Below are 202,367 nucleotides of genomic sequence, written 5' to 3'. Positions count from 1 at the left end.
CAGCAGGAGTGTCAGGGGACAGAACGGCCTCCGGGACAGGCTGGCAGGACCCACAGCCTCCGGAGCAGCACCCATTTTCCCACGCACAATCTCAGGCAGCGGACGCCAGGACCCCGCGGAGCCACTTCCGGAGTAGCCCAGGACTCTCTTTCCCAGAATGCTCCGGTTTATTTGCACCTATCTTTCTCGGGTGACGTCAGCTGAGTGAGGCCGTCCCTCGGCCAATGGCCCGCCGTGGGGTGTTAGGACCTGGCCATATAAGGTAAACAAAGCTGGCTGTCCAATGAGGCGGCGGCGGGGGCGGGCGGGGGCACGTCACGTGGCGGGGGCGGGGCCCGGAGCGGGGGTGGGGCGACTCGGGCCGTGTTTACAGCCTCCGCATGCCGCTTCCGGTCGACGTCGCGAGTGGAAGAACGTGGGGGCTGGATGGAGGGTCACGGGGTGGGGGGGGGGTGGGGGGGATACGGGAGGCTGCGGGATGGCGCCAATGCCCCCGCTGGGTGACTTTGGTCTGGTAGTAGGGGCCCTGACACTGTGCCTGGTCCTGCCTTGGCTATGGGGAAGGGCCATGGTTTGGGACATCGGAAATCCCAGGGAGGAAAGCAGCTCTGGTAATGCGGAAAGCTCCCCAAGGAAGTAAACGCAGGTCCTGGGGCTGGAGTGGGGACCGGGGCGGGAGTTTAATAGGGGAGGGGACCATGTAGTGGCTGTGAAAGTTTGGGAGAGATTCATCTGAGCTCCTCATCCCTGCCAGAATCTCCTCTGGTAGGAGGATAGTGGGGGACTGGGCGACAGTGCCTGAAAGGTCCCAGAGTAGAGGGTAATGCGGGGGTGGGGGGTGGGGAGTGATGTATGCTGGGGTACCTATATAGCCCAGAAGATTGAGGTGAGAATGGAGGCTAGCTTGTTAGAGGGCTTTAGGTGGGCGCTTGGCCCAAGAGCTGGGATGAAACCTTAGCCCAGAAGCCATCTCATCTAGAGGAAATGGATTTCAGTCACTTTCCTGCCATGTAGGGTATAGTTCTCCTCCCCCTTCACCTCCTTCTCCCTTCTTCATCCTCCTCCCTTGCCCTTTCTCCTTTTCCTCCTAGAATGGGCCTCTCCTTCTGCAGGGAACCAAGCACTCAACACCGGCTAAGCACACAAGGTGATAGGCACGTCAAGTATGATTTCCATACCCCTGTTGCCATGGGAACTGCAATAAAACTTGGTGGAAGGTGGGCAGGCTTGAGAGTCAGACCTGGGTGTCCGTCTGGAATGCTATAGTCTGTTTTCTCTCCTGTGGAACTCTGCCAGACTCGCCCTGCTGATGGTGAACCAGTTCTAGCTCTTATCCCTTTTGCCTTCTAGACCGCCCCCCCCCCAGCCCAAACCCCATTTTACACACAAGGAAAGACGAACTTAGCCTTAAACTGGCATTAGAGCTAGGTGGCTTGTTCAGCGCAGAAGGAGCTCTTCCAGGCTAATCTTTCAGGGGTGAAGGTCAACCTACTTCCTTACCCCAGCCAGCTTGTTTTCCCAACTTGGCTGGCAAGGAAGAAAACGAAGAAACACCTTGTTTTTCAGCTGGAATGAGCCTGGACTTTGGATTTCTTAGCAGGATGGAATGGGACTTGACACCTGGGGCCAAGAGATGGGGGTGGTGGGTAGGGAGGCATTTCTAGATTCTTTTATTATCAGGTCAGGGAGGTTGAGGACCTTGCCACAGTTGGCCTGGATAGGCAATAGAGGGTGTCTCGTTTCTTCCCAAGTCTTCCCCTCCATGCCTACCATGTACCATCATCCCATTTTGCCTCATTACCCGTCACATAGTAGTTAGATGATAAATATTTGTTTAGTAAATGGGAGAATCGCACAAGATGTTGATAGTGGAACCTAGGCCAAATCTGCAAGAGCTTATCTCTCAGCTGAGTATTGATATGCACAGGAAAATATTACTGGAGGAGCATTGAGCCCACCTTGAGTTCAAAGCTCCCCAGGGGTGAGGAAGGTCCAGCATGGACACCTTAGGAAACCCTCAGAATCATTTGGTTTGGCCCTGCCAAGATAACCACAAGTGTGACTTGAAATTCAGTCATTCTAGGAGTGTTTTTTTTTTCAAAATGAAACTTAATAAATCTAGGCCCTTGAGTAATGTTATAAATATCCAAATAGCTCTTGGCAGAAAAATATTTCCTTGTTTCTGTGAGAAGAAGTTTTAATGAAAGGTCTTGCCAGTGAAATGCCTGCCTTGGTCCAGCACTTATAGGGAGGATATGCAGTTGCCTGTTTTTCATTTGACTAGCTGGCTCCTCAGTACTCCTCTGCAGGATCAGAGAGGGCCATAAATTAAATGATATATGTATGCATACATATGGAAATGTTTACAGGATTCAATGGAAAGGAATTTTAAAAGGGAACACCACACTGAGTGGGAGTTGTGGATATTGGACTGGTAAGAGAATGTATCAAGACCAAAGGATAGGAGAAACAAAGGTTTACGAGGCAAACACTCTTAACACTAGGCCATACTCCCAGCCCAGAAACAGGTTTATTAGGAGGCAGGTAGGTAGAAAAGACAGCAGGCACAAGCAGGGTTAGGAGTGGGGTTTTATGTCTTTGATTAGTTTACTTTTGATTGCCTATTTCTTGTTTTCTGGAGTTTATTGATTGGCCATCCAATCACAGTTTAAATTTTGCTCTTGAGAGGGAATACTTTGAGTCCTTGGTTTTCCCATCTGTGTGCCATCTGGCTCATTTCCAGACTTGAGACTCACTTCCTCATTCTGCCTGGACATTGGTATCTCTGTCATCCATGTCACCTTAAATGGGGCCTCTTGTACAGGACTTGAAATCTGTTGCATTCGTCCCTTCCTGTTTGGGAGGCAGGGAAGTGCCAGGTAACACAAATTCCAGCTTTATAATACCACTTATCCACTGTGAACTGGAGTGGGTACTTCTATGAGCCTCTTCTGTAGATTGGGAATGAAGATACAGAAGAATTTGCAAGGCTGAGAGCATAAATAAAGTGGCAGAGTGCTTCCCTAGCATGGTTAAGGCCCTAGGTTCAATTCCCTGTGTGGTGGAGGAAAACAGAACTTACATATGAGAACTAAGTGAGGTTCTGTACAAGGTGCTCAGCACGCTAATAGCCACACAAGTACTCAGGTGGTTCACACTTCTTTTTTGCCAGTCCTGGGGTTTGAACTCACAGCCTGAGCATTGTCCCTGGCTTCTTTTTTTTTTTTTTTTGGCCAGTCCTGGGCCTTGGACTCAGGGCCTGAGCACTGTCCCTAGCTTCTTCCCGCTCAAGGCTAGCACTCTGCCACTTGAGCCACAGCGCCACTTCTGGCCGTTTTCTGTATATGTGGTGCTGGGGAATCGAACCTAGGGCCTCGTGTATCCGAGGCAGGCACTCTTGCCACTAGGTTATATCCCCAGCCCCCTGGCTTCTTTTTGCCCTAAGCTAGCACTGTACCACTTACGTGGCTCAGACTTCTAATTCTAGCACTTGAGAAGTGTAAGGTCCATTCCTGGAGGACTCCATGCAGAGGCCCCCACCTCATTAAGTCTCCACCCGGTTACCTGGGTAACGAGCAGACCTGGAGGCAGTTACCGCCCCCTTTCCCTGAGGTCACATCCTAATCCACCTAGCCACACCCCCCACCCTTGCCCTTGATAAGGCTGGTCTGGGTGAGGGTCGCCCCTTCTCTCCCTTCTCTCCAGCCATGCATCATCTCGGTCACAGGCCAGCAGTTTGGTAATAAACTTTCTCTCCTGCCTGAATACTGTGTGGCGTTCTCCTTTACCGGCTAGGTACTTTAAAAAACCTAACAAGAAGCTGAAGTAAAAAGACAAGAGGGGGCTGGGAATATGGCCTAGTGGCAAGAGTGCTTGCCTCATTCATATACATGAAGCCTTGGGTTCAATTCCCCAGCACCACATATACAGATAACGGCCAGAAGTGGCGCTGTGGCTCAGGTGGTAGAGTGCTAGCCTTGAGTAAAACGACAGGGACAGTGCTCAGGCCCTGAGTCCAAGCCCCAGGATTGGCAAAAAAAAAAAAAAAGTTTAATGGACTCTCCTGCCTGGGCTGACTCTGAACCCTGATCCTTAGATCTCAGCCTCCTGAGTAGGATTACAGGTGAGCCACCAGCGCCCTGCTTTGCAAATTTTTATTTTGGATATAAAGCAGTGAGATTTAGTTAGACCATTCCCAAGATGTGGATTCTCACAGTCATCCAAGTCACTCATGTTATTCCTTGTTCCAAGATCTTCTGACAAAGTACATTGTATTTTAAACGTGGACCATGGTAAGTTTGCCATCTAAGACTTTAGCCTGCTGCTGACCTTCCTAGCTGCTCAGGAAGGCATGACTCGGGGAACACTTTTCTTGTAAACCTAGTTCTTCAACTGGAAAAGGGGGTGAACACGGGCCTGCCTTTCATCTCCTGGACAGAGGTGTGAGTCAAAAGCCAGGAAATTCATTGCAAACTGGTTTCAACCCTAACCCTGATTCTTGGGGGAAACTTGCTTTCAGCACTTTACGTGTGGTGTTTGTACCTCAGTTTCCATGGCCTACTGCCTTTCGTGGGGGGGCTGGAAAGTTTGTGTCTTCATATGGTTAAGGATGTGGGAACCTAAGGTGCTGGTATATGTGTATGAATATATAAATGTTTATTTTTCTTTTAAAAATTGTTCTTATAAAGGTGACATACAGAAGGGTTAGTTACACAAGTCAGGTGAATAGTGCATTTCTTAGGGGGGAGTTCAGAAAGTGGGAGAAAGATGAGGGAGGGAGTAACAAGTATAATGTTTGTAAGTGTAACCCCTCTGTACATTATCTTGAGAATAAAACTAAATTAAAAAGTACATTTCTTTTTCTTTGCTTTTTATGCCACTCCTGGGGCTTGAACTCAGGGCCTGAGTACTGTCCCTGGCTTCCTTTTGCTTAAGGCTAGCACTCTGCCACTTGAACCACAGCACAACTTCTGGCTTTTTCTACATATGTGGTGCTGAGGAATCAAACCCAGGGCTTCATGTATGCGAGACAAGCCATCACCAATAGGCCATATTTCCAGCCCCTGTATTTCTTTTTGTGCAAGTGCCACGCCTTTGCTGGCTCTTCCCAGTTTTTCCCTCCAGTCCCCACCCACAAGTTGTATGCATATGTAAATGTTTACATGATTCAGGCGGAAGCTCAAGCAGGTGCTCACCGCAGGTGCTCGAGATTCTTCCACTGTGAGCCCCGCCCCAAGGCAGACGTGAGGGGTCACCCAGTTCTCTCTGCACGGCAGGTAAAGGTGCACCCTCTGCCGGCCTGCCCGGAGATTGTCCCTGGGAAGTGGGGGAGCTACGGTACCTCAGGATGATGTTTAGGTGTGGAGGTGCAAATAAGAGGCGCTGGGTGCACACCTGGGTCTGCATACAAACAGATGAAGAAGGGATTGACGAGTTTCGAGCTCAGTCCCTCGCTGGGGCCGAGGAGGGAAGGTTTATCTGAGCGAGGCCGGAGGTCGGATTCCCCGGCGACCCCTCGGCTTGGGCCCCTTGGTTTTTCCCGGGCGACCCGTCGCGCGTGGAGCACCCTGGGAGACGTAGTGCGTACCGGCATTCCTGGCTCCGCAGCTCTGCTGGAGCGGACTCTGTTTCCCAGGGGGCGTCGGTCCGGGGGCGGGGCGCCGCGTCGGGCTCGTGAGGCCCAGGGGCGGGGGCGGGGCGCCGCCGGGGCAGTGGACGCGCGTCCGAGCGGCCTGGTCAGGGCGATGTCGCTCTGAGGAGGTCGCGGCCGCCGTCTCCTTGCTCCCGCTCCCGGCTCCCGGCTCCCCCACTCCGCTCCGGTTCGGCGGGCAGTGCCGTGCGCCATGGGTTCCATCCTGAGCCGCCGCATTGCGGGGGTGGAAGACATCGACATCCAGGCGAACTCGGCCTATCGCTACCCCCCGAAGTCCGGTGAGTGCCGCGTCGCAGACCGCAGGGCGCGGGCCGGAACGCGGGGCCGGGGGCGCGCGGCGCGGCCGGAACCCTCCCTGTTCCCCCGGGCTCCGGGGAGCCCCGCGCCGCCCCGGCTGCCGTTCCAGCCTGAGGTGGGGCTGCGGCCCTGCGTAGCCTGGCCGGAGCCGGGCGGGGCGCGGCCCCTTGGCGACAAGTCACCTTGGGCCAGTCACTTCTCGCCGCCCCTGGAGCGCCAGGTGCACCGCTCGAGCTTGCGGGGTTGGCGGCCGTGAGTGGCTGGAGGGTACCTGCAGGTGTCTCCCCTCTCTGGTCATCTCCGGGGGGCCTGATCCACCGGGGAGGAAGTGACTTTGAGCCGATGGACACACAGCTGGGACCAGCACCAGGTGTGGGGCTTCCAGACGGCCGCGTTCTGACCCTGCTGCCTCTGTTGTGAGCGCGGCCAGACTGAACTTGTAGCTCCGTTGTCTGCCTTCTATCTCCTGTGGGGCCTTGTGCGGCTTAGAGAAGCGAAGACAGGAGGGAATATCGAGCCGTGGGACGCCCAGGTGGATCCCTGGTCCTAGTTTTTGGGCATTTGACCTGTTGTTACCATCTTCGCGTGTTCTCTGACCCCTACCAGGCCAGGTTTCCTTTGAACGAGGTCCAGGCCCACACCTTCCGCAAGTGGGCCCTGCTTCAGACCTTGGTGTCTTGGAACTTGTATTTTAAACCCATTCCCCAGGTGATTGTGCTGTCCACTCAAGTGTGACAAACTGAAAGGAGATAAGCTACTTGGGTTGCTGGTGGCAGGGGCAGAAAACTGGCACGCTTGGCGGGTCAGTTGGAAGGGGATGGAGATGGCTGGTCAGAAAGTATTGTTCCCACAGTGCTGAGTGATCTCATCCCTGTTTGTATCCCAGGCCCAGTGTCAAGGCAGCCTCGCCAGGTGGAGGGCTGTAGGCCCAGGGTTCTCCTAGAAACCCTCAAGGCAGATACTCAGATCTGAAGGAACAGTTGTTTGCAGCTGTCCTCTCCACTGGTGTTCTTCTCTTTGGCTGAGTTGTCTTGGTCAGGTTATTTAACCCCCCTGGATCTCAGTTTCCTCCTGGACAAAATTGTATGGTAACTTGCACTGTGCTCAGAACTGTGCCTGACACTTCAGAAATCTTTGGCAGAGGTAGCTGTAACTTCTCACAAAGGAAACAATGTGACCCACCCCAACCTTAGAAGCAGCTAGCTATGGAATGACATAGATACCAGCAGGCTTACTGTGGCATCTCCTGACACCTGGGACTCTAGCACTCTTTACAAAGCCACATTCATGGCACACACAGGCACCACTTTTAGATCATGCTGTGGTAGACTTTGCCAATCACTCTTTTAGGCTTCTCCGCTGAGCCTGTACTTGGTTTCAGAATAGCAGACTATCTCCACCAGCTGTCATCAATTGATTGTTTCTGGCCCTACAAGTGAACCCACTGGTTACTTGGCTGGGCTGATGGTAACAGACAGCAGTGCTGTGGACCTGCCCAGTCCAAAGGCTGCCTTGCTAGGCCAATATTTTTGTGTAGTTGGGGATGGAACCCAGCAATTCTGTGTGACAGACAAGTGCTTTATTACTGAGCACTGTCTCCAGATAACCATTTTTTCCTTTTATTAAGTAGTTATACAAAGGTGTTACAATCCCATAAGTCAGGTTATGAATACAGTGCTTTTTCTGACATGGACATGCTTCATATCACACAAAAGGAGATTTTTGACACTAGTTTTAATAAATAGTAATAGTAATAGCTTGTCTCTGGGAAGCCTCAAGCTTCCCCATGGCTTTCTCTATTTATTTTTTTATGCTAATCCTAGAGCTTGAACTCAGGGCCTGGGTGCTGTGCCTGGGGTTTTATCCTCAAGACTAGCCCTCTACTGCTTAAGCCATAGCCTCACTTCTGGCTTTTGGGTGGTTAACTGATGATAAGAGTCTCACAGACTTTTCCTGCCTGGGCTGACTTTGAACCATCATCTTCAGATCTCAGCCTCCTGAGTAGCTGGGATGACAGGCTAAGCCACTGGCACCTGGCCCCAAGGCTTTTCTTGATGAGGAACTCACCGGCTGTTGTGGCTTTTGCTGGTATTGGTATTCAGCAAGCACCTTGTGGGAGTCTGTTGATTTGGTCCCCCTGGAAGTAGTCTTGGAGGATGATACACCATATCGCAGCTTGCAGGCCACACATACTGCACAAGGCCACAACAACCAAATATTCCATCTTGATGTTTTGGATGCTAGTAGTGTGGGCAGCCTGCTTGTTTTTTTCTGTATAGAGCAAAGGGCACTGTCTAGGCGCCCTGGCCCCTTGAAGTTGAAGGTACACATAACAGTGTCCAACTCAGGTCCACAGAACACTTCCAGGTCCATACTTGGAACCACCTGTTGCTCCAGGACAAGCTGCTCAAATTCTGGCTTGAAGCAGGCATCCACTGTCCACTGTGCGAGGACCACTGAGCCAGGCTCTGGACTGCTCACACCTGGCCGCCACCACCCTGTCATTGGGATGCCCAAGTGGAGACCTGGCCCTGTGAGCCCAAGGAAGAGGAGGCCAGAGGGATGATGCTGAGGGACAGGAGGGGTGGCTCGGGGAGCCTGACAGACCTGCCCAAAACAGTGCTCAGTGTGCGCCATCACCCCAAGACTGGAATCCAGTACAGTGCTTCTTGAGCGTTTCCCTTTTTTTTTTTTTTTTTTTGGCCAGTCCTGGGCCTTGGACTCAGGGCCTGAGCACTGTCCCTGGCTTCTTCCCGCTCAAGGCTAGCACTTTGCCACTTGAGCCACAGCGCCGCTTCTGGCCATTTTCTGTATATGTGGTGCTGGGGAATCGAACCTAGGGCCTCGTGTATCCGAGGCAGGCACTCTTGCCACTAGGCTATATCCCCAGCCCGAGCGTTTCCCTTTTTGATCCTTATTCTCTTAGGTAAACTTACAGACACTGGTATCTTGTGTCTTTCATTGTTCATCTCTCCTGGTTCTTCACCCAGCACAGGGACCTCGGGATCCTGGCACTCCAGTGGCTTCTTAGGTGCCCCTGAACTCCACGACATCAGAGAAGAGTTGCCCATGAACAGAAGGGGCCTTAGGAGAAGGACTTTAGGAGGGCAGCCTGGGGAATGCAGAGACATGGGAGGTGACTTGAGGGCTCCCATGGGTTGTTCAACTTTATGAGAAAGCTTGTCATTTCAAGTCTGTCAGTGCTGTATGTCAAGAAGGAATCATTGGGGCCTGGGTTTTCTTACACTTCTCTCTACACTGCTTTGATTTCTTTTGTGGAAACTTTGGTCATGTATTCCAGTAGTACTTAGCTAATTTAATAATATTTACTTTGTTGGTTTTTTGTGGTATTTACCAGTTTTATTGGGCTACAGTTTATAAACATGTGACTCGATTTTTAGCAAATTTTAAAAATTCAACCACCACAGTTAATTTAATCGTTGCTGTTCTGTCCCCAAAACTTCTTTGTGCCTCTTTTGTAATCAGTCTCCATCTTCACCTCCCATCACCAACTCATCACTGATCTGCTTTTGTCTCTTTTTGCCTTTCCTGGGACATTTCCTGTCAGTGAAACCCTACAGTCGTGTGGGCTCCTTAGTTCTTTTACTCAGATTGCTTCTTGTCCTTGTTTTGTTTGTTTGCTTTGCTGGTCCTGGGGCTTGAACACAAGGCCTGGGCACTGTCCCTGAGCTTTTGTGGCTCAAGGTTAGCACTCTACCACTTGAGCAACAGCTCTACTTCCAGTTTTTTTGTAGCTTAATGATAAAAGTCTCTTTTCCAGGCTGACTTCGGAAGGAGTACAGGTGTGAGCCACTGGTACCTGGCTTTTAGAATGCTTCTGTCACCCATTCCTGTTGTAGCCTATGTCTGCACTTCAGCCACAGGACTGACATTTATGTATTATTTTCTTTTTTTCGTAGACGTAGGTTTATAGGTTTCCTTTTTTTTTTTTTTGCCAGTCCTGGGGCTTGAACTCAGGGCCTGAGCACTGTCCCTGGCTTCTTTTTGCTCAAGGCTAGCATTCTACCACTTGAGCCACAGCACCATTTCTGGCCTTTTCTTTATATGTGGTGCTGAGGAATCGAACCCAGGGCTTCATGGATACAAGGTGAGCACTCTACCACTAGACCATATTCTCAGCCCTCAAATCTTGTACTTTTTAAAAGGTAACTTTAATGGCAAATGGTATTAGTTTCCCTAATCTAGTAGTAACATAAGGTTTCTTTATATGTTTAGGAGTTGATGTTAATGAACATATTTAAGAACTTAAGTAATGACACAGTCCTTGCAGCCTGGGGACATTATTCTTGTCACACCATCCCAATTATAGATGAGGACACTGAGGTCCAGAGGTGGGTGTGGCTCAGCCACAGTTTATATTCGGAGTTCTTGGTGGGGCCTGGCTTAAGGTCAGGCCAGAACCTTGACTTCAGCCTGGTTCTTTGACTGTCTCCATGGCCTGTGAGTGTCCTGGTGGCCATGAGAGGCCAGCCTCAGTCACTGCCGCCCTCTGGAAGATGCTCTCTGTCTAGATATTTTGTGCGGCAACCAGGCCTTGAGACCTGTGAGCCTGAGAAGGGTCCTCCTGCCTGTGCTTCCTGCTTTGTGTGGGAGGCAGGAGAGCAGAGCAGTGCTTCCCTCAGGGAGGTCCTGTGGTGTGTTTCTGGGGTGTCCACGCTGGTTTCCTTCCTGGGAGAGTGCCCTTCACAGGGCAGTCAAGCCTGGGGACTGGGGGCTTGTTGGAGTACATACTGGGGGCTTTGGGACCTGGGTTCCACTCTGGCTGTGAACCCTTGTCACTGGGTTCAGTGGGCTTTAAATTTTACCGTGATGGCCCTTTTGTTTTGTGTTTGTTTTTTTTTGGCCAGTCCTGGGCCTTGGACTCAGGGCCTGAGCACTGTCCCTGGCTTCTTTTTGCTCAAGGCTAGCACTCTGCCACTTGAGCCACAGCGCCACTTCTGGCCATTTTCTGTATATGTGGTGCTGGGGAATCGAACCCAGGGCCTCATGTATACGAGGCAAGCTCTCTTGCCACTAGGCCATATCCCCAGCCCCGTGATGGCCCTTTTGTATACATGGAATCACAGCAGCTGTGAGGACTTAGCACAGGCCCCCACTATCTGCTAGGCTGGCCATTTCTTCCTATAAATGCATGCTCTTGACGCCTTCATAGGCACATTCTTGTTTCCTCACACTGCTGACTGGCCCAAAGCAGATGTGAGGTGACTATAGCCAGTCTCTAAAAGAAATAACAGTGAAGCCAGGTGTTGGTGGTTCACACCTGTAATCCTAGCTACTCAGAGGCTGAAATCTGAGAATCACAGTTTGAAGCCAGCCTGGCCAAGGAAGTCCATGAGACTGTTATCTCCAATTAACTGCCAAAAACTGGAAATAGTGCTGTGGCTCAAAGTGATAGAGCTTTGAACGAAAAAGTTTAGTGACAGCACCAAGGCTCTGAGTTCAAGCCCCATGTCAAAACAAAAACAAAACCACAACAAAACAGCTAGGTGCTGGTGGTTGATACCTATAATCTTAGCTACTAAGGAGACTGAGATCCAGAGGATAGAAGTTTGAGGCCATCCCTAGCAGAAAAGTCCACTTGACCCATCTCCAAAATTAATTAGAAAAAAAAAGCAAGGCTCGAAGTATGGCTCAAGTGGAGGAGTGCCAGCTAATCAAGTGAGTGGCAGGCCTTGGGTTCAAATACCAGTATTACCAAAAAGGAAAGGAAAAGAGAAGAAAGAAGGAACCTATAATGCCCAAAACACAGAGCAATGTTAGTTGTGCTGCCCTGGGGACATTTAAGGAGGTTCCACTGTGAACTGGAGGGGCAGTCAGACTTGAGACTCATCATTAGGGGTGTGTGGGGTGCTCCATTCATTTCTAATGGCAGAGTAATACTCCACTAGATTGATGGCCCACATTCTTCCTGGTTGCCAAGGATACTGGGGTAGTTTTACTCAAACAATTATCTTTTTCCAAATTTGTGGAAGAGGCTATGAATTCCATTGTCCCTTGGAGTGTCCATTCTGAGTGTCCCTCTGCCTGGGATGTGGCTGCTTTGCAGCCGGGTGCTCTAAAAGTCTCCCCTATTGAGAGGCAGAAGGCAAGAAACCTGCTTCAAGGGTTTGGGTTGTAGCTTGGTGGCAGAATGCTTGCCTAGCAAGGACGAAGCTCCAGGTTCCAACTTGAGCACAGGAAAAAAGAAAAAAAAATGTGAACATAAAGTCAGGGTGATATGGACAGCCAGTTGTCCTAGCTCCTCAGAATGCTGAGGCAGGAGGATGGCTCGAGCCTACCAGCCTGGGGAGACCCGATCTCAAGAAACAGGTTAGCTGTGGTGGTACGTGACACGCATTCCAGCTACAAGGGAAGCATGGATAGGATTGAGTGCCCCAAAGCCTTGAGTCAAACCCCAGTACTGATAAAACCCCAAATGAACAAAGAGAATCAACAATTTGAGGCCAACATCAGCTATATAGTAAGACTCTTAAAAAGCAAAAAGACCCTACTCCAAAAGTGAATTTCTGTCCTTGCTAAAGAAAAATTCTCTTGCCTGGGTTAGCCAAGACAGGATCTGAGGGGAAGCTCTGCACATCCTTTCTGAGGAGTCAGCAGGGAACCATTCCTTGTTTGGCCTTGCTGACCCTGGGTCCCTGGGGTGGCTATGGAAGCAGCCAGCTAGAAAAACTGGTTGTGCTGCTGTGATCCACCTGGACTGTCTCTAAGCAAATTTCTGCCTTTCCCTGAGTGTCCCAAGTCTTGTCTAGGATGGTACTAACACCCTCACCCATCTTGGGCCATTGAAGCTGGTCCAGGAGTCAGCCCTGTACTGCTGCGGAGCCTTGAGGTAGTCATCATCCTCCATGGCATACCCCCCACCAAACCAGGATCCTCAGATCCCAGCCTCCTGAATAGCTAGGAGTATGGACAAGAGCCACCAGTGCCTGGCCTGAATGTGTCTTTTATTAGGTGCTATGCTGGGAGGTGGCAGTGTGGCCCATCTTCAAGAGTAAAGAGAGCCAGGTGTACCTCACGCCTGTAATCCTAGCTACAGGAGACTGAGATCTAAGAACCACAGTTCAAAGTCGGCCTAGGCAGTGAAGTCAATGAGACTGTGTCCAATTAACTACCTAAAAACCAGAAGTAGATCTGTGGCTTAAAGTGATAGAATGCTAGCCTTGAGCAAAAAAGCTCAGGGACAGTGCCCAGGCCCTGAGTTCAAGCCCCACAGCCAACCAACGCCTCCCCCCCCCAAAAAAAAAAACAACACAACACAACAAAAAACAGAGTAAAGGAGACTCTGTGTGTGTGTGTGTGTGTGTGTGTGTGTGTGTGTGTGTGTGTGTGTGTTTCTTCCTCAGCCTTTTGAGGGCTACTTTGTTTTTAGGTGGTTGAGGCAGTAGACTCCTCAAATTCAAGACCAGCCTGGGCAAACTGGAAGAAACAAAACAGGACCTGTCCCAGGAAGTGAATTGTTTTTACTTTTTAAATTTATTTTTATTTTGTTTTTGTTGCCAGTTCTGGGGCGTGGACTCAGGGCCTGAGCACTGTCCCTGGCTTCTTTTTGCTCCAGGCTAGCACTCTACCTCTTGAGCCACAGCGCCACTTTCGGCTTTTTTCTATATATGTGGTGCTGAGGAATAGAACCCAGGGCTTCATGTATACGAGGCGAGCACTTTACCACTAGGCCATATTCCCAGCCCCGGTGAATTGTTTTTATTCTGGAGGACTAGAGTTTCTCATGTCAGGAGAATAGTTGGTTTGGCTGTGGTTAGCTGGTTGTGGAGTTCTAAGGCCCAGGATTGGTCAAAATTGGGCCAGTGATGTGCTGTACGGCTTTGACTGGTCACTTGGCATGTCCCCTAGCTCCCTAATTGAAGCATTGGGTAGCCTCTGCTTCCCTTAGTCCCTTTAAGATCTGTTTTTAAGTCTGATTCTGCCTGTCTACCGGAGGCCAGCAGTGTGGAGCCTGTCCCTGGCCCAGCCCAGTTTAGCTTTTGTTTTTCAAGGGGCCCGGAAGCTTTTGGGAAAACGTCCTGTACTTCCTGGATGACTGTGGGTGATGATAGCTCCTGCCTGTACAATCTCCAAACCAAGTATAACCCTGCCCAGCTGTGCTTGCCTGGGTCTGGTGTCCCTGTGTTCTATGTGGTGTCCAACTTCAGGTTGATGGTGGTTTTTGTCAAGAAGAGGGAGGATGGCATTCAATCACCTACATCCTTCTTGCCCTGCTCAGTAGATAACTGTAGTCTTGTCCCATTTACTTGCCACGTGTCCTGGCATCTGCCCTGTCCTCAGTTCCCAGCCCCTCCTGTGCCCCAGAAGAGACCCAAACCGATGATGAGGAAGTATATAAGCTGAGGTAGACAGCTTCCCTCTAAAACAAGTGGCTTGCAGCTTGTGGAGACACTGGACCATAGACTTGCTTAGTTATTGTCCCTCCCTCTAACAGGTGCTTCACTCAAGGAGGCTGGGAACGTCTTGTCACAGGCGCCTCTCTACCTGCCACAGGCTCCTACACAGAAGCAGCTCCGGGCATCCCTAGTCTGGCAAGGGCAGCTCCTCTTATCTCCAGCTTGCAGATAAGCAATCTAGAGTTGACTTCCTTGAGCTATGCCAGCTCCTCTTCCTGTCCCTTGTTACTGATTGGGTGAGGCCTGGAGAGGTTAGGTAGTAGGACCAGAGTAGCAGCTGGAGCCAGAGTGTGGCAGTCTGGAGATCTGGTAGCCCACAGACAACTGCGTGTGTGTGTGTGTGTGTGTGTGTGTGTGTGTGTGTGTGTGTGTGTGTGTATCTGTGTATCTGGCATAGCAATCAGTGAGCCAGTGATGAGCCAGTTGGACCCCTTTTGCTGCCTGCAGGCAGTGGAGACACTGACCTCACACTGGCAGCTGTACTGGGCATGGAGAGGCCTTCTGGAGAGCCAAACATCCAGGCTCTGTGTGTTTCGATCCCACAGCTCAGGTGGCTAAGCTAGGTTTAGCAGCAGTTTGTCAGCACTGTGTGAAGCTGGTAATGGGGTGAGAATTCTCAGCCTGTGGAATCAGGGCCTCTTTCAGCATTGGCCACTGTGCTGGCCTTCCCCAATCTCTTTTTCTCTACAGCAAACTCATGACTGAGGTCACCCAGCAAGAGTGCACCCTTAACCAGGGGCCACTCTGTTCTGAGGGAGTTCATATCTCAGTTTGCTCTGTGGCTGTTCATGCAAAGACACGAGGGTTTCAGCAAGGGCTATCATTCCTCACTGGCTGGGTGGGCCTCACTGTTTGTTTTCTTTGCTGTCCAGCAGAGTCTGTCTCAGTATCAGTCACCTTTCTGGCCTGGTGGATGTGTGTTGAACCCTTCCTGCTGCTGCTGGGTCAGTGTGGTAGTCATAGGTAGTCATAGGGTAGTGATCTTTTGGACGTGATATCTGGCCTTGGGCAGAGGGAAGGACAGTGAAAACCAATAAAGAGGTGAGGAAGAGCAGAGCCATGCCATGACTCAGTGTTGGTGTGCAAGGATTTAGCCGTGAGTGGGCAGGTGGCCTCCCCTGCGGAGTCCCAAGACAGGAGCAGCCTGTTGGGCCTGAGAGAAGAGGAAAGTGCTCAGGTATCCAATAAATGGATGGGGAGGTAGGTGCAAGGCAGGGTGGGCAGTGCTGAGTGGCATCTCTGGCTTGCAGGGTGGGGAGCCCAGTTCTTAAGGCGAAGCACAGCTAGAGTGTGAGATGAGGGGAGCCTGAGTTTCCTGGGACCTCTCTGAAATGCGTGGTAGCCCAATCAGGCACTTGGAGCCTATGTTGTTTGGATGGGTTGCTTGGGGCCCGGGGACTAGAACATCTATCACACTGATGTGTATTCTAATCCTTACTCTTGGCAGAATAAGCAGTGTCTGCAGAGGGCCCATTTGTGGCCTCCAGAGTGGACATGTTGTCTTGGGTTGAGATCCAATAGCCACAGCTATTGTGCTGTGCTGGTTCTTGATACATGTGAGCACAAGTGGTTCTCATGGATCCAGACTAAAAACTGTTGACCTAGTGGGTCCCAAACTGTTCTCTAGTAAACCAGAAGTTTAAACAGTTAAGTGTGTTGCCAAATCAGATAATATAATTGGGGGAATGTTGATGACCCATTTCATACTTCCCACCTTTCCTGCCCTCATCCAAGATTTCGTGACAGATTTGCTGTGGGGCCTTCCAGACCTTCTTATTCAGCTCGCTCCAGACTGATTGTGTTTTGCCTCTTTTTATTATTTATTTGTTTGTTTGTTTTGAGTCTACATTTGTCTATGTAGTCCAGATTGGTTGGAAGCTCATGGGTTCAAGTGGTTCTCCTGCCTCAGCTGAGTGGCTGGCATGCCAGGTGTGCACCCACCTTGTGATCTGTGGGCTCTGTGAGCTACCTACTACCTCACTGCTTTGGCATAGTTACTACAACTTCTGCAAACTGTAGAGCATTTCTACTTTCCTGTTATAAAGACAGTGATCATTGAGCACAGGTACACACCAGCTATAGACACGTGGTTCAGTCTGGCCTGTGCAGAAGGATAGCACCTTCCTTTCCACTGGCCATTCCTGTGAGCAGTGACCTAGGGCCTTGCAACTTTGGTTTTTCTGATCTGTACATGTGTTCTATGCCCTGATGCTCCATAGCTGTTCATCTCATTTGTGTTATCCAGTCCACCTGTAAGCAGCAAGGATGGGAACCACCTGAGCTTTTAAGTTACCTTTGATAGATAGTAAAGTAGGGGCAATGAAGGAATTTGTTCTAGCCATCACATCTAAGGACCGAACCGAGGACTAGGTCCTGGTATGTTGGTGTCATGTGGCTGGGATTTCTAGGCCAACCCCAGCCTCTGAGTGTGGCCACAGAGGGATTTTCAGCAGTTCTGATGGGGAAGGCTTTTCCATGTGACTGTTTGTGAACAACTGCCCCTTGTTTTCTGGTAGTGACATCACCAGCATTGTCCCCCACTGTCCTCTGAGCTGTGGGAGGGGCCCAGTGTGGGGATGAATCCTGGTGAGTCCCAGTTCCACTGACCTCAGAGCTCAGTTCCTCTCTGGGGGTCGGGCTGTGACCTCTAGTGTGAAGGAAGAGCCGGTGGTTGTGGCTGCTTGCTGTCATCTGTCTTTACACCATCCCTTTTCCCTCTTCCTCAGTGTTTTCTTTTTCCTCCCTCTCTCCTGGCAATGTCACTGCCTCCTCTTAGTAGCAAGGTGTGTGCACACATGTGCAGACACCACACACACATCACACAGACATGGGATTGTGTTCATATTTACAACACATGTACATGTGCATTCACACCTGTATGCACACACAATTCACTTGCTATCAGTTCCCCTGATTTCTTCCTTTTCCTGTTTGTATTTCAGTGCTGCTATTAGTGCTTGCCTTTGCATGTAGTAGGCCAGCACTCTACTCCTGAGCTACATGTGAGTCCCTGTTTCTTCCTTAAATATTCTTCTTTAAGGCTGGGGATGTGGCTTAAATGGTACGGCACTTGACTAACAAGTGGACGGCCTTGAATTCAAACCCCAGTAACACCCCCCCCCCAAAAAAAAGGGGAAAGTTTGTCTTTAAACCAAGTGTGGCAATAAATGCCTATAATCCTGGTTGTTGGAATATTGAGATAGGAAGAGCAGGAGTTTGAAGCCAGCCTGGGCTACATAGTGAGACGCAGCCTCAAAACTAATAGCTCTTGTGCTGGGAATATGGCCTAGTGGCAAGAGTGCTTGCCTCTTATACATGAAGCCCTGGGTTCGATTCCTCAGCACCACATATATACAAAAAGGCCAGAAGTGGCGCTGTGGCTCAAGTTGGCAGAGTGCTAGCCTTGAGCGGGGGAAAAAAACAGCTCTTAAAAATAACATAGAAAACTATAGTAATATGACACTCACACTTCACAGTGAAGACTTTGTATTTGCCTAATCTTCTTTTCTTGATTTTTTTTGTTTGCAGTCCTAGGGCTTGAACTCACGGCCTAGGCACTGTCCCTGAGCTTCTTTTTACTCAAGGCCAGCACTCTACCACTTGAGCCATAGCACCACTCTCAGCTTTTTCTGTCTATGTGGTACTGAAAAATTGAACCCAGGGCTTCATGCATGCTAGGCAAGCACCTTACCACTAAGCCACATTCCAAGCCCTTATCTTCTTTTCTTGAGGAAAAGCAACAGCAGCTTCCCTGACCCTCACTGGTCTCCCAGGCTGGGTCCTTCCTGTCCCATGGGGTCTATCACCATTCTAGAACAGGCTTCCTTCAGGTTTGGGGCTTTTATAACTGCTACTGTAACAAACATCTCTTGTAAACTTAACTTGTTTAACACCTATATGATGATTGTAGAAAATCTACAAAATAGCAAAGAAGCAACAACCCCCATTCAGTCACTTAAATGATACTTGAGTGTCAGGGCTTTGGAGCCTTTGATGTCTGCCCTAGCATGGTAGAGAAAGATCCAGTCCAAGGGGGAGGGGAGAAGGGAGGAGAGGAATAAGAAGGAAGAGAGGAAGGAGGAGTGCTCCCAAAAGACCCTGCCTGAAAGGGACAAGAGGTAGAGGAGTCGGGCAGAGCTTGTGGGACAGGCCATGTAAGCAAAGGGAAGCAAATACAAAGGTCCCGAGGCAAGGGTGGGGATGGCAGGGTGTGTCACAGCATCATGCAAGTTGCAGGTTGTATATGAGACTGACTACTATGGTTAGGAGGAGGTGGGCATGTGGGGCCTGGTGAGACAAGAGGCAGGGTGGCTTTCACTAGGGTAGTGAATCAGGAGCCGAAGAAGACTGTCACCCTGCTGGTGTGTTAATGTGCGGCAGTTATCTTTCAGAGCAATGGATTATTCAGTTAAGCAACATTCCAGTGTTTTCTGTCTGCCCTCAGCTGGGCTAGGGTAGTGGGAGCAGCTTGGAAGGTTGTTCCATTCAGGGTCTTGGGAGGCTGCCTTCAGACTGAAGCTGGCCCTGAGCAACTCAAGGCTGCCCACGTGCCTGTAGGTCAGGTGTGTTGTTGGCAGGACCCTCTGGTCCTTACCACCTTGCCTCCATGGGCTGTTCCTGTGTCTTCAGGAACAGCTGCTTTCCCCAGAGCTCTGCAAGTCACTCCCCATCTCCATAATGTGTCCTGGCTCCTTGTTGGCCCTGTCTATTCTGTGTGGGATTTGGGCTGAGTCAAGGCTCATTGGAGCCATCTTGGAAGCTTGCTGCTCCTCCTTTCTTTCCCCCACAGTGGTCAGGCCTGCAAGGTCTCCCAGGAGAAGGTTGGGACCGGAGGATGTGGGCCTGAGGACCCTACCTGGGATCTTGGGATGCCCCAGTTCATTGGTACAGGGGAGGCCTTGATCCTGTGCCCATCTGCCTCTCCCTGAGGCTTCTCCCCACCCTTGCTGAATCCTTGCCAAGCACACTTCTGCCTGTGGGGTCACTGCCTTCCCCCTAATCCAGATCCATGCTGAGCCCTGAGCCTAGCGCAGGTGGGCTTCTCAGTAGTCATGCTACTAGGTGCTCTACATACCTTGCTTGGTGGCAGATGAGGCTGGCTTTAGGCTGGGAGTGCCCTGAAGCCTCTGGTCTAAAACTCCATTCCCTTGCTCCATGGTTCTGGCTAACTAAGATGGAAACTGGGGTCCAGAGAGAGGGTCAATCACTGCTGGGGTCCCACAGGCCACTGTGGGAGATGTCATCATTGAAGTCTGAGTGCTAAGTTACACTGACGTGTCACTGCGGTGGGGCTGTGTGTGAACACCAGGAGAGTTGGGAAGTGTCCTTTGCTTACCTGTGTTACCTTTTAAACTTAGTTTTTTTGTTCTGCTGCATTTGTCTGTCTGGTTCCTTGCCCACATGGCAGGTAGCATTAGAATTGAGGTTAGGACCCTGCCTTCCATCAAGGATATGGTGGTAAGACTTGAACACATCTTTGTTGGGAACACAGTTTAGCTCTCTTCTGGAAATGACCATTTTGAGAACAAGGTGGAATCTGTGAGCAGGGTGCAGGCAGGGTATGGAGGCCAGCAGTGGGCAGAAGGAGGGGGCAGGGTGTCTGGAATGGCCAAGGCTGGCATGATGGGAGCCCAAAGCCCAGAGGGACAGGAGTCTTAGGGTCTGGTCCCTACAGCTGCTCTCAGAATAGAGCCTTTCTCGAGGCTGGGCTTCTTGGCCATCAGATGTCCCTGCTGGTTTGTGTCAAGCCTCATAGTCAACAAGAGTGTCTCCTAGTCTACAACTGTACTTCCTTTTTTTAAAACAGGAAACTACTTTGCTTCACACTTTTTTATGGGAGGTGAGAAATTTGACACCCCCCACCCTGAAGGTTACCTCTTTGGAGAGAACATGGATTTGAACTTCCTGGGCAGCCGCCCTGTCCAGGTAGGTCTGGGCAGGGCTGGCTTGTGTGGCTGGGGTTGGGGAGGGAGGGTCTCTGCCTTGCTGCCCATGAGGTTAACCTTGCCTGCTTCCTCTGGCATCTCTGGGGATCATGGAGTTGCTGAGGGTCCTTCCTGGAATAGGGAGCTATGGCCAGATCACTCAGGGTGGTGTCCATCCTAGCCATGCACTGGCTGCGTGGCTGTGGTTCCCTTAGTGTAATTGAGAGTAACACGAGTCATCCACCCAGTGTCCAGCACAGCTCCTCACTCGGGGAACCCAGGAGCCCTGCTGAGATTAGGACCACTGCTCCCCAGATGTCTGCTTCTCCCCAGGACGCCATTTGGAAGGCTATGCATTTTTTCCTCCTAGTTTCCCTACGTTACCCCTGCCCCCCACGAGCCAGTGAAGACACTGAGGAGCCTGGTGAACATCCGCAAAGACTCTCTTCGGCTTGTGAGGTAACCCTCGTCCTGCCCTGCTGGGGTGCCAGAGGCCCTGTGTGGCACAGAGGCACCTGTGGAAGTTTGGGAAGGAGGGCAGTGTGGAGGGGGACCAGCCTCTCCTCCTGTGTAGGGTCAGAAGGTGATCCTTTTTTTTTTTTTTTTTGGCCAGTCCTGGGCCTTGGACTCAGGGCCTGAGCACTGTCCCTGGCTTCTTCCCGCTCAAGGCTAGCACTCTGCCACTTGAGCCACAGCGCCGCTTCTGGCCGTTTTCTGTATATGTGGTGCTGGGGAATCGAACCTAGGGCCTCGTGTATCCGAGGCAGGCACTCTTGCCACTAGGCTATATCCCCAGCCCAGAAGGTGATCCTTTAAACCAGCTTCTCATCTGGGTGTTAATCCTCTTGGACACTGGGCAGTGTCTGGAGACCACTAGGAGCTGGGTGCCACTGGACCTAATAATGTGCAGAGGCCCAGGAGCTGGTCAGCTCTCACAGAATGCAGGATGGCCCTCAGCCAGGAATGGTCCAGTCCAGGGGTTAGCAGCTGCTGCTGCTTTAGACAGGAGACTGAGGCAATGGGCTGTCCTAAACCAAGAAGATTTCCCTCTTTCCATGGGCTGACAAGGGGAACAGACCCCAACATACGTGGGGGAGCAGCTCCTCATGGGTGGGCCTTATTGTGCAAGTAGGGAACAGGACTCTGAGCGGAGCAGATGACTAGCCTGAGGTGTGTTGGCGGGCCAGCCCTAGCAGGCTGTGGTCTCTGATCTGTTTCTTCTTTCCTTGACTAGGTATAAAGACGATGCTGACAGTCCCACCGAGGATGGTGAGAAGCCCCGGGTGCTGTACAGCCTGGAGTTCACTTTCGACGCTGATGCGCGCGTGGCCATCACCATCTACTGCCAGGCAGTGGAGGAGTTCCTGAATGGCACAGCAGTGTGAGCCCCTGTCTGCATTGCTGTTTGCTCCTCCTGTGCTCTTAGCACCTCATGCTTCTTTTCTTTCTTCGTGGTGTGGGTGATAAAACACAGGGTTTGCTCCTACTAGACTCCACCTCTGAGCCACACCCCTAGCCCTGCCCTTTGCAGGTTTCATAGATTATTAACACATAGGTTATTAATTCCTCCTTCTGGAGGAGACCTGGGGCTGAAAGCCCCTTGCTTCCAGTTGTGGCTTAGTTTTTCTGCTGACCAGTCTCCCTCCAGCCCACTGGACAGAGATGCTCTTGTTGCCCTAGAAGTTACATTCAAGCTAAGATCCAAGACATGGGGAGCTCTATGCAGGGAACCTAGGACAGCGACCAAATGTATGGTTTGTTTTTTGTTTTGTTTTGTTTTGTTTTTTGGTCACAGTTCCAAATTTGAGCTTTTAGAGATTTTATTTAACATAAGAGCTCTGCTACCCCCAGATGTTTGCAGCTGCAGCTTCTATGTGAGATGACAAGGCTGCTCCAGCAGCAAGGCCAGCCCTAGCCTGAGTGGCCTTGGGGATGGCCTGAGGTGGCCCACATCTTTCCTATCTTGGATAAGACCTGTGGGAAGAAGGTAGGTTTGGGTCTAGACATGGTAGAGACCAAGGGCTGCCTGGCACAAGGCTGGGCACATTACTGTTGTGCCATGAGGATGGTTCAGGCTTTGCCCTCATATAGCTCCTCACACCATGGCACATACTGTGACTCAAGAAGTGGAGCTTCCTAGGAATCATACCACCAGACAAGGCCACTAAATTCCCTGACCTCCCCCCTTGGACTCAGAACCTGGCTTCGAGACTGCTGGCAGGCTCCCTCCTTGGGCAGCACAAGAGAGGAAGCTGGAGCCTTCTTATGCTTTGTCCCTCGAGGCTCCGCCTTGCCTCAGATACTGGGAAGCTTAGTGACAGAATGTAAAGCAGGACTCCATGCCAACCATAAGCAGGGAGGAGGAGGGTCTCGGTCACTGGAGTGGCCACCACAGGCCCTTTCCTCACACCCCATGAACTTCCCAGTGAACGGGGAAGCCAGTTAACACCTGTGTCCCCCCCGCACAGTGCCACATGGCAGCAGCTGGGGTGGGACTCCCGGCCTCCTTCAACTCCCCTGCTGCAATGGATGAGTCCTGAGTTCCGCAGAAGCCTGTGGGGCTGCCCATGCCCATGGTATGAGAGCTCAAGAACAGCCCTGTTGCCACCACATGGGCTAGAAGAGCAGAGGAAGACCATCCCATAGCTCCTGGGCTATGTCCCAGAACCTGCCACCCTGCTCCTTTCCTGAGACTTGGCATGAGGCCTCTTCCCTTCCTGATTTGCTGGCTCCCCTGGTGTCAGAAACAAGTCCTCAGGGACTGGGGATATAGCCTAGTGGCAAGAGTGCCTGCCTCGGATACACGAGGCCCTAGGTTCGATTCCCCAGCACCACATATACAGAAAACGGCCAGAAGCGGCGCTGTGGCTCAAGTGGCAGAGTGCTAGCCTTGAGCGGGAAGAAGCCAGGGACAGTGCTCAGGCCCTGAGTCCAAGGCCCAGGACTGGCCAAAAAAAAAAAAAAAAAGAAACAAGTCCTCAGGCAGAGAAGCAGGGAAATTCTGTGTACTGGAGGCTGAGCCTGGGACAAGGACTGGCCGGCCAGGATGCTTTGTCCTTCTAAATTTCCAGGCAGGCAGCCTTCTGCTCCTTCCCTGGACCCTCCCTACTTCCCAGATAGGAAACAGGCTCCGGAGGTGAATCCAGTGTATCACAGCTTATTGCAAGCATTCTCTGGGCAGCCCTCTGCCTGCCTCTTGTGGAGCTTCCCCCACCTGGCCACAGCACTGACCTTCCCCTCCCCCAGCTTCCCAGGCTCTTGTGAGTGTCTTTTGTCACAGGGAGGCAGTGTGGGGCTGGGCGCAGGAAGGGGGAGGCATGCATGGAGTTGTCATTGGAGTCCTGAGAGGGAAACAACTGTTCATCAAGACTACAAATGGTGTGTTTCAGACCAGTCTTTCTCTTAAGAAATCTGTCTGAGGTGTGCTCCTGCAAGGACAGAGGGTGGGCCTGGAAGGTAGTGGAGGCCCCCTGGGGTCCCCAAGGACTTGAGTGACTCAGTAAAGCCACAGTGGATCCTTAGTTGTTTAGGGAACTTGGCATCTCCTGAGAGAGGGTGGTGGGACAGGTTCAGAGAAGGAAAGATAGTGGAAGTTGGCAGCTTATGGAGGTGGATGAGGAGACTCCATCCCAAGTAGACACGAGAGTGTGGTGACTCCCAGGAGCCATTCCTGTGCACTGGGAGTCAGATGGGGTGTAGTGTAGAAAGAAGTCTTATATACTATGTAAGCAGAGCAAATACCTATTGGGCAGGTGTCCCTTGGCTGGGATGGTAGCAGAGGTCTCATGCCAGTGTGGGCTCTAGAAAACGGTCACCAAGGGGGCTGGGAATATGGCCTAGTGGTAAAGTGCTTACCTCGCATACATGAAGCCCTGGGTTCGATTCCTCAGCATCACATATATAGAAAAAGCTGGAAGTGGCGCAGTGGCTCAAATGGCAGAGTGCTAGCCTTGAGCAAAAAGAAGCCAGGGACAGTGCTCAGGCCATGAATTCAAGCCCCAGGACTTTGCAGAAAAAGCAAAACAAGCAAACTAAAATTGTCACCAGGTATCACTGGGCAGAGCTGTGTGGCAAGCAGCAAGGCAAAAAAAAGGCTTGGCCAGGAGAGTCCTGTCTTCCCCCAACTGGAGGGCTGGGATCCTGCTGCTCCACCCTTTAAAAATGCATGGCTGCAGCTCTGCTGGCTGGGAAAGAGGCAGGCAGATGCCCAGACTGGCAAGCCAGGACTATACAACCATCTTACCGCCCTGCTGCCCTCAGGTACAGCCCCAAGAGTCCTGCTCTGCAGTCGGAGACAGTGCACTACAAGAGAGGTGTTAGCCAGCAGTTCTCCCTGCCATCCTTCAAGATTGACTTCTCTGAGTGGAAAGATGATGAGGTAAGTCCCACACATTTCTTCTTGTCCTCTTCCTCCTAAGTTCTTGCCCTTAGACTGATGCAATTGGGGGGGGGGGGGCGGAAGTCTCACTGTTTGCAGGAGGACAATGGCCACAGTGGTGTTTAGAGTGCTCTGTAATCCCATGCTGCTAGTGCGAAAGTGGGGAGTGGCGCTGAGGGCTTAGTGCACAGTGCTCAGAGGCACTCTAGCACCTGGGACTGACACACCAGGTGCCATGTGCTTAATGATATTCCCAAAGCTCTGCCCCTCCTGTCTGGCTCCATTACCTAAGTTAGCCTGTCACCTAGGCAGTTCACCCCAACACTTGTGTCACTGGGGTACCTCTGGTACAGTGGCTGCTATGCACTAAGGCAGGTTCACAGCAGGGTGCTTACTTGATGGGTCATCCCAGAGCAAGGCAGGAAGCCTGAGCCTGAGTCTCCAGCTGGCCATCTCTGTTTCATGGGCACCATGTGGTTAGAGCTGGGATCTGACCATGACTGTCTCTTGGGAGCAGTGGTTGGCAAGTTACTGGTTCATCCTGCTGATGGCTGCTTCCCAAAGCTTCTCATGTAGATAGGGTGGTTAAGCATGGAGCTCGTGCCACTGAGCAGGAAGCCCTGCTCCAGTCCTGTGCCAGGCAGAGCCAGTATAGCAGTTGGAGGCTTCACCGTTGGCTGCAGTTGGACACTTTCCATGGCTGCTTCTCATGGTCCCCCTCCTTATCTGTCTCTTGACTCCTTTCTCCATCTGTTTCCAGAAGGAAATTCTCTGTCTTGACAAGTCTTAGAAACATTTTACCAGGTGCTGGTAGCTTACACCTGGAATCATAGCAACTCAGGAGGCTGAGATCTGAAAGGATCGTGGGTCAAAGCCAGCCTGGGCAAGAAACGTCATGAGACTCCTGTCACCAATGAACTATTAAAAAAGAAAAAAATAAAAAGGCCAAAAGTGCAGTTGGTAATGTGGCTTAGCAGTAGAGTGCTTGCCTAGTGTGCATGAAGCCCTGGTTTCAATTCCACAATACCACATGAACAGAAAAAGCTGGAAGTGGTGCTTTGGCTCAAATGGTAGAGTGCTAGCCTTGAGCAAAAGAAGCTCAAGGACAGTGCCCAAGGCCCTGAGTTCAAGCCCCAGGACTGGCCAAAAAAAAGCCAGAAGTGGAATTGTGATTCAAGTGGTAGAGTGCTAACTTTGAGCACAAAAGCTCAAGGATAGCACCCAGACACTGAGTTCACGCCCCAGGACTAGCACCAACCCCCGTCTCCTCCATTTCCCTCTTCTGCATGAGTTACATTCCTGACTGTAAAAAGCCCGTGGACCTCACTGTAGAAATAAGTGTGGTTGATGTAGTGATGACTTTTTTTGCAGAATGGGAAACAGGTTTCTGGAGAAGGGCTGAAAATGGGAGTCACTCCAGGCCACTGAGTGGGGACATAGTTAGTGGAGGAGACAGGGCTGTGTGCTCCAGGCATGTTGAGCCTTACCATGGGGAGGATTTGAGCCTGGGATCTGCTGGGATGCACTTCTGGCTGGTGCTTTGTGGTTTCCACGTATGGGTTTACAGGGCATGTCGAGCTAAGGCTTGAGGCAGAAGGCTGCTGTCTGGCCCACTACCTGAGGCTGAGGAGAACCAGGGACCTAACCTTTGCCTGGAGAATTTCTCTTTGAGGTGACGAAAAAGTTCTGGAAATGGTTATTGGTGATGATCATATGACACTGACTGTCCTAGATACCATTTTAACCCCAAGTCCTTTGAGGTCCACTGCCATCCTGTTTAGCCTTCTCCAGCTGTGGCATCCACATGTCCTAACTGTTCTCTCCTCTTCTCCTCAGCTGAACTTTGACCTGGACCGGGGCGTGTTTCCGGTGGTCATCCAGGCTGTGGTGGACGAGGGAGATGGTGAGCACCGGCGTTTCCGCTGTCCTCCTCCTGAGTGTGTGGGCCTATGTGGTTGCCATGCAGGGCAGCTTGGAGAGGACAGGGAGGTTGTACGCTGCTGCAGCTGGAGGGGTTGGGACAGGAGGCTGGCATGGTGAGCTTCCTCACAACCCTCCTTTCTCATCTCCCCCTTCAGTTGTGGAAGTGACGGGCCACGCTCATGTACTCTTGGCTGCCTTTGAAAAGGTAAGTGCCATCGTGGCCTGGGAGCCGGGGCAGGAGTGGCCATTGGAGACCAGAAGCCTGAGCATATAAGGACCAGCAATTGACGCAGGGTTGAATATCCAGCCAGGGCTGTGGAAGTCCCCACCATTTCTCAGTTCCTAGGAGAACTAGCCCTGTGGAACCCACTGGCACAGGCCAGTATGCCTGTCCAGAGTGCCATAGATTGGTTTTCCCTTGATGTTTGGAGCAGTTGTCCAGGTCATTGCTCCTTCTGGCCCTGTCTGGCCCTATCCTGCCCTATCCCGGGTGCGCTGTGGTGTGCTCCCATGATGCCTGCCACAGCGCCACACACTGCACTTCCCTCCTTGCTGTGCCACGCCCCTTTCTCCACCTGGCTGCAGCACCCAGACCCTGCAGGGCTGGGAAGACCTCAGTTCCTGCAGGGGTTTCTTGACCTGCTAGGGACACACGCTTCGTTGTCCCATTTGCTTGATGTCTTTAGACCAAACTCACCTCTCACTTGTAGTTGGGACTTTGGACCTGGGTGCAGTTCAGGAAGGGGTGGGTGCCAGCATCCCCAAAACATAGGTGATCCCTGCTCACTTGAGAAGTTTGCTGAAGGATAATGTTGCTCTTGACCCGTAATGCCCTGCTGCCCCTCCAGGCCCTTGAGAGCGATGGGTATTCTGCAGCTGAGAAGTATTTCAGCACCAGATTGGGACCCAGGTAGACCAGGAAACAAGGACCCCACAGGGAGTGGGCTCAGGCTGCTTGGTGTGGGTTCCCAACCCACGTGTGCCTGCCTGTTCCAGGTCCCTTATCCTGTGACTCCTACACATCCCAGCTTCTTTGACCTGGAGGTCTGCACAGCTGGGTCAGATGGAGCGTGCTCTGACTTGTGAATCCTGTGCTGAGGCTGGGGCGGGGTGCAGGTGGTGCTGGTGAGCGTGCCTTCTCTCTTCAGCACTGGGCTGCTGGCCACATTTACCACATGGCCTTCTTGGAGAGATGGCGACTGCACATCTGCAGGTTCTGGCCAGGCCCAATGGGCTGGCTCTGGCACACATTCTAATTTGTGCTTACAATTTAGAATCCAGTAAGAAACTGCTTAGTTTTGTTCTCCCACATCCTAGAAATTTCTATTAAGACCTCACCGGTCTTACCAGATAATCCAGAGTGCTGGTCTTGGTTGACTCAGAAAGTATGACTAATATTGTTCTAAAATATCAGACTTAATGCCTTTACTAATCTCACAGTTGACATACTGCATGCATTGCTCTGTCTTGCTCTGAACATTTCCAGCCCTCCACTGTCCCGTGTGCGTGGCCATGTGCCAAGCTCCCTTCTTAATGAGACTGGGCCGTTGGGGAGAGAGTGTGCCTGTGCTGATTTCTGCTGCCACTGGCTGCTGCTGCTGGCTACTGAGGGCTTTTGACCATCACAGAGTTTGGCCAGATGGTTCCACCTTGAGCCTGCTTGAGAACCCTTGGGAGAGTTGAGCTCTGTGGGACAGGAAGGGCCTGGCAGGCCAGTTTTGATTCAGGCTTCTTATCTCTACATCCTTCCTTTAGCTGTGGATGGGGGTGACTAGGACAGACCTCTAGCTGCAAAAGCAGGTGTGCTTAGAGCGGCCATCTGACCACATTAACCTGTGTCTTTCCCCTACAGCACATGGATGGAAGCTTCTCTGTGAAGCCTTTAAAGCAGAAGCAGATTGTAAGTGGCACACAGCATTCATTATGACTTCTTGCTTGAAAAGATGCACGCATGGCTGTGCACATGTCCCCAGGCTCCATGGGCTGCTCTCCCTGGGCCTGTTGTCTTGAATCTTTCCCTTTGGACTCCTTGCTCTGCTATGTCGTGAGTCTGTTTCTTGAAATGTATGGGTGACACATACTTTGAGTACTGCAGCCATTCTTGTAGGCTCTGAGTCTTGAGTTTGAACCATGGTGCCTGGAACACAGTTAAGTACTTGGTGAATATTTGTTGAACAAGTGATGGAGCAGGGAAGGACACAAGTGATAGCCTCAGCCTCTTCCCCCCCCCCCCCCCGCCCCAGATTAGAGCTGGGACAGCATTGGGCAGAGACTCAATCGAAGGAAAGCAGGGGAAATACCAGAACAAGTGAGATCTGTAACTGATGCAATTTCTCTCTGGGGTCCTTAGTTCTGGGGTCCTACACTGGGAAGCTATTCCTGGTGGCCTTCTGCTTCATTGCTACAAGAATTGAGTGAGTGGTGATGGGTGGCGGGGGGGGGGGTGCTCTAACTGGGGCTGCTTGAGACCTCCTGATGGTGAGACCAACTTTAACAACATTTAGGTTCATGTTCCAGGGTAGCAGTTGTCCTGTGGATAGCTGCCCAGTGCTGTAGCACAGGACTGGAGTTTGCTAGCTTTTTGAAAGAGAGCAGACCCTGGAGGACCCAGCCTCTGAAGGTGCTGGTGTACAGGAGACTCCAGTGTTGGTTGGGACATTTGTCTTGAGAGAGCAAGGGCCTGGCTCCCTGGATAGGTGCTGTGGTCCCTGGAACTAAAGCATCTAGAAGCTGAGGCCTCTTGGGCACAGGGTCAGCGTGAGGCCTTAAGGTCAGGAGTGAGTGGGAAGGCAGGACACCACTTACATTAAAAGGGATTTGGTGTTTTTGAGACCAGAGATGTTTTTAACTCTTCTGGAAGTTGATTCTGAAAAGTGGTAGCTTTTCAGGCTACTGTCTGCTGCAGCAGACATGGACTCTGGCCACTTGCTGGTGGTGGGAATGATAGATAAGCAGCTTGGTGCTAGGGCCCCTGGCAAGTGGGACGGCCGGGCCCCCAGCCCTGCTCCCTAAGCTGGGAAATAGCAGGTTTCCCTGTTCCTCTCCTGGCATTGGTCCATTCCCCCCCTACACACACCTGTCCCAGGACTGAGCCCTACGCTTTGGAGATGGTGCCAGGAGCTCTCCATGGGGGACATCAAGCCCAGCACCTCTCTCTACCTCCCAGGTGGACCGGGTCAGCTACCTGCTGCAGGAGATCTACGGCATCGAGAACAAGAACAATCAGGAAACCAAGGTGTGTGTTTGGGCACCTGGGCTCTGGTATTACACACTTGGGCTTCTGTCTTATGGGAGCCCACTTACCATGGGGCACCTGCCAGGCTCTCCCAGGCTTGACCCAGAGCCCCTGCAGGTTGATGGAAGGAAGCCTTTCCCAGGAAGAACTGGGCTCCCATGATTTTTCCTAATTCCTTTTTTTTTGGTGCCAGTCCTGAGGCCTGAACTCGGCCTGAGCACTGTCTCTGGCTTCTTTGTGCTCAAGGCTAGCACTCTACTTCTTGAGCCACAGCGCCACTTATGGCTTTTTCTGTTTATGTAGTGCTGTGGAATGGAACCCAGGGCTTCATGCATGCTAGGCAAGCATTCTACCACTAAGCCACATTTCTAGCCCCTTGATTCCTTTTTTAGAAGTAACAGTTTTAGTACATTTTGTCCTTTTTCCATCAGGTTCTCTGGCTGGTTATGTAAATCACTGTCTCTGTTCTTCTGGACAGTCAGGGATTCTGGGACTTTCTTTCCCTCCTTCCTGCTGTGCTGTGCTGTGCTGTGCTGCCCCCTGCTGGCTTTCACTTCTCTGCGGACTGGTAGTAGGACCTACTTGCTGACACCTGGAAGTTGTTTGTGGTGGCTGACACAGAAATGGTGCAGCACAACAGCAAGGGAAGAGCAGTCAAGCATGAAATTGGGACCTGATTGTCCTCTGCATTGTTTCTGATGGCACACTGTCACAAATAAATGTGCTACCTGTTTTCAGAACCTCTCAGAGGCTGGGCATGGTGGCTAACACAATTCCAGCTACTTGGGAAACAAATTGGGAAGATCTCAGCTGGAGGGCTCTGGGCCAAAAATGTGTGAGACCCTGTGTCAAGCATTAGCTTGATGTGGTGGTCTGTACCTATCATCCCAGCTACATGGGAAGTGTAAGTAGACGACCCTAACTCCAAGTTACCAAAGCTAAAAGGACTGGGAGTATGGCTTAAGTGGTAGATTGCCTGCTCAGCAAGCATGATGGCTGAGTTCAAACCCTAGTACTTGGGTGGAGGGGATGTGAATGTCATATACCAGCTGCAGCATTACCTGGTCCAGGATGGCTGGAGCCACCCAGGAGTTGGGGAGGCCCAGGCCTGGCCTCAGCCCAGTACACTTTGCTCATCTAAGTGTTTCACAGTGAGGTCACTGTCTTTGCAGGAAAGGGCAGATAAGATAATACTTTTTCTTTTCCCTGGTGTTATGGGCCATCTGTTTTCCATGGCTAGTGCTCAGATGCATCTGACAGCTCAGAAACACCAGGCATGACTTTGTGTCCCAGGAAAATTTTTCTCACTGAATTCACGTGCTAGTGGCTCACACCTGTAATCCTAGCTATTCAGGAGGCTTAGATCTAGGGATCACAGTTTAAAGTCAGCCCACACAGGAAAGTCCTTGAGATTCTGATCTTCAGTTAACAGCCAGAAAACTGAAAGTGGAGCTGTGGCTCAAAGTAGTAGAGTGCTAGCCTTGAGCAAGAGCTCAGAAACAGCCTCCAGGCCCTGAGGTCAAGCCTCACAACTGACGAAAACAAAAAACAAACTTAATCTAATAGGGTGGGTTCAGTTTTTTTATTTCCTGTTTAGGACCAAAACCAATCCACATGCTAGTTGGGTTTCTGAAAGCTGCCATTCTTTAGCAACTGTATTTCCAAGTCACAGTCTTTGTTTTTACCAAATTGATGCACATTGAGAAGACCTCAGTAGTGCAACTCTCCAGCATTTTCTGTGTCTGAGTGGGTGCCAGAGAGTGAGTTGAAATGGTTTGTGTGGTGAGCTGCACAGATGCTCCCTTCTGATGATGCCCCCTGTGATGACAACCCTCTGTGGTAACACCCCTGTGATGACCGCCTCCTCTGATGACACCCCTCTGTGATGAAGACCCTCTGATTATGCCCCCTTCTGTGATGATACCTCCTCTGATAATGCCTTCTCTGTGACACACACACCCCCTCTGTGATGATGATCTCCCTCTGATGACATTCTCTGTGATGACACATGTCTTCTCTTTGATGACGCATGTCCCCTCTGTGATGATGCCCCTTGTGATGACACATGTCCCCCCTCTGATGATGCTCCCTCTGTGACGACACCTCTCTGATAATGATGCCCTTCAGTAGTGATACCCCCTTTATGTTGGTGCTCCTCTGTAACAATGTTCCTCTGTTGTGATGCTCCCTCTGGTGATAACTCCTTTACAGTGATGCTCCCTTTATGATGATGTCCCCCACTCTAGCCACAGTAGTGCCTAAGGCATCCCTCTTCCACTCCTGCCCTCTAGGCCTACCCTTGCCCCTTGGGGAGCTGATGACACAGCTGGGCACAGGAGGGAGGATGTGCTCTGAGCACCCTGAGGTCCACCATCAGGCCTTGGAAAGCCCTTGATCTGCAGGCCCTTGTCCCCACAGCCCTCGGACGATGAGAACAGTGACAACAGCAACGAGTGTGTGGTGTGCCTGTCAGACCTGAGGGACACGCTGATCCTGCCCTGCCGCCACCTGTGCCTGTGCACCTCTTGTGCTGACACGCTGCGGTACCAGGCCAACAACTGCCCTATCTGCCGTCTGCGTGAGTGCCGCCAGGTCCCCAACCATAGCAGCCCTGGGCCGTGGATATTGTAGAGGCCGTCCCTGTTGGCTAGGAGATGAGTGTGCTGCCTGTCCTTCACTCAAGGCATGATGGTGGCCAGTAGCTAATCTTTGAGCGCTACGGAGCCATACTGCATGCAGTCCACCTCCAGGACAGGTGTGCAGGAATGCCACAGAGCTTGACCCAGGTGGATGTGTGCAGTAGCCTTTGAATTGGGCCAGAGTTGACCAGTGAATGAAATGTTTTAAAGGTTATAAAGGGAACATTTTGGGAAAATTAGAATTGAAAATGAGAGAACCAGGCACTTGTGACTTACATTTATATTAGCTACTCAGGAAGCTGTGATTTCAGGATCACGGTTCCAAGCCAGCATGGGTAGGAAAGTCTCTATGAGACTCATCTCCAGTTAACCACCAGAAAGCCAGAAGTTGGCTCAAAGTGATGAGTGCTAGCCTTGAGTGGAAGAGCTCAGGAACAGCACCCGAACCCTGAGTTCAAGCCCCACAATTGATTTAAAAAAAAAAAAAAAAAAGCGTCTGTGGTCAGGCCGCCTTTCACCATTGTGGGCTCTGAGAAAACTTATCTTCCCTCAACTTGCCCTGTGGGGTTGGTCCCACTGCTCAAGAGTAGCAGTTCATCTCTGTGTCATTTCTGGGAGAACCAGAGGGGTGGAAAGGCCGCCTATATGCAAGTGGGCATGGTAGGAGCTCATGACTGCAGGGCAGATGGGGTTGTGTAGACACGAGGACAATGCTGGAGGACCCAGAGCCCAGGAGAAAGCCCCAGCTGAGGCAGGGGAAAGCTGTAGGTGGGCTACATATTTGGCCCTGCCTGGCCTGTTTGAGATCAGGCAGCATGAAGGGCCAATGGTGATGGGTTCTTGGCCCGTGAGCCCCACCCACTGGGAAGAACAGTGTTAATGATTGACTATCCCATGCCCACTGTATGTTGAAGGGAGGCTGTGTTCCTTTAATGATGGTGGGCTGTCTGTCTTAGAATCCTGGTCTGTACCTTCATCTGTTCTATCTCAAACATTGCCCATGGCTTGTTGGACTACTACTGTGGGCATAACGAGTGCCACAGGACAGACACATCCTGGTCTGTCCTCCCTGCAGCCAGGCTCTGGCCTAGACTTCCCAGTGGGAGGCCTCACCCATGTCCTGCTCTGACATGGAGGTGGCCCATTCTCTGCCCTGCTGTTGAGCTGTAGCTACAGCACCATCTTATACAGTATGCAGTGCTGGAGCACCTTGGCTGCAGACTTTAGGATGCCCCAAGGAGCTCTGCTCCCTGGGGTCTCATCCCAGCAGCCATACAGTTGTTTCTTTTTGGTTTCCTGCCTTGGACCATTTGTTAAGGAGCCATTCACGTGATGGTGGTGGGATGGAAGGGGTTCCTTTTTCTTGGGTTCTAGGCATCCTGATGTGGTGCCAGGAGTGAGGGCTGCTGGAGACCCAGCCCTGGCTTATGTGTGTCCCTCCCTCTCCCCAGCATTCCGGGCCCTCCTGCAGATCCGGGCTGTGCGGAAGAAGCCAGGGGCCCTGTCCCCCATCTCCTTCAGCCCCGTTCTGGCCCAGAGTGTGGACCATGATGAGCACTCTGTAAGTGCCTTCCTCTGCTCTCCTTATCGGGCCACTGGGTGGGGGTGGCCTCTGGGGGAAGCTGTTGGGGGCCAAGATTGTTGTCCTACTGACAAGAGCCTCAGAGGCAGGCTTGGACCTTGCTGAGCTCCCACCAAAGGGTGGTACCCTTGTGTCACCTGTAGCCTACCATAAGGGTGGCAGTCACATTCTTCTGAAATGTGCCCTGCCTGCTGGCTGGCCACAACCTGAGCCCAAAAGCCCCCTCTGTGGGGGACTGCACAGAACTACTGAGAGAGACTAAGTTTAGAGAGAGCTGGCCACAGAGAGATACTCGGGCTGGGATTTGGGGGGACTGGGAGGAAGGAGAGCAGGACTGGATTCTTCCACTGTGGAGGCTGGTGAGGCAGGGCCTGATTGGACTCTGCTGGCCATGTGGATCCTCAGAGGCGCTTGCTGGGCTCTCTCTGCATTCAAGCTGCTGGGGCTAGTGGCTCATGAAGGCCCTGCCTGCCCTCGAGGAGAGAAGTAGTGAGCCTTCAGGCTCTCCCTTTGTATCTGGAGGTTCCTCCCACCTCCTGTGTTCACTCAGCCGCCCAGCAGGTGTGATGTGCCTGCCCATGGATTGTGTCTCTTGAATGCCCAATATTTAGATTTTCTTTCAAAGTCTGAGGTGGTTCTGCAGTTGGTACAGAGGTGGAGCTGTCCTCAGGAGGGTTTTCCATCTGAAGCCCGCACCAGGTCCCAGTGGGCTGACCTCACTGACTGGACCCGTCAGCACTCAGCTCAGGACCCCACCCCAGCACCCGTGTGTTGGTTTTGATTTAGGAGCACCAATGTTTCCCAGGGGCACTCTTTGCAGTTCCAAGAGGAATAAGACTTAGGTGGCATCTGCCCCTCGAAAAAGGAGTCTAAGTTCAGAGGGACTGGCTGGCAGCAAAGGCAGTGGCTGTGTTGCTGCTTGGTTTTGCCCCTCCCAGGTTCTGGCCTGGTGGCTGAGGATTGGACCAGTCCTCGGGCCAGCATGGTCCCAGGAACTGCCTTCCCCCTAGGGAGGGAACCACGTTGATGAGCTTGGCTTAGGCTCCCAGCCAGGGTCACCCCACCTGGCCGAGGCCTGCTATTTGGGGGTGGCCAGAGCTAAAGGTTGGTTGGGTGTTGTGGGTAAGGACTGTTCCCACCCCTTGCTGCTCTGAAGGGACCCCTGCTGGGCTCTGCGAGCCAGCCCACAGCCTGGCAAGATCTTGCATTTTCTGTGGGCCTGAGACTGGCTGCACCAAGTGTGCAACATGGAGGGCAGCAAACCAGAGACCCCGCCCTGCCAGCTGAGCCCCACGTAGGGTGGTGGTTATAAAACACATGATTTTTATCTTGACAGTGTCCTTTTAAAAAATCAAAGTCGCACCCCGCCTCACTGGCCAGCAAGAAACCTAAAAGGGAAACAGTAAGTGTGCTTAGTCCACGGCTCTGGTTCTGCCCGCACCCCTATTAAGCCACTGGCAAGTGGGAAGCCGTTTTCACCCCAGGCTGAAATCTTCGATTAACTCACTCTGTCACATCCGCTCTCCCCAGCCCTGGCGGCATTCCCTGCCAAGAAGGGAATTTTGTGGAACAAGCAAAGCTCAAGGTCTGTTGGCAAAAAGCCAGTTTCCTGGTTCTGCTGTAGGCAGCCAGCCGGCCTCAGGCAGCACCCCTCCTCGCCAGCTTTGCTCTGTCCTGGCTCCCAAGTGCCCCCTTCCCCCCGTTTCCCTTTTTTATTTTTTATTTTTCTTGCTGGCAGTGGAATGGATATTGAAGGTGGAACTAATTTTGTTATTTTTTGCAGACTGCATTCCCCATGCATGCTTGCTGGGCTTGCATCCCTTGCTCCCTGCCCCTTGGAGTTTGGCTCTTTGGGCTGAGGACTGGTTTTCTGGCATGGGAGAGAGAATGCAGGTGCCAGCCAGGCCAGGCCTCTCTTCAGCCTCTGCTGACCTGGGCAGGCCCAGTTGAAGCCCTCTGGACCTTGATGTGGTCTGGAGAGGTGGGAGTTGCTTGAGAAGCAACCCAGAGTTTTTTCCTTTCTGGAGGGGGTGAAGGGCTCAGAGCAGTTCTTTAAGTTCAGTGCAGGGGAAAACGGGGTACAGGAAGCAGCAGGGACCTGGTGCCTACCTGTGGCCCCTAAAATGCTTTTCCATCCTCTTTCCTCAGTTAGGCTGGAGCCTCAAGTCAGAGGCTCTCTGAGCACCTAGCCTTTACCTTGTGTCATGAGGGGTGAGCTGGGGTAGCCTTGTGGCTGTTCCCTGGAGCCTGGAACTTTCTGAAATCTCCTTTGGCCTGTCCATTCTGTGCACTCCCAGCCAGGGGCAGCAATGGCTCTCACTCTCATGTCTCACCTCCCAGGTCAGGGCTCCTGATGGTAGCGCGGGCGATGGCTCTCGCCCCCGGCATGGCTTGCTTCCCTGCTCTCCCTGCTGTAACTAACCCACGCACCTTCTCTACCCTTGCAAGGCACAAACAGAAAGCCAGGGGAGCTGGCTGAGGACAGACATGGTTCTTACATATGCCTTCTTACCTGGCATCCCGGGCACTTGGGTGGCAAGGTGTCTCCAGCTGGGTGTCAAGGGAGCCCTGGGTAGGAGGGCCTCAGGGCTCGAGGGAGCTCGTGGCAAGGCAGGGGGATGTTCAAGTCCAAGTATAGGAGATTTGCAAAGGGGGGTGGCTGAGTGGAATGTCCCTGAGACATAGGCCCAGTTTCTGGGCTTTGTGGCTGCCGGCCAGCTCCCCTGATGGCCCCTCTTCACCTGCCCTTGTACCTGCAGAGTGCCGACAGTGTCCCGCCCGGCTACGAGCCCATCTCCCTGCTTGAAGCACTTAATGGCCTGAGGGCGGTCTCTCCAGCCATCCCTTCGGCTCCCCTTTATGAGGAAATCACATACTCTGGTGTCTCAGACGGTCTGTCCCAGGCCAGCTGCCCCCTGGCTGGGCTTGACCGAATCCTGGAAAGCAGCCACCAGAAGGGCAAGCCGAGGAGCAAGTCTCCAGACAGGTGAGGTGGTGCCTGGCCTCCCTCTAGGAGTAGAGGGGTAGAGGGGGAGTGCGCCTGTGTGTGAACCTGTGAGGGCGATCTGGCTTGACAGCTTCCTAGCATGTCTTGTTTGGTGTTCATCAGGACTCACCAGGCCCACTAGTGGGGCAGTCTTGGGCACAGTTACCCACAGCAGGTATACAGTAGAGTAGCTGGGTGGAGGCGGAAGACTTGCTGCCCTCCGCCCCTGGGTAGGACGTGAAGCATGTTCACATCACTTGCTGTGCCCATGGCAATGTCTTTTCTAGGCTTTAGCTGGGCCTGCAGGTGCAGACCCAGAGGCTTCCCCAACTACAGTCCTCAGGCTGCTCGGGCAGCTGGGGCTCCGCTGGAGGCTAGGAGGAGTGGCAGGCAGCTCTGTCACACTGCCTCCCTCCCGTGCATTAATCTTTCTAATAGGAAAGTGTAGGGAAGTTTTAGTCCTGGATACTCTGCTAAGATCCAGAGAATTTTAGTTTGAAGGTAGTCAGGGACAGAAAGTCCAAGATATAGCACCTCCAAAATATGCCAGCCAAGCAGACAAAGCATTGAGCTCAAGCCCCAGTATGGGAAAAAAATTTAAAAATGGCTGGGTGCCAGTTGTTCATGCCTGTAACACTAGCCCCTCAGGAGGCTGAGATCTCAGGATTGCAGTCTGAAGCCAACCTGGGGAAGAAAGTGAGACTCTTATCGCCAATTAACCACTAGAAAACCAGAAGTGGTGCTGTGGTTCAAGCAGTAGAGTGCCACCCTTGAGCCTTGAGCAAAAAAGCTCGGGCACAGCGCCCAGGACCTAAGTTCAAGCCCCATGACCAAAAAAAAGTCTAGTGAAGCCTGGATGTGTTCAAACCTTAATCCCAGCTTCTTAGGAGGCCATGATCAATATTTCAATTTTACCAGCTCAGGTAAAAAGTAGTGAGAACCCCATCCCTTCAGCAAGGCTTGGGAGCAGATTCCTGGGGGCTCTACTACAAAGGAGGCCAGAGGTAGGAGGAGCAGAGTCTGAGGTCTGCCCTGGTCAAAGAATGCCGGAGCCAGCACCAGAGCTCACGCTTGTAATCCTTATCTACTCGGAAGGCTGAGGGCTAAGGATCATGGTTCAAAGCCAGCCTAGGCAGAAAAGTCTGTTGAGATCTTTTGATCTCCAAGAAACCACCCAAAATCCAAGAGTGGAGCTGTGGCTCAAGTGGTAGAGTATTAGCCTTGGGCAAAAAAAACTTCACTGACACGGGGTGGGGGGACCCATAACAAAAACCAGACCGTACCTGAAAAATAGCCAAAGCAAAACAAAGCCTGGGAAGGTAGCTTGAGTAGTAGGGCACCTTCTTAGCAAGTGGAAGACCTTTAGTTCAAATCCCTGTACTACCAAAAAGCCACACAGCAATCCCACCTGCTGCTTTCTACCCAGGGCTCCACTATCAGCAATTTTTCTTTCTTTTGGAGCCTGTGTTCCCTAGGCTGGCTTTGAACTGGAGTTCCTCCTACCTCGGCCTCCCCAGTGCTGGCATTATAGGTGTGTACTACCAAGCCTGGCTGTCTTCTCCTAGAAATAAGAGGATGCTGGATCTGCCCCGGTATCCCTCTCTGGACCTTTGTCAGGCATATGTGGGTCTGCAGGGGCCACAGGGCCAGAGAGGTGTCTTGTTCTTTGAGCATAAGGTGTTCTAGTCTTTGCTGACACAAACCTCTCCCCAGGGAATGTCTTTCCCATGATGGGTTAGCAGAGATCACCCTGATTAGAATCAGGTTCAGGATCTTCCCAGTGTGTCTTGGGTGGATCACTGCACCTTATCCAGCCATCCTCCAACCACCTGTGGACTCTCATCTGTCCCCAGCACCCTGAGGTCCCCATCATCTCCCACCCGTGAGGAGGAGGAGAAGCTCTCGGAGACCTCAGATGCTCCTGTCCCTTCGGGTGTCTTGGAGCCAGCGCTGCGGGAGAGCAGCTCCCCTGAGGTGAGGCCTTGGCGGTGTTATCACGGCATCAATCCTCAGTCTGAGTCCCTACCCCTAACCTACCTGGGCCCTGCCCTGGGAGGTCGTGGCCATCCTGTGACCCACCTCTGTCTTCAGCATCACCCTACAGACTACAGAGGCCCACCTGGCCCTCAGTGACTTGATTTTAGTCTGTGATGCCAGCAGCTGCCCTCAGCTATGCCTGCTCCCAGACCAGCAGTCTGGTGCCAACCACAGCTGCTGGTGCCAGCCCCACCACCCGGTTCAGGCCTTTCCTCTTTCCCCCCCTAGAGCTTCAGAACAGAAGAAGTTGAGGAGGCATCGTTAAAGCAAGGTGAGCCCTTCCTTGGCCTGGGCCAACTTCCTAGCTCTCCGGGGGACAGTCCGCACCCTGTGAGGCTTCCCACTTTCTTGCCTCATCGGCCCAGGCTTCTTTGGAGCCCCATGCACAGGGCCTCTTTGGCTAAGCCCCCCGCCCTGTGTGTCCAGGGAGGGATGCATGGGTGCATGGGGCGAGCACCCTCTTGTTCAGGGGTTTGCTGACTTTCCTGGCCATTGCATTCCTAGTTGGAGGAGAGGACACTGGCACTGGCCCTCAGCTCCATGTATTCTGAGTGCCAGATGTCTGGCTGCTGTCCACCTGTGGCGCTGAGCCTCCCCCTGCTGTGTTGTTCTTGGACATGATGAAATCAAGGCAGAGGGAGGCCTTAGGCCACTTGACTTGGAAGTGACAGGGCTGAGAGGTGGCCCTGGGTGGTAGCTAGGCCACTTGGTTCCATCTTCCCAGTGATTTCTAGCCATCCACATATGAGGCCTTTGGGCTGCTGGGCCGTGCCCTCCGTTCTCAAACTCCTAGGCCAGTGCTCTTGTGGGGGTGAGTGGGGGTGTTCCCCAGCAGCAGAGCTGTCACTCCAGCCCCTCTGGGTGCTACTGCCCTGCATGTGTGGTCTGGGAAGAGGTTGGACCAGAAGTTGGACCTTGCTGGGGTGTTCAGGAAGTTGCTCAGCCTTGGGACCTTGGTTTTCCCTTTCAGACTCCCAAGATCCAAGGAAGTGGGGGCCCATCCCTCTCCTGAGGGTGCTGTCAGCCATGCTGGGGAGACAGGTCCAGCCTGTGTGCCACTCGCATGCCTTGGCCCCTTCTGAGGCCCTGCCTGCCCTTGTGTGCAGATCCCTGTGTTGGAAAGAGAGAAAGAGGGGCCAGAAAGAAAGGGAAATGTCCAGCTTTGAGGTCCCTGGAGAGCTGGTGGGCTCAGGAGGAAGTTGACCAGGGCCAGGCCAGGGCCTTTGAACCAGAGGCCTGTGCTGGGACCTTCCCTTGACTGTTGGTTCTGATGTTGCTTCTCCTCCTGCCTCAGGGAGCCGCGTGCCCTCCATCGAGGACGTCCTGCAGGATGGCAGTCCCCAGAACCATGGCTGTGGCCCAGCTGGCCCTCCTGCTGACATCTACCTACCAGGTAACAGTGCTCTGTCTTCAGAGCACGGGGGTTGCTTTGAGCCCTTGGGTGGGGGGGGGGGAGGGAGAGTTCAGGAGCCCAGTTCTTCTGCCTGGCTCTAGGTCCTGCTCCTTCCATTCCGCAAAGCAGAACTCAGCCAAGCCCAGGTCTGTGTCCTGTCCTGCAGGCCTGGTTGCTGGAGCAGCACCTGTGTCCCAGGCCCCTTCCTACCTGGAGCTGAGCTGACTTGGCTTGGGAAGGCAGGATGAACTGCTTGTAGACAAACACAGCCATCTCCCCTCTGCCTCCTGCTGGCGGCTACGTGCTCAGTCCAATCCGTCCTGGCTGGGGTCACTGTCTTCACCCATCCCTGGTCTGTGGCAAGGGGGCCGACAGCAGGGACCCTCTGTCCCTGGAGCTGTAATTGGTGGGGAAGGAGAGGCCAAGGGCCATGCTGCAGGAGGCAGGGAGGGTCCTGCTGGGCAATCGGAGCAGCCACCTCAGCCTCAACTGCCCCAGGCTGGCCTAGGCCCTCTGCCCAGATGAAGCAGCATTTCCCCTGCCAGGGAGGACAGAGGTGCTGGCACCTGCTAGGTGGGGCAGGGACGCAGCGTCTTGCTTCTCTTCTCTTTTTCTGAAGGCTCAAGCTAGGATCTCAACTCGACTCCTCTTCTGGGATAAGATTTTCAGCTTCAAATCCCAGGCCCCCAAGTCAGGGATGAAGTGAAGGCTCTGAGATCCTGGTGCCAGCCCCAGTATCTGGGCTTCTGGGGTCAGGACAAACAGCATGTCCCCTTCAGGACATTCAGTAGAGAGAGCCCTTTGCTCTCTCTGGCCTCATGGGCTACCCTGCTTCGGCCCCCCGCAGAGGCCTGGGCCTGGCCATCAGGCAGGTGCAGTGCGGTTTGCGGGGATTTCCCAATGACCACAGTGACTGACAGCCGGCACACCCTGGAGGGGCAGTGTTCTAGTCAGTTCTTTGAAGGACTTTAAGTATATAAGCGAGGTGAGGGTGGGGATGGGTTGGAGCTCCAGCTTCAGGTGCGAGTTCCGATCCTGCAGGCAGCCCGGGTCTCCCTGGTCAGCTGACATCTAGGAAGCCACCCCTCCCCTCTGGTGGCTGCACACAGAGTACCTGTGCCTTCCAGTCTTCAGGTCCATCGGGAGGGCAGCAGGCAGTGGGCTGCGCAGGGCGGGGTCGGGTAGGGGCAGCCGAGGGCCTGTGCCTTGGCAGCAGCGGGTGCCAGAACAGCTGGAAGGACACCGCATGGTGCGGGGCCAACCCAGCCCCACCAGCCTTGTTCTTTAAATTGCTCTTGTGCACAAAGGAGGCCGGCAGCCCAGACCTGTCCTTCCCCTTGGCTCAGACATGTCATGTACACCTGCATGGTTGCGCCATCCAGTCTACTAGTGTTTGTCACTTGACAAGCCCTGAGCACCTTTCCATGAGTGTAAGAACGCACACTTGGCATCCTGTCCTCTGACACCCATGGTCCTCTAGATGGACGCAGCCTTTCTCCACCTCCTGGGTTCCCTAGAGCTGGAGAAAGGGAGGCCAGGGACCAGCAAAGTACTGAATGCTTAAGTACTGCCACCTTGGCTCTGTGGCCTGGCTTCTGAGGGCAGAGGGGACTGTGCCCACTGTGCCTCCCACATGTCCTGTGGCCGGGGAGCAGGCGGATCTGCAGCCCTGTGCTGTCCCTCTCTGCTAAAGCTTGGCTGGTCTGGCTCCGCTCTTCTGGGGTGTAGCTGGTAGACGTGTGGGGTTGTTTGTAACCCACCCGCCCTTGGTCCCAGCGTCGGTGCCTTAGCTGTGGAACCCTGGTCCATGGTGCGCACCTGCTAACCGACCTCGTCTGTCTCTCCCTCCTCTGCGCAGCTCTGGGGTCCGAGTCCTGCTCTGTTGGTATAGAGGAGTGAGCGGGTATGTGACCTTTCCTACATGCTTGGGGTGGCTCTGCCGGGTGTCCCTGGAGAGAGGAGACCCTCGCTTCCCCTGAGGGCTTCCATCTGCTTTTAAGTTTATGTGCCTCTGTGTCTTCCTGGGGTCCCGGATCCAGAGCCACCACCAGCCACTGCCCTTTTGGCCCCAATAGGTGCCCTCATGGGGCCCTGGCTCCTGCATCTGAAGTTTCCCCATGAGGATGGGTGCCTCGGGAGGCTCTTGCAGAGCATGGGGTCCCCACAGTGGTGACCCAGCCCAGGGGTGCCAGACTGCCATCCACAGTGGGAGCCATGGGGCACAGAGTGGTGTTGGGGCTGCTCCAGCCTCGCCAAGCCTGTGTGTATCCCCTCAGCTGATCCCCAACAATCCTGCCTTGGACAGGCCCCACCCTGCCCGGGTGGCTCAGTGATGGTCAGGTCCGCCTGAGCTGTGCCAGCTCCTCTGTGTGGAGGACGTCCATCCTCACGGCCTCAGACTGGCGAGCAGCCTTGCTTCCTGTCCAGAGGGCAGACCCTGCCCTCCTCACTTTGTCAGTCCAGCCTCTGGCCATGGCATATCCTTGGGGGCTGCTGGGCTTAGCCTGCCATTGCTGTGGCCTGTCTTTCCTGTCCCTGGAACCTTCTGGGACAGTAGCATGTGAACAGTCTGCTGTGAACTGTGAGAGGTTAGAGGTACCCTCCTCAGGTGGCCCAGATGGGTCTTACAGAGGCCATTCCCAGGGCCCCCCAAGACCTAGGCAGATGCTGAGATCTCTTCCTGAGGGTTCCCAGCAGGCCTTGAGTGCTGGCAGTCTGGCCTGCAGAGCCTGTCTGGGCACTGGGCTAGTGTCTAGGCCTCTAAGCTATGGCCTCTGACAGCCAACCTGAGTCAGGTCGGTTGCTGCGTCTCTTGTTGTGGAGGCTGCTTGTGTGTTCCCACACTTGCTCCGGTGCTCCTTGAGCTCTGCTTCTAAACTGTCCTTCCTGAAGCAGTCCCCAGACACTGGCATGAGGGGGCCGCGGTCCCTGTAGGCAGCAGGTGGCAGGGTGCTGTGGTTAGCTGTGAGCAGCAGAAAGCCCACCTCAGGCCTGACAGTGTGGAGCTGTCTCAAGTAGAGAACTGGGGTGTGGTATGTGCCCCACAGGAGCACATGGGGAGATGAGGGGTGGAGAGGGAGCAGCAGTCGTACCTCCTTCCCTCCTTTTGCTGGCTCACTTTGGGGCTCACAAGGACAGCTCAGCTCCTGCCCAGTCAGCTCGGTCCAGCTCTGCGCCTCCACCAGGGATAGGGTGGCATCCTGGGCTTCTGGGCTTCCTAGGCTCTGGAGGGAGCCAGTGGGGTGTGGTCCGTGGCTGGGTCTGACTTCACCTCCCATGTTCCTACCCACAGGATGGTCCACCTCCATGGAGACACCCCACGGCCTCGGCACCACCGGCCCTCCCTGGCCTCCACGCGGTGGCTCCAGTCCAGAGCCTGGGCCCACTGAGCTCACCCCACTGTGAGCCCAGCCCAGCTGACAGCATGGAGCCCTCAGCCCCCCGGACCTTGCTGAGGGGCTTCCCTGAACCCCAGCACGATCCTGGCCTCTCCTGTCTGTGCACCTCATGTGACTACCAGACTGCGAGGGGCCACCGTGACCCTGGATCAAAGAGCACAGTGGACTGCCCCCTCTGCACCCCCTTTTTCTATGGTCGATCTATTTGTAATGGTACAAATGAAGGACAGCAGCTTTCTACCCGGGCTCTCGGGGCCTCCCACAGAGGCCAGGTTGATGCTCCAAGAGCTCAGCAAACCAGCAGAAGAGACGGTACTGAAGGGTTAAGTGCTGTCTGTAGACATTCGGGAAGCCTTTGGGAAGCCTGGCTTGTAGTCAATGAAGGAACCGTGTCTGTCCGAGCTGTGTGTGCGTCCTCACAGCTGCCTGGCTGTCGCCAGTTTCATCCTTTGGTGGCCTTGCTGGCATTGGGAGGCCCCACCTGCCCTGCCCTGCCCTGCCGCCCCCTCCCCTGACCCTTGGGCACCTAGCACCTGCCCTGGTTGCCCTGCTTGCCTGGGCAGCACCATGCAGCCTGAAGAGGGGGCAGTGCCACACCACACTGGTAGTGGGTGGTATTGAGAGCCTGGGCCCCATGCGCTGCATAAATAAGGTCCTGACCTTATCTCAGCTGTCCCCCATGGTCAAGGCATTTCTGCTTACTTGGTGGCACTCCTGGGGAGGGACCTCCCCCCCCCTCCCATTGCCAACTAATGCCCCCTTGCCTTTCTCACTGATGGATTCCACCCGAGGAGGAGGGTTCTGGTATGATGCTTGCACCTGTGCGTATTGCCATTGCCAGTACTGGGGCTTGTATTCATGGCCTGGTGCTCTTGCTCATGCTTGTTAACAGCTGGTGCTTTGCCACTTGAGCCATGCTTCCAGCCTGGCTCTTTGCTGGTGAATTGGGAAATGGAGTCTCAAGGATATTTCTGCCTGGGCTGGCTTTGAACTTTGACCTTCCAGGTAGCTAGGATTACAGGCATCAGTCATAGGTGCCCAGCAGTGATGCATGCTTTAAGGTGACTTTTCAGTAGAAAGGCAAAGGTAGCATCTGGCACTAGTGCCCATGCAGAACTTAGAACTTCCCCAGCCCATCCTGGAGCCAGTGCTGGGAGTGGCGTGGCCTGCAGAGGGAGCGGAGCTTGCCTTGATGCTTAGGGCATCTGGAGCCTGGCTTTGTCCCGTGAGATGCTTGAAAGGAGATGCAGCTAGTGGCCTACTTGATCTCTGAACAGAACAGTGTCTACACGCCCAGCTGCCTGCTACACACATGCGCGTTTACACACGTGTATACACGCGTACACACGAGCATGTGCGTGCATGCTCATTCCCTGCTTGGTACTGGTGCCAGTACTTTGAAGGATGGGATGCAGACTAGCCTATCTCGGACTTACACGTGCTATCATTTGTTGTACTCTGGCTAGTTTTTGGTTCGTTTTTACTGTATATTTATAGTAATAAAACCATGCAGCAGTATCCTGTCTGGCCTTCTGTGGTGCAGCGTCAGAACACTGGGTGCCTGGTGGAGGTTCCTGAGCTCTTGGCCTGCTCCAAGCCCAGGTGAGGATGTACGAGGTGTCCCACTGGTGTTTTGTGTCCTCATTGCTTACTGATTCTGGCCAGGAGCTGTTCAGTCTCCTCAATAGGTGGTAAAGGTCCCAAGTCTCCAGGGGTGCATGTTGTTCAACCCTCATCTCCACCTAGTCCGTGCCATGTTTACTAAGCACCTACTAAGTGTCAAAGGAGGGCAGAATCCACATGGTCTGGGTCCCTGGCCACTTGCATTTCAGTTGATGAGATGCTGGACCAACAGATTCTTAGGCTTTTACAGTTTGGTTCCACTTAGGAAAGGCAGTGGGGTGATGGGTGAAGTTACACCCGTGTCTCTGAGATGAAACAGCCGTGCTGCACGGGCAGTTCACCTTGCAGTTCAGCTTCCAGGCAGCTGTGCGAGCACCTGGGTTCAGCAGCAGGAGCGAGCCTTGTGTGCCCTCTGGAAAATGAGGAGGGAAGTTGGGCAGAATAGCCTTGGGCCTCGTTAAGTGCTTGGTGTTTATACAAGGGGTCCTCAAGAGGTTTGAGGTCAGATTTCTAAGCGTGGGAGCAATATACCGGCATCACATGGAGGATACTGGTTATCTCAGAATGGGCTGCAGCCTATCCTGGAACTGCTGCTTGGCACTTGTGCCCCTGCCCAGGAAGCAGCCTGCTAGCAGGGTTGTGAGCACCCACAGCTCCATGGTAAATACAGTTGGAGCTGCCTCAGTAGGTTGCTCTCTGAATCCCTTGAGGCAGAGGTGTTAGGGGCCTATCCATCCCCTACAGCTGCTCTTGTGGGTGGGCGTGGAGGGGCAGGGTTCCAATGTGGCTGGCCAGGCGCATGAGTTCTTGCATAGGCCACACTGGATCTTTCTTCCTCAACAGATCTGGTGCCTTTATCAAAGCCTGGTGGGGAGGGACAGACACAAGGGAGCCTTCTCCTGGGGCCCCGTGTCCACAGATCTGTTGCTGCTTGTCAGGAGTGCCCACTTTAGATGGGGGCACTCTTCCCTTTCAGACATGATCACACCCTGAGTCCAGCTTCCCCTGCCAGCCCCAGATGTTTCTGTAAACCCTAATTCATCCTGGCGGATGGCCACAACATGGGGAGAGCTTACTCAGACCCTCACTGCTCTTCTCTGCTGAGAGGCAGAACAGGGTCTGGCCGCACTGTGGTCCCCACCCCTAGGTACACATCCTAAGGGCAGGAAAATGGCGCTTAGTCCCTGCTGAGAGCCTATCCCAGTGCTTGAGGCCTAAGGGTTTTTCCAGCATGAAGACAGTAAGTGCAGGGCAGGAAAGTAAGGCATGGAGGAGGCGGCCTCCCTACAGAATCCGACCTCTTAGCAAGTGCGGGCCTTCATTCTAGGAAGCCTCAACTCCTGTACTAGCTAGCCCCTTTTGTCAGAGACGTGGGGCCTGGGGAGGACCAGGCAGAGTGACCAGAACAGGAGCTGTGTCCTCGGGTCCGGCTGAGCAGCGAGTGCCTTGGCGCCTTGTGTGGTTGCAAGGTCACGTGGCCATTGTGGCTGGCCGGTCCTGGTCAGGTTCACCGAGAGCAGTCGGCATCCTTGGGGGTCGGAGCTGTCGTCTTAAGCGGAGCTCGCCCCGTTGCGTCTTGGGAGTGGTAGTATTGGAGGATCGGGCTTCCTGCTTGCATTCTGCGCACTGGGACTGAGTCGGTGGGCGGGGCCCGCATGCATGGGTGCTCACGGATTGGCCAGGCAGCGGGGTGGAGCCGCGCATGCTCCTAGAAGCGTTGACTGGCCGTGGGGACCGCTAAGATGTCGGCTGTGGCCGTTCCGGAGCTGAAACAGATCAGCCGGGAGGAAGCCATGCGCCTGGGACCAGGCTGGAGCCACTCGTGCCACGCCATGCTGTATGCCGCCAACCCCGGGCAGCTCTTCGGCCGCATCCCTATGCGTTTCTCTGTGCTGGTGAGGACCCGGGCGGGGGGCGGGGGCCGGGGCGCCCGCCACCCCCGCCGCCCCCGCCCGGATGACCCGTGCTCCCTTGCAGATGCAGATGCGCTTCGATGGGCTGCTGGGCTTCCCTGGGGGCTTCGTGGACCGACGCCTCTGGTCGCTGGAGGATGGGCTGAACTGGGTGCTGGGGCAGGGCCTGGGCGGCCTGCGCCTCACCAAGGCTGACTACCTGAGCTCACACCTGACCGAGGGCCCGCACCGCGTCGTGGCGCACCTGTACGCGCGGCAGCTGACGCTCGAGCAGCTGCACGCCGTGGAGATCAGCGCCGTGCACTCCCGCGACCACGGCCTGGAGGTGGGGCCTCCGCCCGGGCCCCGCCCCCCGCCCCGGGGTTTGGCTCTGGCGCTGCAGAAGGCACCGAAGGGTAACACGTCCCCCTGAGGGTCCTCTGGGGGGACGGGTGGAACTGGGGCGCCCTCAGGGCTGTGTTACGTCTGCCTTGCTGCCTGCCATTGCCAATCCTGGGAGTGGGGAGTGGGACTGGTGGGAGGGCGGGATGGGGATGCAGTGCCTGAGGCGGGGAAAGGACTGGGAAGGGGACTGGCCAGGCTATTGCTCTGGGGATTTGTGAGCCCAGTCCACGGGAAGGCTGGAAAACGGGCGGGCGGGACATGCATGGGCGAGCCTGGGAACTTGGCTGGGGAGATGGGATGCCCAGCTCCAAGGGTTGGGCCACCTCCAGACCCTACCAGCACCTCCCCTTTTCTGGCTGTCCCAAAGCATAGGTTGTGGCCCCAACTCTGGCATTGTGTCCTGCAGGTGCTGGGGCTGGTACGAGTCCCCCTGTACACCCAGAAGGACCGGGTTGGAGGCTTCCCCAACTTTCTGAGCAATGCCTTTGTCAGCACTGCCAAGTACCAGCTCCTGTTCGCCCTCAAGGTGCTCAACATGATGCCGGCGGAGAAGCTGGCTGAGGCCGTGTCCGCAGCCACAGAGAAGCAGAAAAAGGCCCTGGAGAAGCTACTCCCTGCTTCCTCCTGAGGGCCTCGGCCGCCCTCACCTTCCCCCGGGCTGCATTTGTGCCCATGGGCCCTGGAATTCCTGTGAAGTGTGCCTTCTAGCCTGGTTTTGCACCCCAGTCTTGACTGAACTGGATGCGCAGTCTCTGGGGCCCAGCTGCCCGCTCAGGTTGGTCAGTGGGGTAGGGGGTCCAGGATGCTTTCATCCCCCAGGCTGTCCAGGAGGCCGCTCTCAGCTCAGCTCATTCCCAAATCCTTCCAGAGGCAGCCAGGACCTGTGCCGGCCTGGGGGGTAGGATTTTGGTTGTTGGGTTCATGGTGTGTAAACTGTGGGTGAGGTTTCAAAGGGGCTCTGCTCTGTGTACATGGCTTGCTTCCCGAGGGCTGTGAGGGTCTTGTGGCCCCAGCTCTGTGGGGTTGAAGGATGATGACAATAAAGTCCCTCCGTGCTGCTCAGTGTGTACATGTGGTCGCACAGGGCCCGGCCCTGCTTGTACGCATGAAGTTTGCTAGGTGTTCTCCAAGCAACTTTCAAGTCGGATTCCACACAATTGTGGGACTCAAGCAAGGTGACCCACCCCACAGGAACAGGAGCCTGGGTCTCAGGACCACAGCCAAACCCCCAAGTAGGTGTTTCATTTTATTTTCCAACAAATGACACTTTCTGGGTGTCCCAGTCCTTGGACCCATAAAAGGTCAAACCTCAGTGTGGGACCTGTGTTTCTGGGGATGCGCCGTCTCCCCCACACCCGTGCCTGGTCTGGGCCAGAGCAGCCCCCAAGCTTAGGGCCTTACCACTGGGACTCAGGTCCAAGGCCCTCGTCCTGCCTCTGTGCTGGCCTGAGCTGCCTGGTGCAGGCCACAGCCTTGCCCTGTCTGCATCGGGCCCCCTGGACGACCCTGGCCTCTCTAGGACCAGGGCTACTGCAGCCACCTCCTTGCTGCCCTTCTGTCTTGCTGGCTCACTTCAGGGTGGATAGCTCACCCGACGTCATTTCTGAAAACAAAAATGCCTCGTTGAGAAGGGACAGGACGGGGGGCATCCAGAGTAGGCCCTGCTGCTCCAACCTCATGTCCTGGCATAGATGCCGTCCCGGTGGGCAGCTGGACACTCACCGTCCCTTCTCCCAGGCTAGGGTACTCGCCACTTCTCCTTCCCGTTGAGCGCCTGCAGCTTCTCCAGACTCTGGGTCACGGAGCCCAGCACGCGCCCTGAGGGAGTGGTGGGCAATGAGTGCTGGGCCACAGATCTGGTGACGGCAGGGGATGGAGCACTGGGAACCAGGCTGAGGCGACCACGGGAACTGTCTCCTTGCCAGCTGGAAGGAAACCACTTGCTCCTCCCACTCACCCATCTCCTGAACTCCGTCTTCAAAGGCTCCCAACAGCTCGGGGAGACTCAAGGCCCACAGGGACGCATGCCAGCCTTCCGAGCCTGTGGTGCAAAGATGTGCACGGCTGTGTGTCTGCCTTTTTCCCCAAGTCACTGGGCCTAGGAAACCCTCCCTGCTATCCAGAGGCAGTCACGCTCCTCCCCACAGCCAGAAAGACCGGAGATACAAGCCTGGCTCCAGGCAGGTCTCATTCCAGGAAGGAAGGAGGGCTCTCTGGCCACCCAGTCACAGTGCAGGGCTTTTCTCAACCCTGGTGGCTTTGCCTCCCTTCCCCACAGGTGAGGCCATCTCTCCCCTGCAGGCCACTCAGGACGGGGTGCAAGAATGCCTGCAAGACAGGCTGAGCCTGCCAGGAGCTTCACGCCCAGCCCAGCACCAAGGTGCTGCTCTTCATACCTGCTGGCCGAGGTGCGGGGACCGCTGCAGCTATGCGGGCAGGAGGGTCTTGCCTCACTCGGTCTGACAGCTCAGCTTGACAGGCTCTGACAGACAGACCAAGCGCAGGTGAGGCAGGCTGCTGCCAGCTCCCCCCCCCCCCGCCCCCGTATATGTCTCCACCCTGAAGGTCTGGCTCACTCACCGCAGCCGGTCCAGGATGAGGGTGGCATCCTGGGCTAGGGCCTGGGTCACCTCTAGCTGGGTGTGCACGTCCTTGCGGGTGTCATCCTGCTCCAGCAGGCAGCTCTCTACCACGGCCCGCAGCTCCTGCTCCTGAGACACCTGGCCACGCATGGCCTCCACCTCCTCACAGCGCTGCAGGGAAGACACTGGCTAGAGAGGCCAAGCCAGCGGAGGCAGAGGCCTGCCTGGCTGTCCCAGGCCCGAGCTGCCTGCACAGCCTCCACCGTCTTCCTCGTCCACTCTGCTGGGAGCCTGTGCTTGCTCCTTGCCCTGTCCTATGAACTTGGGTGCCGCACAGGTGCTGGCTCTTGGGCAGCCTCTTTCTGCCTCTGCCCTTGCATGCCTGTGTTTCTGGATGCTGCTCTCCCGATACTAGTTGGCCCCTGCCCTCATATGCTGCTCCCCACTTGCCTTGTGCAGCTGGATGGCGAGCTCCTGCATCTCAGCCTCCAGCCGGTCGGCATAAGCTAGTTCCAGGGCATCACTGGGGGGACGGGCACTGCTGTGCCAGCGAGCAATGGCAGAGGTCATCTTTCTTTTGGGTCCAAACAGCCTGCACGGCAGGAGAGTCAGAGGGTCTGTGTCGGCGTCAGCCTTCTGCATGGGGGCCCCTTGGATCACGCTGCACCATAGGCAGCCACTAAGAAACTCCCAGCCCTGCAGGGCCATTGCTGGGGCAGCCCAAGGCCTCCCCCACTGCCCTGGACGACCTGGGCCTCCCCCAGGACACTGTCAAAGGTGAAGCCACACAGGATTCTGGGATGCTCCCTAGGAACCCTTATCCAGGCATGTGTGGACAGTGGATGCGTCTCAGCTAGCCAGGCCTCCAACACCAATGGCTACTGCTGGCCACAGGTACACAGCCCGCCCTCACCTGCGAGAACCAAGGATTTAAAGGACAGCACCTTCTCTATTCCTCCTTGTAGGAGCCACATTAAAGAAACACAAGGGCAGACAGGGTAGAAAATTTCTGCCTGGGGAAAGGCACAGATCTAGAAAAGACCTTTAACCATGGGCTGGCCTTGACTCAAAGGCAGCTCACAGAACCAGTCAAGCCCAAGGAGGGGAAGGAATCTTATTAAATAATAGAAAATGGGAAGAAATAGAACATGGCCCAGTTAAAGGAGAAAAACTAAAACTGTCTAAGACCGATGGCGTGGGCACTAGGTATTATGAACAGCTGACTTGCACACACCTGTAATCCTAGCACTTAGGAGGATTCCAATTTCCATGACAGCCTACATAGCAAGACCTTGTCTCAAGAGCCAAAGCCACCATCTTGACACCCCTTAAGTTGGGTACTGGTAGTGCACACCAGTAATCGTAGCTACTCAGGACGCTGAGATCTGAAGATGGAGGTTCAAAGTCAGCAATTCTCCATCTCCAGTAAACTATGGGACTAGAGGTGCTCAAGTAATAAGAGTGCAAGTGAAACACAAGGCCCTGACACACAAAACAACCAAATAGAGAAAACAGATGAATCCCAATGAAGCTTGATGGAGAGAGCTTGATGGCAGAGGAGAGAACTAGCCATCCTAAAGATAAAACAACAGAAATTGTCTGAGGAACTGCCTAGGGGCTCAGGGGACACGGGAGCCCAGTGAGAGGGCGAGGGGCAGCCTGATGAGCACTAGCGTAAACTCCCCACCTGATGAAAGACGGCACGAACATCCAAGAACACCACATAGGACACAGAAAGGAATGGCTGGACACAATCCCACATTTCCACAAGAGAGACCACAAAGGGCAGGCCACAGAAGAGCATGGCATATATAAGGGATTTGTGATAAAATTACCAGCAGGTTCTCTTTAGGAACTTTAGGGGCTAAGGGCTGATACTCTGTAAACCACGAATTCGCCTGGAACGCTCTCCTTGCAAGTGGCAAGGAGGGAGCCCATGCCCCAGCACTGCCCTGCAGAGCCCAGAAGGTGTGTGGGGTGGCGCCCTGGAGTCAGCAAAGGACCGGAAGTGGAGGCACAAACTTCACTGTGCATGGCATGGCTTCAAGACAAAAGCTTAAGCTATATGCATTTTATATTGACTTTTTTTTTCTGAAACTTAGGGAGAAATGGAAACAAACATTTTCCTGTTCCCATGTAGAAAATAAAGCTCTTAAATAAGAAATCTGTGCTGTAAATTCTTCAGCCTCTGGTGAGACAGTTGCCACGTGACTGACCATAGTGATCATGTGTAGGATTGAGTCTCAGGGCCAGAGCCCGCCCTCCCGCAGCTGCACCAACTCAGGGCCTTCATCCTCTTGTCTAGGTGAGGAGTGAGGGCAGCTCTGCTCTCCTGGGGTGAAGAAGAGGAAGGGGCGCAAGGCCCCTCGGGACAGAACTCACGTGATGCCAATCTCCTTGAGGTCGCTCTCCGTCAGCGTGAGAAAGATGCGCAGGTCCACGTCCTGCTCCTCAAACAGCTGCAGGTACTTCAGACACCCAATCTGCTCCAGCAGCGTGGCCAGGTCCTGGGGGACAAGGTGACAGTGGGAGGTGACACAGCAAGGCCAAGGATTCCTTACTTGGAGCAAGCATGGCTGCCTGCAGGATCCCCCATTTGTAGACAGAGACATGGTGGGTACTGAGAAGGGAAAAATGCCACCAAGAGCCAGTGTTATGCCAGTGCTACTCGCGAATGCTTGGCTCTGCAGAGGGGGTTCTGGAAGCTGCCAAAGTTCCCTGGGTGCCATTTAGGTACTGCCGTGTCTGGCAGGGCTGTCCTTGTCCTGGGTGGAGAGCCCTGTTCTTCCCTCTGCTCCCCAGGATGACCATGTATGGGGGTGGGAGGAGGGGACTCATGCACTCCCCAGCTGTGCTTGGGCGCTGCACTCTGCTGGCACTGTGGCACTGTCTGGTTACTGCCCCCCTCAGATCCCATCGTCTGGTCAACATGGGCGAGGAGCTCCAAAGTGAGCAGAGGATGAGCCACCTGGGAGTAGGGTGTAGAGCCGGCACACACGGGACAAAGGCAGCTGCTCAGGGCTGGCACTGCAGGGCATCACTGGCCCCACTCACACCCTGCCACTGTCTCTGGGGGCCAGCTCTGACTAAGACGTGGGTCACAGGCCATCAGAGGCCTCGGTGCTGGGCTGACTTGGTTTCTATTCCCAACCATGTACAGCCCCCCATGCAGCCAGCAGGTTGTTACCTGGGGTCCTGAGTAGGGGGGCTTCTCTGTCCGGGAGGCAGACTCTGGGGACCGGGCAGCCCCACCAGGGCTGGGCAGCCCCTGGCCGTCACTGCTGCCATGGCGATTCTTGGTCTTCACGTAACTTTTGGTTTGTTTGCGAGCAGAGCTTCTCTGGGTGTGGTCCGAGTCCTGCAGAAGAGCTGTGTGCTGGGGGCAGGTGGGGGCTTGTCGCCCCCAAGGCTGCGGCCATGCCACCCCGCGTGGCTGAGTGGACGGGAGCTGCTTCCACCACCTGCGACGCCCAGGCGTCCTCAGTGACGCCCCTGAGCTCAGCACAGATGCGCATTAGACACCCGTTCATCTGAGTGGGGGCCCAGGCACCCCCATAGTGGGCTGTGACGGGAGGCTCACCTCATTGCTCTCCACAGAGGCTTCGCTGCTGAGCTCCTGGGCTCTCCCCGGGCCCTTGCTGCTGCTGCTCCACACAGCCCCAAGACTGACGCAGACAGCAGGCTCCTCTGCAAATGGGAGACAGGCCTGATGCCGAGTGCTGCCGTGGCCATGTCTTCATGGTGTCCAGACCAATGCACACGGCTTCAGCTCATGCGGGCTTCAGTACGTGCCCACCAAGTCACTGCGGGTTTCTCTGGGAAGACAGCCTTGCTGGCCTTGCCACCGAAACCACCCTGCCTAAGAGACTGTGGGCCAGAAGCTTCCCTCCCATGCCCCATAGCAGAGGAGTTGCTCAGTGAGAATGGGGACAGCAGGGGGAGGGGGGGCGCGTACCCCGGCTGCTGCTGCTGCTGCTCTCCACGTCTCGGTCGTTGATGGGGGAGGTGACGTCCCGGTAGCAGAAGCCATCGCCCTCCAGGGGATCGCTGCCGGTGAAGGTCAGGTAGCCCCGTGGCAGCCCCTGCTCTGTGTGCAGAAGAGGGTGTGTGAACCCCCGCAAGCAGCAGCGAGGACAGAGGTCCTGTGCCAAAGGCCTCGACCTGGTGGGGGCTACTGGGGGGAGGGGACCGGTGCTGAGCAGGGGCCTTGAGACTGCCACTGCACCCCCTCCATGGCAACATGGCTATCTGGGGTTGACAAGTGAGGAAGTAGCTGCAAGGGACCACCTGTCTGTCTCCCTCGGGGCAGCACTTGCCACTGCTTTACACGGGGCATACATGCCTATGCACACATGCACACGCACACATACACACAAAGGCTGGTGCTGTTGGCTCACTCATCAGGAGTGCCTCTGTCCTGGAGGCGTCCATGTCCCCCCATTCCCACCCCCCCCCCCCAGCCACCGGCAGAGCTGGAGCAGAGGGGCTGTGTGTGTCCCTGAGCTGAGCTGCCATCCCACAGTGTGAATGGCACAGGGCTGCATTTGGAGGCCAAGTTTGATTTCCAATTTAAGCTAGCTGGTGAAGGACGTACTGGGAGATCTGAGGGTCTGTCCTGGAGAACGTAGGGACGGCTTTGCCCCAGGACCAGCGACCCATTCAGGGCCTAAGGAAGCTCTGCCCCTCAACACAGGATCTTGGCACGCAAGCCAGAGAGCCCCCAGGAAATGGGGACTGCTCACCATAGCTGGGCTGCGGGGTCTTGCCTCCAAGTCCGATTGCTGTGATCCTGGCCAGGGCTCGTGGTCCCTCGTGGATGCTAAGACCCTTTCGACAGGGCCGGTGTCTCTGTGGAACAGGGCACGATTCGTCTGAAGAGCTCAGATCTTCAAATTTTTCTGCAGGTCAAATATCGGACAAGTTTATCAATTAGTAAACTGGAAGGAAATGATCATAACTAGTATTCGTTTTTGTGTGTGATGGTCCTGGGCTTGAACTCAGTCTGGGTGCTGTCCCTGAGCTTTTTCACGCAATGCTGGCACTTCGCCACTTGAACCAGAGCCTTACTTACCCTTTTTTGGTGGTTACAGATAACGAATCTCACAGACTTTCCTGCAGGGCTGGCTTGGAACCACAACCTTTAGATCTCAGCCTCCCAAGGAACTAGGATTACAGGTGTGAGCCACCACGACTCAACTTACAACTAGTATTGTTTTTTTTGTTTGTTTATTAATTGAACACAAATTTTTTTACAAGATGTTGTGCAAAAAGGGTACAGTTACATAGTAGGGCAGTGTGTACATTTCTTGTGATACCTTACGTCCTGTTTTTCTATCCCTTCTCTAGGTCAGGTAGACATATATACAATATACAATGTATCAAGAACATATACAGTATTCACAGACTTGGTCTCTACTATCTCTCCGTCTCCCTTTGTTAACAGTCATATATCAGGGAGATCATGCCCCTTTGTTTTCTGTGTTCTAGGCTTGTCTCGCTCAACATTATTTGTTCAAGTTCTGACCATTTCCCTGCGAATAACAATATTTCACCATTCCTAATCGCTATGTAGTATTCCATTGTGTATAAGTACCATATTTTTTGGATCCATTCGTCTGTGGAGGGGCATCTGGGTTGTTTCCATATTTTGGCTATTGTGAATTGTGCCACGATAAACATGGAAGTACAAATGTCTTTTTGATATCTTGGTGTTTGCTGTTTAGGATAGATGCCTAGGAGTGGTATGGCCGGGTCATAGGGTAGGTCTATATTGAGCTTTTTGAGAAACCTCCATACTGTTCTCCAAAGTGGTTGTACTAATTTGCACTCCCACCAACAATGGAGAAGGGTTCCTCTTTCCCCACACCCCCTCCAGCATTTGTTGTTGCCTGAGTTCAGAGTATAGGCCATTCTAACTGGGGTGAGGTGGTATCTCAGGGTTGTTTTTATTTGCATTTCCTTTACCACCAGGGATGTTGAGCATTTCCTCATGTGTTTCTTTGCCATTTTTATATCTTCTCTTGTGAAGTCTCTCTTTAGCTCCTTTGCCCATTTCCTAATAGGTTTATTGGGCTTGGAGGGGCTTAGTTTTTTGAGTTCTCTGTAGATGACCGGTATCAGGCCTTTGTCTGTTGCTGTGCTGGTAAATATCTTTTCCCATATCATTGGCTGTCTTTCTATTTTGGTGGCTATGTCCTTAGCTGTGCAGAAACTTTTTAATTTGTAGTAGTCCCATTTGTCAAGTCTTTCCCCTATTTGTTGTGCCCCTGGTACTATATTCAAGAAGTTCCTTCCTGTGCCTATAAGTTCTAGCGTCTTTCCTACTCTGTCCTTCAGTAGTTTCAAGGATTCAGGTCTGATATTGAGGTCCTTGATCCACTTTGAGTTGATCTTGGTGCATGGTGATAGGCTTGGGTCTACTTTGAGTTTTCTGCATATGGCTGCCCAGTTCTCCCAGCACCAGTAGTTGAAGAGGCTATGTTTATTCCATTGTATGTCTTTAGCTCCTTTGTCGAATATCAGTACAACTAGTATTGTTAAGGGTGGATTCACCCAAACTTAACTTGTGAGAGCTGACACCACCACTAGAGCCACTATTCCAGAGCCAAGAGGAGCTGAAACCTAGGCCTCTGATGCTTATGCCTGCCTAGGTTTCCAGACTCTCTCATTATAAAAGACTATATTACAGGGGCTGGGAACATGGCCTAGTGGTAGAGTGCTTGCCTAGCATACATGAAGCCCTGGGTTTGATTACCACATAAACAGAAAAAGCCACAAGTGGCGCTGTGGCTCAAGTGGTAGAGTCCTACCTAGCCTTGAACAAAAGAATCCAGGGACAGTGCTCAGGCTCTGAGTTCAAGCTCCAGGACTGGAAAAAAAAAAAAGACTATATTGCAGCTGGCACCTGTGGTTCACAACTGTAATCCTAGCTACCCAGGTGGCTAAGATCTGAGGATAAGCCAGCCTGGGCAGGAAAGTTTGAGACTCTTATCTCCAATGAACCACTCACAAACCAAAAGTGGAGCTGTGGTTCAAAGTGGTAGAGTGCTAGCTGAGCTCTTTTGCTCAAGGACAGCACCCAGGCCTTGAGTTCAAGCCCTATAACCAACCAACAAAAAAAAAAAAAATACTACTCATCATCAGAAATACATTTCACCATAAGTCAAAGGAATGGGTAAATCCACTGCTTCATAAAATGTGATTGTTGATTAGAGCTTGTAAAGGAACCAAGTCCATCGTCATGTGGACAACTTCTGGGAAGTGGACCTTGTGTGTTTGCTGTTTCACAAGCTCTTCAGACCTACTCTGCTGGTGCTGTGCGTGCACAGTATGGCCTTGGCCTTTGCCAGTTCATAATGTATCATGCCTGTGATGCAGGCTCCTTCCCGTCTGACTTGGCAGGAAACAAGGAGGACTAGAGAATGCCCCATTTTGGAGATAGTAATACCCTGTCACCCTGTGAGTTGGTGTGTCCTGCAAATCACCTCAGCAAGATGGGGACTTATATAGCCCAGCTCCAAGACTACACCACCAGGAGGTGGTGCTTGCACCCAAGCTGAGGTAGAGGAGGGAAGCAAGTGCCGGCAACCTTGGCACTATAAGCATTCTCAGGATGGTTCAGGTGAATGAACGGGTCACAGTAGGGCAGGTGACAGAAATGATGGAGTAGCTAGGGCTGGGATCCTGCAGGCAAGGTGGAGTTCCAGCGTAACACGTCATCACTCACAATGTAAAATGTGCAAATAGACCCATCACCAAACAATAGAGCAGAAAGGACAGCAGAAACACCAGTAACACATGGCACTGTGGGAGAGGAAATACGGACTCCAAAGCCCTAGGGCAATCAGCAAGGCAGACCTCTATATGGACACAGACTGAATGTTAGGCCAGATGACAGAATGGTTTCTTCCCAGCACACACAGAACACTGAAACACATCAATTAGATGACAAGGCATCTATGTGTTCTAGAAAGTGGAGAATTACAAAACCTCTGATTGGACAAGTTAAAAGAAATGAGAAGAATAAATGATAAATGAATCACAAACTCAAGAAGGACCTTCAAATTAGAAATTTAAAACAAAAGCAAAACCACCATAAGGTGTTTATTAAACAACTCTTTTTTTTTTTTAAGGTTTTTTTTTCTTTTTTTGGCTGGTGTTTTTTTTTTTTTTTTTTTTTTTTTGCCAGTCCTGGGGCTTGGACTCAGGGCCTGAGCACTGTCCCTGGCTTCTTTTTGCTCAAGGCTAGCACTCTGCCACTTGAGCCACAGCGCCACTTCTGGCCATTTTCTGTATATGTGGTGCTGGGGAATCGAACCCAGGGCCTCATGTACATGAGGCAGGCACTCTTGCCACTAGGCCATATCCCCAGCCCTTGGCTGGTGTTTTTTAACTGTATTGTTTTGTCTTTTCTTTTTTGGTACTGGGGATCAAAGCCAGGACGTTGCACTTGCTAGGCAAGCACTTTGCCACTGAGCTACATCCCAGCCCTATTAAACAACTTTTTTTTTTTTGCCAGTCCTGGGCCTTGGACTCAGGGCCTGAGCACTGTCCCTGGCTTCTTTTTGCTCAAGGCTAGCACTCCGCCACTTGAGCCACAGCGCCACTTCTGGCCATTTTCTATATATGTGGTGCTAGGGAATTGAACCCAGGGCTTCATGTATGGGAGGCAAGCACTCTTGCCACTAGGCCATATTCCCAGCCCCCTAGACAACTCTTTTTTTTTTTTTAACAGTTCTGAAGCCTTTATTTACAAAAGCTTTAAAAACAAATACCCTGTTTTTTCAAATAATGTTCTGTTTAAAAAGGACCACCCAGTACAGCATTGTAATATCATGAATATAATAAAGAATGTACAAGGGAAACAAACTAATCTTGCTAACATCTGGAGATTTAATAATATTACTAATATTACTGATTGAAGTGTAGATAACACATTATGACTTGTAGTCCATCACTTCGGGGTAGACTGAATGATTAACCAAAGTCTTCCTACACATGCTCTGGCTGGTCACATATTCTGCCTGGCTAAATATTTCACAGTCTCTTTTGTCAATATATATAAAATAGATTGTAAAGATATACACAAAAAAATAAACAAGCATTACACTCCTCAGGTAACTTAGCTATATATGTGTATGTATGCATATGTATACATACACATATATAGCATTTTGTTGTTTTGCACCAAATCTCTCCATTATTTTTGTAGCTATGAAAGCACAAATTTTGACTCTTAATTTGATAAATTTGATATAAAATATACCTAAAAACTTGTATCTTTGGACTTTAATGAAATTGATTTGTATAATCAACAAATCAAGAACATCATAAGTATGGCTATAAAATAAAAAAAAAAGATAATAAAGGTAAGCAGTTATAGTATAAAGAAACCAGATAAAGGGAAATGTTAGTATCGTAAAATAACTGTAGCTTCAACATGTTAAATGCCAGTTTCCTGGTAGATTCTAAATGTCCAATAACAAGGGCCTTTTCCTGAAGGGTGTAAAGCTGGTTTTGAAAGTTCTTCATTCACAGAGCAGCCTACACATGCCAATTAGAATTGACAGACATGAGATGTGCTCAGAAGATTAAACACTACATACAGAAACAGTAGTTACTAAGCTCCTCAGTAGTTCCTTCCCTAGACAACTCTTGATAAATAAAAATTATAGAACTTCTGAAAAATAGCAACAATGAAATGTGCATATTAGAATCCTTGGGATGGCTTAAAGCATCCCTCATCTAGAACCTCAGATGCTCATACTCAAAAGAGGCAGACAATAAAAACAAATGAAAAGAAATCCACAATTGGAAATAAGCCAGGCACCTTTTGGTCCAATGCTGTCCTCACAGTGAATCTCAGTTTTCAAAGCATTTATGAGCCAGGTGCCTGTGGCTCAGGGCTGTAATCCTTAACAACTCAGGAGACTGAGATCTTAGGATCTCAGTTCAAAGCCAGCTTGGGCAGGAAAGTCCATGAGATTCTTATCTCCAATTAATCACCAAAAAGCCAGAGATCGAGCTGTGACTCAACTGATAGAGCACCAGCCTTGAGCAAAAAAGCTAAGGGACAGCACCCAAGCTCAGAGATCAAGCCCCAGGACGGGCATTAAACAAACAAACAAGAAAAGCCCTTCCAGTCACCTCTGAAAGAAGACAAACTCTTGGACTGGGAACATGGCTTAGTGGTAGAGTGCAAGCCTTGCATGCATGAAACCCTAGGTTCAATTCCTCAGCACCACATAAACAGAAAAAGCCGGAAGTGGTGCTGTGGCTCAAGTGGTAGAGTGCTAGCCTTGAGCACAGAGAGGCTCCAGGATAGAGCCCAGGCCCTGAGTTTAAGCCCCAGGACTGGCAGAAATAAAACAAAACAAAGAAGACAAATTCATAATATTGGCCAGGGCCCTCTATTTCAATGGAGTCAGAGACGACTATTCCTACTGTCCCCAAGTGTATTTGTTGTGGTGGTTTAACAATACTTGAGATTAAATCCAAGGTCTCTTACTTGATAGACAAAAGTATTCCCATTTAAGCCTCTCCACTACCCCACCCCCACGAGTCCTTTCACTTTTGTTTTTTCAGGTAGGGTCTTGGGCTTTTGCCTATACGGACCTTGAACTGCCAGCTTCCTACTTGCCTCTGCCTGCTAAGCAGTTATGTTCCACTATGCTCAGCTTTCCCCACCAATACTGGATCCTAAACTCAAGGCCTGGTGTTCACTAGGAAGTGCTCTACCACTTCTATCATATTCTCATTCTTTCGCTTTTCGTGTTTTTTGAGGTAGGTTTTTGCCTGGGCAAGAAATAAGAGTGTGATTTTCCTGTCTTTGTCTTCTGAGCAGCTGTGATTATAGGCATACATCATCATACTCAGCCTTACTAAAATCTCAATATAATAAGACCATGTAAGGACTGAAACAAGTCATTCATATAAGAAAACATTCCAAAGCTGTACTCATATTGCATCATGCTGCAAAAAGTCTCTGATCAAATGTGGCTGTGGTAGCCAGGCGCCAGTGGCTCATGACTGGAATCCTACTCAGGAGGCTGAGATCTGAGGATCATGGTTCAAAGCCAGGCCAGGCAGAAAAGCGTGTGAGACTCTTATCTCCAATTAACCACCAGAAAACCAGAAGTGGCACTGTGGCTCAAGTGGTAGAGTGCTAGCCTTGAGCTGAAGAGCTCAAGGGACAGTGCCCAGGCCCAGAGTTCAAGCCCCACAACCGACAAAAAAAAAAAAAAGGTTGTGGTACATGGATACAAGAACCAACAGAACCAGTCTAGGAAATCTGCCATGGAAGACAGTAATCCCGTATGACAAAGATGCATCTCTAAGTTCTACACTAAAGATGGACTTTCACATAAGGATGGTGGGACAAATGTGTAACCATTTGGAAAAAAAAGATAAAACTGAATTCTTAACATATCACACACAAGAAAAAAGTTAAGAGGATCAGAGATCTACAATTAATAAAACAAAACCAACCAGATGTCAGTGGCTCACGCCTGTAATCCTAGCTACTCAAGAGGCTGAGATCTGAGGATCATGGTTCAAAGCCAGGCCAGGCAGGAAAGTCCCTGAGATTCTCATTTCCAACAAACCACCAGAAAACTGGAAGTGGTGCTGTGGCTCCAAGAGGTAGAGCATTGGACTTGAACAAAAGAGCTCAGGGGCAGTGCCCAGGCCCTGAGTTCAAGCTCCATGACTGACAAGAAAAAAGAATAATAATAAAATAAAACCATTCAAGTACTAGAAGAAAACATGGCAAATTCTTGCCAACAAGGCCTAAGGAAAAGTCCATTTTGAGTCCATGACTCAATATCCAGAGGCAATAAACAAGAATACATCTAATGATACAAAGTCGAGACACAGTAACAATAAAACAAGCAACATCAAACCAGGGGAGAGCCCTCTGTGGGGCTCCATCCTCAGGCTGATAGGGACATTCCAATGCCTAGACCAGGATCCTCACCCACAACTCCACAATAGCATGTGGGGCTGGCAGGGCAGCCCAACTCTATCAGAGCACAGCGGCAGGTACCTGGGCTGCGGTAGAGGCTTTGGGGCCGAGCAGGTGAATGTGTATCGATCAAGGCCACGATCTTCATGTGTCCGTACTGCCTGGCCAGCATCCGGGCTGTGGCCCCACTGTGGTCTCTTGTGTCCACTTCAACTCCCTGTGAAGGTCAGGGAAAGAGGAGTCAGGAAGTTCTCCTTCAAAGCCCCTGGGCTCACTGGGCTGCTGGCCTGGGAGAGATGAGAAGAGGAAGTAGGTTGGCTTCTGTCCTCACAAGACACCACATCACAAGGAGAAGGAGGTACAGGCCTGCTTGGCTCACTACTGCCTGCTTTGCTTTGTCTCTGTGCTGGCAAGGAAGAAGCCTCATGGCCCTGTTACCAGGGGGCATCTCTTAAGCCACTGCATGCTGCAGCAGCCCCTTCCAGATGCTGACTGCCAGGCTTATGACCTAGCCAGGGAGCTGCAGAATGAAGGGGCTGTCCTGTCCTGGGGGGAAAGCGGAAGAGACCCTGGTGGCCACAGACAGAGAGCCCCGCCCCCTCCTGGCTGGGCCTGCCTGCTACATTTCTCCTTGCAGAGCACCAAAGATGTCAGCTGCCTAAAGGGCCATCCTCAGAGTGAGGGCTGCAGAGCCTGGCACCTTCACCCGGGTAGTTCTAGTCTTCAAAGGTAGTTCTAGTCTTTCAGCACAACCATGCTCAACTATGACTCTAACCTAAATAAAGCTTTAAGCACAACAATGTTGATCACCAGAAGTCCTCAGCAATAAAAATTTAAGGGCAACTTAAATGCTTGCTTAGGATGGTAAGTCAGTAAAGCTACTGACCTAATTATTAATAACTTTCTTTTTTTTGAGACAGGGTCACACTATGTAGCCCAGGGTGGGCTGGAACTCATGATCCTCCTGCTCAAAGCAGGTGGGGTGGGGCTGGGTGCCAGTAGCTCAAGCCCATAACCCTAGCCACTCAGGATACTGACATCTGTGGGTCACAATTCAAAGCCAGTCTGGCCAGACATTTCCATGAGGCTTTTATCTCCAAGTAACCAGAAAAAAACCCAAAGTGGAGGAGTGTCTCAAGTGGTAGAACACCAGCTGTAAGCAAAAATGCTGAGCAAGAATGAAAGGCCTGACAGGGCACTGGTGGCTCACGCCTGTGATCCTAGCTACTGAGACGACTGAGATCTGAGAATGACTGCTCGAAGCCAGCCTGGGCTGATGAGTCCCTGTAAGACTCATCAACAATTAACTACCAGAAAGTGGAGATGTGACTCAAAGTGGTAGAGTGCTAGCCTTAAGCAAAATAACTCAAGGACAGTGCCCAGGCCCTGAGTACAAGCCCATGACTGACAAAAAAAGAAAAATGAAAGGCCCTGAGTTTAAGCCTCAGTCACTTACATGACTCAGAAAATACTGCACGATTATCTCGTGGCCAGCAGCAGCGGCTTCCATCAAAGGCGTAAATCCATAGGTGGGCTCCCTGCAAGAGGGGGCCAGTCAGGAAAGAGGAGAGCAAGTCCACCACCCAAAAGTGCCCCTGCCAACGACAGAACCAAGCCTAGCTTCTGGAGCAGGCCCTTGCTCACTGTGTGGGGGTCCATCCGCAGTGCTTCCCTCTGTCACTCCTCTCCCCACCGCCAGGCCAGTGCCTCCTCCACCAGCGCCCCCCAGTCCCACTCTAATCCTTCTCACTGCCCAACATCCAGCAGTTCTGGGCCATTTCTGTCAAGTTCACAAGATAATCTCAATCCCTTAGCCCAGTTTCTGTGCCCTGTCCTGGGGCGCTCCCTCCTCGGGTGCTCTCTGATTGTTACGTCCAGCAGCTCCAGAAGCCAGTATCCTGACTCTCATCCATTCAAGGCACAAACTTTTCACACCCTAACATCTCAGAAGTCACAGCATGTCTTAAAGTCAACAGATGGGCTGAATTGTAATGAGTAGTTTTTCTTTTCTTTCTTTTTTTTGTGGTACTGAGGAATAAACTCAGGGCCTCAAGTATGTAGGTAGGTGCTCTACCACTTGAGCCACATGGCTAATCCACCAGTATTCTTTCTTAAGAGCTATTCAAAACTATGGTCTTACAATGTACATCCTCAGCCTCAGCTGGAATGCTGCGCAGCCTCAGGTGGAGGAAGCTGGCACTCCTGTGTTGAAAGGAACTCTCATTCGTGTGTTACACAGTACCACTTCCCACTTAAAAACTCAGGATGGGCTGGGTCCTCAGGAGGGCACACATTTGTAGTCATAGCTACTCAGGAGGCTGACGTCTGAGGATCGCAATTCAAAACTGGCCCAGGCAGGAAAGCCTGTGAGACTCTTATCTCTAACCACCAGAAAACCAGGAGTGGTCTTTTGTCTCCAAGTGGTAGAATGTTAGCCTTGAGCCAAATAGCTCAGGGACAGTGCCCAGGCCTGGAGTTCAAGCCCCAAGACTGACCAAAAAATAAATAAATAAATAAATCAGGAAGGGACTGCACTGTGCTTTGGTGGTAGGGTGCTTCCCAAGCATCCCCAGCACTGTTTAAAAAATTTAAAAACAAGCAAACAAACCTCTGCAATGGTTTTCAAAGCTTCACCCCCCTGACATATGCTAGAGTAAGAGAGAAATCAGCATTATGTGTCTGTCATTTAAATGCTACCCACTGCTAGTACCTTGACCTGACACCATGTGATCCTCCAACGCTCAGACACAGGTCCTGCTTTCCCATTTTTAGGGGCAGCACAAGATGCACCACTGTTCTTCAAACAGACCTGCAGAGGGGCCTGCATGTGGGCAGGCCTGTCTGTCCCCTTCTGGAGTTGCAAAGAACCCACCACTCCCACAGCAGTCACCTCACGTTGGCATTGGCACCACTGTCCAGGAGGAACTTGACCATCTGCTGGTGCCCAGCACTGGTGCAGTGGAAAAGTGCGGTCCAGCCCTGGATGTCTTTCATCTCGAGCTCTGCGCCTTGCTTTGAGAGAAGAGAGCAGTTACAGCCTGTCTCTCCAGAGAGGCAGGCAGCACCCTGCGGGCTGTCAGCTGGAAGAATCCAAAGTCATTACACACATGCATGCACACACACATACGCCACATGGCCTATAGGGCCTCATATCCTGCCAGGGAAGCCAGGGAGCCCCTTAGGTTGCTGAGACTGTGTGCCCTCGAAGCTCACCTGGAGCAGAAAGTAGGCGATGCTCTCGTTGCCACAGCTGGAGGCCAGCATCAGAGGAGTCTGCCCTTCTGGGGTGGGAACATTCACACTCACACCTGCCTCGAGCAGCAGGTGCACAATGGTGTCATGTCCAATGTAGGAGGCATACATCAGAGGGGTCCAGCCACCACCGTTCTTCTTATTCAAGTCTAACTCTCTCCTAAACAAAGGCAAGATATGCTAGGCACAGCCAAATCTGAAGCCTCATGTAGGCCTCACCAAAGCCCAGGTGAGTCAAGCTGACCTTTTGGGTAGTCCTGGGGTGGGAGAAGGCAGACAGGTGGATGATTCTAGTTGCTGTACACCTGCCATCACATCCTCAGCTCTAGTCTTCCTTCCCTACTTTACATTTGCATCCACCCCACCACCTAGCTCAAGACCCCGCTGCCAGTGAGATGGATGGGGCCGGAGCAGGGCCTAGGCAAGGTCTGGCGTCAGCTCAACCTTTCCCAAATTTGGGAGGAGCTACGGACATGTAGTGGGTGGGGTCAGCAAGCCTATACAACACCCCACAGCAAACACAGTTCTGGCTGGGTTTGGCAGAAAAGCCAAAGCTGATACACACTAACCACTTGCCACCAACTATGGCCAGTGCCTGGTGTGCAGTGTTGCAGAGAGGCCCAGAGTAAAAGAGGAGACCTGGCTTGCCAACAAGCACCATTACCATTGACTACTTGCTAACCTCACCCTGTGGCCAGACATTGCTATTTTTCTCGCTGATTTCCACTAAGTCTAGAAATACATTTCCATACAAGAAACAAATAATAAACAAAACCCCTAAGTTTTCCAGCTCAGACGCTGGAGCCAGGGCCATACTTTATATAATCACACCCAGTCAGTCCCCTGAGCAAAGTATGAAGTTAAAGCCCCACAGGCCTTTCACTTCCACCATTCTTGCCCCCGGAACAAATGATTCCTTTATGATTTGTGTGTATGCAGGATCCTGACACCAAACTAAGCCCGGCAACTACTTTCTATCACTAGCATCTCCAAGCAGGCATTCTGCAGGAGCAGGACAGCAGGAATCCAGGGGCAGTGCTGCTGGGTTGATCTCCTGACACCTCTGTCTGGAGTCAAGTCTTGAGTCACCTGTTCATCCTCTTGAGCAGAGGAAGAAGTGCCAGAGGCCTCCAAAGCCTCAGACCCACTCTGGGCTTGCTGTAAGCAAGCCTCCCAGTTCCTATCACAGATGGTCAGAGACAGGCATACTCTCTCTCTCCAGTTAGCAGTACAGCCACTCTTCCTACAGCCTGAGAGTCCAGAGAATTCTAACAGGGGTGTGACACTGGACAAACAAGCCAGTTAGCTGCCTCTGCCTCTCTCCCTCCCCCCCCCCCACACACACAAACACACACACACACACACACACACTTTCTCTCTCTGAAAGGAATCTGTCATACTGTTTTCCATCTATAGCCACCAGAGTATGTTGTATGGAGACCTGGGGCTTCCTGGGGCTTGACCTGGTCCCCTGGAACTGAGGAGGGATTAGGGTGGAGCTGCAGACACCATCCAAATGAGAAATGTGAGGAACACAAACGCCTTTCCAAAAATTACCTTCCAAATTACATTGTGTTGTGTGCAAGCACAGGCATGAGACTCAACACTGTTGTGCAGATTAGCCCAAACAACAGAGGGCACTGAGGTGGCCAGTTTACCTTCCAGGAGGAGCTCTCCAAGAAGGTTAAAAGCCCAGCCTCTCAGAGGGGTTATACAGTTTGGATGTTTCTGCTGTCAGTCAAAACCTTAAAGAGAGTCAGACTCTAGTAAGCTACAAATAATGTTTATAAGCCTATGATAAAAGTTTAAGTCAGGGGCTGGGGATATGGCCTAGTGGCAAGAGTGCTTGTCTCGTATACATGAGGCCCTGGGTTCAATTCCCCAGCACCACATATACAGAAAATGGCCAGAAGTGGCGCTGTGGCTCCAGTGGCAGAGTGCTAGCCTTGAGCAAGAAGAAGCCAGGGACAGTGCTCAGGCCCTGAGTCCAAGGCCCAGGACTGGCCAAAAAAAAAAAAAAAAAAAAAAAGTTTAAGTCAGTGGGCTGGGGATATGGCCTAGTGGCAAGAGTGCCTGCCTCGGATACACGAGGCCCTAGGTTCGATTCCCCAGCACCACATATACAGAAAACGGCCAGAAGCGGCGCTGTGGCTCAAGTGGCAGAGTGCTAGCCTTGAGCGGGAAGAAGCCAGGGACAGTGTTCAGGCCCTGAGTCCAAGGCCCGGGACTGGCCAAAAAAAAAAAAAAAAAAAAGTTTAAGTCAAAATTGCCTTCTTTGTTGGTGCCCAGTATCAGTCATCATGGACAACTTCATAGAGACAAGCAGGTGCACCTGCCCAGAGTGAAGCTACTGTCTACTCCTTGAGCAAGGCCCCCAGCAAGTGTGATCAGAAGCCATGTAAATGCTGCTTGAAATGGGGGGGGAGGGAGGAGGTAACAAGTTGGATAAGAAATCTACACACTGCTTAGGTAAGAAACTGTAACCCCTCTGTATATCACTTTGACAGTAAATAAGCAAATTTTAAAAAAGAAAGAAATGTGAGGGGAAGGAATGCTCCCAGAGATGCTTACCGCTGCACCCACTCCTTCACTACCTCATACTGGCCGATGGAAGCTGCTGTGTGAAGGTCCAGGGGGACATCCAGTTCCTCCCGGCTGACCTGCGTGCCCAGCCCATGCCACATGGACAAGCTGCGGTTCAGAAGTTCCGGCTCACTGGCTTCATCGCTTAGCTCAGACATGGCTGTGGAGGGAGGCCTGGATTAGATCTTCCTTCCTGGATGACCCAGGAAGAGAAATACCAGGTCCTAGGCCTGCCTGTGGCAGGCCACCACACCACCACTAAGGCAGACAGTCCCAGCAGCTACCCCAGCTGACGGCTTTCTCTAAACGGCAACTCCATAAGGTAATAACCAGGGCCAGCTGCCAAATGAAAGTGAGGGGCTGTCCCCTCATTCCACAGGTTTTCCTGAGGAAGGCTGTCTCCTTCAACCCACAGGCCTCAGGTTCTAGGAGCCTGGCCTCCTCTTGGGTGGGTAATAAAAGACGTCAGCTGAGTCATTTGAGTCAGCCCCTGGGTGTGGTGGACAATATCATTGGATCTGGGGCTACAGCAAAATTGAGCTCTGTGATTTAGCATCTTTAGTCCTGGGTTCCGCACTGTCTCATGGGCACAGGGTATCTCAAATGGCTATTAAAAACACTTGGAAGGACTGGGAATATGGCTTAGTGGTAGAGTGCTTGCCTAGCATGCATGAAGCCCTGGGGTTGATTCCTCAGCACCACATACACAGAAAAAGCCAGAAGTGGTGCTGCAGATCAAGAGGTAGAGTGCTAGCCTTGAGCAAAAAGAAGCCAGGGACAGTGCTCAGGCCCTGTGTCCAAGCCCCAGGACTGGCAAAAAGAACAACAACAACAAAAAAAAAAATACACTTGGGGGCTGGGGATATAGCCTAGTGGCAAGAGTGCCTGCCTTGGATACACGAGGCCCTAGGTTCGATTCCCCAAGCACCACATATACAGAAAACGGCCAGAAGCGGTGCTGTGGCTCAAGTGGCAGAGTGCTAGCCTTGAGCGGGAAGAAGCCAGGGACAGTGCTCAGGCCCTGAGTCCAAGGCCCAGGACTGGCAAAAAAAAAAAAAAAAAAAAAAAAAAAATACACTTGGAAGCCAAGCATAGTGATACACACCTGTAATTCCAAAGCTCAAGAGGCTGAAGTGGAAGATGTGAGTTGAAGAGTAGCCTGGGCTACCTAAAGGCCTTGCCTCACAAAACAAAGACTTGCAAGAATTTGTAAGCAAAAAAATGGCAGATCCAAACAATGAGTGTACACAGCAGTACACAGAGGGAACACAGAACTAGTACACACAGGAAGCATCTCAACTGATTATGCTAAGTGGAAGAAATCACTTACAAGGCCACCTACTGTATAATCTATTACAGAACATTCTAGAAAAGGCAAAACTAGAGGCTCAAGGTATTAGATCTACAGTGTCAAGAGTAAAGGGCAAAAGGAATCACAGGGTGTAACAAGAGGCAATTTGGGAAGTCATAAACCTTGACTGTGGTGATGTATATAGGACTCTTGTCATTTATCAAAACCCAAGCCCCTGAACCCCAAAATGAACTAGACTTTACTCAAATTTAAAATACGGGTTACTGGGGGATGCTCTGGCACAGAAACTAGGATGTGATTGATGGTGCTCAGCAAATGTTAACTGAGTAGGAACATACCTATGCAACCCTTCAAAGTGGGAGAACAAAGGAAGAAACAGGTGGCAGATGTCATCTAGTGGGTGACATCTCCCTGAGATGGGACACCACCAGAATGGGTAAAACAAGATGATGGGTCTGAGATAAAGAATCCTTTATGATGAGAATCCTCCCCTAATGAAGCCCAAGTCATTAACTTCCTAGTAGAATTTTCCAAGAGCAATAGGAAGTATAGAAGAAGGAGAGGAGGAAAATGAAAGGCCTGTTATGTTCAGAAGGCCTAAAAGATACAATGGCAGTTCACAGAGGTCACTAGGACCTCAGTTTCTACTGAAGAGTACTCCCAGGCATCTTAGCATTTTTCTGTGTGGGTGACAGCCAGGATGGACCGATAAGAAACAAGCCAAACACTCTGCAGGCCCTTGATGAGGGCAGGTGTATGGGTGTGATGATAGTAAGCATTGGCTCTGCTTCCTGGAAACAGCACAGCCTAACACTCAAGGCCTAAGATCAGGCAGCCCGCTCCCTCAGCAGACGAGACTCTTGATCTTGATGAGGTTACAAATCCTTCTAGCCTTTTGTGGGAAAGCTTTTATTTTTATTTATGTATTTATTTGTTTGTTTTTGCCAGTCCTGGGGCTTGAACTCAGGGCCTGGGCACTGTCTCTGAGCCCCTTTTTGCTCAAGGCTAGCATTCTACTACTTGTGCCACAGTACCACTTCAGTTTTTTTTGTGTATGTGGTACTGAGGAATCAAATCCAGGGTTTCCTGCATGCTAGGCCAGCACTCTACCACTAAGCCACCTTCCCTGTGGGCAAGCTTTTAAACACCTCCTTCAAGTTGGAGCCTCTCCTCCCTCTCTATTTATTGGACATCTATGTATGTCTGGCATGCATTGATGGGCAACCTCCTGCAACCTCCTGAAGCCTATGGAGGGAAAACTCTCCTGTTAGAGATTACCAAGCCAGGTGCCAGTGACTCATCCCTGTAATCCTAGCTACTCAGGAGGCTGAGATATGAGGATAACGGTTGGAAGGCAGCGCAGGCAGCAAAGTCCCCAGCCCCATGAGACTCTTACCTCCAGCTAACCCTGAAAACCATAAGTGGATCTGTGGCTCAAGGTGGCAGAGCACTAACCTTGGGCAAAAGAGCTCAGGGAGATTGCCCAGGCCTTGAGTTTAAATCCAGCGACTAACATAAATAAATAGACTACCAATCTGCACCAGGCGCCAGGGGCCCACATCTGTAATCCTGGCTACTCAGGAGGCTGAGATATGAGGATCAAGGTTCAAAGTCAGCTTAGGCAGGAAAGTCCGTGAGACTTTTGTCTCCAAATAGCCACCAAAAAGCCAGAAGCCGAGCTGTGACAAGAGCTAGAGGGTCAATATTGAGCAGGTCCTGAGTATAAGCACCAGCAGAGAGACAGGCAGACTTTCCATCTGCTAGGATGTATCACACTACGCCACCGCAAACCAGCCTCAATTACAAGTAAAACAATAACAAAACAACGAAGCGATTCCTGCGAATATCTGTAAGCACCCAGAGCGCCAGGCACAACTTTAGAGACAGGACCTTGAAACTTCCACTCCTTCCCTTCCAGTCCATCTAGTTACATGCTGTGACTTCAAGTAAAAAATTAACTGGAAAAACCACACAACCCCAAGCTGGTGGCCGCTGCCCCGCCCACAGAAGGCCCGTCACCGCGGAGACCCCTGCCAGCGCCAGCGCGGCCCCCGCCCCCGGCGGAAAGCCCCACACCTGCAGTCCCGCGCCCACGGCCCCAGGCCCCGCGTCACCTCGCCCTGCGCTGGCGAGCGGAGTGCCGAAAGCCCAAGCGTCGAGCCCAGGTCCTCCAGGGGCTGGCATCCGGTGGGGCCAGGCCGCCGCCCAGCCTACCTGCGCGGACCTGGACCTCAGGCCTCCTCAGGTAAACCTCGGGCCGCAGACGCCGCGCTCCCTCACGGGTTGCAGTCCCACGCTCAGCCCACTGCCCGGCTTGCCACGCCCCGGAAGTGCTTGAGGGAGCTCCCTCTGAGGCAAACGGATAAAAGCTGAGTGATTGGCTCTCCCGACGCCCAATACTTCCGGTTATCGCGCCTAGCTCCTTAGCAGCCAATAAGCGGGCAGCTATCCAAGCCCCGCCCCCTCGGCGCCTGGGAACCAATCCTGCTCTAATGGCGGGCCCCGCCCATCCCAGAACTGGTGCGCCGGGGGTTGGGCCAGGGTCTGGTGATGGCCTGCAGAGGGCGGACTGCGCGGCTGGCTGGTACGGGTGCTGCGGGGTTGAAAACCCGCCGGAGAACGGGTGGTCAGGGGCCAGCCCGAGGCGAAAGGCGGTGGGCCTGCGAGGCCGCAGAAACGGACCCTTAGAGCTAGGGTGGGAGGAGGGTCCGTGATTTCCGCGACCCTCGTTTTATCATTCAAATGCCCATCTCGCGGGACGGAGGCGTCCGGTCGCCATGACGACGACGACGCGCGGCCGGCTGGGCCAACGGGCTGCCAGCGAGAAACGACTCCCGGGCGCGACGAGTCCGGAGCCCTCGGGTGGGCGCGCTCGGTCCGTTTTCACCGTAGAGTCGAAGGTCTAACGCCTCCGTCCTCTGACCCCCTGAGCCTCCGGCACGGGGAAACACGCCAGCCAGTCGGCCACCTGCGCCTGGGTGACCCTGCCGCCCTGGCAAGTACTGTGCCCTGGACGGCCGAGCAGCCCGCCGGGTGCGTGCAGTGCCCCGGCACCGCCCCACGGCCGCTCAGTTCCGGCCCGCTGAGCAACTAGCTTCGCCGTGAGAAGCCCGGACCGAGTCGCAGACCCCTGCAACTGCCTGACGGGCGCGCATGGCAGACCGCTTCAGAGGCTCAGCGGCCCCATACTGACCTTCACCCCTCGTTCCTGGAGCCCTTGCCCCTTGCCCGGTGGGGGTCTGTTGTCTCCTCTTCACAGTGGGTGGCACCGTGAATGTGGGACTAATCTGAGTGCAACTCACACAAGGTTTTTGGGACTCCAAAACGTCTCTAGTCTATTCTGTAACAGGGCTCAAAATCTCTCCTCCCCCTTTTTGAGGGGGCGGTGATCGCATTGAACTCAAAGTCTTAAACATGTTAGGCAAGGTCTCTACTACAGAGCTACAACACTCATCCATCCCTCTTCCTTACTTTGATTTAAACTCCTTGCCATCTACTATAAATGCAGATAACATCCATGTTACACGAATATATATACATACCTTTGTCACATGTATTACTGATCACATATATCACACCATATGCCATATCTAAACATCATGTACATAGATGGTTCATATTATCTTTTTTTTTTTTTTTGCTGGTTCTGGGCCTTGAACTCAGGGCCTGGGTGCTATCCCTTGAGCTGCTCAAGGCTAGCACTTACCACTTGAGCCTCAGCTCCACTTCTGGCCTCTTTTTTTTTTTTTTTTTTGTAATTTAGTGGAGATAAGAGTCTCATGATCAGGAAAGACTTTCCTGGCTTTGAACTGTCATCCTCAGATCTCAGCCTCCTGAATAGGATTACAAGTGCTTGGCTGTTACCTATGTTTTCATACACATATATTCTTAAATATAAATACATGTCAATCATGCACACACACACACACAGCCTTAGTACCTACAAAAGTGCAGAATCACAAGAATGGAGAGGTCTGACCTGAAAGTCTGTTTCTGCCTGTAGCTAGGTGGAACTCTAGAAAGGCAGCCCCTGATCTCTTGGTGTTGGTCACACCTGGATGCTGCCACCTCACTATGTGTTCTCCACAGGGCTCCTTGGATGATGGCATACAAAGATGGCATCCTGTGAGCCTGGTCTCCATGGAATTCAGAGACAAAGATGTGCCCTCTCTGGGCTCCCCCTGGGATGCCATCCTCAAGGCTGCCAAAGATCAGCTTCCATCTTTGGACTCCGACTCATCCTTGGTGAGCAAGCTTCCTCCTGGGTGCTGACTGTTCTTTCTTACTATGAGAGGCCCAAGGTGGCCAGGACCAGCCTTAGAGCACACCTCCTTCCATACCTCCCTTCCACCTCTGAAGCATGCTTTTGCTTTACTTTCAGCCATGGGACCAATGAAAAAGTCCCTTGGTTCCTTCCTTCCATCCATCCATCCAAAACTCAAGTACTCGAATGGTGCCCAGAATCCTCAATGCCACTCCAGTGGTGCTCCTGGCCCCCACCTGAGCCCCAGGTGGGCTATCTGCTGAAGGCTGCCTCTTGCCACTCTGCTCTGGTGGTGACTCGGACCAGCACCACCACTTAGGGCCACCAATGATGGCCCTCCCAATGCACAGTGATAAGCCCCCAGAGGGCTTCTCCCCCAGGGGTGATTTGGGATCAGCACCAGTAGCCATCTGCACACAAGACTAAACAGGGAAGCTGCCAGTGAGCCACAGGCAAGGGCCTTAGCACCCAGGCTGGCATTGGGCATTTAGGGCAAGTTAGTATAAGAAACAAGGTTTGGGTCCTGCCTGGACCTCTGCAAAGGTAAACTTGACAGGACTACCAGCACAACCTCAGGGACCATCTGGTATACCCAGCAGACCAAGGAGTGGGCAGGTCAGTCCCAGAGCTTCAGGGCTGCAATTACTGTCATGGCTTCTGATCAACCCTGTAAGGCAGTTGGGGGATATCAGTCTCTGTCCCTCAGATATGCCAAACCAGGGCTACATGATGGTGGGAGGCTGCTCTCAGTGACTCCTGCCCTGATGTTACTCAGCATCAGGCAGGACTACAACACCTTTGCAAGAGGTCTTAGATGTGGTCTGCACCTGCAGAACAGGGAACCCTGGATATCAACCCCACAAGGGGGTGCTGCCAAGCCCATTTCTAAACAGGTGGCAGGAAGCAGCACTGGGCAAGGCCATTAGGAAGAGAGTCAGCTCTCCCTAGATGTCCTAAGAGAGTTGGTCACCCATGCTGCCTTACCACCCTAAACCTCTGGTCTGTCCACAGTCAGAGGACAGGGAAGAGGAAGAGGAGCCCTACATCTTCCAGAGAAACCAGCCCATTCTGATTCCAGACCTGGCTGAGGAGCTCGCTGAAGATCCTGCTGATGCCAGCGAGCCTGGGACCTGGGGCCCTGCAGTTAAAAGGTCTCCATCTGAGGTCTGAGAGACACAGGGTTTGGGGACTTACTAAACCGCACCATGGGGGCAGGAGGTGATTTGTGTGTGTGTGTGTGTGTGTGTGTGTGTGTGTGTGTGTGTGTGTGTGTGTCCCCACAGCACTCAGGGATTATTAGAGCAGTGAGATTCAAACCGTTAAAACTGCTGCCAGAAGCACCTCTGCTGTATTCAGTCCTCCCGCCTCTAAATGTTCAGTTGTCCACCACCTGAGCACATGTGCCCCCTTCCCCAGGTCACTCAACACACTTGATGCACCCCCCTACTTGTCCATATACTTGTATTGCTTCCCACCAAGGTGCTTCGCACTCTGCACTGTCTGGCCATTGGCACAGCTCCCAAACTCCTCTGGATTCATAGAGCCCCTAAGCCTTTGATGAAGGGAAAGTCGGAGGGGGAGAGGATGCCCCATAAATGCTGTGCAAATTCACAAACTGCTACCCTGGTGAGAAGCCAGGGAAAGATGAAGGAAGCAGCAGGAATGGCCATAGTGCAGGCCCAAGCCTCCCAGCATACAGTGCCTGGAAATTAATTGCTGCCTTTACAAATAGACTCAGGCTGTAATTCATCCCTGGGCAGCCCCAACTGGTCAGACCTGTTGGGTATTTGATGTGGTTGTGGTTAACTGTCTTCTCTCCAATGAAAATATCAGAAAGGCCTGGCATACCTGCAGGGCTAGCAGAGGGAGGGCTTCAGGAGTCTCCTGGCCCCAGGTTGACCTCCCTTGGCTCAGCTCTAGCATCACTACAGGTGATTTGGGGGTGAGGCTAACCTGATCACCTGGCCCATCACTTGGCCCATCATGGCCACACACATGGCCAATTGGCCCAAGCTAGGCCAAGAAGCACAGGAAGCAATTCCGGAGCAATGACCAATTGTGCCAACAATTCAGGTGGCACAATTTCCATGCAACTCTAAGTTTTCATTTCTACAGGGATTTTAGCAACTCTTCTGAGGAAATTTTCTTATGTACTTATTACCAAAAAAAAGTCCCTAGGAATGCTAACAGAATTCATCTGTTTTCTCAACAGCCAGTGTTGGTGCCTGGGGGACTCTTCACTGAACCCAGGAGTGGACAGAGGATGAGGGACTCAGCCCTTCGGGAAGGAAGCAGTCCTGGCCAGCCTTTCCAGGGCTGCGCTGACACCAACACCCTCCTTCGAATGGCCGAGACCTCCTCGTGGCTGGAAGGTGACCTTGGAAACTTGTCCTTCGACACCAAGGCATCCCAGGGTCCTGCCTGCGGCCCTCAGGGAGAAGCCACCCTCCCTCCTGAAGGAAAGGCGAAGGCAGAACCCTGGGATGAGGATGCATGGAGAGACTCAGCAAAGCGCAGAGCCCTCCGCCTGGAGAGGAGGAAGATGATAGAGAAGGAGGTGCTCCAGAAAGTGACCTGGGGCACTCGGGACCCACCCTGCAGCAGTCAAGGCCAGGCCGAGGAGCCAGAACCCAGGCCACAGGCATCCTCAGCAGAGCCTCAAGAAGGACATCTGGTGCTCTCCCTCCAGGTAGGCACCTCTGCTGTCTGCCAACCCCCAGCCTGGAAGCAGCTGGTCTTCAGGCCAGCTTGAGGGTCCAAGGGCCATCAGCTTGAGGGTCCAAGGGCCATCAGCTGGGCAAAGCAGCCATGCCTGTCCCAGCAGGTGGGGGCCGAGCAGACTCTGGCTTTCCCTAGAGGGAAAGCAGAGTGCTTATTTGAAGCACAGGTCCCAGGTAAAACATAGAATCAGACGGTGCCAAAGTGAAATTTCCCCACTGGGATGCCCTCACCCAGCAGGAGAACCTGTTCAGGTTGGATCAGGAACACTGGTGAGGGAAGCGGTGACGGTGCCTATCTGGCAGGATGAGAAGATTCTACAGAACACTTTGGAAGAGCAGGGGATGTGGAGAGAAGATAGGTGTGTCACAGGAAGCACAAACTTTTAAAAAATAGCCTATGGCCTAGTGGTAGAGTGCTTGCCTCATATACATGAAGCCCTGGGTTCAATTCCTAGCACCACATATATAGAAAGTGGCCAGAAGTGGCGCTGTAGCTCAAGTAGTAGAGTGCTAGCCTGGAGCAAAAAGAAGCCAGGGACAGTGCTCAGGCCCTGAGTTCAAGCCCCAGGACTGGCAAAAAAAAAAAAAAAAAAAAGCAAACACCTTGAGCCAGTATATCTTAGACAGTTTTAAAATGGCACAGGGTTTCCTCTAGGTCAGACATCTTTGTAACCAAGTACTACCCGCCCCCCCCCCCAAAAAAAAGAGGAGTTGAAAAATGGTAGTCCCAATGCAAATGAAAGCCCTAGCCTATACTCAATCCCAAGGGCCAGCATACCATTTGCAGACCTACAACTTAAACCTGATTCCTCCCCTACACCACCTGTGACCATTCTGTCTGCCCCAGCAGTAGTGGAATGGCACCCTAGCCCCTGCCTACAAGACCCCATTTAACCACCAGCCTCATCATTCCAGCACCTGGAAGATTGGGATTTGGATGACATCCTGAAGAGTCTGCCAGTCCGAGAAGACAGCCCCACAGATGGCACATCCAGGAATGCATGGTGGTTAGCCAAGAGCTGCCAAGGCCAAGGTCTGCCTCAAGCACCAGGGCCAAAATGAAGCCAGTGGCTGCTTGTGTGCCTGGCATGACAGAGGCTGCAGGCTGTACACGACTGGCCATGCATCCACCTCATCTGCTGGCTCAGCCCCAGCAAGGCTTAGGTGGCTGCCTGCTATGTGCCAGGCCTGCCCAAGCCCTGAGGATACATGGGGGCCTTCATACCTGGCCCCAGCCCCATACCCACACCTTCTCCCCCTCCTCACCTGCTCAGGATTCTTTCCACTCCCATCCTCTTTCTTTCAAGGGAGAAGGTCAGTCGGTCAGTCTATCTGTCCTGCCGCCTGCTCTTCTTTGTCAGTCAGCTCCTATATGACTACTGCTTCCTTGGCCTCCTGGTATAGGAAGGAAGGCTGTAGATGTCACCTCAGCCATTGTGTTGTGGCCTTGCTTCAGGCAGTCTGTACCTCACAGTCTCGCCATCCACTTGGGTCCCCAACAGTGAGAGCAAGGGAGGCAGGCCGGAAGCTGAGGCGCAAGGGCAGTGCCAGTTCCCAGCTTCTAAGTCCAGACTCCCTGTGCGGTTCATTTGTAAGATAAGGAGAGACAAACTCTCCTGGAATAGCAGGTGACTGTGCAACTGGAGGAGGGCACAGAATGGGCCATTCTGATTTTTTATATGTGCTGGTGAACTAAGGGCCTCATGCTTTTGCTCATCTCTCTTGCTCAGAGCTGGTGCTCTACTAGGAGCCATGGCCCTGTCTGGCTTTTTGCTGGTTAATTGAAGATGAAGTCTCATGTCCTTTGCCTCTCAGGTTGACTTCAAACCTGAAACCCTCCAGTTCTCAATCTCTTGAGTAGCTAGGATTACAGGCATGAGCAATTGGTGCCCAGCACTTTTCTAAAGGCCCAGAACCTTCTGATCAAGATATTCCATTCTGCAAACCTCCCCTAAAGCCTCCCCCATGTGTTGTTCAGGGAAATAATATATACCCCACTCTAGTGAGTAGAGTGTATTCCAATATGCTAACTGCATTACAAAGATTACAAAAACCTGAAAACAGTCTATACTTAATAGGAGACGGTCTAAATCAGCTAGAACAGATTGTCAGCAGCTGTCTGCAGCAGTATTACTAGAGGGAAGCCTCTAGTAATAGGAAGACATAGTGTAAAAATAATAGGACAGTCAATAGGATGACCTATTTGCATTACAGCTGCCTGGGACCCTACATAAAGCTCAAGTAGGAGTCAGTCCCTGTACATAAATACAGTGCTTCTCTTTGCCAAGATGAGGCTGGAGGCTTCAGAAAGGACTTAGGGCAGGGCCAAGCCTGGGGCACATGACCATGAGAAGCCCCAAAGGGACCTAGGACTTGAGCCACTGTGGGTGAGAGACCTGGGCCAAAGGGCCAGATCCCACTAATTTGTCCTCCCCTCTTCCCCCCGCCCAATCTCCAGGAAATTATATGCCACGGTCCCAGGGCAGACTCCAAGAGCAGCTGGCCCTCTTGTGTGCTACACAGTCCAAGACCTACACTTCTGCCCAGAAGATGACAGCTGACATTCCTCAAGACACTGAAGAACAGGAAACTGGAAGCAGGTGGGCCTTCTTGCCAGCCATGACTAGATATTCATATCCTCCCTTGTTTTCAAGTCTAATCAGGGCAGGCACTGCAAACATCCTCACTGCACAGAAGGGGAAAGTGTGTCTGTGAGCACAAATCTCCTGCTCTTTCCCTCGGCCCTATGGGAACCTCTACACAGCCTGCTGAAAGTAGGAGGATTTTCATAGCACCCCACCTCACTGGCAAAGCTGCTTGGTCCAGCCCTAGACATGTGACCGTTAGCCAGGCCAATCAGAGATTTTCCCTGAGATTTTTCATTTTCATCTCGATATAGGAGTGGGTTCACGTATGGTGGACAAGCCCTACTGGTCACAGTACTCACAAAGAAGGGACTCAGCCTCTTCTCCTTTCAGGTGTGCTATGATGAGGCTCCAGTCTGAGCCATGCCAGAGGCTGGATGGGGGCAGAAGGCTGAACACAGAGCCTCCCACCATCTTCATGGATCTGAGGCCAACAAAGCCATGGGATCCAGAAAGCCAGGAGTCCTCAGAAAGGTAGAGAGTAGTGCCAGCCCCGCAGCCATTGTCTGCTTGGCAAAGTCCCCTGCTGGCCTTAAGAGGCTTCTGGGGGTTCCTGGTGGGAACAGGGCCAGGGCCCAGACACTCTCAGCCAGGCCCCACCCACTTGGTCCCCAGGCCCGACTCCCAGACCCATATGCCATGGGAGGTGGTGGGAAGGGGAGAGTAAGGGGAACAGAGCAAAAGGCAACTTGATATGGCTGCAGCAGGGCCTGTGTCCTCTCCTGCCACTTGTCAGTTGGTCCAGTGGCCATTAGGCTTCAGCTGACTGCTGCCCCCCATCTTGGCTCCCCAAGGAGGAACCAAGCACTGCAAGAGAGGCTGAAGCCCAGGCAGTGGAGCCTGGCAGGGTGGCATGGGGGCAAATCCAGAGAAACCATGTCCTCTCCCCCCAGCTCCCAATACAGCTCCTCTGACAGTGAGGAGGAAGAAGAGGAGACTACAGCTGTGGGAGAGCAGCGGGATCAGGCGCGGCAGACACTTCCTTCCTCCCAGGGCCCATGGTAACCCTGAGGTCCCCCCTCCTGGGAGTGGCGGACACCTCCTTCCTCTCAGGGCCCATGGTAACCCTGAGGTCCCCCCTCTTTGGAGCTGGGATTCTGACCCCTGTATGCTGGACATGGCCTAGCTCCTAGCTCTATCACACTTTAAAGGCCTGAGGTAGAAGTGGGGTGTAGGGCTCCTGGCCTAGCCCGTGGAACCTTGGACTTACTTAGGACATGCCAGCACCCTCCCCAGGATGCCGCCTCTATTTCCCTCTGGCTCCTTCCATTATGGCAAGTCAAGGAAGAGACGGCTGGAGGGAAGTGGTGTTAGCAGGAAACACAGTGTGGCTTTCCAAGCCCCTCTGTGGCCACAACAGCAGATGAGATCCTGCAGTGGCAGGACCTATGCTAGGAGCACAGGCCAGGCACTGTGGACAAAAGCAGGAAGAAGCCGAGTCAGGAAGTGTGGGACGGGCTCCCTGCCTGATACCCACTTGCAGCCCCTCACAACCCGTCCTCAGAGCAAGGACACACCCCAGGAACTTGGGCAGACAGCTTTTCTGTCTGCATCTGGCCACAGGTCTCTTCCCTCTTGGCCTGGCTCTACCAAGAAGATCCTCCAAACTGCCAGACTCCAGTCCTTGGGGGAAACCTGAGTCCCTCCCACTTGACTTGAGTTCTGGAGTCAGGTGACCTGGGCCCATACACAGGCCATTCCAGCGGTGAAGTGTTGGGAGGTCAGACCACAGTTGGCACTAAGTAAGGCTGGTTTTATTATGTTGCAGGGACTGTACGGCAAAGAGCTGGCTTCTCCAGCAGCTGAAGGCCTTTCGGAAGGGTGTAGCCCCACCTGAGCTCCCTGTCAATGAGGGTTCAAGCAGCCAGAAGACTCAGGCTCCTGAAGAAGTGATTGGAGTAGAAATGGAGAAGGAGGGACACACAGAGCCTCAGGCTGATGAGCTAAGTGCCCAGTCCCGACTTCCAGACCGATGTCCCATGGCCTCAGGGAGCCGTGAAGTGCTGGAGCCTGCTCTAGGCCAACTGTAGGCACCTTAGGTAATGGGATCCAAGAAGCAAGTCTCATGTTCCGACTTTCCATCCACACAGGCCCTGTCATCCTCCCACTGTCCACTGCAGCTGCCCCTGGAGGGCAGGACCCTCACTGTGAGCTTACCAAGCACTCCCTGAGCTCTCAGTCACATTTTCACACCCACGGAATGGATGCACATGCATGCACGCATGAGCGCGCGCGTGCACACACACACACACACACATAATCTACATAAAGCAGACAACTGTGGGAAACAACGTGCAAGCACCACGTCTCCAGACTGTGAGCTCTTCCATCCCCCCTTCTGAGGAGCATCTGTCTTTCTCTCACATAGGGCTGTGGCACAACTAAGAAAACATGCATACATGTTCACAGTGAGAGAGACTTCAGCTTAATTTTCCAGATTCCTGGATGCTTGCTACTTTGTGTACCTAACATAACACAAGCACGCACACACGCACCTGCTGGTGAACAAGCAGACCTAATGCACTTTTTTTGTATAAAGGGTAAAAACAGGGCTAGAAAGTGGCTTGGTGGTAGGGCGCTTGCCTAGCATGCATGAAGCCCTGGGTTCGATTCCTCAGCACCACATAACTAGAAAAAGCCAGGAAAGAGCACTGTGGCTCAAGTGGTAGAGTGCTAGCCTTGAGCAAAAAGAAGCCAAGAACAGTGCTCAGGCCCTGAGTCCCAAGCCCCAAGACTAGCAAAAAAACAACAACAACAACGATAAAACTGGCATCAGTGGCTCACACTGGTAATCCTAGCTCCTTGGGATGCTGAGACTAGGAGGCTGTTCCCAATACATGGTGGTGCACATCTGTGATCCCAGTGACAGTGGGACTAAAGTAGGGGTGCACCTAGTCTGGAACCCAGACTCCATACTAGAAACAACCAGTGGGAAACAGGAACAGGACTAGAGGCCTAGCTCACTAGTATCGTGCCAGCCTAGCAGTGCAAAAAAGCCCCCAGTTCAAATCCTAACACCACCAAAAGAAAAATGGGTAATAACTGAAATTTTCTTTGTTTTGTTTTTTTCTTTACCCAAGGCTCACAGAGTCCTTCCAAACTAAAGATGGTGCTGACTGTCGTGAATCTAAACAGAATGCTGGGCATTCTAACACTTGAAACTCCACATGAAATGGAGTGTGATGCCCACCCTTCCCAAAAACCAGCAAGGAAAGAACAAATTAAACCAGATAGATTGGGGCCACCTGGTTCCCTACCAAGGCTTGGCCCCCAAAGGGAACACCTGGCTTCCCTGCGCCTTACTACTTTGCAAGCCTTATCCATCCCCATCCCCATCCCCATTTTACAAAGCCTTCTGTAATTGTCTTCTCCTCCCTGATCCACGGCAGCTTTGATCCCCTGCCACCTTGTGCAAGATGATGCAATGGGAGACCAGAGCAGTCATCACAGGGTCCCCCAGGCATGGCAGGGTGCATCTACTAAGTGTTGGGCTGAGCCACTGAGGTGGGCAAGAGTCTCTTTAATAAAGCCCCCATCCCAGGCAAAAGATGGGCCCTGCCTAACCACCACCACCAGCAGCAGCAGCACATGGATGCCAAACACAAATAGCCACAGACTCCTGCTGTCCAAACCCCACTAGAACTGGCCATCAGAGACCTCACAGGCACCTCTTGCAAGCATGAGGGACATTTCCATTAAAACCAGCACACCTCCAGTGGGCCTCTCTTATAGGCAGATAGCCAAGCTTGCCCTCCCACCTGTGGAGGCACCTAACAGGGCTCAAGCAGGACCCAGACACCAGGCAGGTTGGCCTTCACATATTCCCTCCTCCCTCCTGACCCAGAAGCCTCCATAGTAGCTGTTTAGGCTATCAAGAGCAAGGGCAGTTTTTTGTGTTTTTTTCCTCTAACCCCGTGTTTTCCTCCTATTCCTTTTAATGTCAGTGTAGTTCCTTGTTCCTCGTTAAGGTTTCACAGAGGTAGAAAATAAATGTGTTCCAAGCTCCACTCTGTGAGTTACTGTCTGCTAGGGAAAGCTGGAAGAGGCACTGGGATGCAGATGGGTGACGTTTTATTATTCTCTGTGCCTCAGTTCCCCCACTCTTTAACATGGGAGTCCTGGAAGCGTTGCTTCATAGGACTGGGTGAGATGACATCAGAGCACACATGAGGAACATGAAACCTCCACCCACAACAGGGATGGCAGGGAGGATGGCCAGGGAAGGATGCCTGATGAAGCACTGGAATGAGGCAGTTTCATATATGTATGTGTGAAATGTTGCTGGATGACTGCTACTTTTTTAGGAAGTGAATATTGGACAAAAGATCCTTATCTTTACCTGGACTCCACCTCCACATTTATAAGCCATCTTTTTTTTTTTTTTTTTTGGCCAGTCCTGGGGCTTGGACTCAGGGCCTGAGCACAGTGCTCTGGCTTCTTCTTGCTCAAGGCTAGCACTCTGCCACTTGAGCCACAGCGCCACTTCTGGCCATTTTCTGTGTATGTGGTGCTGGGGAATCGAACCCAGGGCCTCATGTATATAAGGCAGGCACTCTAGCCACTAGGCCATATCCCCAGCCCCTTATAAGCCATCTTTATCTTGGTTTTAGTTCCTTCTCCAAAGGCTTTCTTAAGGGGCAAGAGGTCACATAGGAAAAGGAGGTAAGGGCTTAGTGGCAGAGTGCTTGCCTAGCATGCATGAAGCCCTGGGTTCGATTCCTCAGTACCACATAAACAGAACAAGCCAGAAGTGGCACTGGGGCTCAAGTGGTAGAGTTCTAGACCTGAGCTAAAGAAGCTCAAGGACAGTGCCCAGGCCCTGAGATCAAGCCCCAGGACTAGCAAAATAAAGAGGTAAAATGCTGAGCTCCCCCAGGGTCTTGCTATAGATTGAATACTATTATGTCAATAAGTGTGTGCGAGAGAGACAGATGAACATTTCTAACAGCTTCAAAGGAAAACAGGCTTTTCCTGTTCTTGGCAAGAAAGGATAAAGACTTGCTTGGAGAAGTATTGTGTGCCCTTTGAGGGTCTCTTCTCTAGAGCATTAGTTGTTCAAGAGTGCAAAGTAAGGGCTGGGGATATAGCCTAGTGGCAAGAGTGCCTGCCTCGGATACACGAGGCCCTAGGTTCGATTCCCCAGCACCACATATGCAGAAAACGGCCAGAAGCGGCGCTGTGGCTCAAGTGGCAGAGTGCTAGCCTTGAGCAAAAAGAAGCCAGGGACAGTGCTCAGGCCCTGAGTCCAAGGCCCAGGACTGGCAAAAAAAAAAAACAAAAAACAAAAAACAAAAAAAAAAAAAGAGTGCAAAGTAAGATCAGTATGGCCTCAGCTATTCCTAAGGCTGAGACAGGAGAACTTCCATAAAGTAACACCCTCCAAATAACAAAGCCAAACAAAACAAAGGAGCATGGCATGTAAATGCCTTTGCACACCTCTACCCAGGGAGACAAAAGGTCCCCAGGTCAATTCCTACCTTCCCTTCTTCCCCACACCTCTGGCGCTGACAGTTCCAAATATCCTTTGTTGTGCTTGCTTCCTCAGTTTTTACTTGCTGGGGTTCGAACCCACAGCCTTGTGCGTGCTTAGCTAATGCTCCACTAACTACACCCCGGCCTCCTGCCTGCCTTTATTCTGCTATAATACTAATAATGCCCATCCACCTTTGATCACCAGGCAATACACGTTTGTTCCTAATTTAGCAGTGTTGGAAGTACTGTGATCTTTCAGGAAAGGAACCCCTGGAGTTCGGAGAGTTTCAAATACTGAACACAGGAGATTCCAAAACGCTACTGGAACCTTCTATCTAAAAAGTCACCTTCCCGCCCCTCACAGTAAACCAGACACTCTAATGCCTGACTCTGCCTCCTTTTTCTCTTTAGTTTAAAATAATCTGAGTTTATACCACCTGAGGAGCGAACCGGTAAGAAAACCCGCGCCCGACTAAAACAGCGCACACAGTAGGCGCACAGCCAATGACGACTTCCGGGGCGCGTTCTTGAACGGCGGAAATCACGCTCCTGTCCCGCGGCTTCCACCTACCGCCCCGCCCCTTAGCCGCGGATTCATCCTCTCGCGAGGCTCACGCGAGGACCAGGGCGCGCCGGAAGCGGAAGTCAGGGGCACTGTATTTGGAGCGGTGGGACTACATTTCCCAGAGCGTCGCGCACCGCTGGCCCAGTGGACGTCTGCGTCCTGAAGGCGCTTGTGGTGGATCCCGCCGACTTCTGAGCCTCTGTACCCACCAGGGTGACCCCCCGAGGCGTGTGGTTCTGCATTCACCTAAGTGTTTAAAGGCTGCCCCCTAAGCTGGGCTCCGATAGCACAGGCGAGATCTAAAGATTGTGGTTCAAGGCCAGCCTGAGGAGGAAAATTCTTTTTTCTTTTTTTTTTTCCATTCTTGAGACTATCTCCAATTAACCATTAAAAAGCCCGAGGTGGAGCCGTGGCTTAAGTGGTAGAGCGCCATCCTTGAGCGAAAAAGCTCAGGGTCAGCGCCAGGCACTGAGTTCAAGCCCCCCCCCCATGTGTGCACGCGCAGCACGGGCACACACACACACACACACACACACACACACATCGTGTCTTATCAAAGCACAGCTTTATATTCAAAGCCACGCCCACCCTTAATAGATGCTCTGGTACACTGGTGTGCGTTGGGGTCCGGCTGATGACAGGCTTCGCAACCCCAGGGCTCAGCGCTCATCGTCTTTGGAATCCTTCTGGGCCTGCCTGCGGACCTTCAGGCACCCGGGACTGGTTAGCTGTCCTGGGGGAGCCAAGTTCACCCAGCCGGGCCCTCGGGGCAGCTGGTGACTCTCGTTGAGTCTGATGACGCGGTAGTTCTCGTAGTGGACGTTGTGGGTGATGTCCTTCAGGTCCTGGAGGTGAGACCTGGTCCGTGGAAGTCAGGTTAGCCCCAGCCAGGGTGACTACGGCCACCCCCAAGGGACACACACACACACCCCACAGCATCTCACCGGATGAGCAGGTCTCTTAGGAGAAGAAATTCGCAGTGTGCAATGTTCTCCACTGAAAGACATGGGCCCCAGCAAGGCTTTGCAAGGCTGTTGTGTCCTCAGCAAGCACTGAGTAAACCCCTGCTTCAGTACTGCCTCTCTCACTGTCCTATGGTCTCTCATTCCTTGGTTTGTTCATTCATTCATTCATTCATTCATACATACATACATACATACATACCTAATCAGTGAACTTGCTGGAAAAATGCCCTTTCTGTGGGCCTAATGGTCTAGGCAGGGCCTTGTGAGGGGCTGAGGATTCTATAGATGCCCCCTGCCCCCTCCCATGGCCCCTACACTGACCTTCAATGATGCCCCACTTGGTCTTCCGGCCCAGGATGCACCTCCCATTCACCAGGTGCTCTTGGTCAGCCCCCACTACAGCAAAGGGGATCTGCTCCTAGGGAAGAAGAAAGCAAGCTTGGGACCTCATGAGGAGGGAGCAGGGGTAGGAAACTGGCAAAGTTTCAGAGTTCAAAGATACCAGATCCCCTCTACCCTTGTCTCTTCTGTAAAATAGGGGCACTAGCAGTGCCAGCATACAGCTTTGTGAACATCTGTGAAGTGGGTTATCAGAGTCAGCCCTGGGAACTGTATCTCTGTTAATGATCACATTAATGATATACTAATTACATTAATGATATAATCTTTTTTGGTGTGTATGCCAGTACTGGAACTTGAACTCAGGGCCTGGGTATTGTCCCTTAGATTTTAAGGCTGGTACTCTACCACTTTGGGTGGTTTTCCAGTGGTTAATTGGAAAAGTAAGAGTCTCATGGACATTACTACCCAGGCTAACTTCAAACCATGATCCTCAGATCTCAGTCTCCTGAGTAGGTAGGATTGTAGGCATGATCCACCAGGGCCTGGCTTCAATGACATAATCTTGGGTGTGGAAGTATAGAACATTTAATGCTCAAAGCTCAGGGATTAATCCATAGAACAAAGACAATGTACAGGGGCTGGGAATATGGCCTAGTGGCAAGAGTGCTTGCCTCCTATACGTGAAGCCCTGGGTTCAATTCCCCAGCACCACATATACAGAAAACAGCCAGAAGTGGTGCTGTGGCTCAAGTGGCAGAGTGCTAGCTTTGAGCAAAATGAAGCCAGGGACAGTGCTCAGGCCCTGAGTCCAAGCCCCAGGACTGACAAAAAAAAAAAAAAAAGACAATGTACAAATGTGTATATGAAATACATATTTATAGTGGGGCATGGTGGCTCATTCCTGTAATCCTAGCTACTCAGGAGGGACAGATCAAAAGGATTAAAGGGGCTGGGGATATAGCCTAGCGGCAAGAGTGCCTGCCTCGGTATACCCGAGGCCCTAGGTTCGATTCCCCAGCACCACATATACAGAAAACGGCCAGAAGCGGCGCTGTGGCTCAAGTGGCAGAGTGCTAGCCTTGAGCGGGAAGAAGCCAGGGACAGTGCTCAGGCCCTGAGTCCAAGGCCCAGGACTGGCCAAAAAAAAAAAAGGATTAAGGCTCCATGCCAGCCTAGGTAAAAAGTTAATGAGGGGGTGGGTACTGGAGCGGGAGGGAAAGTGGGAGAAAAACAAGGGAGGGGTAGCAACGTTAGACAAGAAATGTACTCATTAGCGTACTTATGTAACTGTAACCCCTCTGTACATCACCTTTACAACAAAATTAATTTTTAAATTAATGAGACCCAATAAAAGCTAGGCATAGTGGTTTACATATGTCATCCCAGCTTCAAGGGAAGTATAAATAGGAGTTCTGAGTTCAAGATCCAGTACTGCCTAAAAAGAAACGAAACTCAAACACTTGTGCATATTATATATGTGTAATGTACATATGTACATAAAATCTTGTGAACACCAAAACCTCTTACATCTGAAACAGACAGTAATTATCACAAAGTTTAAAATAGGTAATAGTTGGGTATGAAGCCCAGGGTTTTCTCTTCTTGGTGGCTAAGACTTGGAACCACAATAGCAGAGCTGAGTAACTGCTCCAGACACTGTCGGGCCCATAGACTCAAAAAATATTTACTGTCTGCCTTTGTAAAAAAAAAAAAAAAAAGTTGGCTCAGCCCTATAATCATTTTCGGACTTAAGAGCCGGAAGCAGAAATCCAAAGCTGTAAGTTCCAAAGTTCTGTTGTAAGAGTTTGTTTTTATTTCCAGGGGTTAATTTTTGGTGGGAATGGAATGATGACCTCAGCAGTAAGTACTGCTGCCAGTCCCTAATGAGCCCTTAATGAGGACTTGTGTCTGGGTGGTGTTTTGAGACAAGACCCAGGACTGGCAAAAAAAAATGTAATATTTTCCTTCCTCTTCCCCTTTTTTTCTTCGTTCCTCCTTGCTCCCTGCCCTGTGGCTTCTTACTCGTATCTTGCCATTAAGGATGCTGTCATTAATGTCTTCATCAAAACACTTCTGCGGGTATACATCAATGCAGTGAGCTTTCAGGTTTTGCTGGATCTGGGGGACCAAACACACAAGGGACCTCAGCCTGCACTGTCCACTCTGCCCTCTGCCAACATTGACTCCAGCCCCATTTCCAGCACCCAGATCACCCTGCTCCTGAAGGCCTCTCGCTCCTCAATGGTCAGGCTGTCTGCTCGGGCGATCACGGGCACCACGTTCACAGTCCGGCACAGCCGCTGCAGGAACTCAATATCCAGCGGCCGCAGGCTGTCCAGGCAGGACAATGACGGTGGTGGCAGTGGTGGTGGTGTCTGAATGAGGAGGGGAGCCAGCCCAAAGCCTACCCCCGAGACTCCTCCTCCTCCTCTCTGCCCCATGCAGGCATCCCCACCCTGGCTGGTCCAGCCACCTCACCAGTGGCCGGTGGGTGGCACGAAGTACACACAGCAGTGCACACGGGTGTCAGGGATGTGACGCTGGCGGGTGATGAGGAGTTCCTCTTGCAAGTACCGCTCATACTGCTGGTTGATATAGCCCAGGACCGGGTCCCAGCTGGAGCAAGAGACCTCCACTCAGGACCAGCCACCACCCTGGACCTTCTCCACCCTCACAGACACATGGACCCCTCTGCCACCCTTGCCTGAGGCCTCACCTTCCCTGCCTGTAAAATGGACAGTGCCCACTTGGCAAAGGTGGGGCCACCCAGCCTGCACCAAGGAGTCACAGGCTCCTGGCTCTGCGCTCTTCCCGCTACTGTCCACAGGGCCCAAAACAGAGCTGTCATCTGTCTATCATGTATATATGTATGTATCTTTGTCCCTTTGCCTCTCTCTCTCTCTCTGGCTGTTTCTTTATTCAGTGCTAGGATGGAATCCAGCCCCCAAGCCATGCTAGGCAAGTGCTATCCCATTGACTTACATCCCAGCGCCAAACATATCCTTCTGAAAATAGAAGTTGAGGGCAATGGAGAGCAAATGTGCTTGAAGTTATCTATCTGACTCTTTATATATACAGACACATAGATACACTCATATGTATATATGTAACATATAACATGCATTTATAGTATATGAGTATACATATTATATAGTGTGTATTCTATTTTTACATATCAAAATAGCCTGATAGCTGCAATGGACACTGATGAGAACAAACTAAGCAACTGAAGGGGCAGCAGGGAAGAGGGAAGAAATGAGAGAAAAAGAAGGAACAGATTACACTAAGCAAAAGGAAAGAAATGTATATGTATATATCACCTGATCTGGAAGGAACTGTTTTATTGTTAATAATCATAGAGGTCATAAGCAGTGTAGATTAGAATGACAATGTCCATCAAGGGGAAGATTTAAGAAAAATGATGAAAGCAAGGGGGAGGATGGGTTAGGAGGAAGAAAGGAGGGAGAAAAATGAGGAAGGGGGTAACAAGTATGACAAGAAATGTATATGCATTCCTACCTTAAATATGTAACTGTAACTCCTCTGTACATCATCTTGACAAAAAAGACCATAATTTAAAAAATAGCCTGATAAAACCCACTATACACTAGGGCACTGTCCCTTAGCTTTTCCCACTCAAGACTAGCGCTCTACCACTTGAGCCACAGCTCCACTTCCAGGTTTTTGCTGCTTAATTGGAGATAAGAATTTAAGGATTTTCCTGACCAGGCTGGCTTTGAATCATGATCTTCAGATCTCAGGCTCCAGAGTAGTTGGCTTGAGCCACATTTGGCCGATGAGTTACCACCTCTGTGTCCCACAGAGCAAGTGGAGACTCCCATCCATTTCAAGAAGAAGCTGAGTGCATCCATTGTATAGTTAGGGAAACTGAGGCCTCTCCAACACTGTCTCCCAGAGGTTAGAGGGGCAAAGGCAGGAGAGGGGCAGCCTGGGTTCAGTCCCCATCCCTCACCCACCACTTGTCATTGTTGATCTGGTCTCCGAAGCCCGGTGTGTCGGTCACAGTCAGCTTCAGTTTCAAGCCCTTCTCCTCAATGACTGTGAAGGGAGGGGAAGGGGAGAATGTGGCTGGGGCAGGGCAGGGCGGAGCAGTGGGGGCCAGGGCAGGCCTCACTCACCGTGGCTCACAGAGTGCAGCTCCAGGGTCTGAGGCGTGGGCACCTCCAGGCTTGGCACAGCTGATTTCCATACCTTGGACTTGAACAATGTGTTCACCATGGTGGATTTGCCCAATCCACTCTGCCCTGGAGTGACCAGCAGGCATGTGTGTGGTTAAGTCAACTCCTCTCAAACGCATCTTTAAGATGATTTGAAAGGTGAACTCTTGACCGAGAATAATGAGGACATAATCCCAGCTGTTTAGGAGGTTGCGTTAGGAAGATCACAGTCCAGGGCTTGCCTCAGAGGAAAGCCAAGACCTTATTTAAAGAACTAACAAAGCCCAAAAGACTGAAGGATTGGCTTGAGTGGTAGAGCACCTGCCTAGAAAATGTGCATTCAATCCCAAGTAAAAAAAAAAAGGTGTCCTACTCAGTGCTTCCCCTTTTCTTTATTGGCTTTAAAATTACATAACAGCTAGGTGTTGGTGGCTCACCCCTATAATCCTAGCTACTTAGGAGGCTGAGATCTTAGGACCCCAGTTTGAAGACAGTCCATGAGACTCTTACCTCCAATAAACTACCAAAAAAGCCAGAAGTAGAGTTGTGGCTAATGTGGTAGAGTGCAAGCCTTGAGTAAAAAGAAGCTTTAGGACAGTGCCCAGGCCCTGAGTTCAGGCCCTAGGACCAACACTTTTAAAAAATTAAGCTAAATAATTAATTTAAAGTATGTAACATAAAATTAACCATTCATCTTAAAGAGCACAACAAAGCAGCATTAAGGACACATATAAAGTTGGGCAAGAATCACTTCTACCCGGTTTCAGAATGTTTTCATCATCCCAAATGGAAACCCTAGTCAGGCATGGTGGTGCATTCCTCTAATACCAGCATTGAAGCTGAGATAGGAGGATCATGAGTTCAAGGGCAGCCTGGGCTACACAGATCTCTACACAAGGTCTCCGAGGCCTACCTCAAATGAATTTGTTACAAGTTCAACACTCCTGCAGCATTGGATCAGGAACATAGGTCATGGAGGCTTGACATGGTCCCTACCCCATCTCACACCCGGCCCCTTCACTGAAGCAGTCACTTAATACATTATTTTCTGTCGAATGATTCAATAGTTCCTCGTTTTCATTTTTTTTTTTGGGGGGGGGAGAAGTGCTGGTGTTGGGCAATCCCTGAGTTTCTTTTTCTCAAGGCTGACATTCTACCACTGGAGCCACAGCTGCACTTCCGGCTTTTTTTGGTAATTGGAGATGAGTCTCATGGAGGGGATTTACTGCCCAGGCAGGCTGCCTTTGAACTTTGATCCTCAGATCTCAACCTCCTGAGTAGCTGGTATTATAGGCATGAGCCACTGGTACCCAGTCACACTTTCCCTTTGAATACACCTATGAGGCTGGGGAGACTGAGTCAGGGAGAAGCCAGGTAACGTAACCAGACCCACTGTGTCTTGTCCATTGGTCACCCCTGTATTCTTCATGCTCTCACTCACCCACCACCATGATGTTGAACTCAAACCCAGTCTTCATGGCTTTGATCTTCAGCTGGTCCAGCACAGCCTCGATACCCACAGGACCAAACCTCTCCAAGGGCGGGGTCCTGGGGCTGGAGGGCCTTGAGGAACAGGGGGAGGGGGACCGCCTCAGAGGGCTCATGGGGCCAGGGACACAATGATGCCTGTCCATGGCGGGAGTGGGAAGGTTGGTGTCACTGGGCTCAGAGGGGCTCCCCAGAGACTCCACACCTCTGTTCCCACTGGTCTATTTCAATTCCCTGGTCCCAGAGCAAAGTCAGGGAGACTGAGTCCCCATCCTGAGAGGCTCAGAAGTCTACCCTTGTCTCAATGGGCACAGCCAGGGGGCTCCCTGTTGAACCTGGGTGGGGGTTAGAGGCTTGCAGCTAGACTTTAGTTCTAGGTGAGGTACTAGGCGGGGAGGGGGGTGGAGGGAGAGGAGGGATCCAGAGGAGAGGCTCAGTAATAAGTGTCTCCCTTTCTCCCCTGCGACACAGAAACAGAGCTGGGCAGAGCTAGTGAGAGAGACGCAGGAAGGCGGAGACCCGGCCTGTAACACGCTCAGAAGATGGGCCTCTTGAGAAAGAAAGGTGGGCAGCCTATTGGGGCCTGGAGGCCACAGAGGCAGCCCCAGGTGGCACCTGGTGGTTGAGTCCCTGTGAGAGCTGCTGGCAGGCCCTGGTGTGCGGCGAGGGGGAGGGGAAGGCTGGCAGTTAGCCATAGAACCTGAGCTCCCCCTTCCTTCCTGTGACCTCCACCCGGACAGGAGCCTGCCAAGGCCAGGGCTGATCCTTAGGCCCTCGACACTCCCCCCTTTCCCCTGTGACCATGATCATACAGCGTTCCTGGTTTAGAGATGGAGGCCAGCTCTCCAGAGCTGTCTCCTCCATCAAAGCTGCCAGCTGGCTCATGTCCGAGGGGGACTTCCAGGCCCCAGCCCATATCCCTTAACCTCCCTGCCAGGGAAAGCCAGACAGGGGTCTGCAGCCTGAAAGCACATGCATGCATTTTCTTCCATCCACCCATCCTTGGCACCATACTGTTTTAAGTTGTGACACTCAGCCAGTGCAAGATGGCTTACTTCTGTAATCCCAGCTATTGGGGAGGGAGAGTTTGGGAGGATCACAGTTCAAGACCAGACTGAGCAGAAAGTTATCAAGATCCCTCCAGATTTTTGGGGGGGCAGGCATTGGTCATGGGTTTGAACTTTGGGCCTGGGGGTTGTCCCTGAGCTCTTCAGCTCCATTTTTCTGGTGGTTAATTGGAGGTAAGAGTCTCATGGACTTTCCTGCCAGGGCTGGCTTTGATTTTTATTTTTTTTTTTTTTTTTTTTTTTTTTTTTTTTTTTTTTTTTTTTTTTTTTTTTTTGGCCAGTCCTGGGCCTTGGACTCAGGGCCTGAGCACTGTCCCTGGCTTCCTTTAGCTCAAGGCTAGCACTCTGCCACTTGAGCCACAGCGCCACTTGTGGCCGTTTTCTGTATATGTGGTGCTGGGGAATCGAACCCAGGGCCTCATGTATACGAGACAAGCTCTCTTGCCACTGGGCCATATCCCCAGCCCATGATTTTTAATTTTATGTATTTAGTTTATGTGGTACTAAGGAATTGAACCCAAAGCCTCATGCATGCTAGGCAAGCACTGTATCACTAAGCCACATTCCCAGACCCCAGGGCTGGCTTTGTACCACAATCCTCAGAGCTCAGCCTCCTAGGTAGCTAGGATTACAGGCATGAGCCACAGGCACCTGGCAAGATCCCCGGCCCTTCATCTTAACAACAGCAGTGTTGGGCATGGTGGTGTGCACCTGACAGCCCAGCTGCTTAGGAGGCATAGGCAGAAGGGGTTTAGTTGGAGGCTAATGCTGGACAAGAATGTGATTCTTCCTGAAAAGTAACTAATGGAAAAAGGGCTGGAGGTATGGCTTAAGTAGTATAGCACCTGCTTAGCAAGCATGATACTCTTAGTTCAAAAGTCCTAGTACTGCCAAGCGGGAGAGGGGTGGGGGACAAGGTTTGATGCTGGTGGCTCATGCCAGTAATCCTAGCTACTCAGGAGGCTGAGATCTGAGGATCTCGGTTCAAAGCCAATCTGGGCAGAAAAAGTGTGACACCCTTGTCTCCAATTAACCACCAGAAAGCTAGAAGTGGTGCTGTGACTCAAAGTGGTAGAATACTAGCCTTGAGCAAAAAAGCTCAGAGACCCCGAGTTTAAGCCCCACAAGCAACAACAAAAGAAAAACCAAGAGATTGATGTAGAAGATACCCCCCCCCCCCAATTTCCCTGCATGTGACCTCATCCTAGGAGCCCTGGGATGCTAAAATGTGGACCAAATGTGGACCAGGCTCTGAGGAGCAGCTGACAGATGACCTTGTTCAAGGTCACTCAGTGGCAGAGCTGGATCTGAAGGCAGGGACTTGGTTAAGTCTTCCTGGGCTGAGTCCTCCACACCCCCTACTGCTTCATTCTTGCTCTCAGGACTGTGCCCATTCCCAATGTACTTATGAGATGATAAACTGGGTATGGTGGTACATGTCTGGAAACTCAGCTACCCTGGAGAATAAACCTGGAGACTTATAAGATGTAGGTCAGCCTGGGCAGTTTAGTAAGACACTGTCCCTATTGTAAAACAAAAGGGGTTGAGGGCATGGCTCAAGTGGCAGAGTGCTCGCCTAGCTATGTGTAAGACCCTGGATTCGATGCCCAGCACTACTCAAAAAGCAGGAGGAGGAAGAGGAAGAGTTAGGAAGAGGAGGAGGAAGCTCAGTCAAATAAACCTCTTGAGGGCTGAAGGATCTGATGAGCACAGGAGCCTAACTGGGGACCAGGAATGGAAAGTTGGAGGGGATGCACACTTGTAAGTTGGGGACAGAAACACAGCCACTCAGTGTACATCAGCCCTCAGCATCTGTTATGGTGGGAACTGGAAATGTCCCTCCAAACTCTTGTGTTGAGGACTTGGTTCCAAGTATGTGATGTTCAGAGAAACATTCTGGGAAAATGACTGGACCAGGAGGCCCTCACTTCACCAGTGACCTGACCATGCCCCAGTGCACTGGGGAAGGTGGGAGGCCTGCCTGGGGAAGCAGGGTTCTGATGCCCACCTTTGAGGGATGTGCTTTGTCCCTGTGCCCTTCCTGGGTCTCTTGTTTTCTGCTCTGCTGTGGTCAGTTGTGCTGATCTGATCTGCCTCACCACAGGCCCCAAAACAGCAGAGCCAGCTGGCCTTGACTGGAACTTCTGAAGCCAGAAAACAAAGCTCACCTGTCCTGCAAGTCTGCCTTCTAAGTACTTCATTCACAGAAGCAAAAAGTTAATAGCATCCTGATGTGCTAAGAAAGCTCGGACTCCCTTGCTGAATCCTCATGCCAATCCCGGGAGGTGGGCATGGTTTATATGCTTATTTCCCAGATAGGGAGACTGAGGAAGACTGGGGTTGGGCAGGAGTCATTCCTTGGGGCAGTCTTAAGGATTAGAAAAGGAATTCTCCCCTCAGGAACAGAGAGACTGTAGCAAAAACAAAAGGGCCGGAGCATAGCTCAGGTGCTTTGTCTATTAAGCACAAGGCCCTGAACTCAATCCCCAGTACCATCAAATTAAAAAAAAAAAAATTAAAAAGCCAAGGTCAAGGGTCCTGGGGAAGGAGCTCCTCTGAGAGGCAATCAGGGCTGTGGTGAACACCTGCTCTTCTGACCTCCTGAGGAAAGGTGCAAACCATCTGGGGCGTGAACAGGCTGGCAAGCCTGCGGCCCTCTGCCCTGGGCCCCTGCAGTGGGCTGGGCTGGGCTGGGCTCTCCAAGGGCTCTGGAAGCCCTGGTTGGCCTTGGGAAGGGCGGAGCTGGTTGCCAAGGCTGCAGGTGGTGTAGATCCGGAAGCAGGAAGCAGGTTGAGCTGGCAAAGACCTGGGACCTACCTGGCTGGAGGAGTGGAGGTTTCCAGAGGCAGGTGGGGTCCCGGGGAGATGGAGGGAGGATGGTGGCTGGGGCATCCCAAGTGAGGATGGGGACAGAAGAGCAGGGCTGAGGCAGGAGGGGCAGAGGCTGGCTCAGGCCCTGCTTCTGAGGTGGCCTCTGGGGGCCGGGACAGGTGGCTCCTGCCGAGATGGGTCTGTCATCCAATGAACTGGAAAGGGAGCTGGAGCACACAGCCCAGGAAGTGCTGGGGAAGCTGAGGAGCCACAAGCTGTTCCAGTCGGAATGGGACACGGCTGCCTTCGTGGTCTTCCTAGTCTTCGTGGGTGAGTGTGGCCCTCAGGTCTCATCAGCCCCGCCCAGTGGCTCGGCCAGGGGTCACATCTGGACACCTGTCTGTCCCCAGGCACTGTGCTGCTGCTGCTGCTCTTGGTCATTGCCCACTGCTGCTGCCGTTGCTGCTGCCCCTCTGCCAGCTCTGGGAAGGTGAGCCCTGGGAGGAGGAGGGGGTGGTGCCTGGAACCCTCCTGCCTCTTGCACAGGACAGGGCTGGGGCTGGGCTGCCTGTTGAGGGGCTTGGCAGACTGCCACCCACAAGGAACCCTCTGTGCCTCTCACAGGAAAAACCCAGAGGAATGGATAACCTGGCCCTGGAACCTTAGCACCAGCCCCCTGGCATGTGTCCAATGGATGGCAGTAACAAAGCCTGTGTTTGCTGGAAATTGAGTCTGGACTGTTCTGAGCCCCCAGGGCAGGTGGCATGGGGACTTGCGGCTGGCTGCATGGGGAGGCATGTCACTCCAGGTCACCCAGCTTATGGCTTGCAGGGGAGTGGGGGGTGGTGCTAAGCTCCCAGACACCTGATGCCTCACCCTGAATGGCAGTTACAGGTGGTTCCTGGCTGGGTGTGCTAGCACCTGTCATGCCAGCAAGTTGGCAGGCTGAGGGGGGAAGGCATTAAGGCCTAACACTAGGGACCCACAGGAACAGGGAGGCCACAGACACTGGGACCCCTAGGGACACAGGGGGGGCCGCTAATACCAGGGACCCCCCCAGGGACAGGGAGGCAATGACACCAGTACTCCTAGGGACATGGGAGGCCAGTGACACCAGGACCCCCAGCCTGACCCCCAGTTAGAAAGAGAGACAAGGGCTCTAGTAGAACTCTGATGCTCTTTATTTCCTAGAGGATCCAGATTGCAGAACAGCCCCGGCATTGCATTTGCTCAGCGGCAGCTGCCACTGCCTGTCCTTCTTCCTCCCATCCCTGAGTCCCATGGCCCCTAGCTCAGTACCACCCTCCCCTCCTGCAATAGATACCCCAGCTTTATCTGTGGCCTCCACAGCAAAGAGAGCTCTGGGCCGGGGCCACCCTGAGTGCAAGGTACGAGGAAGGCAGGAGCCCTGCCTTCCCAACCAACCCCAACACCAAGCCAGCGCCCCACATAGGCTTCCAATGTTCTTCCCAGTCCCCAGCAGTGCAGTTGGGTGGAAGGTGGGTGAAGAGGGAGATAAATAACTCATGGTGCCGGCCACAGCAGGCGCTATGAGGGGTGTGTGTGGGGAATGGGGCTCCATAGGTAGCGTCACCCCCTCTGGGGGACAGGCTCTGAGTGGTGGCCAGCTTAGAAGGGTCTGTAGCTCCAGTAGCTGGAGAAAACAGAGATCTGTGGAGGAAAGGGGCGGTCAGCAGGCACTGGCCATGGCCAGCCGGCGCTGGATGTAACTAGTGAATGATGGGGCATGGCCAGGGCCCAGTGGGGGCAAATCACCAGACACTGGGTGTGTCCAGCAGGCAGTAGGCATGTCTAGTGGGCACTGGGCGTGCCCAGTGGTGCGCTGTCCCCTCCCTGACCCAGGTGAGATGTCAAGGTCTAACCACATGTTGGGTTGGGAGTGGTCTCAGCAGGCATAGCCTAGCTGCCTGGTGCACCAGGGTAGAGCCTGTGGAATTGCCCACAGGGACTCCAAGTGCTTTGCCCCCACCTTCTCCCCGGCAGCGCCCCACCTTATCCTTGAGCTGCTGGCAGAGCTGCAGGGAAACGGTGAAGTAGACCAGGGCGTCGTTCAGCCAGGGGATCACACACTCCACCTTGTGCACATGGCTCACCTCCAGGCGCTGGGACCCCCACTCGCTGGGAAGGAGAGGCGGCTGGCTGAGGGGGTTTCCTGGTCCCAGATGGAGGGGGCGGCATGAGTGAGAAGGCCTCCCCCACTACTTACAACATGGCCCCGGGGCTGTGCAGCACGGCGCCTCCAGCAGGGCGGAAGTTCTAGGGAGAAGTGCCAGAGCCAGTTAGGCAGGGAGGTGGGGTGGGGGGAATGAGCTGCGGGGGGTGGGGGGTGTAGGCGAGGGCTCACCTTGGTGGAGGTGGGCTGCAGGGTGTGCAGCTGGTACACCGTGAGACACAGCTTGTTGAGGTTGATGTAGACGTTCACCAGCAGGTCCGAGGGCAGTGTGGGGGCGAACATCCTCTGCAGGGAAGGGGGTATGAGGCCCTTCCCACCCAGGCCAGCCCTCCCCCGCCCCAGCCGCTCTCCCCAGTTGCACTTGGGATCCTGCCGGCTTTAGAGGCCACTGGCTCCCAGCCGGACCCACATATCTGGGGGAGACAGAATGGAGGCCATGGAGGACTTCCCAGGAAACCACACGGGCACAGAATTCTGACCAGTGGCAGTTTGGGGCCCCAAGGGGAGGGCAGGACCTGTCCTGGGCCAGGGTTGGCTGAGGGGTACTGACCGTGAGGCCGCTGGCTGCGAGCTCAGGCAGGGTGAGGGTGGCTGGGGTGGTGAGCCGGTTGCGGGCTCTGGTCAGCTGGAGCATGACGGCGTCCATGAGCTGGGGGGAGGGTGACATCATGCGGCTGCACCTGTGGTGCCTGGGCCTCCCCACCCCTACCAGGGAGCCACAGTGTGGCAGTGGGGGTCCTCAGGCTGAGTTCCGTGGCTCTGGCCTGGCTGAATGGCAGTCAGGATTGGGGGCATCAAAGGCTGGGGGAAAGTCCGTGGAAGGCACTCTGCATGCAGGACAGGGGTGCGGCAGGGACCAGAGGGCTTCCTGGAGGAGGTGGTGGGATGGCTGAGTTGAGGTCTCAGTTTTGACGGGTGAAGAAATGGCTGCACGAGGATAAGCGGCTCACACCGCTTGTGGATGCTAAGGCCATATGTGGCCTTTCCCACCATCCCTCAGCCACAAGGGCAAGGCCTGGGCCAATTCCCAAGTCTCCACTCCCACTGTTTCCTGATGGCCATACAGTTGGTGCCAGAGGCTCAGAGAGGGCAGGTAAATTGCCCAATGATGCACAGCAAGTCAGGAGTGGAGCTAAAGCTGAGTCCCTGACATAAGCTCACTCCATGCTGCTTTGCTTTGTAATGAAATGCCTTTACTGCTTCAGTGGGGACCACCACAGAGCAGCCAGAACCTTCTGAGTGCTTGCTGGGGCCACTTTGCCTGCTTTGCTTACTGCTAGGTGATTTGGGGTCAGAGTGGACTAGGGGGCTGGAACTGGGCGGATTCTAGACCTATAGGCTCCAAGCCATTATCTCAGGGGAAGGGTCAGCCTGGAGGGAAGCATGTGGTGTGGGTCGGGCCACGGGGAGCACCAGAGGTCTGCGTACCTTTAGGACTTCGGCTCCTGTCTTAAATTGGTAGCTCTCCTCCCGGTTGGCAAGGAGGTAAATGGCTTGGCTCACGTGGTTCCGGGCATCCTGGATCTGAAAACAGTACCCACCACACCTGAGGCACATCAGCCATGGGGCAGTGTTGGCTCTGGGGCCACAACATGGCATTAGCACAGGCCCTGCCCAAGTGGTTGTGTGTGTGTGTGTGTGTATGTGTGTGTGTGTGTGTGCCTGCTCTGGCCTGTGATCACTCCACCCTCCAGAGCGGCTCTTGGTGCCCTGGAGGCCAGGCTGGCTGGGGAAGCAGGAACTGGGAAGGAGCATTAGGAATTTGGACCTGGCCCCCCAGGGTCCTGGCAAGGCCCCAGAAGTTGGGGCAGTGGAGTGACCGACTGGTTTAGGAGACCACCAGCTGTCCCCTGGGCCAGAGGATCCACAGGCAGGGCAGGTTCTCTGCCCCAGGGGCTGCCAGGAAATGGCCTCCTAGGCTTGCCTGGCTATACCGCAAATTCTCACAGCCAGCCCCAGAGGCCAGGGTCTAGTGGGGCACAAACCTGCTGCAGCTTCCACTGCTTGTCCTCCCGGAAGGCGAAGTGCAGCAGCTGGTTGTTCCTGGGCATCTTCAGGTTCACGTCCTGACAGGTGAGAGGGGGCTAAGCCAGCAGGAGCCATGTCCTTGGGTGGGGGTGGGAGGGTAACAGGGGAATGGATGGGCAAGATAGGGTTGGTAGTAGCCTAGGCCCCAGCTACTTCACAGTGTCCAGGGCTTCTCAACACCTTGGCTGTTTTGGAGTGAACAGGGAAGTGAGGAAAGAGGAATGCAGGCCTGGTGGGGGCTGACAAGATGGTAGCGGAAGGTGGCCTCCCTTGATGGGGCAGTGGGAACTTCTGTGAGTCCAACAGACTGAAGCCATGGAGGGGAGAGACTTCCTCTTGCTTTGCTGCCCCGCACGGGGGCAGAAACAAGCCACAGCCTGGATGATGGCAGATTTGACGCTGAGCCAGGGCCAGCCTAATCCTGCCAATGTCCACAAAATCCTGGGTCCTGCTGCCAGGCCGAGCTGAGTGCAAAGGACCTTCCTGCCTCCCTCACTGAATCTCCACACCAGTCCCTAGCACAGGCAGGAGTGCTGTCACCTTAGACACAAGGAAACCAGGCTCAGAGAGTCCAGGGCTCTGCCCAATGGCAACCCAGCTGGCTGGTGGGAGAGCTGATAAAGGGTTGGGTGGGATGGGGAGCAGGTGGAACACTCACCGCCTGGCTGAGGGCATCGCCTTGCAGGGTCAGCACGCCCTTCACCTGGTCCGTGCTACAACAGTTGGGGGTGGGGGGGCAGTGAGGTGTGGCAGTCAAAGGAGCACCTGCTTCTGGACCTCCCACTCCAATCTCCCATGGCTTGCCCACTGTCCCCCGCCCAGGACCCCCAAGAGTCTGTGTCCTATCACCCATTCCCTGCTCCCAGAGTTTCTACTGAGCCCAGCTCACCTGGAGCTGCCTAGGATGAAGTTTTCCTGCTTGGTGGGCCCCTCAGCCCCTGTGCCTGGCAACGTGAAGCGGAGAGAGGCTTCCTGCAGTAAACAGAGAGCAGCTGTAAAGTGTACCCCAATCCAGAGTCCCTCCCTCCAGATCTTGGGTCAAATGAGGAAGGGAGAAGGTAGGGTGGTTTGATTTGGTACCTGGGTTGAGGCTGGGCATTCTACACTGCATATAGATAGGGCAGAAAGGCTCCACCTCCTAGCTGGGTGGAGAGGCTGGTTATAGTCATGGTAACCTGTAGTTCTGGGCCACTCCAGGCATGAGGCATTTTAAAAAGACTGGCTAGTCTTCATGTCTGATCTCCGAGGGAGTACTGTTATCTCCTTCTTGGAATGAGAGGAAGAGAAGCCCAGAGAGGTTGACTAACTTAGCTGAGATCACACTGTAAGGGAGGGGGCAGGATCCTTCAGCTGTCTGATGACCAGTTCTTTTCCTTCCCTTCCTTTTTTTTTCTTTTGGAGACAGAATCTCACTATGTAGTCTAGGCCAGTCTCAAAGCCCTGATCTCTGTTCCTATGGTGCTGAGATTACTAACCCGATCCCTAACGCCCAGCTCAGTTGTCTGGTTAATGTCACTGCCTCAAAGGAAGCCCTGGGGCTGACCTGTATCGCCCAGGCCCCCTTCCCCCGCCCTTGCTGCTTGCAAAATTACTGCTGACTTCCTTGTGTCCACCACTGAACTCCCTTCACTGAGGTGGGCGCCCCACCGGGGGCTTTTAGATACCACCGGACTGACGCAGGAATGAACCCAGTGGAAAAGACAGGTGGCCGCCCTGCGGGGACCCAGGGCGTGCAAAGGCCCGGTGGCAGGGTGCCCATGGCGAGGGCAGGGCAGCCGTGGAGCGGGGCGCCTTACCTTGAGGATGTCCTGCAGCTGCCTCAGCACAGTGTGTACCTCATCGTGCAGCAGCCAGCGGAACTCCTCCTCCTACGGGAGGTGGTGGAGGTCAGGGCCCAGCCCACGCACCGCCTGTCCTTCCGCCCATCCCGCCGCCCGCTCCTCACCAGCACGGCCCGCTCCGCTGCTGTCGCTGCCATTGCGGTCGCCATCGCCGCCGCCTTCTCCCTCTCCGCCGTGCGCGGCCGGTCCGGCGCGCGGAGACCGCCCCTTACCTTCCTTTTGCCAGCGCCGATTGGCGGAGGGCGCTCTGGCCCCGCCCCCAGCTTCTCTGACCCAGCTATGGGAGCCAGCACCTCCCAGCGTGCCTGGTCCTCTAAGCTCCCGCAAGCCCACCTGACCTGCCCATGCCACAAGCACCGCCCCCTCCCGGCCCTGATAGGGCAGCTAGCCCTTCGCGCCCAGTGATTGGCTGGCAAGCTGCCTGCCGGCCTTCCCAGTGGACCTCTGGAGAACCGGCCTCTACTGCCGGCCACTGACTGGTCCAGGCCCGGTGGACTGAGCCCTGGGGCCTTAATCCCCAAGCAGGGACTGAACCGGAGACCAGGCCTCCAGCCCTACCCCAGCGCTGCCCAGACCCCAGGGCAGGGCTCACACGTCACAGCTCTGTTACCAAGAAATGTTTTATTTTTCTTGCAGTAGCTTTGTTAATTGCACAAAATCAGATTTTGTTTTTGCCATTTAAACATTATCACACAATCCTATTCTGAAAGACAAATGTTCATTAAAAACAAAGCAAAAATAAAAATTCACAACCTTAATCACCTAGATTTGTCATTTAAAGATTAAAGGAAGAAGGGAATAGGGGCTTTCTTACAAGCTTTTTCACAAGTGTCACATTTTCTCCTTAAAAGGGAAGGATCTCAAAACAAGGGTAAAGTAGCTTAAACAGAAATATTCATAAAAAGAACTTTACAGAATTGTCAACAATATTAAGACAACATTGACTAACCGGTTTTCGTACAGCATGTCCCCCCACCCCCACCCTCAGTGTCACCCGAGACCAGGACAGGCTGTGTTCAGACAGAAAACAAGTTCAACTTCCCAGTGATCCCAGTGGCCCACCCCAGTCCTCCCGAGATCCCACCCAGGCTCTAGCCCAAGGAAAAGGGCCAAAATGTTGGGGGAGATCCCACATAGGCATGGCCACATGTATTTCACTTTGATGCACACCTGCAAATCATGACTGGAATCTCAACCCAGGAGAGGAAGCAAGGCTGAAATCTCTTGGTGACTTCTCCTTGCTCCTCTCCAACACTCTATGCCCTTTCTGGTCCCCTAGTCAAGGAGAAATACCAGAGCCTGAAGTCTCCCAGCCCCACTCTGCGGTCAGGCTAGCCCAGGCCTGTCCCCTCCCCTCCAAAGACCCTTGGCCTGGCCAGGGACCAATGAAACCCTGATGCTAGCTGGAGTGAAGACACTCCCTTCCCTATCAAGAGCTGAGCCTCAGAAATGCTTGCGGCTTGCAGGCTGGGTCTGGGCCACACAGGGGATAGATACAGACAATCTCCATGGGAGGAAGGGGTGAAGAGGTGGGGCATGCAGGACCTGGGCAGGGCAGGCAGGAGCAGGTGGTCAGAGAGGCTCTTCAAGGCCAGGTGAAGAGACTGTCTTAACGGAAACAGGAAGGCACTGCCCCATTCCCCACTGCTCATGGTGCCCTCAGGACCCCTTCCTAAGGGTTGGAATGCAAATCCAAACACTAAAAACAGCCCAGGAGGAGCAAGTGCTCACATCAGGTACCCAGGGTAGTGCCAAGGTGAGCAGGAGGGAGGGCAGTGTCCACACTCACCTCAGGCCAGCCACTCTCACTCTCCCTACAGAGGTGTCTGGCAGGCTGTGCCAGTCCCCCTTCAGTTCACAAAGGCCTTGAGAGAGGAGCCCAGCTGGGAAACTGTCCTCAGCTGGTGGCCTGAGATTGGAGGGCCCACGGGGCCTGTGTTGGTGTCTGTGCTGGTTCACCTTGGCTGAGCTCTCTCTTGATGCTCGGGAAGGGGTGGGGGTGGGTTTAGACCTGTCTCCAGCCTCCATGATGGGGACTGGGGCAGTGTCCAGTGCTCAGGGCCAATTCTAGTCCCTCTGCTCAAAGGGGTGGCGACGAGACAAGCGTGGAAGAAGAAAAGCCAGGCAGCAATTTCTGGGCAGCTTCTATCCTGGGGCAAGAGCCAGTGTGTGAGTGTGTGTGTGTGAGAGAGAGAGAGAGAGGAGAGAGGAGAGAGAGAGAGAGAGAGAGAGAGAGAGAGAGAGAGAGAGAGAGAGAGAGGCAGAGAGACAGAACACACAGCCTCATACTCCATGGCCAGTGCCCAGTCCAGGAGCTTCCTCATCAGCCACCCTGCTGACAGCCCCACTCCCCGTCCAGGATTTCAGAGAGGGGCTGCCAAGCACTGGGCTGACAGCAAGTCACAAAGTCTGTATAAAAGGAAATGGAGACAGGTGGACTGGTCCAGAGCTAAGTCCCAGGACCTCGACCCCATGTGAGGAACAGAGGCCAGAGGAAAGATGGAGGGGTATGGTGGGGGCATTGAAAGATTAGTGTATATAGGCTCGGTACACGGCAGACATATCATTATCAGACTGGTCCAGTGCCTTGGCTCTTTTGTACACCTGGAAAAAAAAAACACAGGAGTAAAATAACACAGATGGAGAGGTTATAGGTGCACAGCTGAGAAGTTGGGGTGCTTGGGACTTTGAGCTGCTGGGAAGGTGCTGACCATTTTGTTTTGGGATGTGTTCCCTGCAGAGGGGATGACAGGACAATAGCCAGGAGGATACTATAGGACATCCTCTGGGTGTGGAGGGTACTCCTGCACCTGACAACACAGAACTCTGCTCTTGGCTTAGCCCGTGAAGGTAAGGCCACATATTGCAATCCTTATGCAACCACAAAATCAAGAGGAGGCAAATGAAAACAGAATTCTATTATTTTTTTTTTTTTTGGCCAGTCCTGGGGCTTGGACTCAGGACCTGAGAACTGTTCCTGGCTTCTTCTTTTTTTTTTTTGCTCAAGGCTAGCACTCTACCACTTGAGCCATAGCGCCACTTCTGGCCGTTTTCTGTATATGTGGTGCTGAGGAATCAAACCCAGGGCTTCATGTATACGAGGCAAGCACTCTTGCCACTAGGCCATATCCTCAGTCCGAAAACAGAATTCTAAAACAGACTCATAATTAAGTTGGTGAGAAGGAACAGATGAAGGTAGAGGCAACAACGACAAAGGGGTCACTGCAAACTCAATGTTACCTCAATACAGATGCTAAATGCCCATGGACTGGTCAACCTTAAGATGTGACTTCTGAGCTCCTACAGTGTGGAGCCTGAATCACATTATGTGGCCTGAATGGGTACACCTCACAAAACTTACCAAAAGTGCACGTGCAAGTGACCTGTAAATATATTATTTGAAAGCATGCTAACAAAAGAAATACTTCAGCTAAAAGGTAGATACTGTCAGAATGGCTGAAAAGTAAGCCCTAACCAAGGACTATTGATAAAAAACAAAAGTTAAATGTAAAGACATAGGTGAGAAGAACGTAGGAGAGACCCTGTGACAAGGATAATAAGCATAAAGCTGGGTGCCAGTAGCTCATGCTTCTAATCCTAGCTACTCAGGAGGCTGATAATTGAGGACCATGATTTGAAACCAACCCCAGGCAGGAAAGTCTATGAGATTCTTATTTATTTATTTATTTATTTTGCCAGTCCTGGGCCTTGGACTCAGGGACTGAGCACAGCCCCTGGCTTCTTTTTGCTCAGGGCTAGCACTCTGCCACTTGAGCCACAGCGCCACTTCTGGCCATTTTCTATATATGTGGTGCTGGGGAATTGAACACAGGGCTGAATGTATATGAGGCAAGCTCTTGCCACTAGGCCATATTTCCAGCCCCGAGTTCTTATCTTCAATTAACCACAAAAGAGCCAGAAGGGAGCTGTGGCTCAAGTAGTACAGTGCTAGCCTTGAGCAAAAAAAACTCAGGGATAGTGCCCAGGCTCTGAGTTCAAGTTCCAGAGTGTGATCCCTCAACACATGAAAAAAGCAAGCACGGCAGAGCTGCATGCAGTGCCTATGTATGACAAACAGCAGACAGACATTACAGAGTAACTAGCAATTAAACTCATGAGAAGGACACTAGCAACCATCAATGTCTCAAAGCCAAACAATGTAAAAAAGAATTAAAGGAGAAAAGCAGGTAATGCTACTAGTTGGAATTTCTTTTCTAAGTGGTACAGGAGTTTGAACTCAGGGCCTTGTTCTTGCTCAGCTGACAATGTGCCATTTCAGTCATGCTTCCAGCCTGGCTATTTGTTAGTTATTTGGTTTTTCTACCTCTTCTGACTGGCTGGCCTTGAATCAGGATCCTGCAGATCTCTACTTCCTAAGTAACTACAATTATAGGTGTGAGCCATGCACAGGTTTCTAGTTAAGAGATTTCAACAGCCATCCTGCAATTGAAAAGAACTGTACAAAAAGGTACTGTCCTTCCATCACTATTGAAAGACAAAATGGAAGTTGTTTGGTCTGACAGTTGCAAAATACACCCAGCAACCGCAGGACTCATATTCTTTATTTTCTTGCAATGCCAGGGAACAAACCTAGGGTTTTGACCATTCTAAGTGATTCTAGGTGATTGACCACTGAACTACATACAACCTCAGTCCTTTTGTCCTTATTTTGAGACAAGGTCTAAGTTGGCAAGGCTAGCAATGAACTTGGCTCAAAGTTAGTACTATACCACTTGAACAACAACTCTACTTATTTTTGTTGGCTAACTGGAAATACATGTCTCACAGACTCTCCTGGCTAGGCTGCCTTTGGACCATGCCATGATCCTTAGACATCAGTTTTCTATGTAGCTAGGATTGTAGGTGTGAGCTGCCAGTGGCTAGGTCTTGCTTTTTGTCAGGAGTGACTTGGACCACGATCCTCCTATTTTTGCTTCCTCATGTATCTGGCTCAACTTGTTTAGTCCTGGGGCTTGGGACTTAGGGCCTGAGTCAGTCCCTGGCTTCTTTTTCCTCAAGGCTAGCACTCTACCTCTTGAGTCACAGCACCACTTCTGGCTTTTTCTATTTATGTGGTGCTGAGGAATAGAACCCAAGGGTTCATACATGCTAGGTAAGCACTCTACCACTAAGTCATACTCAGCTCCTCACAAACTTTTTGCCCAAGCTCACCTCAAACCATGATTCTTGTGATTTCTGCTTTCTAAATAGGTGTGAGCCACCACACTTGGCAGAACTCACATTCTATTTAACTGCATAAGTAGTAGCACCAACAAGGAAGCCCATCTGCTGGGCCATAAGTCTGGATAAATATAAAGCTTAACACACCACATGGCCATGTCCTCAGGTCACAAGAAAAATAAAATAGAAATCAATAACCATTAGGTATCTAAAAATCTCCAAATGTTGAACAAACTTTTATTTGAGTCTGAACTTCGGTTTTACCTAGGCTAGCCCTAAACTTCTGGGCTCAGTCAATACTATTGCCTCAGCCTCCCAAGAAGTTGGGAGTACAGATGTGACACTATGCCTGACTAAATAAATTTTAATCCATAAATCAAAGCAGAAATCACTAGGGAAAGACAAAAGTCAAGGGCCCTAAGTGTTCACATTAAGGGGTTGGAAAAAAGAGCCAAGTTGAGAGGTCCTGAACTTAACAGTGGAACAGGCTGTAATTCTAGCTACTTAAGGAGACTGAGATCTGAGGATTGCTGTTTGAAGCCAGCCTGGGAAGAAAAGTCCCTGTGTGACTATTATCTCCAATTAATCACTCAACAACAGCAATCAAAATGGAAGTAGAGGGCTGGGAATATGGCCTAGTGGCAAGAGTGCTTGCCTTATATACATAAAGTCCTGGGTTTGGTTCCCCAGCACCACATATATAGAAAACGGCCAGAAGTGGTACTGTGGCTCAAATGGCAGAGTGCTAGCCTTGAACAAAGAGAAGCCAGGGACTGTGCTCAGGCCCTGAGTCCAAGGTCCAGGACTGGAAAAAAAAAAAAAAGGAAGTGGAGCTATGGCTCAAAGTGGTAGAGTGCTAGCCTTAAGAAAAATGGTTTAGGGACAGAGTTCAGGAGTTCTCACAACTGAAAAAAAAAAAAAAAAAAAAAAGAAACCGCACATAAAAACCCAGCAGAATAGGCTAAGCAAAATCCTAGTGACCTGGAAGGAAGAGACAGGCAAGACTGCAGTTCAAGGCCAGCCTGAGGAGTATGTGAACATCATCACAACAAAACAACCCGGCATGGTGCATATGCCTGTCACCCCAACTGTGTAAGACCTAACAGGTAGAAAAATCGCAGTCAGAATTAGCTCCGAATAAAAAGTGAGATTATCTAAACAAAATGTGGAAAAAATAAAAAAGGAAAAGAGCAAAACAAAGCTCAGCAGAGGAGAAACACCAATAGTAAGAAGGTGCAGGGTCCTGGCACTTGGTCATTTACTATCATGTTACCTCATTGGCGGCAGCTGCCATAGGAGTGGGGTGGTTGACGGCATCACCCAGCGCAATGGCCAGGCGGAGATCCTTCTGAATGTACTTCAGGTAGAAATCAGGCTTGAAGTTTCCTTGTAGGATGTCTGAAGAGGGAAAGCTACTGATCAGAAGTCAAGGTCCTTAAATAAGACTTCCTGCAGGCCTCCCCACCAGCCTCTCCACAGGGCACAACCGCTAGAACCCACTAACTTACAAAGGTATGGCCCCAGTCTGGGCCCCAATCCCATGTAGGCCTCTGTCCAGAGCAACTTTCAACTCAATGAGCATGATTCTGGGATGATTCCAGCTCCTCTGCCCTACTATGAAGGAAGGTATAAGACACAAAGGGGACTTACTTTGGCACTTCTGGTCCAGGAAGATGCTGGCCAACTGTCCCTGATTGAGGATATCCAACAGTGTCTGCTGTGACTGGCCTGTCACCTGGGCCAGGGTAAGTCCTTCGGCAATGGTGGCCATGAAACTCCCCTGGACCATGTTCACAATCAGCATCATCTTGGCTGCATTGCCAACTTCGCCTGCCAAGGGCAGAGAGTCAAAATCACGTGCCAAGAATGCCACAGGAGGCGGGCCTCTCTTCCTGCCCTCACCATGCACCTGGGAGCCTCTTTCACCTGTCTGTGACAAAGCAGGTTCTTGCTCCTTCTAGGCACTGTAACCATCAACGGAAACCTTCCCCTAGAATGCCTGGCAGGAAGGCCATGTAAGACGGGCGCAGTCCCCGACCTCTAGGCCTGATATGGCCCCAGAGGTGGCAGGAACATTACCTAGAAAGAAGGAGGTCTTCCCCATGGCCTGGAAGCAGCTGCTGCAGTCCTCATACAAGCCCCTGTCTCCAGCCGCTAAGATCACCAACATTCCATCATTAGACAATTGCTGGTTCCCTGAGACTGGGGCTTCCAAGAAGCGGCCGCCCCTGGACACGATCACCTGTGAAGGAAAGCCACGGCTTCTGGAGGCCTGTGCCTCATAGGCTCCCCAGACATAGCAAGCAGCATCCTCAGGGGCCCTGGCTCCTCACTGCACCAGGAGGAACAAGAGTGGGGGGAATGGGGTCATATCTACATGGAGGGCCCAGTTGGCCACACTGTCACCTGCCAAGGACTGCTCTGTGGAAGGCGAGACAGGACACACACTCAACAGTCAGTCACAGGCAGAGAGCGAGCCAGTCTGCCCCTGTGCTCCACTGAACAAGACCATACCAGTGGCGTGACTGAATAGACCTCTTCACTGGACACTGCCCAGGCCTGATGCCACCGCCCTTAGCATACACATGGGGCTACAGGGCCTGTTGCCTCATGTGTAGTTTAGGAGAATGGGGAGGGCTCCAATCAGTGGCAACCTGGCTACTTTTCACAGTGAGGTCCACAGCCCAGCCCCAGGGCCTGGCGCTCCACCCAGCTGCTGCCACTTTCTGTGGCTCTTCAGACTCCAGAGGCTTCAGCTCTCCTGCAGGGGAACCACCCACACTTGGCTTGGGTGTTCAGCTTGGGTCTTGGGCCCCACAAGAATGACCTGTGAGATACCTGAGCTAGCTCGGTGACTGTGTCAGCATCCACTGTTGACATGTCTACGTAGCACTTGCCTGGGCGGATCCCTTGTAGTACGCCACTGGGGCCTAGGACCAGCTGTGGGGACACAGAGGAGAAGCAACAGCCTGGCCTCCCAGCCAATGCTCAGAAGTTCCTGTATACCAGAGTGCGTTAGCTTTTTGGCTCACTTCCTGATTAGGAATTAACTATTAAGGTTGAAAAGGGAAGAGCCACTAAATATGCAAAGATTAAAATAGTATTTCTACAACGTTCCCATTTGTTCTTGCACCCTCCACAGGATCTCATTACTTATTTTGGGTCCTCTTTGTATTGACTTTGATTTGACCAGTCCCCAGTGTAACAGGATGGCCACTGCATTTCAACTTCTAACTCGTTCAAATTCAGCAATAGCTACACGTTGGAAGTTGGCCCATGGACCAAAAGTACCCTTAGCCCCAAAGCTCAACAGATGCTCAGGAGCCATTTCAGTACAGACTTCAAGTACAATTTTCATGCTTTGTTTCAAAGTAAAGGAAGCCTGTATTCAATGTAGGCCAATGCCCTTCCCAATGGGAGATGACCCCTAGATGGGAAATCCAGCCCCCACATGCAGACTCACTCGGTATGCAGGGGAGAAGGGGAGGAGGCCAGCCAGCTCTCCTGGCTACGACCTGGGTGCTGAGGGGAGGGGGATCCTTACGTCCTTGGCTGCCTTTGGATCCGACACACAGGCAAAAGTGATGTCACAAGTTGAAACGACTTCAGCGGGGGTTCTTCCTAGGCGGGCCCCCTCCTGGATGAACAAATCACACTGCAAAAGTCACAGATCCTAACATGAGCTACAGTAGTGCACAAGTATGCCAGTCAGGCCCAGAACATGGCTGGCCTCCAGGAAGGAGGCTGAAGTAGGGGCTGGGGACAGCAGAGCTAGAGGTCTGGCTTCTGGAGAGAAAGTCAGTGCCCAGGGTTGCCAGCACTGTACTGGGAAGCAGGGCTGATAGGAGCCCCCTCCTTCTGGCTGCCATTCCTTTACAAGCTGGTTTCCCACACTGCTGCCCTTTCCTAACAAAATTTATCATTAGTATTTTGGTTTTAATTATTTGAACAAAAGCAATAAAAGAAGTAGAGTTAGGTGCTTGTAGCTTAGCAATAAAAGAAGTAGAGTTAGGTGCTTGTAGCTTACTCCTGCAATCCTAGGTACTCAGGAGATTGAGAGCTGAGGATCAAGGTTGGAACAAGCCCAGGTAGAGAAGCCTATGAGATTCTTATCTTCAACTAACCAGTAAAAAGCCAGAAGTGAAGCTGAAGCTGTGGCTCAAGTGGTAGAGTACTAGCTTTGAGCAAAAAAGCTAAGGGTCAGCACCAGACCTCGAGTTCAAACACTACTGTCTTGTACACATGGACACACAGTAATGCGAATAATTTAGATTTAGTATTTTGTATGCAGGTTTTTTCTTTTCTTTTTCTTTTTGGTGATCCTAGGGTTTGAATTCAGGGTCTCATGCTTGCTAGCCTGGCATTCTACTACTTAAGCCATGCCTCCACCCTAGCTTTTTAATGGTTAGTTTGGAGGTAGAGGCTCAAGGACTTTCCTGCTTGGGCTGTGTTCGAACTGTGATCCTTCAAGTCTCAGCCTCTTGGAAGTAGCTAAGGATTATGGGTATCAACCACGTGTACCAGCTTGCATGCAGTTTTTAGTATTATGTGCGATTCACATTTATCCATATGGTTGGCATGCTTCCTAAGACCTGCACTAACACAATAAATGGATCTCCTCAAATTTCTCCTTTTACTGTAAAAGACACCAACAAATGTCCTTCTTTCTTCTTTTTTTTTCTGATCATGGGGCTTTAACTCAGGACCTGGGCCCTCTCCCTGAGCTCTTATGCTTGAGGCTAGTGCTCTACTGCTTTGAGCCACAGTGCCACTTCCTTGTTTCTTGTGGTTAAGTGGAGATAAGACTCCCATGGACTTTTCTGCCCAGGCTAGCTTTGAACTGCAATCCTCAGATCTCAGCCTCCTAAGTAGCTAGAATTATAGGTATGAGCTAGTTAGTGGTGTCTGGCTAACAAATGTCTTTATATACTAAGTTTTTCTGTTTTGAATTTAGATCTCTACTTAATAAAGCAGGCTCTAAAAGGTTTTATAGTTTTTAATATAGAATGTAGACAAAGGATTTTCTAGTGGGGCTGTTTGACCTTACAATGATGCCTTGCGAGCTCTCAAATTACCAGCACTGAGCCTACAATTTCAAAATAAGCATGCCAAGAACATTTACTTTTTGTTGTTGTTGGTTGTGGGGCTTGAACTCAGGGCCTGGGCACTGTTCCTGGCTTCTTTTTGCTCAAGGCTACTTCTACTTCTTGAGCCACAGTGTCACTTCTGGCATTTTCTGTTTACATGGTGCTGAGGAATTGAACCCAATGCTTCATGCACGGTAGGCAAGCACTCTACTGCTAAGCCACATTCCCAGGTCCCTCTTCCCAAATTTCTAAGCAGTGGTCCAGAGCAGCTTTACTAGAGTGTTGAATCTACAGAGTGATAACGAGCAGCCTTGCTAGAGGCTGCCCCAGGCTGCCCCAGGCTTCCCCGTGTAACTTAAGGCTGGTCTATGCAGCCTTTTGATAATGAGGCTTCATACTCTGCTTCCAGCTTTGCCTGGGAGGGCCCTCCTCAGTGTGCTCCCCTTATTTACAAGAACTAGAAGAGTGCTTCCTTTTGTTGTTTTTGCATTAGGTGTTCAGATTGGCCTTGAGCCTGGGTCAAACTCAAAGCAATCCTTCTGCCTCAGCCTCCACAGTAGATGAGAGTTTAGGCACGTACAAAGCCAGAGCATCACTATGCAGTGTTTCAGATGACCTGTCCACTGCCACACCATAGGAGCAGGTGCCTCACCTTCTCAGGTGGACAGTGACTCTCAGGAAGGTCTATCGCATTTGGGACAGGCTGAAAACTAAGTTTGTAACTGTTTTGCTCTCCTGCCCCCCTGTCCATTAGTCTGGGACGAGTGGTCCTGTTTTCCAATTATAAAACAGCATGGGGCTGGGAAGGTGGGCCACTGGTAGAGCATCTGACTAGCAAGTTCCAAACTGCCAATTCCCTCTTCCCGGTCCCCAGCACCCACACAAAACCAAGCAAACCTAGGTGTTTTTTTTTTTGTTGTTTGCCAGTCCTGGGCCTTGAACTCAGGGCCTGAACACTGTACCTGGCTTCTGTTTGCTCAAGGCTAGCACTCTGCCACTTGAGCCACAGTGCCACTTCTGGCCGTTTTCTGTATATGTGGTGCTGGGGAATCGAACCCAGGGCTTCATGTATATGAGGCAGGCACTTTTGCCACTAGGCCATATCCACAGCCCCCAAGCAAACCTAGGATGGGCAGAGGCTCTTTAAGGGATCTATAGGTTCCTTGTGTTGCTGGGATAGGCAGCTGAGGCATCTTGTTCACTCTTACTTTGGCAGTAGCAGGAATTCAGCACCAGCCAATGCCTAGAATCTACAGCCACACCAGTGGACCTGGGGTGCCTTATGTGCCAGGACCCAGCATGAGTGTGACTCAGGCCTCAAGCTATTTGTGGTCACTATTTGTTATCTAACTTCTAGACCTAAAGGTGACACCCAGAGAGAAATCTGCAAACCTATTGTGCATCACTCAGGCAATAGCAGGGAACATTTTTATTGTGTGTGTGTGTGTGTGTGTGTGTGTGACAATTGTGCTTAAACTCGGGGTATTGCACTTGCTGGGCTTGCTTCTCAGTTGGCACTCTACCACTGGAGCCACACCTCCATCCCTAGGCACTGAGTTTTTCTAGTAACACCCTTAGTTTTTCTAATAACATTTATCTGTCAAGATTAGGTTTGGCTTCGCCTTTACTCTATGTGGAACACTGAGTAGTGACCCACATTCCAGGGACCAGTATGTCCTACCCTCAGTACTTACTTTCTCTGCAGTCCGGTTCCATACAGTCACTGTGTGACCCATCTTTAGCAAGTTGGAGACGATGCCACTTCCCATGAGACCAAGGCCCAAAAATCCTATCCTGAAAGAGAAAGAGATGGACCAGGTCAGGGGTGGGGTGGGTGGGATTTGGTATGTCTTCCTATAGCCCAAGTTGGGATGGAACTTAGGATGCCAGAAACATAGCCTGAAGGTTTTTCTGCAGTCAGGTGAGCTGTAGCCACAAGGCACGTTTTCCTCTCCCCAGGGACTCTTAACTATTCTTAAATGCCAATGTACAGGTCTAAACCCTCCACAGAATGAAGAATGACCTCTATGGCTCAGGCTAGCTCTGCCCCTCCAGGATTTTGTCTTTTGCTTGCACTCTGGAATTTTCCTCAGGGAACAAATCCTTTCTGTGCCTCCAACTATCATACCTTGCAATCTTCTGTGCTTGCTTTCACTTCCGCTTTGACTTTCCTGCCACTTGTCGCTTCCATTGTGGTTTCTACCCGCTTAAGAGAGTTACCTTGTCTAAATATCTTTTCCTGGCTCCTGCACTTTATTTTCTTACATAGGATGACCACCAGATCATCTTGCTTCTTCATGCCTCAGTCCATCACCTTCATGTTCTTGTGGAAACTTGGCTTTTTTCCTAGTTCTAGATACCCTTTGTGGCTCTTCCACTTCGACTACTTGCCATCTTCTCTAGATTTTTGATCTGGTAGAAGCCTACCTGTATTCACTCTTGCAAATTGGCCCCTCTGCACCCAGATATCTCACCTCCTGATGAAATACCTGCTGCACAGCAGCTATGGTCAGCCCACACCCATGTCATTTTTTAAAAATTTAATTTATTTATTAATTGAGCACAGATTTTTTGACAAGGTGTTGTGTCAAAAGGGTACAGTTACATAGTAGGGCAGTGTGTACATTTCTTGTGATATCTTATGCCCTGTTTTTCTATCCCTTCTCTAGGTCAGGTAGACATATATACAATATACAATGTATCAAGAACATATACAGTAGCCACGTGGCCACGCCCAAGAATGTTCGCCTAGGGCTTTAAATGTAATGTCGATATTAGACAATATGTCGACAGTAGTCTTATATGAACGTACATACATAGCTTTTGAGCTATTATATTCCCCTGAGAGGTCAATTTTTGACCTTTATATGTTGAGTAATTGTTTGGTTTTAGTTACATACTGTTGGATCGCTGCTCCAATCCTGTGGGGAATACTATTTGACAAGCAGTTTTTGTTTCAGACTTGGTCTCTACTGTCTCTCCGTCTCCCTTTCTTAACAGTCATATATCAGGGAGATCATGCCCCTTTGTTTTCTGTGTTCTAGGCTTGTCTCGCTCAACATTATTTGTTCGAGTTCTGACCATTTCCCTGCAAATAACAATATTTCACCTTCCTAATCGCTATGTAGTATTCCATTGTGTATAAGTACCATATTTTTTGGAACCATTCGTCTGTGGAGGGGCATCTGGGTTGTTTCCATATTTTGGCTACTGTGAATTGTGCCGCGATAAACATGGAAGTACAAATGTCTTTTTGATATCTTGGGGTTTGCTGTTTAGGATAGATGCCTAGGAGTGGTATGGCTGGGTCATAGGGTAGGTCTATATTGAGCTTTTTGAGAAACCTCCATACTGTTCTCCAAAGTGGCACACCATATCATTTGATTCAAATGCTGAAAATGAAACTCATCACTTTCTCACTACAAGAGGACCCTGGTCCTAGAGTTTCATGCTGTTTATTACAAGGTGTCGTTTGTCATTCAGACTCTCTTGGTCCTGCAATTTCCCTTATGCAGACAATCAGGACAGACTAATTCTCTTCCTCTTCTTCATGTCCCAGGAAACCCAACAGACTTGGGGATGATATGTTTTGATTTCTAACATTGCAACTGATGTTATTACAGTGTTCCATGAAGATTTTCTGTTGTGGTTTTATATTCTACTGAAAAACTGCTGACAGAATGATAATCAAGGTCTTGTTTTTAGTTCTCAATCTTCGCCTGGCCTTCTTACTTCTTTTGGCAGTAGTAGGGATTGAATTTGGGGCTTTGCACTTGCTAAATAGGCACTATACTGCTTGAGCCACAGATCCAGTCATTGTGTTCGTAATCCTCACCAAATTAATGGTGATGTCTATCTCTTCCCTCCACCCCTTCTTTTTTTCTAGTCAAGGTTTTGCTATGTAGCTCAGCCTGATGCAGATCAAGGCTCTATGGGGCTGGGAATGTGGCTTAGTAGTAGAGTGCTTGCTTAGCATGCATGAAGCCCTGGGTTTGATTCCTCAGCACCACATACATAGCAAAAGCTGGGAGTGGCGCTGTGGCTCAAGTGGTTGAGTCTAGCCTTGGGCAAAAGCAGCTCAGGTACAGTGCCTCGGCCCTGAGTTCAAGCCCCAAGAATGACAAAAAAGAAAAGAAAAACAGTCAAGACCCTCAGACCCTCCTGTGTTAGCCTCTGAAAGGCTGAGATTAAAGATGTACACCAGCACAACCAGCAACATTCCCCTTTGCCTACAATGTAACAGGCTCCTACTTTTCCACCTTCAGGGAAGCTTTGTAAGAACAACTTACACACCCTTAGTAAAGAAACCTTCCTACCAGGTGACTCTGCGTCACAACTGGCCTACCAAGGAGGAGCAAAGTCGAGCAAGTTCAGGTCTGGGGAAAGCAGGGCATACACTTTATTCTAAATATTTTCATCTTCTCAATCTCCTGTAGTGACTGTTGGAGATTTTATCACAGGTGAACAAAGCTAGTGGCTTTGGGTGTGACAGTGCTGGGACTGAACCCAGGGCCTTGGGCTTTCTCTTGGCTTTTTCCACTCATAATTGGTATTCAACTACTTGAGCCACACCTGTACTTCTGGCTTTCTGTTGATTAAAACTGAGACAAGTCTTACAGATTTGTCTGCACAGGCTAGCTTTGATTCTTGATCCTCGGATCTCCAGTCCTCTAAGTAGCTAGGATTACAGGCATGTGGCCCTAACACCCAGTGAGTCCACTTCCAGGTGGCTGAGAAACTAAGCTCTGAAGCAAAGGCACACATGGAGACAACCCTCGAGCCTGTGCCGGAGAGAGACACCATTAAGGGTTTGTATGACAACTAATATCTTCAACTTTAGCTTCGTTCCATTTGATCTCAGCCATCTCTGGGATGGCAGAACCTGACCCCAGGCTAATGCCAGCACTTACTTTTTGTCTGTGGGTGTGACACTGCCGTTCACTGCCGTGCTGTCAGCTGCCTGGATGGAGGTGGAGCCAGTTTCCTAGTGATAGGAAGCATAAATCATCCAGCCTGCCCACAAAGAGGCAGGTAAAGAAAAACATGGGAAGCAGGGAGCCTACCTACCTCTTCACAGATTTTCAACTTCTTTGTGATTGCCTGGTAACAGACAGCTGGCTAATAAAGAGGGCAGAAAAAGACCATGTATTAAATGGTATGGCTAATGGGTCTTCCTTCATCAAAATTCTACAAAAGGTCAGGCCTTCACTACTCTGCTGTATAGTATCACTGAGCTCAAAGCATGTTACTTCCCTCACTATGGACTTAGCAGTTCTTAAGGGCCCAGCACAATGATGCTCCAAGGGACCGAGTCATGTACCAGATTTACAGAGCTGTTTACCATAAGCCAAAGACTACCAGATAACACTACCAAGAGTTGGCCTCACCATGAGGAGGTGTTGGGGATGCTTCCCTCACCATGGCTGGCTGGGTTCTAGTTTTCTTTTGATTTAACCTTGGCAGCAAGTGGCTTCCTGACGGGCTGACAATGACTTCTGCCAGTTGCTCTGGCAGAGGCGGGCACTGCACTCTCTGTGAGCAACCTGAGCAAGGGTGGAAGGCCTCATATCGACTCACCTTCTCTGTCTGGCTCAGTAGGAAATGATGGAAATGAGGATCTGCATCTTTGACTGGCTGAAACCAGAAGACAGTGCATTCAGTTAAGCTGCTTCCTCACCGCCTCTTCCTTCTGCCTGCTAGCTGGACTCTTCTCAGCATTTGCCTCTGCGACCCAGCAGAATGACCCCACTTTTGTGTGTCATTCCAACAATCAGAGTGACAGAGGTGTGGGACACTGATAGCTCACACCTATAATTCTAGCTACTCAGGAAGTAAGATTTGAGCATTACTGTTTGAAGCCAGCCTGGACAGGAAAGTCCATGAGATTCTTATTTCCAATTAACGAGCAAAAGCTGCAAGTGCTGGCTCAAGTGGTAGACCACTAGCTTTGAGCAAAAAGGCTATAGAACAAAGACAGTGTCTAGGTTCCGAGTTTAAGCATCAGTAGTGGTGCGAGCGCGCACATACACATACCCCCCCCCCCCCAATAGAGGTGTGCAATCCCAAATCTAATGGCTGAGTGGCAGACTAAGCTTTTATCTGCAGGGTGGAGGACTGTACTTTTTGTTGTTGTTATGGGGCTTGAACTTGAGGCCTGGGTGCTATCCGTGAGCTCTTTTGCTCAAGACTAGTGCTCTACCACTTTGAGCTACAGCTCCACTTCCAATTTTCTAGTGGTTAACTGGAGATCAGAATCTCATGAACTTTCCTGCCCCAGCTGGCTTTGAACTGTGATAGTCAGATCTCAGCCTCCTGAATAGCTAGGGTTACAGGAATGAGCCACCAGTGCCCAGTTGGTTTTACTTTTTATCTGTTATCTTCTAATGTTTTACCATTAACAAAACAAAAAGCAAAAGAAGGGAAAAAGAAAAGAGGATCACCTGGCAATTTCCAGAAGCCAGAAATCCAATTTGTCAGTTAGTTTGACCTCTCAGGAGAGCTCCTTACCTCACTTGCAGTCGGCTGCCACTTAAATGAGGCCATGGGTCCTGCCATCATCCCCTTCACAGTACTAGACTCAGGGATGGTGAGGTCCTGCAGAGGGAAAGGCAGAGAATCAGGACACGTCACTCCTTTTTGTCCCACTGAGTCCTGACTTACACCCCTGCAAGTTCAAGTTGATCCCCAGCCACAGGTTTGCTGACAGTCCCTGGGGAAAAATAGGGTAGATTTCCCATTTACACAACACCAAGTGAGCCTTCTCTACCCTTGGTGAGCACGTTCTTGTGTCTAAGTGGCATGCTGATGGTGTTAGTGAAGGACCACAGGGAAAATGTCCTAGCGAATGGTGAGAAACACAGCAGCAGTGGGATTAGAAGGAACCTACCACACATTATAGAAGAAGCCCTGCTGCCTGATGCTGCTCCACCTGCCCATGTTGCAGAGACATGAGAAAGGCTCACATACCCAGGCGGGTCTCCCAGCCTTCCTAGGCCCAAGGTCCCTACTCTGCATTTTTTTCCCACTGCTCTTCTACCATGCACCTGCCCTCTCACTCATTCCCTCCCACCCCAGTGAGCCCCCTGACATTTCTATTAGAACATCCCTGTGAATCCCATGTGAGTGAGAACCTTCCACCAATCTGTGTTCCAGCAGGCTGGGGGGATCTCTGGAGTCCTTCCAGATGCCTCAGCCTCTAACCCACTAGTGGTGGCTGCTGCTCTACCATTGCACACCTGCCCTGCTTCTCACCACCCTTACTCCTAACACCCAAGCTTGTTGCCATCACCTGTCTCCTACATGGTATCCAACGAAATCTCCCTGCATCAGTGCTGCACCCTTGCAATGTGGACTCCATATAACAGTCATTTTCTAAAAGTCAAGTCAAAGCTGGGCACCAGGGGGCCAATCTTAGCTCCTTAGGAGGCTGAGATCTGAAGGATCATGGTTTGAAGGTAGCTTGGGCAGAAAAGTGTCTGTGAGACTCTATCTCCTATATAACCAGCAAAAAGTCAGGCTGGAAGTATGGTTCAAGTGGTAGAGTGTCAACAGATTGAGTACAGGCCACCAGTCCAAATTTTAGTATTGCCAAAAATAAAAAAAAGATATATCAGACCAAAAACCAGCCTCCCATCTCACAGTGGAGGTAAAGCTAAAACTTCACTAAGATTTGGGTCAGCAACTTTACATTATGTATCTAAAACCAAACAACTACTAAACAAACATAAAAAGGTCTAGGATAGACCTATCAGTGGATCACAATAGCTCAACAGCTATGTACACATGATTATGTAAGACGAGGATAAGCAAAAACAACTCCAAGGGGACACAGGAGGATTCTACTGTTGATGTTACATTTAAAGTTCTAGGTGAATTTCCTTTGGCGTACGCTACGTGGTTTTACTATATATGATTTTGGTACACTGGATATTGTGTATATGCCAACCTGAACTAGGGAAGGGAAAGAAAAATGAAGGTGTAACAGATATAACAAGAAATGTACCCATTACCTTATTATGTAACCTTATTATATAACTTTGCACAGCACCTTGTCAATAAAATTAAAAAAACAACAACACACTAAGGAAGCTACAAGGTCTGCCACTATCCTCCCACAGCCCCCCACTCCCAACATCCCAAGTGTGTACAATGTGCCTGCTTCAGGAACTCTGCAGTGTTGGACATGTTCTTCCAGCAGAGGTGTCCCTTGGCTTTGTCTTTGAGAGAGGCTCTGGGTCTCTGTTGAGCGGAAACTTATTATGGCAGCCTCTCTATACCTTCCACACAATGTGATACTGACCTACAGGGCTTTTACAATGGTGCCCTCATGAAACTCTCAATACCTCCTGACAAAGAACTCTTTTGGTCTCCATTTTATAGAAGATCAAAATATGGAGAGCTCTGGTTGAGGGGTTACTAGTGAAAGAGATCAGATTTAAACTCAGGTACTCTGGCTCCAGGACTGGCCTATCAGGAGCATGTTCTAGAAAAGCAAGAACTTTGCCGGCTATCTACTCCAGATCCCACATGGAGGCCTATGCGTCTGGTATATAGCTGAGGTTCAATCCTTCTTGACGAGGTGACAGAACTTCCTTCTGGGAGAGCCTTGTCTGAGCTATTATTTTTCTCCAACACCTGGCTGATGGTGGCACTGCAGTAGCCATCTGACAGAGGGAGGTTTTGGGGGAAAGAGAAGGCTGCCTCAAAGAACGCCATGCAGCGACAGATGCTCTGTGTCTGTTCTGTCTGACACAGGAGCAGCAGTCATGTCACCACGGAGCATCTGACACCAGGCTAGGCAACAGTGAAACTGAATTTTAAATTGTATTCAGTGTAATTTACATTTACACTGTCACCTGTGCAGCTCTAGGGATGGCACAATGGAAATAAGAAGAACACAGTCCTCAGCCCAGAACCAAAAAGACAGGCACTCACACTGCTTCTTTTGGTAGAAATTCAAAATTTTAGGAGAGCCACAGGCTTGTCCAGGTAACTTTGACAGAGTTGCAGCTCTGAGCTCAGGGCAGTAGGAGGAGGAACTCCAGGGAGAAGTGTGAGTGCACTGCCTGGTAGGCTCTTACCTGCCTGGTCACTGATTCATGCAGCTGACACCTCAAAGATCAAGGTTAACCTTTTCCATTATCTCTAGGGGTAGAAAATTCTGCAGGGATGGAACTTACCTGAGACCCTTCCCAGCTACCAGCCCATATTGTACTGCTTCTGAAAGGAACTTACCAGTCAAATAGCAGTCACTATGGCAGCTTTTTCCCTCCCCCCTTTCTTTCTCTCTCTCTCCCTCCAGCATAGATCAGGTTAGAAGACACACTACAACTCCAGTGCCAGGCACAGACTTCTTCACACATCTGCAGGTGCTGAGCTGAAGCAGCTGTCTGTCCTGCACCTGCAGCCAAGCTCTATCCTCTCCTTTCAAGGGGGCCCAGGCCAGGCACAAAGGCAGAAGGGTCCCCACAAAGAGGCAAGAGCAGCTAGAACTTCTGAACCAAAGCCTGGCTTCATGTTACTACCCTCTAAATGAATAGCTCAGCCCCAAAAGCCAAGTTCTTTTCATTGAAAGTTTGAAGAGAAGCCTCTAGAAGCAAATTCAGGCAGGGACTTGGAGGCTGCCCTGAAGTGGCCACTCACTCTCACTACACAATTAGCCCTGGTAGGTTTGGACACAGTACTTCGTGTTCTGTGGCCCTCTGCCTGAGGACTCACCTAGTCCTCACAGCAAACCCATGAAGCACCACCATCAGACAAGGAAACCAAGGTTGTCTCCAGCTAGCAGTCTAAATCAGGGCCCTCATCCTAACCTCTCCTCTGGACTTTCCTTCATCCAAGAGGAGAATGCTTTTTTCCAAAGGGAGGGAGTCAGGATTAGGTGAGATGCTTGCCTTAAGACAACATGGACTTAGAAGGCAGAACCTCACAGCCCAAATTTCTTATGGACCCCACGGAAATAAATTCAAAAGTCAGATCAGATGTGGTGAGCAAGGCTGAATCACGCTGCTCTCTACACTCCCTACACATGCAAGTCTCCAAACCCCTCCTGTTCAGAAGAGGGGAGCCCCTTTGCCTTAGGACAGTGGGAAGGACCTTGTCCAGGAAGGGACTACAGACAGCCAAAACTGAGCACAGACATAGAGATATTGCAACAGACATAACAAGTGATTTGAAATTTAAATTTGCTTCCAACATCTAAAATGAGAATGTTTCACATACAAATAGGCATCCCTAGTTTCTCTTGAGGAAAACCAGACAACCTGGCGGCTGATGGCCAGAACAGGACCTAGCCAGACCCAAGATGCGGTCAGCCTCCTGCTCTCTACACACACTCCAGCCCCTTGTGCCTGCAGGGGTGCTCCTGTGGCTTCCACTGCCTGCCTTATCCCCCACCATTCCCAGCAGCCCTCTGCCTTCTGCTCCCTTCGTCCTGCTGCTACTGATTAGCCCTGTGCTCTCCAAATGTCCTCTTGAAATTCTCCTGAAACTGGACCCAGGTATTGCCAGCAAGAAGGCAAAAGATGTGCCAGTTCCACTAGATTTCATCTGGTGTAGCTTCTAGTCTACCAACCCAACCACATATTATCTCTACAGGAGGCCACTGCCCTGTTTGTCCCTCCTCACGTCTCCAAGCAAACCCAGCAGTGTCTGGGTTCAGCCATCCTTTTCCAGTCTCACTTCCTTAGCCTGAACCTCTAGTTCACCCAGAGCTTGCCTGAAATTCATTACATTTAAAACATAACTGGGAACCAAGTACAGGTATAATTCTAGCTACTCAAGGGGTCAAGATCTGGAAGATTAGGGTTCAAAGCCAGCCTTGGCAGCAAAGTTCATTAGACCAGTAAAAAAGCAGGGCTGGAGGCTCAAGTGGTAGAATGCCAGCTGTGAGTGAAAAGGCCAAGCAAGAGTCAAACGAGAGCCCGGCCCTGAATTCAAGCCTTATCACTGACAAACAAAAAAGCAAACAAACACCAAAACCCAGAAAACTAGGTCTGGGGCACATCAGCTCCATGGAACAGCGACTGCATAGTTTTTGCACATAGCCCCAGACTGCATCCCCAGCACTGCCAACAACAGAGCTCCATAGAAACAGCTCTCTCCTCTTCCTTGAGCCATCTTCATTTTCTGACCCAAGGATACATGCACATGAGAGGCAATCATTACCATTTTCCCAGCAGTGGAGCCTGCAATGACCGCTTCCTTTGCTTTCACACAACTGTGGGGAGGCTTCCTCTGACAGGCACCGCACACACTCCTTTTCAGGAGTGCATGGCTGGCGTTGTCTTCAGTACCCAGGACCACTAAAGCACAGCTTGGTGTACTCAGCCACCTCAAACCCTAGGCTCTCTACAATGCAGGGTCAACCTGCCTCGCCCATCTGCTCACCTCCAGTCCTCCACCTGTGCAGAGATATTTCACATCAACACGTGCCTCTCTTGGCTGCACCCTCCTCCCACCCTTCTTGCTAGTCTTCCCATGGCCTACACACCAGCTTGGGTGGCCACGGCTCAGGGAGGTGCTCTGCCTCCTATTCCTGTGGCACCTGTATGTCCATCTCCATCTGGGCTGCAGGATTCCTTAGGGCAGCACTTGGCCTGGGACTCGGTGCCCACTGGGTGAGTGGAAGCACACTCAGAGCCCAGTTCTACCTAGCACAGAAGGAAATCAGGAGTCCCGGAAGCTACGTGGTAAGACAAACCTTCTCGTCCTTTGGGGGCCGACCCCGCTTCCGGGGACTCTGCTCTTGGGCTCTTTTCAGAGAGCATTTGGAGCCTCTCTCTGCAGAGCCTGAAGTCACCCTCTTCTTTCCTTCTCCCATGTTCTTCTTCACCTTCCCTTCAGACAGGCTAAGCTTGCGCTTTTCATCACCTGAGTTTGGCCTACTTCTCTCCTCACTGGAATTACGCCGACTCTTGTCATCAGCAGAAGTGTGGGATGATGTCTGAAATTTCAATAATAATAATGATAACCACTACCACAGCTGCGCTGCCGCCACGCCACTGCCACGGCCGCGCACTGCTACGGGAACTTCAGTGAGTTATGCTCACAGCCACCCTACAGAACAGGGTCCTGATCACCCCACCTCTGTCGGGGGAAAACTAAGTCACAGTCCACAGTCCCAAAGCTACGAGGTGGGATTTAAACCTGGGCAGGGTACACATCCCAGAGGCTGTGCTCCTAAGCTCTGTGCCACACTCGAAAGCTGAGCTACTCTGTTCCTCCTAACAGCAACAAGCTCCTCAGAAAGGTGGGCATGAAGCTGTGAGCTGAGACTGGTACCTTAGAGCCCATTCTTCTCTAGAGCTCTAGGCATCTCCTGAGAAAGGAGTTGTGGTCTGCTGACATTTTGTATTTCGGAGCTATTCATAATTCCCAGTCTGGTGTCAGAGAAAACTGCGGTCTCTCTCACCTGGTCTTTCCCTTTGGCTCTCCTTAGGAACTCTTCAACAGCATCCACAGCTTGCTGGAACCGTTTGCCCTTGTTGATCTTTATCATTTCTTCTTTATGAGCATGGTAGGGCTTTAGCTGTTCCACTTTGATCCACGCACTGACAGAAAACAGACACAGGAAAGGTCTGAGCCAGACTGCACAGGCCAAACCATACTAGAGGTTTTGCCAAAGCAGAACTTTTGAAAACATTCATTGGTTTAGCTGAACTTTGAAAAAGGCTTAACATTTCAAAACAGAGTATTAACCCAAACTTTTTTTGCTGGTCCTGGAGCTTGAACTCGGGCCTGGGAGGTGTCCCTGAGCTTCCTTGGCTCAAGGTGAGCACCCTACCACAAGCTACAGCTCTACTTCCGCTTATAGCTGTTAAGGTAGTTTAGTAAAGATAGGTGTCTCAAGGACTTTCCTGCCAGGGCTGGCTCTGAACCACTATCTTCAGATCTTAGCCTCTGGAGTAGGTAGGATTACAGGTGTGAGTGAGCCAGCCAGCCAGCTACCCACCCACCCTTCCTTCCTTCCTTTCCTTCTCTAATAAAATTTTGTTATTATTAAGATTGTATAGAGCAGTTACCATTTCATAAGTCAGGTAATAAGTACAATTCTTTTATCTCTTTTTTGGCCAGTCCTGGGACTTGGTACTCAGAGCCTGAGCACTGTCCCTGAGCTTCTTTTTACTCAAGGCTAGCACTCTACCTCTTGAGCCACAGCACTACTTCCAGCCTTTTCTGTTTATGTGGTGCTGAGGAATCAAACCCAGGGCTTTATGCATGCTAGGCAAGCACTCTACCACTAACCCACATTCCTAGCCCTGAGAAATCATCGTTATACAAGAGTTACTTTCCCTCCCAACCACCAGTTTTCAACACCCATCCACAGATACCCTTCCACTTGCTCAGGGCAGAGAAAATCTGGAGTGAGTCTGCCATGTTCAGTGTACAGCAGAAAAAGTGTCATGAACCCCTGGGGATCAGTAATCTGGAAGCATCATAAACTATGGCATTGTTTCCACATGAGATGATTGACAACATGCTCATCAAATGAGAGTCAAGAGATATGGCCAGGCCTACTCCACGCAACATGTTCTAAAGTTGGCTGCTCTTATAGATAACTGTAGCCACGAAGCCTACATTTGTTCCTAAGTGATGGTATCCATGGCTACTAAGCCACGGGAAACATATGCTTTGGGACAAGGGCAGCAGTCACCAAAAGGAAGCTTTTAAAAAATGGTATTCTTGGGCTGGGAATATGGCCTAGTGGCAAGAGTGCCCGCCTCGTAAAAAATGGTATTCTTGAGAACAAAGGCAGGACACATTCTTGACATGAAATTTTTAACTTGTCCCATCAGCGGGTAACAGGTGAAGGTGAGAAGAGCAGCCAGCTGCCTGCTCTGGAAGACCTGGCCTGCCCTGCTCACGCTCACCTGAGCAAGTCTGCTGCAGGTAGCTTGCTGAAGTCTCAGGCCTACAGAGTCCAAGCATAAAAGAGGGTAGTACAGGTTTGGCAGGATTTCAGCTAATTTGCACACGTAATCCGTACACTCTAATACAGCCCTCATCGCCTACCCTTTAGGAAAAGTGGGTCAGGCTAAGGATATAGAAACTGGGGAAACTCATCAACTTACAGCTCTTTCCTTACAGAAAGATAATGGCACAGGGGCCAGCCCTTTACTCTGCATGCTGTGCAAGTAGCTATGATGATGGATTAGAAGAGTGCACCAGTTCTGGAACCTTTGGGCTCCAAGTACAAGGCAACAAACTGTGGCCACAAATGTCATGTATGGTCAAAGGAAACTCTATGAAGACACCCATGCTCTGTGCAGAGCTACAACTACAGCAGTGAAGCAGAAACGTCTCCATTTACTGTTTGCAACTCTATATGACAGAGCCATGGACCCAATCCACATGCAGGACATGTGGAATGAGGTTTTGACACCCTGCTTCTGACAAGTGTCACTGACTGCCTCCCCTGCTGTCTCCTGCTGCACTTACAATGACTCAAAGACTGGATATGGTCAACTAGCACAAAGTCAATCAAGCCTTCATTCTAAATGGAGCCGCTGAGACAACAACCCCTGCAGTGATGGAACAGAGGGAGGCACAGCTCTCAGGACCTGCCTCATCCTTCTGGGAGCTGCAGGTTAGAAGTGGAGACCCCATGGCTCCCAGAAGACCAACAAGGTTGTTTTCATGGAGTGGAGACTACAGACTCCAAGAAGTGTTAATCTCACCCACTCCTTCCTGCTGGGGCTATCCCCACCTCCCAAACAGTGTTAACCAACCTCTGATTCCGAAAAAACAAACAACAACAAAAAAACCCCATAAGCCTCGGTGCCTTTGGATGAAGCACCAAGAAATCAACATTAAATGCTTTGACCAAAGGATTTTAGAGACATTCATTATGGAGATTTGCTAGAAGGAACAGTGGAGTAAAAATTCTACCCACCCTCCAGAGAGGAAGTTGAAACAGTAAGTGAAGTTTTCCTTTCTGTAACCATCTGAAACACTAAAATGGTTTCCTAAATTAATTGACCATACAAATGTGACTTTAAAGGGATAAAGGAAGTTGGGTGCTTTATACATAAAAGGTGCTGTAGCTAACACCTGTAAACCCTAGCAACTCAGAAGGCTAAGATTGAGGCTTGTGGGCAGAAAAGCCTAAGACTCTATGTCCAATTAGCAGAGGAAGAAAACAACAACAACAAAAAAAAAAACAACCCCAAACTGGAACTGAAGGCATGGCTCAAGTGGTAGAGCATTAGCAGTGAGCACAAAATCTGAGTGACAGTGAGCTGGTGGCCCTGAATTCAAGCCCCTAATCTGTTTAGGTAAATGGCCTATTGTGGAAGAGGCATCTTACAGCATCGCTAAGCCAGCCAAAAAAACACCAGCTTACCACAGGCAAAGAGGAATACCTCCTGAAGGCAAAGGCTTGAATTACTTTCAGCCTCTCTAAAGATGACCCTGAAAAGTCCTCTAACAGAGGCTGCTCCTTTTAGAAAGAACTTCAGTAATGTACCTCAAGCACCTCTATACTTCACAGAGGTACAACCTAGACCTGGCAAGCAACCAGTGCTCACCAGATAATCACTGGGTAAATGATGTCTTCACACATACTCAAGGGAATGGGCAGCCTATCAGCCGTTAAAAAGTGCTAGAACACCTCAGCTTGGTAAGGCTTATAAACTTCCTTTTATTTTTTAGCAGTACTGTGGTTTGAACTTAGGCCTTTGCACTTGCTAGGCAGGCCCTTTACGATCTAAGCCAGGTTCCTCAGTACTTTATGCCTTTTTAAAAAATATTCTTTTATTTATTAATATTGTAAAGGTAACATACAGAGAAGTTACAGTTACATAAGTCAGGTAATGAGTACATTCCGTTTTGAACAGTTTCATCTCTTCCCTCATTTTCTCACAGTTTTTCCCTCCTGACTTCCTCCCCCACAAGTATATAGTTCATTTTCACCATAGTGTCTAGTGAGGATCACTGCTACATTTGTTCACCCTTTGTCCTGCCATTCCTGTTTTATGCCTTTTTTTTTTTTTGGCTAGTCCTGGGGCTTAAATTCTGGGGCTTAAATTCTGGGCCTTGGCCCTGTCCCTGAGCCTCTTTGTGCTCAAGGCTAGTACTCTACCACTTGAGCCACAGTGCCACTTCTGTTTTTTTTTTTTTCTGAGTAGTTTATTAAGAGTCTCATGGACTTTTCTGCCTGGACTGGCTTTGAACTGCAGTCCTCTGATCTCAGCCTCCTGAGTAGCTAGGATTACAGGTGCCCAGCATAAGCATACTTACTCTTTTTTTTTGGTCAGTTGTGGGGCTTGAACTCAAGGGCCTAGGAATTGTCCCTATGCTCTTTTGTTAAAGGCTAGCACTCTACCACTGCACCATCTCCTTTACTGTTTTTTTTTCTTTTTGCCAGTCCTGGGGCTTGAACTCAGGACCTGAGCACTGTCCCTGGCTTCCCTTTGCTCAAGGCTAGTACTCTACCACTCGAGCCATAGCGCCACTTCTGGCTTTTTCTGTTTATGTGGTGCTGAGGAATCGAACCTAGGGCCTCATGTATGCTAAGCAAGCACTTACCGCTAGGCCACATTCCCAGCCCTCCTTTACTGTTTAAATGATATTTCCCCCCCCCTCTATTTAGCACTAAAGATGAACCTAGGGCTTTGTGCATGCTAATCATGTGCTCTGCCAATAAGCCACATGCCCCAGCCTTAAATGATTGCTTCATTTCATCCCTGTGATAACTTATAACTTGTGATTTTCCTCATATCCTTCTCCCAAGGAACAGATGGAGCCATTCCTCTTCAGCCCAACAAGCTGTGGGTTAGGGAGTCAGAAAAATCAAGCTTACTCAGTTTATGTCTAAAGTACAAGGCTTTGCTTTTATGTATACGAGAGTTAATTACACATTACTTGTGGCAGTAAATGCGAGAAAGCAAGCTAGCTGGCAATCCATGAAGCCATTTTAAAGGGCTAGAAGGTCCTTTGAGATCTGGCTAAGTGTGAAAACCAAGGAGTGCAAAAAGAGCAGTGTGCAGCACACCACCAGCCATGTGCAGAAGAGGAAAAGGAACACGGCCTGTAGATTCTGCCCTGATACCTTGGGAAATTGGTCTACCTGGGTGGTGAGGGATGGGGATGACTGCTAAATACTATTCCTAATGCTCAGAGGATGCTACTACAGCACTTTCTGGTTTGCAGACTTGTTGCGGTGGGAGATTGTCTGGCTGCTGGTGTAACAGCACTTAATATGGCCCAAGGCAGGCAGTGTACTCTGGTGTCTGACATACTGTCTCCAGTCTTGACTACAGACTTGCCACGAAGCTGCTCTTAGATTATGCCATTTAAAATAAATAAAAAAAAAAATCAGTGTTTTCCAACATCCCTATACCTTGCTTACTCTCACACTTGCCCAAGGTGGGGCACAGAGTGATGACTTGGGGACAGAGGAAGGGACACAGGAGCACAAAGTCCAATGATGAGACCAGAACTGGGCCAGAGACATCTAGATGAGGTACTATCACAGTAATTTAAAGATATCAACAAAGACTTGCAGGTAAGAAAGATTTACAAGGCTTTAAAATTTCCTAGAACTTGAAGACATCACAAAAGCTGGAAGGAGCTTTTGAACTGTGCTGCTCACATCAATGAGGCCAGGCTCTACTATGCCACTGGAAGTCCTTATCATGACACGACAATGGCTAGGAAGGGAGTCACCCACTAGGGGACAGGAGCCTGCTGGTGGAGGAGGAGAATCTGATCGATGTAATCTAGGGGAACTAGTACCCAGCCCTGGCGTATAGACACTGCTGAGTCAGTCAAATATCTGCAGCACTGGCCCTCACAATCCACTTGGCTCAACTTAGTAATTATTATGTAGAGTTGGGAAGTGAGTCAGGTGAAAAGAAAAAGGGATGCTAACATGGTTCCAACCAGTATGCTAGATTATTCTAGAAGGCTACTGTTGGCACTACTTGAACACCTCACACCTAGTGGGCCTGTCCCACATCAGATGTGGCTTGGTATAAAAAGCACTTCAGGCTGGAATGATGTGTGCCTTATCACCGAAATCTGCAACCCCTGGCCTCTGTTTCCTCATACAGGAAAAATGAGAACTAGCACTGTGACTCCAACCACTTCCTGAAAGGGCAGTAGTGAGGATCCGATGGGAAGATTGCGAGCCACCCACTGTTTCCCCTAGTGTTCTTAAGCTGCTTGGTTTCTGGTGGCTGCAGAGTACCTGCAAACTAAACAATCCCTCCGTTCAGTGTCCACTGCCACCAGCAAACTGAAACTTGGAACTCCATCTCCTCTGATGGGCAGCCACCGCTGACCAGATCTGCCTAAGCAGTCTCTCATACGTATCAGACACTCCATGTTTGGTTGCAGTCCAGTTTCTAAATAATCAGGATCACTGTGTATCTTATAGTAGGAGTTCTCTTTTCACTCTTTAACAGAAAACAATAACAACTACATATACCTTTTCCATAAGTAGTGTGTCAATTTAAAAACTGAATGTTCCTGATGGAATCCCTTCTTCCTTGGAATACAGGAACAAACCCTATCCACCCACGCCAGGATAATTGCTCAACCTCAAGCCTTAAACATGAAGTAGAGTTCTACTGCACCCACTTATAGCTCTGTCCTTCAGAGTCACCTCCAAAAACACACTGTATCAACTACACCACCTCCAAAGCAACTGTTTCTTCTTGAACAGTCATACAACATTCCACTTTCAGGGCTCCTGATATAGTAAAGGCTGGTTCCTAAATTCTTATGTCCTTTCAACAGCCTTTGCTTCTCCACATTAGAGTCCTACTCTTTTGTCTCCTCAGTATTCTATTCTGCCTTTTTCTTTTCTTTTTTTAAATATGTGAGCACTACCCTCTAGCCCCTTGTCTGGATCGTGACTAGCTCTATCTGATCCTCAGGGAAGCAGGAACTGAACTGCACACAGCATTACTGGCAAGGCAAAGCACAGTTTTCCACAAGAGTATAACAGTATATGGTTTCTGTCTAAACCCCAAACAATAATGTTCTTAGGAATCTCCCCAGCATACACTTACTTTCTTTTACAGTAGTCTGTGTCTCTCTTTCACATTTCCTCACTTACAGGCACCTGGCTTCTTACTTTTCTCCTCACGACAAAGCTATACAATGACCTGATGTCTGCTGGGATGTGAATACTTACGCTCAGTTCTCCTTTATAATTGAGAGGTAGTGGGTAGGTCAGATGTTTAAAAAGGCCAAAGTGCTTGCCCAGATCACAGAGCAGCTGGATCCAGCATGTAAAGCTAGTACCAAATCCAGAACTCTTTCCCCAAAGTAATTTGCTGCAACCAGCCAATCTGAAGATCTCCCCTTTCAGGAAGTAAAAATACCAAATAAATTCTGCCTAAACACTGGACACTAATTTGCATGCCACCTTTAGAGAAATACTGTGATCCTTACCTTTGTTTCTCTAACTCAACTGCCTCTGTACAAATACATATTGGTCCCGAAGTGACTTAACTTCCCTCCCACTGGGAATTGAACCCAGGGCCTCATGAATGCTAATCAATTAGCATTCTATACCCCTGGCCCTTAACAATTTTTACGTCCAACTCTATGAAGGAGATGAAAAGGCTTGTTGACATTCCTAGCAGTTGGCCCATATCCACTTGCATACAGATCCACTCAAAGAAGCAGACTTTAAAATCATACCATTGTAGGGAACCAGTGGCTCACACCTGTAATCCTAGTTACTCAGAAGGCTGAGATCTGAGGATCATAATACAAAGCTGGCCTAGGAAATAAAGTCTATGAGACAGTTATCTCTAATTAACCAACAAAAAGCCAGAAATAAACCTGTGGCTCAACTAGCAGAGCACTAGCCTTGAGCACAAAAGCTCAGGGCCTGAGTTAAAGCCCAAGGACCAGTACACACACACACATACTCCTACCATTGCTACATCAAGACTAGTAGAGTATGATGTTGTGTTCAGTGTGTACAAGCTCTTTAATGGGTTGCACCTGTTTGCATGGTGGAACGCTCAAGTTCATTCAACTCCATTTGTGAGATCTATTTCCAATATGTCTTATTAAACACAGGATCATGTACTCATGTAGCCTTTCGGTACTTAAAACCAACTACTAGACAATGGCTTTCAGGCTCCTTGGAACCTGGCTGAGTTCCCATTCTTGTTTCAAACATGTCTAATTCTTCACTTAAGCAATCAAGTTCACCCAGTCACACTGCCTTCCCAAGCCCAGTTAACCTACAAGGGAGCCTCTCCCTTTCTAAGACACAGCTAACAGCATCCCCATTGCCCGGAATGCCCATCCGGACTTGATTCTATCTCCAGAGCTGAAGTGCTATCTTGTCTCTCCCATCAGCCTCCTTGGGCCTCGCTCTTCTCTGCTGACCTTTCCCTCTCCTACAACTGTTTCACAACTGCATCACTCACTACACACACACACACACACACACACACACACACACACAGTCCCACCAAAACTGCTCAAATCTTGTTACTTAACTGAGAGCGGGCACCCAACATTCACTTCCCTACATATTCCTTCAATGCCAGTATTGCAAATGGGGGACACATAAGCAACACCTATGCTTCTCATCAGGATATGTCCACAGCATTAAAAGAGCATTCTCTTTTAGAAGTGCTGCTCTCACCACTCAGGACCACTGATTCCCTTGACAGATTGACTGCTACCAGAAGTCTGGCTACCTGGTTAATTGTGATAGTGAATTATTTGTACTGCGAAGACCAACATACCATGCAAACTGATATCTGGAAGAGCACAGACAAAGTCCTGAAAGATTGGAGTACACTGCTTATAAAGGATTTTCATCTGGAATATTATATATGGACTTTTTTTTGGCAGTGACAGAGTTGAACTTAAGATCCTCATGCTTGCTAGGTAGGTGTATAACCATCTGACCCACGCTCTCAGTCTTAAAGTAGTATATTGCTTTCTAGAAATTAATATTTTAAGCATTGGTATCAGGTTTAGCAGAAAAGTCACACATCCCCCCACCCAAGTTTAAAGTTACATGACCCTATAAGAATCATAAACAGAAATATAGTTACTTAAAGAAATCACGCCAGACCTAGTTAAACAATCTGATAGAGTGATGAAAAAGTGAAAGAAATCCCTGGAAATTCAAGCCCTTGGTATATTTTCTTCTAACGTCTTATGCTGGGTCAAACAAGCTCAACTGATAATTCTGAATTCCTCAGCATTGATACACATCTAATACTAAAGCGTACTATTACAATGCCATAGCAAGTCACCTAACTCACCAAGGAGAACAGAATTCAGATAGATAATACTCGTTTTCACTATGTACTTCATGAACAAACCATAAATACACACTGCCATTAAAAGAGAAAGAAACAGCTTTACTAAAAGGGGTTATGGTGCAGTCACTAAGGCAGATGTGAAAAGTTATCTCAAAGTGATAGCCACATGTAGCAGGTGATGAACTGAAGTTCTTACCTGGCTGACATTGTTATTAGCTCCAGGATAATTGCTTTGAGATGAGAATAGCACCTTTTATTTAGCTATGAAGGCATCATCCCTACATAGTTAGAAAAAGCCTGACCTAAGAATCTTCAGAATATTCTCACAGCTGCTCAGACTGAGAGAAACACTCCTGGGCAAAGTGAATTCTTGGTGAATACTACTTACTGATCCTCTGTTCCAAAAAACTTCACAAAGAAGCATTTCTTTCCACGTGGTTTCTTCAAGTCCTTGGGTGGATTAACAATCTGGAGGAGAAAACAAGGAAAGAAAAGGGGGGTTGGGGAAGTTGATGGCAACACAGAAGCACCCTAGAAAGGTATTTTCCTGTACTTCTAAACTGGGGCAAAAGGAAGAAAAAAATTAAACAAAATCCCGGGGAGTATATATAAAAAGAACCCAGAGCCTAGTACTTATCTCTAACTGGTGGTCACACAGCTTTAAACAGATATAATATCCCTGTCACTGCCATGGCTCCTGTCACACCAATATTGTGAAAACTAAGTTCAACATCAATCTCCACATGACCTATCATCACTGATGACAGGGAGAGGCCATTCTCCAGAGTACTTTTGGTGCCGGAAGAGATGAGACAGGAAACAGTGCAAGGAAAAGAAACTGAGGCACAGAAAACACCATACTGCAAAGCCTAAAGCCATTTCCGGGATCCCTGGCACAAACATACAAGCAGAACGTTTGGAAAGCTACGATGGATCACCTCGTGCAAAATATGGAATGCCAACTCCAATGCAAAGATGTACTGGGAGCAGCACATATGGTAACGGGAAGATGATTTAAACTTAGTCGGGACAAAAATACTTTGGCTTTTCACTAACCTACATTTAGATGTCTCTCTTCCTGGAAAATGTGTTTTCTTCTCCTTTTGTTAGATATAAGCACAAAACTAAATCCAAATTAGATCACATTTCCGGGGTTAAAGACAACAGTAAATTTCACAAACCATCTCCAATTCAAGTGGTAATCAATTACTGCAGATGAAATGGTCTGGCTTATGCCATGTTATATAAGCTAACTTGAAACTACAGCAAAGAAAATCTGAATGCTATGGACCCGGTTTAATTCATTGCTGTTGGCTAGGCAAAGCTATCTCATTTCCCACCTCTTCAAACTCAACTTCAGATACATTCTTTTGTTATTGTATTTTTAAGTAGGAAGACAACTCACCTTTCCCGGCCACGGAGGATACCTGCCGAGTTTCCCCCTGGAGAAAACACAAAGAGTTAGAACTTGTCCTGGAAAAGCCAGTCCATCTCCTTCAACCCACTCAGCGTGCAATTTATGCTCCTAAATCTCTCTGAGCGCTAAGTAAGTGCCAGAACAAAAGCTGGCAAACAGAGTTCGGATTCTGGCTTCCACAGCTGGGCCCAGGACCCTCCGAGGTGGAGTGCAAAAATTGCATACGTGCGTGAGGGACCCTGCTTTCTTCTGACTAACAAGGGACACAGAACAACAACAAAACCGTCAAGAGTCACTTGTCTGGGGCCTCCCAAGTGACCGGGGTGGGGGCGACAGTTGTGTCTGTAAACAGACTTCCTCTAACAAAATGTGGTTTAATTCACCAGGAGAACAGCATGGCTTCGACAAATACTAATGGAAGCCTTCTCTGGATCGGACAACAAACTACGCAGCTCCGGAGAGGGGACGATGGTCTGTCAGTGTTGGTTAGGGCGACTGTCGGGGACGCGGGAGCAGACCACCAGAGGCGCCCAAGGCGGCACTGGCCACCGCTAGGCCACCGATCCCCCCTCTGTTTCTTCCAGGGTTAGCGGCGGCAGTCGGGCGTGGACACCGCCGGCGGAGAGGCCCGCGCGGGTCGATTCCCGGGGAACGCGGGGTTCGGAAGGGCCTGCCCCGACAGGATGGCCTCGCGGGTCCCCCCGGCTCCCTAGCTTCCCGGGAAGCCCCAGCAGGGACTCCCGAGAGCCGGTGTCCTCGGGAACCGCGCGGCACGCGCAGACTTCCTCTGCGGTGGGCGCCGGCATCCGGGTCCCAAACGCACCCCTCCCCGGGGACGCTTTCGGGGATCCGAGACCGGACCTCTGCAGCCACCCTCGGCCTCAGTCCCCCAGGGACCGACTGCCCCTTCCGCCCAGTGTCGCTCGCAACGCCGGCACCTCGTCCTCCCCGTTCTCCGCCGCCAGGAGCGTGCAGAAAGGCAGCTCCGGAGCTGGCCCCGAACCCTGTGCCCAAAAGGGCAATTTCTCGGCGCATTTCGCTTGGCCCGAGCCGCCGGGACTCACCACACCAAGTCGCCGAGCCGCAGACTCACAGCCGCCATCTTACCACCCAACCACCGCCGCCGCACGGGCAGCCGGGAACTACAGGTCGCCCTGCGCTGCCCATTGGAGTGGACCTGACCACGTGACGGAGGCCGGCTGTCAGCGGCCACGCCGCCGCCCTGACGTCACCGCGCCCGCCGCAGTTCATTGGCTGACCGGAAGCACGTGACTCGAGAGCCTAGGTCTCCGCGCGCCGGAGCCCGGAGACTCCCGGCTGTGTCCCCTCTCTCCGGCTCGTGACAACGAAGCGTCCGTGATTTGAGGTGGCGGCGGCGGCGGCGACGGTGCGGGCCGGCTGAACGCGGGAGGGAGCCGGCCTCGCGGCCTGCCGGGCCTCTTAGCTCTGCACTCAGCCCACCCCCCCTCTCGGCGCTTCCGTTACTGCCGTTAGTCGGGCGCGGGCCCCGGGCCGTTCCCGAGCCTGAGCACCCGCCGGCTCCGTCGCTGTCTTCGAGAGCTGCCCTGACGGACCTCGGCGCGGCCTGGAAGTCAGCTTCTGCCCGAGCTCGGAGTCCCGCGCTCGGTGGGCTCCGCTCGGCCGCAGCCCGGGAAGCCCCGGTATCCCGGGGTCCGCGCTCCGGATTTAGGACGCCTCGCTGGCCGCTCCGGCCGCCGGCTTTTAAGAAGCACCTTGCTCGACGGCCAGCTCTCCAGAGCAGCGTCCGAGCCTCGGATCGGTGCCGCCAGTCCCGGTGGGGCGCTCGGTAGCCGCCCCTCTCGGCGCCGCCCGAGTTGCTTCTTGGACGTGGAGTTGGCATTTCTCCGCTTCCTCCCCGGCGGGCGCGGCCGACGAGCCCCCCTACACCCGGGGCGGGGACCCCCGCCATGGGCCGCCCGCCCACCCGCAGGCAGGGCTTGGCAGCCGGCCGCTAACCACACGGCAGCCCGGGGTCCCTGTCGGCCCGGCCGGCAATGAAGACCGCCGCGGGGAGGCGTCTGCAGTCCGCGACGGCGCTGGGGACAAAGGTGCGTGTCGGGGTCGGGCTCCTGGGTTAGCCTTGTGGTAGTTTGGACACTTCGAAAGAAGTTGTGACAGCCAGGGGACGGACGTCAGTGTTTGCCGCCATAAAGTGAGCAGGGCAAGGCGGGCGCCCAAACTTTTGTAGACCAAGTAGAAGCAGGGCGTTCTGCCAAGGGTCCTATTCCCAGGTAAGGGACTCCGAAGAGTCCAAGTCTACAGTGGTCTTAGCGCAGAACCGGACTTTCCTCCAGTCATCTCCGGTTTGGAAGGCTGGCAGGTGCCCCCCCCCCCCCCGCGCCCCAGGCGTTTGGCAGGCCGAAGCTCTGGTGATTCCTGCAGCCTTGTTGCTTTTTTGTTGTTGTTGTTGGAGAACAGCTTCCCTAAGTTCTGTGAATTAGTTGCAGGGACTGGCATAGAGTGTATGTATGCGTTTAAAGACACTCATGGACTAAAACGTATTTAAGAGTCTGGGAAATCATTTAATAAGATTCCACACATGTTCCTAATTTAGAACTTCCTAGTTTTTGAGGAATGTAAGCATATTGTAATGATTTGGTGTAAAGAAAAGAAAAACAAGACATGAATGGTAGTATCACCCTTGACCTAGAGGCAATCTCATTAAAGTCAGGAGGATGATGACAAAAGGATGCCTTGGAGATTGTAGCCAATGCAGTAAGATAAGAAACAAAAATCACTGATTTTTCAGAAAAGGAAGAACTGTGGATGATAAGACTGTAGATTCGGGAAAAGAATTAAAAACCCAAGAACTAAGTGAAAGGATTAATTACAAAATTAGCAGACATCGGAAGTGAGTTTTTTTCTGTTTCATCAATAACCAGTTGAAAAGTAGGGTGGTTAAGAAAAAAGGTGCTTCTTCAATAACAAAAACATACATAGGCAGCATGCTAGTGGCTCCTACCTTTAGTCCTGGCTACCCAGGAGGCTGAGATTTGAGGATCACAGTTGGAAGCCAGCCCACGCATGGGACTCATCTCCAATTAGCCAACAGATAACCCAAAGTGTTGTGGTGGCTCAAAGTGGTAGAGCACTAGCCTTGAGCAAAAATACAGGGACAGGACCCAGGCCCTGAGTTCAAGCACCATGACTGACCAAAAAAAATAAAAATAAAAGTAGTTATTGGGAATAACTGATACAAAGGAGGCTTTTGTATTTGTTTGCATAATTATCTGATTTTTAAGGAAATTTCTCTGTAGAACACTGAGAATAATACTCTTATTAAAGTTTAAAACCATAGCTATTTTGGGCTGGGAATATGGCCTAGTGGTAGAGTGCTTGCCTCACATACATGAAGCCCTGGGTTCGATTCTTCAGCACCACGTATGTATAGAAAAAGCCAGAAGTGGCACTGTGGTTCAAGTGGTGGAGTGCTAGCCTTGAGCAAAAAGAAGCCAGGGACCATGCTCAAGCCCTGAGTTCAAGCCCAGGACTGGCAAAAAAACACACAAACAAAACAAACAAAAAAACCACAGCTATTATAAGAAACAAGCTTCACTCACGAATTTACAAACTTAAGACTGTATTAAGTCCTAATTTGACAAATGTTTAAAATGGCACCATCTTAACATTAAGTTTCTTCAAGAAATTGACTCTTTTTCAGTTAAGTTCTCTGAAATGTTTCAATTTCATTTATTCTCTCAAACTGTGGAGGAAGTCAACTAGTAAACATAACCTATGGTCTATTAATATTCAGAAGCTGGATTTGGGGTTTAGAATCATAATGTGCTGTGGTTTTTTTTTTTAAGACATGAAACATTTAAGAGAATAATACATTAGAAAAGCATGTTATGTTTTTAATTTGTAATGCTTAAGAAAATGTAATTGGGCTAGGGATACAACACTCGCATATAATAAACAGTCTAGAAATGCCAGGTATTTAAAAATGAAGAATAAAAATGAGCATATTAAAATGCTATAAAAATTTTCAAACTAGCAAGACACCGGTGGTTCATATCTGTAGTCCTAGTTACTTGGGGAGCTGAGATCTAAGGATTGCAGTTTGAAACCAGCCCAGACAGATAAATCTGAGAGAGAGACTCTTATCACCAGTTAACCAGCAAAAGGCCAAGACTTGAAGTATGGCTCTAGTGTAGAGTGCCAGCCTTGAGTGAAAATGCCAAGCAAGAATGTGAGGCCCTGAGTTCAAGCCCTGGCACCAAAAACAAAAAAAAAACGAAAAAACTTTCCAAAATAGTGCAACATTGGCTAAAGAGTCTCTAAGTCATAGATTAATATCTCAGATAACTTTCCAAAATGGACCTTAGATACTGAGGCATTACTCTATACTATATGCCAAATCAGCAGGGAATAGAAGGTTATTTAATTATTGATGCTAGGGAAAAACAAAGTTAGAGCCTGTCTAAGTTCTTATTGGAAAAGGCATAAGAGAAATGGCATAAGAGAAATGGGGAAGGTTATACACGAAGAGTATGATTTTCACCAGGTAACTGTTGGCTTATGACTTGAATTGTGGGATTTGCAGTGATCCTCATATAGTTAGGAAAAATTTAATACACAGAATGAATTACCTAACCTGAAAAGGCAATGAGTGATGACTAAAATAAATGTAAGTATAGATTCTTTTTTTTTTTTTGGCCAGTCCTGGGGCTTGGACTCAGGGCCTGAGCACTGTCCCTGGCTTCTTTTTGCTCAAGGCTAGCACTCTGCCACTTGAGCCACAGCGCCACTTCTGGCCATTTTCTGTATATGTGGTGCTGGGGAATTGAACCCAGGGCCTCATGTATATGAGGTAGGCACTCTTGCCACTAGGCCATATCCCCAGCTCCAACTATAGATTCTTGACAATAAAATTCTTTTAAACTTAAATCTGTATAATTGAATAGGAAATGTTTATTTTTATCATCTTGGTTTGACCTGGCTCTTCTTTTCAATGTCAACAGAAGCCATGCAGTGACACCTGCTAAGACTTGTTTGGTAGCCATGTCGGAGCCCCACAGGGTCCAGTTCACCTCTCTCCCAGGTTCTCTGAATCCTGCATTTTTGAAGAAGTCTCGAAAAGAGGAAGTTGGGGGCACAGAGCAGCATCAGGACTGTGAGCCAGCTGCAGCAGCTGTTCGGATTACACTCACCCTCTTTGAGCCAGATCACAAACGCTGCCCAGAGTTCTTCTACCCTGAGCTGGTGAAGAATATACGTGGGAAGGTGAAAGGCCTTCAACCCGGAGACAAGGTACTCTTCAGTGTCCATAATCACTCTGCAGACATAACATGAAGGGGGGTCAACATGTGCATATGAGCCTTCCTAGCAGAGAAGTAAGGCTCAAGAGGCCCAGGCTGCCCCAAGATTCCTCATTCACAACAAGCCCAATGCCAGCCGGTCCTGCCACTGGACATGAAGGGAGAGCATTCTTTCTAGAATCACTTGTCTACTTACACTAGAGAGAAGTGTACAGTGTGACACCAAGGGAATTTTGAGTTCTGGCTAATTACATAAGTGAAAGAAACAATACATTTTTGTCATGTTGAAGTTGTAAATGAGACCCTTGATTGTTGCAGTGGTAGGGTTCTGCTAGGCATTTTCCTTTACAAGGGCATTTCCCTCTGTTTAGTGGGAAGACAAGAAGAGATTCACTGCTCATCTCTTGGATTTTTTTTTGCCAGCCCTGGGGTTTGAACTCAGGGTCTGAGAACTGTCCCTGGCTTCTTTTTGCTCAAGGCTAGCACTGTACCACTTGAGCCACAGTGCCACTTCTGGCTTTTCCTATATATATGGTGCTGAGGAATCGATCCCATAGTTTCATGTATGTGAGGCAAGCACTCTACCGCTAGGCCATATTCCCAGCCCATGGAAATATTCAGTAGTTTTCTTTCTCTTGTGGGTGAAAATCTGATTCTGCCTTTTTCTCCCCATAATTCACTTGTAGTTTTTCAGCTTGGTTTCTTAAATTTCCTTATTTTCCTGGTAGATTTGTTTTGCCAAGCACTAAGGAGTTCATATTAAATCCAGTAGTGCTCATCACTGATGTGGTTTCTTAATTAACTACTTAAGTTATATGTGGTCATTGTAGAAAACTTAGAGGATACAGATTAACACAAGTTTTTTTTGTTTTTTTTTTGCCAGTCCTGGGCCTTGGACTCAGGGCCTGAGCACTGTCCCTGGCTTCTTCCCGCTCAAGGCTAGCACTCTGCCACTTGAGCCACAGGGCCGCTTCTGGCCGTTTTCTGTATATGTGGTGCTGGGGAATCGAACCTAGGGCCTCGTGTATCTGAGGCAGGCACTCTTGCCACTAGGCCATATCCCCAGCCCCAACACAAGTTTTTAAACCACCTATTTATAATATAGACTGTACTAGTACATAAATGGTATTCCATTATGAGTACGTAATATAACCATTTAACTCGTTTTTTGAGAGACATTGATACTAAGGTTTGAAGTTAAGGTTTCAGACTTGCTAGATAAATACTATACCATGGGAGGGTCTCCAGCCATGGTTATTTGAGATAACATTTTGCCTTTTTCCTGGGCTGGCCTGGACCATGGTCCATTTATGCTTCCTACTGTAGCTGGGATGTCAGGTGCACACTATTGCATCTAACTTTTTCTGTTGTGAATGGTGTCTCATGAACTTTGTTTTGCCTGGGCTGACCTCAGACATAGTCCTCCTGATCTCAGCCTTCCAAGTAGCTAGGATTATAGATGAGAACCACTATACTTGGCTTTATTTAATTAATTTTTATTTTGCCAGTCCTGGGGCTTGAACTCTGGGCCTAGGCACTGTCCCTGGGCTCCTTTTGCTCGGGAAACTTGGCTTTTCTTTGCTTTTTCTTCTTGAGGTCTTGCTGTGTAGCCCACGCTGGCCTGTAATTCCCAGTCCTTCTGTCTCAGCCTCTCAAGTTTTGGGATTATGCCCAGCCAGAAGTGTTTTGTTTTCAAACAAGCATCTAATCATTATAGGTTTTAGTGTATTCTGAAATCTTATGCATAGCTTATGAGATATGCTTTTATTAGTCTTAAAATAGTCTCTTATTGCCAGGTGCAGGTGGCACACCCTTATAAGAAATCTAAGATCTAAAAGATCTAAGGATTGTGGTTTGAAGCCAGCCAGGGAAGAAAAGTCGATGAGACTCTTTTCTCCAATTAATCACCAAAACACTGCAACTAGAGCCTCAGCTCAGGTGGTAGAGCTCCATCCAGCCTAGAGTGAAAAAGCAAGCACCCAGGCCCTGAGTCCAAGCCCTAGCCTTGGCAGGCGCACACACACAAACACACATCTTAAGATTCTTTGTGAAAGACGCTTAAAGCCTAACTATGGAAATTTTACTTGATGAGCAAGAATAAGATTATATAATAATAAACTTTGGGAGAGTTCATGAAAATACTTGGAAGTATTGAGATTAGAATACGAGAGGAAGGTGGGGTCTTGAAGTTTGGTTTCCAAAGATAGGAATTCTGCAAATCTGGGTTTTGACTTTGAGCAGTACAATTCAGACCACTTTTCCAAACAGAAAGGCAGACACTTGTCAAGAATTTGTACAATATTCAGTGGGTTCTTTACCTCTGAGCCACTAACCATGTTAGAAGTCAGGCTATGGACCCCCTCTTTGAATGTTCTTAAGTGCATGAGATTACTGAGTTACAAGGGGAAACTAATATAGAGCACAGTTCTGTAGACATTGAGCACCCCACCTTTTACTTTCTGTGAAGACCTATAGTCTCAAATGCCCATTGTAGGCATTTGACCAAGTTTTGTTGAATTTCATGCATTGCAATTTTACTTTTAAACAATTAAGATAAACTTACACCGTATCTTTTTCTGAAAAATAGTTTTTATTATAGACTTCGTAGGTGCTGAGTCATCAGTGAGCATTCTATGAACAGGACTGTGGAACTTTTCTAGTATGGGTTGCACTGGAGTGTGAACCCCAAGCTGTGTGTTTGCTATGCAGGTGCTCTCTGGCTTGAGCTATGTCCTCATCTTGTTTTTGTTTGTTGGGTTGCTTGCTTGCTTTCAGTTTATATATATATATATATATATATATATTTTTTTTTTTTTTAAATAGGAACTTGTATCTTTTTGCCCTGGGTTGCCATGGGCTGTAGTTCTCTTACCTGGGCCTCCCTAAGTTTTTCTAGACTTGGCATCAAACCTTAGTTGTCCTAATCTGTACCTCTTGAGTAGTTGGGTTTATAGGCTTGAGCCATCATGCCTGGCCCAGGACTGTGTAACTTTTTTTTTGGGGGGGGGGGGGGGGGCTAGTCCTAGGGCTTAAACTTGGGGCCTAGGCACTGTTCCTGAGCTTTTGCTCACGGCTAGGATTCTATCACTTGAGTCACAGCACCATTTCTGACTTCGTTTATGTGGTGCTGAGGAATTGAACCCAGGGCTTCATGCATGCTAGGCGAGCACTCTACCACTAAGCCACATTCCCAGCTCTATGATAACTTTTGGTGACTTAATTTTTATGGAATTATCTTTCTGCAGAAAAAAGATCTGTCAGATCCTTTCAATGATGAAGAAAAGGAAAGGCACAAAGTGGAAGCTCTGGCACGGAAATTTGAAGAAAAATATGTAAGATTTTTCTCTTGGGCAACAACACAACCTCATTAGGTGGGAGAAGTCTCCAGACATTTACATATGCCTTTGGTGGATTATCATGTAATCAACTCTGGTTTGGAAAGAAGCATAGTGCTCAGAGAAAACAGCATGCAGTTATTTGAATATGTTAAGGTACAGAAATCTTGCATGGCAGGGGCAAGTAAGCTAAAGGGGCAAATGAACAGGGCCTGCAACCAGCCTTAAAGGAAGTGTTTTGGTACAAAGAATGACAAGGCAATTTATTCTGCTGCCATTTTGTGCAAATACAAATCTGCCCTATTTTCAAAGGTCATTAGGGAAGGAGGTTTTGGGGTGTATATATAACTGACGGTTCCAGTATCTCACAGCATTTTATCAATAGCTGATGTAGCTTTCTCAGTACAACATTTAATTCTGTGTACTTATCAAAAAGCAACTGACTCCTGCTTCCAAATTTCAGGGTGGAAAAAAACGTAGAAAAGACAGAATACAGGACTTGATTGATATGGGGTATGGTTACGATGAATCAGACTCCTTCATCGATAACTCTGAAGCGGTAAGTACTTAATAAAAAATTCCCTATCAGAACTACTGCACATGGTTCCTGTAGATAGTGGCTGGGACATGGGAGAGAGGGGAGACAGGGCAGCGTGTCTTCCTAGCATGAGCAGCACAAGTCTGAGCTCTGTCTGCCTTGTTGTTGGCACATCCCTGATTAGTGGGAGGACTTCCTAATAAGTATGCATTCTGAAGAGTGACAGAATTGTAGTCACATCTCTCTTTCTCTCTCTCTTTTTATTTTTTTGGCTGGGCCTGGGGCTTCAACTCAGTCCTGAGTACTGTCCCTGAGCTTCTTTATGCTCAAGGCTGATGTTCTACAACTTGATATACAGTGCCACTTCTGGCCTTTTCTGAGTAGTTTATTGGAGATAAGAGTCTCACAGACTTTACTGCCTGGGCTGGCTTTGAACTGCGATCTTCAGATCTCAGTCTCCTGTTAGGATTACAGGCGCCAAGCAATCTCATCTCCTAAGAAACAATTGGTGTCTTTGGGTCATAGAATCAGAACTGGGGCTGATGTTTTTATTTTCACCCTTCAGTATGATGAGCTTGTTCCTGCTTCTTTGACCACCAAGTATGGAGGATTTTACATTAACTCCGGAACCCTGCAGTTTAGACAAGCATCGGAATCGGAGGATGACTTTATTAAAGAAAAGAAGAAAAAATCCCCAAAGGTTAGACCATGCTTGCTCTTAGATTACAGAAATGCTCCTTTGGTGTGACCCTATGAGGTTGGTAGGTGACTCCTCAGACGGTGTCACTTCTTGGAATGGCTCAAGAAGTTAGCAAAGAAGCAGAACTGTGCCAAGGTGATATGACATGGGGTGTCAGTCAGCCCTCAGTGTGTCCACATCATGGGATACTCCAGCAGCACAACAGGGTTGTGTCTTGAGCTGGTCTCAGACTGGGGAAGAGAGCAGTGAGGGCATGTGTCTTACCGTTGCTGGCCCTCCTCTGTAGACACGTAGAGCTGTGACCCACTGAGAACCAGCCAACCAACACTGCCTGTAGTTTAACATGAGAGGTAGAGCCCTCATCCAGCCCATCCAAAAGAACAAGGTTCCAGGCTCGGAGTGGCTGCCGAGGTCTCCATCCCTGGGTGTTTCCAGGAAGACACGATTGGTGGGAATGCTGTGGGTTTGTGGTCCGAGAGCAGTGCTCTGAGAGCCTTTTTGTTCATGGATGTGAGCCAGGTCTCAGGAGGTGCCCTGGGCGGGGCAAGGCCAGTGCGTGTAGTGCACTTGCTCCCTGACTCAGGGAGCCGCGTAACTGTGCCTTGTCTTTAATTCTCAGAAGCGGAAGTTGAAGGAAGGTGGTGAGAAGATAAAGAAGAAGAAAAAAGATGACACTTATGACAAGGAGAAGAAATCGAAAAAGTCCAAGTTTTCCAAAGCCGGGTGAGAGGCAGCAGCTTTTCGCTAGGATTAAGTCTGACCCGTGAGGGCAGGACACCCGGGAGCTGACTGGCCCTCCCTCCCAGCTTCAGAAGCACCAGTAGGGCTGGGCCCTCACACTCGCTCTCACCTCCCACAGGTCCCTGATGGGCATAGGCAGCCGCTGTTATCTCTGTTCCCCTGTCAGTGTTGGCAGCTATTTCTGTCACTGTGATTGCCGATGTTCCTTGCTCTCTCGGGGGCTTCTCTGGCCCAGTTCTGCTTCTGTCTCTGCTGTCTGCCCTTGTCTTCTGTGGTCATGCCTCTTCACTCAGTCTCCCCCTAGCTGCCTCAAGTTGCTGCTGTTCTCTGCTGCTCCTGCTTTCTCCTTGAAACACCTTGCTTGCCCTTTCCCTTTTTTGCAACCTTTTATTTCAGCCTGGCAGTGGTTCTTAAAAACTCATCGGATATTTAGCTTATGTGACACTGAATTGCTAACCTGTATTCACTCTCAAGCTTTGGTCCAGCAAGAAGGAGCTCCATATGCCAAGAGGAGGGAGGAGAGATAACAGGGTGGACTGACTGAGGCTCTCCTGGAGACTTTGCCCTGGGAGCAGGGGTGAAGGCCTTTTGAGTAGCTTATGGAGGGCCCTGTAGCAGAGTAACCATTTCCCTCTTGCTTGCAGCTTCACAGCCCTCAATGCCAGTAAGGAGAAGAAGAAGAAGAAATATTCTGGGGCGCTAAGTGTTAAAGAAATGCTGAAGAAATTTCAGAAGGAGAAGGAAGCTCAGAAAAAGAGGGAGGAGGAGCATAAGCCTGTAGCTGTGTCTGCATCAGAAGCTCATGGTCTGCGGGAACTGGAGAGTGCCTCTGACCCCTTGCTCTCTCTCTTTGGCTCCACTTCTGATAATGACTTGCTCCAGGCTGCCACTGCCATGGACTCACTGACTGATTTGGAGTTGGAGCATCTGCTCAGTGAGTCTCCAGAAGGAAGCCCTTTTCAAGATGTGGATGATGGAAGCGATTCCCTTGGGGTGGGACTGGAGCAAGAATTTAGGCAGCCCTCTTCCCTCCCTGAAGGCCTGCCTGGGCCCCTGGAGAAGCGCATTAAGGAGCTGGCTCAGGTATGATGATACCGTCTGGCTGGGCTTTCCTGCGAGCACTTGGGGCAGTTTGGCTTTGGTTCTGCACTGCATGGAGCTTGGTGCCCAGAGAAACTCTTAGTGAGTTGGCAGCGAAAGTATATATTCTTTCCAGGCTCTCCTCCTCTTCGCCTGAGTGAGAAAACAACTTTCATTTTTAGGTCGTTTTGGTTCCTTCACTTTGGGAAAATAGATTTTTCTTGGGGAAATTTTATTCTTTTTCTATTTTCTGCTTCTCGGTTTCTTTCCCATTCAGTGTCTTTGCTTTTGTGCACTAAACACTGGGTGTTGGCAGCAGGTCGCTGAGGCAGAGTTATCTTAGCATTCTTTTGAAGATTTGGGGAAGCCACTGAAGTTTGTAAACATGAAAGTGGCCGTATACTATGTATATTGGCTGCCTGTGGGTTTCTGTTGCTCCCTGTGCTGGGTCCGGTCAATAATGGCAGTCATCACTGGTGTGACTGAACACATGGTAACCAACAGAAAGGAGCATTGAGCTCAACAGCTGGAGTGCTGTCCAGGCCCATCAGCAGGAGCAGCTGCCTTTAGGGCACCTGGCTACCTTCTTCCGGTGACCTAGCATCAATCCCTAAGCACTATGAGCTTAGTGTATTTTGCAAGTTATAATTCCATTACCTTTTGCTTGTTTTGTTTTGCAGCCAGTCCTGGGGCTTGAACTCAGGGCCTGAGCATTGTCCCTGGCTTATTTTGCTCAAGGCTAGCAATCTACCACTTGAGCCACAGTGCCACTTCCGGCCTTTTCTGTCTATGTGTTGCTGAGGAATTTAGCCCAGGGCTTCATGCATGCTAGGCAAGCACTCTACCGTTGAGCCACATTCCCAGCCTACCATTACCTTTTAAAGAACAACTTGTATACTCTGACTCTACTGCATCTCTAGTGGCATTTATACTCAAAAGCTGCAAGTTTTTTTTTTGGCCAGTCCTGGGGCTTGGACTCAGGGCCTGAGCACTGTCCCTGGCTTCTTTTTGCTCAAGGCTAGCAATCTGCCACTTGAGCCACAGCGCCACTTCTGGCCATTTTCTGTATATGTGGTGCTGGGGAATCGAACCCAGGGCCTCATGTATATGAGGCAGGCACTCTTGCCACTAGGCCATATCCCCAGCCCCGAGCTGCAAGTTTTGGACTAGTGATTCTCATAGGCTTTTCAGAATCACTGTTAGGTCTAATAACATGTATGTTTCAGAAAGGGCGAAATAATAACCAATGCTGCAGATGATTTTCTCACTTGTAGAAGATACTTGAGCACAGCCTATAGAATAGATAAAACATACTATTAAATCTCTAGTTCCTCACTGTTAGTTTATGTGCAGTGGTGAACATGAGTATTCATTTGAAAGTAATGAATCTAAGTGAATTGTACCAGGGAATCAGAATATAGTTTTAATGTGATGTTGAGGTATAGAAGGAGTTGAACCTAAACTTGGCAAGCTTGGTCATACTTTCTGAACTTTTTCCTCAGAATTTATATATTTTTAATTATTATTATTAAATTTTATTGATAAGATGATGTGCAGAGAGGGTATAGTTACATAATAAGGTAGTGAGTACATTTCTTGTCATATTTGTTACACCCCCCCTTCATTTTTCTTTCCCTTCCCCAGTTCAGATAAGCATATATACAATATCCAGTGTACCAGAATCATATACAGTGACCACAGGGGGTACGTCAAAGGAAATTCAGAGTTCATATTTTTAAAAATTACTCCTTTTCAAACCTCTCATTTGTAATCAAATTGTTTTTTTTTTTTTTTTTTTTTTGGCCAGTCCTGGGCCTTGGACTCAGGGCCTGAGCACTGTCCCTGGCTTCTTTCCGCTCAAGGCTAGCACTCTGCCACTTGAGCCACAGCGCCGCTTCTGGCCGTTTTCTGTATATGTGGTGCTGGGGAATCGAACCTAGGGCCTCGTGTATCCGAGGCAGGCACTCTTGCCACTAGGCTATATCCCCAGCCCCGTAATCAAATTGTTTTATACCCTCTAAAAATCTTGTAAATTCTGTGCATTAAAAGTAAGTACTATGAGATAGTAGATGGTTAGAGTTTTGAGAAAAGTCAAAGCAAAATTCTTGGTATATTGTCATTCCTGCCATGTTATGTTCTGTCTAGTGTGGTCACTTATATTCTGTCTTGCTTTCTGGGGAAAGATGGAGATGTTTGTAGCAGGAATGCAGTACAGTACCACAGCCTGAACAATGATGGGCTATGTGTGAGAAGGCTTCCCTGAGTGGGTGTGCTTTTGGCAAGCTGCCCCTCCCGAGTGACTGCCTTTGGGTATGACAGATAGCCTTGAAGATTCCTACACAAAGTGGGCCAGAGTTCTAGTGGGGTGCTGACCACTGGAGAGGTCAATATTCTGTGTTGAACATAGTGTTTAAGTGGGAAGTTGACATTGTAGCTGGTGCTGCTCCATATATTAGAAACTGGAAAGCAGGGTGGGGAGTACCTCATCCCACTATTCTAAAGCCAATTTCAGTTTGTCTTTTCTAGTCTTTATGTTCATGTTTCTGTGCAGCTGTGACTGTAGTTGTAAATGTTTCCTTCTTCTTCCTTTTTTTTTTTTTTTTTTTTTTTTTTTTTTTGGTCAATTGTGAGGCCTGGGTGCTGTCCCTGAGCTCTTCAGCTCAAGGCTAGCACTCTACCACTTTAAGCCACAGCTCCACTTCTGGTTTTTGAGTGGTTAATTGGAGATAAGAATCTCACACACTTTCCTGCTCAGGCTGGTTTTGAACTGGGATCCTCAGATATCTGCCTCCTGAATAGCTAGGATTACAGGCATGAGCCACCAATGCCTGGCTTTTTTTTTTTTTTTTTGCCAGCCCTGGAGCTTGAACTCAGGGTCTGAGCACTGCCCATGGCTTCTTTTTGCTCAAGGCTAGCACTTTACCACTTGAGCCACAGTGCCACTTCTGGCTTTGTCTATATATGTGGTGCTGAGGAATCAAACCCAGGGCTTCATGTAGGTAAGGCAAGCACTCTACCACTAGGCCATATTCCCAGCCCCAGTCCTTTTTTTTTTCTTAATAAATATTATTATAACTTCCTCATTTTAATGGCTACATTAACAAAAAGGCTATTTTTTAGAAAGATAATTAATTTCAAAGAACTCCCTGGGGTGGAGGTAGGGGAGGGGGTGGGAGGGCTGGGAATGTGGCTTAGCAGTAGCGTGCTTGCCTAGCATGCATGAAATGAAGCCCTGGGTTCAATTCCTCAGCACTACATAAAACAGAAAAGGCTACAAGTGGGCGCTGTGGCTCAAGTGGTAAAGTGCCAGCCTTGTGCAAAAGGAGGCTAGGGACAGAGTGCCCAGGCACTAAGTTCAGCCCCAGGACTGGCAAAAACAAAAAAGAAGTCCTTGGATGCTTTGTTCCTGCCAGGGCTCTGTACTTGGGCACCTTTGGCCCGTCCATGTGTGCGTGATGCTCTGAACCCCCCAGTCCCTGGTGAGAATGTGTCGGGAAAGGAGATCTTCCCAGGGAAGAATGCATTGTACACTAAAAGTTGCATATAATCCAAAAAACCTAGAGTGGATATTTGTACCCTTAATAAGGAGTTCTGTCCTGGATCTTGAAATGGACATTGCTTGTTAAAATTAAACTCCATGTATATGTCATTAGCCTGTATTTCTCACTTTATTTTCACTCTCAGTTTTCTATGGAGGTTGTATATATCACATGAGCAGCCCAGGTTGTTAGGGAAGCTAAGTGACTCCCCTTTCTTGGATGGGGGTTCTCCATGGGAAGGGATCTGTCTGGTCTTCTTTTTGTGATCTACTTCAGTACATAGCAGATTCTGCTCTGATGGGTAATGGTCCTTTAGAGAAAGTACTTTGCTTATGGAAAGCAAAAGGAAATCTCGTGATTCGATGGCCCTGCCCTGACTGTGCCTTTGATTGGGCCTTTGGGTGTGAGATCACAGAGATGCTGAAAAAGCTCAGGTATGAAGCCAAGCCCTTTAGGTAACATCTTGGTATAGTTACTTCACTAGCTGCCTAGCTTGGGGCATGTAGATGACCCAGGTCTGTTTAAGCACAAAGGGAGGGGTGGAGGGGTGTACCAATACCGAGAACAGAAAAGAAATGCATAAGCTGGGCACTGGTGGCTCATGACTGTAACCCTAGCTACTTAGGAGGCTGAGATCTAAGGATCACAGTTCAAAGCCAGCCCAGGCAGGAAAGTCCGTGAGACACTGATCGCTAGTTAACCACCAGAAAACGGAAAGTGGAGCTATGGCTCAAAGTGATAGAGCACTAGCCTTGAGCAAAAGATCCCAGGGACAGTGCCCAGGCCCTGAATTCAAGCCCCATGACTGACAAAAAAAAAAAGAAACAGACTCTAATGGCACCCCTCCATTCTTTCCTCCTATCAAGTTAAAACCTCTACCCCACCAGAAATCCAGGGAGAAGGAGAATAAGGGGGAGAAACCCCAAACATTTTCCTTCTCTTTTTTTGTCAGTTTTGGGTCTTGAGTTCAGGTTTTGGGTTCTGTCTCTGAGCTTTGCTCAAGGCTAATGCCCTACCACTTGGAGCCACAGCTCCATTTCCAGTTTTTACATGGTTAATTATAGATAAGAATCTCACATGGGCTGGGGATATGGCCTAGTGGCGAGAGAGCTTGCCTCGTATACATGAGGCCCTGGGTTCGATCCCCCAGCACCACATATACAGAAAACGGCCAGAAGTGGCGCTGTGGCTCAAGTGGTAGAGTGCTAGCCTTGAGCAAAAAGGAAGCCAGGGACAGTGCTCAGGCCCTGAGTCCAAGGCCCAGGACTGGCAAAAAAAAAAAAAAAAAGAATCTCACAGACTTTCCTGCCCAGGCTAGCTTCACACTGTGAGCCTCAGATTCTCAGCCTCCTGAGTAGCTGTGATTACTGGCATGAGCCATGGACACCTGGTTAATTCCAGTATCTTTAAAGCACAAAGTGGAATTCTAGATTCTTCTGAAAGTGTGAGAAATTGCACATGCCTACCCTTGCCTCCTTTCTTCCATCCCTTTTTTGTCATACCTTTCATATGTGGCCTCTGGGCCATTTTCCAGCCCAGGCATCTTCAGAAGCTTGAGGTTTGCATATCTTCTTTGAGTTGGTTGTGGTTGACTGGTATTAAGCTTTTCTTTCTTAGTATGCCTTCTTACAGTGATACCTGGTTATTTGTTGAATCATTCATATGCTGACATTTATTATGGACCTTTTACATGATAGGTAGTTATTGGCAAGTAAGAGTTCTTTGCTATGTGAATAAACAATAGATTGGACAAAGGACTATAGGTTAACAGCAGAATGAAATACACTGTGCTGTGTTTGAATGTCTAACAAGTTGACCAGATGAACAGCTAGATTTAAGGAGAACAAACAGAAGCTGTCAGTGTTGGGAGGGGTGGGGTGGGGCTGGGATCCTAGTACTAAACTGGAGACTTGACCCGTGGTGGGCTCACCCCTATAACCTAGCAACTCAGGAGGCTGAGATATGAGGATCATGGTTCAGAGCCAGCTTGAGAAGGAAAGTCCATAAGACTCTTATCTCCAATTAACCAACAAAAAGCCAGAAGTAGAGATATGGCTCAAGTGATAGAGCACCCATTGTGAGCAAGAGCATGAGGTCCTGAGTTCAAGCCCCATTACCAGCATCAAAAATGAAAAAGATTGGGGCTGGGGATATAGCCTAGTGGCAAGAGTGCCTGCCTCGGATACACGAGGCCCTAGGTTCGATTCCCCAGCATCACATATACAGGAAATGGCCAGAAGTGGCGCTGTGGCTCAAGTGGCAGAGTGCTAGCCTTGAGCGGGAAGAAGCCAGGGACAGTGCTCAGGCCCTGAGTCCAAGGCCCAGGACTGGCCAAAAAAAAAAAAAAAAAAAATGAAAAAGATCACTTCCTCCTAAACAGTCATCTTGTCACCATTTGCCGACATTATTAATTAGTAATAATAAAAATGCTTATTATTTCAAGTCTGACTTCAGGAGTTTTATTTTGCCTGTAGCCTTCAGACCAGCAAACTGTTGTTTATTAGGTTAGTGGCCTCAACCCTCTCTGCATATGAGAGACACAAGGGTTACATACAAAGAACTCTGTTGACTGGACTTGGGCCAGTTCTGGGGCTTGAACTCAGGGCCTGAGCACTGTCCCTGGCTTCTTTTTTCTCAAGGCTAGTAATGTACCACTTGAGCCACAGTGCTACTTCTGGCCTTTTCTATATATGTAGTGCTTAGGAATTGAACCCAGGGCTTCATGCATGGAAAGCAAGCACTCTACTGCTAAGCCATATTCCCAGCCCCTAGGCACTTTGAAAGAAAACTCATTTCTGGGTCTTGTCCTCAGAGATCCTGGTTTGATGGATCGGGTGGGGAATGTTGCCTGGCCAACTTTCAGCCTGCTGTGAATCCACCAGCTCAGGCAGTTGTGGACTCTGCTGCTGGGGTCAAGTCAGGGTTCTCCAGAGTGCTGGCTGAGCAGGAAGCTGTCGGGTTCCAATGGTCTAGGTTAGGAGAGTTTGTGGGATGCCCTAAGTAGACCATGAACTTTCCAAGGATGGTAATGTTCAAGCTACACATTGTTGTTGGGAGGATAAAAAGCCTTTTAAGTATTGTAGGTTTTTTGAAGGTTGTTCATTGTTTTTCTGCTCTCAATGTGTGAAAATCTCAGCTCATGGTACAGTTGATAGTGTATAGTTGATTGCTGGGCAGCCAGTGCACCTGGCCTCTGCCTCAGGATGATTGGGCCTCTTTGTAGCTTTTTGTTGTGTGACTGCTGCTGACATCCTGGGGTTGCTCAGTCCACACATGCAGCCTTCTTTGGGGACTGAGGCAAAGTCACCATAGTGATGGAGAGGATTTCATCAACAGATGACACTGTGCCTGTGACTGAGTGGGAGGGATGCATGGGGAAGGGCACTAACACTGTTACTGTCCACTGTGACCCAGGCTGCCAGAACTGCTGAGGGAGAGAGCAGACAGAAGTTCTTCACCCAGGATATGAATGGCATCCTACTGGAGTGAGTACTGTTACTTGTTTACATCTGCTATTCTGAGCCTGGGGGAGCAGAATTGACTCCACCCAGAACATAGCCTAATGTATTCAAGGCTACTCTGCTTTGGGATGCTGGTCAGCATCTCTTGCTTGTTCTCTTTTCTCATTTCTCCTAATCTCAACACCCCTTACTCCTCCCATCACGTTTCTCCCCTAGACTGTGCCTCCAAGCCCTGAGTTATGAGACCTGTGAATCTAAACTGGATTCGTCTGTCCAGTCCTCCTGTTTATGTTATTCATATAGCAGGAGTGTGTGGTTCACAGCTAGGTACCTTGCATATGAAAAGCCAATTGTCTAAGAGATTGTCTTACCCTGGCCATAATGGATTGGAAACTTGGATCAGGTAGAATAGGCTGGCAAGAACACCTAAGGCACAGAATAGATGAGAGGTTTATGTCATCAAGGAACCCACTTGAGAATGTCAAACAAGACAGCTCAGGCACTAAAGGGAGTTTTATGTTTATCCAGCTGAGGAAACTTAGAGAAGTGAGGATTTCCTTCATCTCCTAATCATGTAGAACTGGGAATGATGAAAAGAAACACTGCTGGAAAAGTATTTCTTGCTGTCCCCAAGATGTTTATTACTTTCCACTTTGAAACTTTTTTTTGGGGGGGAGGGGGTCATTTGTGGGGCTTGAACTCAGGGCCTGAGTGCTGTCTCTGAGCTCTTTAGTTCAAGGCTTGCACTCCAGCACTTTGAGTCACAGCTCTACCTCCGGTTTTCTGGTGGTTAATTGGAAATTAAAGAGTCTCACAGACTTTCCTGCCCAGGCTAGATTCAAAGTGTGATCCTCAGATCTCAGCCTCCTGAGTAGTAAGGATTACAGGCGTGAGCCACTGGCACCTGGCTCATTTTGAAACTTTTATGTTTGTAAGATTTATTCCTCATAGCCTGTTCTCTTAAGCTTTGTTTTTGTTGTTGTTGTCATTGTGGTGTCGTGTGTATGTGTGTGTATGTGTGCATGCATGTGCGTGTGTGCGCACATGTGTGCACCTGTCCTAGAGCTTGAACTCAGGGCCTGGGCAGGGTCCCTGAACTGCTTTTACTCAAGGCTGGTGCTCTACCACTTGAGCCACAGTTCCACTTCTAGTTATTTGGTAATTTATTGGAGACTAAAATCACACAACTGGGCTGGGGATATAGCCTAGTGGCAAGAGTGCCTGCCTCGGATACACGAGGCCCTAGGTTCGATTCCCCAGCACCACATATACAGAAAACGGCCAGAAGCAGCGCTGTGGCTCAAGTGGCAGAGTGCTAGCCTTGAGCGGGAAGAAGCCAGGGACAGTGCTCAGGCCCTGAGTTCAAGGCCCAGGACTGGTCAAAAAAAAAAAAATCACACAACTTTCCTACCCAAGCCGATTTTGAACTGTAATCCTAACATCTGAGCCTTCTGAATAGCTAGGATTACAAGTTCAAAACACCAGCGCCCAACTTAGGCTCTGGTTTTTGGTTTTTGTTTGTTTGCCAGTCCTGGGGCTTGAACTCAGGGCCTGAGAACTGTTCCTGGCTTCTTTTTACTCAAGACTAACATTCTGCCACTTGAACCACAGTGCCACATCTGGCTTTTTTCTATATATGTGGTGCTGAGGAATCCAACCAAGGGCTTCATGTATGCGAGGCAGGCACTCGTACCACTAGGCCATATTCCCAGCCTAGGCTCTGTTTTGTTTTGTTTTTTAAATTTTTTTTTTTTTTGTCATTTGTGGGGCTTGAACTCAGGGCCTAGGTGCTGTTCCTGAGCTTTTTTTTTTTTTTTAAGCTCAAAGCAGTCTACCACTTTGAACCACAGTACCAATTCTGTTTTTCTGGTAGTTAATTGGAGATTTCTGAGTTTCTAACTTTCTTTGCCAGGCTGGCTTTGAACTGTGAGCCTCAGATCTCAGCCTCCTGAGTAGCTAGGATTACATGCATGAACCACCGGCACCCAACTTAGACTCTGTTTTTGGACCTATGACTTGGTCATGTCCTTGCCCAAGAGTCTTGATCTACTTTTCCTCGCTAAGTTGGTCAAGTTAGAAGTGGTTCTTGATTGTTGATTACTGAAGATCTGTTGCCATGGCCACTTTGTGACACTGTATAGTTTACAAGCTAAGTTTGGGCCTGCTTTTGGTCTCTGGCTTTCCTCTGCATGAAGGTGGCCTAGGAAGAGACAGACTGGCAGGTTGCAGGCCACTGACAACCCTCTTCTGTTCTTCAGCATAGAGGTGCAAACTCGGGAGCTGAGTAGCCAAACCCGTTCTGGGGTATATGCCTATCTTGCCTCGTTCCTGCCCTGCAGCAAGGATGCTCTGCTCAAACGTGCCCGCAAGCTTCACCTCTGTGAACAGGTGGGTGGCTGGCTTCATAGCCCAGCTGAGGGCTGGTGGCATCTGCATAGGGGCACCCCTGCTGCTGAGCCACCTCCCTTGGATACCCTTGGTGTATGTCCTTGGGGTGAGAGTGGTATATGAGCCAGGCCTGTGCCTTGTGCTGTTCTCTACAGGGTGGGCGTCTGAAGGAGCCTCTCCAGAAGCTCAAGGAAGCCATTGGCAGGGCAATGCCTGAGCAAGTGGCCAAGTACCAGGACGAATGCCAGGCCCACACACAAGCCAAGGTGGCCAAGTACGTATGTTCAGTGCTCTTGTGCACACACACACACACACACACACCCCGCCTGCCCCTCCTCCTCATCACAATTGTCAGTGTTCCCTTTCACCCTGTAGTTGGAGTCAAGGGAGTGGTGTGGGGGGTAGGAAAGGGTAGATGGGAGGACCTCAGGGCTGATTTGCTTTTGTTCCCTCTGTAGGATGCTGGAAGAAGAGAAAGACAAGGAGCAAAGGGAACGAATTTGTTCTGATGAGGAAGAAGATGAAGAAAAGGGTGGCAGAAGGATAATGGGGCCCCGGAAGAAATTCCAGTGGAATGATGAGATCAGGTGCGTCCACTCTGGAGCCTGGCCTCCTTAGAGATTTGTGGGGCTGGTACCTGAGCGTGTCCTTGTGTAACCAATGATGTTCACGGGGCTGCTGCAAGCAGTATGCATAGCAAGTGTCTAACATCTGCCTACTCCTCAGGGAGCTGCTGTGCCAAGTGGTAAGGATCAAGCTGGAGAGCCATGATCTGGAGAGGAATAAGGCCCAGGCTTGGGAAGACTGTGTGAAGTCATTTCTGGACACTGAGGTCAAGCCTCTGTGGCCCAAAGGCTGGATGCAGGCCAGGTGAGAACCAGTGTGGTGAGGCGAGCCAGAGCCGGCAGCCCATCAGACAGCGGTCCAGTACTGCTTTTGTAAAGCTAGACCAACAAAGAGTCACTGTGAAGTGAGACTCAAGTCAGGTGTCACCTGAGTAAGTGGGAAACATCCTGGGAACGATGAGGGTCTCCTCGCCGAAGGGAACTTTTCTCCTTCTCAGTCTTTGTACCGTTTGAGTTTGAAATTAGCTGTTGACTCTTCTCCCCCATGTGTACTTTGCTGTTTTGGTGTCATGGTTCCTACCAGGGGCTGAGAGGTGGAGTCATTTGGGGACTTACTCATGGCCCTGGGAAGTTTCATTTGCAAGTAGCAGGCTAACACCTTACTGGATGGACCTCCATGCCAGCCTTCTTTCCAGAAGTGACAGATGTCATTTCCCACGATAATGACAGTCATAGTCTCCATTGAGCTTGAGCTTGATTCATTTGTGGTTTGGACAAATTACATAGCCTTTATGTTTGGAAAAGACATGCAGTGGGCCACTCAGTGTTTTCTCCTTAGGAGGGCTGGGCACAGCAGCCATGAAAGTGCTGCTGCCTTAGGGTGGCTGCAAGAGACCTGGCCAAAGCCACAGCCTTTCTCAGTATATCTTCCGTAGCCTCCTGTCTTTGGGGTGGCTGCTGGAGCCTCTAGACCCTCAGAGAGTTGGGCTTACCAGTTAAATAGGTTTAATTAGGAATAGCCACTGGGTACTGGGGCTTCCAAGGAAAGGTCTAGAAGCAGAGTTGTGGTGTCCAGGGGCAGATGCAATGGCCAGAATTCTGTTCCTTTCAGGACTCTGTTTAAAGAAAGTCGACGAGGTCATGGACACTTGACATCAATCCTGTGAGTGTGTCAGATTTCCACCTTGGGGGACACCTTTGTTTTTGTCTCCTTATGTGAATCTCTGCTGACCCTTTTCTGTGTTCATTCCTTTGAACAGGGCCAAGAAGAAAGTAATAGCCCCTTCTAAAATCAAGGTGAAGGTAAGTCCTCTACTGGGCCCCACACTAGCCTTCCTCCTCTTCTGGCAGAGCAGCTCACCAAGCCTGGGGAACAGCTGTTCAAATGGCACTCAGACTTGTACCAAGGCAGAGGCCTGAGCTGGGTACCTAACCCCCCACCCTCACTCAGTTCTCCACAACCTTCCCCCTCTCATCACACTCCTGGTGGGGGTGGGGATCTAAGTCAGCAGCCAAGGCCAGGGGTGGGGGAAGCTTGAAGCTGTGAAGGCTTGTGTCCCCGTGGTAGGCCTCTTAGGAGGAGGCAGTCTTGGCTAAGTGCAGCAGATGGGGTGCACAGATAGGAAAGCTACCTTAGAGGGGTTTGTGCTCCTCTTGATGCAGAGAACATTGCCAGTTGCCAAGATTTTACCAATTCTTGGGCTTTTGCTCAGGCTAAAGAGACCTCAAGAATCAGTCATCTATTTCTGAGTCCCTGTCCAGCTTCTCTAGTGTCTGAGAGAGACAGGGATGACAAGATAGATCTAAGGACTGAGGTAGGCACTAAGAAAAGTCAAAGAGGAAAAGGCAGTTCTCAGGTTGGGCCTGTATGCTCTCGGAAGAGGAGCAAAGTTTCCCTGTGGGTATATTAGCAACAAAGTGTGTTGGGGGAGATACGGCCCTGGCCAGCCTTGTACCCATCAGACAGCACTGGAAAGAAAGGCAGGCAGCATACCTGCCCTCTTCCATCCCATGCTTTGTAGTCACTCAGAAAGGCTCAGATCTGTGCAGCGTGGGTCTTTTTTTGTGCTTTCCATCCTCGCAGTGGGCCAGTGCTGGCACCTTTGGACAGTTCTAAGCAGTATTTCTGCTCTCTTTAGGACTCATCCACTAAGCCTGATAAAAAGGTTTCTGTCCCATCAGGACAGATTGGCAGCTCTACTGCTTTGCCCTCAGAACACCAGGGGGGAGGCCTGAGCCTTGGGGCTGCCAGCAGAGAACTCCCATTGCAGGTGTCTGGTGGCCTTGTTGATCCTGCTCCTGTCCATCTGGAGGACTCATTGGATGAAGACTTGGTCCGGAATCCTGCCGCCTCGGTAGAAGCCGTGGCCAAGGAGCTGGCCGTACTCAGTGGCAGAGCATCTGGAGGCTCAGAGCTCACGTTGCCCGCACCCTCCAGGACACCGGCAGACAGAGGCTCTGGTGCTTTGTGCATGGAAGAGAAAAGGAACTTTGTGAAGTCCAGTCCTTCCACACCCTCCCCTGTTAGCACTCTGCAGTCGCCGCTCAATTTTCTGGCTGAGCAGGCTCTAGCACTTGGGCAGTCCTCTCAGGAGAAAAAGCCAGAGAGTTCTGGCTACAAAGAGCTGTCCTGCCAACCTCCCCTCAGCAAGGGCCTGCCTGAAGCACATCAGGCCAAAGCAAAGCACCACAGCCTGTCACGGACGTCTCACGGATCCCAGGCAGCAGCTCCCGTGCCTGGCCCCCAGCTCAAAGTCTTTCACGCGGGCTCCCAGCCACAGAAAAGCTTCACTCCACCAGCCCCGTTTGTCAACAAGCTCCAGGGCCCCAAGGCCTCCTCCCCTCAGTGTCACCGTTCTCTGCTACAGCTGGTGAAGACGGCTGCCAAAGGCCAGGGCTTCCATGCCCCCACAGCAGCCTCCTCGGGAGGCCCACCCTCCTCAAGCAGCAGCTCTCATAAGAGCTCGGCCTCCTCCTCCACTGCCCTGAGCCATGCAGTGAAACCGCACCCAGCCATGTCTGCAGGGCCATCATACAAGAATAACCCCTTCTCCAGCTCTGTCTCCAAACATGGGGCATCTTCTGGCAGTCCTTCCTCTGGAGCTGTGCCCACACAGAGCTCTGGATCTGGGAGCCTACTCCCCAGCATGCAGCCCCCCTCTACAGGGCAGCCCGCCAACCGGCCTGTCCCAGGCTCAGCAGTGAAAAAGCCACCTGTGTCCCAGAAGCTGACCCTGGTGGCCCCTCCTGGTGGTCCAAATGGGGATTCCAGTGGTGGGACCCAGGGAGTGGCAAAGTTACTGACCTCATCCCTGAAGCCCGCTGCGGTTAGTAGCGTGACATCGTCTACCTCCCTGCCAGTGAGTATCTCGGGTCAGCTGTCCCACTCTCGGGCTGCCCTGGGCTGGGAATGTGGTCAGGAACTGAAAGTCAGGTGGGGACAGTGAGCTCAGTGAGGAGAGGAAGACCAGGTTCCTGCTTGGTCTCATCAGGATAGCCTGACCATCTCTAGAGGTGAGTAGAGCCAAAACCCAGAGAGCGCCAGTCTTGTAGCATCTGCTAAGCACAGAACCTGCCCTCCACAGTCCTGTGCATCCCTCCATGCTGTGGAAGAATGCTGCCCCAGGACCTCAGTCTTCTGAGAGCAGAACAGGCAATCAACTCTGACTGCAGAGAACTCTATAGGTCAAAGGTGTCTGACTTGATATAGTCCAGCAGCTAATGAATACTGTATGGGAGCAAAGTGGAAGAAGTTTGGGTCTGGCACAGAATTCCCAGTATTCAGGAGACTTGAGGCAGAATGATCAAGGTTTGAGGCCAGCCTGGGCAAAGTCATCATGGGACACTATCTGAAAAGTTAAATGCAAGAGGTCTGGGAGCATGGCTCATGATAGAGAGCCTGCCTAACAAGCATGAAGCCCTAAGCTCAGTACCCAGTACCACAGAAAAAGAGTTTGGATGCTGACTGGGAAAATGGAGTTTTTTGTTTTTGTTTTTCTTTTCCAATATATATACGGAACTGTAGACAGGTCTGGCCTGAGGGTCTCTTTTCCCTCTTGTGACCACCCTGTGAAGTGTGCACATTTGTTTCTAGGTGTTTTTCCTGGGTAGGTGGGGGAACAACATATTTGCTACATGTATTTCTATGACAAATACAGAAATATGAGTTCTTGAAGTCTATAAACATACACATATGCTCACATTGCATCATGGGCATTCATACAGTATTGTTTTTTTCCTTCACAAAGGAGACATATTTAATATCTACTCTACCCTGGAACACTCCAAGCCAGTTTTCACACACTGCCCTATTCCCTTTTTTTCTCCCCCACAGGGGGAGAGGGAGGGTAGCTACACAGTAGGAGGGTGCGTTCCCAGGGGTATTGTGTATGTATATGTGTGTGCATGCGTGTGTGTGTGTGTGTGTGTGTGCGTGCGCGTGTGCGCGCATGTGCCCATCTCGCATGGAATCAAGTGTGGTATGAGTCAACTATGACTAGAACCAGGGTTCTGACCACTTGGCTCTTTCTTCCCCAGAAAGGAACAGGTGGGGCTGTGCTGCTGACCAGCTCCTCTCCCTTAAACCTGCTGTCTTCATCCTACAAGTCCAGCAGCTCCAAGCTGCCGGGGGCCATGAACTCTAGTTCGCTGGGGATCATAACCCCAGTCCCATTCCCAGTGCACATGCTCTCCTTCAGTGCGGACTCCTCTGCCAAAGCAGGGGTCTCCAAAGATGCCATTGTCACCGGCCCAGCCCCTGGGACCTTCCACCATGGCCTCAGCCACAGTAAGTGCTTGTTTCCTGTCTCCTCCCTGTGTGGTATTCGTGGCCATGGGGAGCATCCTTGGGAGCCCCCACCTCTGGGTGTGGTCTCAGACTAGCCCACTTGTCTTCTGGGCTCTGATCTTCAACAGACGGCTGCCTTTCCATCCCATCTTCAATGTGTGTGTTTTGTTCTTCTCTCCCTCCTGTTTCTCTCAGGTCTTCTGGCTGGCTTGCATTCCAGCCCGCCCCACGCAGCGCCTCTCCCACACGCTGCTGTGTCCACTCATGTCCCGCAGAGTCTGCCAGGTAAACACCAGAAGGGCAGCGTGCCATATGCTCTGTGCACACTTCTCCATCTTTTGGTGCTGCCTGCTGCTGGGGCTGTCAGTGTCTGCCTCGCTGTTTTGTCCTTGTCTTGCCTTGTCCTTTCAGACTTGGGCTTTACAGTCTCTTCCACTTAAGAGATTTTCCCTGGCCCCTACTTGGGAGATCCACTGAGTCAGACTTGGCCTATACAAAAATTATGTGGCCTTTAACATTACTTTTCCATTTTAGTTTAAAAGAAGGAAGGGAAGCTGGGTACAGGTGGCTCATGCCTATAATCCTAGCTACTCAGGAGGCTAAGATCTGAAGATGTGGTTTGAAGCCTGCCAGCCAGGAAAGTCTCTGGGACTCTAATCTCCAATGAACCACCTCAAAGTTGAAAGTAGAGCTGTGACACAAGTGGTGGCATGCCAGCCTTGAGCACAGAAGCTCCGGGATAGCACCCAGGCCCCAAGATCAAGCCCCAGGACCAACACACAAAAAAGGAAGGATACTAGGTGCCAGTGGCTCATGCTTGTAAGGATGACACCGTTCATGTAAGGAAGGAGAACATAAGGCCCTGAGTCCAAAATCAGAGCTGAGCTTAGTAGCCCTACGAGTTTGGTGTGGAGTAAGATACCTTGTGGAGAGCACTGGTCCTTCTGCCCTTGTCTGCAGTGGGCCTCTAGCACTCATACTTGAAGCCAGAGCCTCCCTAGTGAATGCCAGAGGCCATCTCAGTGCACGGATGGTTCATTGAGCTGCAGATGGAAATGTGGCTGCTTGGAAGAGACAGATGCGAGCTTCCCTCAAACGGTGCTGCCACAGGAGCAGCTGCAGAGCCACCTGGGCACAGGCTGTGCTGTGCAGAGGAGAGATGGCCTGCCTCGGCTGGCTCTGAGGAACAGTCCTCTTAGAGAAAAATCACTGAAACCAAAGTCTGGAATTTTCAGCCAAAGCAGAAAAAAGGGAAAAAAAAGTTGCTTTCTCTGTCCATTTTTCTGTGTTTCCTTGAGTATTTATCAGTCATTCAGAAGGGTTGCAGATGTGGCTCAGTGGTAGCACATTTGTCTAGCATGATTGAGACCCTGGGTTCCATCTCCAGCACTGAAAAAAATAAATCAGACCTGTGCTAAAACAAGTGTCCCTGGGGCAAGCTTTTGTCTTTTTGTGCTGTGTGTAGGCTCTGAGTGGCTGGCTGCCAGAGAGTGTCAGGGCTGGCTCCCCACAGTGACCCGTGCTACTTTGCTCTCCCCTCACCCCGTGACTCGATGCTTTAGTGCTTTTGCAACTCTACCTCCAGTGCCCAGGGTCTTCTGAAAGCAAGAGAAGGCTCCTTGTGTCTCCGAGTTCCACATGATCGTCATCCTTGCCACAGTCAAACTTCAGGCTGCTGCTGTGTGGACACTGGCCACCTGCTGCAGTGCTGAGACCCGTGCATGCTGTGGGCTGTGCACCTCAGTGCACACAGCCAGAGGCAAGCGTGTGGTGTAGGCCGGAGAACCCACAGCATTGGGGGATGTTTACTGTACAAATGTCCCCCTAGAGGTTTGGCTGTGCTGCCATAAGGGAAGTAAAGCTCCTGAAAGACTTATGTTCTGTTCTTGCTTACTCTTTTCCAGATGCCTCTCAGCTTCACGGGAAAGGGCCTGGAGTATCACGGAAATTGTGACAGCATCAGAGGACAGACATAACTGATGCCTCTGGATGAAAGCCCAACACATAGGTCTCAGATGATGGATGCCTGCCACGCTTGTCCTTCTTGCTGGTTTTCTCCTGGAAGCACTTGTATGCGCCTCCCACTAAGCACTTACTGACCTGGCACTCCGGGCTTCTGTTGCTGGGTGGCGATGGAGGGGCAGTTTTGGGCTGGGGGGTGTGAGGCTGTCATAGGAATCCCTGTGTCTGTGAGCTCTACTGGCAGAGCAGTTGACACAGCTGTTCTAGTTCTCCAGTGTCCTGGCATTTGGTCCGGGAGCCTCAGCACCTTATCAGTTAAGGGCCCCTGGCCACAGGAGCCTCTTGTCCCCAGGCTGTGTGCTCAGAAGGACAAGACCTGGGCCAGAGCCACAGGTGGGAGACCTGATCTCCTTGAAAAATACTCAGAACATCCAATGTGTGCTCACAGGGGGCCAGCCCGCCTCTGAACATGACAGTGAAGGTCTTCTAGAGAAAGACCTTTGTCAATTCAACAAGACAGCTGTGGGCTCAGTTTTCATCCTTACCATTGAATGCATTGGATAGAACGGGGCTGCCCTTCACACATCACATTATAGGAAGACATAATCCCAGTGCCTTTATGGTGGAGCAGAATTTGACAACACAGGTCCATTCAGCCCAAGTGGATCTGACTTGATGTTTTTAGAAGATACGTCTATGTTTAAGACAGTTTTATTTCATTGAGGTTTTATTGTTGCATAGCCTGTAGCCTGTGTTGTCCTGACTTGAAGGTTGTCTGGGTCCGCAGATCCCCGGTCCCAGCCCAGCCAGGGCTCCTGTTTTATTTTTCCAGAGTTGGTGCAGGTGGACTGCAGATCCCAAAGCCCTTTGTGTGAGGGCCGAGGGGTTCTGAGTCACAGATAGACATTCCGGTTGTCTTGTAGAAATTCTTCAGCAGAGCTGCAGGGCAGGCCTCTGAAGTGTCTGCTAGGTAGGGCAGGCCTGGAAGTGCAGCGCTCCCCAGGCAGCGGTTTTGGTGTTGACTCGGGGTGCGCAGAGTAGCTAGAGAGTGGATTGGAGACCGGCGAGGACAGTGACTACAGAGTGCCCATCACCAGGCTGGCCACACTCCCCTAGTAGCCATTTTACACAGGCATTCTGAGTCTGTGCCACACAGTGGGTTTGGCTGGTCCAGCCAGGCAGTGCAAGATGAGAGTATTGGGCATCTCAGCAGCACCTGTGGGGGACATGGGTGCTGATGCTCAGTCTCTCCTCCCCTCCCCTCTTCTGGGAGCAAGACCTCTGTCAGCTGTTTGGTCTGGCCTCTGCTCTGACCCCTTTTGTATGGAAGAACCAATCTGTTTCACATTGGGTCACATGGATTCCTTATCCCTTTATTATATATATTTTTTGCCACTTGGATCTCCAGTTTGTTTACAGAATAGTCTTAGGTAGTAGCAAAAGAGCCAAAGAAGAGATTTGTATAGCCGAGCTCGAAGCCGAGCCGAGGCCATCAGCAAAGGCTCCTCTGCCCGAGACCACCGGGCCCCGCCCCCGTCGGTGCTCCCTCCTCTAGTGCCAGAGCGTGCAGCTGGAGCAGGATGCCCTCATCTTTAGGAATCTAGTGATGCCTCTTGCCTCAGGGAAATGTTTCTTTGATGGGGAGTTTGAGATTTCCTTTTCTTGTTTATGCTTTATTTGTGGTAACGAACGAATGAGTGACTTGAACAGCCACGGCAAGGCAGGTCTGCCGCCAGCTGCAGCAGAGGTGGGCCGACTCAGAGCACTTAGTGGGTGTGGCTGTGTCTTAGGTGTGAGAGGGGCTGTGGCTTTTGTGCAGCGACTATGTTGGTGTTAGGGGGTGGTATGGAAATTGTTAATCTTGTATAAAGCAACTCAATAAATTGTTTCAAGGTTTCCAAACACCTTTTTTCTTTCTTTTCTTTCTGCCATATTTTCGAGTGAATTTTCCTCCCCTAGGAGCTGAGAGCTCAGAGGGAGTAGAGGAGCTGATGAGGAAGAAACACACTGGCCAGGAAGTTAGAATCAAGCCACCAGGTTTTTATTTGCACGCTATAAATACAGCTCCATATTCTTTCCCATATTCTTCCATAGTACATGCAATAGAAGCAGATATTTATTTGTGAGTAATCAACTGTTTCACATACCCCCATACCACTGAGATCATAATGAGCAGGATGTATAAGGAAGGCACTGAACCTAAGGCTGACAGCAGCACCCATGGTGTTGTGTGCTTTGTAGGTCTTTGCATTCCAGAGGCACCAAGCAGTCTGGTGTGTGGCCTGTCTTCCTGGGATAGCCTGGAGATAGTGATGGCCACTCTAGCACCCAGGCCAAGCCTTGTTTTAGGTTCTAGGCAGAGAGCTCAGGTCTCTGTGGTGGGTAGTCACTGCTGAGGCAGCCCAGCCAGAACACGAGGGTGTGAATGAATGAATGTAGATCTACAGCCGGGGCTGGAGAACAGAGAGGTGGAAAGGAAGCCTTCAGCCTTCCATATTGCCATCTGTTGTGCCAAGGTTCCTGCTACCTGGAGTGGGCTATACATGGTCATTCCCAGATTTTTTCTAACCACACAAGGCATCTGGATGACAGGACACAGGAAAGGAGAAACAAGGGTGTGGTGGGATGTTAGAGGAGTCTCCCACAGTTCAAGTGAGGCTGAGACAAGAGTCACTTTTGACTAGGCTAACGCCCTTTCTGCTCACATATGAGCTGTTCTCCGAGCTTCCCAGGAGGGCAGAGACAGCAGGAGGTCACTGGGTTGGAATCCCAGACGGGGCAGGGCCTACTTCTGCCCAGACACCAGAACCGCCAGCTCCTGAATGGACATATCTTTGTTGACATAGCGGTCATACTGAGCAGGGGTCAGCCGGCCGCTCCGCAGGGCATCCTCAATGGAGAACTTCTTACCAGACTTGCGATCATGGATCACTGAGGACTCCCCGTTGGGGCCTTTCACCGATATCTCCTCCCAGTCACACTCTTGGCTTCTAAGTTTCACGAACATGTTCCAGTCGATGAGCCCTGCCCGGCGGGCCTCCTCTGGGGACAGCTCTCGCCCTGTGTCTGGGTCGATGACCACGATGGAGCGCCGCAGGTGATTCTCCCGCTGCTCCCTCTTGACGGCCACCGAGCCCAGGCGTCTCTGCAGCTCATCAATCTCCAGGTCCTTGTCCTTGGACAGCCTCTTGAGTTCATCCAGCTCCCTCTCCAGGGACCACAGTCTGGAGTCCTGGTTGGTGCCGGCATCCACGGAGGTCATCTTTTGCAGATCTCGGGTCTCTGTCCCCACCATTTCAATTTCTGACTGGAGTCTCCGGGTCTCCAACTGCAGGTTTTGCCGCTCCAGCTGCAATTTGTGGTTCTCTTCCCTGAGGAAGTCAAGTTCTTTGGATGACTTGGAGTTGTAGAATTCTAGTTCCGACAGCTTGGCTTCCAGTCGAGTCACCTCAGTATCCAGCTCTCTCTTGCTCCGGCTCTCCTCCTCCAGGCTCTTCCGGAGCTTCTGGATCTCCTGCTCTGTGTCGCCCTTGTCCACCTGGATACTCTCAGAGACTACCACCTTCTCCTTGATCTCCGCCTTCTCCAGGGTGGCCAGCTTTCTACGCAAGGGCTCAAGCTCACCTTCCAGCAGCTGCCTCCTATGCCGCTCCTCGTCGAGCTGGGCTTGAAGCAGGGCATGCTCCCGGGTCTGCTGCGGGTCCGGCTGCAGGACCACCTTCTGCGTGCGGGTCACCTTCTCTCCAGCCTCCGCCTCAGCCTCCTTCTGTTCCAACACTGCCAGCCGCTGCTGCAGGCACTGCACCTCCAGCTCGGCTGCCCTGCGCGCCTGCCTCTCCCGCTCCAGCTCCTCCAGCTGCCGCTCCAGCTCCCCGCGCCGGCGCTGGAGCCGACGGAGCTCAGCCCGCAACTTGTCAATCTGCCGCAGCTCAGCATCGATGCTGTCAGTGAAGGCACTCACCTCGGCCCGCAGGTCCGGCTCCTCCTCGTACTGTACCACCTCCTGGCGTACTACTCTCTCCTTCCCCTGTGCTAGCTCTTCCTCCTTGTTCCTGATCTTCTCCTCCTGGATCACCTGCTCTGCCTGTAGATCTACCTGCTTCTTCTGCTCTTCGGACAGCTTCATGCGTAGAGACTCCACCTCTTCCTTGGTTTGAGGATCTTCCTGGAACTGGAGGATCTCCTGGACCACTTCTCTGGTCTGGACCTGTGGCTTGGTGTCTTTCAGAGACTGGATCTCTTGCTTGAGCTGGTAGATCTCCAGATCACACCTTTCGATCAGTCTGGTCTTGTCCACGATCTCCTCCCTGAGCCGCTGGAGCTCCTTCTCTGTCTCGGGGTCTGTGGTGTACTTGATCACTTCCTTGGTCACTTCCTTCACTTCCACCTGGGGGCCACGCCTCCGCAGGGCCTCCAGCTCGCTCTGGTAGCTCTTGAGCTGCTCCTCAGCACCCCTGTACCTGCGCTCCTGTTCCACCAGCTCCAAGCGAAGGTTAGCTACTTCGCTCTCAGCCTTGGGGTCCGGCCGCACAATCTCCCTGACTTTCTCCTGCACCACCACTTTGGCATTCTCCTCCTCTAAGGCCCAGATCTTCCGGAGCAGCTCCGTCTTCTCCCGCTGGCCAGCGCGAGCCTTGGCCGCCTCATCCTCATACTGGTGGGTGAGCTCACTGACCTCCCTCTCGGCAGCCACGTCCTTCTCCACCTTGAGCACCTCCTTGACGGTGATCTTGCCCTCGGCCATGGCCCGCTCCTTCTCCAACCGCCTGAGCTTGGCCTGCAGGAAGCTCAACTCCTCCTCATGCTTCTCCCGGAGCCGACCTTCCTGCTGGCTCTCTTCCTGCAGCCGCCGGTGCTCGGCCTCCAGCTCTGGATCATTCTGCAGCTTCACTACCTCCTTCTCTATGACCTTCTCTTGCACCTGGCTCTTCTCAGCAGCCAGGGCAGCCACACGCTGCTGCAGGAGGAGCACCTCGGCCTCCCGGGCGCCCTTCTGCCGTCGCAGCACCTCTAGCTCCTCCCGCAGCTGCAGGACCTCATCTGCCTGTGTCTTGTCGGGCTCGATGCGCAGGACTTCCTTCACCACGTACTCCTGGCCTCCGTCGCGCATCTCATGCTCCAGGGCCTTCAGCCGCGCCTGCAGGGCCTCCAGCTCCTCTTGCAGCAGCTGGTTCTTGTGCTGCTCTTCAGCCAAGGTCTGCTGAAGCTTCTGGAAGCTCTCCTCCAGCTCGGGGTCTGGCACCTTCTTGAGCACCTCTTTCCGCACCAGGGACTCCTGTGGCCCCTGGTTCTGCAGGGCCCGGATTTCCTCCTGGGCGCTCCTGACCTCTTTCTCGAGCTGTTGCCTCCTCTCCATCTCCTCCTCCAGTTCCTTCTTGATCTTCCACGGCTCCTCCACGCCGGAGCCTGGCCTGCTCCCTTGCAGAGTCTCCTGGGTCACTTCTGCTTCTGGCTGCTGTGGCAGAGAAGACAACAAAAGCAGTAAGGTGAAAGCCAGGAGAGATTTCTGCTCCCTTGCAAGCAGGTCAGAGTGGTTGCTTGCGATCCCAGAGGGGTTCCACCACTATAGTTCCAGGGCTGCTAGACTCCTAGTTTAGCCTTTTGCAAAGTAGATGAGGCAAACTATCCCCAGCTACAAAGGAGCGAGTGGGAAGTAAATTGCAGTTTCCCAGCTCCGTTCCTGGCCCCAGCGATGTCTGTCATCCTCAGGGTATTTCATGTGCTTGCATTGCCACACATTGTGTACTTTGGGGGCCACCCGCATGTTGGATTTTTCTACACGAGCAGTAGTCCCCCGTCTGGAACTGCTGACTGCACTGAGCAGAGAGTTCCACTCTGCCACCTCTTCTTTATTTTTGTGCTGTTCCTGGGCACAAAGAAAGCTAAGGGCACTATCCCTTAGCTTTTTCATTCAAGGCTGGCTTTATCACTTAAGCCACAGCACATCTTGTGGCTTTTTTGTTTGTTCATTTCTAATTGGAGATAAAGAGTCTCACAGACTTTGCTGCTTTAGACTTGCTTTGAACCCTGATCCTCAGCCCTCAGCCTCCTGAGTAACTAGGATTACAGGCATGAGCCACCAGCACCTGGCTTAGGCCATCCCTCCACAGCAGCGCCAGTTAGAGCAGGTTTAAGAAGGATTTCCTACTAAGACGGATTACCTGTCTCAGGAGATGGAGCGCAAACTCCAGGTTCTGCAGCCTCTGCCTGTTGATGGCGTTAACTTCTGTGAACTTGGCAGCCAGAGTGGCTTCCTACAGAGTAGTTTGAAGAGCGCAGTCAGCAAACAGGAGCTGATAGGCTGAGCGAACCTGATCCAAAGCGCTAGGACACAGTGTGTGCTAAGCCGTGTGGCTAAAGACAGGGGCTTCTTGTCCATACCCCCCTACCCCCCAAGCTCTTCTCTGTCTCAGCAGTGGAAGAATGGTGGTTGACCCAGCCAGAAGATCCAGGCTTTGGTCTTCACCCATGACCTTGAGCTGTTTCTCCCCTACCCCGAGCCTTTGCTTTTCCCATGTCCAGCTCTCCAGTGTATACCTTACTTACTGAGGAGAATGAGGCATCACTTCCCACCTTCCCAAACTGATGGCACAAACCCCCAGCAGGCTGCCTTCCTAGGCACAGCAATGCCACTGCCTGGAACAGGTTCTTACTATCCTTCCCAATGGCTCTATCTCAGGGAGCTCTCGCTCCTATCCCTGCACTGTGTGCATTGCTGAGCCCTGCCTGCCACCCTCCATCTCGCCTCCAGACAGCCCTGCCCCAAGGCGCTCACCTCCTCCTTCACTTTGGCAGCTGGAGACTGCAGCCTGGCTCGCTTGCCCGTGTGGCTGTTCCTTCCATTCTCCAAGTCAAGGAGGGACCGTAGCTTCTCTGCCTCCAGCTCATAGTCCTGGGTGAGAGGGGCAGCACCCAGGGAGGGTTAGCACAGCTGGAAGGACTCTGGAATGTTCTGCCTCCTTCCAGAAGACCAGAACTTTTCTAATCTTCCTCATAGCAGTACCTGGACTGCCCACCAGGAGGCCCCTCAGAGCCATAGTGTGAGCAGTCAACAGCTGAATGATATTCATACAAGGAAAGGTGCTCCCCAAACTCCCCTCCATAGGTAAGAGGCAGGTGGAGTGGCCCTTGTAGATAACGGACAGGCCCAGAGATGACACCCTGCTTCCTCAGCCAACACTGCTCTGCCCAGATGATGGCTTCCCCAACCTGTCTTTAGGTGCACATGTGACAGTTCACATAGGCAAAGTGTGTGTGTGTGTGCGTGCGCACACACGCATGCATGCCAACCCTGGGACTTGAACTCAGGGCCTGGACGCTGTCCTTGAGCTCTTTTGCCCAAGGCTAGCATTCTACCTCTTGAGCCACAGCTCCACTTGTGGCTTTTAGTTTGGTGGTTAATTGGAGATAGGAGTCCCACAGACTTTTCCTGCCTGGGCTGACTTTGAACCTCAATCCCCAGATTTCAGCCTCCTGAGTAGCTAGAATCACAGGCGTGCACCACCACTGCCTGGCCTGAATGGTGTTCTTAATGCAATTTTCTTTGTCCTGCATTACTCTTCGGTGGCTTTTCCTTTAGGATAAATCCTCCTCACCCCACCCCCATTTGCTTTTTCAAGGACCATATATTCTTTTTTTTTTTTTTTTTTGCCAGTCCTGGGCCTTGGACTTAGGGCCTGAGCACTGTCCCTGGCTTCTTTTTGCTCAAGGCTAGCACTCTGCCACCTGAGCCACAGCGCCACTTCTGGCCATTTTCTGTATATGTGGTGCTGGGGAATCGAACCCAGGGCTTCAAGTATACGAGGCAAGCACTCTTGCCATTAGGCCATATCCCCAGCACCAAGGACCATATATTCTCACGGTACTGGATGCCCTGGCTTTCTGGGTAGGAGGAGGCTCCCATGGGGCGGGGGCGGCTCACCTTCACAGCCTGCTGATACTGCTGGGAATTGGTGTAGACTTCCTGAACCTCCTGTTCCCTGCTTGCTAGCTCATCAAGCAGGTTCTGCAAAACAGGATGGAGAGCTTAAAACCAAACCTCGGTGGAGCCTCTAGAGTAGGGGCATGAATGGCTTCCTTGTGAGCACCAGTTCTCTGAGCATCTCTGAGACTGGTGAGGAAGGCCAGGAAGTTGCTTATCTTTGGCAAGACTCAGGTGCTCACTGAGCACCTTCACGGATACTGGATTGGCTTATCTCATTTAATCCTCAGGGTCCCATGAGGTAAGCAGCTCGATCTCCACTGAAGGACAGGAAGCGAAGAATGAGTGAGGTTCTGAGACTGTTGAGGGTTGAGGGCACTGAGTCGAGGAGGGGAGCTCAGCTTGGGATCTGAGATTTTCCCCACAAGGGCTCCCCTAAGTTTCTGTGGCTATGAACCACAGAGCCAGGTCACACAGGGTGGGGAGCTGCTGGCGGCGGGGGAGGGGGTGGTCGGTGCCGAGTAAGACACACAGTGCTTGTTCTGAGTCTGCGCTGGCAGCTGAGATCCAGGGAGGATGGTGCAGCCTGGCCTCTGCCCCTCCGAAAGGAACTTGCTGGCCCTGACTTGCCCTGGCCACCACAGGCCTGCAGAGAAGCAGTGGCAAGCAATCTCGTCTCTCACCTTCTGGTTCTTCAGCTTGGTCTCCACCTGGCTGAGGCTGTCAGTCTCCTGGGGTTCGTAGCTGGGGGTGTTGGACAAGAACTGGAGCACATGGTCATAGCCACGGCGATATTCGTCGTAGGCAGCCCTGGCACTCTGCAGGCTCTGGGCCCTGAGGGGAGGGCACAAAGCTGGTTAGGCCCAGCACAGCGGGCAGAGGCCTCACTGGACAAGCCCTAAACTGCAGGACGGGGGCCTGAGCACTAGATGGCAGAGGCGCTCCCTGCGCAATGCAGAACCTGCAGAACCCAAGGCCAGGACCAGGAAACAAAGTCACAAGTCAGATGAAGCAAAGGGAGTGCTTAGAGGGGGCACAAAGCTTCAAACACTTACACACACAAAAACAACTATCCCAGTCTCCCTTAAGAAAGGAAAATGTGGGGCTGGGTATATGGCCTAGTGGCAAGAGTGCTTGCCTCATATACATGAGGCCCTGGGTTCAATTCCCCAGCACCACATATACAGAAGATGGCCAGAAGTGGCGCTGTGGCTCAAGTGGCAGAGTGCTAGCCTTGAGCAAGAAGAAGCCAGGGACAGTGCTCAGGCCCTGAGTCCAAGCCCCAGGACTGGCCAAAAAAAAAGAAAGGAAAAGAGGTTACAAATTAAACATAATGTAAACAGGAGAAAGGAAATCAGGGAATGGGGAAACAGAAAACAGGAGAGATAAAGCACCAGAATCACACAAATTCTTTATGACAGTCAGGTGACCACACTTACTAGGGAAGGAAACAAATACAGCAAAAGGAGGAGGGACACTGGAGGGACAGGGAAGAGGGGAAGAAGGACACAAAGTAATTGTAATACTATAAAGGGCTTAAACAGAATAGGCAGATTCATTGAAGGCAGATAGATAGCTACTGCTAAAGTGATTTGAGTAGTTTCAAGACTGAGAGGCTGAATTTGTAGATTTGAAAAAAATGTGTGGGCTAAAGTGGCTTAAAGAGTGGACATTGGGGCTGGGAATATGGCCTAGTGGTAGAGTCCTTGACTCATATACATGAAGCCCTGGGTTCAATTCCTCAGCACCACATAAACAGAAAAAGCCAGAAGTTGGGCTGTGGCTCAAGTGGTAGAGTACTAGCCTTAAGCAAAAGGAAGCCAGGGACAGTGCTCAGGCCCTGAGTTCAAGCCCCAGGACTGGCCAAAAAAAATTCCCATCATGAAAGAGAGGGGTATTTATACATGCCCATGAGAAATGGGAGACCATGGAACTCAGGACACGGGCAGCACCTGTAGATGTCACTCATGCCTACTTCCATCCTGCACCTGCCCCAGAGTGTGGAGAGGTATGAGGCTGTGGCTCTGGTGATTACAGGGGGGGGGGGGGAAACAGGGGCGTATTGATGGACAGACCTCGGGCCCGAGGGACAGACCTCCTTGAATCTATTTCTTTGCATATGCGTTGCTTTTTGTGAAAAAGGAAATGATGTAAGGAACAGCCACTGGTGGCATCAGAGAAGCCCCAGCCTGGCACCTGAAGGTAGGCAGGCCCCCATCCCGCCCCAGCCCACCTGCTGGCGGCCCCTCTCACCTGCGCTCCACCTGCTGGCACAGGTTGTCGAAGCGCTGGCACAGCTTGTGCACCTCAGCCTCCTGGCGCTCCAGATCTGGACAGTGCTCCTGGAAGCGGCTGGCCAGGGAGTTTGAGCACTGCTTGACGGCCTGCAGGTTCTGCTCCACCTCACCCAGGAGGGACTTCTGGGCCTGCAGCTCAGAGGCCATGGCCTGTGGGACAGATAAAGAGATGGCTGTGTTGTGGCCAGGGCTCGTAGGGGCCAGGCAACACTGCCTGGGGCCCTGGGGTTGTCTGCTTTGGGAGGGGGCTGAATCAAGGAGCAGGAAGGACAGGCCCTGCCTCAGTTTCCATGTGTGGGTCACTTGTGCAGTGTGCCAGCTCCTCACCACAAACAAAGCTCTGCCAAACTAAAGCCTCCAAACTTCTGGGCTGCCACAAGAATGCCCATCCATCTCCTTGGCTATGAGGCCACTGGAAAGACAGAGATGGAGAAGGGACTGTGTCTGGCCTCCAGCCGCAAATACAGGTGGTGAGCGAGCGGCCACAGGGAGAGGTAGCTATATTTGTCGTGTCTGCAGACCGGCCCTGGGGACTGAGGCCCAGGTGGTCATCCTGGCCACTAGAAGCTGAGATCAGGAGGCTCGTGGTATGGGCCAGCCCAGGCATAAACGTTCGCAAGACCCCCATCGCACCAGAAAAAGCTGGGTGTGGTGGAGCATGCCTGGCCTCCCAGCTATGTGGGGAAGTGTAAACAGGAGGATCAAGGTCCAGACAGGCCCGGAAAGAAGTGTGAAACTGTTTCTCAAAGAACCACATCATCTGTCTTGAGGTAGAGGGTTGATTTACCTGAGTCCCCGACCCAGCTGAGAGGAAGGCCCCACAACCCAGGCCCCAGGTTCACCTCCAGCTCCTGCCTCTTGCTGTCCAGAATGTTCTGGCTCTCTGGCACTGTTTCGTCCTGGATCAGCCAGGTCTCGTGGGAGGCCAGCAGCTCCCGGCCCTGCTGCAGGCTCTTCTCAAGGCGGTTGGCTGTGTCCACCCTAAGTTCACAGGTCAGGGGTAAGGGTGGCTCCCTGACCCCACTGCCTGCCCTCCCCAGCCCTTGGCCTGACACCCACTTCTCCTGGGCCGAGTTGAGCAGCTGCACCAGGCGCTCGTATTTCCGATTAATGTTCTCCACCCGGCTCCTCAGCAAGGGTGCTGTGCCACTGCCGGGGAGTGCCTGGGCGAACGCCTCGCACTCGGCTGTGCTCCGGGCCTTCTCCGCCTCCATCCGCAACACCTCGTTGGTGATGTTCTGTGGGGACCAGAACCCCCGGAATCAGCCACAGCCCACAGCCTCCTCCCAGCGCTGCACCCTAGACAGGCTGTGTGGTAGCAGTGACAAACAGGTGGTCAAGGGGCAGGGCACACGGAGGCTGCCTGGGCTCTGGGGCCTTGTAGCCAGAGGAGTGCGTGCTCTCCACTCATCGGTGCTTTGGACAGGATACAGAAAGGGCGGGCCCAGGTTCCAGAACCTCCCTTCCTCACCCCTGTACCCTCCAAGAGCTCGGTATATGATGAGAGGTGACAAGTGAGGTGGGACACCTGCCCCCGGCCCCATCTTCCAGCTGCCCCATGAGTACAAACCAGCCCGTTTGTTTTAGAAACTATGGTGGGGAGATGGGGGGCTCAAGTGACCTGGTTCTGAAATGCCAGGTGCCTGGCCCGTGTGCCACCCTGCCGCAGCTCACTCAGCGAGGACCCCAGCCACTGCTATGGGTCACATTTGGGGCCATGTCTGGGAGCACCAGAGCCTGGTCCTTGCCCCTGACACCTGCCACAAATGCTTCAGGACCTCACAGATATGAGACGCTGGCCAAGGGCTCAACAGAACCAGGGGCCCAGGCCTGCAGTACCTTGAGGTCCTTGGACCGCTCAGCACTGTCCTGCACAGCCCGTCCCTGCTCCAAGGGTGGCCGCAGGATCCCCGTGACGGCTTTCTCCTGTCTGTCCAAGTCACTGGCCACCTTGTCCAAGCTGGCCAGCAGCTGCCGTCCCTGCAGGTCAGAGGCATCTGCCCAAGGGAGGACACAGGTCAGGGATGATGGTGGGTATGAGGTCCAGGGGGCGCCCAAGAGGCCAGCTGGGACCTAGTCTCCCCCCTGGTCCAGCACCAGCCCCCTCCTGTGCCATGCACAGACTGACTGAGCCAGGGCCCCTGCCCTCCAAGCAGCCCCAACACCAACCTCCAGGGTTCTCCGTCCTCAGCACCTCGTGCCGCTGCTGCAGGGTGCGCTTGCTTCCTGCCGCCTTCTGTCGCACACTTCGGTACTGACTGCCCAAGCTGGAGGACAGCAAGCGTGCTGTGGGACCCCAGCCCCCTACCCACAAGAGGGGAACCCCAGACCCCAGCTGGGCAAGAGCCCAGGGGAGCCAAACATCTCATCTGTGTGTGTGTGTGTCCTTGAACGCAGGACCTCATGTTCTTGCTTGACTTTCTCACTCAAGGCTGGCACTCTCCCTCTTGAGCCACAGCTCTACTTCTGGCTTTTTAACTGGAGATAGAGTCTCACTGACTTTTTCTGCCTGGGCTGGCTTCAAAACAGGATCCTCAGATCTCAGCCTCCTGAGTAGTAGTAAAAATTACAGGCGGAGCCACCTGCACCCATCTCATCAATGCTTTGAGAAATGAGATGCACTAGGCGACTAGCATTGGTTCAAAAGCCCCTCCCTCCTGGCCTTCTTTCCTCTCCCCCTCCTTCCCCTCCGTCATAAGTCTTGCTACCTAAAACAACTTGCTCGTTCGTCTTCTCAACATATCACCTAGGAGAGTGGTACACAGTAGAAGCTTAATAGATAAGTTGTGGACTGAGTAAATGAAAGCATTCCTTGAGTCCTTGACTCTTTGGGCAAAATCTTTAGTATCTATTTTGTACCAGGTACTGAACATACCCTTGAAATACTGACTTCAGAGTCTCTCTGGCCTGAGGCTGGTTCTCTCCCCCACCCCCCACCCCTTCTCCCAGAGTCATCTTAGTGGAATGTGGGAGTTGCTGCAGGAGACCAAAGATGAGGATGTGAAGACCCAGAGCTGAGCCTACAAAACTTGGCCCTAAGCTACACAGCGCAAGTGCAGCAGTGGGTACACCACATGCAAAGGCCCAGAGGCAGGAAGACAAAGTGTCTGCTGGACCAGGCCCCCAAGTCAGCAGACCAACAGCTCTGCCCTCCAGACTCCAAGGAGATGCAGGGCGGGAGATGTCAATCCACTCAACGGAGTCAAGATACCCAGGGAGGTGAAAGGAGGGACCCTAGGAGTCCAGAGGTGGGCCAAATCCACCTTTGCTCCCTCCTTTGTCCTTGTACCTGTCAGCCAGAGCCAGGGCCTCTGGGTCAGTGGGAGGGATGATGAAGCACACGGCGGGGGCAGTCAGCTTGTTCCCAGCGCTATCTGTTAGTTCCCAGCTCTCCCCGTTGTTCTTCTGCAAGGTGTAGCTATAGCCACGGGAGATCAAGCCCTGGGGTGGAGTGGGGGGAACGGTGGAGTGGCAGGCAGAACAGGACATGCAGGACCCCCAACCTTGGTCCAGACACAGGTCCCTGAATCTCAAACCTGGGGAGGCTGGCCCAAGCAGGTTCCCTGAAGTATCATTTGTGGGCCTGGATCTGGCTAGGCTGCCCCTGGGACTTTGCAGTGACGTGCCCCGCCTACCCAGGGCTACAAACAGGGGCTCACCTGGTCACCCTCAAAGTCACAGAGCGCCTCCACAGGGATGGGCTTGAGGGGTGTCTCCCGGCGGAATTTGAGCGGCACCACCTGCTGCCCGCGCCTCTGCAGCCCCCGCACCACATCCTCGTATTTGTCCAGGGCCTTCTCCTGGTCCTGAGAAGAGGGAGCAGGCAGGGGTGAGGCCTGGATAAGGCGGACACCTTTCCTGGCGGGCGGGGCTTGCGTGAGACTGTCGGACCCTGCTGGGTGGGGCTGAAGGCGGGACCTGGGTGAGACTGACAGCTGCTCCAGTGGGCGGGGCCTGTGTGAGACTGGCAGCCTCCTCGAGAGGGCGGGGCCTAGGTGAGACTGGCAGCCGCTCCAGTGGGCGGGGCCGTGAGGCGGCCCCAGGCCGGGCTGCCTGCCAGGCCTGCTCAGAGCAAGGCAGGGAGAGTGGAAAGGCGGGCCCAGGCCGAGTCCCACGCTGCCACTCACGTCCAGCTCACGCAGCAGAAGCTCGATCTGGTATCGGTCCTTGAAGTCGGGGCTGTATTTCTGGTTGAGGTCCGAGTCCACCTTGCGCAGCAGCTCTTGAGCGTCCTTCAAGTCTTTGTGGAACTAGGGGAGACCAGGTGGCCCCATCAGCTCCGCCCACCTCTGCCCAGCTCTCCCCACCTCTGCCCAGCCCCCCCCCCACCTCTGCCCAGCTCCCCCGGCCCAGCTTACCCCCACCTCCACCCAGATCCCTGAGTCTTCACCAGTGTGTGTTGGGGGGGGGGGGTGGTAGGCTTCTCCCATTCCATCTATACACAAAATGCCACCTTGGTGACACAGTCTGTTTTGCTCATATACCCATTAAGTTAGGAGTCTCCAACTCCTTCCCTCTATGTGCTGGGAAAACCCTAACCAGGGATTACATGTTGTTGCCCAAGTTCAGATTTCTATTGAAGACTCCAAGAATCACATCTGCAGCTCTTGTTAAGAAGCACGTACTCTTCTAGAAACAGATGTCTATCAACTAATGACTGGATAAACAGGGTGTGGTCCATCCATGCCACGAAAAACTATATAGCTATGTAAAGGCTATCAACACATGTGCTGGCAAAATGGATGGCCCTCAAGGAGCCAAACACAAAAGGATGTATGGCATGAGTCCACCCCCTACCCCACCCCCAAAACATATTCCAGATAGGAACCCGAGAATACACAAATCCGTAGAGATGCCAAATAGTACACAGGTTATTCTGGGCTGGAGGAAGGGAACGTGAACAGCTGCTGGTGTTTCAGTTTCTGTTGGGCAATATTCTGAAGGTCACCAATTGTCTACTTCAAAGGACTACCATATGCCTGGCATTGTAGTACTCCAGAAACTGGAAGGAGAATGTCTTAAGCCCAAGGAGTTCAAGACTAGACTGGGCTATGTAGTAAAGACACTCTCCCCCTCCCCCAATCTCACTATGGGAGTCAAACACGGTAAGCTTTAGGTTGTATGGCTTTCTCAAAAATTAGAAACCTACACAAATTCCTGGACCCCATGCGTGCGCACACACACACACACACACACACACACACACACACACACTCCACTTGCTTGGGATGCATTGTAATCTTACTGGCATTGCTGGCACCCCAGAAGGCAACCCCACAAGGCTGTGTTGTGTGTGAGCCACCAGGGTCAAGCTGACCCTGGTGTTGGCGGGAGCCAGCAGGTATTACCTGATGGTAATCCTCCATGTACTTCAGGTGACTCTCTTCGCAGATGAGCAGGTTCAGGTACTCCTTCCAGTCTGCATGAACGGCTTCCATGTGGGCCTGCAGGAGGAGGAGTGGGCCGTTCCTGCGGGCTAGGTGCCAATGCCTGGCAGGGACCCAGGCTGGGGGGGGGCAGGTGGCATCTGCCTGGGTGCAGCTCCCATGGAGGTAACCAGCACCTGCTCAGGGATGGCAGGAAGCCAGAACGCAGCATGTCAAAGAGCAAAGGAAGCAGGGCTGCCATGTACAGGTGTACAAGTTGTGCAATACACAAAGGCAAAAAAGAAAAAAAGCAATGCTTACAAGGAAGAGGCACAAGGATCTGGAGTTTGAGGTCAGCCTGGGCTACATGGTAAGACTCTGTCTCCGGAGTTATCACAGTGACACCCTGGGAGTCGGGACGTCCCCGCTAAGCTCCTCCCCAGCCAGACATCATAACAGGCTGTTCCTTAGAAGCTAGGCAGAGACCAGGGGGACTCAAGATCTTAAGGCAAGGGCTGGGAGTGTGGCTCAAGCTGATAGACTGGCTTGGTGGTAGAGTAGCAGGGCGCTGGTGGCTCCTAGCTATTCAGGAAACTGAGATCTGAGCATTGTGGTTCAAAGCCAGACCAGGCAGGAAAGTCTGTGAGCCTTCAGAACTATAAGCACCCATCCTCCTATAGTCCAAAGCTACCCAGTTTATGGTATTTGGTGCGGCAGCCTCAGGAAGCCATCATACAGGTATCTAGAAGTCCAGGCATAGCCAGTATGGTAGCTCATGCCTGTAATCCCAGCTACTTGAGATTAGGAGGATCATATTTCAAGGCGAGGCTGGGCAGAAGTTTTGTGAGACTTCCATCTTAACCAATAGAGGGGCCTGGGAGTAAACGCCTGTTATTCCAGCTATGGGATGGAAAGGTAGGAAAGTCTCAATTTAGGCACTCTTCCAGGCAAGGGGAGAGAGAGAGAGAGAGAGAGAGAGAGAGAGAGAGAGAGAGGAGGGAAGGAGAGGGAGAGGGAAAGGGAGAGAACTCAGTGGTAGAGCACCTGCTTAGCAAGCATGAGGCCCTGAGTTCAAACCCTAGCAGTACCACCAAAAAAAAAAGTCTTGGGCCCACTCCCCAGGCGCATGCGCACCTCAATGGAGTTCCTCCCCGGGTGGTCAGCTGCCAGTAGTTGATCTCCCTCACTGTGCAGCTTGTTGATTCTCTCTTCTTTGGCCTCCAGATTCCGGTTGATAAAATTCTGCATGAAGGACAGGAGTAGGGCTGGATGGAGCTCCGCCTGGCAGCCCCGGGCCCCCTCCCGCCACCCTCCTGCACCCTGGTGGGCCTGGTACCCACCTCATACTGGCGCCGGCGGCTGGGGAAGTCCAGGTTGCGATCACTCCAGTCGTACTGCACGCGGGCCTTGGCCTGCTGGTCCAGCCAGTACAACTCATTGGTGCAGCGCTGCATGTAATCCTGCAGCGAGCTCAGGTGTTGCTGTCGGGCCTGGGACGCAGCCTGGGGGCAGCATGGGGTGGGGACAGCGCTTGGACCCGGCCTGGCCTCGCCCCCCCACTTCCCGCCTGGCCAGCACACCTGCCCCAGCCCCAGCTAAGGGCTGGGAACTGTCTCCTTCCAACTTAACCCCCTCACATTCTCTTGGGAACATTGATTGTGAGATCCCATCTTCACGAACAGATAGATGGGTATCACAGGGAATGCCTGTTGCTCCCCACGCCCCAAGTTTCCTGTTCCGTAAGGTAACAATCTCCTCAGAATTTCTTACCAGCAGCTTCTGGTACTTGGCCTGCAGCTCGCTGTTCTGTTCCTGCAGGCAGGAGGGGTGGAGAGGGGGTGCTCAGGTTAGATCTAGGTACAGGAGTGCCCCTTCCCCAGTCCCTGACATCACCTGTCTGCACCCCTACCTTGTCCCCATCCTTAGCCAGGTGGGCCCCGATGGCCTTGACCTCGTTGTGGAAGATGTTGTGCTGTTCCACCTGGCTGTCTACCAGCGGCAGCTCCGTCCCAAAACCCTGGCCACTCAGCTTGTCCTGGTGGGGACGGGAAGGGAGGCAGCTGGTGGAGGGCACCCGGACTGGCCTGTGTGCCCGGAGGGTGGGCAATGCTGTCTCCAGCCATGGATGGCAGGGAGCGGCTGCAGGCACCTCAGCCGTATGTGCTGCTTCTGGGCTTGAACTCAAGGCTTGGGCACTGTCCTTGAACTCTTTTGCTCGAGGCTGGTGCTCTACCACTTTGAGCCACAGCTCCACTTCCAGCTTTCTGCTGGTTCATTGGAGATAAGAGTCTCACAGACTTCCCTGCCCAGGCTGGCTTTGAACTGTGATCCTCATATCTCAGCCTCCTGGGTAGCTAGGACTACAGGCGTGAGCCACCAGAGCCTGCTGACATATCTTTATTATCCTCTTGGCCACTGTGGCCACTGGGCTGCTGTCTCATTTCATAGATGGGGACAGAGGCGAGACCACTGGAAGTCACCTGCCCTGGGTCTCAGAGCCCTGCCAGGACCCCAACAACCTGGGAGTGTCAGGCACAGCTCCACATCTGCTATGTGACCCCAGACTTGGCTCCGTCCTTTTCTGAGCCTGGTTTTTCTCAGGAGCACATTGGAAGACACAAGATGGAGACCCCCACTCCACCCCGGCGGGTAGGCCTCTTCCCACTCCCACGGGTCCCACCCGCGTCCTACCAGCTTCTCTTCCACCAGTGACGCCCAGTTGACCTGGGGGTCCATCTCCTTCACCGCCAGGCTGTAGATCTGCTTGTGTTTCTTGCGGAGATTGGCTACTCGCTCTTTTAGCTGGCGGATGCTGGGGAGTGGGGTGGGGATGTGTGAGTGGGCCCCCTTGGTCTTGAATTCCAGCCCCTCTACTGGTTCCTGTCACCGCTCCTGCCCACTGCCCCCAACCCAACAACTTCAACCTTCTTTCTCTCACCATTTCCCAGCAGGCTACGCTGTGCCCAGAGCCCTAGAAGGTTCTAGAAGAACAGGACACATATTTACTGAAGACACTATCCTGAGGTGATATGTGCCATACTTGGGGCAAGTACAGGGTGTGCCAGGCACCCACAGTACTCTGCTCCCATCAGGGGAAGAGGTGCAGATCCAGGAGGGCCCCAGGCTAGACCCCCCATGGGGAGCTAGGAGCTTGTGAGTTCTGGCAGGATCAGGCACGGGAGACTTTGCTGCACAAATGCTCAGAGGTCAGACAAAAGGGCTGCTCTAGGAGCCCCAGTCACATTCTGACCACAACAAAGGATGCTCAGCCCTAGGAGTCTCAGTTTCCCCAGATGCACACTGGGGTCACCAAAAGTTGTCAAAAAAAAAAATGCCCAGTGGGAATGCACGAAGCCCTGGGTTTGATTCCTCAGCACCACATAAACAGAAAAAGCCGGAAGTGACGCTGTGGCTCAAGTGGCAGAGTGCTAGCCTTGAGCAAAAAGAAGCCAGGAACAGTGCTCAGGCCTGGAGTCCAAGCCCCAGAACTGGCCAAAACAAAACAAAACAAACAAAAACAAGCCCAGTGCCAGTGGCTCACACCTGTAATCTTACCTACTCAGCAGGCTGAGATCTGAGAATCAAAGGTCAAAGCCAGCCTGCTCAGGGAAAAACCCATGAGACTCATATCTCCAAATAGCCACTGAAAAGCAGGAAGTGGAATTGTGGCTCAAGTGATAGAGTGCCAAGCTTGAACACAAAAGCTTTAAAGGACAGCACCCTGGCCCTGAGTTCAAGCACCATGACTGGCATTCACACACAAAAAAATCTGAAACACGAAAGTGGATGTCGACACACCCCTGTCAGGGAGTTACCCCCGTAATCCCTGCCTGGCAGTGGTGCCCTCCCCCGCCCCCACCCTGGCAGCTCTGGGGCCTGGACGCAGGGACCTACTCCTCAGCAATCATGTCCCCCTGCGGGTGCCGCATATGCTTGGCGATGGCCGAGTCGGCCTCCAGCACATAAAGCAGCTTCTCCGAGTCGGATGTCTTCTGTAGTGCCACATCCTGGTGTTCTGGCTGCCGTCCCTCCTGCAGCCGGCCCAAGTCCTGCCGGGGTCACAAGAGGGCACAGTGGTGGGCACTCAGGCAAGGGCAGGGGGGCTAAGGGGGGGACACCCCCACGTCCGGGCTGGCCTCTCTCCAGCCTCTCGGCAAACACGGCCCAAACATAGCTGTGAGCAGAGGAGACTGTGCACCCCACCCCCATCTGCCTTGTGCCCCAGTGCAGGCTGGGAGATGACCCACAAAGCCAGGCACCCGGAGGTGGCTGACATGGAGTACCAGGAGTGACTGGGAGCCACAGCCACCATGAAGTTGCTTTCCTCATCAGCAATGCACAAAAGCTCTGTGTGGGCCACATCCCAGGGAGGTGCTGGTTGGGACTCTGTGGGAGCCCAGTCTGCCCACCCACCCTGTCTCCCACAGGGTCTGTGGGCTCATACCCTCCAAGCGAGGGGTTGGGAGGACACTCACACTCTGCATCTTGGCCTCCGTGTCCACAATGTTCTTTTCCACCTGGTCTGCATTCTTCTGCAGCTGCTCGATCAGCTCCGAGAGCTCCTTGTTGGAGATGCTGTGGATGGAGAGGCAGGTGGGCGGAGGCCACGTTCCCAGGGCGCCCACCCCAGGCTCTGAGCCTTCACTGCCCACTGAGCCTTCTGGACAGTGACTGAGAAGAGGATGGGGGAGGGGGAGTGACCCTCAGCTGCCCCCACAGGGCTGGGCTCACCAAAGCCACAGAGACAACACAGCACCCCAGGACCTTCTGTCACTGAGGCTGATGCTTCCCTTTGGCCATGTTGGGAAAGCATGGCGGGTTTGGGTGGTTTTCTTTTCTTTCTTTTGTGAGATAGGGCTGAGCGTGGTGGTTCCCACCTGTAATCTCAGCAAAGCTCCAGCAAGAAGATTGGGAATTCCGGGCCAGCCTGTCTACACAGTAAGAGTCAGTCTCAAAATAACAAAAGAAACAAGCCCAGTGTGGTGTCTCAAGCCTAGAATCCCAGCCACTTGGGAGGCAGAGATCAAGAAGCTCATTGTTTGAGGGGCTGGGGATATGGCCTAGTGGCAAGAGTGCTTGCCTCGAATACATGAAGCCCTAGGTTCGATTCCCCAGCACCACGTATATAGAAAACGGGCAGAAGTGGCGCTGTGGCTCAAGTGGCAGAGTACTAGCCTTGAACAAAAAAAAAAAGAAGCCAGGGACAGTGCTCAGGCCCTGAGTCCAAGGCCCAGGACTGACAAAAGAAAAAAAAAGAAGCTCATTGTTTGAGACCAGCCTGGGGGGCGGGGGGCAAGAGCACACAAGACCCCCATCTCAAATAGCACAAAACTGGCTGTGGTAGAATGCCACTGTGGGTAGAATTCCAGCTATGCAAGAGACCTCAGTGAGGGAGAAGGGAAACAAGACTCTACTTGAAAAATAAGTCAAGCACAAAAGGGCTGATGATGCAGCTTGAGTGGTAAAGTGCCTGCCTAGCAAGTGTTGAGGCCCTGAGTTCAAATCCTAGTACTGCCAAAGTAACGAATGAAGCCTTGCGAGCAGCCCAGCACCAATGAACCTGCGTGCAGATGCCCAGGGGAGAAGCCAGAGCAAGGAGCAGACAGCAGGGGACTCCAGAGGCTGGCTGTCCCCAGCCTGGCTCCCAGGAGGTCCTGTGTGCATCTGCTCAAAACTGGGGGGCTACTGTTTTCCCCCTTTTACAGGCAGGGAAACTGAGGCGCACAGAGTGTGGGCAGCTGGCAGAAGCTACATGGAGCTGAGATCTAAGTCAGAAACAATCTCCATGCTTTTGCCCTGAAGACTTTGAGGGCTTGAAGGAGAGGCCCCAAGGGTCCTACATCACCCTCCCTCCACTCCCCTGGCTGCAGGAGTCCACCATGTGTGTTCCTGTGGACAGCACGGTCCATACAGGAGCACAGGAATGCGGGCAGGCGGGTGGGTGGGGTTGGCAGGGAAGGCGGATGCCAGGAGCTGGGAACTGGCTGGGCGGCTCTGCCTTTTCATCTTGCTAGTGAGCCATGCTGGGCAGTCACTTGGAGCAGCAGGGCCAGGGGCCTCAATGGAGGCCGAGATACAGCCCTTCCTATCAGCCTCCTCCCTCCGGGTCCACCACCAAGACAGCCATCCCCCCTAGCGCCTCTTCTCCCCGCCCCCCCCCCCCCCCCGCAGCTAGAAAGCCAAGACACCCCGGCCACCCACCCGAAGAGGGCAGGCCCAGTGCTGCGTGGAACAGCCACGCCCACCGTCCTCTCAGAAGTTAGCGTGGACGCAGGCCTGTGGCCAGGCCCCACCTACTCATTACTCAGAAGTAATGGGCTGGAGCTTCTTCACATGTCTCAGTTTCACTGGCCATACAATAAAAGCAACAAACCATTCTGCCTGGTAAAGGAGAGGAGTGGCGTCAGCGTTGTTCCTGACACCCGATTTGAGTTTCAAGACCATTGTGTTTCAAAATCATTGGGAGGAGGGGTGTATTCAAGGACTGAGCTGGAGGGGCAGTCAGGGCAGCGTTGGGGGCCTCAAGGCAGATCTGGGCTTGTTTGCTCCGTGGTAGGTATCTTTGTCTGGCTGGCTGGTAACAAAGGAAGGGCCCATCAACATTTGTTCCAGAAGGCCTAGTGTGGGTAGGAGCCTCTGCGGTCATGATGACCGGGGTTCATACATGCTTGCTGCACCATGCCTGGGTCCTGTTGGGGGAGGGGGGACTCTCTTCTTTCCTGGGTACCCCCACTTATCTGCCATGCTTTATTCTTTAAGTTCTTTGCATGGGCACGCGCGTACACACACACACATACACACACACACACACACACACACACACACACACACACACACACACACACACACACACACAAAACACCACCCCAAAACTCACTTAGTAACTATGGGCATGGTGGCTCATGGCTGGAATCCCAACCCATTGGGAAGGTGAAAGTAAGATCAAGGTCCAGGTTGCCCTGATTAAGAAAACAACAACTATGAGACTATATTTGAAAAGGAATCCAAGCTGGCTGCCACTTAGGAGGCTGCGACCCAGGGGACTGTAGTAGGAGCCATCCTGAGCAGAAAAGTTCACTCGATTTAATCCCCAAAACAAACAGCAGAACACCAGGCTGGAGGAGCACCTCACATGGCAGAGCACCAGGGCTTCAAAACACAAAAGCAGGGGCTGGGGATATGGCCTAGTGGCAAGAGTGCTTGCCTCGTATACAAGAAGCCCTGGGTTCGATTCCCCAGCACCACATATACAGAAAATGGCCAGAAGTGGGGCTGTGGCTCAAGTGGCAGAGTGCTAGCCTTGAGCAAAAGGAAGCCAGGGACAGTGCTCAGGCCCTGAGTCCAAGGCCCAGGACTGGCCAAAAAAAAAACAAAAAAACAACAACAACAAAAAAAAACAACACAAAAGCAAGCCAGCCAGGAACTTCACAGTGAAGAACAGATGAAGGCTGACACCCTAGGTTTAGGAGATCTCCTGATACGGGTCACCTGATCGCCAAACACAACACAATGTCACTTCTGAGGCAGACGGATGTCTCTCCACCAGCTGACAAGGACACTGGGGACCTGCCCCTCAACACCCACCCAGGCCACTTCAAGGGCACTGAGGCTCCTGGGGAAAGATAAGGAAAGGCAGAGAGATGACCTGCCAGAGACGGCAGGAAAACCAGGGGACCCAGGAACTCGGTGCCTGTGGAACCTCAGGGAGAAAACTGGAGCCATCAGAAAAAAAGTTAACAGTATAGTCCCCAATAGAGGAGGTCCTTTTAGTTTTCTGGGGGTTCATAAGCCCTAAGAGGAGGCAAATGATGCCTCTGGATTGCTGGGGCAGGGAGGGAAAGGAGATGAGGCTGACAGATGCCCCACTCTGGGCCTGGTGGAAGCTGAGTCTGCGTGGGAACGCAGGGCTGGGGGAGCCCCACAAATAGCCCCTGAGTCCAGGCCAGGCTGTGGGCCCTGGTGACTTTGCAGGAGGGTCTTGCAGGACCACCTGGGTCATCCCTGTCCTGCAGAAGACAGGACCGGGCTTAGCCCGAAGGCAGCCTGGTCCCTCTTCAGAGGCCCTGGGGTGGGGTTTGAGGACACAAGGACCAAACAAGAGCTTCCTGGGGAGAGAAGTAGGACAGGTGTCTCTTTGTGTCCCTGGAAGGATCTTCAGCAGAGCAACAGTGGCGGCAGGAAGAGGCATGAGGTCCCTCGCTCTGTTGCACTGAGAGTCTCAGTATCCACATGATGCCTGGGCATGGCCAGGGCAGCTCATGGTCACACAAGAAGGCCAGAAGCAAGGATGCCTGTCACAGATCATGTACCAACACTATATGGTCTACAAGGGGTCCCCAGCAGCTAATAAATGGACACAACAGAAATGTCCATCAACTGGCTGACAGAATGTAGGCTGGTGTGTGTGTGTGTGTGTGTGTGCGCGCGCGCACACACACATGCATGTGAATGTGTAAGTCTCAAGCAGTACAGCACCGCCTAGCAAGGGAGACCCTGAGCTCAAATCTCAGCCTTGCCAGAAAAAGAAATTAGGATACCAACAGGGGTCCATATCTCATTTGATTTCTCACTTACATTCTGCTAGTCGCCACATGGAAAAAGTCGGAAAGAAAACAGGCGAATGTAATGTTTCATATCCTGTCATCTATAGGTCTCCAACTGAAGAACATTATTGAGTTGTTCCCCATGTTTCCATCCTCAGTTTTCCCATCCTGTTCTCAATGAATCCCACATCGCTGCCGGGTAACACCTTGTGGTTGGTACCAGGAAGTTCCAGGGCCCCTAGTGATGGCAGCCTGTCAACCTGAGAGCCTCCTGAGAGCCCAGAGCACCTGTCCGCCTCACTCAGCCCAGCACCTGCCTCCAGCTCCCTGGCTGCCTGCTTCCACCACAATCTGGAACTCCAGCTCTACCCAGCAGAGCTCAGCACTTATGCGAGCAGGGCTGGGGTGCAAAGCTGCCACTGGATCTCTGTCCCCTGGCCTTGGCTGTCACTAAGGCATTTAGCCATCCCTTCTTCTCCCCTGGAGTGGCCTCCGGGGGGAGGAGGGCAATCCACCAGCCCCGCACGTTGGAGAGGTCCAGTCATCGCCTGTGTCTCCCACCTTTTGTCCACTGTTGAGTCACGGCCCACCTTGCACTGTCCCTCCAGGAGCTCTCCCTGCTAGGGCCTCCTGGCTTTCCCAGCCTCCGGCACTCCAGCCCTTGGTCACACATGGGTGCCTCCCTTTTGGGGTTAACCCTGTGTCCGTGGCACGAGGTGGGGGAATCAGAGCTGGAATGTCTGGAATGTGCAGGAGTACACACCCCTCTTGAGGACTGGGCCTTGCCCTCCCTCCTGGGCCCTGGCCTGCCAGCTAGCCACTGGCTCAGGATGCAGCATTAGCAGCTGCCTGGGCTAGCTCATCACAGCCTGACCCTTAGCTTCTGTGAACCTTGCCTGGTCAAGAGATACTCTTGACTCTGGATTTCCAGACTGTCCATCCCGCTGCTGACTCCAAGGCAGCACACAGTGGGCCCTCAGGAAACAGGGAAACAATGAGAGCACCTACAGGGTGCCCCTCAGCCTTCTGTGCGTCCTCCATCCATCTGTACCTCATAGCTCTGAAAGGCCCCTAACACTTCCTAACTCCATCCGTGAGGCTACAAACTTGTAGGCCACAAGAAAGGGTCTTCTTGGCACTGAAGTGGGGTGGGTGGTTCCAGACCCTTAATTCCAGGATTTGCATAGACTGGGGGCTCAATAAACAGGCATTGAACTGAGCAGGCTTTGAGCTTGTGAGTCAGGTTCTATGTCACTCAGCTTCCTTAATAGGAACTGGAATTTATGCTCTGGCTATCCCAGGCCATGGTCCTATTTACTCACCCCACATAGTCGGATGAAAGAAATGATTGCACCCAGGTTTTTAGTGGTGGAGATGGGATCTTATGAACTCCCTCTTCATCTCTGCCTCCAAGATGGGCATAGTTCAGATCACATTTACTCCTAGGTTCCCATTTCCACACTGAGGCTCAGAGGAGTTTAGAAAGTGTCAAGATCGGGCTGGGGATATGGCCTAGTGGTAAGAGTGCTTGCCTCATATACATGAGGCCCTGGGTTCAATCCCCCAGCACCACATATACAGAAAACGGCCAGAAGGGCCAGGGACAGTGCTCAGGCTCTGAGTCCAAGCCCCAGGACTGGCCAAAAAAAAAGAAAGTGTCAAGATCACTTAGCTGGGACCTGGGGGTTCCCAGGATCCAAATGGAGGCGACTAGACTCCAGAGTCACTTCCTCAGGACAAGGAACACATCAGTACCAATCTGCATCCATCCCACCACCACCAAGCGACAGGGGACCGTCCTCAGAGAGATGGGACAACAGGCAAGGCGCTCACAATTCATCTCAGTGGTTGGGCTACAGGCAGTGGTGGTAAACTGAGGCTGAGTCATTTTTCTGAGGTGTACCACAAGGGACACCAGCTTGTCCTTCTGAACAGGCCTTGCAAGTCCTGGGTGGATCCTGACTACACCCTATTTGGGGCTTGCTGTTATGGGCTCCATCTCCATTCCTCCCGGCAACCTGCCCAGGTAGGCACTATTGGTTCCTACTTCAGGGTGGGGCCCACTGAGCCTCTGAGATAGGCCCAGTGTCCCAGTGTCCATGCCCAGTGCCCAGGGGGTTATTGGGCTGGTAAACACCTATGGCTGGAGACTAGAGGCCCCAGCAGGCACGTCCTAGATGGGACAAGTACTGAATGCTTTTCTCTCCCACTTCCCAATTCCTCCTCCTCATCTCTCTGCCCCTCTTACAGACCCTGGGGACAGGACAGTCACCATTTACAGCCCCCATAGATAGGAATTTCCTGCATGCTAGACAACGCGTCTAACACCTGATATCCTGAGCCCCAGGCTTATGCAAGCCTGGAATCAAGGGCTATAGGAGAGAGCCCTCTGTCCTCCAAAAAGAAAATTAAAAAAAAAAAAAAGACTGAGTCCTTTTGTGTAAAAGTATCTAGGCTAATAGGTAGGATTAAGGAAAGAATCCCAATGATTATAATTGGGAAGATTTTGGGTTATTCAGGGCAGGGTACTTTTCAGCCAGGCTGTCCCACACAATCCATACAGCCTAACTTGATTGTGATTTATAGTTCAGCCCAACAAAAGGCCAGAAGAGAGCAAAGTGGGGTGGGAAGGAGAAGGCGTCATAACACAGTGACATAGTGGAGTAGGTCCAAACACATACAGCATTACAATAAACGTGAATGAGTTCAACTTGCTTACTAAAAAGAAAAGACTCTCTCTGTCAGGAATACAAAGTCTCCTTCCTCAGGTGTCAGCTATTTGAAGACATGCTTGAAACAAAATGATACCAGTAGGATGAATGTAAAGGAGATGACATACCAGGAAGGGGTCACTGAAGACAGAACACAAACCATGCACCCCTAAGACGTAGAACGAATGTGGTTACACCTGGCTGCAGGTGCAAATACCTGGGGCGGCTGCATCTAAAGGTTCTGACTTCACTGGTCTAAGATAAGGCTCTGACATTGTATTAAAGCTCCTGGATTATGGTAATATGCAGATAGGGTTGAGAACGAGGAAGTGGAGCCCACCCCCGTCCCCCAGCAAGGGGTGAAAAGGAAGGAGGAGGAGGAAGAATCTAAGTTGTCTACAGGAAGTCATTGAGAAAGCAATAGACAGGTGGTACTCCATAAATACCAGATTGATTAGTCAACTGACTGATACTCTCCCTACTGGAAACTTCTGTGGTAACTGGACAGCAGATTTCCCCACACCCAGCTATTCCTCCTGCGGGTACAGCAATGCCTGTTTTATTGTGAAGCCGGATGTGTTTCTGCCTGGTGAAGGCTGCCCCCCTCCAGGCCTCTGAGTGGGGCTGGGGCTCTGCACATGACTTCCCTTTATGGACACACGTAGAACTTTCAGCCAGTTACTCTGGCGACAGAAAGGCAGGTCTTGAAGAGTTCTGCAACCTCGGCACCCCTGAGCATTTGTTGCAGGCTGTTTGCTCTGCCCCAATCCCTGACCACCATCCACATCCTCACAGAGATTGCATAGGGGCAGCTGCTCAGGACCCTCCCCCATTCCCTTCTCTAGAGGGACCCCCGCTCCAGCCACCACCCTGGCCTTCTTAGATCATGGTGGGGGGCTGGGGAGGTGTTGAACATGCACAGGAAGGCCAAAGGGCTCCTCTTAAAGGAGATTCTTCACAGCCTTTAGGAGCTCTCCTTCATCATTCATTCATTCAGCCCTGGGGGAAATGGACATTGGGCTCTACCTGGCCACCACACTGAGTCAAATGGCCCTGGGATAAATGCAACAAAAGGGATGGGGGGGGGGAGCAAACCAGGAAATGATTCCAGGACCTAAGGGCAAAAGAAAACCCTAGGGCTGGAGCTAAACAGCCAGTCACGGTTGTAGCATGTCTGCCTCAGACAGAGGAACAGAGGGATAGGACAGAGGGATGGGGTGCTGGGGGGAAGGGACAGGAGCAGGGAAGTGATTGCTGCAAGAATCCAGGCCAGGAGTTCTGGAGGCAGTCAGAGATGAGGACCTATTTCAGTGAAAAAGGAGTTGCAGTGCTGGGAATGTAGCTTAGTGGTAGAGTGCTTGCCTAGCATGTATGAAGCCATGGGTTTGATTCCTCAGCACCACATACACAGAAAAAGCCGGGAGTGGCGCTGTGGCTCAAGTGATAGAGTGCTAGTGTTGAGCAAAAAGAAACTAGGGACAGTGCCCAGGGCCTGAGTTCAAGCCCCAGGACAGCAAAAAAGAAAAAGAAAAAAGAAAAGGGAGCTGCAGGCAAACCTGGTGAAACCAGAGACAAGGAAGACCAGCAGCCATTGCTCTTTTTCTGCCTTCTGGACAGGCTGGGTGGGGGTGGGCAGACAGGAGGGCACCGAAGGTACCAGAGATCCCAGAGGAACACCAAGCCAGGACCTCCACCATCTGGCCTGCAGGTTCCTGGACAGAAATGCCACCAGCACAAAAGGGGACCTGACCTTCCTTCCCTCTCCAGTGCAGGCCATTTGTGAGCCCGAGCGCATGCCTGTAGGCTGGGCCTCAATGTTGTCCTAGGGAAATGGGACGTAGCCCACCTAGAGTGGGCCACAGTGGTCACCATCCTGGCTTCAGGGCACAGTGGGGGCTGGGGAGAAGGCTTGAAGGGGAGTGGGCTTTTCCGATGCCCCCAGTCACTGCCCTCTCCAGCTGTCTTAGAGCAGGACCACTGATACCTCCTCTGGGAAGTCCTCTCTGATGTATCTCTCCTTTGGTCCCAACAGCTTCACTGAAGACAGCTGCAAGGCAGCATGAGTGGGGTCTGAATGGAGACTCCATCTGACCAGCACTGTGTCCCATCCCTTGGGCCTGAAATCACAAACCCACACCTGTACTTAAGGCTGACCCTGTCTTATAACCCTGAGCGGATGGCCAGAGATCAGTGCAGTGCAGGATTGTCCCCCTGTCCTCCGCATCTCCCCAGGTGCCTCATGCCAAAGCCCTTCCTTCTGTCCTTTCACTTCATCTGCAGCCTACCTTATGAGGAATTGGGGCTCAGAGAGGCCAGGCGGCTCCCTCCAGGTAGCACAGCTAGGAGGGTGGAGCAGATCCCTGGCAGAGGCTCCAGCTGGGCTGGACGCTGTCCGTGGTGACCCGCACCATCAGGCCTGACCCTGTGATTAGCTCAGGTGTGAACACCAGCTTCCACCCCTGTCATTAGGAACTAGGGCGACGAGAGCAGCGGGGTGCACACCCAGGCTCTCCCCAGTTTCAGCTGCTTCACAGAGAGGCTGGGGCACAGGGAGGGGCACTGCACAGATCCAGCCCTTGGCTGCCTGGATGCCTAAGTCAGGACAGGCACCGGATGGGCTAACCTGGGCACCGGATGCCCTCACCTGGGCACTTCCTGTGCACTGGGGCACTGTTCGGCTGCTCACATGGGGGCTACTTATCACTCCCTCTTTCACAGATGGGGTGAGGGAGGCTCAGAGGGACTGCAAGGCCGGGGTGAGCAGGAGGAGAGGTGTCTGCCTCCAGCACTGAAGTTCTTCCACACCTCGCTGCCATCTCTATCCTTTCCTGGGCCAGTGGTGGTACCCCAAGGTGAAAGAAAACTTGGGGGACCCTCTGCCAAGTGACCACAATTCCCCTCCCAGACGCCCTCGCATCCAGATCCCCATGACACTCACTCTGGGCCATGCTGGAGACATTGTCATGCCCAGGACCCAGTCCCTACAGAGGGAACAGAGGGTGTGCTGGGCCAGGTGACCGCATCGGGAAGCGCCAGGCCCCCTCCTAAGGGCTTAGCTGTGGGGTGACGCCACAGGACCCCACAAGAGAGAATCCAGAATGCTTCCTCGCTTCCGACATAGAGAGAGAGAGAGAGAGAGAGAGAGAGAGAGAGAGAGAGAGAGAGAGAGAGAGAGAGAGAGATTTCCAAGCTGAAACGTGAAATGTGGAGCCAATGGCTGTCAGCCGGGCCAGAGGAGGGGTTCCCCCCCCCCAGGCCGGGGGGTGAGGGGGAGGAGGGTGGCTCACAGTCCCCACAGTTGACCAGGATGGGAGACCTTCCTTCCTTCCCTTCTGGCTTGTCTGTTTCCCTGGAACCTTCCATGAGCTCCCAGGCCAGGCCTTGGGCCATGGATGGCTGGAGGCAGGGGGAGGCGGAGGCCAGGCTTGGCACCGGCAGGGTGTGGAGGACTAGAGGGGCCTGGCTCTTGGTGAGGATGAGAGAGGACAGTTGTGTGGGGCTGGCACAGAGCCCCCGATTGTGCAATGCCTGAGAGACAACAGCGCAGGGACTGGAAGGGACCCCAGCGAAGCCTGAGGACCAGCTGGATGGGAACAGAGCAGAAGGGGTGGGGGGGACCCTGCCCAGCCCCTGGGGGTGTGAGAGATGGGGATGGCGGGGAGGCCCCCTCCCTGGGAGAGAGGTAGGACACTCCTTGGAACCGAGATGGGGTGAGGGACACCCCAGGGTAGGGGACTTTCTGGACGCCACAGAACTGAAGGGAGCCAAGGCCGGCTCAGGCCTCAGCACCTGCCTGACAGGTGGGCCTGGCCTGGGCTGCAGCACTGGGCGGAGCCCTGGGATCAGAGTCCTCTCCCGCCTCTTCTGGGGCCTGGGGAGTAGTGAGGGACTCCCACTGAGGGCTATGCTACTTGCTTGAGGTTCCTGGGCAAAAGAGGGTCCCTTTTTTTTCTCTAGTGGGGGTAAAGGCAGGGGCTCAAAGTCCACCACCCCCCCACCGTGCTTCCCTGTGCCTCGGCCCCTAAACCGGTTATTAAGTGAATTCATTAAGCTTATCAAAACGGACGTGGGCTGCCTCTCAACGCAAACACATCAAGACATGTCATTCCCTCCCCGGGCAGACGGCCTGGAAACCGGGGCTCAGGGAGACGCCGCCAGTTTCGGGGTTGGGGGGGTGGGGTGTGGACAGCCACACCCCTGAGAAGTCCTGCGGAAAGAGGCCAGACGCTGCGCAGCAGCCGAGGGGAGATGGTGGCGCAGGGGGGCCTCCAGCCCGCCCCCCACCGACCCCGCGCCCCCCACGGCCCGGGGCGCGGCTAGAGCGCAGGTGCGGCGGCGGGAGGCAGGGCTGTGCGCGGGCGGGCGCCTCCCCCCCACTTCCAGGCCCCCAGCACCTGCCTGCGTCCCCAGCCCCGCACACCTTCCCGGCCCCAGTGAGCCCCGGGTGGGGGTCCCGGGTCCCTCTGACACCCCCAATCCGGAAGGTGTCCCCCAGCTCTCCGCTCCCGAATCTCCGCGCGGTGCCCGTTTCAGGAAGAAAACTGCCAACTCGAGGGCACCCCTGGAACGCCGACCTGCACCCCAACTCCGTCTCCCACGATCCAGGCCCCCAAATGAGCGCTCCCTACGTTTTAGGGACCCTTAGGATTTAAAGGTCCCCGGTACCTCCGCGGTGCGCCTCGGACGCCTCCTAGCCCGCCCCGTCTCAACGCGGCGGCGGGGCTTTGCGGCTCCAGGGCCCCCGGCGCCCCCGCGCGCCACCCCGCGCCCCCCCCGCGCCTGGCTCGGCCCCGGGCGCCCCCCTCGCCCAGCCCTGGCCGGGCGCCCCTCACCTGCGGGTCTGCACGGAGGGGCTGTATTTGCCTTTGTTTCTCTTCCTGAACAGCGAGTTCATGGCGGCGCGCGCGCGGGGGTCGCTCGGAGCGGCGGCGGGAAGCGAGCGGCGGCGCGGGGAGCCCCGAGTGCGGGCGGCGGGGCGCGGGGAGCCCGGAGTGCGGGCGGTGGCACGGGGTCCCTCCCCGGAGGGGCGGGGCGCCCGCTGGACGCTCCCCCGAGAAGGTGGCGCCTACCTTCCCGGTGGGGAGGGCGGGGTCCCCTGAGCCCCGAGGCGGGGACCTGGATCCCAGCCCGGCCCCGCCCGCAGCACCGCCGGCCGGCTGGGCTCACCTGGCCCTGCGAGACCACCCGCCCACCCCCCCGCAGGCACCCGCACTCCCTTCCCTTCCTGGGCACCCGTATCCCCTTTGCAAGGTACCCGCACCCCCTTCCCGGGCAGACGTCCAGCTGAGCCTGAAAACACGTCTCCAAGTCCCCCAGGTTCATGGATGGCCCTCCCCTCCGGCAGTGGCCAGCGCCGTCTGGAGTTTGGATCCCTCTGAGGGGGGTCAGCTGGTGGAGTTCTGCTGCCCTCGGCCTCAGTTTCTTTATTCGTCACAGGGTCATAATAGCTACTCACATACCCCGGAGGGCTGCAAACAGATTCTTGTAGATAATTCATACCAGGCACTTGGCACCATCCTGGCCCATGGGTGTGGGGGGAGGGAGAGAAGAGGGGAGGGAGTTTAGCCACTACTGCCCCTGGGGCCAACTAGGGTGGACACAATGTCCCCAGCCCAAACCTTCACAAACCCAGGCCCTGGCACGATCAAGTCTCTGTGAGCTTCTCCATTCTGGCTCAGAACAGCCACATTGCACAACCCTTCCAGCATGCCACTGGAGATGGACAGACAGACAGATGGGGAGGGGGGGGGAGCCCAGCTGGGATGGAGCACAGGGATTCCCCAGAATGCTGCAGCAAAATGGCCATAGGTCTTTGAGAAACAAGAACTTCACACCTATTACCCAAAGTCCTGGATTCAAGTTCAGTCTTCAGCTAGATCTCTCTCTCTCTCTCTCTCTCTCTCTCTCTCTCTCTGTGTGTGTGTGTGTGTGTGTGTGTGTGTGTGTGTGTGTGTGTGTGTGCTGGCACCCCAAGTTCTTGCTTGTGTTTTTTTTTTCTATCACTTGAGCCATACTTCTGGCTCCAGATGTTTTTTAATTGTTACTATAAAGGTGATATACAGTGGGGCTACAGTTATCTAAGTCAGGCAAAGAGTAACTTTCTTTTTGGACAACGTCGCCCCTTCCCTGTTCCAGATTTTTGCTGGTCAGTTGAAGACTTGTCTGTCAAAGCTGGGACTTGAACTCAGGACCTCATACTCTCAGTTGGCTTCTTCTGCTCAAGGCTGAGGCTGTACCACTTGAGCTACATCTCCGCTCTCAGCTTTTATTTGCTGGTTGAATGGAGGTAAGAGTCTCTCAGTCTGCCCGGCCTGGCTTTGATCCTCACATGTTAGCTTCCTGAGTAGCTAAGATTGCAGGTGTGAGCCACCAACACCCAGCTTAGGACTTTATCCTTAACAGGATATCTGTGGGAGGACTCAGGGATGCCATTCCTGTTCCCCTAGATCACCTTCAATGTGTAAGTTCAGAAGTGTATTTTTCTTTTCTTTCTTTCTTCCTTTTCTCTCTCTCTCTCTCTCTCTCTCTCTCTCTCTCTCTCTCTCTCTCTCTCTCTTTCTTTCTTTTTTGTCAGTCATGGAACTTGAAGTCAAGACCTGGGCACTGTCCTTGAGCTCTTTTGCTCAAGGCTAGCACTCAACCACTTGAGCCACAGAGCCACATCTAGTTTTTGAGTGGTTCACAGGAGATAAGAGTCTCACAGGACTTTTCTGCCTGGGCTGGCTTTGAACACGGATCATCAGATCTCAGCATCTGAATTAGCCTAGGATTACAGACATGAGCCACTGGCTCATGGCAGGAATGTATCTTTCTAAGGCAAGTCAATTAGCCTCATTCATTCACTCATTCAAGACTTTTGCCACCTCCCTCAGCCTGGCTGGCCTGGTTCCTGAACTCCACACATAGCTCCTGAGCCAGGGAGGGGCTCAGGGTAACTTGGGGGAGGGGCTCTGGCTCTGCCTCTACCCTTTCCTTGCTACCTGTTCCTGTGGGTGGGCTCTCCTGCCTACACCCCACCCCATGGAGGGTCCTCACTTGGACTTCATTGCTTGTGGGAGCTCTGAGAAGTACCTGGTGCCTGCTGGAGGGAAGCGGCCCAGGCCCAGTGACCCAGGCGCCTCCCTGGAGGAACACTACTCAGCCGGCAAGGAGGCATCTGTGGAACAGCCACCATGGCTCACACAAACCAAACCAAGACACCAAGCGCCAGGCATAGTTGGTTGTATGTCATAGAGGAGTGTGTGATTTGCGTGCATAGACACAGAACACTTCTGGAAGGTTCTATAAGGGACTGCTGGCTGCGATTCCCCTTGGGAAGAAAAAGACAGAAGTCTGCTTTTTCACTGGGGGAAGGAGAGCGGACTTGATCAGGGTTCAAATTCCTAATCGTTCTGCCCCTGCTGTGAGACCCTAGGCAAGTCGTAACCCAGTGCTCCTCATCTGCCAAGCAGGCACAGGCAGTCCTGTATGTTGAACATTTATCACGGCTCTGGGGTCAGAGAGGCCTTCTCCAGCTGGAGGGGGTTGTACCCCCACGTCTAGAAGTCTGGACGACTTTTGCCACAACTCCTAGGAAGTTGGTGGCCAATCTTGTGGATCAGAGACCTCCAGGTCAGTGGGTTCACAGCTCAGATGGTTGGTAACAGTGACTACACTGACAGCAGGAATCCGTTTCTCTTTGATTGACAGCTGACTCCAGATTAGACCCCAGGGCATGCCCCCCTCCTCTGCTTATTGGCCCCTCCAGCCCAGGGGTGGGGGTGGGGGCTGGGCTCCCTGCAGAGGGGTGGGTGGGTGTCCCTTCTCCCTTCTCAGCTCTTCCTCCACAGAAGGGAGCTTGGGCCCTGGGCATCTCGGCCCTCTCCTCGGCTCTCTCCACCCTGCCGGACTACCACTCCCAGCCTCAGGGGCAACTGGGCCCAGCTCCCCGCTGACTCAGCTGGGCCTGGCCCAGGAGTGTCACTGAGGATTAGCAGATTTGGGGAACAATTCCATACACTCTCCTCCCCTCTCCATGCTACTCCGCATGAGGCAGGGAGCTGTGAGCATGTGTGTGTGTGTGTGTGTGTGTGTGTGTGTGTGTGTGTGTGTGTGTGTGCGCAAGGATACACGTGTGCAGGACACAGGATCGTGGGGAGGCCAGATGGGGCAGTGATCTGCCCTCCCTCAGCACAGGAGATGTTTGGCTCTGACTCACCCCTCCAGGGAACTGTGGAGGGGAGGGGAGGGTGTTTGCTCCTGCCTGGACTCCGGATTCCTTCAGCAACTAGGTAACCCTTCACCCCTGAAACCTGTCCCCCTTTCTGCAGTCAGAATGCCGCCCCCACTCAAAGGAGGCCCCCTGCTGCTTCCTGAAGGCCCATGATTCCCCCTTTCTCCAGCAGCTGGAGAAATACCCGCTCACTCTGAGAACCAGTTTGGAACAAGAAGGGTGGCATTCTCCCAGCCAGCCGCAGAGGGCTGGGCAGAGTGGGGGGGGTGGCATGGGGGCACTGAAATAGATGAAGAGGGGGGCCACCCAGAGAACACAGCAGGAAATCAAACTGGCTTCAAATCCTGGCTCTGCCTGGCTGTGTGACCTTGGTGAGTGGCTTGCCCTCTCTGAACTCTGGTTTCCTCTTTTGGGACATGAGGAAGAGCCCGCGGGCAGTAAGGCTGGCAGAGGGCCTGGTGAAGAGGCCTCCCTCCTCCCCGCCCTCCTCTAAGGGGACAGGAGGGGCTGGCTCAGCTGTACCCCTTGTTGTGTAACACATATTTACTTTTCTCTCAGGACAATGGGAAGGATGGAAAAATCAAGCTGGCCTTCTGGCCTAGTGTGCTGACTCACAGCCCCAAGCTGGGGGGCCAGGGAGCCCCCCCCCCCAACAAGCAGCCTTCTGGGGCGAAGAGGAGGCCAGGGCTCTGGCAGGCAGAACAGGAGAGGGTCCATCATGACTCAGATGCTCAGCCTGTCCCTGAGTCACCCCCGGAGAATCCACTTCAGGCTCCCACCCGCAGGGGGGAGGGTTGCAGGGGGCCCTTGGCAGCCTTAACATCCCAGTCTCTGCCCCAGTGACCCCTGCAGGCCCGGCCTAGATACAGGTGTGCACCTGTCCAGTTGTGTCTGTTGTCACAATATTGAACCGAATCCCTGCTGGGGTTGGGTAGGGGCCACTGGGAGTCCTGCGGGCTGGGCCCCTCCTCCAGGACTCAGCCACCAAGGGGTGAAAGGGGCGAACCCCTGGCACTGCTGTGGGAGCCTCCGTGAGAACCCCACATCGTTCAGTGGCTGGCATCCCCTCTGACCATCTGGGGGCCTTCTGGGGTTGAGACACCTAATCTTGAATCCAGGGCTGCTTTCAGGACTGCCTGCACACCTCCTGTCCTCGGTCCTCTGAAAGGAGGTGGGGCCAGGCGGAGCTGGACAGGCTCTGCCAGGCTGGGGAGCCCCGTAGGACAGGCTGCCCAACCTCCTGTCCACACCCAGCCTGTTTCCTCCCTCCTCCTCCCTCCCTTCCTCCCCACCCCCCCCCTTCCAGGGCCCTGCCAGACTCAAGCTGCCCGAACCAGTGGGGCCACATTCCCCGGGCCAGTGTCCATGATGCTGCCCACCTAGAGCTCACCCAGGTCAGGAGGTCAGGACCCCTTTTCCGCCAGAGCCTGGAGACCTAAAGGATGGATGGGATTGGGTCCCAAAGGACAGAACACATCCTAGCTCAACCATGATCCCAGCTACATGCCCCTGGCCTAGTAAATTTTCCTGTCTGTGAAAGGGGAATGGCTCCTTGGCTTCCTAGTTGTGTTTTTCCCTCTCTCAGAGCCTCAGTTTCTCCATCTGAGAAATGGGGATGTTCTGATATCAGCTCCATGGTGTATATTTTATTTTGGAAGCAGTACTAGGGGATTGAACTCAGGGCCTTGCGTTTACCAGGCAGATAATCTACCATTTGAGCCACTCCTCCAGCATTGATTTTTTTGTTTTGTTTTGTTTTTTTTGGGTCCAACTCCTGGGGGCCCACAGCCTGGGCACTGTCCCTTAACTTTTTTGATGAAGGCTGGTGCTCTACCACTTGAATCACACTTCCACTTCTGGGTTTTGGGTTTTTTCACAAACTTTCTTGCCCTCTGTCATTAGATCTCAGCTTCCCAAGTAGCTGAGATTACATATGTGAGCCACTGGTGCCTGGCAAGCACAACCATGTTGTAAAAGACCAAACAGTACTGTGGTATGATGAGGTATACACCTGTCAACCTAGGGTTCATAAACAGTGGTGGCAGGAGAATGGAGAGTTCAAAACCAGGCTAGGCTGACCAAAAAACACAATAAATGAAATAAGCTAGAGGCTCATGTCTCACGCATCTTTGCGGGGTGGTGGTGGTGGTGGTGTGTGTGTCCATTCCACGTTCCCTGCTCTCCTGGTCCTGTGTGGATCTGCATCTGCTCTTTGTCCCCTCTCCCTGCTGAGCTCAAACATTCCTGCCTGGGACCCAAGCGGCCAAGGCCTCCCAGGTCATTCTCTGGTCACAAACTCAGGCTTAATCTCCTGCCTGGGCCCAGGCTCCAGTGATCAATTCACATGGTAACCCTAGACAGCTCTGCACAATCCTGCCCTCCTCCTAGCTGCCCCCCCCCGACTCTGTGGGGAACCCTGGACCCCTCCCAGTGGAGGCTCCATGTACATCAGGGCTGTCAGCCACAGGCCGAGCAATCGCAATGTGGCTAGTGCTCAGGCAGAGAGCCGGGGATTAAAAAAAAATTTTTTTTTAGCGTTGCTTGTGTGAAGACCATTGAGATTCCTCTTTATTGAATAGATCTCTATTTATTTAATACTTGAAGGGTTTCATGTGGTTGGGGGTATATGAGGCTGTAGAGTTGGCAGGGCCCAGTGATCCTCAAATCTCAGCCTCCTGTATAGTTAGGATTACAAGGATTAAGAGATTAAAATAGTTTTGACCTGACTACCATCGTCATGCGAGCAGTTCCTTGCCATTCTGTGCAATCCTCACCTCAGTCAGGTCATAAACATCTTCATCACTCTGGAAGTACTTTTGAAGATTAAATTCTATGCTGAGGGGAAGAAAAATGAGGGTGTAAGATATCACAAGAAATGTATTCACTGCCTTATTATGTAACTGTACCCCTTTGCACAACACCTTGTCAATAAATTTTTTTTTAAAATCTATGCTGTTTGTAAATCTTGAAAACAATGCCTGGGCTGGGTGCCAGTGGCTCACGCCTGTGCAATCCTAGCTACTTTGGAGGTTGAGATCTAAGGATTGTAGTTTGAAGCCACCCTGAGCAGGAAAGTCTATGAGACTCATATCTAATTTCAAAAAAGCTGGAAGTGGTGCTATGTGGCTCAAGTGGTAGAGCACTAGCCTTGAGTAAAAGAAGCTCAGGGACAGTGCCCTGGCCCAGAGTTCAAGCCCCAAGACTAGAAAAAACAAAACAAAACCAACAAAACACAACAGTGCCTGTGATGGAAAGTACCAGGAAGCATTCAATGGGTGGTGGGATAATTGATAGTAAAACAGGACTGAGAAAAGTGACACTGGTAGGTGGTAGCATTGCCAATCCATGGGCTACAGGAGGAGGGAGCCCCACCCTCCTTCCCTTGGGGGGCGTACTTTGGGGGTTCGGAGGTACCTTTAGTGCTAGTAATTCCAGAAGAGTGACAAGCTGTCAGAGCAATGGGGGTGGAGAGAGGGAGGGGTCGGTCCTGACATGAGGCTGACTGGGAAGAAATTTTCCTGAATGCCTGGATCACCCCAGCTCTTCCCAGAGTCATATGCTGTCGTTTGCTGCCTCCGTGTGGCGCGGATGAGAACTTTGCGCCCATCTCCATCTGCAATGTCTTCACTGTATCAAGACCCGGGAATAAGGCGCCCAAAGCTCTGCCTTCAGGGGGAACTGCTGGGAGCCAAGAAATAAATCAAATTGTATCCTCGCTCTAGTGGCTTCTTGAACCTCTTTTTGGCCTTTTTGTCTGCTGTTATTTGGCATCCAGATTCGAGCCTTGCCCTGGTTAGACAGGGGCCCTATCCCTTGAGACACGCGCCCAGCCTTTTTTGTTTTGTTTTTGCCTTAACCATTTTTCCAATAGGATCTCTTTCTACTTATGCTTGCCTGGTAGCCAGATGACAGATGCGCACTATCACGCCCAGAATTTATTGTTTGAGAAGGGGTCC

At 51.6% G+C, this 202,367-nt stretch overlaps 10 protein-coding genes across 26 annotated transcripts; 5 read left to right on the top strand and 5 right to left on the bottom strand.

Moving 5' to 3' along the window:
* The first annotated feature begins 5,700 nt into the window (after positions 1 to 5,700).
* Positions 5,701 to 45,380, top strand: Mgrn1 (mahogunin ring finger 1). 4 transcript variants are annotated; one of them, XM_048332227.1, is made up of 18 exons: positions 5,701 to 5,931; positions 20,174 to 20,292; positions 20,662 to 20,750; positions 21,526 to 21,672; positions 24,552 to 24,669; positions 26,506 to 26,572; positions 26,748 to 26,797; positions 28,445 to 28,492; positions 29,759 to 29,827; positions 32,246 to 32,405; positions 33,918 to 34,027; positions 35,385 to 35,450; positions 36,808 to 37,034; positions 38,888 to 39,008; positions 39,300 to 39,342; positions 40,366 to 40,464; positions 42,323 to 42,367; positions 43,757 to 45,380. In XM_048332227.1, exons 1-17 carry the CDS (start codon positions 5,844 to 5,846, stop codon positions 42,361 to 42,363), a joined length of 1,662 nt encoding a protein of 553 aa, XP_048188184.1. In that variant the 5' UTR covers positions 5,701 to 5,843; the 3' UTR covers positions 42,364 to 42,367; positions 43,757 to 45,380. The 4 variants fall into 4 exon arrangements, with proteins under 4 accessions (XP_048188184.1, XP_048188185.1, XP_048188182.1 ...); XM_048332228.1 differs by lacking the exon at positions 35,385 to 35,450; XM_048332225.1 differs by lacking the exon at positions 42,323 to 42,367.
* A 1,684-nt stretch (positions 45,381 to 47,064) lies between these two features.
* Nudt16l1 (nudix hydrolase 16 like 1) lies at positions 47,065 to 48,844 on the top strand. Of its 2 annotated transcripts, none has more exons than XM_048332240.1 (3): positions 47,065 to 47,380; positions 47,463 to 47,793; positions 48,189 to 48,844. In XM_048332240.1, the coding sequence occupies exons 1-3, from the start codon at positions 47,228 to 47,230 to the stop codon at positions 48,341 to 48,343; spliced, it is 639 nt and encodes a 212-aa protein (XP_048188197.1). In that variant the 5' UTR covers positions 47,065 to 47,227; the 3' UTR covers positions 48,344 to 48,844. The 2 variants fall into 2 exon arrangements, with proteins under 2 accessions (XP_048188197.1, XP_048188198.1); XM_048332241.1 differs by having other exon boundaries at positions 47,082 to 47,380; positions 47,463 to 47,723.
* Positions 48,845 to 49,015: 171 nt separating this feature from the next.
* Positions 49,016 to 71,787, bottom strand: Anks3 (ankyrin repeat and sterile alpha motif domain containing 3). 2 transcript variants are annotated; one of them, XM_048332223.1, is made up of 17 exons: positions 71,588 to 71,787; positions 68,150 to 68,321; positions 65,540 to 65,738; positions 65,217 to 65,338; positions 63,783 to 63,864; positions 62,339 to 62,543; positions 55,107 to 55,262; positions 54,320 to 54,451; positions 53,945 to 54,051; positions 53,552 to 53,722; positions 52,747 to 52,871; positions 50,815 to 50,956; positions 50,363 to 50,535; positions 50,179 to 50,264; positions 49,740 to 49,823; positions 49,505 to 49,600; positions 49,016 to 49,385 (listed from the first exon to the last, which is right to left on the bottom strand). In XM_048332223.1, the coding sequence occupies exons 1-16, from the start codon at positions 71,655 to 71,657 to the stop codon at positions 49,521 to 49,523; spliced, it is 2,106 nt and encodes a 701-aa protein (XP_048188180.1). In that variant the 5' UTR covers positions 71,658 to 71,787; the 3' UTR covers positions 49,016 to 49,385; positions 49,505 to 49,520. The 2 variants fall into 2 exon arrangements, with proteins under 2 accessions (XP_048188180.1, XP_048188181.1); XM_048332224.1 differs by having other exon boundaries at positions 62,408 to 62,543.
* A 288-nt stretch (positions 71,788 to 72,075) lies between these two features.
* Dnaaf8 (dynein axonemal assembly factor 8) lies at positions 72,076 to 83,109 on the top strand. 3 transcript variants are annotated; one of them, XM_048332236.1, is made up of 10 exons: positions 72,076 to 72,168; positions 73,563 to 73,718; positions 74,749 to 74,901; positions 75,950 to 76,426; positions 77,373 to 77,490; positions 78,916 to 79,057; positions 79,436 to 79,576; positions 79,996 to 80,103; positions 80,871 to 81,141; positions 82,183 to 83,109. In XM_048332236.1, exons 2-9 carry the CDS (start codon positions 73,614 to 73,616, stop codon positions 81,130 to 81,132), a joined length of 1,506 nt encoding a protein of 501 aa, XP_048188193.1. In that variant the 5' UTR covers positions 72,076 to 72,168; positions 73,563 to 73,613; the 3' UTR covers positions 81,133 to 81,141; positions 82,183 to 83,109. The 3 variants fall into 3 exon arrangements, with proteins under 3 accessions (XP_048188193.1, XP_048188192.1, XP_048188191.1); XM_048332235.1 differs by lacking the exon at positions 72,076 to 72,168 and adding an exon at positions 72,687 to 72,799; XM_048332234.1 differs by lacking the exon at positions 72,076 to 72,168 and having other exon boundaries at positions 73,453 to 73,718.
* Positions 83,110 to 85,797: 2,688 nt separating this feature from the next.
* Positions 85,798 to 92,253, bottom strand: Septin12 (septin 12). 2 transcript variants are annotated; one of them, XM_048332237.1, is made up of 9 exons: positions 92,066 to 92,253; positions 90,586 to 90,711; positions 90,424 to 90,505; positions 88,925 to 89,062; positions 88,660 to 88,777; positions 88,469 to 88,564; positions 86,426 to 86,522; positions 86,084 to 86,135; positions 85,798 to 85,997 (listed from the first exon to the last, which is right to left on the bottom strand). In XM_048332237.1, exons 1-9 carry the CDS (start codon positions 92,226 to 92,228, stop codon positions 85,799 to 85,801), a joined length of 1,071 nt encoding a protein of 356 aa, XP_048188194.1. In that variant the 5' UTR covers positions 92,229 to 92,253; the 3' UTR covers position 85,798. The 2 variants fall into 2 exon arrangements, with proteins under 2 accessions (XP_048188194.1, XP_048188195.1); XM_048332238.1 differs by lacking the exon at positions 88,925 to 89,062 and having other exon boundaries at positions 92,066 to 92,228.
* A 3,616-nt stretch (positions 92,254 to 95,869) lies between these two features.
* Smim22 (small integral membrane protein 22) lies at positions 95,870 to 96,716 on the top strand. Of its 3 annotated transcripts, none has more exons than XM_048332242.1 (4): positions 95,870 to 96,028; positions 96,170 to 96,320; positions 96,401 to 96,480; positions 96,615 to 96,716. In XM_048332242.1, exons 2-4 carry the CDS (start codon positions 96,185 to 96,187, stop codon positions 96,654 to 96,656), a joined length of 258 nt encoding a protein of 85 aa, XP_048188199.1. In that variant the 5' UTR covers positions 95,870 to 96,028; positions 96,170 to 96,184; the 3' UTR covers positions 96,657 to 96,716. The 3 variants fall into 3 exon arrangements, with proteins under 3 accessions (XP_048188199.1, XP_048188200.1, XP_048188201.1); XM_048332243.1 differs by having other exon boundaries at positions 95,916 to 96,029; positions 96,156 to 96,320; XM_048332244.1 differs by having other exon boundaries at positions 95,936 to 96,024.
* A 435-nt stretch (positions 96,717 to 97,151) lies between these two features.
* Positions 97,152 to 104,237, bottom strand: Rogdi (rogdi atypical leucine zipper). The gene is made up of 11 exons (XM_048332239.1): positions 102,158 to 104,237; positions 102,009 to 102,080; positions 101,102 to 101,184; positions 100,871 to 100,925; positions 100,170 to 100,250; positions 99,613 to 99,708; positions 98,735 to 98,833; positions 98,356 to 98,469; positions 98,218 to 98,267; positions 98,003 to 98,129; positions 97,152 to 97,661 (listed from the first exon to the last, which is right to left on the bottom strand). Exons 1-11 carry the CDS (start codon positions 102,200 to 102,202, stop codon positions 97,620 to 97,622), a joined length of 864 nt encoding a protein of 287 aa, XP_048188196.1. The 5' UTR covers positions 102,203 to 104,237; the 3' UTR covers positions 97,152 to 97,619.
* A 75-nt stretch (positions 104,238 to 104,312) lies between these two features.
* Glyr1 (glyoxylate reductase 1 homolog) lies at positions 104,313 to 136,133 on the bottom strand. Of its 4 annotated transcripts, none has more exons than XM_048332229.1 (16): positions 136,051 to 136,133; positions 134,975 to 135,011; positions 133,958 to 134,037; positions 124,734 to 124,872; positions 124,023 to 124,265; positions 118,829 to 118,915; positions 117,899 to 117,955; positions 117,389 to 117,439; positions 117,232 to 117,305; positions 114,016 to 114,115; positions 110,779 to 110,889; positions 110,073 to 110,174; positions 109,314 to 109,476; positions 108,885 to 109,064; positions 108,508 to 108,632; positions 104,314 to 104,657 (listed from the first exon to the last, which is right to left on the bottom strand). In XM_048332229.1, the coding sequence occupies exons 1-16, from the start codon at positions 136,086 to 136,088 to the stop codon at positions 104,583 to 104,585; spliced, it is 1,662 nt and encodes a 553-aa protein (XP_048188186.1). In that variant the 5' UTR covers positions 136,089 to 136,133; the 3' UTR covers positions 104,314 to 104,582. The 4 variants fall into 4 exon arrangements, with proteins under 4 accessions (XP_048188190.1, XP_048188186.1, XP_048188187.1 ...); XM_048332230.1 differs by having other exon boundaries at positions 110,779 to 110,871; XM_048332233.1 differs by lacking the exon at positions 124,023 to 124,265 and having other exon boundaries at positions 104,313 to 104,657; positions 110,779 to 110,871.
* Positions 136,134 to 136,273: 140 nt separating this feature from the next.
* On the top strand, positions 136,274 to 165,263 carry Ubn1 (ubinuclein 1). 3 transcript variants are annotated; one of them, XM_048331702.1, is made up of 18 exons: positions 136,274 to 137,055; positions 139,969 to 140,257; positions 143,511 to 143,597; positions 144,064 to 144,159; positions 144,704 to 144,838; positions 145,458 to 145,561; positions 146,224 to 146,662; positions 153,613 to 153,683; positions 155,918 to 156,047; positions 156,203 to 156,321; positions 156,506 to 156,634; positions 156,774 to 156,917; positions 157,725 to 157,775; positions 157,873 to 157,915; positions 158,884 to 159,972; positions 161,150 to 161,399; positions 161,595 to 161,684; positions 163,304 to 165,263. In XM_048331702.1, exons 2-18 carry the CDS (start codon positions 140,009 to 140,011, stop codon positions 163,351 to 163,353), a joined length of 3,276 nt encoding a protein of 1,091 aa, XP_048187659.1. In that variant the 5' UTR covers positions 136,274 to 137,055; positions 139,969 to 140,008; the 3' UTR covers positions 163,354 to 165,263. The 3 variants fall into 3 exon arrangements, with proteins under 3 accessions (XP_048187659.1, XP_048187657.1, XP_048187658.1); XM_048331700.1 differs by having other exon boundaries at positions 158,752 to 159,972; XM_048331701.1 differs by lacking the exon at positions 161,595 to 161,684 and having other exon boundaries at positions 158,752 to 159,972.
* Positions 165,264 to 165,380: 117 nt separating this feature from the next.
* Ppl (periplakin) lies at positions 165,381 to 195,229 on the bottom strand. Of its 2 annotated transcripts, none has more exons than XM_048331699.1 (22): positions 195,032 to 195,229; positions 183,421 to 183,520; positions 182,840 to 182,994; positions 181,637 to 181,757; positions 180,855 to 180,980; positions 180,716 to 180,757; positions 180,286 to 180,447; positions 180,080 to 180,187; positions 178,928 to 179,023; positions 177,707 to 177,829; positions 177,239 to 177,385; positions 176,869 to 177,020; positions 175,749 to 175,846; positions 175,419 to 175,576; positions 174,639 to 174,817; positions 174,422 to 174,560; positions 173,536 to 173,729; positions 171,966 to 172,116; positions 171,283 to 171,366; positions 170,137 to 170,253; positions 169,523 to 169,615; positions 165,381 to 168,813 (listed from the first exon to the last, which is right to left on the bottom strand). In XM_048331699.1, the coding sequence occupies exons 1-22, from the start codon at positions 195,091 to 195,093 to the stop codon at positions 166,147 to 166,149; spliced, it is 5,274 nt and encodes a 1,757-aa protein (XP_048187656.1). In that variant the 5' UTR covers positions 195,094 to 195,229; the 3' UTR covers positions 165,381 to 166,146. The 2 variants fall into 2 exon arrangements, with proteins under 2 accessions (XP_048187656.1, XP_048187655.1); XM_048331698.1 differs by having other exon boundaries at positions 165,381 to 168,816; positions 195,032 to 195,228.
* Positions 195,230 to 202,367: the final 7,138 nt, after the last annotated feature.

This window comes from Perognathus longimembris, chromosome 23 (assembly GCF_023159225.1).
Source record: "Perognathus longimembris pacificus isolate PPM17 chromosome 23, ASM2315922v1, whole genome shotgun sequence".
Classification (NCBI taxonomy): Eukaryota; Metazoa; Chordata; class Mammalia; order Rodentia; family Heteromyidae; genus Perognathus; species Perognathus longimembris.
The sequence above is the reverse complement of the archived record's forward strand: the minus strand, read 5'-3'. Positions and strand labels throughout refer to the sequence as shown.

What these genes read in the sequence shown, in the direction of transcription:
- Mgrn1 (XM_048332225.1), top strand. Translation starts at nt 5,844, where the DNA reads ATGGGTTCCATCCTGAGCCGCCGCATTGCGGGGGTGGAAGACATCGAC. An exon ending in TCGCTACCCCCCGAAGTCCG is followed by an intron (nt 5,932 to 20,173) that starts GTGAGTGCCGCG and finishes TTTTTAAAACAG; the next exon opens with GAAACTACTTTGCTTCACAC. An exon ending in GACTCTCTTCGGCTTGTGAG is followed by an intron (nt 20,751 to 21,525) that starts GTAACCCTCGTC and finishes TTCCTTGACTAG; the next exon opens with GTATAAAGACGATGCTGACA.
- Nudt16l1 (XM_048332240.1), top strand. Translation starts at nt 47,228, where the DNA reads ATGTCGGCTGTGGCCGTTCCGGAGCTGAAACAGATCAGCCGGGAGGAA. An exon ending in CTATGCGTTTCTCTGTGCTG is followed by an intron (nt 47,381 to 47,462) that starts GTGAGGACCCGG and finishes GCTCCCTTGCAG; the next exon opens with ATGCAGATGCGCTTCGATGG. An exon ending in GCTGCAGAAGGCACCGAAGG is followed by an intron (nt 47,794 to 48,188) that starts GTAACACGTCCC and finishes TGTGTCCTGCAG; the next exon opens with GTGCTGGGGCTGGTACGAGT.
- Anks3 (XM_048332223.1), bottom strand. Translation starts at nt 71,657, where the DNA reads ATGCCAGCCCCTGGAGGACCTGGGCTCGACGCTTGGGCTTTCGGCACT. An exon ending in TCGCCTACTTTCTGCTCCAG is followed by an intron (nt 65,339 to 65,539) that starts GTGAGCTTCGAG and finishes CTTCTCTCAAAG; the next exon opens with CAAGGCGCAGAGCTCGAGAT. An exon ending in CCTCTGTGGAGAGCAATGAG is followed by an intron (nt 53,723 to 53,944) that starts GTGAGCCTCCCG and finishes GCTCTTCTGCAG; the next exon opens with GACTCGGACCACACCCAGAG.
- Dnaaf8 (XM_048332234.1), top strand. Translation starts at nt 73,548, where the DNA reads ATGTGTTCTCCACAGGGCTCCTTGGATGATGGCATACAAAGATGGCAT. An exon ending in TGGACTCCGACTCATCCTTG is followed by an intron (nt 73,719 to 74,748) that starts GTGAGCAAGCTT and finishes GTCTGTCCACAG; the next exon opens with TCAGAGGACAGGGAAGAGGA. An exon ending in GAACAGGAAACTGGAAGCAG is followed by an intron (nt 79,058 to 79,435) that starts GTGGGCCTTCTT and finishes TTCTCCTTTCAG; the next exon opens with GTGTGCTATGATGAGGCTCC.
- Septin12 (XM_048332237.1), bottom strand. Translation starts at nt 92,228, where the DNA reads ATGAGCCCTCTGAGGCGGTCCCCCTCCCCCTGTTCCTCAAGGCCCTCC. An exon ending in CAGATCAACAATGACAAGTG is followed by an intron (nt 89,063 to 90,423) that starts GTGGGTGAGGGA and finishes CTCTTGCTCCAG; the next exon opens with CTGGGACCCGGTCCTGGGCT. An exon ending in GTGCCACCCACCGGCCACTG is followed by an intron (nt 88,778 to 88,924) that starts GTGAGGTGGCTG and finishes CTGCCTGGACAG; the next exon opens with CCTGCGGCCGCTGGATATTG.
- Smim22 (XM_048332242.1), top strand. Translation starts at nt 96,185, where the DNA reads ATGGGTCTGTCATCCAATGAACTGGAAAGGGAGCTGGAGCACACAGCC. An exon ending in GGTCTTCCTAGTCTTCGTGG is followed by an intron (nt 96,321 to 96,400) that starts GTGAGTGTGGCC and finishes GTCTGTCCCCAG; the next exon opens with GCACTGTGCTGCTGCTGCTG. An exon ending in CCTCTGCCAGCTCTGGGAAG is followed by an intron (nt 96,481 to 96,614) that starts GTGAGCCCTGGG and finishes TGCCTCTCACAG; the next exon opens with GAAAAACCCAGAGGAATGGA.
- Rogdi (XM_048332239.1), bottom strand. Translation starts at nt 102,202, where the DNA reads ATGGCGACCGCAATGGCAGCGACAGCAGCGGAGCGGGCCGTGCTG. An exon ending in TTCATCCTAGGCAGCTCCAG is followed by an intron (nt 100,926 to 101,101) that starts GTGAGCTGGGCT and finishes CAACTGTTGTAG; the next exon opens with CACGGACCAGGTGAAGGGCG. An exon ending in AGCAGTGGAAGCTGCAGCAG is followed by an intron (nt 99,709 to 100,169) that starts GTTTGTGCCCCA and finishes TACTGTTTTCAG; the next exon opens with ATCCAGGATGCCCGGAACCA.
- Glyr1 (XM_048332229.1), bottom strand. Translation starts at nt 136,088, where the DNA reads ATGGCGGCTGTGAGTCTGCGGCTCGGCGACTTGGTGTG. An exon ending in ATCCTCCGTGGCCGGGAAAG is followed by an intron (nt 134,038 to 134,974) that starts GTGAGTTGTCTT and finishes TTTCTCCTCCAG; the next exon opens with ATTGTTAATCCACCCAAGGA. An exon ending in ATCCAAAGGCAGCCAAGGAC is followed by an intron (nt 110,175 to 110,778) that starts GTAAGGATCCCC and finishes GTGTCCCCACAG; the next exon opens with CTGGTCCTAGGCCCCAGTGG.
- Ubn1 (XM_048331700.1), top strand. Translation starts at nt 140,009, where the DNA reads ATGTCGGAGCCCCACAGGGTCCAGTTCACCTCTCTCCCAGGTTCTCTG. An exon ending in GCATTAAGGAGCTGGCTCAG is followed by an intron (nt 146,663 to 153,612) that starts GTATGATGATAC and finishes ACTGTGACCCAG; the next exon opens with GCTGCCAGAACTGCTGAGGG. An exon ending in AGCTTCACCTCTGTGAACAG is followed by an intron (nt 156,048 to 156,202) that starts GTGGGTGGCTGG and finishes TGTTCTCTACAG; the next exon opens with GGTGGGCGTCTGAAGGAGCC.
- Ppl (XM_048331698.1), bottom strand. Translation starts at nt 195,093, where the DNA reads ATGAACTCGCTGTTCAGGAAGAGAAACAAAGGCAAATACAGCCCCTCC. An exon ending in CGGAGGCCAAGATGCAGAGT is followed by an intron (nt 182,995 to 183,420) that starts GTGAGTGTCCTC and finishes TGACCCCGGCAG; the next exon opens with GACTTGGGCCGGCTGCAGGA. An exon ending in GCCCTGGCTCTGGCTGACAG is followed by an intron (nt 175,847 to 176,868) that starts GTACAAGGACAA and finishes GCTGTCCTCCAG; the next exon opens with CTTGGGCAGTCAGTACCGAA.